General features: G+C 54.9%; 31 protein-coding genes across 31 annotated transcripts; all 31 read right to left on the reverse strand.

Moving 5' to 3' along the window:
• Positions 1–10901: 10901 nt before the first annotated feature.
• LOC145517117 (uncharacterized) lies at positions 10902–12786 on the reverse strand. The gene is made up of 3 exons (XM_081519377.1): positions 12516–12786; positions 11804–12116; positions 10902–11551 (listed from the first exon to the last, which is right to left on the reverse strand). Exons 1-3 carry the CDS (start codon positions 12750–12752, stop codon positions 10923–10925), a joined length of 1179 nt encoding a protein of 392 aa, XP_081375503.1. The 5' UTR covers positions 12753–12786; the 3' UTR covers positions 10902–10922.
• An 11245-nt stretch (positions 12787–24031) lies between these two features.
• Positions 24032–27984, reverse strand: LOC145517325 (uncharacterized). The gene is made up of 3 exons (XM_081519605.1): positions 27799–27984; positions 27087–27399; positions 24032–26834 (listed from the first exon to the last, which is right to left on the reverse strand). The coding sequence occupies exons 1-3, from the start codon at positions 27931–27933 to the stop codon at positions 26206–26208; spliced, it is 1077 nt and encodes a 358-aa protein (XP_081375731.1). The 5' UTR covers positions 27934–27984; the 3' UTR covers positions 24032–26205.
• Positions 27985–39228: 11244 nt separating this feature from the next.
• On the reverse strand, positions 39229–43216 carry LOC145517349 (uncharacterized). The gene is made up of 3 exons (XM_081519631.1): positions 43082–43216; positions 42370–42682; positions 39229–42117 (listed from the first exon to the last, which is right to left on the reverse strand). Exons 1-3 carry the CDS (start codon positions 43214–43216, stop codon positions 41489–41491), a joined length of 1077 nt encoding a protein of 358 aa, XP_081375757.1. The 3' UTR covers positions 39229–41488.
• Positions 43217–49097: 5881 nt separating this feature from the next.
• Positions 49098–50907, reverse strand: LOC145517197 (uncharacterized). The gene is made up of 3 exons (XM_081519464.1): positions 50723–50907; positions 50011–50323; positions 49098–49758 (listed from the first exon to the last, which is right to left on the reverse strand). Exons 1-3 carry the CDS (start codon positions 50855–50857, stop codon positions 49130–49132), a joined length of 1077 nt encoding a protein of 358 aa, XP_081375590.1. The 5' UTR covers positions 50858–50907; the 3' UTR covers positions 49098–49129.
• Positions 50908–56739: 5832 nt separating this feature from the next.
• On the reverse strand, positions 56740–58550 carry LOC145517200 (uncharacterized). The gene is made up of 3 exons (XM_081519468.1): positions 58365–58550; positions 57653–57965; positions 56740–57400 (listed from the first exon to the last, which is right to left on the reverse strand). Exons 1-3 carry the CDS (start codon positions 58497–58499, stop codon positions 56772–56774), a joined length of 1077 nt encoding a protein of 358 aa, XP_081375594.1. The 5' UTR covers positions 58500–58550; the 3' UTR covers positions 56740–56771.
• A 5831-nt stretch (positions 58551–64381) lies between these two features.
• Positions 64382–66192, reverse strand: LOC145517207 (uncharacterized). The gene is made up of 3 exons (XM_081519474.1): positions 66007–66192; positions 65295–65607; positions 64382–65042 (listed from the first exon to the last, which is right to left on the reverse strand). The coding sequence occupies exons 1-3, from the start codon at positions 66139–66141 to the stop codon at positions 64414–64416; spliced, it is 1077 nt and encodes a 358-aa protein (XP_081375600.1). The 5' UTR covers positions 66142–66192; the 3' UTR covers positions 64382–64413.
• Positions 66193–72023: 5831 nt separating this feature from the next.
• Positions 72024–73834, reverse strand: LOC145517228 (uncharacterized). Its single transcript, XM_081519498.1, has 3 exons — positions 73649–73834; positions 72937–73249; positions 72024–72684 (listed from the first exon to the last, which is right to left on the reverse strand). The coding sequence occupies exons 1-3, from the start codon at positions 73781–73783 to the stop codon at positions 72056–72058; spliced, it is 1077 nt and encodes a 358-aa protein (XP_081375624.1). The 5' UTR covers positions 73784–73834; the 3' UTR covers positions 72024–72055.
• A 5840-nt stretch (positions 73835–79674) lies between these two features.
• LOC145517289 (uncharacterized) lies at positions 79675–81455 on the reverse strand. The gene is made up of 3 exons (XM_081519566.1): positions 81292–81455; positions 80580–80892; positions 79675–80327 (listed from the first exon to the last, which is right to left on the reverse strand). The coding sequence occupies exons 1-3, from the start codon at positions 81424–81426 to the stop codon at positions 79699–79701; spliced, it is 1077 nt and encodes a 358-aa protein (XP_081375692.1). The 5' UTR covers positions 81427–81455; the 3' UTR covers positions 79675–79698.
• Positions 81456–85169: 3714 nt separating this feature from the next.
• On the reverse strand, positions 85170–89119 carry LOC145517328 (uncharacterized). Its single transcript, XM_081519608.1, has 3 exons — positions 88934–89119; positions 88222–88534; positions 85170–87969 (listed from the first exon to the last, which is right to left on the reverse strand). Exons 1-3 carry the CDS (start codon positions 89066–89068, stop codon positions 87341–87343), a joined length of 1077 nt encoding a protein of 358 aa, XP_081375734.1. The 5' UTR covers positions 89069–89119; the 3' UTR covers positions 85170–87340.
• Positions 89120–94709: 5590 nt separating this feature from the next.
• Positions 94710–96761, reverse strand: LOC145517329 (uncharacterized). The gene is made up of 3 exons (XM_081519609.1): positions 96576–96761; positions 95864–96176; positions 94710–95611 (listed from the first exon to the last, which is right to left on the reverse strand). Exons 1-3 carry the CDS (start codon positions 96708–96710, stop codon positions 94983–94985), a joined length of 1077 nt encoding a protein of 358 aa, XP_081375735.1. The 5' UTR covers positions 96711–96761; the 3' UTR covers positions 94710–94982.
• A 5590-nt stretch (positions 96762–102351) lies between these two features.
• Positions 102352–104403, reverse strand: LOC145517330 (uncharacterized). Its single transcript, XM_081519610.1, has 3 exons — positions 104218–104403; positions 103506–103818; positions 102352–103253 (listed from the first exon to the last, which is right to left on the reverse strand). The coding sequence occupies exons 1-3, from the start codon at positions 104350–104352 to the stop codon at positions 102625–102627; spliced, it is 1077 nt and encodes a 358-aa protein (XP_081375736.1). The 5' UTR covers positions 104353–104403; the 3' UTR covers positions 102352–102624.
• A 5839-nt stretch (positions 104404–110242) lies between these two features.
• On the reverse strand, positions 110243–112052 carry LOC145517235 (uncharacterized). The gene is made up of 3 exons (XM_081519506.1): positions 111860–112052; positions 111148–111460; positions 110243–110895 (listed from the first exon to the last, which is right to left on the reverse strand). The coding sequence occupies exons 1-3, from the start codon at positions 111992–111994 to the stop codon at positions 110267–110269; spliced, it is 1077 nt and encodes a 358-aa protein (XP_081375632.1). The 5' UTR covers positions 111995–112052; the 3' UTR covers positions 110243–110266.
• A 5831-nt stretch (positions 112053–117883) lies between these two features.
• On the reverse strand, positions 117884–119677 carry LOC145517311 (uncharacterized). Its single transcript, XM_081519589.1, has 3 exons — positions 119501–119677; positions 118789–119101; positions 117884–118536 (listed from the first exon to the last, which is right to left on the reverse strand). Exons 1-3 carry the CDS (start codon positions 119633–119635, stop codon positions 117908–117910), a joined length of 1077 nt encoding a protein of 358 aa, XP_081375715.1. The 5' UTR covers positions 119636–119677; the 3' UTR covers positions 117884–117907.
• Positions 119678–125526: 5849 nt separating this feature from the next.
• LOC145517248 (uncharacterized) lies at positions 125527–127336 on the reverse strand. The gene is made up of 3 exons (XM_081519520.1): positions 127144–127336; positions 126432–126744; positions 125527–126179 (listed from the first exon to the last, which is right to left on the reverse strand). Exons 1-3 carry the CDS (start codon positions 127276–127278, stop codon positions 125551–125553), a joined length of 1077 nt encoding a protein of 358 aa, XP_081375646.1. The 5' UTR covers positions 127279–127336; the 3' UTR covers positions 125527–125550.
• A 5835-nt stretch (positions 127337–133171) lies between these two features.
• Positions 133172–134978, reverse strand: LOC145517286 (uncharacterized). The gene is made up of 3 exons (XM_081519563.1): positions 134786–134978; positions 134074–134386; positions 133172–133821 (listed from the first exon to the last, which is right to left on the reverse strand). Exons 1-3 carry the CDS (start codon positions 134918–134920, stop codon positions 133193–133195), a joined length of 1077 nt encoding a protein of 358 aa, XP_081375689.1. The 5' UTR covers positions 134921–134978; the 3' UTR covers positions 133172–133192.
• Positions 134979–140803: 5825 nt separating this feature from the next.
• LOC145517227 (uncharacterized) lies at positions 140804–142618 on the reverse strand. The gene is made up of 3 exons (XM_081519497.1): positions 142429–142618; positions 141717–142029; positions 140804–141464 (listed from the first exon to the last, which is right to left on the reverse strand). The coding sequence occupies exons 1-3, from the start codon at positions 142561–142563 to the stop codon at positions 140836–140838; spliced, it is 1077 nt and encodes a 358-aa protein (XP_081375623.1). The 5' UTR covers positions 142564–142618; the 3' UTR covers positions 140804–140835.
• Positions 142619–148453: 5835 nt separating this feature from the next.
• On the reverse strand, positions 148454–150260 carry LOC145517218 (uncharacterized). Its single transcript, XM_081519487.1, has 3 exons — positions 150071–150260; positions 149359–149671; positions 148454–149106 (listed from the first exon to the last, which is right to left on the reverse strand). The coding sequence occupies exons 1-3, from the start codon at positions 150203–150205 to the stop codon at positions 148478–148480; spliced, it is 1077 nt and encodes a 358-aa protein (XP_081375613.1). The 5' UTR covers positions 150206–150260; the 3' UTR covers positions 148454–148477.
• A 5838-nt stretch (positions 150261–156098) lies between these two features.
• Positions 156099–158335, reverse strand: LOC145517111 (uncharacterized). The gene is made up of 3 exons (XM_081519370.1): positions 157713–158335; positions 157001–157313; positions 156099–156748 (listed from the first exon to the last, which is right to left on the reverse strand). Exons 1-3 carry the CDS (start codon positions 157947–157949, stop codon positions 156120–156122), a joined length of 1179 nt encoding a protein of 392 aa, XP_081375496.1. The 5' UTR covers positions 157950–158335; the 3' UTR covers positions 156099–156119.
• A 3252-nt stretch (positions 158336–161587) lies between these two features.
• LOC145517273 (uncharacterized) lies at positions 161588–165545 on the reverse strand. The gene is made up of 3 exons (XM_081519549.1): positions 165356–165545; positions 164644–164956; positions 161588–164391 (listed from the first exon to the last, which is right to left on the reverse strand). Exons 1-3 carry the CDS (start codon positions 165488–165490, stop codon positions 163763–163765), a joined length of 1077 nt encoding a protein of 358 aa, XP_081375675.1. The 5' UTR covers positions 165491–165545; the 3' UTR covers positions 161588–163762.
• Positions 165546–171381: 5836 nt separating this feature from the next.
• On the reverse strand, positions 171382–173621 carry LOC145517107 (uncharacterized). Its single transcript, XM_081519366.1, has 3 exons — positions 172999–173621; positions 172287–172599; positions 171382–172034 (listed from the first exon to the last, which is right to left on the reverse strand). Exons 1-3 carry the CDS (start codon positions 173233–173235, stop codon positions 171406–171408), a joined length of 1179 nt encoding a protein of 392 aa, XP_081375492.1. The 5' UTR covers positions 173236–173621; the 3' UTR covers positions 171382–171405.
• A 5405-nt stretch (positions 173622–179026) lies between these two features.
• Positions 179027–180833, reverse strand: LOC145517237 (uncharacterized). Its single transcript, XM_081519509.1, has 3 exons — positions 180641–180833; positions 179929–180241; positions 179027–179676 (listed from the first exon to the last, which is right to left on the reverse strand). The coding sequence occupies exons 1-3, from the start codon at positions 180773–180775 to the stop codon at positions 179048–179050; spliced, it is 1077 nt and encodes a 358-aa protein (XP_081375635.1). The 5' UTR covers positions 180776–180833; the 3' UTR covers positions 179027–179047.
• A 5832-nt stretch (positions 180834–186665) lies between these two features.
• Positions 186666–188553, reverse strand: LOC145517162 (uncharacterized). Its single transcript, XM_081519425.1, has 3 exons — positions 188283–188553; positions 187571–187883; positions 186666–187318 (listed from the first exon to the last, which is right to left on the reverse strand). Exons 1-3 carry the CDS (start codon positions 188517–188519, stop codon positions 186690–186692), a joined length of 1179 nt encoding a protein of 392 aa, XP_081375551.1. The 5' UTR covers positions 188520–188553; the 3' UTR covers positions 186666–186689.
• Positions 188554–192157: 3604 nt separating this feature from the next.
• On the reverse strand, positions 192158–196118 carry LOC145517213 (uncharacterized). Its single transcript, XM_081519481.1, has 3 exons — positions 195926–196118; positions 195214–195526; positions 192158–194961 (listed from the first exon to the last, which is right to left on the reverse strand). Exons 1-3 carry the CDS (start codon positions 196058–196060, stop codon positions 194333–194335), a joined length of 1077 nt encoding a protein of 358 aa, XP_081375607.1. The 5' UTR covers positions 196061–196118; the 3' UTR covers positions 192158–194332.
• A 5836-nt stretch (positions 196119–201954) lies between these two features.
• On the reverse strand, positions 201955–203761 carry LOC145517214 (uncharacterized). Its single transcript, XM_081519482.1, has 3 exons — positions 203569–203761; positions 202857–203169; positions 201955–202604 (listed from the first exon to the last, which is right to left on the reverse strand). The coding sequence occupies exons 1-3, from the start codon at positions 203701–203703 to the stop codon at positions 201976–201978; spliced, it is 1077 nt and encodes a 358-aa protein (XP_081375608.1). The 5' UTR covers positions 203704–203761; the 3' UTR covers positions 201955–201975.
• A 5833-nt stretch (positions 203762–209594) lies between these two features.
• On the reverse strand, positions 209595–211404 carry LOC145517245 (uncharacterized). The gene is made up of 3 exons (XM_081519517.1): positions 211212–211404; positions 210500–210812; positions 209595–210247 (listed from the first exon to the last, which is right to left on the reverse strand). Exons 1-3 carry the CDS (start codon positions 211344–211346, stop codon positions 209619–209621), a joined length of 1077 nt encoding a protein of 358 aa, XP_081375643.1. The 5' UTR covers positions 211347–211404; the 3' UTR covers positions 209595–209618.
• A 5835-nt stretch (positions 211405–217239) lies between these two features.
• Positions 217240–219194, reverse strand: LOC145517116 (uncharacterized). The gene is made up of 3 exons (XM_081519376.1): positions 218854–219194; positions 218142–218454; positions 217240–217889 (listed from the first exon to the last, which is right to left on the reverse strand). Exons 1-3 carry the CDS (start codon positions 219088–219090, stop codon positions 217261–217263), a joined length of 1179 nt encoding a protein of 392 aa, XP_081375502.1. The 5' UTR covers positions 219091–219194; the 3' UTR covers positions 217240–217260.
• A 5684-nt stretch (positions 219195–224878) lies between these two features.
• On the reverse strand, positions 224879–226685 carry LOC145517194 (uncharacterized). Its single transcript, XM_081519461.1, has 3 exons — positions 226496–226685; positions 225784–226096; positions 224879–225531 (listed from the first exon to the last, which is right to left on the reverse strand). The coding sequence occupies exons 1-3, from the start codon at positions 226628–226630 to the stop codon at positions 224903–224905; spliced, it is 1077 nt and encodes a 358-aa protein (XP_081375587.1). The 5' UTR covers positions 226631–226685; the 3' UTR covers positions 224879–224902.
• Positions 226686–232521: 5836 nt separating this feature from the next.
• Positions 232522–234331, reverse strand: LOC145517261 (uncharacterized). The gene is made up of 3 exons (XM_081519535.1): positions 234139–234331; positions 233427–233739; positions 232522–233174 (listed from the first exon to the last, which is right to left on the reverse strand). The coding sequence occupies exons 1-3, from the start codon at positions 234271–234273 to the stop codon at positions 232546–232548; spliced, it is 1077 nt and encodes a 358-aa protein (XP_081375661.1). The 5' UTR covers positions 234274–234331; the 3' UTR covers positions 232522–232545.
• Positions 234332–240167: 5836 nt separating this feature from the next.
• LOC145517278 (uncharacterized) lies at positions 240168–241974 on the reverse strand. The gene is made up of 3 exons (XM_081519553.1): positions 241782–241974; positions 241070–241382; positions 240168–240817 (listed from the first exon to the last, which is right to left on the reverse strand). The coding sequence occupies exons 1-3, from the start codon at positions 241914–241916 to the stop codon at positions 240189–240191; spliced, it is 1077 nt and encodes a 358-aa protein (XP_081375679.1). The 5' UTR covers positions 241917–241974; the 3' UTR covers positions 240168–240188.
• Positions 241975–247807: 5833 nt separating this feature from the next.
• LOC145517123 (uncharacterized) lies at positions 247808–249695 on the reverse strand. Its single transcript, XM_081519384.1, has 3 exons — positions 249425–249695; positions 248713–249025; positions 247808–248460 (listed from the first exon to the last, which is right to left on the reverse strand). Exons 1-3 carry the CDS (start codon positions 249659–249661, stop codon positions 247832–247834), a joined length of 1179 nt encoding a protein of 392 aa, XP_081375510.1. The 5' UTR covers positions 249662–249695; the 3' UTR covers positions 247808–247831.
• Positions 249696–255450: 5755 nt separating this feature from the next.
• Positions 255451–257260, reverse strand: LOC145517244 (uncharacterized). The gene is made up of 3 exons (XM_081519516.1): positions 257068–257260; positions 256356–256668; positions 255451–256103 (listed from the first exon to the last, which is right to left on the reverse strand). The coding sequence occupies exons 1-3, from the start codon at positions 257200–257202 to the stop codon at positions 255475–255477; spliced, it is 1077 nt and encodes a 358-aa protein (XP_081375642.1). The 5' UTR covers positions 257203–257260; the 3' UTR covers positions 255451–255474.
• Between the last annotated feature and the right edge of the window lie 4134 nt (positions 257261–261394).

Below are 261394 nucleotides of genomic sequence, written 5' to 3' on the forward strand. Positions count from 1 at the left end.
TCCGGTTTCTGCTCATTGTTCCTCTAGATTTGTGACAAGTTTTCATGGAATGTTTGTCTAGGGATAACTGGAAGTGAACTCGGTGTAAGGTGTCAAGTCTCCATCTTCATTCATGTCATCCCCTGCAGTTTCCAATACCCTGTTCCTGAGTGGTATTGGAGACCTTGAGGGAAGTTTGCTTGCATTGGAGTTTGCGTTTCCACCTTGATTAACTTCACACTGTTCTGCCCTCAGGGACACTGTCAAGGGGGAGTGAGGAGCAGCCTGCACTTCCAGCAGTGACCACACGGTGGGGCGAGTGCTGCTCTCCCCTCTGGGAGCCCCAGGCCACAGGCATCCCAGTGAGGAGCCAGCTCTGTGCTCAGCTGAAAGGAGTTAGTCTCTCAGGAGCCTCTGAGCCCTTCCGTTTGGATCACCCAGGGTGGGCATTTACTGTGACAGAAAAAATTGCCCTGAATTCCATGGACGGAAGAGCCTGGCTGTGTAGAGATCGTGAGTTGCCGTGAATCAGACACAACTGAGGACACAAAAATTCAATAGATTAAAACACTTTTTGGGTGTGGGGGGGAGTGAAAGGGGGTGATGTGGGTTTTTTTGTCTTATAAAATAGCCAAGGGAAATCTAGTTTAAACCTAAATTCACATATATGGGATAGGTATAGCTCTCCGTCACCCTATTAAAAAAACTACTAAACTTTTCTGAAAGTTTATTTTGCAGCTTCCTTGAGCACTTCATTGTGAAGCTTTTTTTTTTTTTTTTCTGTGACTTTGGCCTCATTAAAAAGTACGGTTTGCCTTTACTGGATAATTTTGTTCATTGGTTTCTTAGGGAATCTTGGTAATATTTGAGTTTCCTGGGGAGTATGGTCACATGACCTGGCCCTGGCCAATCGGTGCCTTCCACCTCCTTGGCCACTGTGATTGGCTCCGGACTGGGGCAGTGCCCAATCGGGGCCCAGGGCCGGGCCTCACGTTAGAAGCCAGGGGAAGAGGAGCTCTCGTCCTGCTGGGGTAGGGGAAGGGGTGGGGCCGGGGGAGGTCAGGCTCCATAAGTGGGAGGGGCGTGAGGTCCGCCTGCGGCAGTTGGTGACCTTCCTGCTCCCCTCAGGGCAGAGCCGCCGGCGTGAGAATGAGGGCGCTGCTGAGCCCAGGGACTGGGATGGCCTGTTGCTGCTGTGGTCCCAGAGCTCCACCCGAGACCTGAGGGAAGCCGTCTGCCCGTGAGTCCTCTCCCGCTTGTCTGTCAGCTTGTTTGAAACATGCTGGGTTTTCTGCCCAGCTGGCTAAGGGGAGTCCCTGGAAACGCAAGGGTGTGGGTTTTGGCAGACTTCAGGGAAGACATGCCAGATGAGCCTGGGAGACTCCAGCTTAATCTGGATTCAGGAGATATCTCCTCGGGCCAGCTAGTAATTGTAGGATAAGCCTAATGAGTCTTCACAGGATGAAGAGAGTAACGTGCCAAGGTAGCAATCGATGTCCTCATTCGAGAGGTTGAAGCTGGTGCTCAGAGAAGCGGGGAACTTGGCCAGAACAAGCAGGTGTGCACCCAGACAGAACCCCCAGATCCGGCCATTGGAGCTCAGGGAGGCCACTGGTGTGGCTTGTCCCTGTGGCAGGGGCCGAGGCATGCAGCCCACCCTGATTCCTGCGGGGGCCTGACTTGGGAAGTGCCATCTGGTAGCTTTGAGACTCACCAAACCAAATTGCACTGGAGAGAGGAAGGACACCTTCCTTCATCCACCCCCCACCCCCGCCGGATTCCCACATACCCTGACCCCTTTCTCTGGATTTCGGAGCCATTTCCAGAGTCCCGCTCATATGACCTCATTCGAAGTGCACTGTGGACGAGCTGCCATCTGCAGCTGCTACCACAGCAGCCAAGGGCTTTAGCTCCCGAGTACCTCCCTTCCTTTGGAACTTGGGGGCCCTCTACTCCCCACTTGCACACCACACACCTTTGCTGAGGATTGTGGGGACCCTCACTCAGTTTGCAGCACGTTGTAGCCATCCCTGTCCTCTCAATACCTCCCTTGAAACTCAGCTTGTGAGCTCCTTTGGAGCAGCGTGGCCCACCTGCAACACTGCAACGGAAGAGACACAGCTGACAGTGAAACAGCAGCTTAGATCTGACGGCCGGAAAGCTCTGTCAAAAGGGACCTCCCTCTTCACACCGTAGAGGCTCTAGGAGCCGCCAGGGTTTCGGAACCAGTGCTGGGGCCAAAAGGACTCCACAGCTGTTTTCCTTCCTGGGGAGGGTTCTGGCTCGAGTGGGAATGGCTCAAGTCTCCTAAGGTTCTGAAAGCCCACTGTGTGCAGATTCACGGTACACAGAGAGCAGAAGGTGGAGTCCTGTCCTGGAGGTGGTCACAGCTCACGGATGAGCCAGGCAGGCAGGCAGGCAGGGCATGAGAACACCTGAGCTGCCTTCATGAGTGAATGGTGTGGGGGCAGAGGAAGAGAAGCCGGTCTGCTCCCTCGTGTGGTGCCCAGGGCAGGTTGTCCCCAGAGGAATCCCTTACGACAGTGAGGACTATCACGGCTGTTTCCCAAGGGGTTCTGTCAGTGCGTGTCTTCCCCGGAGCGGTCAGGCCGTCTCTAAAATACACTGGCCATGGGCATTGCCTCTCCTTGGAACTTCCCATCTGTTTCTCTTTTTTATGGAACAGTGAATTTCTAGAGGGGTTCTGGGCCACAAGGATGTTGGGTCATTTTCTAGCCTTCTGTCATGAAGAACGCTTTCCTGGGCGTTGGGGTGGTTTGTTGTTCCAGCTCCCTTTCTTGGCTTCTTTTGGGAGCTGGTGCAACAAGAGGAGCTCAGCCTCTGCCTTCTGGCTGAGATGGCACCCTTCAAACAGCAATGCCTGCCTGGAGATAATGATGGCATTTGCCAAAAGGGCTTCGTTTGGCACATGGTATCTTGAAAGGACGTACAACGTCCTTTCAGCTATCAAAGGCTAGTTCAAAGGACATAAACATGAGAACTCTCCAGTGGAGTCTTACAGTAGGTGGAGCGTCCGAAAAAAACTCCTTCAGTCATTTCACTGAGAGTCATTGATTGGGGACACCAAGAATATAGGAAGGAATGCAGAAGGAAAAGATGAAATTGTGTTCAGGATCGGGCGGAGGGATGAACAGGGCGTGCTTGCCTTGAATCCAGGCTTTGTTGGGGGGTGGGGCATAAAGATGGAACGGGTCTGAAACTACAAAGTGGTGATGGTAACACAGTATCACCAGAGTTACACAACAGTGTTCCCAAATTGCAACAATGATGAAAAAGTTTACTAATCCCAACTTAACCAACAAAAATACAGGAAACCACGCAAAAAAGAAAACATCACCAGAAAGGTGGAAACAAACCAAATGCAAAGCAGTTCGGGGGAAAGGAACTCCATGTCCCCTGGGGGCAGACCGAGTTGACGGCGTCCACGGTGAGCAGACAGGGATGGAGGCTGCAGAGCCGACCGCTCCCCTGGACGTGGTGTTTCCGGCAAGGGCTCTGGGTCTCTGTCCAGAGCGGGGGCTCGTTCTCCCTGCAGGGGTGGGTGAGTCATCGTGGGCGTCTGGGTGTTGCGCGGGAGCCAGGGCAGGCTCTCCCTGCCGAGGCGGTGACTCCTCCTCTGCCTCGGGTTCTCCTGCCAAAGGCCGAGCAGGTAGAGGTGCACGTGGAGGTGGAGGTTCTGGCTGAGGGGGTGGGACATCAGTGCCTGGGGCTGGGGGTCCTGCAGGCACGGAGATCCGATCTGCCCGGTGTGCTGGCCAGTACCCAGCTGGCCTGGTGTCTCTGCGAGGGCAAGTCTCGGTTCTCCATCTGCCCTCGGTGGATCCCTGGGTCCTGCACCTGGAGCCACCACCTCTGTAGGGACAGGTCTGGGAAGTGGAGCCTGGTTCCAGTTGGAGGCCAGTGCTAGAGCTGTGGGAGAAGCATCGTTTGCCCGCAGGCCAGCCTTGGCATGTGCGTATCCCGGGACAGAAAGCTTCCAAGAGATTCCCAAAGAATACCCAGGGTCGGATGTCTTTTGGGACTGAAGTGTGCAAGATGGGGGGCGGGGGGTGTGAGGCCAGCGCTTGCTGCAGGCCCAGCAGCAGCTTTCGGGGACTCGTCCCTGTGTAGCTCAGCACCCCCTCCGCACACACTCCCGTACACCAGCCCCAGCGTCCTCACCTCTGTGCTCTGGCGTGCTGGGCTCCAGGTCCTCCTGCTGCCTCAGAGGCCGGGGTTCTCGGGACTCTGGGTCAGAGCCGGGTGTGCTGAGCTCCGTGGCAGCCTCAGACTGGGCCGCCGGGTGTATCCTGGGCGGTGTCTCGGCAGCAGGCCTTCCCCGCCTCCGCTTCGCCCCCGGTGGGGCTGATGCCTCCGTGGGCACGCTCACCTGGAGCCTGCACTGGGCCTCACGGGCGGGGGGGTGGTGCTCCGACCCCTCCCTCCGGGAGCTGGGTGGGGTGTCCCCGTCCTCGGCCTCATCACGTGGGAAGCTCTGCAACGACAGTGACCGTCAGCCAGCCATGCTGGGAGTTTTCCGAGCTGGGCCTGGCCAGTGGAGCCGCTGCTTCGGCCTGCTCGAACTTCTCTGCCCAGAAGGGTCAGAGACGTGTGTCTGCTCAGATCCCCACCCGGGAGGAAAGAGACCCACCTGAGGGTGTGAGGTCAGCCTGGGCGGCCGGCCCTGCCCGCACTCTCCCCATCCCGCCCAGCATGCTCTCCCCTGGGGTGTGGACACAACTTGTCCGCAGGCTTCTGACCCCACATCCACCTGGGCTTCCTTGAGGGAGACACACCCCGAGAAACCCGCATCCACACACACAGGCAAAGGACCCGGTGTTTCCGGGTGGCATGGGAGAGGTGGCCTGGCCCGGCCTGGGGCTCCCCGTGTTACCTTTCTGTTTCTCCGGGCAAAGGGCCAGAGGCGTCTCGGGGGTGCCCTGAGCCAACGTCGACAGGGTGCCCACGCACACTGCCTGTGAGCTCTCCTGAGGCCCCGGCCTCTGGGCAGGGGCAAACAGCAGAACATCTCGGCAGCAAGTGATCTGGCTGGGGGCTCCTCTCCGCTCTCGAGGCCTGGATACCCGGGTTGCGGGTTCTGTTGGGTTCTGTTGCCGGCAGGTGACATCATTTCCTGGGGTTCGTGCTGAGGTCCCTTCCCCAAAACTTCCCAAGGGAATCTCTGGGTTTCTGACTGCTCGACCACCACCCTTAAGCCATGTGCAGGCACAGTGACACCCACCCAGCCCAGCCGACAGCCCTGGGGAGGCCTGGGTGCAGCCAGGGCCTGAGCTCCGAGGGCCCCGCTGCTCTCAGACCAGGCTCCTTCTTCTCATAAGTGGTGTGGCCCTGGACAAGCATATGCCCCTCAGGGTTTCCCCAGTCTCTCCATCTGCAGAGTGGCGGTCATTCTCCCATCTGCTTCCTAGGTCTGTCGGCCTACGAGCAGCTCCATGCCTTTCCACCTGGGGCCGATATCACGTGGAGCGTGTGCGCTGAGACTTCAGAAAGAAAGATTCCTTCCTGGGCTGACACAGCACAGAATGGGGCAGAACGAGGCCTGGATGTGCCGTGGTACCCAGGAAAAGGCACTCCCCCTCCTGACTGTTTTGAGACCCCGCATCCAAGTTGGAGGACCGAAAGGAAGACTCGAAGGTCTCCCTCTCTTATAGAAAAGAGTGGCCAACTTTCTGGTCCTCTGTTTCCATTGAGATTCTGTTCAAGTGTCCCAGCTCGGCTTCTGCGGGTGGCTGAGCTTCTAATGGCTCCCTGCGTTCTTGTCTTTTCCTCTCCAAACCTTCCGTCCTTTTCCCCCTTCTGGGGTGGATGGGCGCTGTCATTGCTTCTACCTTCGAGACAGATTGATGAAAAGTCTGGACCATCGACTCCTTTCCTCTCTTTGGTTCCGTGTCTCTCTCTGGCTGTGTCCCTCTCTTTTCCTTTCTCAATTCAGTCTGTGTCTTCCTCTTTCTCTCTCGTGTGTGGACGGATGGATGCTAGGAATGCACATGTATATGATTAGATGAGGGTTATGTTTTAGGGATAGGTTAGAGGGAGAGAAAGGCTTTAGGTCGGAGTTGGTCATGGGGGAAGGGTCAAGGGTGGTGGTGGTGTTTCTTGGAATCTGAGTGCTGTGCATTCTTCGTCTCTTTCCATATGAACCCCTTCTCAGATACACCACTTGCAAGGAGTCTCTCGTGTTCCGTTTCCTCTCTTTTGCATTTGTGAATGCTTGCTTAGCTTCTCTGTTGTGAAGAGGTTCCATTGGATGGAAACCCATTGGTGTACTTCGTGTACCTCTTTCCCTTACTTGAAGAGACCCATTTCTACCTCCGCCCAGCAAATGGCAAGGAGACTCTGATGTTAAGGAGCCTTTGACCTACGCTTCTTTCTAGCTATCTCATGACATCAGCCTTTAGGGTGAGGTTTTCCCCGATATTGAGGTGGTCTGAGATCAAAACCAATAGCGTTCTTCAGATGTAGCTGTCTGGTTTTCCCATGGACATGTATTGAAGAGGCTTTCTTGTTCCCATTTGGATATTCTCCCCTTCTGTGTCAGAGATGAGTTGAGCATGGATGCTGGGGTCTGTGTCTGGACCCTCAACTTTATTCCATCGATCTGGATCTGTGTGTGTTGTTGTATTCCCAATAGCATACTGTCCGGCTCCTGCTGCTGCTGCTGCGGCTAAGTCACTTCAGTCGTGTCTGACTCTGCGCGACCCCATGGCCTGCAGCCTACCAGGCTCCTCCGTCCAGGGCATTTTCCAGGCAAGAGTACTGGAGTGGGTCGCCATTGCCTTCTCCGATACTCTCCTGAGGATCCTAGTTTGGTCGTCTAATTTCCTTTCACACAACCTTGGATGTCCGTATCGGGGCTTTTTCGTCGGATTGTATTGACAATTTAGGCTCTTTTCTGTTTCCGTACCCCTTTTGCAATTCTTGGTTGGGTGCGAAAATGCATTGGCATTTTGGGAGGAATAGCATCGAAGCTGTGGATTGCCTTGTGGGGCTGGGATATCATTTTCCAAATAGGAATTCTTTCAAGCCCTGAGCACAGCTTCTCTTTCCAGGGATTGGTGTGGGCTTGATCTTCCTTCTTCCATCTCTCGCCGTTTTGTGAGAACAGGTCCTTCCTTCCCTTCTGGGTTAGATGGACCCGTGGGGATCACTTCAGTGAATGGCATTGTCAGTGGGGGTGATAATTCCCTTCTCATTGGAAGACTTTGCTGTGAGTATTAGAAATGCAAGTGATTTCTCTTCCCCTTCCTCCCTGTCCATCTCTCAGAGCCACCGGGAAACAGAGGCCTCACCCAGGGTCACACAGGCCTGAGGAGGTACAACTAGACTGTTGATTCTTCAGGCCCTCAGTGCTGGACATCATCCGGGATACTCTGTGTGTGTCTTCCTCAGTCTGGTGTCCCTTCAGACCTTTCCCTAGTTTTCACAGGCTTGTTGTGTTGGTGTTCTTTGTCTGTTTGGAGACACATCCTTGATAAGCTTTGTGTTTCCACTCATTCGTCTCGCGATGTGTGACCTGTCTTTTGCTTTTGTACTGAGGTCTTTCCCACAGTAGATATCTTTGATTTTGCAAAGTCCACTGTATTCTCCTGGTTTTTTTTGTGGACTGCCTTTTAGTTTTGTGTGTGAAGACTCAAAGCACGTGTCCGGTTTCTGCTCATTGTTCCTCTAGATTTGTGACAAGTTTTCATGGAATGTTTGTCTAGGGATAACTGGAAGTGAACTCGGTGTAAGGTGTCAAGTCTCCATCTTCATTCATGTCATCCCCTGCAGTTTCCAATACCCTGTTCCTGAGTGGTATTGGAGACCTTGAGGGAAGTTTGCTTGCATTGGAGTTTGCGTTTCCACCTTGATTAACTTCACACTGTTCTGCCCTCAGGGACACTGTCAAGGGGGAGTGAGGAGCAGCCTGCACTTCCAGCAGTGACCACACGGTGGGGCGAGTGCTGCTCTCCCCTCTGGGAGCCCCAGGCCACAGGCATCCCAGTGAGGAGCCAGCTCTGTGCTCAGCTGAAAGGAGTTAGTCTCTCAGGAGCCTCTGAGCCCTTCCGTTTGGATCACCCAGGGTGGGCATTTACTGTGACAGAAAAAATTGCCCTGAATTCCATGGACGGAAGAGCCTGGCTGTGTAGAGATCGTGAGTTGCCGTGAATCAGACACAACTGAGGACACAAAAATTCAATAGATTAAAACACTTTTTGGGTGTGGGGGGGAGTGAAAGGGGGTGATGTGGGTTTTTTTGTCTTATAAAATAGCCAAGGGAAATCTAGTTTAAACCTAAATTCACATATATGGGATAGGTATAGCTCTCCGTCACCCTATTAAAAAAACTACTAAACTTTTCTGAAAGTTTATTTTGCAGCTTCCTTGAGCACTTCATTGTGAAGCTTTTTTTTTTTTTTTTCTGTGACTTTGGCCTCATTAAAAAGTACGGTTTGCCTTTACTGGATAATTTTGTTCATTGGTTTCTTAGGGAATCTTGGTAATATTTGAGTTTCCTGGGGAGTATGGTCACATGACCTGGCCCTGGCCAATCGGTGCCTTCCACCTCCTTGGCCACTGTGATTGGCTCCGGACTGGGGCAGTGCCCAATCGGGGCCCAGGGCCGGGCCTCACGTTAGAAGCCAGGGGAAGAGGAGCTCTCGTCCTGCTGGGGTAGGGGAAGGGGTGGGGCCGGGGGAGGTCAGGCTCCATAAGTGGGAGGGGCGTGAGGTCCGCCTGCGGCAGTTGGTGACCTTCCTGCTCCCCTCAGGGCAGAGCCGCCGGCGTGAGAATGAGGGCGCTGCTGAGCCCAGGGACTGGGATGGCCTGTTGCTGCTGTGGTCCCAGAGCTCCACCCGAGACCTGAGGGAAGCCGTCTGCCCGTGAGTCCTCTCCCGCTTGTCTGTCAGCTTGTTTGAAACATGCTGGGTTTTCTGCCCAGCTGGCTAAGGGGAGTCCCTGGAAACGCAAGGGTGTGGGTTTTGGCAGACTTCAGGGAAGACATGCCAGATGAGCCTGGGAGACTCCAGCTTAATCTGGATTCAGGAGATATCTCCTCGGGCCAGCTAGTAATTGTAGGATAAGCCTAATGAGTCTTCACAGGATGAAGAGAGTAACGTGCCAAGGTAGCAATCGATGTCCTCATTCGAGAGGTTGAAGCTGGTGCTCAGAGAAGCGGGGAACTTGGCCAGAACAAGCAGGTGTGCACCCAGACAGAACCCCCAGATCCGGCCATTGGAGCTCAGGGAGGCCACTGGTGTGGCTTGTCCCTGTGGCAGGGGCCGAGGCATGCAGCCCACCCTGATTCCTGCGGGGGCCTGACTTGGGAAGTGCCATCTGGTAGCTTTGAGACTCACCAAACCAAATTGCACTGGAGAGAGGAAGGACACCTTCCTTCATCCACCCCCCACCCCCGCCGGATTCCCACATACCCTGACCCCTTTCTCTGGATTTCGGAGCCATTTCCAGAGTCCCGCTCATATGACCTCATTCGAAGTGCACTGTGGACGAGCTGCCATCTGCAGCTGCTACCACAGCAGCCAAGGGCTTTAGCTCCCGAGTACCTCCCTTCCTTTGGAACTTGGGGGCCCTCTACTCCCCACTTGCACACCACACACCTTTGCTGAGGATTGTGGGGACCCTCACTCAGTTTGCAGCACGTTGTAGCCATCCCTGTCCTCTCAATACCTCCCTTGAAACTCAGCTTGTGAGCTCCTTTGGAGCAGCGTGGCCCACCTGCAACACTGCAACGGAAGAGACACAGCTGACAGTGAAACAGCAGCTTAGATCTGACGGCCGGAAAGCTCTGTCAAAAGGGACCTCCCTCTTCACACCGTAGAGGCTCTAGGAGCCGCCAGGGTTTCGGAACCAGTGCTGGGGCCAAAAGGACTCCACAGCTGTTTTCCTTCCTGGGGAGGGTTCTGGCTCGAGTGGGAATGGCTCAAGTCTCCTAAGGTTCTGAAAGCCCACTGTGTGCAGATTCACGGTACACAGAGAGCAGAAGGTGGAGTCCTGTCCTGGAGGTGGTCACAGCTCACGGATGAGCCAGGCAGGCAGGCAGGCAGGGCATGAGAACACCTGAGCTGCCTTCATGAGTGAATGGTGTGGGGGCAGAGGAAGAGAAGCCGGTCTGCTCCCTCGTGTGGTGCCCAGGGCAGGTTGTCCCCAGAGGAATCCCTTACGACAGTGAGGACTATCACGGCTGTTTCCCAAGGGGTTCTGTCAGTGCGTGTCTTCCCCGGAGCGGTCAGGCCGTCTCTAAAATACACTGGCCATGGGCATTGCCTCTCCTTGGAACTTCCCATCTGTTTCTCTTTTTTATGGAACAGTGAATTTCTAGAGGGGTTCTGGGCCACAAGGATGTTGGGTCATTTTCTAGCCTTCTGTCATGAAGAACGCTTTCCTGGGCGTTGGGGTGGTTTGTTGTTCCAGCTCCCTTTCTTGGCTTCTTTTGGGAGCTGGTGCAACAAGAGGAGCTCAGCCTCTGCCTTCTGGCTGAGATGGCACCCTTCAAACAGCAATGCCTGCCTGGAGATAATGATGGCATTTGCCAAAAGGGCTTCGTTTGGCACATGGTATCTTGAAAGGACGTACAACGTCCTTTCAGCTATCAAAGGCTAGTTCAAAGGACATAAACATGAGAACTCTCCAGTGGAGTCTTACAGTAGGTGGAGCGTCCGAAAAAAACTCCTTCAGTCATTTCACTGAGAGTCATTGATTGGGGACACCAAGAATATAGGAAGGAATGCAGAAGGAAAAGATGAAATTGTGTTCAGGATCGGGCGGAGGGATGAACAGGGCGTGCTTGCCTTGAATCCAGGCTTTGTTGGGGGGTGGGGCATAAAGATGGAACGGGTCTGAAACTACAAAGTGGTGATGGTAACACAGTATCACCAGAGTTACACAACAGTGTTCCCAAATTGCAACAATGATGAAAAAGTTTACTAATCCCAACTTAACCAACAAAAATACAGGAAACCACGCAAAAAAGAAAACATCACCAGAAAGGTGGAAACAAACCAAATGCAAAGCAGTTCGGGGGAAAGGAACTCCATGTCCCCTGGGGGCAGACCGAGTTGACGGCGTCCACGGTGAGCAGACAGGGATGGAGGCTGCAGAGCCGACCGCTCCCCTGGACGTGGTGTTTCCGGCAAGGGCTCTGGGTCTCTGTCCAGAGCGGGGGCTCGTTCTCCCTGCAGGGGTGGGTGAGTCATCGTGGGCGTCTGGGTGTTGCGCGGGAGCCAGGGCAGGCTCTCCCTGCCGAGGCGGTGACTCCTCCTCTGCCTCGGGTTCTCCTGCCAAAGGCCGAGCAGGTAGAGGTGCACGTGGAGGTGGAGGTTCTGGCTGAGGGGGTGGGACATCAGTGCCTGGGGCTGGGGGTCCTGCAGGCACGGAGATCCGATCTGCCCGGTGTGCTGGCCAGTACCCAGCTGGCCTGGTGTCTCTGCGAGGGCAAGTCTCGGTTCTCCATCTGCCCTCGGTGGATCCCTGGGTCCTGCACCTGGAGCCACCACCTCTGTAGGGACAGGTCTGGGAAGTGGAGCCTGGTTCCAGTTGGAGGCCAGTGCTAGAGCTGTGGGAGAAGCATCGTTTGCCCGCAGGCCAGCCTTGGCATGTGCGTATCCCGGGACAGAAAGCTTCCAAGAGATTCCCAAAGAATACCCAGGGTCGGATGTCTTTTGGGACTGAAGTGTGCAAGATGGGGGGCGGGGGGTGTGAGGCCAGCGCTTGCTGCAGGCCCAGCAGCAGCTTTCGGGGACTCGTCCCTGTGTAGCTCAGCACCCCCTCCGCACACACTCCCGTACACCAGCCCCAGCGTCCTCACCTCTGTGCTCTGGCGTGCTGGGCTCCAGGTCCTCCTGCTGCCTCAGAGGCCGGGGTTCTCGGGACTCTGGGTCGGAGCCGGGTGTGCTGAGCTCCGTGGCAGCCTCAGACTGGGCCGCCGGGTGTATCCTGGGCGGTGTCTCGGCAGCAGGCCTTCCCCGCCTCCGCTTCGCCCCCGGTGGGGCTGATGCCTCCGTGGGCACGCTCACCTGGAGCCTGCACTGGGCCTCACGGGCGGGGGGGTGGTGCTCCGACCCCTCCCTCCGGGAGCTGGATGGGGTGTCCCCGTCCTCGGCCTCATCACGTGGGAAGCTCTGCAACGACAGTGACCGTCAGCCAGCCATGCTGGGAGTTTTCCGAGCTGGGCCTGGCCAGTGGAGCCGCTGCTTCGGCCTGCTCGAACTTCTCTGCCCAGAAGGGTCAGAGACGTGTGTCTGCTCAGATCCCCACCCGGGAGGAAAGAGACCCACCTGAGGGTGTGAGGTCAGCCTGGGCGGCCGGCCCTGCCCGCACTCTCCCCATCCCGCCCAGCATGCTCTCCCCTGGGGTGTGGACACAACTTGTCCGCAGGCTTCTGACCCCACATCCACCTGGGCTTCCTTGAGGGAGACACACCCCGAGAAACCCGCATCCACACACACAGGCAAAGGACCCGGTGTTTCCGGGTGGCATGGGAGAGGTGGCCTGGCCCGGCCTGGGGCTCCCCGTGTTACCTTTCTGTTTCTCCGGGCAAAGGGCCAGAGGCGTCTCGGGGGTGCCCTGAGCCAACGTCGACAGGGTGCCCACGCACACTGCCTGTGAGCTCTCCTGAGGCCCCGGCCTCTGGGCAGGGGCAAACAGCAGAACATCTCGGCAGCAAGTGATCTGGCTGGGGGCTCCTCTCCGCTCTCGAGGCCTGGATACCCGGGTTGCGGGTTCTGTTGGGTTCTGTTGCCGGCAGGTGACATCATTTCCTGGGGTTCGTGCTGAGGTCCCTTCCCCAAAACTTCCCAAGGGAATCTCTGGGTTTCTGACTGCTCGACCACCACCCTTAAGCCATGTGCAGGCACAGTGACACCCACCCAGCCCAGCCGACAGCCCTGGGGAGGCCTGGGTGCAGCCAGGGCCTGAGCTCCGAGGGCCCCGCTGCTCTCAGACCAGGCTCCTTCTTCTCATAAGTGGTGTGGCCCTGGACAAGCATATGCCCCTCAGGGTTTCCCCAGTCTCTCCATCTGCAGAGTGGCGGTCATTCTCCCATCTGCTTCCTAGGTCTGTCGGCCTACGAGCAGCTCCATGCCTTTCCACCTGGGGCCGATATCACGTGGAGCGTGTGCGCTGAGACTTCAGAAAGAAAGATTCCTTCCTGGGCTGACACAGCACAGAATGGGGCAGAACGAGGCCTGGATGTGCCGTGGTACCCAGGAAAAGGCACTCCCCCTCCTGACTGTTTTGAGACCCCGCATCCAAGTTGGAGGACCGAAAGGAAGACTCGAAGGTCTCCCTCTCTTATAGAAAAGAGTGGCCAACTTTCTGGTCCTCTGTTTCCATTGAGATTCTGTTCAAGTGTCCCAGCTCGGCTTCTGCGGGTGGCTGAGCTTCTAATGGCTCCCTGCGTTCTTGTCTTTTCCTCTCCAAACCTTCCGTCCTTTTCCCCCTTCTGGGGTGGATGGGCGCTGTCATTGCTTCTACCTTCGAGACAGATTGATGAAAAGTCTGGACCATCGACTCCTTTCCTCTCTTTGGTTCCGTGTCTCTCTCTGGCTGTGTCCCTCTCTTTTCCTTTCTCAATTCAGTCTGTGTCTTCCTCTTTCTCTCTCGTGTGTGGACGGATGGATGCTAGGAATGCACATGTATATGATTAGATGAGGGTTATGTTTTAGGGATAGGTTAGAGGGAGAGAAAGGCTTTAGGTCGGAGTTGGTCATGGGGGAAGGGTCAAGGGTGGTGGTGGTGTTTCTTGGAATCTGAGTGCTGTGCATTCTTCGTCTCTTTCCATATGAACCCCTTCTCAGATACACCACTTGCAAGGAGTCTCTCGTGTTCCGTTTCCTCTCTTTTGCATTTGTGAATGCTTGCTTAGCTTCTCTGTTGTGAAGAGGTTCCATTGGATGGAAACCCATTGGTGTACTTCGTGTACCTCTTTCCCTTACTTGAAGAGACCCATTTCTACCTCCGCCCAGCAAATGGCAAGGAGACTCTGATGTTAAGGAGCCTTTGACCTACGCTTCTTTCTAGCTATCTCATGACATCAGCCTTTAGGGTGAGGTTTTCCCCGATATTGAGGTGGTCTGAGATCAAAACCAATAGCGTTCTTCAGATGTAGCTGTCTGGTTTTCCCATGGACATGTATTGAAGAGGCTTTCTTGTTCCCATTTGGATATTCTCCCCTTCTGTGTCAGAGATGAGTTGAGCATGGATGCTGGGGTCTGTGTCTGGACCCTCAACTTTATTCCATCGATCTGGATCTGTGTGTGTTGTTGTATTCCCAATAGCATACTGTCCGGCTCCTGCTGCTGCTGCTGCGGCTAAGTCACTTCAGTCGTGTCTGACTCTGCGCGACCCCATGGCCTGCAGCCTACCAGGCTCCTCCGTCCAGGGCATTTTCCAGGCAAGAGTACTGGAGTGGGTCGCCATTGCCTTCTCCGATACTCTCCTGAGGATCCTAGTTTGGTCGTCTAATTTCCTTTCACACAACCTTGGATGTCCGTATCGGGGCTTTTTCGTCGGATTGTATTGACAATTTAGGCTCTTTTCTGTTTCCGTACCCCTTTTGCAATTCTTGGTTGGGTGCGAAAATGCATTGGCATTTTGGGAGGAATAGCATCGAAGCTGTGGATTGCCTTGTGGGGCTGGGATATCATTTTCCAAATAGGAATTCTTTCAAGCCCTGAGCACAGCTTCTCTTTCCAGGGATTGGTGTGGGCTTGATCTTCCTTCTTCCATCTCTCGCCGTTTTGTGAGAACAGGTCCTTCCTTCCCTTCTGGGTTAGATGGACCCGTGGGGATCACTTCAGTGAATGGCATTGTCAGTGGGGGTGATAATTCCCTTCTCATTGGAAGACTTTGCTGTGAGTATTAGAAATGCAAGTGATTTCTCTTCCCCTTCCTCCCTGTCCATCTCTCAGGGCCACCGGGAAACAGAGGCCTCACCCAGGGTCACACAGGCCTGAGGAGGTACAACTAGACTGTTGATTCTTCAGGCCCTCAGTGCTGGACATCATCCGGGATACTCTGTGTGTGTCTTCCTCAGTCTGGTGTCCCTTCAGACCTTTCCCTAGTTTTCACAGGCTTGTTGTGTTGGTGTTCTTTGTCTGTTTGGAGACACATCCTTGATAAGCTTTGTGTTTCCACTCATTCGTCTCGCGATGTATGACCTGTCTTTTGCTTTTGTACTGAGGTCTTTCCCACAGTAGATATCTTTGATTTTGCAAAGTCCACTGTATTCTCCTGGTTTTTTTTGTGGACTGCCTTTTAGTTTTGTGTGTGAAGACTCAAAGCACGTGTCCGGTTTCGGCTCATTGTTCCTCTAGATTTGTGACAAGTTTTCATGGAATGTTTGTCTAGGGATAACTGGAAGTGAACTCGGTGTAAGGTGTCAAGTCTCCATCTTCATTCATGTCATCCCCTGCAGTTTCCAATACCCTGTTCCTGAGTGGTATTGGAGACCTTGAGGGAAGTTTGCTTGCATTGGAGTTTGCGTTTCCACCTTGATTAACTTCACACTGTTCTGCCCTCAGGGACACTGTCAAGGGGGAGTGAGGAGCAGCCTGCACTTCCAGCAGTGACCACACGGTGGGGCGAGTGCTGCTCTCCCCTCTGGGAGCCCCAGGCCACAGGCATCCCAGTGAGGAGCCAGCTCTGTGCTCAGCTGAAAGGAGTTAGTCTCTCAGGAGCCTCTGAGCCCTTCCGTTTGGATCACCCAGGGTGGGCATTTACTGTGACAGAAAAAATTGCCCTGAATTCCATGGACGGAAGAGCCTGGCTGTGTAGAGATCGTGAGTTGCCGTGAATCAGACACAACTGAGGACACAAAAATTCAATAGATTAAAACACTTTTTGGGTGTGGGGGGGAGTGAAAGGGGGTGATGTGGGTTTTTTTGTCTTATAAAATAGCCAAGGGAAATCTAGTTTAAACCTAAATTCACATATATGGGATAGGTATAGCTCTCCGTCACCCTATTAAAAAAACTACTAAACTTTTCTGAAAGTTTATTTTGCAGCTTCCTTGAGCACTTCATTGTGAAGCTTTTTTTTTTTTTTTCTGTGACTTTGGCCTCATTAAAAAGTACGGTTTGCCTTTACTGGATAATTTTGTTCATTGGTTTCTTAGGGAATCTTGGTAATATTTGAGTTTCCTGGGGAGTATGGTCACATGACCTGGCCCTGGCCAATCGGTGCCTTCCACCTCCTTGGCCACTGTGATTGGCTCCGGACTGGGGCAGTGCCCAATCGGGGCCCAGGGCCGGGCCTCACGTTAGAAGCCAGGGGAAGAGGAGCTCTCGTCCTGCTGGGGTAGGGGAAGGGGTGGGGCCGGGGGAGGTCAGGCTCCATAAGTGGGAGGGGCGTGAGGTCCGCCTGCGGCAGTTGGTGACCTTCCTGCTCCCCTCAGGGCAGAGCCGCCGGCGTGAGAATGAGGGCGCTGCTGAGCCCAGGGACTGGGATGGCCTGTTGCTGCTGTGGTCCCAGAGCTCCACCCGAGACCTGAGGGAAGCCGTCTGCCCGTGAGTCCTCTCCCGCTTGTCTGTCAGCTTGTTTGAAACATGCTGGGTTTTCTGCCCAGCTGGCTAAGGGGAGTCCCTGGAAACGCAAGGGTGTGGGTTTTGGCAGACTTCAGGGAAGACATGCCAGATGAGCCTGGGAGACTCCAGCTTAATCTGGATTCAGGAGATATCTCCTCGGGCCAGCTAGTAATTGTAGGATAAGCCTAATGAGTCTTCACAGGATGAAGAGAGTAACGTGCCAAGGTAGCAATCGATGTCCTCATTCGAGAGGTTGAAGCTGGTGCTCAGAGAAGCGGGGAACTTGGCCAGAACAAGCAGGTGTGCACCCAGACAGAACCCCCAGATCCGGCCATTGGAGCTCAGGGAGGCCACTGGTGTGGCTTGTCCCTGTGGCAGGGGCCGAGGCATGCAGCCCACCCTGATTCCTGCGGGGGCCTGACTTGGGAAGTGCCATCTGGTAGCTTTGAGACTCACCAAACCAAATTGCACTGGAGAGAGGAAGGACACCTTCCTTCATCCACCCCCCACCCCCGCCGGATTCCCACATACCCTGACCCCTTTCTCTGGATTTCGGAGCCATTTCCAGAGTCCCGCTCATATGACCTCATTCGAAGTGCACTGTGGACGAGCTGCCATCTGCAGCTGCTACCACAGCAGCCAAGGGCTTTAGCTCCCGAGTACCTCCCTTCCTTTGGAACTTGGGGGCCCTCTACTCCCCACTTGCACACCACACACCTTTGCTGAGGATTGTGGGGACCCTCACTCAGTTTGCAGCACGTTGTAGCCATCCCTGTCCTCTCAATACCTCCCTTGAAACTCAGCTTGTGAGCTCCTTTGGAGCAGCGTGGCCCACCTGCAACACTGCAACGGAAGAGACACAGCTGACAGTGAAACAGCAGCTTAGATCTGACGGCCGGAAAGCTCTGTCAAAAGGGACCTCCCTCTTCACACCGTAGAGGCTCTAGGAGCCGCCAGGGTTTCGGAACCAGTGCTGGGGCCAAAAGGACTCCACAGCTGTTTTCCTTCCTGGGGAGGGTTCTGGCTCGAGTGGGAATGGCTCAAGTCTCCTAAGGTTCTGAAAGCCCACTGTGTGCAGATTCACGGTACACAGAGAGCAGAAGGTGGAGTCCTGTCCTGGAGGTGGTCACAGCTCACGGATGAGCCAGGCAGGCAGGCAGGCAGGGCATGAGAACACCTGAGCTGCCTTCATGAGTGAATGGTGTGGGGGCAGAGGAAGAGAAGCCGGTCTGCTCCCTCGTGTGGTGCCCAGGGCAGGTTGTCCCCAGAGGAATCCCTTACGACAGTGAGGACTATCACGGCTGTTTCCCAAGGGGTTCTGTCAGTGCGTGTCTTCCCCGGAGCGGTCAGGCCGTCTCTAAAATACACTGGCCATGGGCATTGCCTCTCCTTGGAACTTCCCATCTGTTTCTCTTTTTTATGGAACAGTGAATTTCTAGAGGGGTTCTGGGCCACAAGGATGTTGGGTCATTTTCTAGCCTTCTGTCATGAAGAACGCTTTCCTGGGCGTTGGGGTGGTTTGTTGTTCCAGCTCCCTTTCTTGGCTTCTTTTGGGAGCTGGTGCAACAAGAGGAGCTCAGCCTCTGCCTTCTGGCTGAGATGGCACCCTTCAAACAGCAATGCCTGCCTGGAGATAATGATGGCATTTGCCAAAAGGGCTTCGTTTGGCACATGGTATCTTGAAAGGACGTACAACGTCCTTTCAGCTATCAAAGGCTAGTTCAAAGGACATAAACATGAGAACTCTCCAGTGGAGTCTTACAGTAGGTGGAGCGTCCGAAAAAAACTCCTTCAGTCATTTCACTGAGAGTCATTGATTGGGGACACCAAGAATATAGGAAGGAATGCAGAAGGAAAAGATGAAATTGTGTTCAGGATCGGGCGGAGGGATGAACAGGGCGTGCTTGCCTTGAATCCAGGCTTTGTTGGGGGGTGGGGCATAAAGATGGAACGGGTCTGAAACTACAAAGTGGTGATGGTAACACAGTATCACCAGAGTTACACAACAGTGTTCCCAAATTGCAACAATGATGAAAAAGTTTACTAATCCCAACTTAACCAACAAAAATACAGGAAACCACGCAAAAAAGAAAACATCACCAGAAAGGTGGAAACAAACCAAATGCAAAGCAGTTCGGGGGAAAGGAACTCCATGTCCCCTGGGGGCAGACCGAGTTGACGGCGTCCACGGTGAGCAGACAGGGATGGAGGCTGCAGAGCCGACCGCTCCCCTGGACGTGGTGTTTCCGGCAAGGGCTCTGGGTCTCTGTCCAGAGCGGGGGCTCGTTCTCCCTGCAGGGGTGGGTGAGTCATCGTGGGCGTCTGGGTGTTGCGCGGGAGCCAGGGCAGGCTCTCCCTGCCGAGGCGGTGACTCCTCCTCTGCCTCGGGTTCTCCTGCCAAAGGCCGAGCAGGTAGAGGTGCACGTGGAGGTGGAGGTTCTGGCTGAGGGGGTGGGACATCAGTGCCTGGGGCTGGGGGTCCTGCAGGCACGGAGATCCGATCTGCCCGGTGTGCTGGCCAGTACCCAGCTGGCCTGGTGTCTCTGCGAGGGCAAGTCTCGGTTCTCCATCTGCCCTCGGTGGATCCCTGGGTCCTGCACCTGGAGCCACCACCTCTGTAGGGACAGGTCTGGGAAGTGGAGCCTGGTTCCAGTTGGAGGCCAGTGCTAGAGCTGTGGGAGAAGCATCGTTTGCCCGCAGGCCAGCCTTGGCATGTGCGTATCCCGGGACAGAAAGCTTCCAAGAGATTCCCAAAGAATACCCAGGGTCGGATGTCTTTTGGGACTGAAGTGTGCAAGATGGGGGGCGGGGGGTGTGAGGCCAGCGCTTGCTGCAGGCCCAGCAGCAGCTTTCGGGGACTCGTCCCTGTGTAGCTCAGCACCCCCTCCCCACACACTCCCGTACACCAGCCCCAGCGTCCTCACCTCTGTGCTCTGGCGTGCTGGGCTCCAGGTCCTCCTGCTGCCTCAGAGGCCGGGGTTCTCGGGACTCTGGGTCAGAGCCGGGTGTGCTGAGCTCCGTGGCAGCCTCAGACTGGGCCGCCGGGTGTATCCTGGGCGGTGTCTCGGCAGCAGGCCTTCCCCGCCTCCGCTTCGCCCCCGGTGGGGCTGATGCCTCCGTGGGCACGCTCACCTGGAGCCTGCACTGGGCCTCACGGGCGGGGGGGTGGTGCTCCGACCCCTCCCTCCGGGAGCTGGGTGGGGTGTCCCCGTCCTCGGCCTCATCACGTGGGAAGCTCTGCAACGACAGTGACCGTCAGCCAGCCATGCTGGGAGTTTTCCGAGCTGGGCCTGGCCAGTGGAGCCGCTGCTTCGGCCTGCTCGAACTTCTCTGCCCAGAAGGGTCAGAGACGTGTGTCTGCTCAGATCCCCACCCGGGAGGAAAGAGACCCACCTGAGGGTGTGAGGTCAGCCTGGGCGGCCGGCCCTGCCCGCACTCTCCCCATCCCGCCCAGCATGCTCTCCCCTGGGGTGTGGACACAACTTGTCCGCAGGCTTCTGACCCCACATCCACCTGGGCTTCCTTGAGGGAGACACACCCCGAGAAACCCGCATCCACACACACAGGCAAAGGACCCGGTGTTTCCGGGTGGCATGGGAGAGGTGGCCTGGCCCGGCCTGGGGCTCCCCGTGTTACCTTTCTGTTTCTCCGGGCAAAGGGCCAGAGGCGTCTCGGGGGTGCCCTGAGCCAACGTCGACAGGGTGCCCACGCACACTGCCTGTGAGCTCTCCTGAGGCCCCGGCCTCTGGGCAGGGGCAAACAGCAGAACATCTCGGCAGCAAGTGATCTGGCTGGGGGCTCCTCTCCGCTCTCGAGGCCTGGATACCCGGGTTGCGGGTTCTGTTGGGTTCTGTTGCCGGCAGGTGACATCATTTCCTGGGGTTCGTGCTGAGGTCCCTTCCCCAAAACTTCCCAAGGGAATCTCTGGGTTTCTGACTGCTCGACCACCACCCTTAAGCCATGTGCAGGCACACTGACACCCACCCAGCCCAGCCGACAGCCCTGGGGAGGCCTGGGTGCAGCCAGGGCCTGAGCTCCGAGGGCCCCGCTGCTCTCAGACCAGGCTCCTTCTTCTCATAAGTGGTGTGGCCCTGGACAAGCATATGCCCCTCAGGGTTTCCCCAGTCTCTCCATCTGCAGAGTGGCGGTCATTCTCCCATCTGCTTCCTAGGTCTGTCGGCCTACGAGCAGCTCCATGCCTTTCCACCTGGGGCCGATATCACGTGGAGCGTGTGCGCTGAGACTTCAGAAAGAAAGATTCCTTCCTGGGCTGACACAGCACAGAATGGGGCAGAACGAGGCCTGGATGTGCCGTGGTACCCAGGAAAAGGCACTCCCCCTCCTGACTGTTTTGAGACCCCGCATCCAAGTTGGAGGACCGAAAGGAAGACTCGAAGGTCTCCCTCTCTTATAGAAAAGAGTGGCCAACTTTCTGGTCCTCTGTTTCCATTGAGATTCTGTTCAAGTGTCCCAGCTCGGCTTCTGCGGGTGGCTGAGCTTCTAATGGCTCCCTGCGTTCTTGTCTTTTCCTCTCCAAACCTTCCGTCCTTTTCCCCCTTCTGGGGTGGATGGGCGCTGTCATTGCTTCTACCTTCGAGACAGATTGATGAAAAGTCTGGACCATCGACTCCTTTCCTCTCTTTGGTTCCGTGTCTCTCTCTGGCTGTGTCCCTCTCTTTTCCTTTCTCAATTCAGTCTGTGTCTTCCTCTTTCTCTCTCGTGTGTGGACGGATGGATGCTAGGAATGCACATGTATATGATTAGATGAGGGTTATGTTTTAGGGATAGGTTAGAGGGAGAGAAAGGCTTTAGGTCGGAGTTGGTCATGGGGGAAGGGTCAAGGGTGGTGGTGGTGTTTCTTGGAATCTGAGTGCTGTGCATTCTTCGTCTCTTTCCATATGAACCCCTTCTCAGATACACCACTTGCAAGGAGTCTCTCGTGTTCCGTTTCCTCTCTTTTGCATTTGTGAATGCTTGCTTAGCTTCTCTGTTGTGAAGAGGTTCCATTGGATGGAAACCCATTGGTGTACTTCGTGTACCTCTTTCCCTTACTTGAAGAGACCCATTTCTACCTCCGCCCAGCAAATGGCAAGGAGACTCTGATGTTAAGGAGCCTTTGACCTACGCTTCTTTCTAGCTATCTCATGACATCAGCCTTTAGGGTGAGGTTTTCCCCGATATTGAGGTGGTCTGAGATCAAAACCAATAGCGTTCTTCAGATGTAGCTGTCTGGTTTTCCCATGGACATGTATTGAAGAGGCTTTCTTGTTCCCATTTGGATATTCTCCCCTTCTGTGTCAGAGATGAGTTGAGCATGGATGCTGGGGTCTGTGTCTGGACCCTCAACTTTATTCCATCGATCTGGATCTGTGTGTGTTGTTGTATTCCCAATAGCATACTGTCCGGCTCCTGCTGCTGCTGCTGCGGCTAAGTCACTTCAGTCGTGTCTGACTCTGCGCGACCCCATGGCCTGCAGCCTACCAGGCTCCTCCGTCCAGGGCATTTTCCAGGCAAGAGTACTGGAGTGGGTCGCCATTGCCTTCTCCGATACTCTCCTGAGGATCCTAGTTTGGTCGTCTAATTTCCTTTCACACAACCTTGGATGTCCGTATCGGGGCTTTTTCATCGGATTGTATTGACAATTTAGGCTCTTTTCTGTTTCCGTACCCCTTTTGCAATTCTTGGTTGGGTGCGAAAATGCATTGGCATTTTGGGAGGAATAGCATCGAAGCTGTGGATTGCCTTGTGGGGCTGGGATATCATTTTCCAAATAGGAATTCTTTCAAGCCCTGAGCACAGCTTCTCTTTCCAGGGATTGGTGTGGGCTTGATCTTCCTTCTTCCATCTCTCGCCGTTTTGTGAGAACAGGTCCTTCCTTCCCTTCTGGGTTAGATGGACCCGTGGGGATCACTTCAGTGAATGGCATTGTCAGTGGGGGTGATAATTCCCTTCTCATTGGAAGACTTTGCTGTGAGTATTAGAAATGCAAGTGATTTCTCTTCCCCTTCCTCCCTGTCCATCTCTCAGAGCCACCGGGAAACAGAGGCCTCACCCAGGGTCACACAGGCCTGAGGAGGTACAACTAGACTGTTGATTCTTCAGGCCCTCAGTGCTGGACATCATCCGGGATACTCTGTGTGTGTCTTCCTCAGTCTGGTGTCCCTTCAGACCTTTCCCTAGTTTTCACAGGCTTGTTGTGTTGGTGTTCTTTGTCTGTTTGGAGACACATCCTTGATAAGCTTTGTGTTTCCACTCATTCGTCTCGCGATGTGTGACCTGTCTTTTGCTTTTGTACTGAGGTCTTTCCCACAGTAGATATCTTTGATTTTGCAAAGTCCACTGTATTCTCCTGGTTTTTTTTGTGGACTGCCTTTTAGTTTTGTGTGTGAAGACTCAAAGCACGTGTCCGGTTTCTGCTCATTGTTCCTCTAGATTTGTGACAAGTTTTCATGGAATGTTTGTCTAGGGATAACTGGAAGTGAACTCGGTGTAAGGTGTCAAGTCTCCATCTTCATTCATGTCATCCCCTGCAGTTTCCAATACCCTGTTCCTGAGTGGTATTGGAGACCTTGAGGGAAGTTTGCTTGCATTGGAGTTTGCGTTTCCACCTTGATTAACTTCACACTGTTCTGCCCTCAGGGACACTGTCAAGGGGGAGTGAGGAGCAGCCTGCACTTCCAGCAGTGACCACACGGTGGGGCGAGTGCTGCTCTCCCCTCTGGGAGCCCCAGGCCACAGGCATCCCAGTGAGGAGCCAGCTCTGTGCTCAGCTGAAAGGAGTTAGTCTCTCAGGAGCCTCTGAGCCCTTCCGTTTGGATCACCCAGGGTGGGCATTTACTGTGACAGAAAAAATTGCCCTGAATTCCATGGACGGAAGAGCCTGGCTGTGTAGAGATCGTGAGTTGCCGTGAATCAGACACAACTGAGGACACAAAAATTCAATAGATTAAAACACTTTTTGGGTGTGGGGGGGAGTGAAAGGGGGTGATGTGGGTTTTTTTGTCTTATAAAATAGCCAAGGGAAATCTAGTTTAAACCTAAATTCACATATATGGGATAGGTATAGCTCTCCGTCACCCTATTAAAAAAACTACTAAACTTTTCTGAAAGTTTATTTTGCAGCTTCCTTGAGCACTTCATTGTGAAGCTTTTTTTTTTTTTTTTCTGTGACTTTGGCCTCATTAAAAAGTACGGTTTGCCTTTACTGGATAATTTTGTTCATTGGTTTCTTAGGGAATCTTGGTAATATTTGAGTTTCCTGGGGAGTATGGTCACATGACCTGGCCCTGGCCAATCGGTGCCTTCCACCTCCTTGGCCACTGTGATTGGCTCCGGACTGGGGCAGTGCCCAATCGGGGCCCAGGGCCGGGCCTCACGTTAGAAGCCAGGGGAAGAGGAGCTCTCGTCCTGCTGGGGTAGGGGAAGGGGTGGGGCCGGGGGAGGTCAGGCTCCATAAGTGGGAGGGGCGTGAGGTCCGCCTGCGGCAGTTGGTGACCTTCCTGCTCCCCTCAGGGCAGAGCCGCCGGCGTGAGAATGAGGGCGCTGCTGAGCCCAGGGACTGGGATGGCCTGTTGCTGCTGTGGTCCCAGAGCTCCACCCGAGACCTGAGGGAAGCCGTCTGCCCGTGAGTCCTCTCCCGCTTGTCTGTCAGCTTGTTTGAAACATGCTGGGTTTTCTGCCCAGCTGGCTAAGGGGAGTCCCTGGAAACGCAAGGGTGTGGGTTTTGGCAGACTTCAGGGAAGACATGCCAGATGAGCCTGGGAGACTCCAGCTTAATCTGGATTCAGGAGATATCTCCTCGGGCCAGCTAGTAATTGTAGGATAAGCCTAATGAGTCTTCACAGGATGAAGAGAGTAACGTGCCAAGGTAGCAATCGATGTCCTCATTCGAGAGGTTGAAGCTGGTGCTCAGAGAAGCGGGGAACTTGGCCAGAACAAGCAGGTGTGCACCCAGACAGAACCCCCAGATCCGGCCATTGGAGCTCAGGGAGGCCACTGGTGTGGCTTGTCCCTGTGGCAGGGGCCGAGGCATGCAGCCCACCCTGATTCCTGCGGGGGCCTGACTTGGGAAGTGCCATCTGGTAGCTTTGAGACTCACCAAACCAAATTGCACTGGAGAGAGGAAGGACACCTTCCTTCATCCACCCCCCACCCCCGCCGGATTCCCACATACCCTGACCCCTTTCTCTGGATTTCGGAGCCATTTCCAGAGTCCCGCTCATATGACCTCATTCGAAGTGCACTGTGGACGAGCTGCCATCTGCAGCTGCTACCACAGCAGCCAAGGGCTTTAGCTCCCGAGTACCTCCCTTCCTTTGGAACTTGGGGGCCCTCTACTCCCCACTTGCACACCACACACCTTTGCTGAGGATTGTGGGGACCCTCACTCAGTTTGCAGCACGTTGTAGCCATCCCTGTCCTCTCAATACCTCCCTTGAAACTCAGCTTGTGAGCTCCTTTGGAGCAGCGTGGCCCACCTGCAACACTGCAACGGAAGAGACACAGCTGACAGTGAAACAGCAGCTTAGATCTGACGGCCGGAAAGCTCTGTCAAAAGGGACCTCCCTCTTCACACCGTAGAGGCTCTAGGAGCCGCCAGGGTTTCGGAACCAGTGCTGGGGCCAAAAGGACTCCACAGCTGTTTTCCTTCCTGGGGAGGGTTCTGGCTCGAGTGGGAATGGCTCAAGTCTCCTAAGGTTCTGAAAGCCCACTGTGTGCAGATTCACGGTACACAGAGAGCAGAAGGTGGAGTCCTGTCCTGGAGGTGGTCACAGCTCACGGATGAGCCAGGCAGGCAGGCAGGCAGGGCATGAGAACACCTGAGCTGCCTTCATGAGTGAATGGTGTGGGGGCAGAGGAAGAGAAGCCGGTCTGCTCCCTCGTGTGGTGCCCAGGGCAGGTTGTCCCCAGAGGAATCCCTTACGACAGTGAGGACTATCACGGCTGTTTCCCAAGGGGTTCTGTCAGTGCGTGTCTTCCCCGGAGCGGTCAGGCCGTCTCTAAAATACACTGGCCATGGGCATTGCCTCTCCTTGGAACTTCCCATCTGTTTCTCTTTTTTATGGAACAGTGAATTTCTAGAGGGGTTCTGGGCCACAAGGATGTTGGGTCATTTTCTAGCCTTCTGTCATGAAGAACGCTTTCCTGGGCGTTGGGGTGGTTTGTTGTTCCAGCTCCCTTTCTTGGCTTCTTTTGGGAGCTGGTGCAACAAGAGGAGCTCAGCCTCTGCCTTCTGGCTGAGATGGCACCCTTCAAACAGCAATGCCTGCCTGGAGATAATGATGGCATTTGCCAAAAGGGCTTCGTTTGGCACATGGTATCTTGAAAGGACGTACAACGTCCTTTCAGCTATCAAAGGCTAGTTCAAAGGACATAAACATGAGAACTCTCCAGTGGAGTCTTACAGTAGGTGGAGCGTCCGAAAAAAACTCCTTCAGTCATTTCACTGAGAGTCATTGATTGGGGACACCAAGAATATAGGAAGGAATGCAGAAGGAAAAGATGAAATTGTGTTCAGGATCGGGCGGAGGGATGAACAGGGCGTGCTTGCCTTGAATCCAGGCTTTGTTGGGGGGTGGGGCATAAAGATGGAACGGGTCTGAAACTACAAAGTGGTGATGGTAACACAGTATCACCAGAGTTACACAACAGTGTTCCCAAATTGCAACAATGATGAAAAAGTTTACTAATCCCAACTTAACCAACAAAAATACAGGAAACCACGCAAAAAAGAAAACATCACCAGAAAGGTGGAAACAAACCAAATGCAAAGCAGTTCGGGGGAAAGGAACTCCATGTCCCCTGGGGGCAGACCGAGTTGACGGCGTCCACGGTGAGCAGACAGGGATGGAGGCTGCAGAGCCGACCGCTCCCCTGGACGTGGTGTTTCCGGCAAGGGCTCTGGGTCTCTGTCCAGAGCGGGGGCTCGTTCTCCCTGCAGGGGTGGGTGAGTCATCGTGGGCGTCTGGGTGTTGCGCGGGAGCCAGGGCAGGCTCTCCCTGCCGAGGCGGTGACTCCTCCTCTGCCTCGGGTTCTCCTGCCAAAGGCCGAGCAGGTAGAGGTGCACGTGGAGGTGGAGGTTCTGGCTGAGGGGGTGGGACATCAGTGCCTGGGGCTGGGGGTCCTGCAGGCACGGAGATCCGATCTGCCCGGTGTGCTGGCCAGTACCCAGCTGGCCTGGTGTCTCTGCGAGGGCAAGTCTCGGTTCTCCATCTGCCCTCGGTGGATCCCTGGGTCCTGCACCTGGAGCCACCACCTCTGTAGGGACAGGTCTGGGAAGTGGAGCCTGGTTCCAGTTGGAGGCCAGTGCTAGAGCTGTGGGAGAAGCATCGTTTGCCCGCAGGCCAGCCTTGGCATGTGCGTATCCCGGGACAGAAAGCTTCCAAGAGATTCCCAAAGAATACCCAGGGTCGGATGTCTTTTGGGACTGAAGTGTGCAAGATGGGGGGCGGGGGGTGTGAGGCCAGCGCTTGCTGCAGGCCCAGCAGCAGCTTTCGGGGACTCGTCCCTGTGTAGCTCAGCACCCCCTCCGCACACACTCCCGTACACCAGCCCCAGCGTCCTCACCTCTGTGCTCTGGCGTGCTGGGCTCCAGGTCCTCCTGCTGCCTCAGAGGCCGGGGTTCTCGGGACTCTGGGTCAGAGCCGGGTGTGCTGAGCTCCGTGGCAGCCTCAGACTGGGCCGCCGGGTGTATCCTGGGCGGTGTCTCGGCAGCAGGCCTTCCCCGCCTCCGCTTCGCCCCCGGTGGGGCTGATGCCTCCGTGGGCACGCTCACCTGGAGCCTGCACTGGGCCTCACGGGCGGGGGGGTGGTGCTCCGACCCCTCCCTCCGGGAGCTGGGTGGGGTGTCCCCGTCCTCGGCCTCATCACGTGGGAAGCTCTGCAACGACAGTGACCGTCAGCCAGCCATGCTGGGAGTTTTCCGAGCTGGGCCTGGCCAGTGGAGCCGCTGCTTCGGCCTGCTCGAACTTCTCTGCCCAGAAGGGTCAGAGACGTGTGTCTGCTCAGATCCCCACCCGGGAGGAAAGAGACCCACCTGAGGGTGTGAGGTCAGCCTGGGCGGCCGGCCCTGCCCGCACTCTCCCCATCCCGCCCAGCATGCTCTCCCCTGGGGTGTGGACACAACTTGTCCGCAGGCTTCTGACCCCACATCCACCTGGGCTTCCTTGAGGGAGACACACCCCGAGAAACCCGCATCCACACACACAGGCAAAGGACCCGGTGTTTCCGGGTGGCATGGGAGAGGTGGCCTGGCCCGGCCTGGGGCTCCCCGTGTTACCTTTCTGTTTCTCCGGGCAAAGGGCCAGAGGCGTCTCGGGGGTGCCCTGAGCCAACGTCGACAGGGTGCCCACGCACACTGCCTGTGAGCTCTCCTGAGGCCCCGGCCTCTGGGCAGGGGCAAACAGCAGAACATCTCGGCAGCAAGTGATCTGGCTGGGGGCTCCTCTCCGCTCTCGAGGCCTGGATACCCGGGTTGCGGGTTCTGTTGGGTTCTGTTGCCGGCAGGTGACATCATTTCCTGGGGTTCGTGCTGAGGTCCCTTCCCCAAAACTTCCCAAGGGAATCTCTGGGTTTCTGACTGCTCGACCACCACCCTTAAGCCATGTGCAGGCACAGTGACACCCACCCAGCCCAGCCGACAGCCCTGGGGAGGCCTGGGTGCAGCCAGGGCCTGAGCTCCGAGGGCCCCGCTGCTCTCAGACCAGGCTCCTTCTTCTCATAAGTGGTGTGGCCCTGGACAAGCATATGCCCCTCAGGGTTTCCCCAGTCTCTCCATCTGCAGAGTGGCGGTCATTCTCCCATCTGCTTCCTAGGTCTGTCGGCCTACGAGCAGCTCCATGCCTTTCCACCTGGGGCCGATATCACGTGGAGCGTGTGCGCTGAGACTTCAGAAAGAAAGATTCCTTCCTGGGCTGACACAGCACAGAATGGGGCAGAACGAGGCCTGGATGTGCCGTGGTACCCAGGAAAAGGCACTCCCCCTCCTGACTGTTTTGAGACCCCGCATCCAAGTTGGAGGACCGAAAGGAAGACTCGAAGGTCTCCCTCTCTTATAGAAAAGAGTGGCCAACTTTCTGGTCCTCTGTTTCCATTGAGATTCTGTTCAAGTGTCCCAGCTCGGCTTCTGCGGGTGGCTGAGCTTCTAATGGCTCCCTGCGTTCTTGTCTTTTCCTCTCCAAACCTTCCGTCCTTTTCCCCCTTCTGGGGTGGATGGGCGCTGTCATTGCTTCTACCTTCGAGACAGATTGATGAAAAGTCTGGACCATCGACTCCTTTCCTCTCTTTGGTTCCGTGTCTCTCTCTGGCTGTGTCCCTCTCTTTTCCTTTCTCAATTCAGTCTGTGTCTTCCTCTTTCTCTCTCGTGTGTGGACGGATGGATGCTAGGAATGCACATGTATATGATTAGATGAGGGTTATGTTTTAGGGATAGGTTAGAGGGAGAGAAAGGCTTTAGGTCGGAGTTGGTCATGGGGGAAGGGTCAAGGGTGGTGGTGGTGTTTCTTGGAATCTGAGTGCTGTGCATTCTTCGTCTCTTTCCATATGAACCCCTTCTCAGATACACCACTTGCAAGGAGTCTCTCGTGTTCCGTTTCCTCTCTTTTGCATTTGTGAATGCTTGCTTAGCTTCTCTGTTGTGAAGAGGTTCCATTGGATGGAAACCCATTGGTGTACTTCGTGTACCTCTTTCCCTTACTTGAAGAGACCCATTTCTACCTCCGCCCAGCAAATGGCAAGGAGACTCTGATGTTAAGGAGCCTTTGACCTACGCTTCTTTCTAGCTATCTCATGACATCAGCCTTTAGGGTGAGGTTTTCCCCGATATTGAGGTGGTCTGAGATCAAAACCAATAGCGTTCTTCAGATGTAGCTGTCTGGTTTTCCCATGGACATGTATTGAAGAGGCTTTCTTGTTCCCATTTGGATATTCTCCCCTTCTGTGTCAGAGATGAGTTGAGCATGGATGCTGGGGTCTGTGTCTGGACCCTCAACTTTATTCCATCGATCTGGATCTGTGTGTGTTGTTGTATTCCCAATAGCATACTGTCCGGCTCCTGCTGCTGCTGCTGCGGCTAAGTCACTTCAGTCGTGTCTGACTCTGCGCGACCCCATGGCCTGCAGCCTACCAGGCTCCTCCGTCCAGGGCATTTTCCAGGCAAGAGTACTGGAGTGGGTCGCCATTGCCTTCTCCGATACTCTCCTGAGGATCCTAGTTTGGTCGTCTAATTTCCTTTCACACAACCTTGGATGTCCGTATCGGGGCTTTTTCGTCGGATTGTATTGACAATTTAGGCTCTTTTCTGTTTCCGTACCCCTTTTGCAATTCTTGGTTGGGTGCGAAAATGCATTGGCATTTTGGGAGGAATAGCATCGAAGCTGTGGATTGCCTTGTGGGGCTGGGATATCATTTTCCAAATAGGAATTCTTTCAAGCCCTGAGCACAGCTTCTCTTTCCAGGGATTGGTGTGGGCTTGATCTTCCTTCTTCCATCTCTCGCCGTTTTGTGAGAACAGGTCCTTCCTTCCCTTCTGGGTTAGATGGACCCGTGGGGATCACTTCAGTGAATGGCATTGTCAGTGGGGGTGATAATTCCCTTCTCATTGGAAGACTTTGCTGTGAGTATTAGAAATGCAAGTGATTTCTCTTCCCCTTCCTCCCTGTCCATCTCTCAGAGCCACCGGGAAACAGAGGCCTCACCCAGGGTCACACAGGCCTGAGGAGGTACAACTAGACTGTTGATTCTTCAGGCCCTCAGTGCTGGACATCATCCGGGATACTCTGTGTGTGTCTTCCTCAGTCTGGTGTCCCTTCAGACCTTTCCCTAGTTTTCACAGGCTTGTTGTGTTGGTGTTCTTTGTCTGTTTGGAGACACATCCTTGATAAGCTTTGTGTTTCCACTCATTCGTCTCGCGATGTGTGACCTGTCTTTTGCTTTTGTACTGAGGTCTTTCCCACAGTAGATATCTTTGATTTTGCAAAGTCCACTGTATTCTCCTGGTTTTTTTTGTGGACTGCCTTTTAGTTTTGTGTGTGAAGACTCAAAGCACGTGTCCGGTTTCTGCTCATTGTTCCTCTAGATTTGTGACAAGTTTTCATGGAATGTTTGTCTAGGGATAACTGGAAGTGAACTCGGTGTAAGGTGTCAAGTCTCCATCTTCATTCATGTCATCCCCTGCAGTTTCCAATACCCTGTTCCTGAGTGGTATTGGAGACCTTGAGGGAAGTTTGCTTGCATTGGAGTTTGCGTTTCCACCTTGATTAACTTCACACTGTTCTGCCCTCAGGGACACTGTCAAGGGGGAGTGAGGAGCAGCCTGCACTTCCAGCAGTGACCACACGGTGGGGCGAGTGCTGCTCTCCCCTCTGGGAGCCCCAGGCCACAGGCATCCCAGTGAGGAGCCAGCTCTGTGCTCAGCTGAAAGGAGTTAGTCTCTCAGGAGCCTCTGAGCCCTTCCGTTTGGATCACCCAGGGTGGGCATTTACTGTGACAGAAAAAATTGCCCTGAATTCCATGGACGGAAGAGCCTGGCTGTGTAGAGATCGTGAGTTGCCGTGAATCAGACACAACTGAGGACACAAAAATTCAATAGATTAAAACACTTTTTGGGTGTGGGGGGGAGTGAAAGGGGGTGATGTGGGTTTTTTTGTCTTATAAAATAGCCAAGGGAAATCTAGTTTAAACCTAAATTCACATATATGGGATAGGTATAGCTCTCCGTCACCCTATTAAAAAAACTACTAAACTTTTCTGAAAGTTTATTTTGCAGCTTCCTTGAGCACTTCATTGTGAAGCTTTTTTTTTTTTTTTTCTGTGACTTTGGCCTCATTAAAAAGTACGGTTTGCCTTTACTGGATAATTTTGTTCATTGGTTTCTTAGGGAATCTTGGTAATATTTGAGTTTCCTGGGGAGTATGGTCACATGACCTGGCCCTGGCCAATCGGTGCCTTCCACCTCCTTGGCCACTGTGATTGGCTCCGGACTGGGGCAGTGCCCAATCGGGGCCCAGGGCCGGGCCTCACGTTAGAAGCCAGGGGAAGAGGAGCTCTCGTCCTGCTGGGGTAGGGGAAGGGGTGGGGCCGGGGGAGGTCAGGCTCCATAAGTGGGAGGGGCGTGAGGTCCGCCTGCGGCAGTTGGTGACCTTCCTGCTCCCCTCAGGGCAGAGCCGCCGGCGTGAGAATGAGGGCGCTGCTGAGCCCAGGGACTGGGATGGCCTGTTGCTGCTGTGGTCCCAGAGCTCCACCCGAGACCTGAGGGAAGCCGTCTGCCCGTGAGTCCTCTCCCGCTTGTCTGTCAGCTTGTTTGAAACATGCTGGGTTTTCTGCCCAGCTGGCTAAGGGGAGTCCCTGGAAACGCAAGGGTGTGGGTTTTGGCAGACTTCAGGGAAGACATGCCAGATGAGCCTGGGAGACTCCAGCTTAATCTGGATTCAGGAGATATCTCCTCGGGCCAGCTAGTAATTGTAGGATAAGCCTAATGAGTCTTCACAGGATGAAGAGAGTAACGTGCCAAGGTAGCAATCGATGTCCTCATTCGAGAGGTTGAAGCTGGTGCTCAGAGAAGCGGGGAACTTGGCCAGAACAAGCAGGTGTGCACCCAGACAGAACCCCCAGATCCGGCCATTGGAGCTCAGGGAGGCCACTGGTGTGGCTTGTCCCTGTGGCAGGGGCCGAGGCATGCAGCCCACCCTGATTCCTGCGGGGGCCTGACTTGGGAAGTGCCATCTGGTAGCTTTGAGACTCACCAAACCAAATTGCACTGGAGAGAGGAAGGACACCTTCCTTCATCCACCCCCCACCCCCGCCGGATTCCCACATACCCTGACCCCTTTCTCTGGATTTCGGAGCCATTTCCAGAGTCCCGCTCATATGACCTCATTCGAAGTGCACTGTGGACGAGCTGCCATCTGCAGCTGCTACCACAGCAGCCAAGGGCTTTAGCTCCCGAGTACCTCCCTTCCTTTGGAACTTGGGGGCCCTCTACTCCCCACTTGCACACCACACACCTTTGCTGAGGATTGTGGGGACCCTCACTCAGTTTGCAGCACGTTGTAGCCATCCCTGTCCTCTCAATACCTCCCTTGAAACTCAGCTTGTGAGCTCCTTTGGAGCAGCGTGGCCCACCTGCAACACTGCAACGGAAGAGACACAGCTGACAGTGAAACAGCAGCTTAGATCTGACGGCCGGAAAGCTCTGTCAAAAGGGACCTCCCTCTTCACACCGTAGAGGCTCTAGGAGCCGCCAGGGTTTCGGAACCAGTGCTGGGGCCAAAAGGACTCCACAGCTGTTTTCCTTCCTGGGGAGGGTTCTGGCTCGAGTGGGAATGGCTCAAGTCTCCTAAGGTTCTGAAAGCCCACTGTGTGCAGATTCACGGTACACAGAGAGCAGAAGGTGGAGTCCTGTCCTGGAGGTGGTCACAGCTCACGGATGAGCCAGGCAGGCAGGCAGGCAGGGCATGAGAACACCTGAGCTGCCTTCATGAGTGAATGGTGTGGGGGCAGAGGAAGAGAAGCCGGTCTGCTCCCTCGTGTGGTGCCCAGGGCAGGTTGTCCCCAGAGGAATCCCTTACGACAGTGAGGACTATCACGGCTGTTTCCCAAGGGGTTCTGTCAGTGCGTGTCTTCCCCGGAGCGGTCAGGCCGTCTCTAAAATACACTGGCCATGGGCATTGCCTCTCCTTGGAACTTCCCATCTGTTTCTCTTTTTTATGGAACAGTGAATTTCTAGAGGGGTTCTGGGCCACAAGGATGTTGGGTCATTTTCTAGCCTTCTGTCATGAAGAACGCTTTCCTGGGCGTTGGGGTGGTTTGTTGTTCCAGCTCCCTTTCTTGGCTTCTTTTGGGAGCTGGTGCAACAAGAGGAGCTCAGCCTCTGCCTTCTGGCTGAGATGGCACCCTTCAAACAGCAATGCCTGCCTGGAGATAATGATGGCATTTGCCAAAAGGGCTTCGTTTGGCACATGGTATCTTGAAAGGACGTACAACGTCCTTTCAGCTATCAAAGGCTAGTTCAAAGGACATAAACATGAGAACTCTCCAGTGGAGTCTTACAGTAGGTGGAGCGTCCGAAAAAAACTCCTTCAGTCATTTCACTGAGAGTCATTGATTGGGGACACCAAGAATATAGGAAGGAATGCAGAAGGAAAAGATGAAATTGTGTTCAGGATCGGGCGGAGGGATGAACAGGGCGTGCTTGCCTTGAATCCAGGCTTTGTTGGGGGGTGGGGCATAAAGATGGAACGGGTCTGAAACTACAAAGTGGTGATGGTAACACAGTATCACCAGAGTTACACAACAGTGTTCCCAAATTGCAACAATGATGAAAAAGTTTACTAATCCCAACTTAACCAACAAAAATACAGGAAACCACGCAAAAAAGAAAACATCACCAGAAAGGTGGAAACAAACCAAATGCAAAGCAGTTCGGGGGAAAGGAACTCCATGTCCCCTGGGGGCAGACCGAGTTGACGGCGTCCACGGTGAGCAGACAGGGATGGAGGCTGCAGAGCCGACCGCTCCCCTGGACGTGGTGTTTCCGGCAAGGGCTCTGGGTCTCTGTCCAGAGCGGGGGCTCGTTCTCCCTGCAGGGGTGGGTGAGTCATCGTGGGCGTCTGGGTGTTGCGCGGGAGCCAGGGCAGGCTCTCCCTGCCGAGGCGGTGACTCCTCCTCTGCCTCGGGTTCTCCTGCCAAAGGCCGAGCAGGTAGAGGTGCACGTGGAGGTGGAGGTTCTGGCTGAGGGGGTGGGACATCAGTGCCTGGGGCTGGGGGTCCTGCAGGCACGGAGATCCGATCTGCCCGGTGTGCTGGCCAGTACCCAGCTGGCCTGGTGTCTCTGCGAGGGCAAGTCTCGGTTCTCCATCTGCCCTCGGTGGATCCCTGGGTCCTGCACCTGGAGCCACCACCTCTGTAGGGACAGGTCTGGGAAGTGGAGCCTGGTTCCAGTTGGAGGCCAGTGCTAGAGCTGTGGGAGAAGCATCGTTTGCCCGCAGGCCAGCCTTGGCATGTGCGTATCCCGGGACAGAAAGCTTCCAAGAGATTCCCAAAGAATACCCAGGGTCGGATGTCTTTTGGGACTGAAGTGTGCAAGATGGGGGGCGGGGGGTGTGAGGCCAGCGCTTGCTGCAGGCCCAGCAGCAGCTTTCGGGGACTCGTCCCTGTGTAGCTCAGCACCCCCTCCGCACACACTCCCGTACACCAGCCCCAGCGTCCTCACCTCTGTGCTCTGGCGTGCTGGGCTCCAGGTCCTCCTGCTGCCTCAGAGGCCGGGGTTCTCGGGACTCTGGGTCAGAGCCGGGTGTGCTGAGCTCCGTGGCAGCCTCAGACTGGGCCGCCGGGTGTATCCTGGGCGGTGTCTCGGCAGCAGGCCTTCCCCGCCTCCGCTTCGCCCCCGGTGGGGCTGATGCCTCCGTGGGCACGCTCACCTGGAGCCTGCACTGGGCCTCACGGGCGGGGGGGTGGTGCTCCGACCCCTCCCTCCGGGAGCTGGGTGGGGTGTCCCCGTCCTCGGCCTCATCACGTGGGAAGCTCTGCAACGACAGTGACCGTCAGCCAGCCATGCTGGGAGTTTTCCAAGCTGGGCCTGGCCAGTGGAGCCGCTGCTTCGGCCTGCTCGAACTTCTCTGCCCAGAAGGGTCAGAGACGTGTGTCTGCTCAGATCCCCACCCGGGAGGAAAGAGACCCACCTGAGGGTGTGAGGTCAGCCTGGGCGGCCGGCCCTGCCCGCACTCTCCCCATCCCGCCCAGCATGCTCTCCCCTGGGGTGTGGACACAACTTGTCCGCAGGCTTCTGACCCCACATCCACCTGGGCTTCCTTGAGGGAGACACACCCCGAGAAACCCGCATCCACACACACAGGCAAAGGACCCGGTGTTTCCGGGTGGCATGGGAGAGGTGGCCTGGCCCGGCCTGGGGCTCCCCGTGTTACCTTTCTGTTTCTCCGGGCAAAGGGCCAGAGGCGTCTCGGGGGTGCCCTGAGCCAACGTCGACAGGGTGCCCACGCACACTGCCTGTGAGCTCTCCTGAGGCCCCGGCCTCTGGGCAGGGGCAAACAGCAGAACATCTCGGCAGCAAGTGATCTGGCTGGGGGCTCCTCTCCGCTCTCGAGGCCTGGATACCCGGGTTGCGGGTTCTGTTGGGTTCTGTTGCCGGCAGGTGACATCATTTCCTGGGGTTCGTGCTGAGGTCCCTTCCCCAAAACTTCCCAAGGGAATCTCTGGGTTTCTGACTGCTCGACCACCACCCTTAAGCCATGTGCAGGCACACTGACACCCACCCAGCCCAGCCGACAGCCCTGGGGAGGCCTGGGTGCAGCCAGGGCCTGAGCTCCGAGGGCCCCGCTGCTCTCAGACCAGGCTCCTTCTTCTCATAAGTGGTGTGGCCCTGGACAAGCATATGCCCCTCAGGGTTTCCCCAGTCTCTCCATCTGCAGAGTGGCGGTCATTCTCCCATCTGCTTCCTAGGTCTGTCGGCCTACGAGCAGCTCCATGCCTTTCCACCTGGGGCCGATATCACGTGGAGCGTGTGCGCTGAGACTTCAGAAAGAAAGATTCCTTCCTGGGCTGACACAGCACAGAATGGGGCAGAACGAGGCCTGGATGTGCCGTGGTACCCAGGAAAAGGCACTCCCCCTCCTGACTGTTTTGAGACCCCGCATCCAAGTTGGAGGACCGAAAGGAAGACTCGAAGGTCTCCCTCTCTTATAGAAAAGAGTGGCCAACTTTCTGGTCCTCTGTTTCCATTGAGATTCTGTTCAAGTGTCCCAGCTCGGCTTCTGCGGGTGGCTGAGCTTCTAATGGCTCCCTGCGTTCTTGTCTTTTCCTCTCCAAACCTTCCGTCCTTTTCCCCCTTCTGGGGTGGATGGGCGCTGTCATTGCTTCTACCTTCGAGACAGATTGATGAAAAGTCTGGACCATCGACTCCTTTCCTCTCTTTGGTTCCGTGTCTCTCTCTGGCTGTGTCCCTCTCTTTTCCTTTCTCAATTCAGTCTGTGTCTTCCTCTTTCTCTCTCGTGTGTGGACGGATGGATGCTAGGAATGCACATGTATATGATTAGATGAGGGTTATGTTTTAGGGATAGGTTAGAGGGAGAGAAAGGCTTTAGGTCGGAGTTGGTCATGGGGGAAGGGTCAAGGGTGGTGGTGGTGTTTCTTGGAATCTGAGTGCTGTGCATTCTTCGTCTCTTTCCATATGAACCCCTTCTCAGATACACCACTTGCAAGGAGTCTCTCGTGTTCCGTTTCCTCTCTTTTGCATTTGTGAATGCTTGCTTAGCTTCTCTGTTGTGAAGAGGTTCCATTGGATGGAAACCCATTGGTGTACTTCGTGTACCTCTTTCCCTTACTTGAAGAGACCCATTTCTACCTCCGCCCAGCAAATGGCAAGGAGACTCTGATGTTAAGGAGCCTTTGACCTACGCTTCTTTCTAGCTATCTCATGACATCAGCCTTTAGGGTGAGGTTTTCCCCGATATTGAGGTGGTCTGAGATCAAAACCAATAGCGTTCTTCAGATGTAGCTGTCTGGTTTTCCCATGGACATGTATTGAAGAGGCTTTCTTGTTCCCATTTGGATATTCTCCCCTTCTGTGTCAGAGATGAGTTGAGCATGGATGCTGGGGTCTGTGTCTGGACCCTCAACTTTATTCCATCGATCTGGATCTGTGTGTGTTGTTGTATTCCCAATAGCATACTGTCCGGCTCCTGCTGCTGCTGCTGCGGCTAAGTCACTTCAGTCGTGTCTGACTCTGCGCGACCCCATGGCCTGCAGCCTACCAGGCTCCTCCGTCCAGGGCATTTTCCAGGCAAGAGTACTGGAGTGGGTCGCCATTGCCTTCTCCGATACTCTCCTGAGGATCCTAGTTTGGTCGTCTAATTTCCTTTCACACAACCTTGGATGTCCGTATCGGGGCTTTTTCATCGGATTGTATTGACAATTTACGCTCTTTTCTGTTTCCGTACCCCTTTTGCAATTCTTGGTTGGGTGCGAAAATGCATTGGCATTTTGGGAGGAATAGCATCGAAGCTGTGGATTGCCTTGTGGGGCTGGGATATCATTTTCCAAATAGGAATTCTTTCAAGCCCTGAGCACAGCTTCTCTTTCCAGGGATTGGTGTGGGCTTGATCTTCCTTCTTCCATCTCTCGCCGTTTTGTGAGAACAGGTCCTTCCTTCCCTTCTGGGTTAGATGGACCCGTGGGGATCACTTCAGTGAATGGCATTGTCAGTGGGGGTGATAATTCCCTTCTCATTGGAAGACTTTGCTGTGAGTATTAGAAATGCAAGTGATTTCTCTTCCCCTTCCTCCCTGTCCATCTCTCAGAGCCACCGGGAAACAGAGGCCTCACCCAGGGTCACACAGGCCTGAGGAGGTACAACTAGACTGTTGATTCTTCAGGCCCTCAGTGCTGGACATCATCCGGGATACTCTGTGTGTGTCTTCCTCAGTCTGGTGTCCCTTCAGACCTTTCCCTAGTTTTCACAGGCTTGTTGTGTTGGTGTTCTTTGTCTGTTTGGAGACACATCCTTGATAAGCTTTGTGTTTCCACTCATTCGTCTCGCGATGTGTGACCTGTCTTTTGCTTTTGTACTGAGGTCTTTCCCACAGTAGATATCTTTGATTTTGCAAAGTCCACTGTATTCTCCTGGTTTTTTTTGTGGACTGCCTTTTAGTTTTGTGTGTGAAGACTCAAAGCACGTGTCCGGTTTCTGCTCATTGTTCCTCTAGATTTGTGACAAGTTTTCATGGAATGTTTGTCTAGGGATAACTGGAAGTGAACTCGGTGTAAGGTGTCAAGTCTCCATCTTCATTCATGTCATCCCCTGCAGTTTCCAATACCCTGTTCCTGAGTGGTATTGGAGACCTTGAGGGAAGTTTGCTTGCATTGGAGTTTGCGTTTCCACCTTGATTAACTTCACACTGTTCTGCCCTCAGGGACACTGTCAAGGGGGAGTGAGGAGCAGCCTGCACTTCCAGCAGTGACCACACGGTGGGGCGAGTGCTGCTCTCCCCTCTGGGAGCCCCAGGCCACAGGCATCCCAGTGAGGAGCCAGCTCTGTGCTCAGCTGAAAGGAGTTAGTCTCTCAGGAGCCTCTGAGCCCTTCCGTTTGGATCACCCAGGGTGGGCATTTACTGTGACAGAAAAAATTGCCCTGAATTCCATGGACGGAAGAGCCTGGCTGTGTAGAGATCGTGAGTTGCCGTGAATCAGACACAACTGAGGACACAAAAATTCAATAGATTAAAACACTTTTTGGGTGTGGGGGGGAGTGAAAGGGGGTGATGTGGGTTTTTTTGTCTTATAAAATAGCCAAGGGAAATCTAGTTTAAACCTAAATTCACATATATGGGATAGGTATAGCTCTCCGTCACCCTATTAAAAAAACTACTAAACTTTTCTGAAAGTTTATTTTGCAGCTTCCTTGAGCACTTCATTGTGAAGCTTTTTTTTTTTTTTTCTGTGACTTTGGCCTCATTAAAAAGTACGGTTTGCCTTTACTGGATAATTTTGTTCATTGGTTTCTTAGGGAATCTTGGTAATATTTGAGTTTCCTGGGGAGTATGGTCACATGACCTGGCCCTGGCCAATCGGTGCCTTCCACCTCCTTGGCCACTGTGATTGGCTCCGGACTGGGGCAGTGCCCAATCGGGGCCCAGGGCCGGGCCTCACGTTAGAAGCCAGGGGAAGAGGAGCTCTCGTCCTGCTGGGGTAGGGGAAGGGGTGGGGCCGGGGGAGGTCAGGCTCCATAAGTGGGAGGGGCGTGAGGTCCGCCTGCGGCAGTTGGTGACCTTCCTGCTCCCCTCAGGGCAGAGCCGCCGGCGTGAGAATGAGGGCGCTGCTGAGCCCAGGGACTGGGATGGCCTGTTGCTGCTGTGGTCCCAGAGCTCCACCCGAGACCTGAGGGAAGCCGTCTGCCCGTGAGTCCTCTCCCGCTTGTCTGTCAGCTTGTTTGAAACATGCTGGGTTTTCTGCCCAGCTGGCTAAGGGGAGTCCCTGGAAACGCAAGGGTGTGGGTTTTGGCAGACTTCAGGGAAGACATGCCAGATGAGCCTGGGAGACTCCAGCTTAATCTGGATTCAGGAGATATCTCCTCGGGCCAGCTAGTAATTGTAGGATAAGCCTAATGAGTCTTCACAGGATGAAGAGAGTAACGTGCCAAGGTAGCAATCGATGTCCTCATTCGAGAGGTTGAAGCTGGTGCTCAGAGAAGCGGGGAACTTGGCCAGAACAAGCAGGTGTGCACCCAGACAGAACCCCCAGATCCGGCCATTGGAGCTCAGGGAGGCCACTGGTGTGGCTTGTCCCTGTGGCAGGGGCCGAGGCATGCAGCCCACCCTGATTCCTGCGGGGGCCTGACTTGGGAAGTGCCATCTGGTAGCTTTGAGACTCACCAAACCAAATTGCACTGGAGAGAGGAAGGACACCTTCCTTCATCCACCCCCCACCCCCGCCGGATTCCCACATACCCTGACCCCTTTCTCTGGATTTCGGAGCCATTTCCAGAGTCCCGCTCATATGACCTCATTCGAAGTGCACTGTGGACGAGCTGCCATCTGCAGCTGCTACCACAGCAGCCAAGGGCTTTAGCTCCCGAGTACCTCCCTTCCTTTGGAACTTGGGGGCCCTCTACTCCCCACTTGCACACCACACACCTTTGCTGAGGATTGTGGGGACCCTCACTCAGTTTGCAGCACGTTGTAGCCATCCCTGTCCTCTCAATACCTCCCTTGAAACTCAGCTTGTGAGCTCCTTTGGAGCAGCGTGGCCCACCTGCAACACTGCAACGGAAGAGACACAGCTGACAGTGAAACAGCAGCTTAGATCTGACGGCCGGAAAGCTCTGTCAAAAGGGACCTCCCTCTTCACACCGTAGAGGCTCTAGGAGCCGCCAGGGTTTCGGAACCAGTGCTGGGGCCAAAAGGACTCCACAGCTGTTTTCCTTCCTGGGGAGGGTTCTGGCTCGAGTGGGAATGGCTCAAGTCTCCTAAGGTTCTGAAAGCCCACTGTGTGCAGATTCACGGTACACAGAGAGCAGAAGGTGGAGTCCTGTCCTGGAGGTGGTCACAGCTCACGGATGAGCCAGGCAGGCAGGCAGGCAGGGCATGAGAACACCTGAGCTGCCTTCATGAGTGAATGGTGTGGGGGCAGAGGAAGAGAAGCCGGTCTGCTCCCTCGTGTGGTGCCCAGGGCAGGTTGTCCCCAGAGGAATCCCTTACGACAGTGAGGACTATCACGGCTGTTTCCCAAGGGGTTCTGTCAGTGCGTGTCTTCCCCGGAGCGGTCAGGCCGTCTCTAAAATACACTGGCCATGGGCATTGCCTCTCCTTGGAACTTCCCATCTGTTTCTCTTTTTTATGGAACAGTGAATTTCTAGAGGGGTTCTGGGCCACAAGGATGTTGGGTCATTTTCTAGCCTTCTGTCATGAAGAACGCTTTCCTGGGCGTTGGGGTGGTTTGTTGTTCCAGCTCCCTTTCTTGGCTTCTTTTGGGAGCTGGTGCAACAAGAGGAGCTCAGCCTCTGCCTTCTGGCTGAGATGGCACCCTTCAAACAGCAATGCCTGCCTGGAGATAATGATGGCATTTGCCAAAAGGGCTTCGTTTGGCACATGGTATCTTGAAAGGACGTACAACGTCCTTTCAGCTATCAAAGGCTAGTTCAAAGGACATAAACATGAGAACTCTCCAGTGGAGTCTTACAGTAGGTGGAGCGTCCGAAAAAAACTCCTTCAGTCATTTCACTGAGAGTCATTGATTGGGGACACCAAGAATATAGGAAGGAATGCAGAAGGAAAAGATGAAATTGTGTTCAGGATCGGGCGGAGGGATGAACAGGGCGTGCTTGCCTTGAATCCAGGCTTTGTTGGGGGGTGGGGCATAAAGATGGAACGGGTCTGAAACTACAAAGTGGTGATGGTAACACAGTATCACCAGAGTTACACAACAGTGTTCCCAAATTGCAACAATGATGAAAAAGTTTACTAATCCCAACTTAACCAACAAAAATACAGGAAACCACGCAAAAAAGAAAACATCACCAGAAAGGTGGAAACAAACCAAATGCAAAGCAGTTCGGGGGAAAGGAACTCCATGTCCCCTGGGGGCAGACCGAGTTGACGGCGTCCACGGTGAGCAGACAGGGATGGAGGCTGCAGAGCCGACCGCTCCCCTGGACGTGGTGTTTCCGGCAAGGGCTCTGGGTCTCTGTCCAGAGCGGGGGCTCGTTCTCCCTGCAGGGGTGGGTGAGTCATCGTGGGCGTCTGGGTGTTGCGCGGGAGCCAGGGCAGGCTCTCCCTGCCGAGGCGGTGACTCCTCCTCTGCCTCGGGTTCTCCTGCCAAAGGCCGAGCAGGTAGAGGTGCACGTGGAGGTGGAGGTTCTGGCTGAGGGGGTGGGACATCAGTGCCTGGGGCTGGGGGTCCTGCAGGCACGGAGATCCGATCTGCCCGGTGTGCTGGCCAGTACCCAGCTGGCCTGGTGTCTCTGCGAGGGCAAGTCTCGGTTCTCCATCTGCCCTCGGTGGATCCCTGGGTCCTGCACCTGGAGCCACCACCTCTGTAGGGACAGGTCTGGGAAGTGGAGCCTGGTTCCAGTTGGAGGCCAGTGCTAGAGCTGTGGGAGAAGCATCGTTTGCCCGCAGGCCAGCCTTGGCATGTGCGTATCCCGGGACAGAAAGCTTCCAAGAGATTCCCAAAGAATACCCAGGGTCGGATGTCTTTTGGGACTGAAGTGTGCAAGATGGGGGGCGGGGGGTGTGAGGCCAGCGCTTGCTGCAGGCCCAGCAGCAGCTTTCGGGGACTCGTCCCTGTGTAGCTCAGCACCCCCTCCGCACACACTCCCGTACACCAGCCCCAGCGTCCTCACCTCTGTGCTCTGGCGTGCTGGGCTCCAGGTCCTCCTGCTGCCTCAGAGGCCGGGGTTCTCGGGACTCTGGGTCAGAGCCGGGTGTGCTGAGCTCCGTGGCAGCCTCAGACTGGGCCGCCGGGTGTATCCTGGGCGGTGTCTCGGCAGCAGGCCTTCCCCGCCTCCGCTTCGCCCCCGGTGGGGCTGATGCCTCCGTGGGCACGCTCACCTGGAGCCTGCACTGGGCCTCACGGGCGGGGGGGTGGTGCTCCGACCCCTCCCTCCGGGAGCTGGGTGGGGTGTCCCCGTCCTCGGCCTCATCACGTGGGAAGCTCTGCAACGACAGTGACCGTCAGCCAGCCATGCTGGGAGTTTTCCGAGCTGGGCCTGGCCAGTGGAGCCGCTGCTTCGGCCTGCTCGAACTTCTCTGCCCAGAAGGGTCAGAGACGTGTGTCTGCTCAGATCCCCACCCGGGAGGAAAGAGACCCACCTGAGGGTGTGAGGTCAGCCTGGGCGGCCGGCCCTGCCCGCACTCTCCCCATCCCGCCCAGCATGCTCTCCCCTGGGGTGTGGACACAACTTGTCCGCAGGCTTCTGACCCCACATCCACCTGGGCTTCCTTGAGGGAGACACACCCCGAGAAACCCGCATCCACACACACAGGCAAAGGACCCGGTGTTTCCGGGTGGCATGGGAGAGGTGGCCTGGCCCGGCCTGGGGCTCCCCGTGTTACCTTTCTGTTTCTCCGGGCAAAGGGCCAGAGGCGTCTCGGGGGTGCCCTGAGCCAACGTCGACAGGGTGCCCACGCACACTGCCTGTGAGCTCTCCTGAGGCCCCGGCCTCTGGGCAGGGGCAAACAGCAGAACATCTCGGCAGCAAGTGATCTGGCTGGGGGCTCCTCTCCGCTCTCGAGGCCTGGATACCCGGGTTGCGGGTTCTGTTGGGTTCTGTTGCCGGCAGGTGACATCATTTCCTGGGGTTCGTGCTGAGGTCCCTTCCCCAAAACTTCCCAAGGGAATCTCTGGGTTTCTGACTGCTCGACCACCACCCTTAAGCCATGTGCAGGCACACTGACACCCACCCAGCCCAGCCGACAGCCCTGGGGAGGCCTGGGTGCAGCCAGGGCCTGAGCTCCGAGGGCCCCGCTGCTCTCAGACCAGGCTCCTTCTTCTCATAAGTGGTGTGGCCCTGGACAAGCATATGCCCCTCAGGGTTTCCCCAGTCTCTCCATCTGCAGAGTGGCGGTCATTCTCCCATCTGCTTCCTAGGTCTGTCGGCCTACGAGCAGCTCCATGCCTTTCCACCTGGGGCCGATATCACGTGGAGCGTGTGCGCTGAGACTTCAGAAAGAAAGATTCCTTCCTGGGCTGACACAGCACAGAATGGGGCAGAACGAGGCCTGGATGTGCCGTGGTACCCAGGAAAAGGCACTCCCCCTCCTGACTGTTTTGAGACCCCGCATCCAAGTTGGAGGACCGAAAGGAAGACTCGAAGGTCTCCCTCTCTTATAGAAAAGAGTGGCCAACTTTCTGGTCCTCTGTTTCCATTGAGATTCTGTTCAAGTGTCCCAGCTCGGCTTCTGCGGGTGGCTGAGCTTCTAATGGCTCCCTGCGTTCTTGTCTTTTCCTCTCCAAACCTTCCGTCCTTTTCCCCCTTCTGGGGTGGATGGGCGCTGTCATTGCTTCTACCTTCGAGACAGATTGATGAAAAGTCTGGACCATCGACTCCTTTCCTCTCTTTGGTTCCGTGTCTCTCTCTGGCTGTGTCCCTCTCTTTTCCTTTCTCAATTCAGTCTGTGTCTTCCTCTTTCTCTCTCGTGTGTGGACGGATGGATGCTAGGAATGCACATGTATATGATTAGATGAGGGTTATGTTTTAGGGATAGGTTAGAGGGAGAGAAAGGCTTTAGGTCGGAGTTGGTCATGGGGGAAGGGTCAAGGGTGGTGGTGGTGTTTCTTGGAATCTGAGTGCTGTGCATTCTTCGTCTCTTTCCATATGAACCCCTTCTCAGATACACCACTTGCAAGGAGTCTCTCGTGTTCCGTTTCCTCTCTTTTGCATTTGTGAATGCTTGCTTAGCTTCTCTGTTGTGAAGAGGTTCCATTGGATGGAAACCCATTGGTGTACTTCGTGTACCTCTTTCCCTTACTTGAAGAGACCCATTTCTACCTCCGCCCAGCAAATGGCAAGGAGACTCTGATGTTAAGGAGCCTTTGACCTACGCTTCTTTCTAGCTATCTCATGACATCAGCCTTTAGGGTGAGGTTTTCCCCGATATTGAGGTGGTCTGAGATCAAAACCAATAGCGTTCTTCAGATGTAGCTGTCTGGTTTTCCCATGGACATGTATTGAAGAGGCTTTCTTGTTCCCATTTGGATATTCTCCCCTTCTGTGTCAGAGATGAGTTGAGCATGGATGCTGGGGTCTGTGTCTGGACCCTCAACTTTATTCCATCGATCTGGATCTGTGTGTGTTGTTGTATTCCCAATAGCATACTGTCCGGCTCCTGCTGCTGCTGCTGCGGCTAAGTCACTTCAGTCGTGTCTGACTCTGCGCGACCCCATGGCCTGCAGCCTACCAGGCTCCTCCGTCCAGGGCATTTTCCAGGCAAGAGTACTGGAGTGGGTCGCCATTGCCTTCTCCGATACTCTCCTGAGGATCCTAGTTTGGTCGTCTAATTTCCTTTCACACAACCTTGGATGTCCGTATCGGGGCTTTTTCGTCGGATTGTATTGACAATTTAGGCTCTTTTCTGTTTCCGTACCCCTTTTGCAATTCTTGGTTGGGTGCGAAAATGCATTGGCATTTTGGGAGGAATAGCATCGAAGCTGTGGATTGCCTTGTGGGGCTGGGATATCATTTTCCAAATAGGAATTCTTTCAAGCCCTGAGCACAGCTTCTCTTTCCAGGGATTGGTGTGGGCTTGATCTTCCTTCTTCCATCTCTCGCCGTTTTGTGAGAACAGGTCCTTCCTTCCCTTCTGGGTTAGATGGACCCGTGGGGATCACTTCAGTGAATGGCATTGTCAGTGGGGGTGATAATTCCCTTCTCATTGGAAGACTTTGCTGTGAGTATTAGAAATGCAAGTGATTTCTCTTCCCCTTCCTCCCTGTCCATCTCTCAGAGCCACCGGGAAACAGAGGCCTCACCCAGGGTCACACAGGCCTGAGGAGGTACAACTAGACTGTTGATTCTTCAGGCCCTCAGTGCTGGACATCATCCGGGATACTCTGTGTGTGTCTTCCTCAGTCTGGTGTCCCTTCAGACCTTTCCCTAGTTTTCACAGGCTTGTTGTGTTGGTGTTCTTTGTCTGTTTGGAGACACATCCTTGATAAGCTTTGTGTTTCCACTCATTCGTCTCGCGATGTGTGACCTGTCTTTTGCTTTTGTACTGAGGTCTTTCCCACAGTAGATATCTTTGATTTTGCAAAGTCCACTGTATTCTCCTGGTTTTTTTTGTGGACTGCCTTTTAGTTTTGTGTGTGAAGACTCAAAGCACGTGTCCGGTTTCTGCTCATTGTTCCTCTAGATTTGTGACAAGTTTTCATGGAATGTTTGTCTAGGGATAACTGGAAGTGAACTCGGTGTAAGGTGTCAAGTCTCCATCTTCATTCATGTCATCCCCTGCAGTTTCCAATACCCTGTTCCTGAGTGGTATTGGAGACCTTGAGGGAAGTTTGCTTGCATTGGAGTTTGCGTTTCCACCTTGATTAACTTCACACTGTTCTGCCCTCAGGGACACTGTCAAGGGGGAGTGAGGAGCAGCCTGCACTTCCAGCAGTGACCACACGGTGGGGCGAGTGCTGCTCTCCCCTCTGGGAGCCCCAGGCCACAGGCATCCCAGTGAGGAGCCAGCTCTGTGCTCAGCTGAAAGGAGTTAGTCTCTCAGGAGCCTCTGAGCCCTTCCGTTTGGATCACCCAGGGTGGGCATTTACTGTGACAGAAAAAATTGCCCTGAATTCCATGGACGGAAGAGCCTGGCTGTGTAGAGATCGTGAGTTGCCGTGAATCAGACACAACTGAGGACACAAAAATTCAATAGATTAAAACACTTTTTGGGTGTGGGGGGGAGTGAAAGGGGGTGATGTGGGTTTTTTTGTCTTATAAAATAGCCAAGGGAAATCTAGTTTAAACCTAAATTCACATATATGGGATAGGTATAGCTCTCCGTCACCCTATTAAAAAAACTACTAAACTTTTCTGAAAGTTTATTTTGCAGCTTCCTTGAGCACTTCATTGTGAAGCTTTTTTTTTTTTTTTCTGTGACTTTGGCCTCATTAAAAAGTACGGTTTGCCTTTACTGGATAATTTTGTTCATTGGTTTCTTAGGGAATCTTGGTAATATTTGAGTTTCCTGGGGAGTATGGTCACATGACCTGGCCCTGGCCAATCGGTGCCTTCCACCTCCTTGGCCACTGTGATTGGCTCCGGACTGGGGCAGTGCCCAATCGGGGCCCAGGGCCGGGCCTCACGTTAGAAGCCAGGGGAAGAGGAGCTCTCGTCCTGCTGGGGTAGGGGAAGGGGTGGGGCCGGGGGAGGTCAGGCTCCATAAGTGGGAGGGGCGTGAGGTCCGCCTGCGGCAGTTGGTGACCTTCCTGCTCCCCTCAGGGCAGAGCCGCCGGCGTGAGAATGAGGGCGCTGCTGAGCCCAGGGACTGGGATGGCCTGTTGCTGCTGTGGTCCCAGAGCTCCACCCGAGACCTGAGGGAAGCCGTCTGCCCGTGAGTCCTCTCCCGCTTGTCTGTCAGCTTGTTTGAAACATGCTGGGTTTTCTGCCCAGCTGGCTAAGGGGAGTCCCTGGAAACGCAAGGGTGTGGGTTTTGGCAGACTTCAGGGAAGACATGCCAGATGAGCCTGGGAGACTCCAGCTTAATCTGGATTCAGGAGATATCTCCTCGGGCCAGCTAGTAATTGTAGGATAAGCCTAATGAGTCTTCACAGGATGAAGAGAGTAACGTGCCAAGGTAGCAATCGATGTCCTCATTCGAGAGGTTGAAGCTGGTGCTCAGAGAAGCGGGGAACTTGGCCAGAACAAGCAGGTGTGCACCCAGACAGAACCCCCAGATCCGGCCATTGGAGCTCAGGGAGGCCACTGGTGTGGCTTGTCCCTGTGGCAGGGGCCGAGGCATGCAGCCCACCCTGATTCCTGCGGGGGCCTGACTTGGGAAGTGCCATCTGGTAGCTTTGAGACTCACCAAACCAAATTGCACTGGAGAGAGGAAGGACACCTTCCTTCATCCACCCCCCACCCCCGCCGGATTCCCACATACCCTGACCCCTTTCTCTGGATTTCGGAGCCATTTCCAGAGTCCCGCTCATATGACCTCATTCGAAGTGCACTGTGGACGAGCTGCCATCTGCAGCTGCTACCACAGCAGCCAAGGGCTTTAGCTCCCGAGTACCTCCCTTCCTTTGGAACTTGGGGGCCCTCTACTCCCCACTTGCACACCACACACCTTTGCTGAGGATTGTGGGGACCCTCACTCAGTTTGCAGCACGTTGTAGCCATCCCTGTCCTCTCAATACCTCCCTTGAAACTCAGCTTGTGAGCTCCTTTGGAGCAGCGTGGCCCACCTGCAACACTGCAACGGAAGAGACACAGCTGACAGTGAAACAGCAGCTTAGATCTGACGGCCGGAAAGCTCTGTCAAAAGGGACCTCCCTCTTCACACCGTAGAGGCTCTAGGAGCCGCCAGGGTTTCGGAACCAGTGCTGGGGCCAAAAGGACTCCACAGCTGTTTTCCTTCCTGGGGAGGGTTCTGGCTCGAGTGGGAATGGCTCAAGTCTCCTAAGGTTCTGAAAGCCCACTGTGTGCAGATTCACGGTACACAGAGAGCAGAAGGTGGAGTCCTGTCCTGGAGGTGGTCACAGCTCACGGATGAGCCAGGCAGGCAGGCAGGCAGGGCATGAGAACACCTGAGCTGCCTTCATGAGTGAATGGTGTGGGGGCAGAGGAAGAGAAGCCGGTCTGCTCCCTCGTGTGGTGCCCAGGGCAGGTTGTCCCCAGAGGAATCCCTTACGACAGTGAGGACTATCACGGCTGTTTCCCAAGGGGTTCTGTCAGTGCGTGTCTTCCCCGGAGCGGTCAGGCCGTCTCTAAAATACACTGGCCATGGGCATTGCCTCTCCTTGGAACTTCCCATCTGTTTCTCTTTTTTATGGAACAGTGAATTTCTAGAGGGGTTCTGGGCCACAAGGATGTTGGGTCATTTTCTAGCCTTCTGTCATGAAGAACGCTTTCCTGGGCGTTGGGGTGGTTTGTTGTTCCAGCTCCCTTTCTTGGCTTCTTTTGGGAGCTGGTGCAACAAGAGGAGCTCAGCCTCTGCCTTCTGGCTGAGATGGCACCCTTCAAACAGCAATGCCTGCCTGGAGATAATGATGGCATTTGCCAAAAGGGCTTCGTTTGGCACATGGTATCTTGAAAGGACGTACAACGTCCTTTCGGCTATCAAAGGCTAGTTCAAAGGACATAAACATGAGAACTCTCCAGTGGAGTCTTACAGTAGGTGGAGCGTCCGAAAAAAACTCCTTCAGTCATTTCACTGAGAGTCATTGATTGGGGACACCAAGAATATAGGAAGGAATGCAGAAGGAAAAGATGAAATTGTGTTCAGGATCGGGCGGAGGGATGAACAGGGCGTGCTTGCCTTGAATCCAGGCTTTGTTGGGGGGTGGGGCATAAAGATGGAACGGGTCTGAAACTACAAAGTGGTGATGGTAACACAGTATCACCAGAGTTACACAACAGTGTTCCCAAATTGCAACAATGATGAAAAAGTTTACTAATCCCAACTTAACCAACAAAAATACAGGAAACCACGCAAAAAAGAAAACATCACCAGAAAGGTGGAAACAAACCAAATGCAAAGCAGTTCGGGGGAAAGGAACTCCATGTCCCCTGGGGGCAGACCGAGTTGACGGCGTCCACGGTGAGCAGACAGGGATGGAGGCTGCAGAGCCGACCGCTCCCCTGGACGTGGTGTTTCCGGCAAGGGCTCTGGGTCTCTGTCCAGAGCGGGGGCTCGTTCTCCCTGCAGGGGTGGGTGAGTCATCGTGGGCGTCTGGGTGTTGCGCGGGAGCCAGGGCAGGCTCTCCCTGCCGAGGCGGTGACTCCTCCTCTGCCTCGGGTTCTCCTGCCAAAGGCCGAGCAGGTAGAGGTGCACGTGGAGGTGGAGGTTCTGGCTGAGGGGGTGGGACATCAGTGCCTGGGGCTGGGGGTCCTGCAGGCACGGAGATCCGATCTGCCCGGTGTGCTGGCCAGTACCCAGCTGGCCTGGTGTCTCTGCGAGGGCAAGTCTCGGTTCTCCATCTGCCCTCGGTGGATCCCTGGGTCCTGCACCTGGAGCCACCACCTCTGTAGGGACAGGTCTGGGAAGTGGAGCCTGGTTCCAGTTGGAGGCCAGTGCTAGAGCTGTGGGAGAAGCATCGTTTGCCCGCAGGCCAGCCTTGGCATGTGCGTATCCCGGGACAGAAAGCTTCCAAGAGATTCCCAAAGAATACCCAGGGTCGGATGTCTTTTGGGACTGAAGTGTGCAAGATGGGGGGCGGGGGGTGTGAGGCCAGCGCTTGCTGCAGGCCCAGCAGCAGCTTTCGGGGACTCGTCCCTGTGTAGCTCAGCACCCCCTCCGCACACACTCCCGTACACCAGCCCCAGCGTCCTCACCTCTGTGCTCTGGCGTGCTGGGCTCCAGGTCCTCCTGCTGCCTCAGAGGCCGGGGTTCTCGGGACTCTGGGTCAGAGCCGGGTGTGCTGAGCTCCGTGGCAGCCTCAGACTGGGCCGCCGGGTGTATCCTGGGCGGTGTCTCGGCAGCAGGCCTTCCCCGCCTCCGCTTCGCCCCCGGTGGGGCTGATGCCTCCGTGGGCACGCTCACCTGGAGCCTGCACTGGGCCTCACGGGCGGGGGGGTGGTGCTCCGACCCCTCCCTCCGGGAGCTGGATGGGGTGTCCCCGTCCTCGGCCTCATCACGTGGGAAGCTCTGCAACGACAGTGACCGTCAGCCAGCCATGCTGGGAGTTTTCCGAGCTGGGCCTGGCCAGTGGAGCCGCTGCTTCGGCCTGCTCGAACTTCTCTGCCCAGAAGGGTCAGAGACGTGTGTCTGCTCAGATCCCCACCCGGGAGGAAAGAGACCCACCTGAGGGTGTGAGGTCAGCCTGGGCGGCCGGCCCTGCCCGCACTCTCCCCATCCCGCCCAGCATGCTCTCCCCTGGGGTGTGGACACAACTTGTCCGCAGGCTTCTGACCCCACATCCACCTGGGCTTCCTTGAGGGAGACACACCCCGAGAAACCCGCATCCACACACACAGGCAAAGGACCCGGTGTTTCCGGGTGGCATGGGAGAGGTGGCCTGGCCCGGCCTGGGGCTCCCCGTGTTACCTTTCTGTTTCTCCGGGCAAAGGGCCAGAGGCGTCTCGGGGGTGCCCTGAGCCAACGTCGACAGGGTGCCCACGCACACTGCCTGTGAGCTCTCCTGAGGCCCCGGCCTCTGGGCAGGGGCAAACAGCAGAACATCTCGGCAGCAAGTGATCTGGCTGGGGGCTCCTCTCCGCTCTCGAGGCCTGGATACCTGGGTTGCGGGTTCTGTTGGGTTCTGTTGCCGGCAGGTGACATCATTTCCTGGGGTTCGTGCTGAGGTCCCTTCCCCAAAACTTCCCAAGGGAATCTCTGGGTTTCTGACTGCTCGACCACCACCCTTAAGCCATGTGCAGGCACACTGACACCCACCCAGCCCAGCCGACAGCCCTGGGGAGGCCTGGGTGCAGCCAGGGCCTGAGCTCCGAGGGCCCCGCTGCTCTCAGACCAGGCTCTTTCTTCTCATAAGTGGTGTGGCCCTGGACAAGCATATGCCCCTCAGGGTTTCCCCAGTCTCTCCATCTGCAGAGTGGCGGTCATTCTCCCATCTGCTTCCTAGGTCTGTCGGCCTACGAGCAGCTCCATGCCTTTCCACCTGGGGCCGATATCACGTGGAGCGTGTGCGCTGAGACTTCAGAAAGAAAGATTCCTTCCTGGGCTGACACAGCACAGAATGGGGCAGAACGAGGCCTGGATGTGCCGTGGTACCCAGGAAAAGGCACTCCCCCTCCTGACTGTTTTGAGACCCCGCATCCAAGTTGGAGGACCGAAAGGAAGACTCGAAGGTCTCCCTCTCTTATAGAAAAGAGTGGCCAACTTTCTGGTCCTCTGTTTCCATTGAGATTCTGTTCAAGTGTCCCAGCTCGGCTTCTGCGGGTGGCTGAGCTTCTAATGGCTCCCTGCGTTCTTGTCTTTTCCTCTCCAAACCTTCCGTCCTTTTCCCCCTTCTGGGGTGGATGGGCGCTGTCATTGCTTCTACCTTCGAGACAGATTGATGAAAAGTCTGGACCATCGACTCCTTTCCTCTCTTTGGTTCCGTGTCTCTCTCTGGCTGTGTCCCTCTCTTTTCCTTTCTCAATTCAGTCTGTGTCTTCCTCTTTCTCTCTCGTGTGTGGACGGATGGATGCTAGGAATGCACATGTATATGATTAGATGAGGGTTATGTTTTAGGGATAGGTTAGAGGGAGAGAAAGGCTTTAGGTCGGAGTTGGTCATGGGGGAAGGGTCAAGGGTGGTGGTGGTGTTTCTTGGAATCTGAGTGCTGTGCATTCTTCGTCTCTTTCCATATGAACCCCTTCTCAGATACACCACTTGCAAGGAGTCTCTCGTGTTCCGTTTCCTCTCTTTTGCATTTGTGAATGCTTGCTTAGCTTCTCTGTTGTGAAGAGGTTCCATTGGATGGAAACCCATTGGTGTACTTCGTGTACCTCTTTCCCTTACTTGAAGAGACCCATTTCTACCTCCGCCCAGCAAATGGCAAGGAGACTCTGATGTTAAGGAGCCTTTGACCTACGCTTCTTTCTAGCTATCTCATGACATCAGCCTTTAGGGTGAGGTTTTCCCCGATATTGAGGTGGTCTGAGATCAAAACCAATAGCGTTCTTCAGATGTAGCTGTCTGGTTTTCCCATGGACATGTATTGAAGAGGCTTTCTTGTTCCCATTTGGATATTCTCCCCTTCTGTGTCAGAGATGAGTTGAGCATGGATGCTGGGGTCTGTGTCTGGACCCTCAACTTTATTCCATCGATCTGGATCTGTGTGTGTTGTTGTATTCCCAATAGCATACTGTCCGGCTCCTGCTGCTGCTGCTGCGGCTAAGTCACTTCAGTCGTGTCTGACTCTGTGCGACCCCATGGCCTGCAGCCTACCAGGCTCCTCCGTCCAGGGCATTTTCCAGGCAAGAGTACTGGAGTGGGTCGCCATTGCCTTCTCCGATACTCTCCTGAGGATCCTAGTTTGGTCGTCTAATTTCCTTTCACACAACCTTGGATGTCCGTATCGGGGCTTTTTCGTCGGATTGTATTGACAATTTAGGCTCTTTTCTGTTTCCGTACCCCTTTTGCAATTCTTGGTTGGGTGCGAAAATGCATTGGCATTTTGGGAGGAATAGCATCGAAGCTGTGGATTGCCTTGTGGGGCTGGGATATCATTTTCCAAATAGGAATTCTTTCAAGCCCTGAGCACAGCTTCTCTTTCCAGGGATTGGTGTGGGCTTGATCTTCCTTCTTCCATCTCTCGCCGTTTTGTGAGAACAGGTCCTTCCTTCCCTTCTGGGTTAGATGGACCCGTGGGGATCACTTCAGTGAATGGCATTGTCAGTGGGGGTGATAATTCCCTTCTCATTGGAAGACTTTGCTGTGAGTATTAGAAATGCAAGTGATTTCTCTTCCCCTTCCTCCCTGTCCATCTCTCAGAGCCACCGGGAAACAGAGGCCTCACCCAGGGTCACACAGGCCTGAGGAGGTACAACTAGACTGTTGATTCTTCAGGCCCTCAGTGCTGGACATCATCCGGGATACTCTGTGTGTGTCTTCCTCAGTCTGGTGTCCCTTCAGACCTTTCCCTAGTTTTCACAGGCTTGTTGTGTTGGTGTTCTTTGTCTGTTTGGAGACACATCCTTGATAAGCTTTGTGTTTCCACTCATTCGTCTCGCGATGTGTGACCTGTCTTTTGCTTTTGTACTGAGGTCTTTCCCACAGTAGATATCTTTGATTTTGCAAAGTCCACTGTATTCTCCTGGTTTTTTTTGTGGACTGCCTTTTAGTTTTGTGTGTGAAGACTCAAAGCACGTGTCCGGTTTCGGCTCATTGTTCCTCTAGATTTGTGACAAGTTTTCATGGAATGTTTGTCTAGGGATAACTGGAAGTGAACTCGGTGTAAGGTGTCAAGTCTCCATCTTCATTCATGTCATCCCCTGCAGTTTCCAATACCCTGTTCCTGAGTGGTATTGGAGACCTTGAGGGAAGTTTGCTTGCATTGGAGTTTGCGTTTCCACCTTGATTAACTTCACACTGTTCTGCCCTCAGGGACACTGTCAAGGGGGAGTGAGGAGCAGCCTGCACTTCCAGCAGTGACCACACGGTGGGGCGAGTGCTGCTCTCCCCTCTGGGAGCCCCAGGCCACAGGCATCCCAGTGAGGAGCCAGCTCTGTGCTCAGCTGAAAGGAGTTAGTCTCTCAGGAGCCTCTGAGCCCTTCCGTTTGGATCACCCAGGGTGGGCATTTACTGTGACAGAAAAAATTGCCCTGAATTCCATGGACGGAAGAGCCTGGCTGTGTAGAGATCGTGAGTTGCCGTGAATCAGACACAACTGAGGACACAAAAATTCAATAGATTAAAACACTTTTTGGGTGTGGGGGGGAGTGAAAGGGGGTGATGTGGGTTTTTTTGTCTTATAAAATAGCCAAGGGAAATCTAGTTTAAACCTAAATTCACATATATGGGATAGGTATAGCTCTCCGTCACCCTATTAAAAAAACTACTAAACTTTTCTGAAAGTTTATTTTGCAGCTTCCTTGAGCACTTCATTGTGAAGCTTTTTTTTTTTTTTTTCTGTGACTTTGGCCTCATTAAAAAGTACGGTTTGCCTTTACTGGATAATTTTGTTCATTGGTTTCTTAGGGAATCTTGGTAATATTTGAGTTTCCTGGGGAGTATGGTCACATGACCTGGCCCTGGCCAATCGGTGCCTTCCACCTCCTTGGCCACTGTGATTGGCTCCGGACTGGGGCAGTGCCCAATCGGGGCCCAGGGCCGGGCCTCACGTTAGAAGCCAGGGGAAGAGGAGCTCTCGTCCTGCTGGGGTAGGGGAAGGGGTGGGGCCGGGGGAGGTCAGGCTCCATAAGTGGGAGGGGCGTGAGGTCCGCCTGCGGCAGTTGGTGACCTTCCTGCTCCCCTCAGGGCAGAGCCGCCGGCGTGAGAATGAGGGCGCTGCTGAGCCCAGGGACTGGGATGGCCTGTTGCTGCTGTGGTCCCAGAGCTCCACCCGAGACCTGAGGGAAGCCGTCTGCCCGTGAGTCCTCTCCCGCTTGTCTGTCAGCTTGTTTGAAACATGCTGGGTTTTCTGCCCAGCTGGCTAAGGGGAGTCCCTGGAAACGCAAGGGTGTGGGTTTTGGCAGACTTCAGGGAAGACATGCCAGATGAGCCTGGGAGACTCCAGCTTAATCTGGATTCAGGAGATATCTCCTCGGGCCAGCTAGTAATTGTAGGATAAGCCTAATGAGTCTTCACAGGATGAAGAGAGTAACGTGCCAAGGTAGCAATCGATGTCCTCATTCGAGAGGTTGAAGCTGGTGCTCAGAGAAGCGGGGAACTTGGCCAGAACAAGCAGGTGTGCACCCAGACAGAACCCCCAGATCCGGCCATTGGAGCTCAGGGAGGCCACTGGTGTGGCTTGTCCCTGTGGCAGGGGCCGAGGCATGCAGCCCACCCTGATTCCTGCGGGGGCCTGACTTGGGAAGTGCCATCTGGTAGCTTTGAGACTCACCAAACCAAATTGCACTGGAGAGAGGAAGGACACCTTCCTTCATCCACCCCCCACCCCCGCCGGATTCCCACATACCCTGACCCCTTTCTCTGGATTTCGGAGCCATTTCCAGAGTCCCGCTCATATGACCTCATTCGAAGTGCACTGTGGACGAGCTGCCATCTGCAGCTGCTACCACAGCAGCCAAGGGCTTTAGCTCCCGAGTACCTCCCTTCCTTTGGAACTTGGGGGCCCTCTACTCCCCACTTGCACACCACACACCTTTGCTGAGGATTGTGGGGACCCTCACTCAGTTTGCAGCACGTTGTAGCCATCCCTGTCCTCTCAATACCTCCCTTGAAACTCAGCTTGTGAGCTCCTTTGGAGCAGCGTGGCCCACCTGCAACACTGCAACGGAAGAGACACAGCTGACAGTGAAACAGCAGCTTAGATCTGACGGCCGGAAAGCTCTGTCAAAAGGGACCTCCCTCTTCACACCGTAGAGGCTCTAGGAGCCGCCAGGGTTTCGGAACCAGTGCTGGGGCCAAAAGGACTCCACAGCTGTTTTCCTTCCTGGGGAGGGTTCTGGCTCGAGTGGGAATGGCTCAAGTCTCCTAAGGTTCTGAAAGCCCACTGTGTGCAGATTCACGGTACACAGAGAGCAGAAGGTGGAGTCCTGTCCTGGAGGTGGTCACAGCTCACGGATGAGCCAGGCAGGCAGGCAGGCAGGGCATGAGAACACCTGAGCTGCCTTCATGAGTGAATGGTGTGGGGGCAGAGGAAGAGAAGCCGGTCTGCTCCCTCGTGTGGTGCCCAGGGCAGGTTGTCCCCAGAGGAATCCCTTACGACAGTGAGGACTATCACGGCTGTTTCCCAAGGGGTTCTGTCAGTGCGTGTCTTCCCCGGAGCGGTCAGGCCGTCTCTAAAATACACTGGCCATGGGCATTGCCTCTCCTTGTAACTTCCCATCTGTTTCTCTTTTTTATGGAACAGTGAATTTCTAGAGGGGTTCTGGGCCACAAGGATGTTGGGTCATTTTCTAGCCTTCTGTCATGAAGAACGCTTTCCTGGGCGTTGGGGTGGTTTGTTGTTCCAGCTCCCTTTCTTGGCTTCTTTTGGGAGCTGGTGCAACAAGAGGAGCTCAGCCTCTGCCTTCTGGCTGAGATGGCACCCTTCAAACAGCAATGCCTGCCTGGAGATAATGATGGCATTTGCCAAAAGGGCTTCGTTTGGCACATGGTATCTTGAAAGGACGTACAACGTCCTTTCGGCTATCAAAGGCTAGTTCAAAGGACATAAACATGAGAACTCTCCAGTGGAGTCTTACAGTAGGTGGAGCGTCCGAAAAAAACTCCTTCAGTCATTTCACTGAGAGTCATTGATTGGGGACACCAAGAATATAGGAAGGAATGCAGAAGGAAAAGATGAAATTGTGTTCAGGATCGGGCGGAGGGATGAACAGGGCGTGCTTGCCTTGAATCCAGGCTTTGTTGGGGGGTGGGGCATAAAGATGGAACGGGTCTGAAACTACAAAGTGGTGATGGTAACACAGTATCACCAGAGTTACACAACAGTGTTCCCAAATTGCAACAATGATGAAAAAGTTTACTAATCCCAACTTAACCAACAAAAATACAGGAAACCACGCAAAAAAGAAAACATCACCAGAAAGGTGGAAACAAACCAAATGCAAAGCAGTTCGGGGGAAAGGAACTCCATGTCCCCTGGGGGCAGACCGAGTTGACGGCGTCCACGGTGAGCAGACAGGGATGGAGGCTGCAGAGCCGACCGCTCCCCTGGACGTGGTGTTTCCGGCAAGGGCTCTGGGTCTCTGTCCAGAGCGGGGGCTCGTTCTCCCTGCAGGGGTGGGTGAGTCATCGTGGGCGTCTGGGTGTTGCGCGGGAGCCAGGGCAGGCTCTCCCTGCCGAGGCGGTGACTCCTCCTCTGCCTCGGGTTCTCCTGCCAAAGGCCGAGCAGGTAGAGGTGCACGTGGAGGTGGAGGTTCTGGCTGAGGGGGTGGGACATCAGTGCCTGGGGCTGGGGGTCCTGCAGGCACGGAGATCCGATCTGCCCGGTGTGCTGGCCAGTACCCAGCTGGCCTGGTGTCTCTGCGAGGGCAAGTCTCGGTTCTCCATCTGCCCTCGGTGGATCCCTGGGTCCTGCACCTGGAGCCACCACCTCTGTAGGGACAGGTCTGGGAAGTGGAGCCTGGTTCCAGTTGGAGGCCAGTGCTAGAGCTGTGGGAGAAGCATCGTTTGCCCGCAGGCCAGCCTTGGCATGTGCGTATCCCGGGACAGAAAGCTTCCAAGAGATTCCCAAAGAATACCCAGGGTCGGATGTCTTTTGGGACTGAAGTGTGCAAGATGGGGGGCGGGGGGTGTGAGGCCAGCGCTTGCTGCAGGCCCAGCAGCAGCTTTCGGGGACTCGTCCCTGTGTAGCTCAGCACCCCCTCCGCACACACTCCCGTACACCAGCCCCAGCGTCCTCACCTCTGTGCTCTGGCGTGCTGGGCTCCAGGTCCTCCTGCTGCCTCAGAGGCCGGGGTTCTCGGGACTCTGGGTCAGAGCCGGGTGTGCTGAGCTCCGTGGCAGCCTCAGACTGGGCCGCCGGGTGTATCCTGGGCGGTGTCTCGGCAGCAGGCCTTCCCCGCCTCCGCTTCGCCCCCGGTGGGGCTGATGCCTCCGTGGGCACGCTCACCTGGAGCCTGCACTGGGCCTCACGGGCGGGGGGGTGGTGCTCCGACCCCTCCCTCCGGGAGCTGGATGGGGTGTCCCCGTCCTCGGCCTCATCACGTGGGAAGCTCTGCAACGACAGTGACCGTCAGCCAGCCATGCTGGGAGTTTTCCGAGCTGGGCCTGGCCAGTGGAGCCGCTGCTTCGGCCTGCTCGAACTTCTCTGCCCAGAAGGGTCAGAGACGTGTGTCTGCTCAGATCCCCACCCGGGAGGAAAGAGACCCACCTGAGGGTGTGAGGTCAGCCTGGGCGGCCGGCCCTGCCCGCACTCTCCCCATCCCGCCCAGCATGCTCTCCCCTGGGGTGTGGACACAACTTGTCCGCAGGCTTCTGACCCCACATCCACCTGGGCTTCCTTGAGGGAGACACACCCCGAGAAACCCGCATCCACACACACAGGCAAAGGACCCGGTGTTTCCGGGTGGCATGGGAGAGGTGGCCTGGCCCGGCCTGGGGCTCCCCGTGTTACCTTTCTGTTTCTCCGGGCAAAGGGCCAGAGGCGTCTCGGGGGTGCCCTGAGCCAACGTCGACAGGGTGCCCACGCACACTGCCTGTGAGCTCTCCTGAGGCCCCGGCCTCTGGGCAGGGGCAAACAGCAGAACATCTCGGCAGCAAGTGATCTGGCTGGGGGCTCCTCTCCGCTCTCGAGGCCTGGATACCCGGGTTGCGGGTTCTGTTGGGTTCTGTTGCCGGCAGGTGACATCATTTCCTGGGGTTCGTGCTGAGGTCCCTTCCCCAAAACTTCCCAAGGGAATCTCTGGGTTTCTGACTGCTCGACCACCACCCTTAAGCCATGTGCAGGCACAGTGACACCCACCCAGCCCAGCCGACAGCCCTGGGGAGGCCTGGGTGCAGCCAGGGCCTGAGCTCCGAGGGCCCCGCTGCTCTCAGACCAGGCTCTTTCTTCTCATAAGTGGTGTGGCCCTGAACAAGCATATGCCCCTCAGGGTTTCCCCAGTCTCTCCATCTGCAGAGTGGCGGTCATTCTCCCATCTGCTTCCTAGGTCTGTCGGCCTACGAGCAGCTCCATGCCTTTCCACCTGGGGCCGATATCACGTGGAGCGTGTGCGCTGAGACTTCAGAAAGAAAGATTCCTTCCTGGGCTGACACAGCACAGAATGGGGCAGAACGAGGCCTGGATGTGCCGTGGTACCCAGGAAAAGGCACTCCCCCTCCTGACTGTTTTGAGACCCCGCATCCAAGTTGGAGGACCGAAAGGAAGACTCGAAGGTCTCCCTCTCTTATAGAAAAGAGTGGCCAACTTTCTGGTCCTCTGTTTCCATTGAGATTCTGTTCAAGTGTCCCAGCTCGGCTTCTGTGGGTGGCTGAGCTTCTAATGGCTCCCTGCGTTCTTGTCTTTTCCTCTCCAAACCTTCCGTCCTTTTCCCCCTTCTGGGGTGGATGGGCGCTGTCATTGCTTCTACCTTCGAGACAGATTGATGAAAAGTCTGGACCATCGACTCCTTTCCTCTCTTTGGTTCCGTGTCTCTCTCTGGCTGTGTCCCTCTCTTTTCCTTTCTCAATTCAGTCTGTGTCTTCCTCTTTCTCTCTCGTGTGTGGACGGATGGATGCTAGGAATGCACATGTATATGATTAGATGAGGGTTATGTTTTAGGGATAGGTTAGAGGGAGAGAAAGGCTTTAGGTCGGAGTTGGTCATGGGGGAAGGGTCAAGGGTGGTGGTGGTGTTTCTTGGAATCTGAGTGCTGTGCATTCTTCGTCTCTTTCCATATGAACCCCTTCTCAGATACACCACTTGCAAGGAGTCTCTCGTGTTCCGTTTCCTCTCTTTTGCATTTGTGAATGCTTGCTTAGCTTCTCTGTTGTGAAGAGGTTCCATTGGATGGAAACCCATTGGTGTACTTCGTGTACCTCTTTCCCTTACTTGAAGAGACCCATTTCTACCTCCGCCCAGCAAATGGCAAGGAGACTCTGATGTTAAGGAGCCTTTGACCTACGCTTCTTTCTAGCTATCTCATGACATCAGCCTTTAGGGTGAGGTTTTCCCCGATATTGAGGTGGTCTGAGATCAAAACCAATAGCGTTCTTCAGATGTAGCTGTCTGGTTTTCCCATGGACATGTATTGAAGAGGCTTTCTTGTTCCCATTTGGATATTCTCCCCTTCTGTGTCAGAGATGAGTTGAGCATGGATGCTGGGGTCTGTGTCTGGACCCTCAACTTTATTCCATCGATCTGGATCTGTGTGTGTTGTTGTATTCCCAATAGCATACTGTCCGGCTCCTGCTGCTGCTGCTGCGGCTAAGTCACTTCAGTCGTGTCTGACTCTGCGCGACCCCATGGCCTGCAGCCTACCAGGCTCCTCCGTCCAGGGCATTTTCCAGGCAAGAGTACTGGAGTGGGTCGCCATTGCCTTCTCCGATACTCTCCTGAGGATCCTAGTTTGGTCGTCTAATTTCCTTTCACACAACCTTGGATGTCCGTATCGGGGCTTTTTCGTCGGATTGTATTGACAATTTAGGCTCTTTTCTGTTTCCGTACCCCTTTTGCAATTCTTGGTTGGGTGCGAAAATGCATTGGCATTTTGGGAGGAATAGCATCGAAGCTGTGGATTGCCTTGTGGGGCTGGGATATCATTTTCCAAATAGGAATTCTTTCAAGCCCTGAGCACAGCTTCTCTTTCCAGGGATTGGTGTGGGCTTGATCTTCCTTCTTCCATCTCTCGCCGTTTTGTGAGAACAGGTCCTTCCTTCCCTTCTGGGTTAGATGGACCCGTGGGGATCACTTCAGTGAATGGCATTGTCAGTGGGGGTGATAATTCCCTTCTCATTGGAAGACTTTGCTGTGAGTATTAGAAATGCAAGTGATTTCTCTTCCCCTTCCTCCCTGTCCATCTCTCAGAGCCACCGGGAAACAGAGGCCTCACCCAGGGTCACACAGGCCTGAGGAGGTACAACTAGACTGTTGATTCTTCAGGCCCTCAGTGCTGGACATCATCCGGGATACTCTGTGTGTGTCTTCCTCAGTCTGGTGTCCCTTCAGACCTTTCCCTAGTTTTCACAGGCTTGTTGTGTTGGTGTTCTTTGTCTGTTTGGAGACACATCCTTGATAAGCTTTGTGTTTCCACTCATTCGTCTCGCGATGTGTGACCTGTCTTTTGCTTTTGTACTGAGGTCTTTCCCACAGTAGATATCTTTGATTTTGCAAAGTCCACTGTATTCTCCTGGTTTTTTTTGTGGACTGCCTTTTAGTTTTGTGTGTGAAGACTCAAAGCACGTGTCCGGTTTCGGCTCATTGTTCCTCTAGATTTGTGACAAGTTTTCATGGAATGTTTGTCTAGGGATAACTGGAAGTGAACTCGGTGTAAGGTGTCAAGTCTCCATCTTCATTCATGTCATCCCCTGCAGTTTCCAATACCCTGTTCCTGAGTGGTATTGGAGACCTTGAGGGAAGTTTGCTTGCATTGGAGTTTGCGTTTCCACCTTGATTAACTTCACACTGTTCTGCCCTCAGGGACACTGTCAAGGGGGAGTGAGGAGCAGCCTGCACTTCCAGCAGTGACCACACGGTGGGGCGAGTGCTGCTCTCCCCTCTGGGAGCCCCAGGCCACAGGCATCCCAGTGAGGAGCCAGCTCTGTGCTCAGCTGAAAGGAGTTAGTCTCTCAGGAGCCTCTGAGCCCTTCCGTTTGGATCACCCAGGGTGGGCATTTACTGTGACAGAAAAAATTGCCCTGAATTCCATGGACGGAAGAGCCTGGCTGTGTAGAGATCGTGAGTTGCCGTGAATCAGACACAACTGAGGACACAAAAATTCAATAGATTAAAACACTTTTTGGGTGTGGGGGGGAGTGAAAGGGGGTGATGTGGGTTTTTTTGTCTTATAAAATAGCCAAGGGAAATCTAGTTTAAACCTAAATTCACATATATGGGATAGGTATAGCTCTCCGTCACCCTATTAAAAAAACTACTAAACTTTTCTGAAAGTTTATTTTGCAGCTTCCTTGAGCACTTCATTGTGAAGCTTTTTTTTTTTTTTTTCTGTGACTTTGGCCTCATTAAAAAGTACGGTTTGCCTTTACTGGATAATTTTGTTCATTGGTTTCTTAGGGAATCTTGGTAATATTTGAGTTTCCTGGGGAGTATGGTCACATGACCTGGCCCTGGCCAATCGGTGCCTTCCACCTCCTTGGCCACTGTGATTGGCTCCGGACTGGGGCAGTGCCCAATCGGGGCCCAGGGCCGGGCCTCACGTTAGAAGCCAGGGGAAGAGGAGCTCTCGTCCTGCTGGGGTAGGGGAAGGGGTGGGGCCGGGGGAGGTCAGGCTCCATAAGTGGGAGGGGCGTGAGGTCCGCCTGCGGCAGTTGGTGACCTTCCTGCTCCCCTCAGGGCAGAGCCGCCGGCGTGAGAATGAGGGCGCTGCTGAGCCCAGGGACTGGGATGGCCTGTTGCTGCTGTGGTCCCAGAGCTCCACCCGAGACCTGAGGGAAGCCGTCTGCCCGTGAGTCCTCTCCCGCTTGTCTGTCAGCTTGTTTGAAACATGCTGGGTTTTCTGCCCAGCTGGCTAAGGGGAGTCCCTGGAAACGCAAGGGTGTGGGTTTTGGCAGACTTCAGGGAAGACATGCCAGATGAGCCTGGGAGACTCCAGCTTAATCTGGATTCAGGAGATATCTCCTCGGGCCAGCTAGTAATTGTAGGATAAGCCTAATGAGTCTTCACAGGATGAAGAGAGTAACGTGCCAAGGTAGCAATCGATGTCCTCATTCGAGAGGTTGAAGCTGGTGCTCAGAGAAGCGGGGAACTTGGCCAGAACAAGCAGGTGTGCACCCAGACAGAACCCCCAGATCCGGCCATTGGAGCTCAGGGAGGCCACTGGTGTGGCTTGTCCCTGTGGCAGGGGCCGAGGCATGCAGCCCACCCTGATTCCTGCGGGGGCCTGACTTGGGAAGTGCCATCTGGTAGCTTTGAGACTCACCAAACCAAATTGCACTGGAGAGAGGAAGGACACCTTCCTTCATCCACCCCCCACCCCCGCCGGATTCCCACATACCCTGACCCCTTTCTCTGGATTTCGGAGCCATTTCCAGAGTCCCGCTCATATGACCTCATTCGAAGTGCACTGTGGACGAGCTGCCATCTGCAGCTGCTACCACAGCAGCCAAGGGCTTTAGCTCCCGAGTACCTCCCTTCCTTTGGAACTTGGGGGCCCTCTACTCCCCACTTGCACACCACACACCTTTGCTGAGGATTGTGGGGACCCTCACTCAGTTTGCAGCACGTTGTAGCCATCCCTGTCCTCTCAATACCTCCCTTGAAACTCAGCTTGTGAGCTCCTTTGGAGCAGCGTGGCCCACCTGCAACACTGCAACGGAAGAGACACAGCTGACAGTGAAACAGCAGCTTAGATCTGACGGCCGGAAAGCTCTGTCAAAAGGGACCTCCCTCTTCACACCGTAGAGGCTCTAGGAGCCGCCAGGGTTTCGGAACCAGTGCTGGGGCCAAAAGGACTCCACAGCTGTTTTCCTTCCTGGGGAGGGTTCTGGCTCGAGTGGGAATGGCTCAAGTCTCCTAAGGTTCTGAAAGCCCACTGTGTGCAGATTCACGGTACACAGAGAGCAGAAGGTGGAGTCCTGTCCTGGAGGTGGTCACAGCTCACGGATGAGCCAGGCAGGCAGGCAGGCAGGGCATGAGAACACCTGAGCTGCCTTCATGAGTGAATGGTGTGGGGGCAGAGGAAGAGAAGCCGGTCTGCTCCCTCGTGTGGTGCCCAGGGCAGGTTGTCCCCAGAGGAATCCCTTACGGCAGTGAGGACTATCACGGCTGTTTCCCAAGGGGTTCTGTCAGTGCGTGTCTTCCCCGGAGCGGTCAGGCCATCTCTAAAATACACTGGCCATGGGCATTGCCTCTCCTTGGAACTTCCCATCTGTTTCTCTTTTTTATGGAACAGTGAATTTCTAGAGGGGTTCTGGGCCACAAGGATGTTGGGTCATTTTCTAGCCTTCTGTCATGAAGAACGCTTTCCTGGGCGTTGGGGTGGTTTGTTGTTCCAGCTCCCTTTCTTGGCTTCTTTTGGGAGCTGGTGCAACAAGAGGAGCTCAGCCTCTGCCTTCTGGCTGAGATGGCACCCTTCAAACAGCAATGCCTGCCTGGAGATAATGATGGCATTTGCCAAAAGGGCTTCGTTTGGCACATGGTATCTTGAAAGGACGTACAACGAACTTTCGGCTATCAAAGGCTAGTTCAAAGGACATAAACATGAGAACTCTCCAGTGGAGTCTTACAGTAGGTGGAGCGTCCGAAAAAAACTCCTTCAGTCATTTCACTGAGAGTCATTGATTGGGGACACCAAGAATATAGGAAGGAATGCAGAAGGAAAAGATGAAATTGTGTTCAGGATCGGGCGGAGGGATGAACAGGGCGTGCTTGCCTTGAATCCAGGCTTTGTTGGGGGGTGGGGCATAAAGATGGAACGGGTCTGAAACTACAAAGTGGTGATGGTAACACAGTATCACCAGAGTTACACAACAGTGTTCCCAAATTGCAACAATGATGAAAAAGTTTACTAATCCCAACTTAACCAACAAAAATACAGGAAACCACGCAAAAAAGAAAACATCACCAGAAAGGTGGAAACAAACCAAATGCAAAGCAGTTCGGGGGAAAGGAACTCCATGTCCCCTGGGGGCAGACCGAGTTGACGGCGTCCACGGTGAGCAGACAGGGATGGAGGCTGCAGAGCCGACCGCTCCCCTGGACGTGGTGTTTCCGGCAAGGGCTCTGGGTCTCTGTCCAGAGCGGGGGCTCGTTCTCCCTGCAGGGGTGGGTGAGTCATCGTGGGCGTCTGGGTGTTGCGCGGGAGCCAGGGCAGGCTCTCCCTGCCGAGGCGGTGACTCCTCCTCTGCCTCGGGTTCTCCTGCCAAAGGCCGAGCAGGTAGAGGTGCACGTGGAGGTGGAGGTTCTGGCTGAGGGGGTGGGACATCAGTGCCTGGGGCTGGGGGTCCTGCAGGCACGGAGATCCGATCTGCCCGGTGTGCTGGCCAGTACCCAGCTGGCCTGGTGTCTCTGCGAGGGCAAGTCTCGGTTCTCCATCTGCCCTCGGTGGATCCCTGGGTCCTGCACCTGGAGCCACCACCTCTGTAGGGACAGGTCTGGGAAGTGGAGCCTGGTTCCAGTTGGAGGCCAGTGCTAGAGCTGTGGGAGAAGCATCGTTTGCCCGCAGGCCAGCCTTGGCATGTGCGTATCCCGGGACAGAAAGCTTCCAAGAGATTCCCAAAGAATACCCAGGGTCGGATGTCTTTTGGGACTGAAGTGTGCAAGATGGGGGGCGGGGGGTGTGAGGCCAGCGCTTGCTGCAGGCCCAGCAGCAGCTTTCGGGGACTCGTCCCTGTGTAGCTCAGCACCCCCTCCGCACACACTCCCGTACACCAGCCCCAGCGTCCTCACCTCTGTGCTCTGGCGTGCTGGGCTCCAGGTCCTCCTGCTGCCTCAGAGGCCGGGGTTCTCGGGACTCTGGGTCAGAGCCGGGTGTGCTGAGCTCCGTGGCAGCCTCAGACTGGGCCGCCGGGTGTATCCTGGGCGGTGTCTCGGCAGCAGGCCTTCCCCGCCTCCGCTTCGCCCCCGGTGGGGCTGATGCCTCCGTGGGCACGCTCACCTGGAGCCTGCACTGGGCCTCACGGGCGGGGGGGTGGTGCTCCGACCCCTCCCTCCGGGAGCTGGATGGGGTGTCCCCGTCCTCGGCCTCATCACGTGGGAAGCTCTGCAACGACAGTGACCGTCAGCCAGCCATGCTGGGAGTTTTCCGAGCTGGGCCTGGCCAGTGGAGCCGCTGCTTCGGCCTGCTCGAACTTCTCTGCCCAGAAGGGTCAGAGACGTGTGTCTGCTCAGATCCCCACCCGGGAGGAAAGAGACCCACCTGAGGGTGTGAGGTCAGCCTGGGCGGCCGGCCCTGCCCGCACTCTCCCCATCCCGCCCAGCATGCTCTCCCCTGGGGTGTGGACACAACTTGTCCGCAGGCTTCTGACCCCACATCCACCTGGGCTTCCTTGAGGGAGACACACCCCGAGAAACCCGCATCCACACACACAGGCAAAGGACCCGGTGTTTCCGGGTGGCATGGGAGAGGTGGCCTGGCCCGGCCTGGGGCTCCCCGTGTTACCTTTCTGTTTCTCCGGGCAAAGGGCCAGAGGCGTCTCGGGGGTGCCCTGAGCCAACGTCGACAGGGTGCCCACGCACACTGCCTGTGAGCTCTCCTGAGGCCCCGGCCTCTGGGCAGGGGCAAACAGCAGAACATCTCGGCAGCAAGTGATCTGGCTGGGGGCTCCTCTCCGCTCTCGAGGCCTGGATACCCGGGTTGCGGGTTCTGTTGGGTTCTGTTGCCGGCAGGTGACATCATTTCCTGGGGTTCGTGCTGAGGTCCCTTCCCCAAAACTTCCCAAGGGAATCTCTGGGTTTCTGACTGCTCGACCACCACCCTTAAGCCATGTGCAGGCACAGTGACACCCACCCAGCCCAGCCGACAGCCCTGGGGAGGCCTGGGTGCAGCCAGGGCCTGAGCTCCGAGGGCCCCGCTGCTCTCAGACCAGGCTCCTTCTTCTCATAAGTGGTGTGGCCCTGGACAAGCATATGCCCCTCAGGGTTTCCCCAGTCTCTCCATCTGCAGAGTGGCGGTCATTCTCCCATCTGCTTCCTAGGTCTGTCGGCCTACGAGCAGCTCCATGCCTTTCCACCTGGGGCCGATATCACGTGGAGCGTGTGCGCTGAGACTTCAGAAAGAAAGATTCCTTCCTGGGCTGACACAGCACAGAATGGGGCAGAACGAGGCCTGGATGTGCCGTGGTACCCAGGAAAAGGCACTCCCCCTCCTGACTGTTTTGAGACCCCGCATCCAAGTTGGAGGACCGAAAGGAAGACTCGAAGGTCTCCCTCTCTTATAGAAAAGAGTGGCCAACTTTCTGGTCCTCTGTTTCCATTGAGATTCTGTTCAAGTGTCCCAGCTCGGCTTCTGCGGGTGGCTGAGCTTCTAATGGCTCCCTGCGTTCTTGTCTTTTCCTCTCCAAACCTTCCGTCCTTTTCCCCCTTCTGGGGTGGATGGGCGCTGTCATTGCTTCTACCTTCGAGACAGATTGATGAAAAGTCTGGACCATCGACTCCTTTCCTCTCTTTGGTTCCGTGTCTCTCTCTGGCTGTGTCCCTCTCTTTTCCTTTCTCAATTCAGTCTGTGTCTTCCTCTTTCTCTCTCGTGTGTGGACGGATGGATGCTAGGAATGCACATGTATATGATTAGATGAGGGTTATGTTTTAGGGATAGGTTAGAGGGAGAGAAAGGCTTTAGGTCGGAGTTGGTCATGGGGGAAGGGTCAAGGGTGGTGGTGGTGTTTCTTGGAATCTGAGTGCTGTGCATTCTTCGTCTCTTTCCATATGAACCCCTTCTCAGATACACCACTTGCAAGGAGTCTCTCGTGTTCCGTTTCCTCTCTTTTGCATTTGTGAATGCTTGCTTAGCTTCTCTGTTGTGAAGAGGTTCCATTGGATGGAAACCCATTGGTGTACTTCGTGTACCTCTTTCCCTTACTTGAAGAGACCCATTTCTACCTCCGCCCAGCAAATGGCAAGGAGACTCTGATGTTAAGGAGCCTTTGACCTACGCTTCTTTCTAGCTATCTCATGACATCAGCCTTTAGGGTGAGGTTTTCCCCGATATTGAGGTGGTCTGAGATCAAAACCAATAGCGTTCTTCAGATGTAGCTGTCTGGTTTTCCCATGGACATGTATTGAAGAGGCTTTCTTGTTCCCATTTGGATATTCTCCCCTTCTGTGTCAGAGATGAGTTGAGCATGGATGCTGGGGTCTGTGTCTGGACCCTCAACTTTATTCCATCGATCTGGATCTGTGTGTGTTGTTGTATTCCCAATAGCATACTGTCCGGCTCCTGCTGCTGCTGCTGCGGCTAAGTCACTTCAGTCGTGTCTGACTCTGCGCGACCCCATGGCCTGCAGCCTACCAGGCTCCTCCGTCCAGGGCATTTTCCAGGCAAGAGTACTGGAGTGGGTCGCCATTGCCTTCTCCGATACTCTCCTGAGGATCCTAGTTTGGTCGTCTAATTTCCTTTCACACAACCTTGGATGTCCGTATCGGGGCTTTTTCGTCGGATTGTATTGACAATTTAGGCTCTTTTCTGTTTCCGTACCCCTTTTGCAATTCTTGGTTGGGTGCGAAAATGCATTGGCATTTTGGGAGGAATAGCATCGAAGCTGTGGATTGCCTTGTGGGGCTGGGATATCATTTTCCAAATAGGAATTCTTTCAAGCCCTGAGCACAGCTTCTCTTTCCAGGGATTGGTGTGGGCTTGATCTTCCTTCTTCCATCTCTCGCCGTTTTGTGAGAACAGGTCCTTCCTTCCCTTCTGGGTTAGATGGACCCGTGGGGATCACTTCAGTGAATGGCATTGTCAGTGGGGGTGATAATTCCCTTCTCATTGGAAGACTTTGCTGTGAGTATTAGAAATGCAAGTGATTTCTCTTCCCCTTCCTCCCTGTCCATCTCTCAGAGCCACCGGGAAACAGAGGCCTCACCCAGGGTCACACAGGCCTGAGGAGGTACAACTAGACTGTTGATTCTTCAGGCCCTCAGTGCTGGACATCATCCGGGATACTCTGTGTGTGTCTTCCTCAGTCTGGTGTCCCTTCAGACCTTTCCCTAGTTTTCACAGGCTTGTTGTGTTGGTGTTCTTTGTCTGTTTGGAGACACATCCTTGATAAGCTTTGTGTTTCCACTCATTCGTCTCGCGATGTGTGACCTGTCTTTTGCTTTTGTACTGAGGTCTTTCCCACAGTAGATATCTTTGATTTTGCAAAGTCCACTGTATTCTCCTGGTTTTTTTTGTGGACTGCCTTTTAGTTTTGTGTGTGAAGACTCAAAGCACGTGTCCGGTTTCGGCTCATTGTTCCTCTAGATTTGTGACAAGTTTTCATGGAATGTTTGTCTAGGGATAACTGGAAGTGAACTCGGTGTAAGGTGTCAAGTCTCCATCTTCATTCATGTCATCCCCTGCAGTTTCCAATACCCTGTTCCTGAGTGGTATTGGAGACCTTGAGGGAAGTTTGCTTGCATTGGAGTTTGCGTTTCCACCTTGATTAACTTCACACTGTTCTGCCCTCAGGGACACTGTCAAGGGGGAGTGAGGAGCAGCCTGCACTTCCAGCAGTGACCACACGGTGGGGCGAGTGCTGCTCTCCCCTCTGGGAGCCCCAGGCCACAGGCATCCCAGTGAGGAGCCAGCTCTGTGCTCAGCTGAAAGGAGTTAGTCTCTCAGGAGCCTCTGAGCCCTTCCGTTTGGATCACCCAGGGTGGGCATTTACTGTGACAGAAAAAATTGCCCTGAATTCCATGGACGGAAGAGCCTGGCTGTGTAGAGATCGTGAGTTGCCGTGAATCAGACACAACTGAGGACACAAAAATTCAATAGATTAAAACACTTTTTGGGTGTGGGGGGGAGTGAAAGGGGGTGATGTGGGTTTTTTTGTCTTATAAAATAGCCAAGGGAAATCTAGTTTAAACCTAAATTCACATATATGGGATAGGTATAGCTCTCCGTCACCCTATTAAAAAAACTACTAAACTTTTTTGAAAGTTTATTTTGTAGCTTCCTTGAGCACTTCATTGTGAAGCTTTTTTTTTTTTTTTTCTGTGACTTTGGCCTCATTAAAAAGTACGGTTTGCCTTTACTGGATAATTTTGTTCATTGGTTTCTTAGGGAATCTTGGTAATATTTGAGTTTCCTGGGGAGTATGGTCACATGACCTGGCCCTGGCCAATCGGTGCCTTCCACCTCCTTGGCCACTGTGATTGGCTCCGGACTGGGGCAGTGCCCAATCGGGGCCCAGGGCCGGGCCTCACGTTAGAAGCCAGGGGAAGAGGAGCTCTCGTCCTGCTGGGGTAGGGGAAGGGGTGGGGCCGGGGGAGGTCAGGCTCCATAAGTGGGAGGGGCGTGAGGTCCGCCTGCGGCAGTTGGTGACCTTCCTGCTCCCCTCAGGGCAGAGCCGCCGGCGTGAGAATGAGGGCGCTGCTGAGCCCAGGGACTGGGATGGCCTGTTGCTGCTGTGGTCCCAGAGCTCCACCCGAGACCTGAGGGAAGCCGTCTGCCCGTGAGTCCTCTCCCGCTTGTCTGTCAGCTTGTTTGAAACATGCTGGGTTTTCTGCCCAGCTGGCTAAGGGGAGTCCCTGGAAACGCAAGGGTGTGGGTTTTGGCAGACTTCAGGGAAGACATGCCAGATGAGCCTGGGAGACTCCAGCTTAATCTGGATTCAGGAGATATCTCCTCGGGCCAGCTAGTAATTGTAGGATAAGCCTAATGAGTCTTCACAGGATGAAGAGAGTAACGTGCCAAGGTAGCAATCGATGTCCTCATTCGAGAGGTTGAAGCTGGTGCTCAGAGAAGCGGGGAACTTGGCCAGAACAAGCAGGTGTGCACCCAGACAGAACCCCCAGATCCGGCCATTGGAGCTCAGGGAGGCCACTGGTGTGGCTTGTCCCTGTGGCAGGGGCCGAGGCATGCAGCCCACCCTGATTCCTGCGGGGGCCTGACTTGGGAAGTGCCATCTGGTAGCTTTGAGACTCACCAAACCAAATTGCACTGGAGAGAGGAAGGACACCTTCCTTCATCCACCCCCCACCCCCGCCGGATTCCCACATACCCTGACCCCTTTCTCTGGATTTCGGAGCCATTTCCAGAGTCCCGCTCATATGACCTCATTCGAAGTGCACTGTGGACGAGCTGCCATCTGCAGCTGCTACCACAGCAGCCAAGGGCTTTAGCTCCCGAGTACCTCCCTTCCTTTGGAACTTGGGGGCCCTCTACTCCCCACTTGCACACCACACACCTTTGCTGAGGATTGTGGGGACCCTCACTCAGTTTGCAGCACGTTGTAGCCATCCCTGTCCTCTCAATACCTCCCTTGAAACTCAGCTTGTGAGCTCCTTTGGAGCAGCGTGGCCCACCTGCAACACTGCAACGGAAGAGACACAGCTGACAGTGAAACAGCAGCTTAGATCTGACGGCCGGAAAGCTCTGTCAAAAGGGACCTCCCTCTTCACACCGTAGAGGCTCTAGGAGCCGCCAGGGTTTCGGAACCAGTGCTGGGGCCAAAAGGACTCCACAGCTGTTTTCCTTCCTGGGGAGGGTTCTGGCTCGAGTGGGAATGGCTCAAGTCTCCTAAGGTTCTGAAAGCCCACTGTGTGCAGATTCACGGTACACAGAGAGCAGAAGGTGGAGTCCTGTCCTGGAGGTGGTCACAGCTCACGGATGAGCCAGGCAGGCAGGCAGGCAGGGCATGAGAACACCTGAGCTGCCTTCATGAGTGAATGGTGTGGGGGCAGAGGAAGAGAAGCCGGTCTGCTCCCTCGTGTGGTGCCCAGGGCAGGTTGTCCCCAGAGGAATCCCTTACGACAGTGAGGACTATCACGGCTGTTTCCCAAGGGGTTCTGTCAGTGCGTGTCTTCCCCGGAGCGGTCAGGCCGTCTCTAAAATACACTGGCCATGGGCATTGCCTCTCCTTGGAACTTCCCATCTGTTTCTCTTTTTTATGGAACAGTGAATTTCTAGAGGGGTTCTGGGCCACAAGGATGTTGGGTCATTTTCTAGCCTTCTGTCATGAAGAACGCTTTCCTGGGCGTTGGGGTGGTTTGTTGTTCCAGCTCCCTTTCTTGGCTTCTTTTGGGAGCTGGTGCAACAAGAGGAGCTCAGCCTCTGCCTTCTGGCTGAGATGGCACCCTTCAAACAGCAATGCCTGCCTGGAGATAATGATGGCATTTGCCAAAAGGGCTTCGTTTGGCACATGGTATCTTGAAAGGACGTACAACGAACTTTCGGCTATCAAAGGCTAGTTCAAAGGACATAAACATGAGAACTCTCCAGTGGAGTCTTACAGTAGGTGGAGCGTCCGAAAAAAACTCCTTCAGTCATTTCACTGAGAGTCATTGATTGGGGACACCAAGAATATAGGAAGGAATGCAGAAGGAAAAGATGAAATTGTGTTCAGGATCGGGCGGAGGGATGAACAGGGCGTGCTTGCCTTGAATCCAGGCTTTGTTGGGGGGTGGGGCATAAAGATGGAACGGGTCTGAAACTACAAAGTGGTGATGGTAACACAGTATCACCAGAGTTACACAACAGTGTTCCCAAATTGCAACAATGATGAAAAAGTTTACTAATCCCAACTTAACCAACAAAAATACAGGAAACCACGCAAAAAAGAAAACATCACCAGAAAGGTGGAAACAAACCAAATGCAAAGCAGTTCGGGGGAAAGGAACTCCATGTCCCCTGGGGGCAGACCGAGTTGACGGCGTCCACGGTGAGCAGACAGGGATGGAGGCTGCAGAGCCGACCGCTCCCCTGGACGTGGTGTTTCCGGCAAGGGCTCTGGGTCTCTGTCCAGAGCGGGGGCTCGTTCTCCCTGCAGGGGTGGGTGAGTCATCGTGGGCGTCTGGGTGTTGCGCGGGAGCCAGGGCAGGCTCTCCCTGCCGAGGCGGTGACTCCTCCTCTGCCTCGGGTTCTCCTGCCAAAGGCCGAGCAGGTAGAGGTGCACGTGGAGGTGGAGGTTCTGGCTGAGGGGGTGGGACATCAGTGCCTGGGGCTGGGGGTCCTGCAGGCACGGAGATCCGATCTGCCCGGTGTGCTGGCCAGTACCCAGCTGGCCTGGTGTCTCTGCGAGGGCAAGTCTCGGTTCTCCATCTGCCCTCGGTGGATCCCTGGGTCCTGCACCTGGAGCCACCACCTCTGTAGGGACAGGTCTGGGAAGTGGAGCCTGGTTCCAGTTGGAGGCCAGTGCTAGAGCTGTGGGAGAAGCATCGTTTGCCCGCAGGCCAGCCTTGGCATGTGCGTATCCCGGGACAGAAAGCTTCCAAGAGATTCCCAAAGAATACCCAGGGTCGGATGTCTTTTGGGACTGAAGTGTGCAAGATGGGGGGCGGGGGGTGTGAGGCCAGCGCTTGCTGCAGGCCCAGCAGCAGCTTTCGGGGACTCGTCCCTGTGTAGCTCAGCACCCCCTCCGCACACACTCCCGTACACCAGCCCCAGCGTCCTCACCTCTGTGCTCTGGCGTGCTGGGCTCCAGGTCCTCCTGCTGCCTCAGAGGCCGGGGTTCTCGGGACTCTGGGTCAGAGCCGGGTGTGCTGAGCTCCGTGGCAGCCTCAGACTGGGCCGCCGGGTGTATCCTGGGCGGTGTCTCGGCAGCAGGCCTTCCCCGCCTCCGCTTCGCCCCCGGTGGGGCTGATGCCTCCGTGGGCACGCTCACCTGGAGCCTGCACTGGGCCTCACGGGCGGGGGGGTGGTGCTCCGACCCCTCCCTCCGGGAGCTGGATGGGGTGTCCCCGTCCTCGGCCTCATCACGTGGGAAGCTCTGCAACGACAGTGACCGTCAGCCAGCCATGCTGGGAGTTTTCCGAGCTGGGCCTGGCCAGTGGAGCCGCTGCTTCGGCCTGCTCGAACTTCTCTGCCCAGAAGGGTCAGAGACGTGTGTCTGCTCAGATCCCCACCCGGGAGGAAAGAGACCCACCTGAGGGTGTGAGGTCAGCCTGGGCGGCCGGCCCTGCCCGCACTCTCCCCATCCCGCCCAGCATGCTCTCCCCTGGGGTGTGGACACAACTTGTCCGCAGGCTTCTGACCCCACATCCACCTGGGCTTCCTTGAGGGAGACACACCCCGAGAAACCCGCATCCACACACACAGGCAAAGGACCCGGTGTTTCCGGGTGGCATGGGAGAGGTGGCCTGGCCCGGCCTGGGGCTCCCCGTGTTACCTTTCTGTTTCTCCGGGCAAAGGGCCAGAGGCGTCTCGGGGGTGCCCTGAGCCAACGTCGACAGGGTGCCCACGCACACTGCCTGTGAGCTCTCCTGAGGCCCCGGCCTCTGGGCAGGGGCAAACAGCAGAACATCTCGGCAGCAAGTGATCTGGCTGGGGGCTCCTCTCCGCTCTCGAGGCCTGGATACCCGGGTTGCGGGTTCTGTTGGGTTCTGTTGCCGGCAGGTGACATCATTTCCTGGGGTTCGTGCTGAGGTCCCTTCCCCAAAACTTCCCAAGGGAATCTCTGGGTTTCTGACTGCTCGACCACCACCCTTAAGCCATGTGCAGGCACACTGACACCCACCCAGCCCAGCCGACAGCCCTGGGGAGGCCTGGGTGCAGCCAGGGCCTGAGCTCCGAGGGCCCCGCTGCTCTCAGACCAGGCTCCTTCTTCTCATAAGTGGTGTGGCCCTGGACAAGCATATGCCCCTCAGGGTTTCCCCAGTCTCTCCATCTGCAGAGTGGCGGTCATTCTCCCATCTGCTTCCTAGGTCTGTCGGCCTACGAGCAGCTCCATGCCTTTCCACCTGGGGCCGATATCACGTGGAGCGTGTGCGCTGAGACTTCAGAAAGAAAGATTCCTTCCTGGGCTGACACAGCACAGAATGGGGCAGAACGAGGCCTGGATGTGCCGTGGTACCCAGGAAAAGGCACTCCCCCTCCTGACTGTTTTGAGACCCCGCATCCAAGTTGGAGGACCGAAAGGAAGACTCGAAGGTCTCCCTCTCTTATAGAAAAGAGTGGCCAACTTTCTGGTCCTCTGTTTCCATTGAGATTCTGTTCAAGTGTCCCAGCTCGGCTTCTGCGGGTGGCTGAGCTTCTAATGGCTCCCTGCGTTCTTGTCTTTTCCTCTCCAAACCTTCCGTCCTTTTCCCCCTTCTGGGGTGGATGGGCGCTGTCATTGCTTCTACCTTCGAGACAGATTGATGAAAAGTCTGGACCATCGACTCCTTTCCTCTCTTTGGTTCCGTGTCTCTCTCTGGCTGTGTCCCTCTCTTTTCCTTTCTCAATTCAGTCTGTGTCTTCCTCTTTCTCTCTCGTGTGTGGACGGATGGATGCTAGGAATGCACATGTATATGATTAGATGAGGGTTATGTTTTAGGGATAGGTTAGAGGGAGAGAAAGGCTTTAGGTCGGAGTTGGTCATGGGGGAAGGGTCAAGGGTGGTGGTGGTGTTTCTTGGAATCTGAGTGCTGTGCATTCTTCGTCTCTTTCCATATGAACCCCTTCTCAGATACACCACTTGCAAGGAGTCTCTCGTGTTCCGTTTCCTCTCTTTTGCATTTGTGAATGCTTGCTTAGCTTCTCTGTTGTGAAGAGGTTCCATTGGATGGAAACCCATTGGTGTACTTCGTGTACCTCTTTCCCTTACTTGAAGAGACCCATTTCTACCTCCGCCCAGCAAATGGCAAGGAGACTCTGATGTTAAGGAGCCTTTGACCTACGCTTCTTTCTAGCTATCTCATGACATCAGCCTTTAGGGTGAGGTTTTCCCCGATATTGAGGTGGTCTGAGATCAAAACCAATAGCGTTCTTCAGATGTAGCTGTCTGGTTTTCCCATGGACATGTATTGAAGAGGCTTTCTTGTTCCCATTTGGATATTCTCCCCTTCTGTGTCAGAGATGAGTTGAGCATGGATGCTGGGGTCTGTGTCTGGACCCTCAACTTTATTCCATCGATCTGGATCTGTGTGTGTTGTTGTATTCCCAATAGCATACTGTCCGGCTCCTGCTGCTGCTGCTGCGGCTAAGTCACTTCAGTCGTGTCTGACTCTGCGCGACCCCATGGCCTGCAGCCTACCAGGCTCCTCCGTCCAGGGCATTTTCCAGGCAAGAGTACTGGAGTGGGTCGCCATTGCCTTCTCCGATACTCTCCTGAGGATCCTAGTTTGGTCGTCTAATTTCCTTTCACACAACCTTGGATGTCCGTATCGGGGCTTTTTCGTCGGATTGTATTGACAATTTAGGCTCTTTTCTGTTTCCGTACCCCTTTTGCAATTCTTGGTTGGGTGCGAAAATGCATTGGCATTTTGGGAGGAATAGCATCGAAGCTGTGGATTGCCTTGTGGGGCTGGGATATCATTTTCCAAATAGGAATTCTTTCAAGCCCTGAGCACAGCTTCTCTTTCCAGGGATTGGTGTGGGCTTGATCTTCCTTCTTCCATCTCTCGCCGTTTTGTGAGAACAGGTCCTTCCTTCCCTTCTGGGTTAGATGGACCCGTGGGGATCACTTCAGTGAATGGCATTGTCAGTGGGGGTGATAATTCCCTTCTCATTGGAAGACTTTGCTGTGAGTATTAGAAATGCAAGTGATTTCTCTTCCCCTTCCTCCCTGTCCATCTCTCAGAGCCACCGGGAAACAGAGGCCTCACCCAGGGTCACACAGGCCTGAGGAGGTACAACTAGACTGTTGATTCTTCAGGCCCTCAGTGCTGGACATCATCCGGGATACTCTGTGTGTGTCTTCCTCAGTCTGGTGTCCCTTCAGACCTTTCCCTAGTTTTCACAGGCTTGTTGTGTTGGTGTTCTTTGTCTGTTTGGAGACACATCCTTGATAAGCTTTGTGTTTCCACTCATTCGTCTCGCGATGTGTGACCTGTCTTTTGCTTTTGTACTGAGGTCTTTCCCACAGTAGATATCTTTGATTTTGCAAAGTCCACTGTATTCTCCTGGTTTTTTTTGTGGACTGCCTTTTAGTTTTGTGTGTGAAGACTCAAAGCACGTGTCCGGTTTCGGCTCATTGTTCCTCTAGATTTGTGACAAGTTTTCATGGAATGTTTGTCTAGGGATAACTGGAAGTGAACTCGGTGTAAGGTGTCAAGTCTCCATCTTCATTCATGTCATCCCCTGCAGTTTCCAATACCCTGTTCCTGAGTGGTATTGGAGACCTTGAGGGAAGTTTGCTTGCATTGGAGTTTGCGTTTCCACCTTGATTAACTTCACACTGTTCTGCCCTCAGGGACACTGTCAAGGGGGAGTGAGGAGCAGCCTGCACTTCCAGCAGTGACCACACGGTGGGGCGAGTGCTGCTCTCCCCTCTGGGAGCCCCAGGCCACAGGCATCCCAGTGAGGAGCCAGCTCTGTGCTCAGCTGAAAGGAGTTAGTCTCTCAGGAGCCTCTGAGCCCTTCCGTTTGGATCACCCAGGGTGGGCATTTACTGTGACAGAAAAAATTGCCCTGAATTCCATGGACGGAAGAGCCTGGCTGTGTAGAGATCGTGAGTTGCCGTGAATCAGACACAACTGAGGACACAAAAATTCAATAGATTAAAACACTTTTTGGGTGTGGGGGGGAGTGAAAGGGGGTGATGTGGGTTTTTTTGTCTTATAAAATAGCCAAGGGAAATCTAGTTTAAACCTAAATTCACATATATGGGATAGGTATAGCTCTCCGTCACCCTATTAAAAAAACTACTAAACTTTTTTGAAAGTTTATTTTGTAGCTTCCTTGAGCACTTCATTGTGAAGCTTTTTTTTTTTTTTTTTCTGTGACTTTGGCCTCATTAAAAAGTACGGTTTGCCTTTACTGGATAATTTTGTTCATTGGTTTCTTAGGGAATCTTGGTAATATTTGAGTTTCCTGGGGAGTATGGTCACATGACCTGGCCCTGGCCAATCGGTGCCTTCCACCTCCTTGGCCACTGTGATTGGCTCCGGACTGGGGCAGTGCCCAATCGGGGCCCAGGGCCGGGCCTCACGTTAGAAGCCAGGGGAAGAGGAGCTCTCGTCCTGCTGGGGTAGGGGAAGGGGTGGGGCCGGGGGAGGTCAGGCTCCATAAGTGGGAGGGGCGTGAGGTCCGCCTGCGGCAGTTGGTGACCTTCCTGCTCCCCTCAGGGCAGAGCCGCCGGCGTGAGAATGAGGGCGCTGCTGAGCCCAGGGACTGGGATGGCCTGTTGCTGCTGTGGTCCCAGAGCTCCACCCGAGACCTGAGGGAAGCCGTCTGCCCGTGAGTCCTCTCCCGCTTGTCTGTCAGCTTGTTTGAAACATGCTGGGTTTTCTGCCCAGCTGGCTAAGGGGAGTCCCTGGAAACGCAAGGGTGTGGGTTTTGGCAGACTTCAGGGAAGACATGCCAGATGAGCCTGGGAGACTCCAGCTTAATCTGGATTCAGGAGATATCTCCTCGGGCCAGCTAGTAATTGTAGGATAAGCCTAATGAGTCTTCACAGGATGAAGAGAGTAACGTGCCAAGGTAGCAATCGATGTCCTCATTCGAGAGGTTGAAGCTGGTGCTCAGAGAAGCGGGGAACTTGGCCAGAACAAGCAGGTGTGCACCCAGACAGAACCCCCAGATCCGGCCATTGGAGCTCAGGGAGGCCACTGGTGTGGCTTGTCCCTGTGGCAGGGGCCGAGGCATGCAGCCCACCCTGATTCCTGCGGGGGCCTGACTTGGGAAGTGCCATCTGGTAGCTTTGAGACTCACCAAACCAAATTGCACTGGAGAGAGGAAGGACACCTTCCTTCATCCACCCCCCACCCCCGCCGGATTCCCACATACCCTGACCCCTTTCTCTGGATTTCGGAGCCATTTCCAGAGTCCCGCTCATATGACCTCATTCGAAGTGCACTGTGGACGAGCTGCCATCTGCAGCTGCTACCACAGCAGCCAAGGGCTTTAGCTCCCGAGTACCTCCCTTCCTTTGGAACTTGGGGGCCCTCTACTCCCCACTTACACACCACACACCTTTGCTGAGGATTGTGGGGACCCTCACTCAGTTTGCAGCACGTTGTAGCCATCCCTGTCCTCTCAATACCTCCCTTGAAACTCAGCTTGTGAGCTCCTTTGGAGCAGCGTGGCCCACCTGCAACACTGCAACGGAAGAGACACAGCTGACAGTGAAACAGCAGCTTAGATCTGACGGCCGGAAAGCTCTGTCAAAAGGGACCTCCCTCTTCACACCGTAGAGGCTCTAGGAGCCGCCAGGGTTTCGGAACCAGTGCTGGGGCCAAAAGGACTCCACAGCTGTTTTCCTTCCTGGGGAGGGTTCTGGCTCGAGTGGGAATGGCTCAAGTCTCCTAAGGTTCTGAAAGCCCACTGTGTGCAGATTCACGGTACACAGAGAGCAGAAGGTGGAGTCCTGTCCTGGAGGTGGTCACAGCTCACGGATGAGCCAGGCAGGCAGGCAGGCAGGGCATGAGAACACCTGAGCTGCCTTCATGAGTGAATGGTGTGGGGGCAGAGGAAGAGAAGCCGGTCTGCTCCCTCGTGTGGTGCCCAGGGCAGGTTGTCCCCAGAGGAATCCCTTACGACAGTGAGGACTATCACGGCTGTTTCCCAAGGGGTTCTGTCAGTGCGTGTCTTCCCCGGAGCGGTCAGGCCGTCTCTAAAATACACTGGCCATGGGCATTGCCTCTCCTTGGAACTTCCCATCTGTTTCTCTTTTTTATGGAACAGTGAATTTCTAGAGGGGTTCTGGGCCACAAGGATGTTGGGTCATTTTCTAGCCTTCTGTCATGAAGAACGCTTTCCTGGGCGTTGGGGTGGTTTGTTGTTCCAGCTCCCTTTCTTGGCTTCTTTTGGGAGCTGGTGCAACAAGAGGAGCTCAGCCTCTGCCTTCTGGCTGAGATGGCACCCTTCAAACAGCAATGCCTGCCTGGAGATAATGATGGCATTTGCCAAAAGGGCTTCGTTTGGCACATGGTATCTTGAAAGGACGTACAACGAACTTTCGGCTATCAAAGGCTAGTTCAAAGGACATAAACATGAGAACTCTCCAGTGGAGTCTTACAGTAGGTGGAGCGTCCGAAAAAAACTCCTTCAGTCATTTCACTGAGAGTCATTGATTGGGGACACCAAGAATATAGGAAGGAATGCAGAAGGAAAAGATGAAATTGTGTTCAGGATCGGGCGGAGGGATGAACAGGGCGTGCTTGCCTTGAATCCAGGCTTTGTTGGGGGGTGGGGCATAAAGATGGAACGGGTCTGAAACTACAAAGTGGTGATGGTAACACAGTATCACCAGAGTTACACAACAGTGTTCCCAAATTGCAACAATGATGAAAAAGTTTACTAATCCCAACTTAACCAACAAAAATACAGGAAACCACGCAAAAAAGAAAACATCACCAGAAAGGTGGAAACAAACCAAATGCAAAGCAGTTCGGGGGAAAGGAACTCCATGTCCCCTGGGGGCAGACCGAGTTGACGGCGTCCACGGTGAGCAGACAGGGATGGAGGCTGCAGAGCCGACCGCTCCCCTGGACGTGGTGTTTCCGGCAAGGGCTCTGGGTCTCTGTCCAGAGCGGGGGCTCGTTCTCCCTGCAGGGGTGGGTGAGTCATCGTGGGCGTCTGGGTGTTGCGCGGGAGCCAGGGCAGGCTCTCCCTGCCGAGGCGGTGACTCCTCCTCTGCCTCGGGTTCTCCTGCCAAAGGCCGAGCAGGTAGAGGTGCACGTGGAGGTGGAGGTTCTGGCTGAGGGGGTGGGACATCAGTGCCTGGGGCTGGGGGTCCTGCAGGCACGGAGATCCGATCTGCCCGGTGTGCTGGCCAGTACCCAGCTGGCCTGGTGTCTCTGCGAGGGCAAGTCTCGGTTCTCCATCTGCCCTCGGTGGATCCCTGGGTCCTGCACCTGGAGCCACCACCTCTGTAGGGACAGGTCTGGGAAGTGGAGCCTGGTTCCAGTTGGAGGCCAGTGCTAGAGCTGTGGGAGAAGCATCGTTTGCCCGCAGGCCAGCCTTGGCATGTGCGTATCCCGGGACAGAAAGCTTCCAAGAGATTCCCAAAGAATACCCAGGGTCGGATGTCTTTTGGGACTGAAGTGTGCAAGATGGGGGGCGGGGGGTGTGAGGCCAGCGCTTGCTGCAGGCCCAGCAGCAGCTTTCGGGGACTCGTCCCTGTGTAGCTCAGCACCCCCTCCGCACACACTCCCGTACACCAGCCCCAGCGTCCTCACCTCTGTGCTCTGGCGTGCTGGGCTCCAGGTCCTCCTGCTGCCTCAGAGGCCGGGGTTCTCGGGACTCTGGGTCAGAGCCGGGTGTGCTGAGCTCCGTGGCAGCCTCAGACTGGGCCGCCGGGTGTATCCTGGGCGGTGTCTCGGCAGCAGGCCTTCCCCGCCTCCGCTTCGCCCCCGGTGGGGCTGATGCCTCCGTGGGCACGCTCACCTGGAGCCTGCACTGGGCCTCACGGGCGGGGGGGTGGTGCTCCGACCCCTCCCTCCGGGAGCTGGATGGGGTGTCCCCGTCCTCGGCCTCATCACGTGGGAAGCTCTGCAACGACAGTGACCGTCAGCCAGCCATGCTGGGAGTTTTCCGAGCTGGGCCTGGCCAGTGGAGCCGCTGCTTCGGCCTGCTCGAACTTCTCTGCCCAGAAGGGTCAGAGACGTGTGTCTGCTCAGATCCCCACCCGGGAGGAAAGAGACCCACCTGAGGGTGTGAGGTCAGCCTGGGCGGCCGGCCCTGCCCGCACTCTCCCCATCCCGCCCAGCATGCTCTCCCCTGGGGTGTGGACACAACTTGTCCGCAGGCTTCTGACCCCACATCCACCTGGGCTTCCTTGAGGGAGACACACCCCGAGAAACCCGCATCCACACACACAGGCAAAGGACCCGGTGTTTCCGGGTGGCATGGGAGAGGTGGCCTGGCCCGGCCTGGGGCTCCCCGTGTTACCTTTCTGTTTCTCCGGGCAAAGGGCCAGAGGCGTCTCGGGGGTGCCCTGAGCCAACGTCGACAGGGTGCCCACGCACACTGCCTGTGAGCTCTCCTGAGGCCCCGGCCTCTGGGCAGGGGCAAACAGCAGAACATCTCGGCAGCAAGTGATCTGGCTGGGGGCTCCTCTCCACTCTCGAGGCCTGGATACCCGGGTTGCGGGTTCTGTTGGGTTCTGTTGCCGGCAGGTGACATCATTTCCTGGGGTTCGTGCTGAGGTCCCTTCCCCAAAACTTCCCAAGGGAATCTCTGGGTTTCTGACTGCTCGACCACCACCCTTAAGCCATGTGCAGGCACACTGACACCCACCCAGCCCAGCCGACAGCCCTGGGGAGGCCTGGGTGCAGCCAGGGCCTGAGCTCCGAGGGCCCCGCTGCTCTCAGACCAGGCTCCTTCTTCTCATAAGTGGTGTGGCCCTGGACAAGCATATGCCCCTCAGGGTTTCCCCAGTCTCTCCATCTGCAGAGTGGCGGTCATTCTCCCATCTGCTTCCTAGGTCTGTCGGCCTACGAGCAGCTCCATGCCTTTCCACCTGGGGCCGATATCACGTGGAGCGTGTGCGCTGAGACTTCAGAAAGAAAGATTCCTTCCTGGGCTGACACAGCACAGAATGGGGCAGAACGAGGCCTGGATGTGCCGTGGTACCCAGGAAAAGGCACTCCCCCTCCTGACTGTTTTGAGACCCCGCATCCAAGTTGGAGGACCGAAAGGAAGACTCGAAGGTCTCCCTCTCTTATAGAAAAGAGTGGCCAACTTTCTGGTCCTCTGTTTCCATTGAGATTCTGTTCAAGTGTCCCAGCTCGGCTTCTGCGGGTGGCTGAGCTTCTAATGGCTCCCTGCGTTCTTGTCTTTTCCTCTCCAAACCTTCCGTCCTTTTCCCCCTTCTGGGGTGGATGGGCGCTGTCATTGCTTCTACCTTCGAGACAGATTGATGAAAAGTCTGGACCATCGACTCCTTTCCTCTCTTTGGTTCCGTGTCTCTCTCTGGCTGTGTCCCTCTCTTTTCCTTTCTCAATTCAGTCTGTGTCTTCCTCTTTCTCTCTCGTGTGTGGACGGATGGATGCTAGGAATGCACATGTATATGATTAGATGAGGGTTATGTTTTAGGGATAGGTTAGAGGGAGAGAAAGGCTTTAGGTCGGAGTTGGTCATGGGGGAAGGGTCAAGGGTGGTGGTGGTGTTTCTTGGAATCTGAGTGCTGTGCATTCTTCGTCTCTTTCCATATGAACCCCTTCTCAGATACACCACTTGCAAGGAGTCTCTCGTGTTCCGTTTCCTCTCTTTTGCATTTGTGAATGCTTGCTTAGCTTCTCTGTTGTGAAGAGGTTCCATTGGATGGAAACCCATTGGTGTACTTCGTGTACCTCTTTCCCTTACTTGAAGAGACCCATTTCTACCTCCGCCCAGCAAACGGCAAGGAGACTCTGATGTTAAGGAGCCTTTGACCTACGCTTCTTTCTAGCTATCTCATGACATCAGCCTTTAGGGTGAGGTTTTCCCCGATATTGAGGTGGTCTGAGATCAAAACCAATAGCGTTCTTCAGATGTAGCTGTCTGGTTTTCCCATGGACATGTATTGAAGAGGCTTTCTTGTTCCCATTTGGATATTCTCCCCTTCTGTGTCAGAGATGAGTTGAGCATGGATGCTGGGGTCTGTGTCTGGACCCTCAACTTTATTCCATCGATCTGGATCTGTGTGTGTTGTTGTATTCCCAATAGCATACTGTCCGGCTCCTGCTGCTGCTGCTGCGGCTAAGTCACTTCAGTCGTGTCTGACTCTGCGCGACCCCATGGCCTGCAGCCTACCAGGCTCCTCCGTCCAGGGCATTTTCCAGGCAAGAGTACTGGAGTGGGTCGCCATTGCCTTCTCCGATACTCTCCTGAGGATCCTAGTTTGGTCGTCTAATTTCCTTTCACACAACCTTGGATGTCCGTATCGGGGCTTTTTCGTCGGATTGTATTGACAATTTAGGCTCTTTTCTGTTTCCGTACCCCTTTTGCAATTCTTGGTTGGGTGCGAAAATGCATTGGCATTTTGGGAGGAATAGCATCGAAGCTGTGGATTGCCTTGTGGGGCTGGGATATCATTTTCCAAATAGGAATTCTTTCAAGCCCTGAGCACAGCTTCTCTTTCCAGGGATTGGTGTGGGCTTGATCTTCCTTCTTCCATCTCTCGCCGTTTTGTGAGAACAGGTCCTTCCTTCCCTTCTGGGTTAGATGGACCCGTGGGGATCACTTCAGTGAATGGCATTGTCAGTGGGGGTGATAATTCCCTTCTCATTGGAAGACTTTGCTGTGAGTATTAGAAATGCAAGTGATTTCTCTTCCCCTTCCTCCCTGTCCATCTCTCAGAGCCACCGGGAAACAGAGGCCTCACCCAGGGTCACACAGGCCTGAGGAGGTACAACTAGACTGTTGATTCTTCAGGCCCTCAGTGCTGGACATCATCCGGGATACTCTGTGTGTGTCTTCCTCAGTCTGGTGTCCCTTCAGACCTTTCCCTAGTTTTCACAGGCTTGTTGTGTTGGTGTTCTTTGTCTGTTTGGAGACACATCCTTGATAAGCTTTGTGTTTCCACTCATTCGTCTCGCGATGTGTGACCTGTCTTTTGCTTTTGTACTGAGGTCTTTCCCACAGTAGATATCTTTGATTTTGCAAAGTCCACTGTATTCTCCTGGTTTTTTTTGTGGACTGCCTTTTAGTTTTGTGTGTGAAGACTCAAAGCACGTGTCCGGTTTCGGCTCATTGTTCCTCTAGATTTGTGACAAGTTTTCATGGAATGTTTGTCTAGGGATAACTGGAAGTGAACTCGGTGTAAGGTGTCAAGTCTCCATCTTCATTCATGTCATCCCCTGCAGTTTCCAATACCCTGTTCCTGAGTGGTATTGGAGACCTTGAGGGAAGTTTGCTTGCATTGGAGTTTGCGTTTCCACCTTGATTAACTTCACACTGTTCTGCCCTCAGGGACACTGTCAAGGGGGAGTGAGGAGCAGCCTGCACTTCCAGCAGTGACCACACGGTGGGGCGAGTGCTGCTCTCCCCTCTGGGAGCCCCAGGCCACAGGCATCCCAGTGAGGAGCCAGCTCTGTGCTCAGCTGAAAGGAGTTAGTCTCTCAGGAGCCTCTGAGCCCTTCCGTTTGGATCACCCAGGGTGGGCATTTACTGTGACAGAAAAAATTGCCCTGAATTCCATGGACGGAAGAGCCTGGCTGTGTAGAGATCGTGAGTTGCCGTGAATCAGACACAACTGAGGACACAAAAATTCAATAGATTAAAACACTTTTTGGGTGTGGGGGGGAGTGAAAGGGGGTGATGTGGGTTTTTTTGTCTTATAAAATAGCCAAGGGAAATCTAGTTTAAACCTAAATTCACATATATGGGATAGGTATAGCTCTCCGTCACCCTATTAAAAAAACTACTAAACTTTTTTGAAAGTTTATTTTGTAGCTTCCTTGAGCACTTCATTGTGAAGCTTTTTTTTTTTTTTTTCTGTGACTTTGGCCTCATTAAAAAGTACGGTTTGCCTTTACTGGATAATTTTGTTCATTGGTTTCTTAGGGAATCTTGGTAATATTTGAGTTTCCTGGGGAGTATGGTCACATGACCTGGCCCTGGCCAATCGGTGCCTTCCACCTCCTTGGCCACTGTGATTGGCTCCGGACTGGGGCAGTGCCCAATCGGGGCCCAGGGCCGGGCCTCACGTTAGAAGCCAGGGGAAGAGGAGCTCTCGTCCTGCTGGGGTAGGGGAAGGGGTGGGGCCGGGGGAGGTCAGGCTCCATAAGTGGGAGGGGCGTGAGGTCCGCCTGCGGCAGTTGGTGACCTTCCTGCTCCCCTCAGGGCAGAGCCGCCGGCGTGAGAATGAGGGCGCTGCTGAGCCCAGGGACTGGGATGGCCTGTTGCTGCTGTGGTCCCAGAGCTCCACCCGAGACCTGAGGGAAGCCGTCTGCCCGTGAGTCCTCTCCCGCTTGTCTGTCAGCTTGTTTGAAACATGCTGGGTTTTCTGCCCAGCTGGCTAAGGGGAGTCCCTGGAAACGCAAGGGTGTGGGTTTTGGCAGACTTCAGGGAAGACATGCCAGATGAGCCTGGGAGACTCCAGCTTAATCTGGATTCAGGAGATATCTCCTCGGGCCAGCTAGTAATTGTAGGATAAGCCTAATGAGTCTTCACAGGATGAAGAGAGTAACGTGCCAAGGTAGCAATCGATGTCCTCATTCGAGAGGTTGAAGCTGGTGCTCAGAGAAGCGGGGAACTTGGCCAGAACAAGCAGGTGTGCACCCAGACAGAACCCCCAGATCCGGCCATTGGAGCTCAGGGAGGCCACTGGTGTGGCTTGTCCCTGTGGCAGGGGCCGAGGCATGCAGCCCACCCTGATTCCTGCGGGGGCCTGACTTGGGAAGTGCCATCTGGTAGCTTTGAGACTCACCAAACCAAATTGCACTGGAGAGAGGAAGGACACCTTCCTTCATCCACCCCCCACCCCCGCCGGATTCCCACATACCCTGACCCCTTTCTCTGGATTTCGGAGCCATTTCCAGAGTCCCGCTCATATGACCTCATTCGAAGTGCACTGTGGACGAGCTGCCATCTGCAGCTGCTACCACAGCAGCCAAGGGCTTTAGCTCCCGAGTACCTCCCTTCCTTTGGAACTTGGGGGCCCTCTACTCCCCACTTGCACACCACACACCTTTGCTGAGGATTGTGGGGACCCTCACTCAGCTTGCAGCACGTTGTAGCCATCCCTGTCCTCTCAATACCTCCCTTGAAACTCAGCTTGTGAGCTCCTTTGGAGCAGCGTGGCCCACCTGCAACACTGCAACGGAAGAGACACAGCTGACAGTGAAACAGCAGCTTAGATCTGACGGCCGGAAAGCTCTGTCAAAAGGGACCTCCCTCTTCACACCGTAGAGGCTCTAGGAGCCGCCAGGGTTTCGGAACCAGTGCTGGGGCCAAAAGGACTCCACAGCTGTTTTCCTTCCTGGGGAGGGTTCTGGCTCGAGTGGGAATGGCTCAAGTCTCCTAAGGTTCTGAAAGCCCACTGTGTGCAGATTCACGGTACACAGAGAGCAGAAGGTGGAGTCCTGTCCTGGAGGTGGTCACAGCTCACGGATGAGCCAGGCAGGCAGGCAGGCAGGGCATGAGAACACCTGAGCTGCCTTCATGAGTGAATGGTGTGGGGGCAGAGGAAGAGAAGCCGGTCTGCTCCCTCGTGTGGTGCCCAGGGCAGGTTGTCCCCAGAGGAATCCCTTACGACAGTGAGGACTATCACGGCTGTTTCCCAAGGGGTTCTGTCAGTGCGTGTCTTCCCCGGAGCGGTCAGGCCGTCTCTAAAATACACTGGCCATGGGCATTGCCTCTCCTTGGAACTTCCCATCTGTTTCTCTTTTTTATGGAACAGTGAATTTCTAGAGGGGTTCTGGGCCACAAGGATGTTGGGTCATTTTCTAGCCTTCTGTCATGAAGAACGCTTTCCTGGGCGTTGGGGTGGTTTGTTGTTCCAGCTCCCTTTCTTGGCTTCTTTTGGGAGCTGGTGCAACAAGAGGAGCTCAGCCTCTGCCTTCTGGCTGAGATGGCACCCTTCAAACAGCAATGCCTGCCTGGAGATAATGATGGCATTTGCCAAAAGGGCTTCGTTTGGCACATGGTATCTTGAAAGGACGTACAACGAACTTTCGGCTATCAAAGGCTAGTTCAAAGGACATAAACATGAGAACTCTCCAGTGGAGTCTTACAGTAGGTGGAGCGTCCGAAAAAAACTCCTTCAGTCATTTCACTGAGAGTCATTGATTGGGGACACCAAGAATATAGGAAGGAATGCAGAAGGAAAAGATGAAATTGTGTTCAGGATCGGGCGGAGGGATGAACAGGGCGTGCTTGCCTTGAATCCAGGCTTTGTTGGGGGGTGGGGCATAAAGATGGAACGGGTCTGAAACTACAAAGTGGTGATGGTAACACAGTATCACCAGAGTTACACAACAGTGTTCCCAAATTGCAACAATGATGAAAAAGTTTACTAATCCCAACTTAACCAACAAAAATACAGGAAACCACGCAAAAAAGAAAACATCACCAGAAAGGTGGAAACAAACCAAATGCAAAGCAGTTCGGGGGAAAGGAACTCCATGTCCCCTGGGGGCAGACCGAGTTGACGGCGTCCACGGTGAGCAGACAGGGATGGAGGCTGCAGAGCCGACCGCTCCCCTGGACGTGGTGTTTCCGGCAAGGGCTCTGGGTCTCTGTCCAGAGCGGGGGCTCGTTCTCCCTGCAGGGGTGGGTGAGTCATCGTGGGCGTCTGGGTGTTGCGCGGGAGCCAGGGCAGGCTCTCCCTGCCGAGGCGGTGACTCCTCCTCTGCCTCGGGTTCTCCTGCCAAAGGCCGAGCAGGTAGAGGTGCACGTGGAGGTGGAGGTTCTGGCTGAGGGGGTGGGACATCAGTGCCTGGGGCTGGGGGTCCTGCAGGCACGGAGATCCGATCTGCCCGGTGTGCTGGCCAGTACCCAGCTGGCCTGGTGTCTCTGCGAGGGCAAGTCTCGGTTCTCCATCTGCCCTCGGTGGATCCCTGGGTCCTGCACCTGGAGCCACCACCTCTGTAGGGACAGGTCTGGGAAGTGGAGCCTGGTTCCAGTTGGAGGCCAGTGCTAGAGCTGTGGGAGAAGCATCGTTTGCCCGCAGGCCAGCCTTGGCATGTGCGTATCCCGGGACAGAAAGCTTCCAAGAGATTCCCAAAGAATACCCAGGGTCGGATGTCTTTTGGGACTGAAGTGTGCAAGATGGGGGGCGGGGGGTGTGAGGCCAGCGCTTGCTGCAGGCCCAGCAGCAGCTTTCGGGGACTCGTCCCTGTGTAGCTCAGCACCCCCTCCGCACACACTCCCGTACACCAGCCCCAGCGTCCTCACCTCTGTGCTCTGGCGTGCTGGGCTCCAGGTCCTCCTGCTGCCTCAGAGGCCGGGGTTCTCGGGACTCTGGGTCAGAGCCGGGTGTGCTGAGCTCCGTGGCAGCCTCAGACTGGGCCGCCGGGTGTATCCTGGGCGGTGTCTGGGCAGCAGGCCTTCCCCGCCTCCGCTTCGCCCCCGGTGGGGCTGATGCCTCCGTGGGCACGCTCACCTGGAGCCTGCACTGGGCCTCACGGGCGGGGGGGTGGTGCTCCGACCCCTCCCTCCGGGAGCTGGATGGGGTGTCCCCGTCCTCGGCCTCATCACGTGGGAAGCTCTGCAACGACAGTGACCGTCAGCCAGCCATGCTGGGAGTTTTCCGAGCTGGGCCTGGCCAGTGGAGCCGCTGCTTCGGCCTGCTCGAACTTCTCTGCCCAGAAGGGTCAGAGACGTGTGTCTGCTCAGATCCCCACCCGGGAGGAAAGAGACCCACCTGAGGGTGTGAGGTCAGCCTGGGCGGCCGGCCCTGCCCGCACTCTCCCCATCCCGCCCAGCATGCTCTCCCCTGGGGTGTGGACACAACTTGTCCGCAGGCTTCTGACCCCACATCCACCTGGGCTTCCTTGAGGGAGACACACCCCGAGAAACCCGCATCCACACACACAGGCAAAGGACCCGGTGTTTCCGGGTGGCATGGGAGAGGTGGCCTGGCCCGGCCTGGGGCTCCCCGTGTTACCTTTCTGTTTCTCCGGGCAAAGGGCCAGAGGCGTCTCGGGGGTGCCCTGAGCCAACGTCGACAGGGTGCCCACGCACACTGCCTGTGAGCTCTCCTGAGGCCCCGGCCTCTGGGCAGGGGCAAACAGCAGAACATCTCGGCAGCAAGTGATCTGGCTGGGGGCTCCTCTCCGCTCTCGAGGCCTGGATACCCGGGTTGCGGGTTCTGTTGGGTTCTGTTGCCGGCAGGTGACATCATTTCCTGGGGTTCGTGCTGAGGTCCCTTCCCCAAAACTTCCCAAGGGAATCTCTGGGTTTCTGACTGCTCGACCACCACCCTTAAGCCATGTGCAGGCACAGTGACACCCACCCAGCCCAGCCGACAGCCCTGGGGAGGCCTGGGTGCAGCCAGGGCCTGAGCTCCGAGGGCCCCGCTGCTCTCAGACCAGGCTCCTTCTTCTCATAAGTGGTGTGGCCCTGGACAAGCATATGCCCCTCAGGGTTTCCCCAGTCTCTCCATCTGCAGAGTGGCGGTCATTCTCCCATCTGCTTCCTAGGTCTGTCGGCCTACGAGCAGCTCCATGCCTTTCCACCTGGGGCCGATATCACGTGGAGCGTGTGCGCTGAGACTTCAGAAAGAAAGATTCCTTCCTGGGCTGACACAGCACAGAATGGGGCAGAACGAGGCCTGGATGTGCCGTGGTACCCAGGAAAAGGCACTCCCCCTCCTGACTGTTTTGAGACCCCGCATCCAAGTTGGAGGACCGAAAGGAAGACTCGAAGGTCTCCCTCTCTTATAGAAAAGAGTGGCCAACTTTCTGGTCCTCTGTTTCCATTGAGATTCTGTTCAAGTGTCCCAGCTCGGCTTCTGCGGGTGGCTGAGCTTCTAATGGCTCCCTGCGTTCTTGTCTTTTCCTCTCCAAACCTTCCGTCCTTTTCCCCCTTCTGGGGTGGATGGGCGCTGTCATTGCTTCTACCTTCGAGACAGATTGATGAAAAGTCTGGACCATCGACTCCTTTCCTCTCTTTGGTTCCGTGTCTCTCTCTGGCTGTGTCCCTCTCTTTTCCTTTCTCAATTCAGTCTGTGTCTTCCTCTTTCTCTCTCGTGTGTGGACGGATGGATGCTAGGAATGCACATGTATATGATTAGATGAGGGTTATGTTTTAGGGATAGGTTAGAGGGAGAGAAAGGCTTTAGGTCGGAGTTGGTCATGGGGGAAGGGTCAAGGGTGGTGGTGGTGTTTCTTGGAATCTGAGTGCTGTGCATTCTTCGTCTCTTTCCATATGAACCCCTTCTCAGATACACCACTTGCAAGGAGTCTCTCGTGTTCCGTTTCCTCTCTTTTGCATTTGTGAATGCTTGCTTAGCTTCTCTGTTGTGAAGAGGTTCCATTGGATGGAAACCCATTGGTGTACTTCGTGTACCTCTTTCCCTTACTTGAAGAGACCCATTTCTACCTCCGCCCAGCAAACGGCAAGGAGACTCTGATGTTAAGGAGCCTTTGACCTACGCTTCTTTCTAGCTATCTCATGACATCAGCCTTTAGGGTGAGGTTTTCCCCGATATTGAGGTGGTCTGAGATCAAAACCAATAGCGTTCTTCAGATGTAGCTGTCTGGTTTTCCCATGGACATGTATTGAAGAGGCTTTCTTGTTCCCATTTGGATATTCTCCCCTTCTGTGTCAGAGATGAGTTGAGCATGGATGCTGGGGTCTGTGTCTGGACCCTCAACTTTATTCCATCGATCTGGATCTGTGTGTGTTGTTGTATTCCCAATAGCATACTGTCCGGCTCCTGCTGCTGCTGCTGCGGCTAAGTCACTTCAGTCGTGTCTGACTCTGCGCGACCCCATGGCCTGCAGCCTACCAGGCTCCTCCGTCCAGGGCATTTTCCAGGCAAGAGTACTGGAGTGGGTCGCCATTGCCTTCTCCGATACTCTCCTGAGGATCCTAGTTTGGTCGTCTAATTTCCTTTCACACAACCTTGGATGTCCGTATCGGGGCTTTTTCGTCGGATTGTATTGACAATTTAGGCTCTTTTCTGTTTCCGTACCCCTTTTGCAATTCTTGGTTGGGTGCGAAAATGCATTGGCATTTTGGGAGGAATAGCATCGAAGCTGTGGATTGCCTTGTGGGGCTGGGATATCATTTTCCAAATAGGAATTCTTTCAAGCCCTGAGCACAGCTTCTCTTTCCAGGGATTGGTGTGGGCTTGATCTTCCTTCTTCCATCTCTCGCCGTTTTGTGAGAACAGGTCCTTCCTTCCCTTCTGGGTTAGATGGACCCGTGGGGATCACTTCAGTGAATGGCATTGTCAGTGGGGGTGATAATTCCCTTCTCATTGGAAGACTTTGCTGTGAGTATTAGAAATGCAAGTGATTTCTCTTCCCCTTCCTCCCTGTCCATCTCTCAGGGCCACCGGGAAACAGAGGCCTCACCCAGGGTCACACAGGCCTGAGGAGGTACAACTAGACTGTTGATTCTTCAGGCCCTCAGTGCTGGACATCATCCGGGATACTCTGTGTGTGTCTTCCTCAGTCTGGTGTCCCTTCAGACCTTTCCCTAGTTTTCACAGGCTTGTTGTGTTGGTGTTCTTTGTCTGTTTGGAGACACATCCTTGATAAGCTTTGTGTTTCCACTCATTCGTCTCGCGATGTGTGACCTGTCTTTTGCTTTTGTACTGAGGTCTTTCCCACAGTAGATATCTTTGATTTTGCAAAGTCCACTGTATTCTCCTGGTTTTTTTTGTGGACTGCCTTTTAGTTTTGTGTGTGAAGACTCAAAGCACGTGTCCGGTTTCGGCTCATTGTTCCTCTAGATTTGTGACAAGTTTTCATGGAATGTTTGTCTAGGGATAACTGGAAGTGAACTCGGTGTAAGGTGTCAAGTCTCCATCTTCATTCATGTCATCCCCTGCAGTTTCCAATACCCTGTTCCTGAGTGGTATTGGAGACCTTGAGGGAAGTTTGCTTGCATTGGAGTTTGCGTTTCCACCTTGATTAACTTCACACTGTTCTGCCCTCAGGGACACTGTCAAGGGGGAGTGAGGAGCAGCCTGCACTTCCAGCAGTGACCACACGGTGGGGCGAGTGCTGCTCTCCCCTCTGGGAGCCCCAGGCCACAGGCATCCCAGTGAGGAGCCAGCTCTGTGCTCAGCTGAAAGGAGTTAGTCTCTCAGGAGCCTCTGAGCCCTTCCGTTTGGATCACCCAGGGTGGGCATTTACTGTGACAGAAAAAATTGCCCTGAATTCCATGGACGGAAGAGCCTGGCTGTGTAGAGATCGTGAGTTGCCGTGAATCAGACACAACTGAGGACACAAAAATTCAATAGATTAAAACACTTTTTGGGTGTGGGGGGGAGTGAAAGGGGGTGATGTGGGTTTTTTTGTCTTATAAAATAGCCAAGGGAAATCTAGTTTAAACCTAAATTCACATATATGGGATAGGTATAGCTCTCCGTCACCCTATTAAAAAAACTACTAAACTTTTTTGAAAGTTTATTTTGTAGCTTCCTTGAGCACTTCATTGTGAAGCTTTTTTTTTTTTATTTCTGTGACTTTGGCCTCATTAAAAAGTACGGTTTGCCTTTACTGGATAATTTTGTTCATTGGTTTCTTAGGGAATCTTGGTAATATTTGAGTTTCCTGGGGAGTATGGTCACATGACCTGGCCCTGGCCAATCGGTGCCTTCCACCTCCTTGGCCACTGTGATTGGCTCCGGACTGGGGCAGTGCCCAATCGGGGCCCAGGGCCGGGCCTCACGTTAGAAGCCAGGGGAAGAGGAGCTCTCGTCCTGCTGGGGTAGGGGAAGGGGTGGGGCCGGGGGAGGTCAGGCTCCATAAGTGGGAGGGGCGTGAGGTCCGCCTGCGGCAGTTGGTGACCTTCCTGCTCCCCTCAGGGCAGAGCCGCCGGCGTGAGAATGAGGGCGCTGCTGAGCCCAGGGACTGGGATGGCCTGTTGCTGCTGTGGTCCCAGAGCTCCACCCGAGACCTGAGGGAAGCCGTCTGCCCGTGAGTCCTCTCCCGCTTGTCTGTCAGCTTGTTTGAAACATGCTGGGTTTTCTGCCCAGCTGGCTAAGGGGAGTCCCTGGAAACGCAAGGGTGTGGGTTTTGGCAGACTTCAGGGAAGACATGCCAGATGAGCCTGGGAGACTCCAGCTTAATCTGGATTCAGGAGATATCTCCTCGGGCCAGCTAGTAATTGTAGGATAAGCCTAATGAGTCTTCACAGGATGAAGAGAGTAACGTGCCAAGGTAGCAATCGATGTCCTCATTCGAGAGGTTGAAGCTGGTGCTCAGAGAAGCGGGGAACTTGGCCAGAACAAGCAGGTGTGCACCCAGACAGAACCCCCAGATCCGGCCATTGGAGCTCAGGGAGGCCACTGGTGTGGCTTGTCCCTGTGGCAGGGGCCGAGGCATGCAGCCCACCCTGATTCCTGCGGGGGCCTGACTTGGGAAGTGCCATCTGGTAGCTTTGAGACTCACCAAACCAAATTGCACTGGAGAGAGGAAGGACACCTTCCTTCATCCACCCCCCACCCCCGCCGGATTCCCACATACCCTGACCCCTTTCTCTGGATTTCGGAGCCATTTCCAGAGTCCCGCTCATATGACCTCATTCGAAGTGCACTGTGGACGAGCTGCCATCTGCAGCTGCTACCACAGCAGCCAAGGGCTTTAGCTCCCGAGTACCTCCCTTCCTTTGGAACTTGGGGGCCCTCTACTCCCCACTTGCACACCACACACCTTTGCTGAGGATTGTGGGGACCCTCACTCAGCTTGCAGCACGTTGTAGCCATCCCTGTCCTCTCAATACCTCCCTTGAAACTCAGCTTGTGAGCTCCTTTGGAGCAGCGTGGCCCACCTGCAACACTGCAACGGAAGAGACACAGCTGACAGTGAAACAGCAGCTTAGATCTGACGGCCGGAAAGCTCTGTCAAAAGGGACCTCCCTCTTCACACCGTAGAGGCTCTAGGAGCCGCCAGGGTTTCGGAACCAGTGCTGGGGCCAAAAGGACTCCACAGCTGTTTTCCTTCCTGGGGAGGGTTCTGGCTCGAGTGGGAATGGCTCAAGTCTCCTAAGGTTCTGAAAGCCCACTGTGTGCAGATTCACGGTACACAGAGAGCAGAAGGTGGAGTCCTGTCCTGGAGGTGGTCACAGCTCACGGATGAGCCAGGCAGGCAGGCAGGCAGGGCATGAGAACACCTGAGCTGCCTTCATGAGTGAATGGTGTGGGGGCAGAGGAAGAGAAGCCGGTCTGCTCCCTCGTGTGGTGCCCAGGGCAGGTTGTCCCCAGAGGAATCCCTTACGACAGTGAGGACTATCACGGCTGTTTCCCAAGGGGTTCTGTCAGTGCGTGTCTTCCCCGGAGCGGTCAGGCCGTCTCTAAAATACACTGGCCATGGGCATTGCCTCTCCTTGGAACTTCCCATCTGTTTCTCTTTTTTATGGAACAGTGAATTTCTAGAGGGGTTCTGGGCCACAAGGATGTTGGGTCATTTTCTAGCCTTCTGTCATGAAGAACGCTTTCCTGGGCGTTGGGGTGGTTTGTTGTTCCAGCTCCCTTTCTTGGCTTCTTTTGGGAGCTGGTGCAACAAGAGGAGCTCAGCCTCTGCCTTCTGGCTGAGATGGCACCCTTCAAACAGCAATGCCTGCCTGGAGATAATGATGGCATTTGCCAAAAGGGCTTCGTTTGGCACATGGTATCTTGAAAGGACGTACAACGAACTTTCGGCTATCAAAGGCTAGTTCAAAGGACATAAACATGAGAACTCTCCAGTGGAGTCTTACAGTAGGTGGAGCGTCCGAAAAAAACTCCTTCAGTCATTTCACTGAGAGTCATTGATTGGGGACACCAAGAATATAGGAAGGAATGCAGAAGGAAAAGATGAAATTGTGTTCAGGATCGGGCGGAGGGATGAACAGGGCGTGCTTGCCTTGAATCCAGGCTTTGTTGGGGGGTGGGGCATAAAGATGGAACGGGTCTGAAACTACAAAGTGGTGATGGTAACACAGTATCACCAGAGTTACACAACAGTGTTCCCAAATTGCAACAATGATGAAAAAGTTTACTAATCCCAACTTAACCAACAAAAATACAGGAAACCACGCAAAAAAGAAAACATCACCAGAAAGGTGGAAACAAACCAAATGCAAAGCAGTTCGGGGGAAAGGAACTCCATGTCCCCTGGGGGCAGACCGAGTTGACGGCGTCCACGGTGAGCAGACAGGGATGGAGGCTGCAGAGCCGACCGCTCCCCTGGACGTGGTGTTTCCGGCAAGGGCTCTGGGTCTCTGTCCAGAGCGGGGGCTCGTTCTCCCTGCAGGGGTGGGTGAGTCATCGTGGGCGTCTGGGTGTTGCGCGGGAGCCAGGGCAGGCTCTCCCTGCCGAGGCGGTGACTCCTCCTCTGCCTCGGGTTCTCCTGCCAAAGGCCGAGCAGGTAGAGGTGCACGTGGAGGTGGAGGTTCTGGCTGAGGGGGTGGGACATCAGTGCCTGGGGCTGGGGGTCCTGCAGGCACGGAGATCCGATCTGCCCGGTGTGCTGGCCAGTACCCAGCTGGCCTGGTGTCTCTGCGAGGGCAAGTCTCGGTTCTCCATCTGCCCTCGGTGGATCCCTGGGTCCTGCACCTGGAGCCACCACCTCTGTAGGGACAGGTCTGGGAAGTGGAGCCTGGTTCCAGTTGGAGGCCAGTGCTAGAGCTGTGGGAGAAGCATCGTTTGCCCGCAGGCCAGCCTTGGCATGTGCGTATCCCGGGACAGAAAGCTTCCAAGAGATTCCCAAAGAATACCCAGGGTCGGATGTCTTTTGGGACTGAAGTGTGCAAGATGGGGGGCGGGGGGTGTGAGGCCAGCGCTTGCTGCAGGCCCAGCAGCAGCTTTCGGGGACTCGTCCCTGTGTAGCTCAGCACCCCCTCCGCACACACTCCCGTACACCAGCCCCAGCGTCCTCACCTCTGTGCTCTGGCGTGCTGGGCTCCAGGTCCTCCTGCTGCCTCAGAGGCCGGGGTTCTCGGGACTCTGGGTCAGAGCCGGGTGTGCTGAGCTCCGTGGCAGCCTCAGACTGGGCCGCCGGGTGTATCCTGGGCGGTGTCTGGGCAGCAGGCCTTCCCCGCCTCCGCTTCGCCCCCGGTGGGGCTGATGCCTCCGTGGGCACGCTCACCTGGAGCCTGCACTGGGCCTCACGGGCGGGGGGGTGGTGCTCCGACCCCTCCCTCCGGGAGCTGGATGGGGTGTCCCCGTCCTCGGCCTCATCACGTGGGAAGCTCTGCAACGACAGTGACCGTCAGCCAGCCATGCTGGGAGTTTTCCGAGCTGGGCCTGGCCAGTGGAGCCGCTGCTTCGGCCTGCTCGAACTTCTCTGCCCAGAAGGGTCAGAGACGTGTGTCTGCTCAGATCCCCACCCGGGAGGAAAGAGACCCACCTGAGGGTGTGAGGTCAGCCTGGGCGGCCGGCCCTGCCCGCACTCTCCCCATCCCGCCCAGCATGCTCTCCCCTGGGGTGTGGACACAACTTGTCCGCAGGCTTCTGACCCCACATCCACCTGGGCTTCCTTGAGGGAGACACACCCCGAGAAACCCGCATCCACACACACAGGCAAAGGACCCGGTGTTTCCGGGTGGCATGGGAGAGGTGGCCTGGCCCGGCCTGGGGCTCCCCGTGTTACCTTTCTGTTTCTCCGGGCAAAGGGCCAGAGGCGTCTCGGGGGTGCCCTGAGCCAACGTCGACAGGGTGCCCACGCACACTGCCTGTGAGCTCTCCTGAGGCCCCGGCCTCTGGGCAGGGGCAAACAGCAGAACATCTCGGCAGCAAGTGATCTGGCTGGGGGCTCCTCTCCGCTCTCGAGGCCTGGATACCCGGGTTGCGGGTTCTGTTGGGTTCTGTTGCCGGCAGGTGACATCATTTCCTGGGGTTCGTGCTGAGGTCCCTTCCCCAAAACTTCCCAAGGGAATCTCTGGGTTTCTGACTGCTCGACCACCACCCTTAAGCCATGTGCAGGCACAGTGACACCCACCCAGCCCAGCCGACAGCCCTGGGGAGGCCTGGGTGCAGCCAGGGCCTGAGCTCCGAGGGCCCCGCTGCTCTCAGACCAGGCTCCTTCTTCTCATAAGTGGTGTGGCCCTGGACAAGCATATGCCCCTCAGGGTTTCCCCAGTCTCTCCATCTGCAGAGTGGCGGTCATTCTCCCATCTGCTTCCTAGGTCTGTCGGCCTACGAGCAGCTCCATGCCTTTCCACCTGGGGCCGATATCACGTGGAGCGTGTGCGCTGAGACTTCAGAAAGAAAGATTCCTTCCTGGGCTGACACAGCACAGAATGGGGCAGAACGAGGCCTGGATGTGCCGTGGTACCCAGGAAAAGGCACTCCCCCTCCTGACTGTTTTGAGACCCCGCATCCAAGTTGGAGGACCGAAAGGAAGACTCGAAGGTCTCCCTCTCTTATAGAAAAGAGTGGCCAACTTTCTGGTCCTCTGTTTCCATTGAGATTCTGTTCAAGTGTCCCAGCTCGGCTTCTGCGGGTGGCTGAGCTTCTAATGGCTCCCTGCGTTCTTGTCTTTTCCTCTCCAAACCTTCCGTCCTTTTCCCCCTTCTGGGGTGGATGGGCGCTGTCATTGCTTCTACCTTCGAGACAGATTGATGAAAAGTCTGGACCATCGACTCCTTTCCTCTCTTTGGTTCCGTGTCTCTCTCTGGCTGTGTCCCTCTCTTTTCCTTTCTCAATTCAGTCTGTGTCTTCCTCTTTCTCTCTCGTGTGTGGACGGATGGATGCTAGGAATGCACATGTATATGATTAGATGAGGGTTATGTTTTAGGGATAGGTTAGAGGGAGAGAAAGGCTTTAGGTCGGAGTTGGTCATGGGGGAAGGGTCAAGGGTGGTGGTGGTGTTTCTTGGAATCTGAGTGCTGTGCATTCTTCGTCTCTTTCCATATGAACCCCTTCTCAGATACACCACTTGCAAGGAGTCTCTCGTGTTCCGTTTCCTCTCTTTTGCATTTGTGAATGCTTGCTTAGCTTCTCTGTTGTGAAGAGGTTCCATTGGATGGAAACCCATTGGTGTACTTCGTGTACCTCTTTCCCTTACTTGAAGAGACCCATTTCTACCTCCGCCCAGCAAACGGCAAGGAGACTCTGATGTTAAGGAGCCTTTGACCTACGCTTCTTTCTAGCTATCTCATGACATCAGCCTTTAGGGTGAGGTTTTCCCCGATATTGAGGTGGTCTGAGATCAAAACCAATAGCGTTCTTCAGATGTAGCTGTCTGGTTTTCCCATGGACATGTATTGAAGAGGCTTTCTTGTTCCCATTTGGATATTCTCCCCTTCTGTGTCAGAGATGAGTTGAGCATGGATGCTGGGGTCTGTGTCTGGACCCTCAACTTTATTCCATCGATCTGGATCTGTGTGTGTTGTTGTATTCCCAATAGCATACTGTCCGGCTCCTGCTGCTGCTGCTGCGGCTAAGTCACTTCAGTCGTGTCTGACTCTGCGCGACCCCATGGCCTGCAGCCTACCAGGCTCCTCCGTCCAGGGCATTTTCCAGGCAAGAGTACTGGAGTGGGTCGCCATTGCCTTCTCCGATACTCTCCTGAGGATCCTAGTTTGGTCGTCTAATTTCCTTTCACACAACCTTGGATGTCCGTATCGGGGCTTTTTCGTCGGATTGTATTGACAATTTAGGCTCTTTTCTGTTTCCGTACCCCTTTTGCAATTCTTGGTTGGGTGCGAAAATGCATTGGCATTTTGGGAGGAATAGCATCGAAGCTGTGGATTGCCTTGTGGGGCTGGGATATCATTTTCCAAATAGGAATTCTTTCAAGCCCTGAGCACAGCTTCTCTTTCCAGGGATTGGTGTGGGCTTGATCTTCCTTCTTCCATCTCTCGCCGTTTTGTGAGAACAGGTCCTTCCTTCCCTTCTGGGTTAGATGGACCCGTGGGGATCACTTCAGTGAATGGCATTGTCAGTGGGGGTGATAATTCCCTTCTCATTGGAAGACTTTGCTGTGAGTATTAGAAATGCAAGTGATTTCTCTTCCCCTTCCTCCCTGTCCATCTCTCAGGGCCACCGGGAAACAGAGGCCTCACCCAGGGTCACACAGGCCTGAGGAGGTACAACTAGACTGTTGATTCTTCAGGCCCTCAGTGCTGGACATCATCCGGGATACTCTGTGTGTGTCTTCCTCAGTCTGGTGTCCCTTCAGACCTTTCCCTAGTTTTCACAGGCTTGTTGTGTTGGTGTTCTTTGTCTGTTTGGAGACACATCCTTGATAAGCTTTGTGTTTCCACTCATTCGTCTCGCGATGTGTGACCTGTCTTTTGCTTTTGTACTGAGGTCTTTCCCACAGTAGATATCTTTGATTTTGCAAAGTCCACTGTATTCTCCTGGTTTTTTTTGTGGACTGCCTTTTAGTTTTGTGTGTGAAGACTCAAAGCACGTGTCCGGTTTCGGCTCATTGTTCCTCTAGATTTGTGACAAGTTTTCATGGAATGTTTGTCTAGGGATAACTGGAAGTGAACTCGGTGTAAGGTGTCAAGTCTCCATCTTCATTCATGTCATCCCCTGCAGTTTCCAATACCCTGTTCCTGAGTGGTATTGGAGACCTTGAGGGAAGTTTGCTTGCATTGGAGTTTGCGTTTCCACCTTGATTAACTTCACACTGTTCTGCCCTCAGGGACACTGTCAAGGGGGAGTGAGGAGCAGCCTGCACTTCCAGCAGTGACCACACGGTGGGGCGAGTGCTGCTCTCCCCTCTGGGAGCCCCAGGCCACAGGCATCCCAGTGAGGAGCCAGCTCTGTGCTCAGCTGAAAGGAGTTAGTCTCTCAGGAGCCTCTGAGCCCTTCCGTTTGGATCACCCAGGGTGGGCATTTACTGTGACAGAAAAAATTGCCCTGAATTCCATGGACGGAAGAGCCTGGCTGTGTAGAGATCGTGAGTTGCCGTGAATCAGACACAACTGAGGACACAAAAATTCAATAGATTAAAACACTTTTTGGGTGTGGGGGGGAGTGAAAGGGGGTGATGTGGGTTTTTTTGTCTTATAAAATAGCCAAGGGAAATCTAGTTTAAACCTAAATTCACATATATGGGATAGGTATAGCTCTCCGTCACCCTATTAAAAAAACTACTAAACTTTTTTGAAAGTTTATTTTGTAGCTTCCTTGAGCACTTCATTGTGAAGCTTTTTTTTTTTTATTTCTGTGACTTTGGCCTCATTAAAAAGTACGGTTTGCCTTTACTGGATAATTTTGTTCATTGGTTTCTTAGGGAATCTTGGTAATATTTGAGTTTCCTGGGGAGTATGGTCACATGACCTGGCCCTGGCCAATCGGTGCCTTCCACCTCCTTGGCCACTGTGATTGGCTCCGGACTGGGGCAGTGCCCAATCGGGGCCCAGGGCCGGGCCTCACGTTAGAAGCCAGGGGAAGAGGAGCTCTCGTCCTGCTGGGGTAGGGGAAGGGGTGGGGCCGGGGGAGGTCAGGCTCCATAAGTGGGAGGGGCGTGAGGTCCGCCTGCGGCAGTTGGTGACCTTCCTGCTCCCCTCAGGGCAGAGCCGCCGGCGTGAGAATGAGGGCGCTGCTGAGCCCAGGGACTGGGATGGCCTGTTGCTGCTGTGGTCCCAGAGCTCCACCCGAGACCTGAGGGAAGCCGTCTGCCCGTGAGTCCTCTCCCGCTTGTCTGTCAGCTTGTTTGAAACATGCTGGGTTTTCTGCCCAGCTGGCTAAGGGGAGTCCCTGGAAACGCAAGGGTGTGGGTTTTGGCAGACTTCAGGGAAGACATGCCAGATGAGCCTGGGAGACTCCAGCTTAATCTGGATTCAGGAGATATCTCCTCGGGCCAGCTAGTAATTGTAGGATAAGCCTAATGAGTCTTCACAGGATGAAGAGAGTAACGTGCCAAGGTAGCAATCGATGTCCTCATTCGAGAGGTTGAAGCTGGTGCTCAGAGAAGCGGGGAACTTGGCCAGAACAAGCAGGTGTGCACCCAGACAGAACCCCCAGATCCGGCCATTGGAGCTCAGGGAGGCCACTGGTGTGGCTTGTCCCTGTGGCAGGGGCCGAGGCATGCAGCCCACCCTGATTCCTGCGGGGGCCTGACTTGGGAAGTGCCATCTGGTAGCTTTGAGACTCACCAAACCAAATTGCACTGGAGAGAGGAAGGACACCTTCCTTCATCCACCCCCCACCCCCGCCGGATTCCCACATACCCTGACCCCTTTCTCTGGATTTCGGAGCCATTTCCAGAGTCCCGCTCATATGACCTCATTCGAAGTGCACTGTGGACGAGCTGCCATCTGCAGCTGCTACCACAGCAGCCAAGGGCTTTAGCTCCCGAGTACCTCCCTTCCTTTGGAACTTGGGGGCCCTCTACTCCCCACTTGCACACCACACACCTTTGCTGAGGATTGTGGGGACCCTCACTCAGCTTGCAGCACGTTGTAGCCATCCCTGTCCTCTCAATACCTCCCTTGAAACTCAGCTTGTGAGCTCCTTTGGAGCAGCGTGGCCCACCTGCAACACTGCAACGGAAGAGACACAGCTGACAGTGAAACAGCAGCTTAGATCTGACGGCCGGAAAGCTCTGTCAAAAGGGACCTCCCTCTTCACACCGTAGAGGCTCTAGGAGCCGCCAGGGTTTCGGAACCAGTGCTGGGGCCAAAAGGACTCCACAGCTGTTTTCCTTCCTGGGGAGGGTTCTGGCTCGAGTGGGAATGGCTCAAGTCTCCTAAGGTTCTGAAAGCCCACTGTGTGCAGATTCACGGTACACAGAGAGCAGAAGGTGGAGTCCTGTCCTGGAGGTGGTCACAGCTCACGGATGAGCCAGGCAGGCAGGCAGGCAGGGCATGAGAACACCTGAGCTGCCTTCATGAGTGAATGGTGTGGGGGCAGAGGAAGAGAAGCCGGTCTGCTCCCTCGTGTGGTGCCCAGGGCAGGTTGTCCCCAGAGGAATCCCTTACGACAGTGAGGACTATCACGGCTGTTTCCCAAGGGGTTCTGTCAGTGCGTGTCTTCCCCGGAGCGGTCAGGCCGTCTCTAAAATACACTGGCCATGGGCATTGCCTCTCCTTGGAACTTCCCATCTGTTTCTCTTTTTTATGGAACAGTGAATTTCTAGAGGGGTTCTGGGCCACAAGGATGTTGGGTCATTTTCTAGCCTTCTGTCATGAAGAACGCTTTCCTGGGCGTTGGGGTGGTTTGTTGTTCCAGCTCCCTTTCTTGGCTTCTTTTGGGAGCTGGTGCAACAAGAGGAGCTCAGCCTCTGCCTTCTGGCTGAGATGGCACCCTTCAAACAGCAATGCCTGCCTGGAGATAATGATGGCATTTGCCAAAAGGGCTTCGTTTGGCACATGGTATCTTGAAAGGACGTACAACGAACTTTCGGCTATCAAAGGCTAGTTCAAAGGACATAAACATGAGAACTCTCCAGTGGAGTCTTACAGTAGGTGGAGCGTCCGAAAAAAACTCCTTCAGTCATTTCACTGAGAGTCATTGATTGGGGACACCAAGAATATAGGAAGGAATGCAGAAGGAAAAGATGAAATTGTGTTCAGGATCGGGCGGAGGGATGAACAGGGCGTGCTTGCCTTGAATCCAGGCTTTGTTGGGGGGTGGGGCATAAAGATGGAACGGGTCTGAAACTACAAAGTGGTGATGGTAACACAGTATCACCAGAGTTACACAACAGTGTTCCCAAATTGCAACAATGATGAAAAAGTTTACTAATCCCAACTTAACCAACAAAAATACAGGAAACCACGCAAAAAAGAAAACATCACCAGAAAGGTGGAAACAAACCAAATGCAAAGCAGTTCGGGGGAAAGGAACTCCATGTCCCCTGGGGGCAGACCGAGTTGACGGCGTCCACGGTGAGCAGACAGGGATGGAGGCTGCAGAGCCGACCGCTCCCCTGGACGTGGTGTTTCCGGCAAGGGCTCTGGGTCTCTGTCCAGAGCGGGGGCTCGTTCTCCCTGCAGGGGTGGGTGAGTCATCGTGGGCGTCTGGGTGTTGCGCGGGAGCCAGGGCAGGCTCTCCCTGCCGAGGCGGTGACTCCTCCTCTGCCTCGGGTTCTCCTGCCAAAGGCCGAGCAGGTAGAGGTGCACGTGGAGGTGGAGGTTCTGGCTGAGGGGGTGGGACATCAGTGCCTGGGGCTGGGGGTCCTGCAGGCACGGAGATCCGATCTGCCCGGTGTGCTGGCCAGTACCCAGCTGGCCTGGTGTCTCTGCGAGGGCAAGTCTCGGTTCTCCATCTGCCCTCGGTGGATCCCTGGGTCCTGCACCTGGAGCCACCACCTCTGTAGGGACAGGTCTGGGAAGTGGAGCCTGGTTCCAGTTGGAGGCCAGTGCTAGAGCTGTGGGAGAAGCATCGTTTGCCCGCAGGCCAGCCTTGGCATGTGCGTATCCCGGGACAGAAAGCTTCCAAGAGATTCCCAAAGAATACCCAGGGTCGGATGTCTTTTGGGACTGAAGTGTGCAAGATGGGGGGCGGGGGGTGTGAGGCCAGCGCTTGCTGCAGGCCCAGCAGCAGCTTTCGGGGACTCGTCCCTGTGTAGCTCAGCACCCCCTCCGCACACACTCCCGTACACCAGCCCCAGCGTCCTCACCTCTGTGCTCTGGCGTGCTGGGCTCCAGGTCCTCCTGCTGCCTCAGAGGCCGGGGTTCTCGGGACTCTGGGTCAGAGCCGGGTGTGCTGAGCTCCGTGGCAGCCTCAGACTGGGCCGCCGGGTGTATCCTGGGCGGTGTCTGGGCAGCAGGCCTTCCCCGCCTCCGCTTCGCCCCCGGTGGGGCTGATGCCTCCGTGGGCACGCTCACCTGGAGCCTGCACTGGGCCTCACGGGCGGGGGGGTGGTGCTCCGACCCCTCCCTCCGGGAGCTGGATGGGGTGTCCCCGTCCTCGGCCTCATCACGTGGGAAGCTCTGCAACGACAGTGACCGTCAGCCAGCCATGCTGGGAGTTTTCTGAGCTGGGCCTGGCCAGTGGAGCCGCTGCTTCGGCCTGCTCGAACTTCTCTGCCCAGAAGGGTCAGAGACGTGTGTCTGCTCAGATCCCCACCCGGGAGGAAAGAGACCCACCTGAGGGTGTGAGGTCAGCCTGGGCGGCCGGCCCTGCCCGCACTCTCCCCATCCCGCCCAGCATGCTCTCCCCTGGGGTGTGGACACAACTTGTCCGCAGGCTTCTGACCCCACATCCACCTGGGCTTCCTTGAGGGAGACACACCCCGAGAAACCCGCATCCACACACACAGGCAAAGGACCCGGTGTTTCCGGGTGGCATGGGAGAGGTGGCCTGGCCCGGCCTGGGGCTCCCCGTGTTACCTTTCTGTTTCTCCGGGCAAAGGGCCAGAGGCGTCTCGGGGGTGCCCTGAGCCAACGTCGACAGGGTGCCCACGCACACTGCCTGTGAGCTCTCCTGAGGCCCCGGCCTCTGGGCAGGGGCAAACAGCAGAACATCTCGGCAGCAAGTGATCTGGCTGGGGGCTCCTCTCCGCTCTCGAGGCCTGGATACCCGGGTTGCGGGTTCTGTTGGGTTCTGTTGCCGGCAGGTGACATCATTTCCTGGGGTTCGTGCTGAGGTCCCTTCCCCAAAACTTCCCAAGGGAATCTCTGGGTTTCTGACTGCTCGACCACCACCCTTAAGCCATGTGCAGGCACAGTGACACCCACCCAGCCCAGCCGACAGCCCTGGGGAGGCCTGGGTGCAGCCAGGGCCTGAGCTCCGAGGGCCCCGCTGCTCTCAGACCAGGCTCCTTCTTCTCATAAGTGGTGTGGCCCTGGACAAGCATATGCCCCTCAGGGTTTCCCCAGTCTCTCCATCTGCAGAGTGGCGGTCATTCTCCCATCTGCTTCCTAGGTCTGTCGGCCTACGAGCAGCTCCATGCCTTTCCACCTGGGGCCGATATCACGTGGAGCGTGTGCGCTGAGACTTCAGAAAGAAAGATTCCTTCCTGGGCTGACACAGCACAGAATGGGGCAGAACGAGGCCTGGATGTGCCGTGGTACCCAGGAAAAGGCACTCCCCCTCCTGACTGTTTTGAGACCCCGCATCCAAGTTGGAGGACCGAAAGGAAGACTCGAAGGTCTCCCTCTCTTATAGAAAAGAGTGGCCAACTTTCTGGTCCTCTGTTTCCATTGAGATTCTGTTCAAGTGTCCCAGCTCGGCTTCTGCGGGTGGCTGAGCTTCTAATGGCTCCCTGCGTTCTTGTCTTTTCCTCTCCAAACCTTCCGTCCTTTTCCCCCTTCTGGGGTGGATGGGCGCTGTCATTGCTTCTACCTTTGAGACAGATTGATGAAAAGTCTGGACCATCGACTCCTTTCCTCTCTTTGGTTCCGTGTCTCTCTCTGGCTGTGTCCCTCTCTTTTCCTTTCTCAATTCAGTCTGTGTCTTCCTCTTTCTCTCTCGTGTGTGGACGGATGGATGCTAGGAATGCACATGTATATGATTAGATGAGGGTTATGTTTTAGGGATAGGTTAGAGGGAGAGAAAGGCTTTAGGTCGGAGTTGGTCATGGGGGAAGGGTCAAGGGTGGTGGTGGTGTTTCTTGGAATCTGAGTGCTGTGCATTCTTCGTCTCTTTCCATATGAACCCCTTCTCAGATACACCACTTGCAAGGAGTCTCTCGTGTTCCGTTTCCTCTCTTTTGCATTTGTGAATGCTTGCTTAGCTTCTCTGTTGTGAAGAGGTTCCATTGGATGGAAACCCATTGGTGTACTTCGTGTACCTCTTTCCCTTACTTGAAGAGACCCATTTCTACCTCCGCCCAGCAAACGGCAAGGAGACTCTGATGTTAAGGAGCCTTTGACCTACGCTTCTTTCTAGCTATCTCATGACATCAGCCTTTAGGGTGAGGTTTTCCCCGATATTGAGGTGGTCTGAGATCAAAACCAATAGCGTTCTTCAGATGTAGCTGTCTGGTTTTCCCATGGACATGTATTGAAGAGGCTTTCTTGTTCCCATTTGGATATTCTCCCCTTCTGTGTCAGAGATGAGTTGAGCATGGATGCTGGGGTCTGTGTCTGGACCCTCAACTTTATTCCATCGATCTGGATCTGTGTGTGTTGTTGTATTCCCAATAGCATACTGTCCGGCTCCTGCTGCTGCTGCTGCGGCTAAGTCACTTCAGTCGTGTCTGACTCTGCGCGACCCCATGGCCTGCAGCCTACCAGGCTCCTCCGTCCAGGGCATTTTCCAGGCAAGAGTACTGGAGTGGGTCGCCATTGCCTTCTCCGATACTCTCCTGAGGATCCTAGTTTGGTCGTCTAATTTCCTTTCACACAACCTTGGATGTCCGTATCGGGGCTTTTTCGTCGGATTGTATTGACAATTTAGGCTCTTTTCTGTTTCCGTACCCCTTTTGCAATTCTTGGTTGGGTGCGAAAATGCATTGGCATTTTGGGAGGAATAGCATCGAAGCTGTGGATTGCCTTGTGGGGCTGGGATATCATTTTCCAAATAGGAATTCTTTCAAGCCCTGAGCACAGCTTCTCTTTCCAGGGATTGGTGTGGGCTTGATCTTCCTTCTTCCATCTCTCGCCGTTTTGTGAGAACAGGTCCTTCCTTCCCTTCTGGGTTAGATGGACCCGTGGGGATCACTTCAGTGAATGGCATTGTCAGTGGGGGTGATAATTCCCTTCTCATTGGAAGACTTTGCTGTGAGTATTAGAAATGCAAGTGATTTCTCTTCCCCTTCCTCCCTGTCCATCTCTCAGGGCCACCGGGAAACAGAGGCCTCACCCAGGGTCACACAGGCCTGAGGAGGTACAACTAGACTGTTGATTCTTCAGGCCCTCAGTGCTGGACATCATCCGGGATACTCTGTGTGTGTCTTCCTCAGTCTGGTGTCCCTTCAGACCTTTCCCTAGTTTTCACAGGCTTGTTGTGTTGGTGTTCTTTGTCTGTTTGGAGACACATCCTTGATAAGCTTTGTGTTTCCACTCATTCGTCTCGCGATGTATGACCTGTCTTTTGCTTTTGTACTGAGGTCTTTCCCACAGTAGATATCTTTGATTTTGCAAAGTCCACTGTATTCTCCTGGTTTTTTTTGTGGACTGCCTTTTAGTTTTGTGTGTGAAGACTCAAAGCACGTGTCCGGTTTCGGCTCATTGTTCCTCTAGATTTGTGACAAGTTTTCATGGAATGTTTGTCTAGGGATAACTGGAAGTGAACTCGGTGTAAGGTGTCAAGTCTCCATCTTCATTCATGTCATCCCCTGCAGTTTCCAATACCCTGTTCCTGAGTGGTATTGGAGACCTTGAGGGAAGTTTGCTTGCATTGGAGTTTGCGTTTCCACCTTGATTAACTTCACACTGTTCTGCCCTCAGGGACACTGTCAAGGGGGAGTGAGGAGCAGCCTGCACTTCCAGCAGTGACCACACGGTGGGGCGAGTGCTGCTCTCCCCTCTGGGAGCCCCAGGCCACAGGCATCCCAGTGAGGAGCCAGCTCTGTGCTCAGCTGAAAGGAGTTAGTCTCTCAGGAGCCTCTGAGCCCTTCCGTTTGGATCACCCAGGGTGGGCATTTACTGTGACAGAACAAATTGCCCTGAATTCCATGGACGGAAGAGCCTGGCTGTGTAGAGATCGTGAGTTGCCGTGAATCAGACACAACTGAGGACACAAAAATTCAATAGATTAAAACACTTTTTGGGTGTGGGGGGGAGTGAAAGGGGGTGATGTGGGTTTTTATGTCTTATAAAATAGCCAAGGGAAATCTAGTTTAAACCTAAATTCACATATATGGGATAGGTATAGCTCTCCGTCACCCTATTAAAAAAACTACTAAACTTTTCTGAAAGTTTATTTTGCAGCTTCCTTGAGCACTTCATTGTGAAGCTTTTTTTTTTTTTTTTCTGTGACTTTGGCCTCATTAAAAAGTACGGTTTGCCTTTACTGGATAATTTTGTTCATTGGTTTCTTAGGGAATCTTGGTAATATTTGAGTTTCCTGGGGAGTATGGTCACATGACCTGGCCCTGGCCAATCGGTGCCTTCCACCTCCTTGGCCACTGTGATTGGCTCCGGACTGGGGCAGTGCCCAATCGGGGCCCAGGGCCGGGCCTCACGTTAGAAGCCAGGGGAAGAGGAGCTCTCGTCCTGCTGGGGTAGGGGAAGGGGTGGGGCCGGGGGAGGTCAGGCTCCATAAGTGGGAGGGGCGTGAGGTCCGCCTGCGGCAGTTGGTGACCTTCCTGCTCCCCTCAGGGCAGAGCCGCCGGCGTGAGAATGAGGGCGCTGCTGAGCCCAGGGACTGGGATGGCCTGTTGCTGCTGTGGTCCCAGAGCTCCACCCGAGACCTGAGGGAAGCCGTCTGCCCGTGAGTCCTCTCCCGCTTGTCTGTCAGCTTGTTTGAAACATGCTGGGTTTTCTGCCCAGCTGGCTAAGGGGAGTCCCTGGAAACGCAAGGGTGTGGGTTTTGGCAGACTTCAGGGAAGACATGCCAGATGAGCCTGGGAGACTCCAGCTTAATCTGGATTCAGGAGATATCTCCTCGGGCCAGCTAGTAATTGTAGGATAAGCCTAATGAGTCTTCACAGGATGAAGAGAGTAACGTGCCAAGGTAGCAATCGATGTCCTCATTCGAGAGGTTGAAGCTGGTGCTCAGAGAAGCGGGGAACTTGGCCAGAACAAGCAGGTGTGCACCCAGACAGAACCCCCAGATCCGGCCATTGGAGCTCAGGGAGGCCACTGGTGTGGCTTGTCCCTGTGGCAGGGGCCGAGGCATGCAGCCCACCCTGATTCCTGCGGGGGCCTGACTTGGGAAGTGCCATCTGGTAGCTTTGAGACTCACCAAACCAAATTGCACTGGAGAGAGGAAGGACACCTTCCTTCATCCACCCCCCACCCCCGCCGGATTCCCACATACCCTGACCCCTTTCTCTGGATTTCGGAGCCATTTCCAGAGTCCCGCTCATATGACCTCATTCGAAGTGCACTGTGGACGAGCTGCCATCTGCAGCTGCTACCACAGCAGCCAAGGGCTTTAGCTCCCGAGTACCTCCCTTCCTTTGGAACTTGGGGGCCCTCTACTCCCCACTTGCACACCACACACCTTTGCTGAGGATTGTGGGGACCCTCACTCAGTTTGCAGCACGTTGTAGCCATCCCTGTCCTCTCAATACCTCCCTTGAAACTCAGCTTGTGAGCTCCTTTGGAGCAGCGTGGCCCACCTGCAACACTGCAACGGAAGAGACACAGCTGACAGTGAAACAGCAGCTTAGATCTGACGGCCGGAAAGCTCTGTCAAAAGGGACCTCCCTCTTCACACCGTAGAGGCTCTAGGAGCCGCCAGGGTTTCGGAACCAGTGCTGGGGCCAAAAGGACTCCACAGCTGTTTTCCTTCCTGGGGAGGGTTCTGGCTCGAGTGGGAATGGCTCAAGTCTCCTAAGGTTCTGAAAGCCCACTGTGTGCAGATTCACGGTACACAGAGAGCAGAAGGTGGAGTCCTGTCCTGGAGGTGGTCACAGCTCACGGATGAGCCAGGCAGGCAGGCAGGCAGGGCATGAGAACACCTGAGCTGCCTTCATGAGTGAATGGTGTGGGGGCAGAGGAAGAGAAGCCGGTCTGCTCCCTCGTGTGGTGCCCAGGGCAGGTTGTCCCCAGAGGAATCCCTTACGACAGTGAGGACTATCACGGCTGTTTCCCAAGGGGTTCTGTCAGTGCGTGTCTTCCCCGGAGCGGTCAGGCCGTCTCTAAAATACACTGGCCATGGGCATTGCCTCTCCTTGGAACTTCCCATCTGTTTCTCTTTTTTATGGAACAGTGAATTTCTAGAGGGGTTCTGGGCCACAAGGATGTTGGGTCATTTTCTAGCCTTCTGTCATGAAGAACGCTTTCCTGGGCGTTGGGGTGGTTTGTTGTTCCAGCTCCCTTTCTTGGCTTCTTTTGGGAGCTGGTGCAACAAGAGGAGCTCAGCCTCTGCCTTCTGGCTGAGATGGCACCCTTCAAACAGCAATGCCTGCCTGGAGATAATGATGGCATTTGCCAAAAGGGCTTCGTTTGGCACATGGTATCTTGAAAGGACGTACAACGAACTTTCGGCTATCAAAGGCTAGTTCAAAGGACATAAACATGAGAACTCTCCAGTGGAGTCTTACAGTAGGTGGAGCGTCCGAAAAAAACTCCTTCAGTCATTTCACTGAGAGTCATTGATTGGGGACACCAAGAATATAGGAAGGAATGCAGAAGGAAAAGATGAAATTGTGTTCAGGATCGGGCGGAGGGATGAACAGGGCGTGCTTGCCTTGAATCCAGGCTTTGTTGGGGGGTGGGGCATAAAGATGGAACGGGTCTGAAACTACAAAGTGGTGATGGTAACACAGTATCACCAGAGTTACACAACAGTGTTCCCAAATTGCAACAATGATGAAAAAGTTTACTAATCCCAACTTAACCAACAAAAATACAGGAAACCACGCAAAAAAGAAAACATCACCAGAAAGGTGGAAACAAACCAAATGCAAAGCAGTTCGGGGGAAAGGAACTCCATGTCCCCTGGGGGCAGACCGAGTTGACGGCGTCCACGGTGAGCAGACAGGGATGGAGGCTGCAGAGCCGACCGCTCCCCTGGACGTGGTGTTTCCGGCAAGGGCTCTGGGTCTCTGTCCAGAGCGGGGGCTCGTTCTCCCTGCAGGGGTGGGTGAGTCATCGTGGGCGTCTGGGTGTTGCGCGGGAGCCAGGGCAGGCTCTCCCTGCCGAGGCGGTGACTCCTCCTCTGCCTCGGGTTCTCCTGCCAAAGGCCGAGCAGGTAGAGGTGCACGTGGAGGTGGAGGTTCTGGCTGAGGGGGTGGGACATCAGTGCCTGGGGCTGGGGGTCCTGCAGGCACGGAGATCCGATCTGCCCGGTGTGCTGGCCAGTACCCAGCTGGCCTGGTGTCTCTGCGAGGGCAAGTCTCGGTTCTCCATCTGCCCTCGGTGGATCCCTGGGTCCTGCACCTGGAGCCACCACCTCTGTAGGGACAGGTCTGGGAAGTGGAGCCTGGTTCCAGTTGGAGGCCAGTGCTAGAGCTGTGGGAGAAGCATCGTTTGCCCGCAGGCCAGCCTTGGCATGTGCGTATCCCGGGACAGAAAGCTTCCAAGAGATTCCCAAAGAATACCCAGGGTCGGATGTCTTTTGGGACTGAAGTGTGCAAGATGGGGGGCGGGGGGTGTGAGGCCAGCGCTTGCTGCAGGCCCAGCAGCAGCTTTCGGGGACTCGTCCCTGTGTAGCTCAGCACCCCCTCCGCACACACTCCCGTACACCAGCCCCAGCGTCCTCACCTCTGTGCTCTGGCGTGCTGGGCTCCAGGTCCTCCTGCTGCCTCAGAGGCCGGGGTTCTCGGGACTCTGGGTCGGAGCCGGGTGTGCTGAGCTCCGTGGCAGCCTCAGACTGGGCCGCCGGGTGTATCCTGGGCGGTGTCTCGGCAGCAGGCCTTCCCCGCCTCCGCTTCGCCCCCGGTGGGGCTGATGCCTCCGTGGGCACGCTCACCTGGAGCCTGCACTGGGCCTCACGGGCGGGGGGGTGGTGCTCCGACCCCTCCCTCCGGGAGCTGGATGGGGTGTCCCCGTCCTCGGCCTCATCACGTGGGAAGCTCTGCAACGACAGTGACCGTCAGCCAGCCATGCTGGGAGTTTTCCGAGCTGGGCCTGGCCAGTGGAGCCGCTGCTTCGGCCTGCTCGAACTTCTCTGCCCAGAAGGGTCAGAGACGTGTGTCTGCTCAGATCCCCACCCGGGAGGAAAGAGACCCACCTGAGGGTGTGAGGTCAGCCTGGGCGGCCGGCCCTGCCCGCACTCTCCCCATCCCGCCCAGCATGCTCTCCCCTGGGGTGTGGACACAACTTGTCCGCAGGCTTCTGACCCCACATCCACCTGGGCTTCCTTGAGGGAGACACACCCCGAGAAACCCGCATCCACACACACAGGCAAAGGACCCGGTGTTTCCGGGTGGCATGGGAGAGGTGGCCTGGCCCGGCCTGGGGCTCCCCGTGTTACCTTTCTGTTTCTCCGGGCAAAGGGCCAGAGGCGTCTCGGGGGTGCCCTGAGCCAACGTCGACAGGGTGCCCACGCACACTGCCTGTGAGCTCTCCTGAGGCCCCGGCCTCTGGGCAGGGGCAAACAGCAGAACATCTCGGCAGCAAGTGATCTGGCTGGGGGCTCCTCTCCGCTCTCGAGGCCTGGATACCCGGGTTGCGGGTTCTGTTGGGTTCTGTTGCCGGCAGGTGACATCATTTCCTGGGGTTCGTGCTGAGGTCCCTTCCCCAAAACTTCCCAAGGGAATCTCTGGGTTTCTGACTGCTCGACCACCACCCTTAAGCCATGTGCAGGCACAGTGACACCCACCCAGCCCAGCCGACAGCCCTGGGGAGGCCTGGGTGCAGCCAGGGCCTGAGCTCCGAGGGCCCCGCTGCTCTCAGACCAGGCTCCTTCTTCTCATAAGTGGTGTGGCCCTGGACAAGCATATGCCCCTCAGGGTTTCCCCAGTCTCTCCATCTGCAGAGTGGCGGTCATTCTCCCATCTGCTTCCTAGGTCTGTCGGCCTACGAGCAGCTCCATGCCTTTCCACCTGGGGCCGATATCACGTGGAGCGTGTGCGCTGAGACTTCAGAAAGAAAGATTCCTTCCTGGGCTGACACAGCACAGAATGGGGCAGAACGAGGCCTGGATGTGCCGTGGTACCCAGGAAAAGGCACTCCCCCTCCTGACTGTTTTGAGACCCCGCATCCAAGTTGGAGGACCGAAAGGAAGACTCGAAGGTCTCCCTCTCTTATAGAAAAGAGTGGCCAACTTTCTGGTCCTCTGTTTCCATTGAGATTCTGTTCAAGTGTCCCAGCTCGGCTTCTGCGGGTGGCTGAGCTTCTAATGGCTCCCTGCGTTCTTGTCTTTTCCTCTCCAAACCTTCCGTCCTTTTCCCCCTTCTGGGGTGGATGGGCGCTGTCATTGCTTCTACCTTCGAGACAGATTGATGAAAAGTCTGGACCATCGACTCCTTTCCTCTCTTTGGTTCCGTGTCTCTCTCTGGCTGTGTCCCTCTCTTTTCCTTTCTCAATTCAGTCTGTGTCTTCCTCTTTCTCTCTCGTGTGTGGACGGATGGATGCTAGGAATGCACATGTATATGATTAGATGAGGGTTATGTTTTAGGGATAGGTTAGAGGGAGAGAAAGGCTTTAGGTCGGAGTTGGTCATGGGGGAAGGGTCAAGGGTGGTGGTGGTGTTTCTTGGAATCTGAGTGCTGTGCATTCTTCGTCTCTTTCCATATGAACCCCTTCTCAGATACACCACTTGCAAGGAGTCTCTCGTGTTCCGTTTCCTCTCTTTTGCATTTGTGAATGCTTGCTTAGCTTCTCTGTTGTGAAGAGGTTCCATTGGATGGAAACCCATTGGTGTACTTCGTGTACCTCTTTCCCTTACTTGAAGAGACCCATTTCTACCTCCGCCCAGCAAATGGCAAGGAGACTCTGATGTTAAGGAGCCTTTGACCTACGCTTCTTTCTAGCTATCTCATGACATCAGCCTTTAGGGTGAGGTTTTCCCCGATATTGAGGTGGTCTGAGATCAAAACCAATAGCGTTCTTCAGATGTAGCTGTCTGGTTTTCCCATGGACATGTATTGAAGAGGCTTTCTTGTTCCCATTTGGATATTCTCCCCTTCTGTGTCAGAGATGAGTTGAGCATGGATGCTGGGGTCTGTGTCTGGACCCTCAACTTTATTCCATCGATCTGGATCTGTGTGTGTTGTTGTATTCCCAATAGCATACTGTCCGGCTCCTGCTGCTGCTGCTGCGGCTAAGTCACTTCAGTCGTGTCTGACTCTGCGCGACCCCATGGCCTGCAGCCTACCAGGCTCCTCCGTCCAGGGCATTTTCCAGGCAAGAGTACTGGAGTGGGTCGCCATTGCCTTCTCCGATACTCTCCTGAGGATCCTAGTTTGGTCGTCTAATTTCCTTTCACACAACCTTGGATGTCCGTATCGGGGCTTTTTCGTCGGATTGTATTGACAATTTAGGCTCTTTTCTGTTTCCGTACCCCTTTTGCAATTCTTGGTTGGGTGCGAAAATGCATTGGCATTTTGGGAGGAATAGCATCGAAGCTGTGGATTGCCTTGTGGGGCTGGGATATCATTTTCCAAATAGGAATTCTTTCAAGCCCTGAGCACAGCTTCTCTTTCCAGGGATTGGTGTGGGCTTGATCTTCCTTCTTCCATCTCTCGCCGTTTTGTGAGAACAGGTCCTTCCTTCCCTTCTGGGTTAGATGGACCCGTGGGGATCACTTCAGTGAATGGCATTGTCAGTGGGGGTGATAATTCCCTTCTCATTGGAAGACTTTGCTGTGAGTATTAGAAATGCAAGTGATTTCTCTTCCCCTTCCTCCCTGTCCATCTCTCAGGGCCACCGGGAAACAGAGGCCTCACCCAGGGTCACACAGGCCTGAGGAGGTACAACTAGACTGTTGATTCTTCAGGCCCTCAGTGCTGGACATCATCCGGGATACTCTGTGTGTGTCTTCCTCAGTCTGGTGTCCCTTCAGACCTTTCCCTAGTTTTCACAGGCTTGTTGTGTTGGTGTTCTTTGTCTGTTTGGAGACACATCCTTGATAAGCTTTGTGTTTCCACTCATTCGTCTCGCGATGTATGACCTGTCTTTTGCTTTTGTACTGAGGTCTTTCCCACAGTAGATATCTTTGATTTTGCAAAGTCCACTGTATTCTCCTGGTTTTTTTTGTGGACTGCCTTTTAGTTTTGTGTGTGAAGACTCAAAGCACGTGTCCGGTTTCGGCTCATTGTTCCTCTAGATTTGTGACAAGTTTTCATGGAATGTTTGTCTAGGGATAACTGGAAGTGAACTCGGTGTAAGGTGTCAAGTCTCCATCTTCATTCATGTCATCCCCTGCAGTTTCCAATACCCTGTTCCTGAGTGGTATTGGAGACCTTGAGGGAAGTTTGCTTGCATTGGAGTTTGCGTTTCCACCTTGATTAACTTCACACTGTTCTGCCCTCAGGGACACTGTCAAGGGGGAGTGAGGAGCAGCCTGCACTTCCAGCAGTGACCACACGGTGGGGCGAGTGCTGCTCTCCCCTCTGGGAGCCCCAGGCCACAGGCATCCCAGTGAGGAGCCAGCTCTGTGCTCAGCTGAAAGGAGTTAGTCTCTCAGGAGCCTCTGAGCCCTTCCGTTTGGATCACCCAGGGTGGGCATTTACTGTGACAGAAAAAATTGCCCTGAATTCCATGGACGGAAGAGCCTGGCTGTGTAGAGATCGTGAGTTGCCGTGAATCAGACACAACTGAGGACACAAAAATTCAATAGATTAAAACACTTTTTGGGTGTGGGGGGGAGTGAAAGGGGGTGATGTGGGTTTTTATGTCTTATAAAATAGCCAAGGGAAATCTAGTTTAAACCTAAATTCACATATATGGGATAGGTATAGCTCTCCGTCACCCTATTAAAAAAACTACTAAACTTTTCTGAAAGTTTATTTTGCAGCTTCCTTGAGCACTTCATTGTGAAGCTTTTTTTTTTTTTTTCTGTGACTTTGGCCTCATTAAAAAGTACGGTTTGCCTTTACTGGATAATTTTGTTCATTGGTTTCTTAGGGAATCTTGGTAATATTTGAGTTTCCTGGGGAGTATGGTCACATGACCTGGCCCTGGCCAATCGGTGCCTTCCACCTCCTTGGCCACTGTGATTGGCTCCGGACTGGGGCAGTGCCCAATCGGGGCCCAGGGCCGGGCCTCACGTTAGAAGCCAGGGGAAGAGGAGCTCTCGTCCTGCTGGGGTAGGGGAAGGGGTGGGGCCGGGGGAGGTCAGGCTCCATAAGTGGGAGGGGCGTGAGGTCCGCCTGCGGCAGTTGGTGACCTTCCTGCTCCCCTCAGGGCAGAGCCGCCGGCGTGAGAATGAGGGCGCTGCTGAGCCCAGGGACTGGGATGGCCTGTTGCTGCTGTGGTCCCAGAGCTCCACCCGAGACCTGAGGGAAGCCGTCTGCCCGTGAGTCCTCTCCCGCTTGTCTGTCAGCTTGTTTGAAACATGCTGGGTTTTCTGCCCAGCTGGCTAAGGGGAGTCCCTGGAAACGCAAGGGTGTGGGTTTTGGCAGACTTCAGGGAAGACATGCCAGATGAGCCTGGGAGACTCCAGCTTAATCTGGATTCAGGAGATATCTCCTCGGGCCAGCTAGTAATTGTAGGATAAGCCTAATGAGTCTTCACAGGATGAAGAGAGTAACGTGCCAAGGTAGCAATCGATGTCCTCATTCGAGAGGTTGAAGCTGGTGCTCAGAGAAGCGGGGAACTTGGCCAGAACAAGCAGGTGTGCACCCAGACAGAACCCCCAGATCCGGCCATTGGAGCTCAGGGAGGCCACTGGTGTGGCTTGTCCCTGTGGCAGGGGCCGAGGCATGCAGCCCACCCTGATTCCTGCGGGGGCCTGACTTGGGAAGTGCCATCTGGTAGCTTTGAGACTCACCAAACCAAATTGCACTGGAGAGAGGAAGGACACCTTCCTTCATCCACCCCCCACCCCCGCCGGATTCCCACATACCCTGACCCCTTTCTCTGGATTTCGGAGCCATTTCCAGAGTCCCGCTCATATGACCTCATTCGAAGTGCACTGTGGACGAGCTGCCATCTGCAGCTGCTACCACAGCAGCCAAGGGCTTTAGCTCCCGAGTACCTCCCTTCCTTTGGAACTTGGGGGCCCTCTACTCCCCACTTGCACACCACACACCTTTGCTGAGGATTGTGGGGACCCTCACTCAGTTTGCAGCACGTTGTAGCCATCCCTGTCCTCTCAATACCTCCCTTGAAACTCAGCTTGTGAGCTCCTTTGGAGCAGCGTGGCCCACCTGCAACACTGCAACGGAAGAGACACAGCTGACAGTGAAACAGCAGCTTAGATCTGACGGCCGGAAAGCTCTGTCAAAAGGGACCTCCCTCTTCACACCGTAGAGGCTCTAGGAGCCGCCAGGGTTTCGGAACCAGTGCTGGGGCCAAAAGGACTCCACAGCTGTTTTCCTTCCTGGGGAGGGTTCTGGCTCGAGTGGGAATGGCTCAAGTCTCCTAAGGTTCTGAAAGCCCACTGTGTGCAGATTCACGGTACACAGAGAGCAGAAGGTGGAGTCCTGTCCTGGAGGTGGTCACAGCTCACGGATGAGCCAGGCAGGCAGGCAGGCAGGGCATGAGAACACCTGAGCTGCCTTCATGAGTGAATGGTGTGGGGGCAGAGGAAGAGAAGCCGGTCTGCTCCCTCGTGTGGTGCCCAGGGCAGGTTGTCCCCAGAGGAATCCCTTACGACAGTGAGGACTATCACGGCTGTTTCCCAAGGGGTTCTGTCAGTGCGTGTCTTCCCCGGAGCGGTCAGGCCGTCTCTAAAATACACTGGCCATGGGCATTGCCTCTCCTTGGAACTTCCCATCTGTTTCTCTTTTTTATGGAACAGTGAATTTCTAGAGGGGTTCTGGGCCACAAGGATGTTGGGTCATTTTCTAGCCTTCTGTCATGAAGAACGCTTTCCTGGGCGTTGGGGTGGTTTGTTGTTCCAGCTCCCTTTCTTGGCTTCTTTTGGGAGCTGGTGCAACAAGAGGAGCTCAGCCTCTGCCTTCTGGCTGAGATGGCACCCTTCAAACAGCAATGCCTGCCTGGAGATAATGATGGCATTTGCCAAAAGGGCTTCGTTTGGCACATGGTATCTTGAAAGGACGTACAACGTCCTTTCGGCTATCAAAGGCTAGTTCAAAGGACATAAACATGAGAACTCTCCAGTGGAGTCTTACAGTAGGTGGAGCGTCCGAAAAAAACTCCTTCAGTCATTTCACTGAGAGTCATTGATTGGGGACACCAAGAATATAGGAAGGAATGCAGAAGGAAAAGATGAAATTGTGTTCAGGATCGGGCGGAGGGATGAACAGGGCGTGCTTGCCTTGAATCCAGGCTTTGTTGGGGGGTGGGGCATAAAGATGGAACGGGTCTGAAACTACAAAGTGGTGATGGTAACACAGTATCACCAGAGTTACACAACAGTGTTCCCAAATTGCAACAATGATGAAAAAGTTTACTAATCCCAACTTAACCAACAAAAATACAGGAAACCACGCAAAAAAGAAAACATCACCAGAAAGGTGGAAACAAACCAAATGCAAAGCAGTTCGGGGGAAAGGAACTCCATGTCCCCTGGGGGCAGACCGAGTTGACGGCGTCCACGGTGAGCAGACAGGGATGGAGGCTGCAGAGCCGACCGCTCCCCTGGACGTGGTGTTTCCGGCAAGGGCTCTGGGTCTCTGTCCAGAGCGGGGGCTCGTTCTCCCTGCAGGGGTGGGTGAGTCATCGTGGGCGTCTGGGTGTTGCGCGGGAGCCAGGGCAGGCTCTCCCTGCCGAGGCGGTGACTCCTCCTCTGCCTCGGGTTCTCCTGCCAAAGGCCGAGCAGGTAGAGGTGCACGTGGAGGTGGAGGTTCTGGCTGAGGGGGTGGGACATCAGTGCCTGGGGCTGGGGGTCCTGCAGGCACAGAGATCCGATCTGCCCGGTGTGCTGGCCAGTACCCAGCTGGCCTGGTGTCTCTGCGAGGGCAAGTCTCGGTTCTCCATCTGCCCTCGGTGGATCCCTGGGTCCTGCACCTGGAGCCACCACCTCTGTAGGGACAGGTCTGGGAAGTGGAGCCTGGTTCCAGTTGGAGGCCAGTGCTAGAGCTGTGGGAGAAGCATCGTTTGCCCGCAGGCCAGCCTTGGCATGTGCGTATCCCGGGACAGAAAGCTTCCAAGAGATTCCCAAAGAATACCCAGGGTCGGATGTCTTTTGGGACTGAAGTGTGCAAGATGGGGGGCGGGGGGTGTGAGGCCAGCGCTTGCTGCAGGCCCAGCAGCAGCTTTCGGGGACTCGTCCCTGTGTAGCTCAGCACCCCCTCCGCACACACTCCCGTACACCAGCCCCAGCGTCCTCACCTCTGTGCTCTGGCGTGCTGGGCTCCAGGTCCTCCTGCTGCCTCAGAGGCCGGGGTTCTCGGGACTCTGGGTCGGAGCCGGGTGTGCTGAGCTCCGTGGCAGCCTCAGACTGGGCCGCCGGGTGTATCCTGGGCGGTGTCTCGGCAGCAGGCCTTCCCCGCCTCCGCTTCGCCCCCGGTGGGGCTGATGCCTCCGTGGGCACGCTCACCTGGAGCCTGCACTGGGCCTCACGGGCGGGGGGGTGGTGCTCCGACCCCTCCCTCCGGGAGCTGGATGGGGTGTCCCCGTCCTCGGCCTCATCACGTGGGAAGCTCTGCAACGACAGTGACCGTCAGCCAGCCATGCTGGGAGTTTTCCGAGCTGGGCCTGGCCAGTGGAGCCGCTGCTTCGGCCTGCTCGAACTTCTCTGCCCAGAAGGGTCAGAGACGTGTGTCTGCTCAGATCCCCACCCGGGAGGAAAGAGACCCACCTGAGGGTGTGAGGTCAGCCTGGGCGGCCGGCCCTGCCCGCACTCTCCCCATCCCGCCCAGCATGCTCTCCCCTGGGGTGTGGACACAACTTGTCCGCAGGCTTCTGACCCCACATCCACCTGGGCTTCCTTGAGGGAGACACACCCCGAGAAACCCGCATCCACACACACAGGCAAAGGACCCGGTGTTTCCGGGTGGCATGGGAGAGGTGGCCTGGCCCGGCCTGGGGCTCCCCGTGTTACCTTTCTGTTTCTCCGGGCAAAGGGCCAGAGGCGTCTCGGGGGTGCCCTGAGCCAACGTCGACAGGGTGCCCACGCACACTGCCTGTGAGCTCTCCTGAGGCCCCGGCCTCTGGGCAGGGGCAAACAGCAGAACATCTCGGCAGCAAGTGATCTGGCTGGGGGCTCCTCTCCGCTCTCGAGGCCTGGATACCCGGGTTGCGGGTTCTGTTGGGTTCTGTTGCCGGCAGGTGACATCATTTCCTGGGGTTCGTGCTGAGGTCCCTTCCCCAAAACTTCCCAAGGGAATCTCTGGGTTTCTGACTGCTCGACCACCACCCTTAAGCCATGTGCAGGCACAGTGACACCCACCCAGCCCAGCCGACAGCCCTGGGGAGGCCTGGGTGCAGCCAGGGCCTGAGCTCCGAGGGCCCCGCTGCTCTCAGACCAGGCTCCTTCTTCTCATAAGTGGTGTGGCCCTGGACAAGCATATGCCCCTCAGGGTTTCCCCAGTCTCTCCATCTGCAGAGTGGCGGTCATTCTCCCATCTGCTTCCTAGGTCTGTCGGCCTACGAGCAGCTCCATGCCTTTCCACCTGGGGCCGATATCACGTGGAGCGTGTGCGCTGAGACTTCAGAAAGAAAGATTCCTTCCTGGGCTGACACAGCACAGAATGGGGCAGAACGAGGCCTGGATGTGCCGTGGTACCCAGGAAAAGGCACTCCCCCTCCTGACTGTTTTGAGACCCCGCATCCAAGTTGGAGGACCGAAAGGAAGACTCGAAGGTCTCCCTCTCTTATAGAAAAGAGTGGCCAACTTTCTGGTCCTCTGTTTCCATTGAGATTCTGTTCAAGTGTCCCAGCTCGGCTTCTGCGGGTGGCTGAGCTTCTAATGGCTCCCTGCGTTCTTGTCTTTTCCTCTCCAAACCTTCCGTCCTTTTCCCCCTTCTGGGGTGGATGGGCGCTGTCATTGCTTCTACCTTCGAGACAGATTGATGAAAAGTCTGGACCATCGACTCCTTTCCTCTCTTTGGTTCCGTGTCTCTCTCTGGCTGTGTCCCTCTCTTTTCCTTTCTCAATTCAGTCTGTGTCTTCCTCTTTCTCTCTCGTGTGTGGACGGATGGATGCTAGGAATGCACATGTATATGATTAGATGAGGGTTATGTTTTAGGGATAGGTTAGAGGGAGAGAAAGGCTTTAGGTCGGAGTTGGTCATGGGGGAAGGGTCAAGGGTGGTGGTGGTGTTTCTTGGAATCTGAGTGCTGTGCATTCTTCGTCTCTTTCCATATGAACCCCTTCTCAGATACACCACTTGCAAGGAGTCTCTCGTGTTCCGTTTCCTCTCTTTTGCATTTGTGAATGCTTGCTTAGCTTCTCTGTTGTGAAGAGGTTCCATTGGATGGAAACCCATTGGTGTACTTCGTGTACCTCTTTCCCTTACTTGAAGAGACCCATTTCTACCTCCGCCCAGCAAATGGCAAGGAGACTCTGATGTTAAGGAGCCTTTGACCTACGCTTCTTTCTAGCTATCTCATGACATCAGCCTTTAGGGTGAGGTTTTCCCCGATATTGAGGTGGTCTGAGATCAAAACCAATAGCGTTCTTCAGATGTAGCTGTCTGGTTTTCCCATGGACATGTATTGAAGAGGCTTTCTTGTTCCCATTTGGATATTCTCCCCTTCTGTGTCAGAGATGAGTTGAGCATGGATGCTGGGGTCTGTGTCTGGACCCTCAACTTTATTCCATCGATCTGGATCTGTGTGTGTTGTTGTATTCCCAATAGCATACTGTCCGGCTCCTGCTGCTGCTGCTGCGGCTAAGTCACTTCAGTCGTGTCTGACTCTGCGCGACCCCATGGCCTGCAGCCTACCAGGCTCCTCCGTCCAGGGCATTTTCCAGGCAAGAGTACTGGAGTGGGTCGCCATTGCCTTCTCCGATACTCTCCTGAGGATCCTAGTTTGGTCGTCTAATTTCCTTTCACACAACCTTGGATGTCCGTATCGGGGCTTTTTCGTCGGATTGTATTGACAATTTAGGCTCTTTTCTGTTTCCGTACCCCTTTTGCAATTCTTGGTTGGGTGCGAAAATGCATTGGCATTTTGGGAGGAATAGCATCGAAGCTGTGGATTGCCTTGTGGGGCTGGGATATCATTTTCCAAATAGGAATTCTTTCAAGCCCTGAGCACAGCTTCTCTTTCCAGGGATTGGTGTGGGCTTGATCTTCCTTCTTCCATCTCTCGCCGTTTTGTGAGAACAGGTCCTTCCTTCCCTTCTGGGTTAGATGGACCCGTGGGGATCACTTCAGTGAATGGCATTGTCAGTGGGGGTGATAATTCCCTTCTCATTGGAAGACTTTGCTGTGAGTATTAGAAATGCAAGTGATTTCTCTTCCCCTTCCTCCCTGTCCATCTCTCAGGGCCACCGGGAAACAGAGGCCTCACCCAGGGTCACACAGGCCTGAGGAGGTACAACTAGACTGTTGATTCTTCAGGCCCTCAGTGCTGGACATCATCCGGGATACTCTGTGTGTGTCTTCCTCAGTCTGGTGTCCCTTCAGACCTTTCCCTAGTTTTCACAGGCTTGTTGTGTTGGTGTTCTTTGTCTGTTTGGAGACACATCCTTGATAAGCTTTGTGTTTCCACTCATTCGTCTCGCGATGTGTGACCTGTCTTTTGCTTTTGTACTGAGGTCTTTCCCACAGTAGATATCTTTGATTTTGCAAAGTCCACTGTATTCTCCTGGTTTTTTTTGTGGACTGCCTTTTAGTTTTGTGTGTGAAGACTCAAAGCACGTGTCCGGTTTCGGCTCATTGTTCCTCTAGATTTGTGACAAGTTTTCATGGAATGTTTGTCTAGGGATAACTGGAAGTGAACTCGGTGTAAGGTGTCAAGTCTCCATCTTCATTCATGTCATCCCCTGCAGTTTCCAATACCCTGTTCCTGAGTGGTATTGGAGACCTTGAGGGAAGTTTGCTTGCATTGGAGTTTGCGTTTCCACCTTGATTAACTTCACACTGTTCTGCCCTCAGGGACACTGTCAAGGGGGAGTGAGGAGCAGCCTGCACTTCCAGCAGTGACCACACGGTGGGGCGAGTGCTGCTCTCCCCTCTGGGAGCCCCAGGCCACAGGCATCCCAGTGAGGAGCCAGCTCTGTGCTCAGCTGAAAGGAGTTAGTCTCTCAGGAGCCTCTGAGCCCTTCCGTTTGGATCACCCAGGGTGGGCATTTACTGTGACAGAAAAAATTGCCCTGAATTCCATGGACGGAAGAGCCTGGCTGTGTAGAGATCGTGAGTTGCCGTGAATCAGACACAACTGAGGACACAAAAATTCAATAGATTAAAACACTTTTTGGGTGTGGGGGGGAGTGAAAGGGGGTGATGTGGGTTTTTATGTCTTATAAAATAGCCAAGGGAAATCTAGTTTAAACCTAAATTCACATATATGGGATAGGTATAGCTCTCCGTCACCCTATTAAAAAAACTACTAAACTTTTCTGAAAGTTTATTTTGCAGCTTCCTTGAGCACTTCATTGTGAAGCTTTTTTTTTTTTTTTTTCTGTGACTTTGGCCTCATTAAAAAGTACGGTTTGCCTTTACTGGATAATTTTGTTCATTGGTTTCTTAGGGAATCTTGGTAATATTTGAGTTTCCTGGGGAGTATGGTCACATGACCTGGCCCTGGCCAATCGGTGCCTTCCACCTCCTTGGCCACTGTGATTGGCTCCGGACTGGGGCAGTGCCCAATCGGGGCCCAGGGCCGGGCCTCACGTTAGAAGCCAGGGGAAGAGGAGCTCTCGTCCTGCTGGGGTAGGGGAAGGGGTGGGGCCGGGGGAGGTCAGGCTCCATAAGTGGGAGGGGCGTGAGGTCCGCCTGCGGCAGTTGGTGACCTTCCTGCTCCCCTCAGGGCAGAGCCGCCGGCGTGAGAATGAGGGCGCTGCTGAGCCCAGGGACTGGGATGGCCTGTTGCTGCTGTGGTCCCAGAGCTCCACCCGAGACCTGAGGGAAGCCGTCTGCCCGTGAGTCCTCTCCCGCTTGTCTGTCAGCTTGTTTGAAACATGCTGGGTTTTCTGCCCAGCTGGCTAAGGGGAGTCCCTGGAAACGCAAGGGTGTGGGTTTTGGCAGACTTCAGGGAAGACATGCCAGATGAGCCTGGGAGACTCCAGCTTAATCTGGATTCAGGAGATATCTCCTCGGGCCAGCTAGTAATTGTAGGATAAGCCTAATGAGTCTTCACAGGATGAAGAGAGTAACGTGCCAAGGTAGCAATCGATGTCCTCATTCGAGAGGTTGAAGCTGGTGCTCAGAGAAGCGGGGAACTTGGCCAGAACAAGCAGGTGTGCACCCAGACAGAACCCCCAGATCCGGCCATTGGAGCTCAGGGAGGCCACTGGTGTGGCTTGTCCCTGTGGCAGGGGCCGAGGCATGCAGCCCACCCTGATTCCTGCGGGGGCCTGACTTGGGAAGTGCCATCTGGTAGCTTTGAGACTCACCAAACCAAATTGCACTGGAGAGAGGAAGGACACCTTCCTTCATCCACCCCCCACCCCCGCCGGATTCCCACATACCCTGACCCCTTTCTCTGGATTTCGGAGCCATTTCCAGAGTCCCGCTCATATGACCTCATTCGAAGTGCACTGTGGACGAGCTGCCATCTGCAGCTGCTACCACAGCAGCCAAGGGCTTTAGCTCCCGAGTACCTCCCTTCCTTTGGAACTTGGGGGCCCTCTACTCCCCACTTGCACACCACACACCTTTGCTGAGGATTGTGGGGACCCTCACTCAGTTTGCAGCACGTTGTAGCCATCCCTGTCCTCTCAATACCTCCCTTGAAACTCAGCTTGTGAGCTCCTTTGGAGCAGCGTGGCCCACCTGCAACACTGCAACGGAAGAGACACAGCTGACAGTGAAACAGCAGCTTAGATCTGACGGCCGGAAAGCTCTGTCAAAAGGGACCTCCCTCTTCACACCGTAGAGGCTCTAGGAGCCGCCAGGGTTTCGGAACCAGTGCTGGGGCCAAAAGGACTCCACAGCTGTTTTCCTTCCTGGGGAGGGTTCTGGCTCGAGTGGGAATGGCTCAAGTCTCCTAAGGTTCTGAAAGCCCACTGTGTGCAGATTCACGGTACACAGAGAGCAGAAGGTGGAGTCCTGTCCTGGAGGTGGTCACAGCTCACGGATGAGCCAGGCAGGCAGGCAGGCAGGGCATGAGAACACCTGAGCTGCCTTCATGAGTGAATGGTGTGGGGGCAGAGGAAGAGAAGCCGGTCTGCTCCCTCGTGTGGTGCCCAGGGCAGGTTGTCCCCAGAGGAATCCCTTACGACAGTGAGGACTATCACGGCTGTTTCCCAAGGGGTTCTGTCAGTGCGTGTCTTCCCCGGAGCGGTCAGGCCGTCTCTAAAATACACTGGCCATGGGCATTGCCTCTCCTTGGAACTTCCCATCTGTTTCTCTTTTTTATGGAACAGTGAATTTCTAGAGGGGTTCTGGGCCACAAGGATGTTGGGTCATTTTCTAGCCTTCTGTCATGAAGAACGCTTTCCTGGGCGTTGGGGTGGTTTGTTGTTCCAGCTCCCTTTCTTGGCTTCTTTTGGGAGCTGGTGCAACAAGAGGAGCTCAGCCTCTGCCTTCTGGCTGAGATGGCACCCTTCAAACAGCAATGCCTGCCTGGAGATAATGATGGCATTTGCCAAAAGGGCTTCGTTTGGCACATGGTATCTTGAAAGGACGTACAACGTCCTTTCGGCTATCAAAGGCTAGTTCAAAGGACATAAACATGAGAACTCTCCAGTGGAGTCTTACAGTAGGTGGAGCGTCCGAAAAAAACTCCTTCAGTCATTTCACTGAGAGTCATTGATTGGGGACACCAAGAATATAGGAAGGAATGCAGAAGGAAAAGATGAAATTGTGTTCAGGATCGGGCGGAGGGATGAACAGGGCGTGCTTGCCTTGAATCCAGGCTTTGTTGGGGGGTGGGGCATAAAGATGGAACGGGTCTGAAACTACAAAGTGGTGATGGTAACACAGTATCACCAGAGTTACACAACAGTGTTCCCAAATTGCAACAATGATGAAAAAGTTTACTAATCCCAACTTAACCAACAAAAATACAGGAAACCACGCAAAAAAGAAAACATCACCAGAAAGGTGGAAACAAACCAAATGCAAAGCAGTTCGGGGGAAAGGAACTCCATGTCCCCTGGGGGCAGACCGAGTTGACGGCGTCCACGGTGAGCAGACAGGGATGGAGGCTGCAGAGCCGACCGCTCCCCTGGACGTGGTGTTTCCGGCAAGGGCTCTGGGTCTCTGTCCAGAGCGGGGGCTCGTTCTCCCTGCAGGGGTGGGTGAGTCATCGTGGGCGTCTGGGTGTTGCGCGGGAGCCAGGGCAGGCTCTCCCTGCCGAGGCGGTGACTCCTCCTCTGCCTCGGGTTCTCCTGCCAAAGGCCGAGCAGGTAGAGGTGCACGTGGAGGTGGAGGTTCTGGCTGAGGGGGTGGGACATCAGTGCCTGGGGCTGGGGGTCCTGCAGGCACGGAGATCCGATCTGCCCGGTGTGCTGGCCAGTACCCAGCTGGCCTGGTGTCTCTGCGAGGGCAAGTCTCGGTTCTCCATCTGCCCTCGGTGGATCCCTGGGTCCTGCACCTGGAGCCACCACCTCTGTAGGGACAGGTCTGGGAAGTGGAGCCTGGTTCCAGTTGGAGGCCAGTGCTAGAGCTGTGGGAGAAGCATCGTTTGCCCGCAGGCCAGCCTTGGCATGTGCGTATCCCGGGACAGAAAGCTTCCAAGAGATTCCCAAAGAATACCCAGGGTCGGATGTCTTTTGGGACTGAAGTGTGCAAGATGGGGGGCGGGGGGTGTGAGGCCAGCGCTTGCTGCAGGCCCAGCAGCAGCTTTCGGGGACTCGTCCCTGTGTAGCTCAGCACCCCCTCCGCACACACTCCCGTACACCAGCCCCAGCGTCCTCACCTCTGTGCTCTGGCGTGCTGGGCTCCAGGTCCTCCTGCTGCCTCAGAGGCCGGGGTTCTCGGGACTCTGGGTCGGAGCCGGGTGTGCTGAGCTCCGTGGCAGCCTCAGACTGGGCCGCCGGGTGTATCCTGGGCGGTGTCTCGGCAGCAGGCCTTCCCCGCCTCCGCTTCGCCCCCGGTGGGGCTGATGCCTCCGTGGGCACGCTCACCTGGAGCCTGCACTGGGCCTCACGGGCGGGGGGGTGGTGCTCCGACCCCTCCCTCCGGGAGCTGGATGGGGTGTCCCCGTCCTCGGCCTCATCACGTGGGAAGCTCTGCAACGACAGTGACCGTCAGCCAGCCATGCTGGGAGTTTTCCGAGCTGGGCCTGGCCAGTGGAGCCGCTGCTTCGGCCTGCTCGAACTTCTCTGCCCAGAAGGGTCAGAGACGTGTGTCTGCTCAGATCCCCACCCGGGAGGAAAGAGACCCACCTGAGGGTGTGAGGTCAGCCTGGGCGGCCGGCCCTGCCCGCACTCTCCCCATCCCGCCCAGCATGCTCTCCCCTGGGGTGTGGACACAACTTGTCCGCAGGCTTCTGACCCCACATCCACCTGGGCTTCCTTGAGGGAGACACACCCCGAGAAACCCGCATCCACACACACAGGCAAAGGACCCGGTGTTTCCGGGTGGCATGGGAGAGGTGGCCTGGCCCGGCCTGGGGCTCCCCGTGTTACCTTTCTGTTTCTCCGGGCAAAGGGCCAGAGGCGTCTCGGGGGTGCCCTGAGCCAACGTCGACAGGGTGCCCACGCACACTGCCTGTGAGCTCTCCTGAGGCCCCGGCCTCTGGGCAGGGGCAAACAGCAGAACATCTCGGCAGCAAGTGATCTGGCTGGGGGCTCCTCTCCGCTCTCGAGGCCTGGATACCCGGGTTGCGGGTTCTGTTGGGTTCTGTTGCCGGCAGGTGACATCATTTCCTGGGGTTCGTGCTGAGGTCCCTTCCCCAAAACTTCCCAAGGGAATCTCTGGGTTTCTGACTGCTCGACCACCACCCTTAAGCCATGTGCAGGCACAGTGACACCCACCCAGCCCAGCCGACAGCCCTGGGGAGGCCTGGGTGCAGCCAGGGCCTGAGCTCCGAGGGCCCCGCTGCTCTCAGACCAGGCTCCTTCTTCTCATAAGTGGTGTGGCCCTGGACAAGCATATGCCCCTCAGGGTTTCCCCAGTCTCTCCATCTGCAGAGTGGCGGTCATTCTCCCATCTGCTTCCTAGGTCTGTCGGCCTACGAGCAGCTCCATGCCTTTCCACCTGGGGCCGATATCACGTGGAGCGTGCGCGCTGAGACTTCAGAAAGAAAGATTCCTTCCTGGGCTGACACAGCACAGAATGGGGCAGAACGAGGCCTGGATGTGCCGTGGTACCCAGGAAAAGGCACTCCCCCTCCTGACTGTTTTGAGACCCCGCATCCAAGTTGGAGGACCGAAAGGAAGACTCGAAGGTCTCCCTCTCTTATAGAAAAGAGTGGCCAACTTTCTGGTCCTCTGTTTCCATTGAGATTCTGTTCAAGTGTCCCAGCTCGGCTTCTGCGGGTGGCTGAGCTTCTAATGGCTCCCTGCGTTCTTGTCTTTTCCTCTCCAAACCTTCCGTCCTTTTCCCCCTTCTGGGGTGGATGGGCGCTGTCATTGCTTCTACCTTCGAGACAGATTGATGAAAAGTCTGGACCATCGACTCCTTTCCTCTCTTTGGTTCCGTGTCTCTCTCTGGCTGTGTCCCTCTCTTTTCCTTTCTCAATTCAGTCTGTGTCTTCCTCTTTCTCTCTCGTGTGTGGACGGATGGATGCTAGGAATGCACATGTATATGATTAGATGAGGGTTATGTTTTAGGGATAGGTTAGAGGGAGAGAAAGGCTTTAGGTCGGAGTTGGTCATGGGGGAAGGGTCAAGGGTGGTGGTGGTGTTTCTTGGAATCTGAGTGCTGTGCATTCTTCGTCTCTTTCCATATGAACCCCTTCTCAGATACACCACTTGCAAGGAGTCTCTCGTGTTCCGTTTCCTCTCTTTTGCATTTGTGAATGCTTGCTTAGCTTCTCTGTTGTGAAGAGGTTCCATTGGATGGAAACCCATTGGTGTACTTCGTGTACCTCTTTCCCTTACTTGAAGAGACCCATTTCTACCTCCGCCCAGCAAACGGCAAGGAGACTCTGATGTTAAGGAGCCTTTGACCTACGCTTCTTTCTAGCTATCTCATGACATCAGCCTTTAGGGTGAGGTTTTCCCCGATATTGAGGTGGTCTGAGATCAAAACCAATAGCGTTCTTCAGATGTAGCTGTCTGGTTTTCCCATGGACATGTATTGAAGAGGCTTTCTTGTTCCCATTTGGATATTCTCCCCTTCTGTGTCAGAGATGAGTTGAGCATGGATGCTGGGGTCTGTGTCTGGACCCTCAACTTTATTCCATCGATCTGGATCTGTGTGTGTTGTTGTATTCCCAATAGCATACTGTCCGGCTCCTGCTGCTGCTGCTGCGGCTAAGTCACTTCAGTCGTGTCTGACTCTGCGCGACCCCATGGCCTGCAGCCTACCAGGCTCCTCCGTCCAGGGCATTTTCCAGGCAAGAGTACTGGAGTGGGTCGCCATTGCCTTCTCCGATACTCTCCTGAGGATCCTAGTTTGGTCGTCTAATTTCCTTTCACACAACCTTGGATGTCCGTATCGGGGCTTTTTCGTCGGATTGTATTGACAATTTAGGCTCTTTTCTGTTTCCGTACCCCTTTTGCAATTCTTGGTTGGGTGCGAAAATGCATTGGCATTTTGGGAGGAATAGCATCGAAGCTGTGGATTGCCTTGTGGGGCTGGGATATCATTTTCCAAATAGGAATTCTTTCAAGCCCTGAGCACAGCTTCTCTTTCCAGGGATTGGTGTGGGCTTGATCTTCCTTCTTCCATCTCTCGCCGTTTTGTGAGAACAGGTCCTTCCTTCCCTTCTGGGTTAGATGGACCCGTGGGGATCACTTCAGTGAATGGCATTGTCAGTGGGGGTGATAATTCCCTTCTCATTGGAAGACTTTGCTGTGAGTATTAGAAATGCAAGTGATTTCTCTTCCCCTTCCTCCCTGTCCATCTCTCAGGGCCACCGGGAAACAGAGGCCTCACCCAGGGTCACACAGGCCTGAGGAGGTACAACTAGACTGTTGATTCTTCAGGCCCTCAGTGCTGGACATCATCCGGGATACTCTGTGTGTGTCTTCCTCAGTCTGGTGTCCCTTCAGACCTTTCCCTAGTTTTCACAGGCTTGTTGTGTTGGTGTTCTTTGTCTGTTTGGAGACACATCCTTGATAAGCTTTGTGTTTCCACTCATTCGTCTCGCGATGTGTGACCTGTCTTTTGCTTTTGTACTGAGGTCTTTCCCACAGTAGATATCTTTGATTTTGCAAAGTCCACTGTATTCTCCTGGTTTTTTTTGTGGACTGCCTTTTAGTTTTGTGTGTGAAGACTCAAAGCACGTGTCCGGTTTCGGCTCATTGTTCCTCTAGATTTGTGACAAGTTTTCATGGAATGTTTGTCTAGGGATAACTGGAAGTGAACTCGGTGTAAGGTGTCAAGTCTCCATCTTCATTCATGTCATCCCCTGCAGTTTCCAATACCCTGTTCCTGAGTGGTATTGGAGACCTTGAGGGAAGTTTGCTTGCATTGGAGTTTGCGTTTCCACCTTGATTAACTTCACACTGTTCTGCCCTCAGGGACACTGTCAAGGGGGAGTGAGGAGCAGCCTGCACTTCCAGCAGTGACCACACGGTGGGGCGAGTGCTGCTCTCCCCTCTGGGAGCCCCAGGCCACAGGCATCCCAGTGAGGAGCCAGCTCTGTGCTCAGCTGAAAGGAGTTAGTCTCTCAGGAGCCTCTGAGCCCTTCCGTTTGGATCACCCAGGGTGGGCATTTACTGTGACAGAAAAAATTGCCCTGAATTCCATGGACGGAAGAGCCTGGCTGTGTAGAGATCGTGAGTTGCCGTGAATCAGACACAACTGAGGACACAAAAATTCAATAGATTAAAACACTTTTTGGGTGTGGGGGGGAGTGAAAGGGGGTGATGTGGGTTTTTATGTCTTATAAAATAGCCAAGGGAAATCTAGTTTAAACCTAAATTCACATATATGGGATAGGTATAGCTCTCCGTCACCCTATTAAAAAAACTACTAAACTTTTCTGAAAGTTTATTTTGCAGCTTCCTTGAGCACTTCATTGTGAAGCTTTTTTTTTTTTTTTTCTGTGACTTTGGCCTCATTAAAAAGTACGGTTTGCCTTTACTGGATAATTTTGTTCATTGGTTTCTTAGGGAATCTTGGTAATATTTGAGTTTCCTGGGGAGTATGGTCACATGACCTGGCCCTGGCCAATCGGTGCCTTCCACCTCCTTGGCCACTGTGATTGGCTCCGGACTGGGGCAGTGCCCAATCGGGGCCCAGGGCCGGGCCTCACGTTAGAAGCCAGGGGAAGAGGAGCTCTCGTCCTGCTGGGGTAGGGGAAGGGGTGGGGCCGGGGGAGGTCAGGCTCCATAAGTGGGAGGGGCGTGAGGTCCGCCTGCGGCAGTTGGTGACCTTCCTGCTCCCCTCAGGGCAGAGCCGCCGGCGTGAGAATGAGGGCGCTGCTGAGCCCAGGGACTGGGATGGCCTGTTGCTGCTGTGGTCCCAGAGCTCCACCCGAGACCTGAGGGAAGCCGTCTGCCCGTGAGTCCTCTCCCGCTTGTCTGTCAGCTTGTTTGAAACATGCTGGGTTTTCTGCCCAGCTGGCTAAGGGGAGTCCCTGGAAACGCAAGGGTGTGGGTTTTGGCAGACTTCAGGGAAGACATGCCAGATGAGCCTGGGAGACTCCAGCTTAATCTGGATTCAGGAGATATCTCCTCGGGCCAGCTAGTAATTGTAGGATAAGCCTAATGAGTCTTCACAGGATGAAGAGAGTAACGTGCCAAGGTAGCAATCGATGTCCTCATTCGAGAGGTTGAAGCTGGTGCTCAGAGAAGCGGGGAACTTGGCCAGAACAAGCAGGTGTGCACCCAGACAGAACCCCCAGATCCGGCCATTGGAGCTCAGGGAGGCCACTGGTGTGGCTTGTCCCTGTGGCAGGGGCCGAGGCATGCAGCCCACCCTGATTCCTGCGGGGGCCTGACTTGGGAAGTGCCATCTGGTAGCTTTGAGACTCACCAAACCAAATTGCACTGGAGAGAGGAAGGACACCTTCCTTCATCCACCCCCCACCCCCGCCGGATTCCCACATACCCTGACCCCTTTCTCTGGATTTCGGAGCCATTTCCAGAGTCCCGCTCATATGACCTCATTCGAAGTGCACTGTGGACGAGCTGCCATCTGCAGCTGCTACCACAGCAGCCAAGGGCTTTAGCTCCCGAGTACCTCCCTTCCTTTGGAACTTGGGGGCCCTCTACTCCCCACTTGCACACCACACACCTTTGCTGAGGATTGTGGGGACCCTCACTCAGTTTGCAGCACGTTGTAGCCATCCCTGTCCTCTCAATACCTCCCTTGAAACTCAGCTTGTGAGCTCCTTTGGAGCAGCGTGGCCCACCTGCAACACTGCAACGGAAGAGACACAGCTGACAGTGAAACAGCAGCTTAGATCTGACGGCCGGAAAGCTCTGTCAAAAGGGACCTCCCTCTTCACACCGTAGAGGCTCTAGGAGCCGCCAGGGTTTCGGAACCAGTGCTGGGGCCAAAAGGACTCCACAGCTGTTTTCCTTCCTGGGGAGGGTTCTGGCTCGAGTGGGAATGGCTCAAGTCTCCTAAGGTTCTGAAAGCCCACTGTGTGCAGATTCACGGTACACAGAGAGCAGAAGGTGGAGTCCTGTCCTGGAGGTGGTCACAGCTCACGGATGAGCCAGGCAGGCAGGCAGGCAGGGCATGAGAACACCTGAGCTGCCTTCATGAGTGAATGGTGTGGGGGCAGAGGAAGAGAAGCCGGTCTGCTCCCTCGTGTGGTGCCCAGGGCAGGTTGTCCCCAGAGGAATCCCTTACGACAGTGAGGACTATCACGGCTGTTTCCCAAGGGGTTCTGTCAGTGCGTGTCTTCCCCGGAGCGGTCAGGCCGTCTCTAAAATACACTGGCCATGGGCATTGCCTCTCCTTGGAACTTCCCATCTGTTTCTCTTTTTTATGGAACAGTGAATTTCTAGAGGGGTTCTGGGCCACAAGGATGTTGGGTCATTTTCTAGCCTTCTGTCATGAAGAACGCTTTCCTGGGCGTTGGGGTGGTTTGTTGTTCCAGCTCCCTTTCTTGGCTTCTTTTGGGAGCTGGTGCAACAAGAGGAGCTCAGCCTCTGCCTTCTGGCTGAGATGGCACCCTTCAAACAGCAATGCCTGCCTGGAGATAATGATGGCATTTGCCAAAAGGGCTTCGTTTGGCACATGGTATCTTGAAAGGACGTACAACGTCCTTTCGGCTATCAAAGGCTAGTTCAAAGGACATAAACATGAGAACTCTCCAGTGGAGTCTTACAGTAGGTGGAGCGTCCGAAAAAAACTCCTTCAGTCATTTCACTGAGAGTCATTGATTGGGGACACCAAGAATATAGGAAGGAATGCAGAAGGAAAAGATGAAATTGTGTTCAGGATCGGGCGGAGGGATGAACAGGGCGTGCTTGCCTTGAATCCAGGCTTTGTTGGGGGGTGGGGCATAAAGATGGAACGGGTCTGAAACTACAAAGTGGTGATGGTAACACAGTATCACCAGAGTTACACAACAGTGTTCCCAAATTGCAACAATGATGAAAAAGTTTACTAATCCCAACTTAACCAACAAAAATACAGGAAACCACGCAAAAAAGAAAACATCACCAGAAAGGTGGAAACAAACCAAATGCAAAGCAGTTCGGGGGAAAGGAACTCCATGTCCCCTGGGGGCAGACCGAGTTGACGGCGTCCACGGTGAGCAGACAGGGATGGAGGCTGCAGAGCCGACCGCTCCCCTGGACGTGGTGTTTCCGGCAAGGGCTCTGGGTCTCTGTCCAGAGCGGGGGCTCGTTCTCCCTGCAGGGGTGGGTGAGTCATCGTGGGCGTCTGGGTGTTGCGCGGGAGCCAGGGCAGGCTCTCCCTGCCGAGGCGGTGACTCCTCCTCTGCCTCGGGTTCTCCTGCCAAAGGCCGAGCAGGTAGAGGTGCACGTGGAGGTGGAGGTTCTGGCTGAGGGGGTGGGACATCAGTGCCTGGGGCTGGGGGTCCTGCAGGCACGGAGATCCGATCTGCCCGGTGTGCTGGCCAGTACCCAGCTGGCCTGGTGTCTCTGCGAGGGCAAGTCTCGGTTCTCCATCTGCCCTCGGTGGATCCCTGGGTCCTGCACCTGGAGCCACCACCTCTGTAGGGACAGGTCTGGGAAGTGGAGCCTGGTTCCAGTTGGAGGCCAGTGCTAGAGCTGTGGGAGAAGCATCGTTTGCCCGCAGGCCAGCCTTGGCATGTGCGTATCCCGGGACAGAAAGCTTCCAAGAGATTCCCAAAGAATACCCAGGGTCGGATGTCTTTTGGGACTGAAGTGTGCAAGATGGGGGGCGGGGGGTGTGAGGCCAGCGCTTGCTGCAGGCCCAGCAGCAGCTTTCGGGGACTCGTCCCTGTGTAGCTCAGCACCCCCTCCGCACACACTCCCGTACACCAGCCCCAGCGTCCTCACCTCTGTGCTCTGGCGTGCTGGGCTCCAGGTCCTCCTGCTGCCTCAGAGGCCGGGGTTCTCGGGACTCTGGGTCGGAGCCGGGTGTGCTGAGCTCCGTGGCAGCCTCAGACTGGGCCGCCGGGTGTATCCTGGGCGGTGTCTCGGCAGCAGGCCTTCCCCGCCTCCGCTTCGCCCCCGGTGGGGCTGATGCCTCCGTGGGCACGCTCACCTGGAGCCTGCACTGGGCCTCACGGGCGGGGGGGTGGTGCTCCGACCCCTCCCTCCGGGAGCTGGATGGGGTGTCCCCGTCCTCGGCCTCATCACGTGGGAAGCTCTGCAACGACAGTGACCGTCAGCCAGCCATGCTGGGAGTTTTCCGAGCTGGGCCTGGCCAGTGGAGCCGCTGCTTCGGCCTGCTCGAACTTCTCTGCCCAGAAGGGTCAGAGACGTGTGTCTGCTCAGATCCCCACCCGGGAGGAAAGAGACCCACCTGAGGGTGTGAGGTCAGCCTGGGCGGCCGGCCCTGCCCGCACTCTCCCTATCCCGCCCAGCATGCTCTCCCCTGGGGTGTGGACACAACTTGTCCGCAGGCTTCTGACCCCACATCCACCTGGGCTTCCTTGAGGGAGACACACCCCGAGAAACCCGCATCCACACACACAGGCAAAGGACCCGGTGTTTCCGGGTGGCATGGGAGAGGTGGCCTGGCCCGGCCTGGGGCTCCCCGTGTTACCTTTCTGTTTCTCCGGGCAAAGGGCCAGAGGCGTCTCGGGGGTGCCCTGAGCCAACGTCGACAGGGTGCCCACGCACACTGCCTGTGAGCTCTCCTGAGGCCCCGGCCTCTGGGCAGGGGCAAACAGCAGAACATCTCGGCAGCAAGTGATCTGGCTGGGGGCTCCTCTCCGCTCTCGAGGCCTGGATACCCGGGTTGCGGGTTCTGTTGGGTTCTGTTGCCGGCAGGTGACATCATTTCCTGGGGTTCGTGCTGAGGTCCCTTCCCCAAAACTTCCCAAGGGAATCTCTGGGTTTCTGACTGCTCGACCACCACCCTTAAGCCATGTGCAGGCACACTGACACCCACCCAGCCCAGCCGACAGCCCTGGGGAGGCCTGGGTGCAGCCAGGGCCTGAGCTCCGAGGGCCCCGCTGCTCTCAGACCAGGCTCCTTCTTCTCATAAGTGGTGTGGCCCTGGACAAGCATATGCCCCTCAGGGTTTCCCCAGTCTCTCCATCTGCAGAGTGGCGGTCATTCTCCCATCTGCTTCCTAGGTCTGTCGGCCTACGAGCAGCTCCATGCCTTTCCACCTGGGGCCGATATCACGTGGAGCGTGCGCGCTGAGACTTCAGAAAGAAAGATTCCTTCCTGGGCTGACACAGCACAGAATGGGGCAGAACGAGGCCTGGATGTGCCGTGGTACCCAGGAAAAGGCACTCCCCCTCCTGACTGTTTTGAGACCCCGCATCCAAGTTGGAGGACCGAAAGGAAGACTCGAAGGTCTCCCTCTCTTATAGAAAAGAGTGGCCAACTTTCTGGTCCTCTGTTTCCATTGAGATTCTGTTCAAGTGTCCCAGCTCGGCTTCTGCGGGTGGCTGAGCTTCTAATGGCTCCCTGCGTTCTTGTCTTTTCCTCTCCAAACCTTCCGTCCTTTTCCCCCTTCTGGGGTGGATGGGCGCTGTCATTGCTTCTACCTTCGAGACAGATTGATGAAAAGTCTGGACCATCGACTCCTTTCCTCTCTTTGGTTCCGTGTCTCTCTCTGGCTGTGTCCCTCTCTTTTCCTTTCTCAATTCAGTCTGTGTCTTCCTCTTTCTCTCTCGTGTGTGGACGGATGGATGCTAGGAATGCACATGTATATGATTAGATGAGGGTTATGTTTTAGGGATAGGTTAGAGGGAGAGAAAGGCTTTAGGTCGGAGTTGGTCATGGGGGAAGGGTCAAGGGTGGTGGTGGTGTTTCTTGGAATCTGAGTGCTGTGCATTCTTCGTCTCTTTCCATATGAACCCCTTCTCAGATACACCACTTGCAAGGAGTCTCTCGTGTTCCGTTTCCTCTCTTTTGCATTTGTGAATGCTTGCTTAGCTTCTCTGTTGTGAAGAGGTTCCATTGGATGGAAACCCATTGGTGTACTTCGTGTACCTCTTTCCCTTACTTGAAGAGACCCATTTCTACCTCCGCCCAGCAAACGGCAAGGAGACTCTGATGTTAAGGAGCCTTTGACCTACGCTTCTTTCTAGCTATCTCATGACATCAGCCTTTAGGGTGAGGTTTTCCCCGATATTGAGGTGGTCTGAGATCAAAACCAATAGCGTTCTTCAGATGTAGCTGTCTGGTTTTCCCATGGACATGTATTGAAGAGGCTTTCTTGTTCCCATTTGGATATTCTCCCCTTCTGTGTCAGAGATGAGTTGAGCATGGATGCTGGGGTCTGTGTCTGGACCCTCAACTTTATTCCATCGATCTGGATCTGTGTGTGTTGTTGTATTCCCAATAGCATACTGTCCGGCTCCTGCTGCTGCTGCTGCGGCTAAGTCACTTCAGTCGTGTCTGACTCTGCGCGACCCCATGGCCTGCAGCCTACCAGGCTCCTCCGTCCAGGGCATTTTCCAGGCAAGAGTACTGGAGTGGGTCGCCATTGCCTTCTCCGATACTCTCCTGAGGATCCTAGTTTGGTCGTCTAATTTCCTTTCACACAACCTTGGATGTCCGTATCGGGGCTTTTTCGTCGGATTGTATTGACAATTTAGGCTCTTTTCTGTTTCCGTACCCCTTTTGCAATTCTTGGTTGGGTGCGAAAATGCATTGGCATTTTGGGAGGAATAGCATCGAAGCTGTGGATTGCCTTGTGGGGCTGGGATATCATTTTCCAAATAGGAATTCTTTCAAGCCCTGAGCACAGCTTCTCTTTCCAGGGATTGGTGTGGGCTTGATCTTCCTTCTTCCATCTCTCGCCGTTTTGTGAGAACAGGTCCTTCCTTCCCTTCTGGGTTAGATGGACCCGTGGGGATCACTTCAGTGAATGGCATTGTCAGTGGGGGTGATAATTCCCTTCTCATTGGAAGACTTTGCTGTGAGTATTAGAAATGCAAGTGATTTCTCTTCCCCTTCCTCCCTGTCCATCTCTCAGAGCCACCGGGAAACAGAGGCCTCACCCAGGGTCACACAGGCCTGAGGAGGTACAACTAGACTGTTGATTCTTCAGGCCCTCAGTGCTGGACATCATCCGGGATACTCTGTGTGTGTCTTCCTCAGTCTGGTGTCCCTTCAGACCTTTCCCTAGTTTTCACAGGCTTGTTGTGTTGGTGTTCTTTGTCTGTTTGGAGACACATCCTTGATAAGCTTTGTGTTTCCACTCATTCGTCTCGCGATGTGTGACCTGTCTTTTGCTTTTGTACTGAGGTCTTTCCCACAGTAGATATCTTTGATTTTGCAAAGTCCACTGTATTCTCCTGGTTTTTTTTGTGGACTGCCTTTTAGTTTTGTGTGTGAAGACTCAAAGCACGTGTCCGGTTTCGGCTCATTGTTCCTCTAGATTTGTGACAAGTTTTCATGGAATGTTTGTCTAGGGATAACTGGAAGTGAACTCGGTGTAAGGTGTCAAGTCTCCATCTCCATTCATGTCATCCCCTGCAGTTTCCAATACCCTGTTCCTGAGTGGTATTGGAGACCTCGAGGGAAGTTTGCTTGCATTGGAGTTTGCGTTTCCACCTTGATTAACTTCACACTGTTCTGCCCTCAGGGACACTGTCAAGGGGGAGTGAGGAGCAGCCTGCACTTCCAGCAGTGACCACACGGTGGGGCGAGTGCTGCTCTCCCCTCTGGGAGCCCCAGGCCACAGGCATCCCAGTGAGGAGCCAGCTCTGTGCTCAGCTGAAAGGAGTTAGTCTCTCAGGAGCCTCTGAGCCCTTCCGTTTGGATCACCCAGGGTGGGCATTTACTGTGACAGAAAAAATTGCCCTGAATTCCATGGACGGAAGAGCCTGGCTGTGTAGAGATCGTGAGTTGCCGTGAATCAGACACAACTGAGGACACAAAAATTCAATAGATTAAAACACTTTTTGGGTGTGGGGGGGAGTGAAAGGGGGTGATGTGGGTTTTTTTGTCTTATAAAATAGCCAAGGGAAATCTAGTTTAAACCTAAATTCACATATATGGGATAGGTATAGCTCTCCGTCACCCTATTAAAAAAACTACTAAACTTTTCTGAAAGTTTATTTTGCAGCTTCCTTGAGCACTTCATTGTGAAGCTTTTTTTTTTTTTTTTTCTGTGACTTTGGCCTCATTAAAAAGTACGGTTTGCCTTTACTGGATAATTTTGTTCATTGGTTTCTTAGGGAATCTTGGTAATATTTGAGTTTCCTGGGGAGTATGGTCACATGACCTGGCCCTGGCCAATCGGTGCCTTCCACCTCCTTGGCCACTGTGATTGGCTCCGGACTGGGGCAGTGCCCAATCGGGGCCCAGGGCCGGGCCTCACGTTAGAAGCCAGGGGAAGAGGAGCTCTCGTCCTGCTGGGGTAGGGGAAGGGGTGGGGCCGGGGGAGGTCAGGCTCCATAAGTGGGAGGGGCGTGAGGTCCGCCTGCGGCAGTTGGTGACCTTCCTGCTCCCCTCAGGGCAGAGCCGCCGGCGTGAGAATGAGGGCGCTGCTGAGCCCAGGGACTGGGATGGCCTGTTGCTGCTGTGGTCCCAGAGCTCCACCCGAGACCTGAGGGAAGCCGTCTGCCCGTGAGTCCTCTCCCGCTTGTCTGTCAGCTTGTTTGAAACATGCTGGGTTTTCTGCCCAGCTGGCTAAGGGGAGTCCCTGGAAACGCAAGGGTGTGGGTTTTGGCAGACTTCAGGGAAGACATGCCAGATGAGCCTGGGAGACTCCAGCTTAATCTGGATTCAGGAGATATCTCCTCGGGCCAGCTAGTAATTGTAGGATAAGCCTAATGAGTCTTCACAGGATGAAGAGAGTAACGTGCCAAGGTAGCAATCGATGTCCTCATTCGAGAGGTTGAAGCTGGTGCTCAGAGAAGCGGGGAACTTGGCCAGAACAAGCAGGTGTGCACCCAGACAGAACCCCCAGATCCGGCCATTGGAGCTCAGGGAGGCCACTGGTGTGGCTTGTCCCTGTGGCAGGGGCCGAGGCATGCAGCCCACCCTGATTCCTGCGGGGGCCTGACTTGGGAAGTGCCATCTGGTAGCTTTGAGACTCACCAAACCAAATTGCACTGGAGAGAGGAAGGACACCTTCCTTCATCCACCCCCCACCCCCGCCGGATTCCCACATACCCTGACCCCTTTCTCTGGATTTCGGAGCCATTTCCAGAGTCCCGCTCATATGACCTCATTCGAAGTGCACTGTGGACGAGCTGCCATCTGCAGCTGCTACCACAGCAGCCAAGGGCTTTAGCTCCCGAGTACCTCCCTTCCTTTGGAACTTGGGGGCCCTCTACTCCCCACTTGCACACCACACACCTTTGCTGAGGATTGTGGGGACCCTCACTCAGTTTGCAGCACGTTGTAGCCATCCCTGTCCTCTCAATACCTCCCTTGAAACTCAGCTTGTGAGCTCCTTTGGAGCAGCGTGGCCCACCTGCAACACTGCAACGGAAGAGACACAGCTGACAGTGAAACAGCAGCTTAGATCTGACGGCCGGAAAGCTCTGTCAAAAGGGACCTCCCTCTTCACACCGTAGAGGCTCTAGGAGCCGCCAGGGTTTCGGAACCAGTGCTGGGGCCAAAAGGACTCCACAGCTGTTTTCCTTCCTGGGGAGGGTTCTGGCTCGAGTGGGAATGGCTCAAGTCTCCTAAGGTTCTGAAAGCCCACTGTGTGCAGATTCACGGTACACAGAGAGCAGAAGGTGGAGTCCTGTCCTGGAGGTGGTCACAGCTCACGGATGAGCCAGGCAGGCAGGCAGGCAGGGCATGAGAACACCTGAGCTGCCTTCATGAGTGAATGGTGTGGGGGCAGAGGAAGAGAAGCCGGTCTGCTCCCTCGTGTGGTGCCCAGGGCAGGTTGTCCCCAGAGGAATCCCTTACGACAGTGAGGACTATCACGGCTGTTTCCCAAGGGGTTCTGTCAGTGCGTGTCTTCCCCGGAGCGGTCAGGCCGTCTCTAAAATACACTGGCCATGGGCATTGCCTCTCCTTGGAACTTCCCATCTGTTTCTCTTTTTTATGGAACAGTGAATTTCTAGAGGGGTTCTGGGCCACAAGGATGTTGGGTCATTTTCTAGCCTTCTGTCATGAAGAACGCTTTCCTGGGCGTTGGGGTGGTTTGTTGTTCCAGCTCCCTTTCTTGGCTTCTTTTGGGAGCTGGTGCAACAAGAGGAGCTCAGCCTCTGCCTTCTGGCTGAGATGGCACCCTTCAAACAGCAATGCCTGCCTGGAGATAATGATGGCATTTGCCAAAAGGGCTTCGTTTGGCACATGGTATCTTGAAAGGACGTACAACGAACTTTCGGCTATCAAAGGCTAGTTCAAAGGACATAAACATGAGAACTCTCCAGTGGAGTCTTACAGTAGGTGGAGCGTCCGAAAAAAACTCCTTCAGTCATTTCACTGAGAGTCATTGATTGGGGACACCAAGAATATAGGAAGGAATGCAGAAGGAAAAGATGAAATTGTGTTCAGGATCGGGCGGAGGGATGAACAGGGCGTGCTTGCCTTGAATCCAGGCTTTGTTGGGGGGTGGGGCATAAAGATGGAACGGGTCTGAAACTACAAAGTGGTGATGGTAACACAGTATCACCAGAGTTACACAACAGTGTTCCCAAATTGCAACAATGATGAAAAAGTTTACTAATCCCAACTTAACCAACAAAAATACAGGAAACCACGCAAAAAAGAAAACATCACCAGAAAGGTGGAAACAAACCAAATGCAAAGCAGTTCGGGGGAAAGGAACTCCATGTCCCCTGGGGGCAGACCGAGTTGACGGCGTCCACGGTGAGCAGACAGGGATGGAGGCTGCAGAGCCGACCGCTCCCCTGGACGTGGTGTTTCCGGCAAGGGCTCTGGGTCTCTGTCCAGAGCGGGGGCTCGTTCTCCCTGCAGGGGTGGGTGAGTCATCGTGGGCGTCTGGGTGTTGCGCGGGAGCCAGGGCAGGCTCTCCCTGCCGAGGCGGTGACTCCTCCTCTGCCTCGGGTTCTCCTGCCAAAGGCCGAGCAGGTAGAGGTGCACGTGGAGGTGGAGGTTCTGGCTGAGGGGGTGGGACATCAGTGCCTGGGGCTGGGGGTCCTGCAGGCACGGAGATCCGATCTGCCCGGTGTGCTGGCCAGTACCCAGCTGGCCTGGTGTCTCTGCGAGGGCAAGTCTCGGTTCTCCATCTGCCCTCGGTGGATCCCTGGGTCCTGCACCTGGAGCCACCACCTCTGTAGGGACAGGTCTGGGAAGTGGAGCCTGGTTCCAGTTGGAGGCCAGTGCTAGAGCTGTGGGAGAAGCATCGTTTGCCCGCAGGCCAGCCTTGGCATGTGCGTATCCCGGGACAGAAAGCTTCCAAGAGATTCCCAAAGAATACCCAGGGTCGGATGTCTTTTGGGACTGAAGTGTGCAAGATGGGGGGCGGGGGGTGTGAGGCCAGCGCTTGCTGCAGGCCCAGCAGCAGCTTTCGGGGACTCGTCCCTGTGTAGCTCAGCACCCCCTCCGCACACACTCCCGTACACCAGCCCCAGCGTCCTCACCTCTGTGCTCTGGCGTGCTGGGCTCCAGGTCCTCCTGCTGCCTCAGAGGCCGGGGTTCTCGGGACTCTGGGTCGGAGCCGGGTGTGCTGAGCTCCGTGGCAGCCTCAGACTGGGCCGCCGGGTGTATCCTGGGCGGTGTCTCGGCAGCAGGCCTTCCCCGCCTCCGCTTCGCCCCCGGTGGGGCTGATGCCTCCGTGGGCACGCTCACCTGGAGCCTGCACTGGGCCTCACGGGCGGGGGGGTGGTGCTCCGACCCCTCCCTCCGGGAGCTGGATGGGGTGTCCCCGTCCTCGGCCTCATCACGTGGGAAGCTCTGCAACGACAGTGACCGTCAGCCAGCCATGCTGGGAGTTTTCCGAGCTGGGCCTGGCCAGTGGAGCCGCTGCTTCGGCCTGCTCGAACTTCTCTGCCCAGAAGGGTCAGAGACGTGTGTCTGCTCAGATCCCCACCCGGGAGGAAAGAGACCCACCTGAGGGTGTGAGGTCAGCCTGGGCGGCCGGCCCTGCCCGCACTCTCCCCATCCCGCCCAGCATGCTCTCCCCTGGGGTGTGGACACAACTTGTCCGCAGGCTTCTGACCCCACATCCACCTGGGCTTCCTTGAGGGAGACACACCCCGAGAAACCCGCATCCACACACACAGGCAAAGGACCCGGTGTTTCCGGGTGGCATGGGAGAGGTGGCCTGGCCCGGCCTGGGGCTCCCCGTGTTACCTTTCTGTTTCTCCGGGCAAAGGGCCAGAGGCGTCTCGGGGGTGCCCTGAGCCAACGTCGACAGGGTGCCCACGCACACTGCCTGTGAGCTCTCCTGAGGCCCCGGCCTCTGGGCAGGGGCAAACAGCAGAACATCTCGGCAGCAAGTGATCTGGCTGGGGGCTCCTCTCCGCTCTCGAGGCCTGGATACCCGGGTTGCGGGTTCTGTTGGGTTCTGTTGCCGGCAGGTGACATCATTTCCTGGGGTTCGTGCTGAGGTCCCTTCCCCAAAACTTCCCAAGCGAATCCCTGGGTTTCTGACTGCTCGACCACCACCCTTAAGCCATGTGCAGGCACACTGACACCCACCCAGCCCAGCCGACAGCCCTGGGGAGGCCTGGGTGCAGCCAGGGCCTGAGCTCCGAGGGCCCCGCTGCTCTCAGACCAGGCTCCTTCTTCTCATAAGTGGTGTGGCCCTGGACAAGCATATGCCCCTCAGGGTTTCCCCAGTCTCTCCATCTGCAGAGTGGCGGTCATTCTCCCATCTGCTTCCTAGGTCTGTCGGCCTACGAGCAGCTCCATGCCTTTCCACCTGGGGCCGATATCACGTGGAGCGTGCGCGCTGAGACTTCAGAAAGAAAGATTCCTTCCTGGGCTGACACAGCACAGAATGGGGCAGAACGAGGCCTGGATGTGCCGTGGTACCCAGGAAAAGGCACTCCCCCTCCTGACTGTTTTGAGACCCCGCATCCAAGTTGGAGGACCGAAAGGAAGACTCGAAGGTCTCCCTCTCTTATAGAAAAGAGTGGCCAACTTTCTGGTCCTCTGTTTCCATTGAGATTCTGTTCAAGTGTCCCAGCTCGGCTTCTGCGGGTGGCTGAGCTTCTAATGGCTCCCTGCGTTCTTGTCTTTTCCTCTCCAAACCTTCCGTCCTTTTCCCCCTTCTGGGGTGGATGGGCGCTGTCATTGCTTCTACCTTCGAGACAGATTGATGAAAAGTCTGGACCATCGACTCCTTTCCTCTCTTTGGTTCCGTGTCTCTCTCTGGCTGTGTCCCTCTCTTTTCCTTTCTCAATTCAGTCTGTGTCTTCCTCTTTCTCTCTCGTGTGTGGACGGATGGATGCTAGGAATGCACATGTATATGATTAGATGAGGGTTATGTTTTAGGGATAGGTTAGAGGGAGAGAAAGGCTTTAGGTCGGAGTTGGTCATGGGGGAAGGGTCAAGGGTGGTGGTGGTGTTTCTTGGAATCTGAGTGCTGTGCATTCTTCGTCTCTTTCCATATGAACCCCTTCTCAGATACACCACTTGCAAGGAGTCTCTCGTGTTCCGTTTCCTCTCTTTTGCATTTGTGAATGCTTGCTTAGCTTCTCTGTTGTGAAGAGGTTCCATTGGATGGAAACCCATTGGTGTACTTCGTGTACCTCTTTCCCTTACTTGAAGAGACCCATTTCTACCTCCGCCCAGCAAATGGCAAGGAGACTCTGATGTTAAGGAGCCTTTGACCTACGCTTCTTTCTAGCTATCTCATGACATCAGCCTTTAGGGTGAGGTTTTCCCCGATATTGAGGTGGTCTGAGATCAAAACCAATAGCGTTCTTCAGATGTAGCTGTCTGGTTTTCCCATGGACATGTATTGAAGAGGCTTTCTTGTTCCCATTTGGATATTCTCCCCTTCTGTGTCAGAGATGAGTTGAGCATGGATGCTGGGGTCTGTGTCTGGACCCTCAACTTTATTCCATCGATCTGGATCTGTGTGTGTTGTTGTATTCCCAATAGCATACTGTCCGGCTCCTGCTGCTGCTGCTGCGGCTAAGTCACTTCAGTCGTGTCTGACTCTGCGCGACCCCATGGCCTGCAGCCTACCAGGCTCCTCCGTCCAGGGCATTTTCCAGGCAAGAGTACTGGAGTGGGTCGCCATTGCCTTCTCCGATACTCTCCTGAGGATCCTAGTTTGGTCGTCTGATTTCCTTTCACACAACCTTGGATGTCCGTATCGGGGCTTTTTCGTCGGATTGTATTGACAATTTAGGCTCTTTTCTGTTTCCGTACCCCTTTTGCAATTCTTGGTTGGGTGCGAAAATGCATTGGCATTTTGGGAGGAATAGCATCGAAGCTGTGGATTGCCTTGTGGGGCTGGGATATCATTTTCCAAATAGGAATTCTTTCAAGCCCTGAGCACAGCTTCTCTTTCCAGGGATTGGTGTGGGCTTGATCTTCCTTCTTCCATCTCTCGCCGTTTTGTGAGAACAGGTCCTTCCTTCCCTTCTGGGTTAGATGGACCCGTGGGGATCACTTCAGTGAATGGCATTGTCAGTGGGGGTGATAATTCCCTTCTCATTGGAAGACTTTGCTGTGAGTATTAGAAATGCAAGTGATTTCTCTTCCCCTTCCTCCCTGTCCATCTCTCAGAGCCACCGGGAAACAGAGGCCTCACCCAGGGTCACACAGGCCTGAGGAGGTACAACTAGACTGTTGATTCTTCAGGCCCTCAGTGCTGGACATCATCCGGGATACTCTGTGTGTGTCTTCCTCAGTCTGGTGTCCCTTCAGACCTTTCCCTAGTTTTCACAGGCTTGTTGTGTTGGTGTTCTTTGTCTGTTTGGAGACACATCCTTGATAAGCTTTGTGTTTCCACTCATTCGTCTCGCGATGTGTGACCTGTCTTTTGCTTTTGTACTGAGGTCTTTCCCACAGTAGATATCTTTGATTTTGCAAAGTCCACTGTATTCTCCTGGTTTTTTTTGTGGACTGCCTTTTAGTTTTGTGTGTGAAGACTCAAAGCACGTGTCCGGTTTCGGCTCATTGTTCCTCTAGATTTGTGACAAGTTTTCATGGAATGTTTGTCTAGGGATAACTGGAAGTGAACTCGGTGTAAGGTGTCAAGTCTCCATCTTCATTCATGTCATCCCCTGCAGTTTCCAATACCCTGTTCCTGAGTGGTATTGGAGACCTTGAGGGAAGTTTGCTTGCATTGGAGTTTGCGTTTCCACCTTGATTAACTTCACACTGTTCTGCCCTCAGGGACACTGTCAAGGGGGAGTGAGGAGCAGCCTGCACTTCCAGCAGTGACCACACGGTGGGGCGAGTGCTGCTCTCCCCTCTGGGAGCCCCAGGCCACAGGCATCCCAGTGAGGAGCCAGCTCTGTGCTCAGCTGAAAGGAGTTAGTCTCTCAGGAGCCTCTGAGCCCTTCCGTTTGGATCACCCAGGGTGGGCATTTACTGTGACAGAAAAAATTGCCCTGAATTCCATGGACGGAAGAGCCTGGCTGTGTAGAGATCGTGAGTTGCCGTGAATCAGACACAACTGAGGACACAAAAATTCAATAGATTAAAACACTTTTTGGGTGTGGGGGGGAGTGAAAGGGGGTGATGTGGGTTTTTTTGTCTTATAAAATAGCCAAGGGAAATCTAGTTTAAACCTAAATTCACATATATGGGATAGGTATAGCTCTCCGTCACCCTATTAAAAAAACTACTAAACTTTTCTGAAAGTTTATTTTGCAGCTTCCTTGAGCACTTCATTGTGAAGCTTTTTTTTTTTTTTTTCTGTGACTTTGGCCTCATTAAAAAGTACGGTTTGCCTTTACTGGATAATTTTGTTCATTGGTTTCTTAGGGAATCTTGGTAATATTTGAGTTTCCTGGGGAGTATGGTCACATGACCTGGCCCTGGCCAATCGGTGCCTTCCACCTCCTTGGCCACTGTGATTGGCTCCGGACTGGGGCAGTGCCCAATCGGGGCCCAGGGCCGGGCCTCACGTTAGAAGCCAGGGGAAGAGGAGCTCTCGTCCTGCTGGGGTAGGGGAAGGGGTGGGGCCGGGGGAGGTCAGGCTCCATAAGTGGGAGGGGCGTGAGGTCCGCCTGCGGCAGTTGGTGACCTTCCTGCTCCCCTCAGGGCAGAGCCGCCGGCGTGAGAATGAGGGCGCTGCTGAGCCCAGGGACTGGGATGGCCTGTTGCTGCTGTGGTCCCAGAGCTCCACCCGAGACCTGAGGGAAGCCGTCTGCCCGTGAGTCCTCTCCCGCTTGTCTGTCAGCTTGTTTGAAACATGCTGGGTTTTCTGCCCAGCTGGCTAAGGGGAGTCCCTGGAAACGCAAGGGTGTGGGTTTTGGCAGACTTCAGGGAAGACATGCCAGATGAGCCTGGGAGACTCCAGCTTAATCTGGATTCAGGAGATATCTCCTCGGGCCAGCTAGTAATTGTAGGATAAGCCTAATGAGTCTTCACAGGATGAAGAGAGTAACGTGCCAAGGTAGCAATCGATGTCCTCATTCGAGAGGTTGAAGCTGGTGCTCAGAGAAGCGGGGAACTTGGCCAGAACAAGCAGGTGTGCACCCAGACAGAACCCCCAGATCCGGCCATTGGAGCTCAGGGAGGCCACTGGTGTGGCTTGTCCCTGTGGCAGGGGCCGAGGCATGCAGCCCACCCTGATTCCTGCGGGGGCCTGACTTGGGAAGTGCCATCTGGTAGCTTTGAGACTCACCAAACCAAATTGCACTGGAGAGAGGAAGGACACCTTCCTTCATCCACCCCCCACCCCCGCCGGATTCCCACATACCCTGACCCCTTTCTCTGGATTTCGGAGCCATTTCCAGAGTCCCGCTCATATGACCTCATTCGAAGTGCACTGTGGACGAGCTGCCATCTGCAGCTGCTACCACAGCAGCCAAGGGCTTTAGCTCCCGAGTACCTCCCTTCCTTTGGAACTTGGGGGCCCTCTACTCCCCACTTGCACACCACACACCTTTGCTGAGGATTGTGGGGACCCTCACTCAGTTTGCAGCACGTTGTAGCCATCCCTGTCCTCTCAATACCTCCCTTGAAACTCAGCTTGTGAGCTCCTTTGGAGCAGCGTGGCCCACCTGCAACACTGCAACGGAAGAGACACAGCTGACAGTGAAACAGCAGCTTAGATCTGACGGCCGGAAAGCTCTGTCAAAAGGGACCTCCCTCTTCACACCGTAGAGGCTCTAGGAGCCGCCAGGGTTTCGGAACCAGTGCTGGGGCCAAAAGGACTCCACAGCTGTTTTCCTTCCTGGGGAGGGTTCTGGCTCGAGTGGGAATGGCTCAAGTCTCCTAAGGTTCTGAAAGCCCACTGTGTGCAGATTCACGGTACACAGAGAGCAGAAGGTGGAGTCCTGTCCTGGAGGTGGTCACAGCTCACGGATGAGCCAGGCAGGCAGGCAGGCAGGGCATGAGAACACCTGAGCTGCCTTCATGAGTGAATGGTGTGGGGGCAGAGGAAGAGAAGCCGGTCTGCTCCCTCGTGTGGTGCCCAGGGCAGGTTGTCCCCAGAGGAATCCCTTACGACAGTGAGGACTATCACGGCTGTTTCCCAAGGGGTTCTGTCAGTGCGTGTCTTCCCCGGAGCGGTCAGGCCGTCTCTAAAATACACTGGCCATGGGCATTGCCTCTCCTTGGAACTTCCCATCTGTTTCTCTTTTTTATGGAACAGTGAATTTCTAGAGGGGTTCTGGGCCACAAGGATGTTGGGTCATTTTCTAGCCTTCTGTCATGAAGAACGCTTTCCTGGGCGTTGGGGTGGTTTGTTGTTCCAGCTCCCTTTCTTGGCTTCTTTTGGGAGCTGGTGCAACAAGAGGAGCTCAGCCTCTGCCTTCTGGCTGAGATGGCACCCTTCAAACAGCAATGCCTGCCTGGAGATAATGATGGCATTTGCCAAAAGGGCTTCGTTTGGCACATGGTATCTTGAAAGGACGTACAACGTCCTTTCGGCTATCAAAGGCTAGTTCAAAGGACATAAACATGAGAACTCTCCAGTGGAGTCTTACAGTAGGTGGAGCGTCCGAAAAAAACTCCTTCAGTCATTTCACTGAGAGTCATTGATTGGGGACACCAAGAATATAGGAAGGAATGCAGAAGGAAAAGATGAAATTGTGTTCAGGATCGGGCGGAGGGATGAACAGGGCGTGCTTGCCTTGAATCCAGGCTTTGTTGGGGGGTGGGGCATAAAGATGGAACGGGTCTGAAACTACAAAGTGGTGATGGTAACACAGTATCACCAGAGTTACACAACAGTGTTCCCAAATTGCAACAATGATGAAAAAGTTTACTAATCCCAACTTAACCAACAAAAATACAGGAAACCACGCAAAAAAGAAAACATCACCAGAAAGGTGGAAACAAACCAAATGCAAAGCAGTTCGGGGGAAAGGAACTCCATGTCCCCTGGGGGCAGACCGAGTTGACGGCGTCCACGGTGAGCAGACAGGGATGGAGGCTGCAGAGCCGACCGCTCCCCTGGACGTGGTGTTTCCGGCAAGGGCTCTGGGTCTCTGTCCAGAGCGGGGGCTCGTTCTCCCTGCAGGGGTGGGTGAGTCATCGTGGGCGTCTGGGTGTTGCGCGGGAGCCAGGGCAGGCTCTCCCTGCCGAGGCGGTGACTCCTCCTCTGCCTCGGGTTCTCCTGCCAAAGGCCGAGCAGGTAGAGGTGCACGTGGAGGTGGAGGTTCTGGCTGAGGGGGTGGGACATCAGTGCCTGGGGCTGGGGGTCCTGCAGGCACGGAGATCCGATCTGCCCGGTGTGCTGGCCAGTACCCAGCTGGCCTGGTGTCTCTGCGAGGGCAAGTCTCGGTTCTCCATCTGCCCTCGGTGGATCCCTGGGTCCTGCACCTGGAGCCACCACCTCTGTAGGGACAGGTCTGGGAAGTGGAGCCTGGTTCCAGTTGGAGGCCAGTGCTAGAGCTGTGGGAGAAGCATCGTTTGCCCGCAGGCCAGCCTTGGCATGTGCGTATCCCGGGACAGAAAGCTTCCAAGAGATTCCCAAAGAATACCCAGGGTCGGATGTCTTTTGGGACTGAAGTGTGCAAGATGGGGGGCGGGGGGTGTGAGGCCAGCGCTTGCTGCAGGCCCAGCAGCAGCTTTCGGGGACTCGTCCCTGTGTAGCTCAGCACCCCCTCCGCACACACTCCCGTACACCAGCCCCAGCGTCCTCACCTCTGTGCTCTGGCGTGCTGGGCTCCAGGTCCTCCTGCTGCCTCAGAGGCCGGGGTTCTCGGGACTCTGGGTCGGAGCCGGGTGTGCTGAGCTCCGTGGCAGCCTCAGACTGGGCCGCCGGGTGTATCCTGGGCGGTGTCTCGGCAGCAGGCCTTCCCCGCCTCCGCTTCGCCCCCGGTGGGGCTGATGCCTCCGTGGGCACGCTCACCTGGAGCCTGCACTGGGCCTCACGGGCGGGGGGGTGGTGCTCCGACCCCTCCCTCCGGGAGCTGGATGGGGTGTCCCCGTCCTCGGCCTCATCACGTGGGAAGCTCTGCAACGACAGTGACCGTCAGCCAGCCATGCTGGGAGTTTTCCGAGCTGGGCCTGGCCAGTGGAGCCGCTGCTTCGGCCTGCTCGAACTTCTCTGCCCAGAAGGGTCAGAGACGTGTGTCTGCTCAGATCCCCACCCGGGAGGAAAGAGACCCACCTGAGGGTGTGAGGTCAGCCTGGGCGGCCGGCCCTGCCCGCACTCTCCCCATCCCGCCCAGCATGCTCTCCCCTGGGGTGTGGACACAACTTGTCCGCAGGCTTCTGACCCCACATCCACCTGGGCTTCCTTGAGGGAGACACACCCCGAGAAACCCGCATCCACACACACAGGCAAAGGACCCGGTGTTTCCGGGTGGCATGGGAGAGGTGGCCTGGCCCGGCCTGGGGCTCCCCGTGTTACCTTTCTGTTTCTCCGGGCAAAGGGCCAGAGGCGTCTCGGGGGTGCCCTGAGCCAACGTCGACAGGGTGCCCACGCACACTGCCTGTGAGCTCTCCTGAGGCCCCGGCCTCTGGGCAGGGGCAAACAGCAGAACATCTCGGCAGCAAGTGATCTGGCTGGGGGCTCCTCTCCGCTCTCGAGGCCTGGATACCCGGGTTGCGGGTTCTGTTGGGTTCTGTTGCCGGCAGGTGACATCATTTCCTGGGGTTCGTGCTGAGGTCCCTTCCCCAAAACTTCCCAAGCGAATCCCTGGGTTTCTGACTGCTCGACCACCACCCTTAAGCCATGTGCAGGCACACTGACACCCACCCAGCCCAGCCGACAGCCCTGGGGAGGCCTGGGTGCAGCCAGGGCCTGAGCTCCGAGGGCCCCGCTGCTCTCAGACCAGGCTCCTTCTTCTCATAAGTGGTGTGGCCCTGGACAAGCATATGCCCCTCAGGGTTTCCCCAGTCTCTCCATCTGCAGAGTGGCGGTCATTCTCCCATCTGCTTCCTAGGTCTGTCGGCCTACGAGCAGCTCCATGCCTTTCCACCTGGGGCCGATATCACGTGGAGCGTGTGCGCTGAGACTTCAGAAAGAAAGATTCCTTCCTGGGCTGACACAGCACAGAATGGGGCAGAACGAGGCCTGGATGTGCCGTGGTACCCAGGAAAAGGCACTCCCCCTCCTGACTGTTTTGAGACCCCGCATCCAAGTTGGAGGACCGAAAGGAAGACTCGAAGGTCTCCCTCTCTTATAGAAAAGAGTGGCCAACTTTCTGGTCCTCTGTTTCCATTGAGATTCTGTTCAAGTGTCCCAGCTCGGCTTCTGCGGGTGGCTGAGCTTCTAATGGCTCCCTGCGTTCTTGTCTTTTCCTCTCCAAACCTTCCGTCCTTTTCCCCCTTCTGGGGTGGATGGGCGCTGTCATTGCTTCTACCTTCGAGACAGATTGATGAAAAGTCTGGACCATCGACTCCTTTCCTCTCTTTGGTTCCGTGTCTCTCTCTGGCTGTGTCCCTCTCTTTTCCTTTCTCAATTCAGTCTGTGTCTTCCTCTTTCTCTCTCGTGTGTGGACGGATGGATGCTAGGAATGCACATGTATATGATTAGATGAGGGTTATGTTTTAGGGATAGGTTAGAGGGAGAGAAAGGCTTTAGGTCGGAGTTGGTCATGGGGGAAGGGTCAAGGGTGGTGGTGGTGTTTCTTGGAATCTGAGTGCTGTGCATTCTTCGTCTCTTTCCATATGAACCCCTTCTCAGATACACCACTTGCAAGGAGTCTCTCGTGTTCCGTTTCCTCTCTTTTGCATTTGTGAATGCTTGCTTAGCTTCTCTGTTGTGAAGAGGTTCCATTGGATGGAAACCCATTGGTGTACTTCGTGTACCTCTTTCCCTTACTTGAAGAGACCCATTTCTACCTCCGCCCAGCAAATGGCAAGGAGACTCTGATGTTAAGGAGCCTTTGACCTACGCTTCTTTCTAGCTATCTCATGACATCAGCCTTTAGGGTGAGGTTTTCCCCGATATTGAGGTGGTCTGAGATCAAAACCAATAGCGTTCTTCAGATGTAGCTGTCTGGTTTTCCCATGGACATGTATTGAAGAGGCTTTCTTGTTCCCATTTGGATATTCTCCCCTTCTGTGTCAGAGATGAGTTGAGCATGGATGCTGGGGTCTGTGTCTGGACCCTCAACTTTATTCCATCGATCTGGATCTGTGTGTGTTGTTGTATTCCCAATAGCATACTGTCCGGCTCCTGCTGCTGCTGCTGCGGCTAAGTCACTTCAGTCGTGTCTGACTCTGCGCGACCCCATGGCCTGCAGCCTACCAGGCTCCTCCGTCCAGGGCATTTTCCAGGCAAGAGTACTGGAGTGGGTCGCCATTGCCTTCTCCGATACTCTCCTGAGGATCCTAGTTTGGTCGTCTGATTTCCTTTCACACAACCTTGGATGTCCGTATCGGGGCTTTTTCGTCGGATTGTATTGACAATTTAGGCTCTTTTCTGTTTCCGTACCCCTTTTGCAATTCTTGGTTGGGTGCGAAAATGCATTGGCATTTTGGGAGGAATAGCATCGAAGCTGTGGATTGCCTTGTGGGGCTGGGATATCATTTTCCAAATAGGAATTCTTTCAAGCCCTGAGCACAGCTTCTCTTTCCAGGGATTGGTGTGGGCTTGATCTTCCTTCTTCCATCTCTCGCCGTTTTGTGAGAACAGGTCCTTCCTTCCCTTCTGGGTTAGATGGACCCGTGGGGATCACTTCAGTGAATGGCATTGTCAGTGGGGGTGATAATTCCCTTCTCATTGGAAGACTTTGCTGTGAGTATTAGAAATGCAAGTGATTTCTCTTCCCCTTCCTCCCTGTCCATCTCTCAGAGCCACCGGGAAACAGAGGCCTCACCCAGGGTCACACAGGCCTGAGGAGGTACAACTAGACTGTTGATTCTTCAGGCCCTCAGTGCTGGACATCATCCGGGATACTCTGTGTGTGTCTTCCTCAGTCTGGTGTCCCTTCAGACCTTTCCCTAGTTTTCACAGGCTTGTTGTGTTGGTGTTCTTTGTCTGTTTGGAGACACATCCTTGATAAGCTTTGTGTTTCCACTCATTCGTCTCGCGATGTGTGACCTGTCTTTTGCTTTTGTACTGAGGTCTTTCCCACAGTAGATATCTTTGATTTTGCAAAGTCCACTGTATTCTCCTGGTTTTTTTTTGTGGACTGCCTTTTAGTTTTGTGTGTGAAGACTCAAAGCACGTGTCCGGTTTCGGCTCATTGTTCCTCTAGATTTGTGACAAGTTTTCATGGAATGTTTGTCTAGGGATAACTGGAAGTGAACTCGGTGTAAGGTGTCAAGTCTCCATCTTCATTCATGTCATCCCCTGCAGTTTCCAATACCCTGTTCCTGAGTGGTATTGGAGACCTTGAGGGAAGTTTGCTTGCATTGGAGTTTGCGTTTCCACCTTGATTAACTTCACACTGTTCTGCCCTCAGGGACACTGTCAAGGGGGAGTGAGGAGCAGCCTGCACTTCCAGCAGTGACCACACGGTGGGGCGAGTGCTGCTCTCCCCTCTGGGAGCCCCAGGCCACAGGCATCCCAGTGAGGAGCCAGCTCTGTGCTCAGCTGAAAGGAGTTAGTCTCTCAGGAGCCTCTGAGCCCTTCCGTTTGGATCACCCAGGGTGGGCATTTACTGTGACAGAAAAAATTGCCCTGAATTCCATGGACGGAAGAGCCTGGCTGTGTAGAGATCGTGAGTTGCCGTGAATCAGACACAACTGAGGACACAAAAATTCAATAGATTAAAACACTTTTTGGGTGTGGGGGGGAGTGAAAGGGGGTGATGTGGGTTTTTTTGTCTTATAAAATAGCCAAGGGAAATCTAGTTTAAACCTAAATTCACATATATGGGATAGGTATAGCTCTCCGTCACCCTATTAAAAAAACTACTAAACTTTTTTGAAAGTTTATTTTGTAGCTTCCTTGAGCACTTCATTGTGAAGCTTTTTTTTTTTTTTTCTGTGACTTTGGCCTCATTAAAAAGTACGGTTTGCCTTTACTGGATAATTTTGTTCATTGGTTTCTTAGGGAATCTTGGTAATATTTGAGTTTCCTGGGGAGTATGGTCACATGACCTGGCCCTGGCCAATCGGTGCCTTCCACCTCCTTGGCCACTGTGATTGGCTCCGGACTGGGGCAGTGCCCAATCGGGGCCCAGGGCCGGGCCTCACGTTAGAAGCCAGGGGAAGAGGAGCTCTCGTCCTGCTGGGGTAGGGGAAGGGGTGGGGCCGGGGGAGGTCAGGCTCCATAAGTGGGAGGGGCGTGAGGTCCGCCTGCGGCAGTTGGTGACCTTCCTGCTCCCCTCAGGGCAGAGCCGCCGGCGTGAGAATGAGGGCGCTGCTGAGCCCAGGGACTGGGATGGCCTGTTGCTGCTGTGGTCCCAGAGCTCCACCCGAGACCTGAGGGAAGCCGTCTGCCCGTGAGTCCTCTCCCGCTTGTCTGTCAGCTTGTTTGAAACATGCTGGGTTTTCTGCCCAGCTGGCTAAGGGGAGTCCCTGGAAACGCAAGGGTGTGGGTTTTGGCAGACTTCAGGGAAGACATGCCAGATGAGCCTGGGAGACTCCAGCTTAATCTGGATTCAGGAGATATCTCCTCGGGCCAGCTAGTAATTGTAGGATAAGCCTAATGAGTCTTCACAGGATGAAGAGAGTAACGTGCCAAGGTAGCAATCGATGTCCTCATTCGAGAGGTTGAAGCTGGTGCTCAGAGAAGCGGGGAACTTGGCCAGAACAAGCAGGTGTGCACCCAGACAGAACCCCCAGATCCGGCCATTGGAGCTCAGGGAGGCCACTGGTGTGGCTTGTCCCTGTGGCAGGGGCCGAGGCATGCAGCCCACCCTGATTCCTGCGGGGGCCTGACTTGGGAAGTGCCATCTGGTAGCTTTGAGACTCACCAAACCAAATTGCACTGGAGAGAGGAAGGACACCTTCCTTCATCCACCCCCCACCCCCGCCGGATTCCCACATACCCTGACCCCTTTCTCTGGATTTCGGAGCCATTTCCAGAGTCCCGCTCATATGACCTCATTCGAAGTGCACTGTGGACGAGCTGCCATCTGCAGCTGCTACCACAGCAGCCAAGGGCTTTAGCTCCCGAGTACCTCCCTTCCTTTGGAACTTGGGGGCCCTCTACTCCCCACTTGCACACCACACACCTTTGCTGAGGATTGTGGGGACCCTCACTCAGTTTGCAGCACGTTGTAGCCATCCCTGTCCTCTCAATACCTCCCTTGAAACTCAGCTTGTGAGCTCCTTTGGAGCAGCGTGGCCCACCTGCAACACTGCAACGGAAGAGACACAGCTGACAGTGAAACAGCAGCTTAGATCTGACGGCCGGAAAGCTCTGTCAAAAGGGACCTCCCTCTTCACACCGTAGAGGCTCTAGGAGCCGCCAGGGTTTCGGAACCAGTGCTGGGGCCAAAAGGACTCCACAGCTGTTTTCCTTCCTGGGGAGGGTTCTGGCTCGAGTGGGAATGGCTCAAGTCTCCTAAGGTTCTGAAAGCCCACTGTGTGCAGATTCACGGTACACAGAGAGCAGAAGGTGGAGTCCTGTCCTGGAGGTGGTCACAGCTCACGGATGAGCCAGGCAGGCAGGCAGGCAGGGCATGAGAACACCTGAGCTGCCTTCATGAGTGAATGGTGTGGGGGCAGAGGAAGAGAAGCCGGTCTGCTCCCTCGTGTGGTGCCCAGGGCAGGTTGTCCCCAGAGGAATCCCTTACGACAGTGAGGACTATCACGGCTGTTTCCCAAGGGGTTCTGTCAGTGCGTGTCTTCCCCGGAGCGGTCAGGCCGTCTCTAAAATACACTGGCCATGGGCATTGCCTCTCCTTGGAACTTCCCATCTGTTTCTCTTTTTTATGGAACAGTGAATTTCTAGAGGGGTTCTGGGCCACAAGGATGTTGGGTCATTTTCTAGCCTTCTGTCATGAAGAACGCTTTCCTGGGCGTTGGGGTGGTTTGTTGTTCCAGCTCCCTTTCTTGGCTTCTTTTGGGAGCTGGTGCAACAAGAGGAGCTCAGCCTCTGCCTTCTGGCTGAGATGGCACCCTTCAAACAGCAATGCCTGCCTGGAGATAATGATGGCATTTGCCAAAAGGGCTTCGTTTGGCACATGGTATCTTGAAAGGACGTACAACGAACTTTCGGCTATCAAAGGCTAGTTCAAAGGACATAAACATGAGAACTCTCCAGTGGAGTCTTACAGTAGGTGGAGCGTCCGAAAAAAACTCCTTCAGTCATTTCACTGAGAGTCATTGATTGGGGACACCAAGAATATAGGAAGGAATGCAGAAGGAAAAGATGAAATTGTGTTCAGGATCGGGCGGAGGGATGAACAGGGCGTGCTTGCCTTGAATCCAGGCTTTGTTGGGGGGTGGGGCATAAAGATGGAACGGGTCTGAAACTACAAAGTGGTGATGGTAACACAGTATCACCAGAGTTACACAACAGTGTTCCCAAATTGCAACAATGATGAAAAAGTTTACTAATCCCAACTTAACCAACAAAAATACAGGAAACCACGCAAAAAAGAAAACATCACCAGAAAGGTGGAAACAAACCAAATGCAAAGCAGTTCGGGGGAAAGGAACTCCATGTCCCCTGGGGGCAGACCGAGTTGACGGCGTCCACGGTGAGCAGACAGGGATGGAGGCTGCAGAGCCGACCGCTCCCCTGGACGTGGTGTTTCCGGCAAGGGCTCTGGGTCTCTGTCCAGAGCGGGGGCTCGTTCTCCCTGCAGGGGTGGGTGAGTCATCGTGGGCGTCTGGGTGTTGCGCGGGAGCCAGGGCAGGCTCTCCCTGCCGAGGCGGTGACTCCTCCTCTGCCTCGGGTTCTCCTGCCAAAGGCCGAGCAGGTAGAGGTGCACGTGGAGGTGGAGGTTCTGGCTGAGGGGGTGGGACATCAGTGCCTGGGGCTGGGGGTCCTGCAGGCACGGAGATCCGATCTGCCCGGTGTGCTGGCCAGTACCCAGCTGGCCTGGTGTCTCTGCGAGGGCAAGTCTCGGTTCTCCATCTGCCCTCGGTGGATCCCTGGGTCCTGCACCTGGAGCCACCACCTCTGTAGGGACAGGTCTGGGAAGTGGAGCCTGGTTCCAGTTGGAGGCCAGTGCTAGAGCTGTGGGAGAAGCATCGTTTGCCCGCAGGCCAGCCTTGGCATGTGCGTATCCCGGGACAGAAAGCTTCCAAGAGATTCCCAAAGAATACCCAGGGTCGGATGTCTTTTGGGACTGAAGTGTGCAAGATGGGGGGCGGGGGGTGTGAGGCCAGCGCTTGCTGCAGGCCCAGCAGCAGCTTTCGGGGACTCGTCCCTGTGTAGCTCAGCACCCCCTCCGCACACACTCCCGTACACCAGCCCCAGCGTCCTCACCTCTGTGCTCTGGCGTGCTGGGCTCCAGGTCCTCCTGCTGCCTCAGAGGCCGGGGTTCTCGGGACTCTGGGTCGGAGCCGGGTGTGCTGAGCTCCGTGGCAGCCTCAGACTGGGCCGCCGGGTGTATCCTGGGCGGTGTCTCGGCAGCAGGCCTTCCCCGCCTCCGCTTCGCCCCCGGTGGGGCTGATGCCTCCGTGGGCACGCTCACCTGGAGCCTGCACTGGGCCTCACGGGCGGGGGGGTGGTGCTCCGACCCCTCCCTCCGGGAGCTGGATGGGGTGTCCCCGTCCTCGGCCTCATCACGTGGGAAGCTCTGCAACGACAGTGACCGTCAGCCAGCCATGCTGGGAGTTTTCCGAGCTGGGCCTGGCCAGTGGAGCCGCTGCTTCGGCCTGCTCGAACTTCTCTGCCCAGAAGGGTCAGAGACGTGTGTCTGCTCAGATCCCCACCCGGGAGGAAAGAGACCCACCTGAGGGTGTGAGGTCAGCCTGGGTGGCCGGCCCTGCCCGCACTCTCCCCATCCCGCCCAGCATGCTCTCCCCTGGGGTGTGGACACAACTTGTCCGCAGGCTTCTGACCCCACATCCACCTGGGCTTCCTTGAGGGAGACACACCCCGAGAAACCCGCATCCACACACACAGGCAAAGGACCCGGTGTTTCCGGGTGGCATGGGAGAGGTGGCCTGGCCCGGCCTGGGGCTCCCCGTGTTACCTTTCTGTTTCTCCGGGCAAAGGGCCAGAGGCGTCTCGGGGGTGCCCTGAGCCAACGTCGACAGGGTGCCCACGCACACTGCCTGTGAGCTCTCCTGAGGCCCCGGCCTCTGGGCAGGGGCAAACAGCAGAACATCTCGGCAGCAAGTGATCTGGCTGGGGGCTCCTCTCCGCTCTCGAGGCCTGGATACCCGGGTTGCGGGTTCTGTTGGGTTCTGTTGCCGGCAGGTGACATCATTTCCTGGGGTTCGTGCTGAGGTCCCTTCCCCAAAACTTCCCAAGCGAATCCCTGGGTTTCTGACTGCTCGACCACCACCCTTAAGCCATGTGCAGGCACAGTGACACCCACCCAGCCCAGCCGACAGCCCTGGGGAGGCCTGGGTGCAGCCAGGGCCTGAGCTCCGAGGGCCCCGCTGCTCTCAGACCAGGCTCCTTCTTCTCATAAGTGGTGTGGCCCTGGACAAGCATATGCCCCTCAGGGTTTCCCCAGTCTCTCCATCTGCAGAGTGGCGGTCATTCTCCCATCTGCTTCCTAGGTCTGTCGGCCTACGAGCAGCTCCATGCCTTTCCACCTGGGGCCGATATCACGTGGAGCGTGTGCGCTGAGACTTCAGAAAGAAAGATTCCTTCCTGGGCTGACACAGCACAGAATGGGGCAGAACGAGGCCTGGATGTGCCGTGGTACCCAGGAAAAGGCACTCCCCCTCCTGACTGTTTTGAGACCCCGCATCCAAGTTGGAGGACCGAAAGGAAGACTCGAAGGTCTCCCTCTCTTATAGAAAAGAGTGGCCAACTTTCTGGTCCTCTGTTTCCATTGAGATTCTGTTCAAGTGTCCCAGCTCGGCTTCTGCGGGTGGCTGAGCTTCTAATGGCTCCCTGCGTTCTTGTCTTTTCCTCTCCAAACCTTCCGTCCTTTTCCCCCTTCTGGGGTGGATGGGCGCTGTCATTGCTTCTACCTTCGAGACAGATTGATGAAAAGTCTGGACCATCGACTCCTTTCCTCTCTTTGGTTCCGTGTCTCTCTCTGGCTGTGTCCCTCTCTTTTCCTTTCTCAATTCAGTCTGTGTCTTCCTCTTTCTCTCTCGTGTGTGGACGGATGGATGCTAGGAATGCACATGTATATGATTAGATGAGGGTTATGTTTTAGGGATAGGTTAGAGGGAGAGAAAGGCTTTAGGTCGGAGTTGGTCATGGGGGAAGGGTCAAGGGTGGTGGTGGTGTTTCTTGGAATCTGAGTGCTGTGCATTCTTCGTCTCTTTCCATATGAACCCCTTCTCAGATACACCACTTGCAAGGAGTCTCTCGTGTTCCGTTTCCTCTCTTTTGCATTTGTGAATGCTTGCTTAGCTTCTCTGTTGTGAAGAGGTTCCATTGGATGGAAACCCATTGGTGTACTTCGTGTACCTCTTTCCCTTACTTGAAGAGACCCATTTCTACCTCCGCCCAGCAAATGGCAAGGAGACTCTGATGTTAAGGAGCCTTTGACCTACGCTTCTTTCTAGCTATCTCATGACATCAGCCTTTAGGGTGAGGTTTTCCCCGATATTGAGGTGGTCTGAGATCAAAACCAATAGCGTTCTTCAGATGTAGCTGTCTGGTTTTCCCATGGACATGTATTGAAGAGGCTTTCTTGTTCCCATTTGGATATTCTCCCCTTCTGTGTCAGAGATGAGTTGAGCATGGATGCTGGGGTCTGTGTCTGGACCCTCAACTTTATTCCATCGATCTGGATCTGTGTGTGTTGTTGTATTCCCAATAGCATACTGTCCGGCTCCTGCTGCTGCTGCTGCGGCTAAGTCACTTCAGTCGTGTCTGACTCTGCGCGACCCCATGGCCTGCAGCCTACCAGGCTCCTCCGTCCAGGGCATTTTCCAGGCAAGAGTACTGGAGTGGGTCGCCATTGCCTTCTCCGATACTCTCCTGAGGATCCTAGTTTGGTCGTCTGATTTCCTTTCACACAACCTTGGATGTCCGTATCGGGGCTTTTTCGTCGGATTGTATTGACAATTTAGGCTCTTTTCTGTTTCCGTACCCCTTTTGCAATTCTTGGTTGGGTGCGAAAATGCATTGGCATTTTGGGAGGAATAGCATCGAAGCTGTGGATTGCCTTGTGGGGCTGGGATATCATTTTCCAAATAGGAATTCTTTCAAGCCCTGAGCACAGCTTCTCTTTCCAGGGATTGGTGTGGGCTTGATCTTCCTTCTTCCATCTCTCGCCGTTTTGTGAGAACAGGTCCTTCCTTCCCTTCTGGGTTAGATGGACCCGTGGGGATCACTTCAGTGAATGGCATTGTCAGTGGGGGTGATAATTCCCTTCTCATTGGAAGACTTTGCTGTGAGTATTAGAAATGCAAGTGATTTCTCTTCCCCTTCCTCCCTGTCCATCTCTCAGAGCCACCGGGAAACAGAGGCCTCACCCAGGGTCACACAGGCCTGAGGAGGTACAACTAGACTGTTGATTCTTCAGGCCCTCAGTGCTGGACATCATCCGGGATACTCTGTGTGTGTCTTCCTCAGTCTGGTGTCCCTTCAGACCTTTCCCTAGTTTTCACAGGCTTGTTGTGTTGGTGTTCTTTGTCTGTTTGGAGACACATCCTTGATAAGCTTTGTGTTTCCACTCATTCGTCTCGCGATGTGTGACCTGTCTTTTGCTTTTGTACTGAGGTCTTTCCCACAGTAGATATCTTTGATTTTGCAAAGTCCACTGTATTCTCCTGGTTTTTTTTGTGGACTGCCTTTTAGTTTTGTGTGTGAAGACTCAAAGCACGTGTCCGGTTTCGGCTCATTGTTCCTCTAGATTTGTGACAAGTTTTCATGGAATGTTTGTCTAGGGATAACTGGAAGTGAACTCGGTGTAAGGTGTCAAGTCTCCATCTTCATTCATGTCATCCCCTGCAGTTTCCAATACCCTGTTCCTGAGTGGTATTGGAGACCTTGAGGGAAGTTTGCTTGCATTGGAGTTTGCGTTTCCACCTTGATTAACTTCACACTGTTCTGCCCTCAGGGACACTGTCAAGGGGGAGTGAGGAGCAGCCTGCACTTCCAGCAGTGACCACACGGTGGGGCGAGTGCTGCTCTCCCCTCTGGGAGCCCCAGGCCACAGGCATCCCAGTGAGGAGCCAGCTCTGTGCTCAGCTGAAAGGAGTTAGTCTCTCAGGAGCCTCTGAGCCCTTCCGTTTGGATCACCCAGGGTGGGCATTTACTGTGACAGAAAAAATTGCCCTGAATTCCATGGACGGAAGAGCCTGGCTGTGTAGAGATCGTGAGTTGCCGTGAATCAGACACAACTGAGGACACAAAAATTCAATAGATTAAAACACTTTTTGGGTGTGGGGGGGAGTGAAAGGGGGTGATGTGGGTTTTTTTGTCTTATAAAATAGCCAAGGGAAATCTAGTTTAAACCTAAATTCACATATATGGGATAGGTATAGCTCTCCGTCACCCTATTAAAAAAACTACTAAACTTTTCTGAAAGTTTATTTTGCAGCTTCCTTGAGCACTTCATTGTGAAGCTTTTTTTTTTTTTTTTCCTGTGACTTTGGCCTCATTAAAAAGTACGGTTTGCCTTTACTGGATAATTTTGTTCATTGGTTTCTTAGGGAATCTTGGTAATATTTGAGTTTCCTGGGGAGTATGGTCACATGACCTGGCCCTGGCCAATCGGTGCCTTCCACCTCCTTGGCCACTGTGATTGGCTCCGGACTGGGGCAGTGCCCAATCGGGGCCCAGGGCCGGGCCTCACGTTAGAAGCCAGGGGAAGAGGAGCTCTCGTCCTGCTGGGGTAGGGGAAGGGGTGGGGCCGGGGGAGGTCAGGCTCCATAAGTGGGAGGGGCGTGAGGTCCGCCTGCGGCAGTTGGTGACCTTCCTGCTCCCCTCAGGGCAGAGCCGCCGGCGTGAGAATGAGGGCGCTGCTGAGCCCAGGGACTGGGATGGCCTGTTGCTGCTGTGGTCCCAGAGCTCCACCCGAGACCTGAGGGAAGCCGTCTGCCCGTGAGTCCTCTCCCGCTTGTCTGTCAGCTTGTTTGAAACATGCTGGGTTTTCTGCCCAGCTGGCTAAGGGGAGTCCCTGGAAACGCAAGGGTGTGGGTTTTGGCAGACTTCAGGGAAGACATGCCAGATGAGCCTGGGAGACTCCAGCTTAATCTGGATTCAGGAGATATCTCCTCGGGCCAGCTAGTAATTGTAGGATAAGCCTAATGAGTCTTCACAGGATGAAGAGAGTAACGTGCCAAGGTAGCAATCGATGTCCTCATTCGAGAGGTTGAAGCTGGTGCTCAGAGAAGCGGGGAACTTGGCCAGAACAAGCAGGTGTGCACCCAGACAGAACCCCCAGATCCGGCCATTGGAGCTCAGGGAGGCCACTGGTGTGGCTTGTCCCTGTGGCAGGGGCCGAGGCATGCAGCCCACCCTGATTCCTGCGGGGGCCTGACTTGGGAAGTGCCATCTGGTAGCTTTGAGACTCACCAAACCAAATTGCACTGGAGAGAGGAAGGACACCTTCCTTCATCCACCCCCCACCCCCGCCGGATTCCCACATACCCTGACCCCTTTCTCTGGATTTCGGAGCCATTTCCAGAGTCCCGCTCATATGACCTCATTCGAAGTGCACTGTGGACGAGCTGCCATCTGCAGCTGCTACCACAGCAGCCAAGGGCTTTAGCTCCCGAGTACCTCCCTTCCTTTGGAACTTGGGGGCCCTCTACTCCCCACTTGCACACCACACACCTTTGCTGAGGATTGTGGGGACCCTCACTCAGTTTGCAGCACGTTGTAGCCATCCCTGTCCTCTCAATACCTCCCTTGAAACTCAGCTTGTGAGCTCCTTTGGAGCAGCGTGGCCCACCTGCAACACTGCAACGGAAGAGACACAGCTGACAGTGAAACAGCAGCTTAGATCTGACGGCCGGAAAGCTCTGTCAAAAGGGACCTCCCTCTTCACACCGTAGAGGCTCTAGGAGCCGCCAGGGTTTCGGAACCAGTGCTGGGGCCAAAAGGACTCCACAGCTGTTTTCCTTCCTGGGGAGGGTTCTGGCTCGAGTGGGAATGGCTCAAGTCTCCTAAGGTTCTGAAAGCCCACTGTGTGCAGATTCACGGTACACAGAGAGCAGAAGGTGGAGTCCTGTCCTGGAGGTGGTCACAGCTCACGGATGAGCCAGGCAGGCAGGCAGGCAGGGCATGAGAACACCTGAGCTGCCTTCATGAGTGAATGGTGTGGGGGCAGAGGAAGAGAAGCCGGTCTGCTCCCTCGTGTGGTGCCCAGGGCAGGTTGTCCCCAGAGGAATCCCTTACGACAGTGAGGACTATCACGGCTGTTTCCCAAGGGGTTCTGTCAGTGCGTGTCTTCCCCGGAGCGGTCAGGCCGTCTCTAAAATACACTGGCCATGGGCATTGCCTCTCCTTGGAACTTCCCATCTGTTTCTCTTTTTTATGGAACAGTGAATTTCTAGAGGGGTTCTGGGCCACAAGGATGTTGGGTCATTTTCTAGCCTTCTGTCATGAAGAACGCTTTCCTGGGCGTTGGGGTGGTTTGTTGTTCCAGCTCCCTTTCTTGGCTTCTTTTGGGAGCTGGTGCAACAAGAGGAGCTCAGCCTCTGCCTTCTGGCTGAGATGGCACCCTTCAAACAGCAATGCCTGCCTGGAGATAATGATGGCATTTGCCAAAAGGGCTTCGTTTGGCACATGGTATCTTGAAAGGACGTACAACGAACTTTCGGCTATCAAAGGCTAGTTCAAAGGACATAAACATGAGAACTCTCCAGTGGAGTCTTACAGTAGGTGGAGCGTCCGAAAAAAACTCCTTCAGTCATTTCACTGAGAGTCATTGATTGGGGACACCAAGAATATAGGAAGGAATGCAGAAGGAAAAGATGAAATTGTGTTCAGGATCGGGCGGAGGGATGAACAGGGCGTGCTTGCCTTGAATCCAGGCTTTGTTGGGGGGTGGGGCATAAAGATGGAACGGGTCTGAAACTACAAAGTGGTGATGGTAACACAGTATCACCAGAGTTACACAACAGTGTTCCCAAATTGCAACAATGATGAAAAAGTTTACTAATCCCAACTTAACCAACAAAAATACAGGAAACCACGCAAAAAAGAAAACATCACCAGAAAGGTGGAAACAAACCAAATGCAAAGCAGTTCGGGGGAAAGGAACTCCATGTCCCCTGGGGGCAGACCGAGTTGACGGCGTCCACGGTGAGCAGACAGGGATGGAGGCTGCAGAGCCGACCGCTCCCCTGGACGTGGTGTTTCCGGCAAGGGCTCTGGGTCTCTGTCCAGAGCGGGGGCTCGTTCTCCCTGCAGGGGTGGGTGAGTCATCGTGGGCGTCTGGGTGTTGCGCGGGAGCCAGGGCAGGCTCTCCCTGCCGAGGCGGTGACTCCTCCTCTGCCTCGGGTTCTCCTGCCAAAGGCCGAGCAGGTAGAGGTGCACGTGGAGGTGGAGGTTCTGGCTGAGGGGGTGGGACATCAGTGCCTGGGGCTGGGGGTCCTGCAGGCACGGAGATCCGATCTGCCCGGTGTGCTGGCCAGTACCCAGCTGGCCTGGTGTCTCTGCGAGGGCAAGTCTCGGTTCTCCATCTGCCCTCGGTGGATCCCTGGGTCCTGCACCTGGAGCCACCACCTCTGTAGGGACAGGTCTGGGAAGTGGAGCCTGGTTCCAGTTGGAGGCCAGTGCTAGAGCTGTGGGAGAAGCATCGTTTGCCCACAGGCCAGCCTTGGCATGTGCGTATCCCGGGACAGAAAGCTTCCAAGAGATTCCCAAAGAATACCCAGGGTCGGATGTCTTTTGGGACTGAAGTGTGCAAGATGGGGGGCGGGGGGTGTGAGGCCAGCGCTTGCTGCAGGCCCAGCAGCAGCTTTCGGGGACTCGTCCCTGTGTAGCTCAGCACCCCCTCCGCACACACTCCCGTACACCAGCCCCAGCGTCCTCACCTCTGTGCTCTGGCGTGCTGGGCTCCAGGTCCTCCTGCTGCCTCAGAGGCCGGGGTTCTCGGGACTCTGGGTCGGAGCCGGGTGTGCTGAGCTCCGTGGCAGCCTCAGACTGGGCCGCCGGGTGTATCCTGGGCGGTGTCTCGGCAGCAGGCCTTCCCCGCCTCCGCTTCGCCCCCGGTGGGGCTGATGCCTCCGTGGGCACGCTCACCTGGAGCCTGCACTGGGCCTCACGGGCGGGGGGGTGGTGCTCCGACCCCTCCCTCCGGGAGCTGGATGGGGTGTCCCCGTCCTCGGCCTCATCACGTGGGAAGCTCTGCAACGACAGTGACCGTCAGCCAGCCATGCTGGGAGTTTTCCGAGCTGGGCCTGGCCAGTGGAGCCGCTGCTTCGGCCTGCTCGAACTTCTCTGCCCAGAAGGGTCAGAGACGTGTGTCTGCTCAGATCCCCACCCGGGAGGAAAGAGACCCACCTGAGGGTGTGAGGTCAGCCTGGGTGGCCGGCCCTGCCCGCACTCTCCCCATCCCGCCCAGCATGCTCTCCCCTGGGGTGTGGACACAACTTGTCCGCAGGCTTCTGACCCCACATCCACCTGGGCTTCCTTGAGGGAGACACACCCCGAGAAACCCGCATCCACACACACAGGCAAAGGACCCGGTGTTTCCGGGTGGCATGGGAGAGGTGGCCTGGCCCGGCCTGGGGCTCCCCGTGTTACCTTTCTGTTTCTCCGGGCAAAGGGCCAGAGGCGTCTCGGGGGTGCCCTGAGCCAACGTCGACAGGGTGCCCACGCACACTGCCTGTGAGCTCTCCTGAGGCCCCGGCCTCTGGGCAGGGGCAAACAGCAGAACATCTCGGCAGCAAGTGATCTGGCTGGGGGCTCCTCTCCGCTCTCGAGGCCTGGATACCCGGGTTGCGGGTTCTGTTGGGTTCTGTTGCCGGCAGGTGACATCATTTCCTGGGGTTCGTGCTGAGGTCCCTTCCCCAAAACTTCCCAAGCGAATCCCTGGGTTTCTGACTGCTCGACCACCACCCTTAAGCCATGTGCAGGCACAGTGACACCCACCCAGCCCAGCCGACAGCCCTGGGGAGGCCTGGGTGCAGCCAGGGCCTGAGCTCCGAGGGCCCCGCTGCTCTCAGACCAGGCTCCTTCTTCTCATAAGTGGTGTGGCCCTGGACAAGCATATGCCCCTCAGGGTTTCCCCAGTCTCTCCATCTGCAGAGTGGCGGTCATTCTCCCATCTGCTTCCTAGGTCTGTCGGCCTACGAGCAGCTCCATGCCTTTCCACCTGGGGCCGATATCACGTGGAGCGTGTGCGCTGAGACTTCAGAAAGAAAGATTCCTTCCTGGGCTGACACAGCACAGAATGGGGCAGAACGAGGCCTGGATGTGCCGTGGTACCCAGGAAAAGGCACTCCCCCTCCTGACTGTTTTGAGACCCCGCATCCAAGTTGGAGGACCGAAAGGAAGACTCGAAGGTCTCCCTCTCTTATAGAAAAGAGTGGCCAACTTTCTGGTCCTCTGTTTCCATTGAGATTCTGTTCAAGTGTCCCAGCTCGGCTTCTGCGGGTGGCTGAGCTTCTAATGGCTCCCTGCGTTCTTGTCTTTTCCTCTCCAAACCTTCCGTCCTTTTCCCCCTTCTGGGGTGGATGGGCGCTGTCATTGCTTCTACCTTCGAGACAGATTGATGAAAAGTCTGGACCATCGACTCCTTTCCTCTCTTTGGTTCCGTGTCTCTCTCTGGCTGTGTCCCTCTCTTTTCCTTTCTCAATTCAGTCTGTGTCTTCCTCTTTCTCTCTCGTGTGTGGACGGATGGATGCTAGGAATGCACATGTATATGATTAGATGAGGGTTATGTTTTAGGGATAGGTTAGAGGGAGAGAAAGGCTTTAGGTCGGAGTTGGTCATGGGGGAAGGGTCAAGGGTGGTGGTGGTGTTTCTTGGAATCTGAGTGCTGTGCATTCTTCGTCTCTTTCCATATGAACCCCTTCTCAGATACACCACTTGCAAGGAGTCTCTCGTGTTCCGTTTCCTCTCTTTTGCATTTGTGAATGCTTGCTTAGCTTCTCTGTTGTGAAGAGGTTCCATTGGATGGAAACCCATTGGTGTACTTCGTGTACCTCTTTCCCTTACTTGAAGAGACCCATTTCTACCTCCGCCCAGCAAATGGCAAGGAGACTCTGATGTTAAGGAGCCTTTGACCTACGCTTCTTTCTAGCTATCTCATGACATCAGCCTTTAGGGTGAGGTTTTCCCCGATATTGAGGTGGTCTGAGATCAAAACCAATAGCGTTCTTCAGATGTAGCTGTCTGGTTTTCCCATGGACATGTATTGAAGAGGCTTTCTTGTTCCCATTTGGATATTCTCCCCTTCTGTGTCAGAGATGAGTTGAGCATGGATGCTGGGGTCTGTGTCTGGACCCTCAACTTTATTCCATCGATCTGGATCTGTGTGTGTTGTTGTATTCCCAATAGCATACTGTCCGGCTCCTGCTGCTGCTGCTGCGGCTAAGTCACTTCAGTCGTGTCTGACTCTGCGCGACCCCATGGCCTGCAGCCTACCAGGCTCCTCCGTCCAGGGCATTTTCCAGGCAAGAGTACTGGAGTGGGTCGCCATTGCCTTCTCCGATACTCTCCTGAGGATCCTAGTTTGGTCGTCTGATTTCCTTTCACACAACCTTGGATGTCCGTATCGGGGCTTTTTCGTCGGATTGTATTGACAATTTAGGCTCTTTTCTGTTTCCGTACCCCTTTTGCAATTCTTGGTTGGGTGCGAAAATGCATTGGCATTTTGGGAGGAATAGCATCGAAGCTGTGGATTGCCTTGTGGGGCTGGGATATCATTTTCCAAATAGGAATTCTTTCAAGCCCTGAGCACAGCTTCTCTTTCCAGGGATTGGTGTGGGCTTGATCTTCCTTCTTCCATCTCTCGCCGTTTTGTGAGAACAGGTCCTTCCTTCCCTTCTGGGTTAGATGGACCCGTGGGGATCACTTCAGTGAATGGCATTGTCAGTGGGGGTGATAATTCCCTTCTCATTGGAAGACTTTGCTGTGAGTATTAGAAATGCAAGTGATTTCTCTTCCCCTTCCTCCCTGTCCATCTCTCAGAGCCACCGGGAAACAGAGGCCTCACCCAGGGTCACACAGGCCTGAGGAGGTACAACTAGACTGTTGATTCTTCAGGCCCTCAGTGCTGGACATCATCCGGGATACTCTGTGTGTGTCTTCCTCAGTCTGGTGTCCCTTCAGACCTTTCCCTAGTTTTCACAGGCTTGTTGTGTTGGTGTTCTTTGTCTGTTTGGAGACACATCCTTGATAAGCTTTGTGTTTCCACTCATTCGTCTCGCGATGTGTGACCTGTCTTTTGCTTTTGTACTGAGGTCTTTCCCACAGTAGATATCTTTGATTTTGCAAAGTCCACTGTATTCTCCTGGTTTTTTTTTGTGGACTGCCTTTTAGTTTTGTGTGTGAAGACTCAAAGCACGTGTCCGGTTTCGGCTCATTGTTCCTCTAGATTTGTGACAAGTTTTCATGGAATGTTTGTCTAGGGATAACTGGAAGTGAACTCGGTGTAAGGTGTCAAGTCTCCATCTTCATTCATGTCATCCCCTGCAGTTTCCAATACCCTGTTCCTGAGTGGTATTGGAGACCTTGAGGGAAGTTTGCTTGCATTGGAGTTTGCGTTTCCACCTTGATTAACTTCACACTGTTCTGCCCTCAGGGACACTGTCAAGGGGGAGTGAGGAGCAGCCTGCACTTCCAGCAGTGACCACACGGTGGGGCGAGTGCTGCTCTCCCCTCTGGGAGCCCCAGGCCACAGGCATCCCAGTGAGGAGCCAGCTCTGTGCTCAGCTGAAAGGAGTTAGTCTCTCAGGAGCCTCTGAGCCCTTCCGTTTGGATCACCCAGGGTGGGCATTTACTGTGACAGAAAAAATTGCCCTGAATTCCATGGACGGAAGAGCCTGGCTGTGTAGAGATCGTGAGTTGCCGTGAATCAGACACAACTGAGGACACAAAAATTCAATAGATTAAAACACTTTTTGGGTGTGGGGGGGAGTGAAAGGGGGTGATGTGGGTTTTTTTGTCTTATAAAATAGCCAAGGGAAATCTAGTTTAAACCTAAATTCACATATATGGGATAGGTATAGCTCTCCGTCACCCTATTAAAAAAACTACTAAACTTTTTTGAAAGTTTATTTTGTAGCTTCCTTGAGCACTTCATTGTGAAGCTTTTTTTTTTTTTTTTCTGTGACTTTGGCCTCATTAAAAAGCACGGTTTGCCTTTACTGGATAATTTTGTTCATTGGTTTCTTAGGGAATCTTGGTAATATTTGAGTTTCCTGGGGAGTATGGTCACATGACCTGGCCCTGGCCAATCGGTGCCTTCCACCTCCTTGGCCACTGTGATTGGCTCCGGACTGGGGCAGTGCCCAATCGGGGCCCAGGGCCGGGCCTCACGTTAGAAGCCAGGGGAAGAGGAGCTCTCGTCCTGCTGGGGTAGGGGAAGGGGTGGGGCCGGGGGAGGTCAGGCTCCATAAGTGGGAGGGGCGTGAGGTCCGCCTGCGGCAGTTGGTGACCTTCCTGCTCCCCTCAGGGCAGAGCCGCCGGCGTGAGAATGAGGGCGCTGCTGAGCCCAGGGACTGGGATGGCCTGTTGCTGCTGTGGTCCCAGAGCTCCACCCGAGACCTGAGGGAAGCCGTCTGCCCGTGAGTCCTCTCCCGCTTGTCTGTCAGCTTGTTTGAAACATGCTGGGTTTTCTGCCCAGCTGGCTAAGGGGAGTCCCTGGAAACGCAAGGGTGTGGGTTTTGGCAGACTTCAGGGAAGACATGCCAGATGAGCCTGGGAGACTCCAGCTTAATCTGGATTCAGGAGATATCTCCTCGGGCCAGCTAGTAATTGTAGGATAAGCCTAATGAGTCTTCACAGGATGAAGAGAGTAACGTGCCAAGGTAGCAATCGATGTCCTCATTCGAGAGGTTGAAGCTGGTGCTCAGAGAAGCGGGGAACTTGGCCAGAACAAGCAGGTGTGCACCCAGACAGAACCCCCAGATCCGGCCATTGGAGCTCAGGGAGGCCACTGGTGTGGCTTGTCCCTGTGGCAGGGGCCGAGGCATGCAGCCCACCCTGATTCCTGCGGGGGCCTGACTTGGGAAGTGCCATCTGGTAGCTTTGAGACTCACCAAACCAAATTGCACTGGAGAGAGGAAGGACACCTTCCTTCATCCACCCCCCACCCCCGCCGGATTCCCACATACCCTGACCCCTTTCTCTGGATTTCGGAGCCATTTCCAGAGTCCCGCTCATATGACCTCATTCGAAGTGCACTGTGGACGAGCTGCCATCTGCAGCTGCTACCACAGCAGCCAAGGGCTTTAGCTCCCGAGTACCTCCCTTCCTTTGGAACTTGGGGGCCCTCTACTCCCCACTTGCACACCACACACCTTTGCTGAGGATTGTGGGGACCCTCACTCAGTTTGCAGCACGTTGTAGCCATCCCTGTCCTCTCAATACCTCCCTTGAAACTCAGCTTGTGAGCTCCTTTGGAGCAGCGTGGCCCACCTGCAACACTGCAACGGAAGAGACACAGCTGACAGTGAAACAGCAGCTTAGATCTGACGGCCGGAAAGCTCTGTCAAAAGGGACCTCCCTCTTCACACCGTAGAGGCTCTAGGAGCCGCCAGGGTTTCGGAACCAGTGCTGGGGCCAAAAGGACTCCACAGCTGTTTTCCTTCCTGGGGAGGGTTCTGGCTCGAGTGGGAATGGCTCAAGTCTCCTAAGGTTCTGAAAGCCCACTGTGTGCAGATTCACGGTACACAGAGAGCAGAAGGTGGAGTCCTGTCCTGGAGGTGGTCACAGCTCACGGATGAGCCAGGCAGGCAGGCAGGCAGGGCATGAGAACACCTGAGCTGCCTTCATGAGTGAATGGTGTGGGGGCAGAGGAAGAGAAGCCGGTCTGCTCCCTCGTGTGGTGCCCAGGGCAGGTTGTCCCCAGAGGAATCCCTTACGACAGTGAGGACTATCACGGCTGTTTCCCAAGGGGTTCTGTCAGTGCGTGTCTTCCCCGGAGCGGTCAGGCCGTCTCTAAAATACACTGGCCATGGGCATTGCCTCTCCTTGGAACTTCCCATCTGTTTCTCTTTTTTATGGAACAGTGAATTTCTAGAGGGGTTCTGGGCCACAAGGATGTTGGGTCATTTTCTAGCCTTCTGTCATGAAGAACGCTTTCCTGGGCGTTGGGGTGGTTTGTTGTTCCAGCTCCCTTTCTTGGCTTCTTTTGGGAGCTGGTGCAACAAGAGGAGCTCAGCCTCTGCCTTCTGGCTGAGATGGCACCCTTCAAACAGCAATGCCTGCCTGGAGATAATGATGGCATTTGCCAAAAGGGCTTCGTTTGGCACATGGTATCTTGAAAGGACGTACAACGTCCTTTCGGCTATCAAAGGCTAGTTCAAAGGACATAAACATGAGAACTCTCCAGTGGAGTCTTACAGTAGGTGGAGCGTCCGAAAAAAACTCCTTCAGTCATTTCACTGAGAGTCATTGATTGGGGACACCAAGAATATAGGAAGGAATGCAGAAGGAAAAGATGAAATTGTGTTCAGGATCGGGCGGAGGGATGAACAGGGCGTGCTTGCCTTGAATCCAGGCTTTGTTGGGGGGTGGGGCATAAAGATGGAACGGGTCTGAAACTACAAAGTGGTGATGGTAACACAGTATCACCAGAGTTACACAACAGTGTTCCCAAATTGCAACAATGATGAAAAAGTTTACTAATCCCAACTTAACCAACAAAAATACAGGAAACCACGCAAAAAAGAAAACATCACCAGAAAGGTGGAAACAAACCAAATGCAAAGCAGTTCGGGGGAAAGGAACTCCATGTCCCCTGGGGGCAGACCGAGTTGACGGCGTCCACGGTGAGCAGACAGGGATGGAGGCTGCAGAGCCGACCGCTCCCCTGGACGTGGTGTTTCCGGCAAGGGCTCTGGGTCTCTGTCCAGAGCGGGGGCTCGTTCTCCCTGCAGGGGTGGGTGAGTCATCGTGGGCGTCTGGGTGTTGCGCGGGAGCCAGGGCAGGCTCTCCCTGCCGAGGCGGTGACTCCTCCTCTGCCTCGGGTTCTCCTGCCAAAGGCCGAGCAGGTAGAGGTGCACGTGGAGGTGGAGGTTCTGGCTGAGGGGGTGGGACATCAGTGCCTGGGGCTGGGGGTCCTGCAGGCACGGAGATCCGATCTGCCCGGTGTGCTGGCCAGTACCCAGCTGGCCTGGTGTCTCTGCGAGGGCAAGTCTCGGTTCTCCATCTGCCCTCGGTGGATCCCTGGGTCCTGCACCTGGAGCCACCACCTCTGTAGGGACAGGTCTGGGAAGTGGAGCCTGGTTCCAGTTGGAGGCCAGTGCTAGAGCTGTGGGAGAAGCATCGTTTGCCCGCAGGCCAGCCTTGGCATGTGCGTATCCCGGGACAGAAAGCTTCCAAGAGATTCCCAAAGAATACCCAGGGTCGGATGTCTTTTGGGACTGAAGTGTGCAAGATGGGGGGCGGGGGGTGTGAGGCCAGCGCTTGCTGCAGGCCCAGCAGCAGCTTTCGGGGACTCGTCCCTGTGTAGCTCAGCACCCCCTCCGCACACACTCCCGTACACCAGCCCCAGCGTCCTCACCTCTGTGCTCTGGCGTGCTGGGCTCCAGGTCCTCCTGCTGCCTCAGAGGCCGGGGTTCTCGGGACTCTGGGTCGGAGCCGGGTGTGCTGAGCTCCGTGGCAGCCTCAGACTGGGCCGCCGGGTGTATCCTGGGCGGTGTCTCGGCAGCAGGCCTTCCCCGCCTCCGCTTCGCCCCCGGTGGGGCTGATGCCTCCGTGGGCACGCTCACCTGGAGCCTGCACTGGGCCTCACGGGCGGGGGGGTGGTGCTCCGACCCCTCCCTCCGGGAGCTGGATGGGGTGTCCCCGTCCTCGGCCTCATCACGTGGGAAGCTCTGCAACGACAGTGACCGTCAGCCAGCCATGCTGGGAGTTTTCCGAGCTGGGCCTGGCCAGTGGAGCCGCTGCTTCGGCCTGCTCGAACTTCTCTGCCCAGAAGGGTCAGAGACGTGTGTCTGCTCAGATCCCCACCCGGGAGGAAAGAGACCCACCTGAGGGTGTGAGGTCAGCCTGGGCGGCCGGCCCTGCCCGCACTCTCCCCATCCCGCCCAGCATGCTCTCCCCTGGGGTGTGGACACAACTTGTCCGCAGGCTTCTGACCCCACATCCACCTGGGCTTCCTTGAGGGAGACACACCCCGAGAAACCCGCATCCACACACACAGGCAAAGGACCCGGTGTTTCCGGGTGGCATGGGAGAGGTGGCCTGGCCCGGCCTGGGGCTCCCCGTGTTACCTTTCTGTTTCTCCGGGCAAAGGGCCAGAGGCGTCTCGGGGGTGCCCTGAGCCAACGTCGACAGGGTGCCCACGCACACTGCCTGTGAGCTCTCCTGAGGCCCCGGCCTCTGGGCAGGGGCAAACAGCAGAACATCTCGGCAGCAAGTGATCTGGCTGGGGGCTCCTCTCCGCTCTCGAGGCCTGGATACCCGGGTTGCGGGTTCTGTTGGGTTCTGTTGCCGGCAGGTGACATCATTTCCTGGGGTTCGTGCTGAGGTCCCTTCCCCAAAACTTCCGAAGCGAATCCCTGGGTTTCTGACTGCTCGACCACCACCCTTAAGCCATGTGCAGGCACAGTGACACCCACCCAGCCCAGCCGACAGCCCTGGGGAGGCCTGGGTGCAGCCAGGGCCTGAGCTCCGAGGGCCCCGCTGCTCTCAGACCAGGCTCCTTCTTCTCATAAGTGGTGTGGCCCTGGACAAGCATATGCCCCTCAGGGTTTCCCCAGTCTCTCCATCTGCAGAGTGGCGGTCATTCTCCCATCTGCTTCCTAGGTCTGTCGGCCTACGAGCAGCTCCATGCCTTTCCACCTGGGGCCGATATCACGTGGAGCGTGTGCGCTGAGACTTCAGAAAGAAAGATTCCTTCCTGGGCTGACACAGCACAGAATGGGGCAGAACGAGGCCTGGATGTGCCGTGGTACCCAGGAAAAGGCACTCCCCCTCCTGACTGTTTTGAGACCCCGCATCCAAGTTGGAGGACCGAAAGGAAGACTCGAAGGTCTCCCTCTCTTATAGAAAAGAGTGGCCAACTTTCTGGTCCTCTGTTTCCATTGAGATTCTGTTCAAGTGTCCCAGCTCGGCTTCTGCGGGTGGCTGAGCTTCTAATGGCTCCCTGCGTTCTTGTCTTTTCCTCTCCAAACCTTCCGTCCTTTTCCCCCTTCTGGGGTGGATGGGCGCTGTCATTGCTTCTACCTTCGAGACAGATTGATGAAAAGTCTGGACCATCGACTCCTTTCCTCTCTTTGGTTCCGTGTCTCTCTCTGGCTGTGTCCCTCTCTTTTCCTTTCTCAATTCAGTCTGTGTCTTCCTCTTTCTCTCTCGTGTGTGGACGGATGGATGCTAGGAATGCACATGTATATGATTAGATGAGGGTTATGTTTTAGGGATAGGTTAGAGGGAGAGAAAGGCTTTAGGTCGGAGTTGGTCATGGGGGAAGGGTCAAGGGTGGTGGTGGTGTTTCTTGGAATCTGAGTGCTGTGCATTCTTCGTCTCTTTCCATATGAACCCCTTCTCAGATACACCACTTGCAAGGAGTCTCTCGTGTTCCGTTTCCTCTCTTTTGCATTTGTGAATGCTTGCTTAGCTTCTCTGTTGTGAAGAGGTTCCATTGGATGGAAACCCATTGGTGTACTTCGTGTACCTCTTTCCCTTACTTGAAGAGACCCATTTCTACCTCCGCCCAGCAAATGGCAAGGAGACTCTGATGTTAAGGAGCCTTTGACCTACGCTTCTTTCTAGCTATCTCATGACATCAGCCTTTAGGGTGAGGTTTTCCCCGATATTGAGGTGGTCTGAGATCAAAACCAATAGCGTTCTTCAGATGTAGCTGTCTGGTTTTCCCATGGACATGTATTGAAGAGGCTTTCTTGTTCCCATTTGGATATTCTCCCCTTCTGTGTCAGAGATGAGTTGAGCATGGATGCTGGGGTCTGTGTCTGGACCCTCAACTTTATTCCATCGATCTGGATCTGTGTGTGTTGTTGTATTCCCAATAGCATACTGTCCGGCTCCTGCTGCTGCTGCTGCGGCTAAGTCACTTCAGTCGTGTCTGACTCTGCGCGACCCCATGGCCTGCAGCCTACCAGGCTCCTCCGTCCAGGGCATTTTCCAGGCAAGAGTACTGGAGTGGGTCGCCATTGCCTTCTCCGATACTCTCCTGAGGATCCTAGTTTGGTCGTCTGATTTCCTTTCACACAACCTTGGATGTCCGTATCGGGGCTTTTTCGTCGGATTGTATTGACAATTTAGGCTCTTTTCTGTTTCCGTACCCCTTTTGCAATTCTTGGTTGGGTGCGAAAATGCATTGGCATTTTGGGAGGAATAGCATCGAAGCTGTGGATTGCCTTGTGGGGCTGGGATATCATTTTCCAAATAGGAATTCTTTCAAGCCCTGAGCACAGCTTCTCTTTCCAGGGATTGGTGTGGGCTTGATCTTCCTTCTTCCATCTCTCGCCGTTTTGTGAGAACAGGTCCTTCCTTCCCTTCTGGGTTAGATGGACCCGTGGGGATCACTTCAGTGAATGGCATTGTCAGTGGGGGTGATAATTCCCTTCTCATTGGAAGACTTTGCTGTGAGTATTAGAAATGCAAGTGATTTCTCTTCCCCTTCCTCCCTGTCCATCTCTCAGAGCCACCGGGAAACAGAGGCCTCACCCAGGGTCACACAGGCCTGAGGAGGTACAACTAGACTGTTGATTCTTCAGGCCCTCAGTGCTGGACATCATCCGGGATACTCTGTGTGTGTCTTCCTCAGTCTGGTGTCCCTTCAGACCTTTCCCTAGTTTTCACAGGCTTGTTGTGTTGGTGTTCTTTGTCTGTTTGGAGACACATCCTTGATAAGCTTTGTGTTTCCACTCATTCGTCTCGCGATGTGTGACCTGTCTTTTGCTTTTGTACTGAGGTCTTTCCCACAGTAGATATCTTTGATTTTGCAAAGTCCACTGTATTCTCCTGGTTTTTTTTGTGGACTGCCTTTTAGTTTTGTGTGTGAAGACTCAAAGCACGTGTCCGGTTTCGGCTCATTGTTCCTCTAGATTTGTGACAAGTTTTCATGGAATGTTTGTCTAGGGATAACTGGAAGTGAACTCGGTGTAAGGTGTCAAGTCTCCATCTTCATTCATGTCATCCCCTGCAGTTTCCAATACCCTGTTCCTGAGTGGTATTGGAGACCTTGAGGGAAGTTTGCTTGCATTGGAGTTTGCGTTTCCACCTTGATTAACTTCACACTGTTCTGCCCTCAGGGACACTGTCAAGGGGGAGTGAGGAGCAGCCTGCACTTCCAGCAGTGACCACACGGTGGGGCGAGTGCTGCTCTCCCCTCTGGGAGCCCCAGGCCACAGGCATCCCAGTGAGGAGCCAGCTCTGTGCTCAGCTGAAAGGAGTTAGTCTCTCAGGAGCCTCTGAGCCCTTCCGTTTGGATCACCCAGGGTGGGCATTTACTGTGACAGAAAAAATTGCCCTGAATTCCATGGACGGAAGAGCCTGGCTGTGTAGAGATCGTGAGTTGCCGTGAATCAGACACAACTGAGGACACAAAAATTCAATAGATTAAAACACTTTTTGGGTGTGGGGGGGAGTGAAAGGGGGTGATGTGGGTTTTTTTGTCTTATAAAATAGCCAAGGGAAATCTAGTTTAAACCTAAATTCACATATATGGGATAGGTATAGCTCTCCGTCACCCTATTAAAAAAACTACTAAACTTTTTTGAAAGTTTATTTTGTAGCTTCCTTGAGCACTTCATTGTGAAGCTTTTTTTTTTTTTTTTCTGTGACTTTGGCCTCATTAAAAAGTACGGTTTGCCTTTACTGGATAATTTTGTTCATTGGTTTCTTAGGGAATCTTGGTAATATTTGAGTTTCCTGGGGAGTATGGTCACATGACCTGGCCCTGGCCAATCGGTGCCTTCCACCTCCTTGGCCACTGTGATTGGCTCCGGACTGGGGCAGTGCCCAATCGGGGCCCAGGGCCGGGCCTCACGTTAGAAGCCAGGGGAAGAGGAGCTCTCGTCCTGCTGGGGTAGGGGAAGGGGTGGGGCCGGGGGAGGTCAGGCTCCATAAGTGGGAGGGGCGTGAGGTCCGCCTGCGGCAGTTGGTGACCTTCCTGCTCCCCTCAGGGCAGAGCCGCCGGCGTGAGAATGAGGGCGCTGCTGAGCCCAGGGACTGGGATGGCCTGTTGCTGCTGTGGTCCCAGAGCTCCACCCGAGACCTGAGGGAAGCCGTCTGCCCGTGAGTCCTCTCCCGCTTGTCTGTCAGCTTGTTTGAAACATGCTGGGTTTTCTGCCCAGCTGGCTAAGGGGAGTCCCTGGAAACGCAAGGGTGTGGGTTTTGGCAGACTTCAGGGAAGACATGCCAGATGAGCCTGGGAGACTCCAGCTTAATCTGGATTCAGGAGATATCTCCTCGGGCCAGCTAGTAATTGTAGGATAAGCCTAATGAGTCTTCACAGGATGAAGAGAGTAACGTGCCAAGGTAGCAATCGATGTCCTCATTCGAGAGGTTGAAGCTGGTGCTCAGAGAAGCGGGGAACTTGGCCAGAACAAGCAGGTGTGCACCCAGACAGAACCCCCAGATCCGGCCATTGGAGCTCAGGGAGGCCACTGGTGTGGCTTGTCCCTGTGGCAGGGGCCGAGGCATGCAGCCCACCCTGATTCCTGCGGGGGCCTGACTTGGGAAGTGCCATCTGGTAGCTTTGAGACTCACCAAACCAAATTGCACTGGAGAGAGGAAGGACACCTTCCTTCATCCACCCCCCACCCCCGCCGGATTCCCACATACCCTGACCCCTTTCTCTGGATTTCGGAGCCATTTCCAGAGTCCCGCTCATATGACCTCATTCGAAGTGCACTGTGGACGAGCTGCCATCTGCAGCTGCTACCACAGCAGCCAAGGGCTTTAGCTCCCGAGTACCTCCCTTCCTTTGGAACTTGGGGGCCCTCTACTCCCCACTTGCACACCACACACCTTTGCTGAGGATTGTGGGGACCCTCACTCAGTTTGCAGCACGTTGTAGCCATCCCTGTCCTCTCAATACCTCCCTTGAAACTCAGCTTGTGAGCTCCTTTGGAGCAGCGTGGCCCACCTGCAACACTGCAACGGAAGAGACACAGCTGACAGTGAAACAGCAGCTTAGATCTGACGGCCGGAAAGCTCTGTCAAAAGGGACCTCCCTCTTCACACCGTAGAGGCTCTAGGAGCCGCCAGGGTTTCGGAACCAGTGCTGGGGCCAAAAGGACTCCACAGCTGTTTTCCTTCCTGGGGAGGGTTCTGGCTCGAGTGGGAATGGCTCAAGTCTCCTAAGGTTCTGAAAGCCCACTGTGTGCAGATTCACGGTACACAGAGAGCAGAAGGTGGAGTCCTGTCCTGGAGGTGGTCACAGCTCACGGATGAGCCAGGCAGGCAGGCAGGCAGGGCATGAGAACACCTGAGCTGCCTTCATGAGTGAATGGTGTGGGGGCAGAGGAAGAGAAGCCGGTCTGCTCCCTCGTGTGGTGCCCAGGGCAGGTTGTCCCCAGAGGAATCCCTTACGACAGTGAGGACTATCACGGCTGTTTCCCAAGGGGTTCTGTCAGTGCGTGTCTTCCCCGGAGCGGTCAGGCCGTCTCTAAAATACACTGGCCATGGGCATTGCCTCTCCTTGGAACTTCCCATCTGTTTCTCTTTTTTATGGAACAGTGAATTTCTAGAGGGGTTCTGGGCCACAAGGATGTTGGGTCATTTTCTAGCCTTCTGTCATGAAGAACGCTTTCCTGGGCGTTGGGGTGGTTTGTTGTTCCAGCTCCCTTTCTTGGCTTCTTTTGGGAGCTGGTGCAACAAGAGGAGCTCAGCCTCTGCCTTCTGGCTGAGACGGCACCCTTCAAACAGCAATGCCTGCCTGGAGATAATGATGGCATTTGCCAAAAGGGCTTCGTTTGGCACATGGTATCTTGAAAGGACGTACAACGTCCTTTCGGCTATCAAAGGCTAGTTCAAAGGACATAAACATGAGAACTCTCCAGTGGAGTCTTACAGTAGGTGGAGCGTCCGAAAAAAACTCCTTCAGTCATTTCACTGAGAGTCATTGATTGGGGACACCAAGAATATAGGAAGGAATGCAGAAGGAAAAGATGAAATTGTGTTCAGGATCGGGCGGAGGGATGAACAGGGCGTGCTTGCCTTGAATCCAGGCTTTGTTGGGGGGTGGGGCATAAAGATGGAACGGGTCTGAAACTACAAAGTGGTGATGGTAACACAGTATCACCAGAGTTACACAACAGTGTTCCCAAATTGCAACAATGATGAAAAAGTTTACTAATCCCAACTTAACCAACAAAAATACAGGAAACCACGCAAAAAAGAAAACATCACCAGAAAGGTGGAAACAAACCAAATGCAAAGCAGTTCGGGGGAAAGGAACTCCATGTCCCCTGGGGGCAGACCGAGTTGACGGCGTCCACGGTGAGCAGACAGGGATGGAGGCTGCAGAGCCGACCGCTCCCCTGGACGTGGTGTTTCCGGCAAGGGCTCTGGGTCTCTGTCCAGAGCGGGGGCTCGTTCTCCCTGCAGGGGTGGGTGAGTCATCGTGGGCGTCTGGGTGTTGCGCGGGAGCCAGGGCAGGCTCTCCCTGCCGAGGCGGTGACTCCTCCTCTGCCTCGGGTTCTCCTGCCAAAGGCCGAGCAGGTAGAGGTGCACGTGGAGGTGGAGGTTCTGGCTGAGGGGGTGGGACATCAGTGCCTGGGGCTGGGGGTCCTGCAGGCACGGAGATCCGATCTGCCCGGTGTGCTGGCCAGTACCCAGCTGGCCTGGTGTCTCTGCGAGGGCAAGTCTCGGTTCTCCATCTGCCCTCGGTGGATCCCTGGGTCCTGCACCTGGAGCCACCACCTCTGTAGGGACAGGTCTGGGAAGTGGAGCCTGGTTCCAGTTGGAGGCCAGTGCTAGAGCTGTGGGAGAAGCATCGTTTGCCCGCAGGCCAGCCTTGGCATGTGCGTATCCCGGGACAGAAAGCTTCCAAGAGATTCCCAAAGAATACCCAGGGTCGGATGTCTTTTGGGACTGAAGTGTGCAAGATGGGGGGCGGGGGGTGTGAGGCCAGCGCTTGCTGCAGGCCCAGCAGCAGCTTTCGGGGACTCGTCCCTGTGTAGCTCAGCACCCCCTCCGCACACACTCCCGTACACCAGCCCCAGCGTCCTCACCTCTGTGCTCTGGCGTGCTGGGCTCCAGGTCCTCCTGCTGCCTCAGAGGCCGGGGTTCTCGGGACTCTGGGTCGGAGCCGGGTGTGCTGAGCTCCGTGGCAGCCTCAGACTGGGCCGCCGGGTGTATCCTGGGCGGTGTCTCGGCAGCAGGCCTTCCCCGCCTCCGCTTCGCCCCCGGTGGGGCTGATGCCTCCGTGGGCACGCTCACCTGGAGCCTGCACTGGGCCTCACGGGCGGGGGGGTGGTGCTCCGACCCCTCCCTCCGGGAGCTGGATGGGGTGTCCCCGTCCTCGGCCTCATCACGTGGGAAGCTCTGCAACGACAGTGACCGTCAGCCAGCCATGCTGGGAGTTTTCCGAGCTGGGCCTGGCCAGTGGAGCCGCTGCTTCGGCCTGCTCGAACTTCTCTGCCCAGAAGGGTCAGAGACGTGTGTCTGCTCAGATCCCCACCCGGGAGGAAAGAGACCCACCTGAGGGTGTGAGGTCAGCCTGGGCGGCCGGCCCTGCCCGCACTCTCCCCATCCCGCCCAGCATGCTCTCCCCTGGGGTGTGGACACAACTTGTCCGCAGGCTTCTGACCCCACATCCACCTGGGCTTCCTTGAGGGAGACACACCCCGAGAAACCCGCATCCACACACACAGGCAAAGGACCCGGTGTTTCCGGGTGGCATGGGAGAGGTGGCCTGGCCCGGCCTGGGGCTCCCCGTGTTACCTTTCTGTTTCTCCGGGCAAAGGGCCAGAGGCGTCTCGGGGGTGCCCTGAGCCAACGTCGACAGGGTGCCCACGCACACTGCCTGTGAGCTCTCCTGAGGCCCCGGCCTCTGGGCAGGGGCAAACAGCAGAACATCTCGGCAGCAAGTGATCTGGCTGGGGGCTCCTCTCCGCTCTCGAGGCCTGGATACCCGGGTTGCGGGTTCTGTTGGGTTCTGTTGCCGGCAGGTGACATCATTTCCTGGGGTTCGTGCTGAGGTCCCTTCCCCAAAACTTCCCAAGCGAATCCCTGGGTTTCTGACTGCTCGACCACCACCCTTAAGCCATGTGCAGGCACAGTGACACCCACCCAGCCCAGCCGACAGCCCTGGGGAGGCCTGGATGCAGCCAGGGCCTGAGCTCTGAGGGCCCCGCTGCTCTCAGACCAGGCTCCTTCTTCTCATAAGTGGTGTGGCCCTGGACAAGCATATGCCCCTCAGGGTTTCCCCAGTCTCTCCATCTGCAGAGTGGCGGTCATTCTCCCATCTGCTTCCTAGGTCTGTCGGCCTACGAGCAGCTCCATGCCTTTCCACCTGGGGCCGATATCACGTGGAGCGTGTGCGCTGAGACTTCAGAAAGAAAGATTCCTTCCTGGGCTGACACAGCACAGAATGGGGCAGAACGAGGCCTGGATGTGCCGTGGTACCCAGGAAAAGGCACTCCCCCTCCTGACTGTTTTGAGACCCCGCATCCAAGTTGGAGGACCGAAAGGAAGACTCGAAGGTCTCCCTCTCTTATAGAAAAGAGTGGCCAACTTTCTGGTCCTCTGTTTCCATTGAGATTCTGTTCAAGTGTCCCAGCTCGGCTTCTGCGGGTGGCTGAGCTTCTAATGGCTCCCTGCGTTCTTGTCTTTTCCTCTCCAAACCTTCCGTCCTTTTCCCCCTTCTGGGGTGGATGGGCGCTGTCATTGCTTCTACCTTCGAGACAGATTGATGAAAAGTCTGGACCATCGACTCCTTTCCTCTCTTTGGTTCCGTGTCTCTCTCTGGCTGTGTCCCTCTCTTTTCCTTTCTCAATTCAGTCTGTGTCTTCCTCTTTCTCTCTCGTGTGTGGACGGATGGATGCTAGGAATGCACATGTATATGATTAGATGAGGGTTATGTTTTAGGGATAGGTTAGAGGGAGAGAAAGGCTTTAGGTCGGAGTTGGTCATGGGGGAAGGGTCAAGGGTGGTGGTGGTGTTTCTTGGAATCTGAGTGCTGTGCATTCTTCGTCTCTTTCCATATGAACCCCTTCTCAGATACACCACTTGCAAGGAGTCTCTCGTGTTCCGTTTCCTCTCTTTTGCATTTGTGAATGCTTGCTTAGCTTCTCTGTTGTGAAGAGGTTCCATTGGATGGAAACCCATTGGTGTACTTCGTGTACCTCTTTCCCTTACTTGAAGAGACCCATTTCTACCTCCGCCCAGCAAATGGCAAGGAGACTCTGATGTTAAGGAGCCTTTGACCTACGCTTCTTTCTAGCTATCTCATGACATCAGCCTTTAGGGTGAGGTTTTCCCCGATATTGAGGTGGTCTGAGATCAAAACCAATAGCGTTCTTCAGATGTAGCTGTCTGGTTTTCCCATGGACATGTATTGAAGAGGCTTTCTTGTTCCCATTTGGATATTCTCCCCTTCTGTGTCAGAGATGAGTTGAGCATGGATGCTGGGGTCTGTGTCTGGACCCTCAACTTTATTCCATCGATCTGGATCTGTGTGTGTTGTTGTATTCCCAATAGCATACTGTCCGGCTCCTGCTGCTGCTGCTGCGGCTAAGTCACTTCAGTCGTGTCTGACTCTGCGCGACCCCATGGCCTGCAGCCTACCAGGCTCCTCCGTCCAGGGCATTTTCCAGGCAAGAGTACTGGAGTGGGTCGCCATTGCCTTCTCCGATACTCTCCTGAGGATCCTAGTTTGGTCGTCTGATTTCCTTTCACACAACCTTGGATGTCCGTATCGGGGCTTTTTCGTCGGATTGTATTGACAATTTAGGCTCTTTTCTGTTTCCGTACCCCTTTTGCAATTCTTGGTTGGGTGCGAAAATGCATTGGCATTTTGGGAGGAATAGCATCGAAGCTGTGGATTGCCTTGTGGGGCTGGGATATCATTTTCCAAATAGGAATTCTTTCAAGCCCTGAGCACAGCTTCTCTTTCCAGGGATTGGTGTGGGCTTGATCTTCCTTCTTCCATCTCTCGCCGTTTTGTGAGAACAGGTCCTTCCTTCCCTTCTGGGTTAGATGGACCCGTGGGGATCACTTCAGTGAATGGCATTGTCAGTGGGGGTGATAATTCCCTTCTCATTGGAAGACTTTGCTGTGAGTATTAGAAATGCAAGTGATTTCTCTTCCCCTTCCTCCCTGTCCATCTCTCAGAGCCACCGGGAAACAGAGGCCTCACCCAGGGTCACACAGGCCTGAGGAGGTACAACTAGACTGTTGATTCTTCAGGCCCTCAGTGCTGGACATCATCCGGGATACTCTGTGTGTGTCTTCCTCAGTCTGGTGTCCCTTCAGACCTTTCCCTAGTTTTCACAGGCTTGTTGTGTTGGTGTTCTTTGTCTGTTTGGAGACACATCCTTGATAAGCTTTGTGTTTCCACTCATTCGTCTCGCGATGTGTGACCTGTCTTTTGCTTTTGTACTGAGGTCTTTCCCACAGTAGATATCTTTGATTTTGCAAAGTCCACTGTATTCTCCTGGTTTTTTTTGTGGACTGCCTTTTAGTTTTGTGTGTGAAGACTCAAAGCACGTGTCCGGTTTCGGCTCATTGTTCCTCTAGATTTGTGACAAGTTTTCATGGAATGTTTGTCTAGGGATAACTGGAAGTGAACTCGGTGTAAGGTGTCAAGTCTCCATCTTCATTCATGTCATCCCCTGCAGTTTCCAATACCCTGTTCCTGAGTGGTATTGGAGACCTTGAGGGAAGTTTGCTTGCATTGGAGTTTGCGTTTCCACCTTGATTAACTTCACACTGTTCTGCCCTCAGGGACACTGTCAAGGGGGAGTGAGGAGCAGCCTGCACTTCCAGCAGTGACCACACGGTGGGGCGAGTGCTGCTCTCCCCTCTGGGAGCCCCAGGCCACAGGCATCCCAGTGAGGAGCCAGCTCTGTGCTCAGCTGAAAGGAGTTAGTCTCTCAGGAGCCTCTGAGCCCTTCCGTTTGGATCACCCAGGGTGGGCATTTACTGTGACAGAAAAAATTGCCCTGAATTCCATGGACGGAAGAGCCTGGCTGTGTAGAGATCGTGAGTTGCCGTGAATCAGACACAACTGAGGACACAAAAATTCAATAGATTAAAACACTTTTTGGGTGTGGGGGGGAGTGAAAGGGGGTGATGTGGGTTTTTTTGTCTTATAAAATAGCCAAGGGAAATCTAGTTTAAACCTAAATTCACATATATGGGATAGGTATAGCTCTCCGTCACCCTATTAAAAAAACTACTAAACTTTTTTGAAAGTTTATTTTGTAGCTTCCTTGAGCACTTCATTGTGAAGCTTTTTTTTTTTTTTTTCTGTGACTTTGGCCTCATTAAAAAGTACGGTTTGCCTTTACTGGATAATTTTGTTCATTGGTTTCTTAGGGAATCTTGGTAATATTTGAGTTTCCTGGGGAGTATGGTCACATGACCTGGCCCTGGCCAATCGGTGCCTTCCACCTCCTTGGCCACTGTGATTGGCTCCGGACTGGGGCAGTGCCCAATCGGGGCCCAGGGCCGGGCCTCACGTTAGAAGCCAGGGGAAGAGGAGCTCTCGTCCTGCTGGGGTAGGGGAAGGGGTGGGGCCGGGGGAGGTCAGGCTCCATAAGTGGGAGGGGCGTGAGGTCCGCCTGCGGCAGTTGGTGACCTTCCTGCTCCCCTCAGGGCAGAGCCGCCGGCGTGAGAATGAGGGCGCTGCTGAGCCCAGGGACTGGGATGGCCTGTTGCTGCTGTGGTCCCAGAGCTCCACCCGAGACCTGAGGGAAGCCGTCTGCCCGTGAGTCCTCTCCCGCTTGTCTGTCAGCTTGTTTGAAACATGCTGGGTTTTCTGCCCAGCTGGCTAAGGGGAGTCCCTGGAAACGCAAGGGTGTGGGTTTTGGCAGACTTCAGGGAAGACATGCCAGATGAGCCTGGGAGACTCCAGCTTAATCTGGATTCAGGAGATATCTCCTCGGGCCAGCTAGTAATTGTAGGATAAGCCTAATGAGTCTTCACAGGATGAAGAGAGTAACGTGCCAAGGTAGCAATCGATGTCCTCATTCGAGAGGTTGAAGCTGGTGCTCAGAGAAGCGGGGAACTTGGCCAGAACAAGCAGGTGTGCACCCAGACAGAACCCCCAGATCCGGCCATTGGAGCTCAGGGAGGCCACTGGTGTGGCTTGTCCCTGTGGCAGGGGCCGAGGCATGCAGCCCACCCTGATTCCTGCGGGGGCCTGACTTGGGAAGTGCCATCTGGTAGCTTTGAGACTCACCAAACCAAATTGCACTGGAGAGAGGAAGGACACCTTCCTTCATCCACCCCCCACCCCCGCCGGATTCCCACATACCCTGACCCCTTTCTCTGGATTTCGGAGCCATTTCCAGAGTCCCGCTCATATGACCTCATTCGAAGTGCACTGTGGACGAGCTGCCATCTGCAGCTGCTACCACAGCAGCCAAGGGCTTTAGCTCCCGAGTACCTCCCTTCCTTTGGAACTTGGGGGCCCTCTACTCCCCACTTGCACACCACACACCTTTGCTGAGGATTGTGGGGACCCTCACTCAGTTTGCAGCACGTTGTAGCCATCCCTGTCCTCTCAATACCTCCCTTGAAACTCAGCTTGTGAGCTCCTTTGGAGCAGCGTGGCCCACCTGCAACACTGCAACGGAAGAGACACAGCTGACAGTGAAACAGCAGCTTAGATCTGACGGCCGGAAAGCTCTGTCAAAAGGGACCTCCCTCTTCACACCGTAGAGGCTCTAGGAGCCGCCAGGGTTTCGGAACCAGTGCTGGGGCCAAAAGGACTCCACAGCTGTTTTCCTTCCTGGGGAGGGTTCTGGCTCGAGTGGGAATGGCTCAAGTCTCCTAAGGTTCTGAAAGCCCACTGTGTGCAGATTCACGGTACACAGAGAGCAGAAGGTGGAGTCCTGTCCTGGAGGTGGTCACAGCTCACGGATGAGCCAGGCAGGCAGGCAGGCAGGGCATGAGAACACCTGAGCTGCCTTCATGAGTGAATGGTGTGGGGGCAGAGGAAGAGAAGCCGGTCTGCTCCCTCGTGTGGTGCCCAGGGCAGGTTGTCCCCAGAGGAATCCCTTACGACAGTGAGGACTATCACGGCTGTTTCCCAAGGGGTTCTGTCAGTGCGTGTCTTCCCCGGAGCGGTCAGGCCGTCTCTAAAATACACTGGCCATGGGCATTGCCTCTCCTTGGAACTTCCCATCTGTTTCTCTTTTTTATGGAACAGTGAATTTCTAGAGGGGTTCTGGGCCACAAGGATGTTGGGTCATTTTCTAGCCTTCTGTCATGAAGAACGCTTTCCTGGGCGTTGGGGTGGTTTGTTGTTCCAGCTCCCTTTCTTGGCTTCTTTTGGGAGCTGGTGCAACAAGAGGAGCTCAGCCTCTGCCTTCTGGCTGAGACGGCACCCTTCAAACAGCAATGCCTGCCTGGAGATAATGATGGCATTTGCCAAAAGGGCTTCGTTTGGCACATGGTATCTTGAAAGGACGTACAACGAACTTTCGGCTATCAAAGGCTAGTTCAAAGGACATAAACATGAGAACTCTCCAGTGGAGTCTTACAGTAGGTGGAGCGTCCGAAAAAAACTCCTTCAGTCATTTCACTGAGAGTCATTGATTGGGGACACCAAGAATATAGGAAGGAATGCAGAAGGAAAAGATGAAATTGTGTTCAGGATCGGGCGGAGGGATGAACAGGGCGTGCTTGCCTTGAATCCAGGCTTTGTTGGGGGGTGGGGCATAAAGATGGAACGGGTCTGAAACTACAAAGTGGTGATGGTAACACAGTATCACCAGAGTTACACAACAGTGTTCCCAAATTGCAACAATGATGAAAAAGTTTACTAATCCCAACTTAACCAACAAAAATACAGGAAACCACGCAAAAAAGAAAACATCACCAGAAAGGTGGAAACAAACCAAATGCAAAGCAGTTCGGGGGAAAGGAACTCCATGTCCCCTGGGGGCAGACCGAGTTGACGGCGTCCACGGTGAGCAGACAGGGATGGAGGCTGCAGAGCCGACCGCTCCCCTGGACGTGGTGTTTCCGGCAAGGGCTCTGGGTCTCTGTCCAGAGCGGGGGCTCGTTCTCCCTGCAGGGGTGGGTGAGTCATCGTGGGCGTCTGGGTGTTGCGCGGGAGCCAGGGCAGGCTCTCCCTGCCGAGGCGGTGACTCCTCCTCTGCCTCGGGTTCTCCTGCCAAAGGCCGAGCAGGTAGAGGTGCACGTGGAGGTGGAGGTTCTGGCTGAGGGGGTGGGACATCAGTGCCTGGGGCTGGGGGTCCTGCAGGCACGGAGATCCGATCTGCCCGGTGTGCTGGCCAGTACCCAGCTGGCCTGGTGTCTCTGCGAGGGCAAGTCTCGGTTCTCCATCTGCCCTCGGTGGATCCCTGGGTCCTGCACCTGGAGCCACCACCTCTGTAGGGACAGGTCTGGGAAGTGGAGCCTGGTTCCAGTTGGAGGCCAGTGCTAGAGCTGTGGGAGAAGCATCGTTTGCCCGCAGGCCAGCCTTGGCATGTGCGTATCCCGGGACAGAAAGCTTCCAAGAGATTCCCAAAGAATACCCAGGGTCGGATGTCTTTTGGGACTGAAGTGTGCAAGATGGGGGGCGGGGGGTGTGAGGCCAGCGCTTGCTGCAGGCCCAGCAGCAGCTTTCGGGGACTCGTCCCTGTGTAGCTCAGCACCCCCTCCCCACACACTCCCGTACACCAGCCCCAGCGTCCTCACCTCTGTGCTCTGGCGTGCTGGGCTCCAGGTCCTCCTGCTGCCTCAGAGGCCGGGGTTCTCGGGACTCTGGGTCGGAGCCGGGTGTGCTGAGCTCCGTGGCAGCCTCAGACTGGGCCGCCGGGTGTATCCTGGGCGGTGTCTCGGCAGCAGGCCTTCCCCGCCTCCGCTTCGCCCCCGGTGGGGCTGATGCCTCCGTGGGCACGCTCACCTGGAGCCTGCACTGGGCCTCACGGGCGGGGGGGTGGTGCTCCGACCCCTCCCTCCGGGAGCTGGATGGGGTGTCCCCGTCCTCGGCCTCATCACGTGGGAAGCTCTGCAACGACAGTGACCGTCAGCCAGCCATGCTGGGAGTTTTCCGAGCTGGGCCTGGCCAGTGGAGCCGCTGCTTCGGCCTGCTCGAACTTCTCTGCCCAGAAGGGTCAGAGACGTGTGTCTGCTCAGATCCCCACCCGGGAGGAAAGAGACCCACCTGAGGGTGTGAGGTCAGCCTGGGCGGCCGGCCCTGCCCGCACTCTCCCCATCCCGCCCAGCATGCTCTCCCCTGGGGTGTGGACACAACTTGTCCGCAGGCTTCTGACCCCACATCCACCTGGGCTTCCTTGAGGGAGACACACCCCGAGAAACCCGCATCCACACACACAGGCAAAGGACCCGGTGTTTCCGGGTGGCATGGGAGAGGTGGCCTGGCCCGGCCTGGGGCTCCCCGTGTTACCTTTCTGTTTCTCCGGGCAAAGGGCCAGAGGCGTCTCGGGGGTGCCCTGAGCCAACGTCGACAGGGTGCCCACGCACACTGCCTGTGAGCTCTCCTGAGGCCCCGGCCTCTGGGCAGGGGCAAACAGCAGAACATCTCGGCAGCAAGTGATCTGGCTGGGGGCTCCTCTCCGCTCTCGAGGCCTGGATACCCGGGTTGCGGGTTCTGTTGGGTTCTGTTGCCGGCAGGTGACATCATTTCCTGGGGTTCGTGCTGAGGTCCCTTCCCCAAAACTTCCCAAGCGAATCCCTGGGTTTCTGACTGCTCGACCACCACCCTTAAGCCATGTGCAGGCACACTGACACCCACCCAGCCCAGCCGACAGCCCTGGGGAGGCCTGGGTGCAGCCAGGGCCTGAGCTCCGAGGGCCCCGCTGCTCTCAGACCAGGCTCCTTCTTCTCATAAGTGGTGTGGCCCTGGACAAGCATATGCCCCTCAGGGTTTCCCCAGTCTCTCCATCTGCAGAGTGGCGGTCATTCTCCCATCTGCTTCCTAGGTCTGTCGGCCTACGAGCAGCTCCATGCCTTTCCACCTGGGGCCGATATCACGTGGAGCGTGTGCGCTGAGACTTCAGAAAGAAAGATTCCTTCCTGGGCTGACACAGCACAGAATGGGGCAGAACGAGGCCTGGATGTGCCGTGGTACCCAGGAAAAGGCACTCCCCCTCCTGACTGTTTTGAGACCCCGCATCCAAGTTGGAGGACCGAAAGGAAGACTCGAAGGTCTCCCTCTCTTATAGAAAAGAGTGGCCAACTTTCTGGTCCTCTGTTTCCATTGAGATTCTGTTCAAGTGTCCCAGCTCGGCTTCTGCGGGTGGCTGAGCTTCTAATGGCTCCCTGCGTTCTTGTCTTTTCCTCTCCAAACCTTCCGTCCTTTTCCCCCTTCTGGGGTGGATGGGCGCTGTCATTGCTTCTACCTTCGAGACAGATTGATGAAAAGTCTGGACCATCGACTCCTTTCCTCTCTTTGGTTCCGTGTCTCTCTCTGGCTGTGTCCCTCTCTTTTCCTTTCTCAATTCAGTCTGTGTCTTCCTCTTTCTCTCTCGTGTGTGGACGGATGGATGCTAGGAATGCACATGTATATGATTAGATGAGGGTTATGTTTTAGGGATAGGTTAGAGGGAGAGAAAGGCTTTAGGTCGGAGTTGGTCATGGGGGAAGGGTCAAGGGTGGTGGTGGTGTTTCTTGGAATCTGAGTGCTGTGCATTCTTCGTCTCTTTCCATATGAACCCCTTCTCAGATACACCACTTGCAAGGAGTCTCTCGTGTTCCGTTTCCTCTCTTTTGCATTTGTGAATGCTTGCTTAGCTTCTCTGTTGTGAAGAGGTTCCATTGGATGGAAACCCATTGGTGTACTTCGTGTACCTCTTTCCCTTACTTGAAGAGACCCATTTCTACCTCCGCCCAGCAAATGGCAAGGAGACTCTGATGTTAAGGAGCCTTTGACCTACGCTTCTTTCTAGCTATCTCATGACATCAGCCTTTAGGGTGAGGTTTTCCCCGATATTGAGGTGGTCTGAGATCAAAACCAATAGCGTTCTTCAGATGTAGCTGTCTGGTTTTCCCATGGACATGTATTGAAGAGGCTTTCTTGTTCCCATTTGGATATTCTCCCCTTCTGTGTCAGAGATGAGTTGAGCATGGATGCTGGGGTCTGTGTCTGGACCCTCAACTTTATTCCATCGATCTGGATCTGTGTGTGTTGTTGTATTCCCAATAGCATACTGTCCGGCTCCTGCTGCTGCTGCTGCGGCTAAGTCACTTCAGTCGTGTCTGACTCTGCGCGACCCCATGGCCTGCAGCCTACCAGGCTCCTCCGTCCAGGGCATTTTCCAGGCAAGAGTACTGGAGTGGGTCGCCATTGCCTTCTCCGATACTCTCCTGAGGATCCTAGTTTGGTCGTCTGATTTCCTTTCACACAACCTTGGATGTCCGTATCGGGGCTTTTTCGTCGGATTGTATTGACAATTTAGGCTCTTTTCTGTTTCCGTACCCCTTTTGCAATTCTTGGTTGGGTGCGAAAATGCATTGGCATTTTGGGAGGAATAGCATCGAAGCTGTGGATTGCCTTGTGGGGCTGGGATATCATTTTCCAAATAGGAATTCTTTCAAGCCCTGAGCACAGCTTCTCTTTCCAGGGATTGGTGTGGGCTTGATCTTCCTTCTTCCATCTCTCGCCGTTTTGTGAGAACAGGTCCTTCCTTCCCTTCTGGGTTAGATGGACCCGTGGGGATCACTTCAGTGAATGGCATTGTCAGTGGGGGTGATAATTCCCTTCTCATTGGAAGACTTTGCTGTGAGTATTAGAAATGCAAGTGATTTCTCTTCCCCTTCCTCCCTGTCCATCTCTCAGAGCCACCGGGAAACAGAGGCCTCACCCAGGGTCACACAGGCCTGAGGAGGTACAACTAGACTGTTGATTCTTCAGGCCCTCAGTGCTGGACATCATCCGGGATACTCTGTGTGTGTCTTCCTCAGTCTGGTGTCCCTTCAGACCTTTCCCTAGTTTTCACAGGCTTGTTGTGTTGGTGTTCTTTGTCTGTTTGGAGACACATCCTTGATAAGCTTTGTGTTTCCACTCATTCGTCTCGCGATGTGTGACCTGTCTTTTGCTTTTGTACTGAGGTCTTTCCCACAGTAGATATCTTTGATTTTGCAAAGTCCACTGTATTCTCCTGGTTTTTTTTGTGGACTGCCTTTTAGTTTTGTGTGTGAAGACTCAAAGCACGTGTCCGGTTTCGGCTCATTGTTCCTCTAGATTTGTGACAAGTTTTCATGGAATGTTTGTCTAGGGATAACTGGAAGTGAACTCGGTGTAAGGTGTCAAGTCTCCATCTTCATTCATGTCATCCCCTGCAGTTTCCAATACCCTGTTCCTGAGTGGTATTGGAGACCTTGAGGGAAGTTTGCTTGCATTGGAGTTTGCGTTTCCACCTTGATTAACTTCACACTGTTCTGCCCTCAGGGACACTGTCAAGGGGGAGTGAGGAGCAGCCTGCACTTCCAGCAGTGACCACACGGTGGGGCGAGTGCTGCTCTCCCCTCTGGGAGCCCCAGGCCACAGGCATCCCAGTGAGGAGCCAGCTCTGTGCTCAGCTGAAAGGAGTTAGTCTCTCAGGAGCCTCTGAGCCCTTCCGTTTGGATCACCCAGGGTGGGCATTTACTGTGACAGAAAAAATTGCCCTGAATTCCATGGACGGAAGAGCCTGGCTGTGTAGAGATCGTGAGTTGCCGTGAATCAGACACAACTGAGGACACAAAAATTCAATAGATTAAAACACTTTTTGGGTGTGGGGGGGAGTGAAAGGGGGTGATGTGGGTTTTTTTGTCTTATAAAATAGCCAAGGGAAATCTAGTTTAAACCTAAATTCACATATATGGGATAGGTATAGCTCTCCGTCACCCTATTAAAAAAACTACTAAACTTTTTTGAAAGTTTATTTTGTAGCTTCCTTGAGCACTTCATTGTGAAGCTTTTTTTTTTTTTTTTTCTGTGACTTTGGCCTCATTAAAAAGTACGGTTTGCCTTTACTGGATAATTTTGTTCATTGGTTTCTTAGGGAATCTTGGTAATATTTGAGTTTCCTGGGGAGTATGGTCACATGACCTGGCCCTGGCCAATCGGTGCCTTCCACCTCCTTGGCCACTGTGATTGGCTCCGGACTGGGGCAGTGCCCAATCGGGGCCCAGGGCCGGGCCTCACGTTAGAAGCCAGGGGAAGAGGAGCTCTCGTCCTGCTGGGGTAGGGGAAGGGGTGGGGCCGGGGGAGGTCAGGCTCCATAAGTGGGAGGGGCGTGAGGTCCGCCTGCGGCAGTTGGTGACCTTCCTGCTCCCCTCAGGGCAGAGCCGCCGGCGTGAGAATGAGGGCGCTGCTGAGCCCAGGGACTGGGATGGCCTGTTGCTGCTGTGGTCCCAGAGCTCCACCCGAGACCTGAGGGAAGCCGTCTGCCCGTGAGTCCTCTCCCGCTTGTCTGTCAGCTTGTTTGAAACATGCTGGGTTTTCTGCCCAGCTGGCTAAGGGGAGTCCCTGGAAACGCAAGGGTGTGGGTTTTGGCAGACTTCAGGGAAGACATGCCAGATGAGCCTGGGAGACTCCAGCTTAATCTGGATTCAGGAGATATCTCCTCGGGCCAGCTAGTAATTGTAGGATAAGCCTAATGAGTCTTCACAGGATGAAGAGAGTAACGTGCCAAGGTAGCAATCGATGTCCTCATTCGAGAGGTTGAAGCTGGTGCTCAGAGAAGCGGGGAACTTGGCCAGAACAAGCAGGTGTGCACCCAGACAGAACCCCCAGATCCGGCCATTGGAGCTCAGGGAGGCCACTGGTGTGGCTTGTCCCTGTGGCAGGGGCCGAGGCATGCAGCCCACCCTGATTCCTGCGGGGGCCTGACTTGGGAAGTGCCATCTGGTAGCTTTGAGACTCACCAAACCAAATTGCACTGGAGAGAGGAAGGACACCTTCCTTCATCCACCCCCCACCCCCGCCGGATTCCCACATACCCTGACCCCTTTCTCTGGATTTCGGAGCCATTTCCAGAGTCCCGCTCATATGACCTCATTCGAAGTGCACTGTGGACGAGCTGCCATCTGCAGCTGCTACCACAGCAGCCAAGGGCTTTAGCTCCCGAGTACCTCCCTTCCTTTGGAACTTGGGGGCCCTCTACTCCCCACTTGCACACCACACACCTTTGCTGAGGATTGTGGGGACCCTCACTCAGTTTGCAGCACGTTGTAGCCATCCCTGTCCTCTCAATACCTCCCTTGAAACTCAGCTTGTGAGCTCCTTTGGAGCAGCGTGGCCCACCTGCAACACTGCAACGGAAGAGACACAGCTGACAGTGAAACAGCAGCTTAGATCTGACGGCCGGAAAGCTCTGTCAAAAGGGACCTCCCTCTTCACACCGTAGAGGCTCTAGGAGCCGCCAGGGTTTCGGAACCAGTGCTGGGGCCAAAAGGACTCCACAGCTGTTTTCCTTCCTGGGGAGGGTTCTGGCTCGAGTGGGAATGGCTCAAGTCTCCTAAGGTTCTGAAAGCCCACTGTGTGCAGATTCACGGTACACAGAGAGCAGAAGGTGGAGTCCTGTCCTGGAGGTGGTCACAGCTCACGGATGAGCCAGGCAGGCAGGCAGGCAGGGCATGAGAACACCTGAGCTGCCTTCATGAGTGAATGGTGTGGGGGCAGAGGAAGAGAAGCCGGTCTGCTCCCTCGTGTGGTGCCCAGGGCAGGTTGTCCCCAGAGGAATCCCTTACGACAGTGAGGACTATCACGGCTGTTTCCCAAGGGGTTCTGTCAGTGCGTGTCTTCCCCGGAGCGGTCAGGCCGTCTCTAAAATACACTGGCCATGGGCATTGCCTCTCCTTGGAACTTCCCATCTGTTTCTCTTTTTTATGGAACAGTGAATTTCTAGAGGGGTTCTGGGCCACAAGGATGTTGGGTCATTTTCTAGCCTTCTGTCATGAAGAACGCTTTCCTGGGCGTTGGGGTGGTTTGTTGTTCCAGCTCCCTTTCTTGGCTTCTTTTGGGAGCTGGTGCAACAAGAGGAGCTCAGCCTCTGCCTTCTGGCTGAGATGGCACCCTTCAAACAGCAATGCCTGCCTGGAGATAATGATGGCATTTGCCAAAAGGGCTTCGTTTGGCACATGGTATCTTGAAAGGACGTACAACGAACTTTCGGCTATCAAAGGCTAGTTCAAAGGACATAAACATGAGAACTCTCCAGTGGAGTCTTACAGTAGGTGGAGCGTCCGAAAAAAACTCCTTCAGTCATTTCACTGAGAGTCATTGATTGGGGACACCAAGAATATAGGAAGGAATGCAGAAGGAAAAGATGAAATTGTGTTCAGGATCGGGCGGAGGGATGAACAGGGCGTGCTTGCCTTGAATCCAGGCTTTGTTGGGGGGTGGGGCATAAAGATGGAACGGGTCTGAAACTACAAAGTGGTGATGGTAACACAGTATCACCAGAGTTACACAACAGTGTTCCCAAATTGCAACAATGATGAAAAAGTTTACTAATCCCAACTTAACCAACAAAAATACAGGAAACCACGCAAAAAAGAAAACATCACCAGAAAGGTGGAAACAAACCAAATGCAAAGCAGTTCGGGGGAAAGGAACTCCATGTCCCCTGGGGGCAGACCGAGTTGACGGCGTCCACGGTGAGCAGACAGGGATGGAGGCTGCAGAGCCGACCGCTCCCCTGGACGTGGTGTTTCCGGCAAGGGCTCTGGGTCTCTGTCCAGAGCGGGGGCTCGTTCTCCCTGCAGGGGTGGGTGAGTCATCGTGGGCGTCTGGGTGTTGCGCGGGAGCCAGGGCAGGCTCTCCCTGCCGAGGCGGTGACTCCTCCTCTGCCTCGGGTTCTCCTGCCAAAGGCCGAGCAGGTAGAGGTGCACGTGGAGGTGGAGGTTCTGGCTGAGGGGGTGGGACATCAGTGCCTGGGGCTGGGGGTCCTGCAGGCACGGAGATCCGATCTGCCCGGTGTGCTGGCCAGTACCCAGCTGGCCTGGTGTCTCTGCGAGGGCAAGTCTCGGTTCTCCATCTGCCCTCGGTGGATCCCTGGGTCCTGCACCTGGAGCCACCACCTCTGTAGGGACAGGTCTGGGAAGTGGAGCCTGGTTCCAGTTGGAGGCCAGTGCTAGAGCTGTGGGAGAAGCATCGTTTGCCCGCAGGCCAGCCTTGGCATGTGCGTATCCCGGGACAGAAAGCTTCCAAGAGATTCCCAAAGAATACCCAGGGTCGGATGTCTTTTGGGACTGAAGTGTGCAAGATGGGGGGCGGGGGGTGTGAGGCCAGCGCTTGCTGCAGGCCCAGCAGCAGCTTTCGGGGACTCGTCCCTGTGTAGCTCAGCACCCCCTCCGCACACACTCCCGTACACCAGCCCCAGCGTCCTCACCTCTGTGCTCTGGCGTGCTGGGCTCCAGGTCCTCCTGCTGCCTCAGAGGCCGGGGTTCTCGGGACTCTGGGTCGGAGCCGGGTGTGCTGAGCTCCGTGGCAGCCTCAGACTGGGCCGCCGGGTGTATCCTGGGCGGTGTCTCGGCAGCAGGCCTTCCCCGCCTCCGCTTCGCCCCCGGTGGGGCTGATGCCTCCGTGGGCACGCTCACCTGGAGCCTGCACTGGGCCTCACGGGCGGGGGGGTGGTGCTCCGACCCCTCCCTCCGGGAGCTGGATGGGGTGTCCCCGTCCTCGGCCTCATCACGTGGGAAGCTCTGCAACGACAGTGACCGTCAGCCAGCCATGCTGGGAGTTTTCCGAGCTGGGCCTGGCCAGTGGAGCCGCTGCTTCGGCCTGCTCGAACTTCTCTGCCCAGAAGGGTCAGAGACGTGTGTCTGCTCAGATCCCCACCCGGGAGGAAAGAGACCCACCTGAGGGTGTGAGGTCAGCCTGGGTGGCCGGCCCTGCCCGCACTCTCCCCATCCCGCCCAGCATGCTCTCCCCTGGGGTGTGGACACAACTTGTCCGCAGGCTTCTGACCCCACATCCACCTGGGCTTCCTTGAGGGAGACACACCCCGAGAAACCCGCATCCACACACACAGGCAAAGGACCCGGTGTTTCCGGGTGGCATGGGAGAGGTGGCCTGGCCCGGCCTGGGGCTCCCCGTGTTACCTTTCTGTTTCTCCGGGCAAAGGGCCAGAGGCGTCTCGGGGGTGCCCTGAGCCAACGTCGACAGGGTGCCCACGCACACTGCCTGTGAGCTCTCCTGAGGCCCCGGCCTCTGGGCAGGGGCAAACAGCAGAACATCTCGGCAGCAAGTGATCTGGCTGGGGGCTCCTCTCCGCTCTCGAGGCCTGGATACCCGGGTTGCGGGTTCTGTTGGGTTCTGTTGCCGGCAGGTGACATCATTTCCTGGGGTTCGTGCTGAGGTCCCTTCCCCAAAACTTCCCAAGCGAATCCCTGGGTTTCTGACTGCTCGACCACCACCCTTAAGCCATGTGCAGGCACAGTGACACCCACCCAGCCCAGCCGACAGCCCTGGGGAGGCCTGGGTGCAGCCAGGGCCTGAGCTCCGAGGGCCCCGCTGCTCTCAGACCAGGCTCCTTCTTCTCATAAGTGGTGTGGCCCTGGACAAGCATATGCCCCTCAGGGTTTCCCCAGTCTCTCCATCTGCAGAGTGGCGGTCATTCTCCCATCTGCTTCCTAGGTCTGTCGGCCTACGAGCAGCTCCATGCCTTTCCACCTGGGGCCGATATCACGTGGAGCGTGCGCGCTGAGACTTCAGAAAGAAAGATTCCTTCCTGGGCTGACACAGCACAGAATGGGGCAGAACGAGGCCTGGATGTGCCGTGGTACCCAGGAAAAGGCACTCCCCCTCCTGACTGTTTTGAGACCCCGCATCCAAGTTGGAGGACCGAAAGGAAGACTCGAAGGTCTCCCTCTCTTATAGAAAAGAGTGGCCAACTTTCTGGTCCTCTGTTTCCATTGAGATTCTGTTCAAGTGTCCCAGCTCGGCTTCTGCGGGTGGCTGAGCTTCTAATGGCTCCCTGCGTTCTTGTCTTTTCCTCTCCAAACCTTCCGTCCTTTTCCCCCTTCTGGGGTGGATGGGCGCTGTCATTGCTTCTACCTTCGAGACAGATTGATGAAAAGTCTGGACCATCGACTCCTTTCCTCTCTTTGGTTCCGTGTCTCTCTCTGGCTGTGTCCCTCTCTTTTCCTTTCTCAATTCAGTCTGTGTCTTCCTCTTTCTCTCTCGTGTGTGGACGGATGGATGCTAGGAATGCACATGTATATGATTAGATGAGGGTTATGTTTTAGGGATAGGTTAGAGGGAGAGAAAGGCTTTAGGTCGGAGTTGGTCATGGGGGAAGGGTCAAGGGTGGTGGTGGTGTTTCTTGGAATCTGAGTGCTGTGCATTCTTCGTCTCTTTCCATATGAACCCCTTCTCAGATACACCACTTGCAAGGAGTCTCTCGTGTTCCGTTTCCTCTCTTTTGCATTTGTGAATGCTTGCTTAGCTTCTCTGTTGTGAAGAGGTTCCATTGGATGGAAACCCATTGGTGTACTTCGTGTACCTCTTTCCCTTACTTGAAGAGACCCATTTCTACCTCCGCCCAGCAAATGGCAAGGAGACTCTGATGTTAAGGAGCCTTTGACCTACGCTTCTTTCTAGCTATCTCATGACATCAGCCTTTAGGGTGAGGTTTTCCCCGATATTGAGGTGGTCTGAGATCAAAACCAATAGCGTTCTTCAGATGTAGCTGTCTGGTTTTCCCATGGACATGTATTGAAGAGGCTTTCTTGTTCCCATTTGGATATTCTCCCCTTCTGTGTCAGAGATGAGTTGAGCATGGATGCTGGGGTCTGTGTCTGGACCCTCAACTTTATTCCATCGATCTGGATCTGTGTGTGTTGTTGTATTCCCAATAGCATACTGTCCGGCTCCTGCTGCTGCTGCTGCGGCTAAGTCACTTCAGTCGTGTCTGACTCTGCGCGACCCCATGGCCTGCAGCCTACCAGGCTCCTCCGTCCAGGGCATTTTCCAGGCAAGAGTACTGGAGTGGGTCGCCATTGCCTTCTCCGATACTCTCCTGAGGATCCTAGTTTGGTCGTCTGATTTCCTTTCACACAACCTTGGATGTCCGTATCGGGGCTTTTTCGTCGGATTGTATTGACAATTTAGGCTCTTTTCTGTTTCCGTACCCCTTTTGCAATTCTTGGTTGGGTGCGAAAATGCATTGGCATTTTGGGAGGAATAGCATCGAAGCTGTGGATTGCCTTGTGGGGCTGGGATATCATTTTCCAAATAGGAATTCTTTCAAGCCCTGAGCACAGCTTCTCTTTCCAGGGATTGGTGTGGGCTTGATCTTCCTTCTTCCATCTCTCGCCGTTTTGTGAGAACAGGTCCTTCCTTCCCTTCTGGGTTAGATGGACCCGTGGGGATCACTTCAGTGAATGGCATTGTCAGTGGGGGTGATAATTCCCTTCTCATTGGAAGACTTTGCTGTGAGTATTAGAAATGCAAGTGATTTCTCTTCCCCTTCCTCCCTGTCCATCTCTCAGAGCCACCGGGAAACAGAGGCCTCACCCAGGGTCACACAGGCCTGAGGAGGTACAACTAGACTGTTGATTCTTCAGGCCCTCAGTGCTGGACATCATCCGGGATACTCTGTGTGTGTCTTCCTCAGTCTGGTGTCCCTTCAGACCTTTCCCTAGTTTTCACAGGCTTGTTGTGTTGGTGTTCTTTGTCTGTTTGGAGACACATCCTTGATAAGCTTTGTGTTTCCACTCATTCGTCTCGCGATGTGTGACCTGTCTTTTGCTTTTGTACTGAGGTCTTTCCCACAGTAGATATCTTTGATTTTGCAAAGTCCACTGTATTCTCCTGGTTTTTTTTGTGGACTGCCTTTTAGTTTTGTGTGTGAAGACTCAAAGCACGTGTCCGGTTTCGGCTCATTGTTCCTCTAGATTTGTGACAAGTTTTCATGGAATGTTTGTCTAGGGATAACTGGAAGTGAACTCGGTGTAAGGTGTCAAGTCTCCATCTTCATTCATGTCATCCCCTGCAGTTTCCAATACCCTGTTCCTGAGTGGTATTGGAGACCTTGAGGGAAGTTTGCTTGCATTGGAGTTTGCGTTTCCACCTTGATTAACTTCACACTGTTCTGCCCTCAGGGACACTGTCAAGGGGGAGTGAGGAGCAGCCTGCACTTCCAGCAGTGACCACACGGTGGGGCGAGTGCTGCTCTCCCCTCTGGGAGCCCCAGGCCACAGGCATCCCAGTGAGGAGCCAGCTCTGTGCTCAGCTGAAAGGAGTTAGTCTCTCAGGAGCCTCTGAGCCCTTCCGTTTGGATCACCCAGGGTGGGCATTTACTGTGACAGAAAAAATTGCCCTGAATTCCATGGACGGAAGAGCCTGGCTGTGTAGAGATCGTGAGTTGCCGTGAATCAGACACAACTGAGGACACAAAAATTCAATAGATTAAAACACTTTTTGGGTGTGGGGGGGAGTGAAAGGGGGTGATGTGGGTTTTTTTGTCTTATAAAATAGCCAAGGGAAATCTAGTTTAAACCTAAATTCACATATATGGGATAGGTATAGCTCTCCGTCACCCTATTAAAAAAACTACTAAACTTTTCTGAAAGTTTATTTTGCAGCTTCCTTGAGCACTTCATTGTGAAGCTTTTTTTTTTTTTTTTCCTGTGACTTTGGCCTCATTAAAAAGTACGGTTTGCCTTTACTGGATAATTTTGTTCATTGGTTTCTTAGGGAATCTTGGTAATATTTGAGTTTCCTGGGGAGTATGGTCACATGACCTGGCCCTGGCCAATCGGTGCCTTCCACCTCCTTGGCCACTGTGATTGGCTCCGGACTGGGGCAGTGCCCAATCGGGGCCCAGGGCCGGGCCTCACGTTAGAAGCCAGGGGAAGAGGAGCTCTCGTCCTGCTGGGGTAGGGGAAGGGGTGGGGCCGGGGGAGGTCAGGCTCCATAAGTGGGAGGGGCGTGAGGTCCGCCTGCGGCAGTTGGTGACCTTCCTGCTCCCCTCAGGGCAGAGCCGCCGGCGTGAGAATGAGGGCGCTGCTGAGCCCAGGGACTGGGATGGCCTGTTGCTGCTGTGGTCCCAGAGCTCCACCCGAGACCTGAGGGAAGCCGTCTGCCCGTGAGTCCTCTCCCGCTTGTCTGTCAGCTTGTTTGAAACATGCTGGGTTTTCTGCCCAGCTGGCTAAGGGGAGTCCCTGGAAACGCAAGGGTGTGGGTTTTGGCAGACTTCAGGGAAGACATGCCAGATGAGCCTGGGAGACTCCAGCTTAATCTGGATTCAGGAGATATCTCCTCGGGCCAGCTAGTAATTGTAGGATAAGCCTAATGAGTCTTCACAGGATGAAGAGAGTAACGTGCCAAGGTAGCAATCGATGTCCTCATTCGAGAGGTTGAAGCTGGTGCTCAGAGAAGCGGGGAACTTGGCCAGAACAAGCAGGTGTGCACCCAGACAGAACCCCCAGATCCGGCCATTGGAGCTCAGGGAGGCCACTGGTGTGGCTTGTCCCTGTGGCAGGGGCCGAGGCATGCAGCCCACCCTGATTCCTGCGGGGGCCTGACTTGGGAAGTGCCATCTGGTAGCTTTGAGACTCACCAAACCAAATTGCACTGGAGAGAGGAAGGACACCTTCCTTCATCCACCCCCCACCCCCGCCGGATTCCCACATACCCTGACCCCTTTCTCTGGATTTCGGAGCCATTTCCAGAGTCCCGCTCATATGACCTCATTCGAAGTGCACTGTGGACGAGCTGCCATCTGCAGCTGCTACCACAGCAGCCAAGGGCTTTAGCTCCCGAGTACCTCCCTTCCTTTGGAACTTGGGGGCCCTCTACTCCCCACTTGCACACCACACACCTTTGCTGAGGATTGTGGGGACCCTCACTCAGTTTGCAGCACGTTGTAGCCATCCCTGTCCTCTCAATACCTCCCTTGAAACTCAGCTTGTGAGCTCCTTTGGAGCAGCGTGGCCCACCTGCAACACTGCAACGGAAGAGACACAGCTGACAGTGAAACAGCAGCTTAGATCTGACGGCCGGAAAGCTCTGTCAAAAGGGACCTCCCTCTTCACACCGTAGAGGCTCTAGGAGCCGCCAGGGTTTCGGAACCAGTGCTGGGGCCAAAAGGACTCCACAGCTGTTTTCCTTCCTGGGGAGGGTTCTGGCTCGAGTGGGAATGGCTCAAGTCTCCTAAGGTTCTGAAAGCCCACTGTGTGCAGATTCACGGTACACAGAGAGCAGAAGGTGGAGTCCTGTCCTGGAGGTGGTCACAGCTCACGGATGAGCCAGGCAGGCAGGCAGGCAGGGCATGAGAACACCTGAGCTGCCTTCATGAGTGAATGGTGTGGGGGCAGAGGAAGAGAAGCCGGTCTGCTCCCTCGTGTGGTGCCCAGGGCAGGTTGTCCCCAGAGGAATCCCTTACGACAGTGAGGACTATCACGGCTGTTTCCCAAGGGGTTCTGTCAGTGCGTGTCTTCCCCGGAGCGGTCAGGCCGTCTCTAAAATACACTGGCCATGGGCATTGCCTCTCCTTGGAACTTCCCATCTGTTTCTCTTTTTTATGGAACAGTGAATTTCTAGAGGGGTTCTGGGCCACAAGGATGTTGGGTCATTTTCTAGCCTTCTGTCATGAAGAACGCTTTCCTGGGCGTTGGGGTGGTTTGTTGTTCCAGCTCCCTTTCTTGGCTTCTTTTGGGAGCTGGTGCAACAAGAGGAGCTCAGCCTCTGCCTTCTGGCTGAGACGGCACCCTTCAAACAGCAATGCCTGCCTGGAGATAATGATGGCATTTGCCAAAAGGGCTTCGTTTGGCACATGGTATCTTGAAAGGACGTACAACGAACTTTCGGCTATCAAAGGCTAGTTCAAAGGACATAAACATGAGAACTCTCCAGTGGAGTCTTACAGTAGGTGGAGCGTCCGAAAAAAACTCCTTCAGTCATTTCACTGAGAGTCATTGATTGGGGACACCAAGAATATAGGAAGGAATGCAGAAGGAAAAGATGAAATTGTGTTCAGGATCGGGCGGAGGGATGAACAGGGCGTGCTTGCCTTGAATCCAGGCTTTGTTGGGGGGTGGGGCATAAAGATGGAACGGGTCTGAAACTACAAAGTGGTGATGGTAACACAGTATCACCAGAGTTACACAACAGTGTTCCCAAATTGCAACAATGATGAAAAAGTTTACTAATCCCAACTTAACCAACAAAAATACAGGAAACCACGCAAAAAAGAAAACATCACCAGAAAGGTGGAAACAAACCAAATGCAAAGCAGTTCGGGGGAAAGGAACTCCATGTCCCCTGGGGGCAGACCGAGTTGACGGCGTCCACGGTGAGCAGACAGGGATGGAGGCTGCAGAGCCGACCGCTCCCCTGGACGTGGTGTTTCCGGCAAGGGCTCTGGGTCTCTGTCCAGAGCGGGGGCTCGTTCTCCCTGCAGGGGTGGGTGAGTCATCGTGGGCGTCTGGGTGTTGCGCGGGAGCCAGGGCAGGCTCTCCCTGCCGAGGCGGTGACTCCTCCTCTGCCTCGGGTTCTCCTGCCAAAGGCCGAGCAGGTAGAGGTGCACGTGGAGGTGGAGGTTCTGGCTGAGGGGGTGGGACATCAGTGCCTGGGGCTGGGGGTCCTGCAGGCACGGAGATCCGATCTGCCCGGTGTGCTGGCCAGTACCCAGCTGGCCTGGTGTCTCTGCGAGGGCAAGTCTCGGTTCTCCATCTGCCCTCGGTGGATCCCTGGGTCCTGCACCTGGAGCCACCACCTCTGTAGGGACAGGTCTGGGAAGTGGAGCCTGGTTCCAGTTGGAGGCCAGTGCTAGAGCTGTGGGAGAAGCATCGTTTGCCCGCAGGCCAGCCTTGGCATGTGCGTATCCCGGGACAGAAAGCTTCCAAGAGATTCCCAAAGAATACCCAGGGTCGGATGTCTTTTGGGACTGAAGTGTGCAAGATGGGGGGCGGGGGGTGTGAGGCCAGCGCTTGCTGCAGGCCCAGCAGCAGCTTTCGGGGACTCGTCCCTGTGTAGCTCAGCACCCCCTCCGCACACACTCCCGTACACCAGCCCCAGCGTCCTCACCTCTGTGCTCTGGCGTGCTGGGCTCCAGGTCCTCCTGCTGCCTCAGAGGCCGGGGTTCTCGGGACTCTGGGTCGGAGCCGGGTGTGCTGAGCTCCGTGGCAGCCTCAGACTGGGCCGCCGGGTGTATCCTGGGCGGTGTCTCGGCAGCAGGCCTTCCCCGCCTCCGCTTCGCCCCCGGTGGGGCTGATGCCTCCGTGGGCACGCTCACCTGGAGCCTGCACTGGGCCTCACGGGCGGGGGGGTGGTGCTCCGACCCCTCCCTCCGGGAGCTGGATGGGGTGTCCCCGTCCTCGGCCTCATCACGTGGGAAGCTCTGCAACGACAGTGACCGTCAGCCAGCCATGCTGGGAGTTTTCCGAGCTGGGCCTGGCCAGTGGAGCCGCTGCTTCGGCCTGCTCGAACTTCTCTGCCCAGAAGGGTCAGAGACGTGTGTCTGCTCAGATCCCCACCCGGGAGGAAAGAGACCCACCTGAGGGTGTGAGGTCAGCCTGGGTGGCCGGCCCTGCCCGCACTCTCCCCATCCCGCCCAGCATGCTCTCCCCTGGGGTGTGGACACAACTTGTCCGCAGGCTTCTGACCCCACATCCACCTGGGCTTCCTTGAGGGAGACACACCCCGAGAAACCCGCATCCACACACACAGGCAAAGGACCCGGTGTTTCCGGGTGGCATGGGAGAGGTGGCCTGGCCCGGCCTGGGGCTCCCCGTGTTACCTTTCTGTTTCTCCGGGCAAAGGGCCAGAGGCGTCTCGGGGGTGCCCTGAGCCAACGTCGACAGGGTGCCCACGCACACTGCCTGTGAGCTCTCCTGAGGCCCCGGCCTCTGGGCAGGGGCAAACAGCAGAACATCTCGGCAGCAAGTGATCTGGCTGGGGGCTCCTCTCCGCTCTCGAGGCCTGGATACCCGGGTTGCGGGTTCTGTTGGGTTCTGTTGCCGGCAGGTGACATCATTTCCTGGGGTTCGTGCTGAGGTCCCTTCCCCAAAACTTCCCAAGCGAATCCCTGGGTTTCTGACTGCTCGACCACCACCCTTAAGCCATGTGCAGGCACAGTGACACCCACCCAGCCCAGCCGACAGCCCTGGGGAGGCCTGGGTGCAGCCAGGGCCTGAGCTCCGAGGGCCCCGCTGCTCTCAGACCAGGCTCCTTCTTCTCATAAGTGGTGTGGCCCTGGACAAGCATATGCCCCTCAGGGTTTCCCCAGTCTCTCCATCTGCAGAGTGGCGGTCATTCTCCCATCTGCTTCCTAGGTCTGTCGGCCTACGAGCAGCTCCATGCCTTTCCACCTGGGGCCGATATCACGTGGAGCGTGTGCGCTGAGACTTCAGAAAGAAAGATTCCTTCCTGGGCTGACACAGCACAGAATGGGGCAGAACGAGGCCTGGATGTGCCGTGGTACCCAGGAAAAGGCACTCCCCCTCCTGACTGTTTTGAGACCCCGCATCCAAGTTGGAGGACCGAAAGGAAGACTCGAAGGTCTCCCTCTCTTATAGAAAAGAGTGGCCAACTTTCTGGTCCTCTGTTTCCATTGAGATTCTGTTCAAGTGTCCCAGCTCGGCTTCTGCGGGTGGCTGAGCTTCTAATGGCTCCCTGCGTTCTTGTCTTTTCCTCTCCAAACCTTCCGTCCTTTTCCCCCTTCTGGGGTGGATGGGCGCTGTCATTGCTTCTACCTTCGAGACAGATTGATGAAAAGTCTGGACCATCGACTCCTTTCCTCTCTTTGGTTCCGTGTCTCTCTCTGGCTGTGTCCCTCTCTTTTCCTTTCTCAATTCAGTCTGTGTCTTCCTCTTTCTCTCTCGTGTGTGGACGGATGGATGCTAGGAATGCACATGTATATGATTAGATGAGGGTTATGTTTTAGGGATAGGTTAGAGGGAGAGAAAGGCTTTAGGTCGGAGTTGGTCATGGGGGAAGGGTCAAGGGTGGTGGTGGTGTTTCTTGGAATCTGAGTGCTGTGCATTCTTCGTCTCTTTCCATATGAACCCCTTCTCAGATACACCACTTGCAAGGAGTCTCTCGTGTTCCGTTTCCTCTCTTTTGCATTTGTGAATGCTTGCTTAGCTTCTCTGTTGTGAAGAGGTTCCATTGGATGGAAACCCATTGGTGTACTTCGTGTACCTCTTTCCCTTACTTGAAGAGACCCATTTCTACCTCCGCCCAGCAAATGGCAAGGAGACTCTGATGTTAAGGAGCCTTTGACCTACGCTTCTTTCTAGCTATCTCATGACATCAGCCTTTAGGGTGAGGTTTTCCCCGATATTGAGGTGGTCTGAGATCAAAACCAATAGCGTTCTTCAGATGTAGCTGTCTGGTTTTCCCATGGACATGTATTGAAGAGGCTTTCTTGTTCCCATTTGGATATTCTCCCCTTCTGTGTCAGAGATGAGTTGAGCATGGATGCTGGGGTCTGTGTCTGGACCCTCAACTTTATTCCATCGATCTGGATCTGTGTGTGTTGTTGTATTCCCAATAGCATACTGTCCGGCTCCTGCTGCTGCTGCTGCGGCTAAGTCACTTCAGTCGTGTCTGACTCTGCGCGACCCCATGGCCTGCAGCCTACCAGGCTCCTCCGTCCAGGGCATTTTCCAGGCAAGAGTACTGGAGTGGGTCGCCATTGCCTTCTCCGATACTCTCCTGAGGATCCTAGTTTGGTCGTCTGATTTCCTTTCACACAACCTTGGATGTCCGTATCGGGGCTTTTTCGTCGGATTGTATTGACAATTTAGGCTCTTTTCTGTTTCCGTACCCCTTTTGCAATTCTTGGTTGGGTGCGAAAATGCATTGGCATTTTGGGAGGAATAGCATCGAAGCTGTGGATTGCCTTGTGGGGCTGGGATATCATTTTCCAAATAGGAATTCTTTCAAGCCCTGAGCACAGCTTCTCTTTCCAGGGATTGGTGTGGGCTTGATCTTCCTTCTTCCATCTCTCGCCGTTTTGTGAGAACAGGTCCTTCCTTCCCTTCTGGGTTAGATGGACCCGTGGGGATCACTTCAGTGAATGGCATTGTCAGTGGGGGTGATAATTCCCTTCTCATTGGAAGACTTTGCTGTGAGTATTAGAAATGCAAGTGATTTCTCTTCCCCTTCCTCCCTGTCCATCTCTCAGAGCCACCGGGAAACAGAGGCCTCACCCAGGGTCACACAGGCCTGAGGAGGTACAACTAGACTGTTGATTCTTCAGGCCCTCAGTGCTGGACATCATCCGGGATACTCTGTGTGTGTCTTCCTCAGTCTGGTGTCCCTTCAGACCTTTCCCTAGTTTTCACAGGCTTGTTGTGTTGGTGTTCTTTGTCTGTTTGGAGACACATCCTTGATAAGCTTTGTGTTTCCACTCATTCGTCTCGCGATGTGTGACCTGTCTTTTGCTTTTGTACTGAGGTCTTTCCCACAGTAGATATCTTTGATTTTGCAAAGTCCACTGTATTCTCCTGGTTTTTTTTTGTGGACTGCCTTTTAGTTTTGTGTGTGAAGACTCAAAGCACGTGTCCGGTTTCGGCTCATTGTTCCTCTAGATTTGTGACAAGTTTTCATGGAATGTTTGTCTAGGGATAACTGGAAGTGAACTCGGTGTAAGGTGTCAAGTCTCCATCTTCATTCATGTCATCCCCTGCAGTTTCCAATACCCTGTTCCTGAGTGGTATTGGAGACCTTGAGGGAAGTTTGCTTGCATTGGAGTTTGCGTTTCCACCTTGATTAACTTCACACTGTTCTGCCCTCAGGGACACTGTCAAGGGGGAGTGAGGAGCAGCCTGCACTTCCAGCAGTGACCACACGGTGGGGCGAGTGCTGCTCTCCCCTCTGGGAGCCCCAGGCCACAGGCATCCCAGTGAGGAGCCAGCTCTGTGCTCAGCTGAAAGGAGTTAGTCTCTCAGGAGCCTCTGAGCCCTTCCGTTTGGATCACCCAGGGTGGGCATTTACTGTGACAGAAAAAATTGCCCTGAATTCCATGGACGGAAGAGCCTGGCTGTGTAGAGATCGTGAGTTGCCGTGAATCAGACACAACTGAGGACACAAAAATTCAATAGATTAAAACACTTTTTGGGTGTGGGGGGGAGTGAAAGGGGGTGATGTGGGTTTTTTTGTCTTATAAAATAGCCAAGGGAAATCTAGTTTAAACCTAAATTCACATATATGGGATAGGTATAGCTCTCCGTCACCCTATTAAAAAAACTACTAAACTTTTTTGAAAGTTTATTTTGTAGCTTCCTTGAGCACTTCATTGTGAAGCTTTTTTTTTTTTTTTTCTGTGACTTTGGCCTCATTAAAAAGCACGGTTTGCCTTTACTGGATAATTTTGTTCATTGGTTTCTTAGGGAATCTTGGTAATATTTGAGTTTCCTGGGGAGTATGGTCACATGACCTGGCCCTGGCCAATCGGTGCCTTCCACCTCCTTGGCCACTGTGATTGGCTCCGGACTGGGGCAGTGCCCAATCGGGGCCCAGGGCCGGGCCTCACGTTAGAAGCCAGGGGAAGAGGAGCTCTCGTCCTGCTGGGGTAGGGGAAGGGGTGGGGCCGGGGGAGGTCAGGCTCCATAAGTGGGAGGGGCGTGAGGTCCGCCTGCGGCAGTTGGTGACCTTCCTGCTCCCCTCAGGGCAGAGCCGCCGGCGTGAGAATGAGGGCGCTGCTGAGCCCAGGGACTGGGATGGCCTGTTGCTGCTGTGGTCCCAGAGCTCCACCCGAGACCTGAGGGAAGCCGTCTGCCCGTGAGTCCTCTCCCGCTTGTCTGTCAGCTTGTTTGAAACATGCTGGGTTTTCTGCCCAGCTGGCTAAGGGGAGTCCCTGGAAACGCAAGGGTGTGGGTTTTGGCAGACTTCAGGGAAGACATGCCAGATGAGCCTGGGAGACTCCAGCTTAATCTGGATTCAGGAGATATCTCCTCGGGCCAGCTAGTAATTGTAGGATAAGCCTAATGAGTCTTCACAGGATGAAGAGAGTAACGTGCCAAGGTAGCAATCGATGTCCTCATTCGAGAGGTTGAAGCTGGTGCTCAGAGAAGCGGGGAACTTGGCCAGAACAAGCAGGTGTGCACCCAGACAGAACCCCCAGATCCGGCCATTGGAGCTCAGGGAGGCCACTGGTGTGGCTTGTCCCTGTGGCAGGGGCCGAGGCATGCAGCCCACCCTGATTCCTGCGGGGGCCTGACTTGGGAAGTGCCATCTGGTAGCTTTGAGACTCACCAAACCAAATTGCACTGGAGAGAGGAAGGACACCTTCCTTCATCCACCCCCCACCCCCGCCGGATTCCCACATACCCTGACCCCTTTCTCTGGATTTCGGAGCCATTTCCAGAGTCCCGCTCATATGACCTCATTCGAAGTGCACTGTGGACGAGCTGCCATCTGCAGCTGCTACCACAGCAGCCAAGGGCTTTAGCTCCCGAGTACCTCCCTTCCTTTGGAACTTGGGGGCCCTCTACTCCCCACTTGCACACCACACACCTTTGCTGAGGATTGTGGGGACCCTCACTCAGTTTGCAGCACGTTGTAGCCATCCCTGTCCTCTCAATACCTCCCTTGAAACTCAGCTTGTGAGCTCCTTTGGAGCAGCGTGGCCCACCTGCAACACTGCAACGGAAGAGACACAGCTGACAGTGAAACAGCAGCTTAGATCTGACGGCCGGAAAGCTCTGTCAAAAGGGACCTCCCTCTTCACACCGTAGAGGCTCTAGGAGCCGCCAGGGTTTCGGAACCAGTGCTGGGGCCAAAAGGACTCCACAGCTGTTTTCCTTCCTGGGGAGGGTTCTGGCTCGAGTGGGAATGGCTCAAGTCTCCTAAGGTTCTGAAAGCCCACTGTGTGCAGATTCACGGTACACAGAGAGCAGAAGGTGGAGTCCTGTCCTGGAGGTGGTCACAGCTCACGGATGAGCCAGGCAGGCAGGCAGGCAGGGCATGAGAACACCTGAGCTGCCTTCATGAGTGAATGGTGTGGGGGCAGAGGAAGAGAAGCCGGTCTGCTCCCTCGTGTGGTGCCCAGGGCAGGTTGTCCCCAGAGGAATCCCTTACGACAGTGAGGACTATCACGGCTGTTTCCCAAGGGGTTCTGTCAGTGCGTGTCTTCCCCGGAGCGGTCAGGCCGTCTCTAAAATACACTGGCCATGGGCATTGCCTCTCCTTGGAACTTCCCATCTGTTTCTCTTTTTTATGGAACAGTGAATTTCTAGAGGGGTTCTGGGCCACAAGGATGTTGGGTCATTTTCTAGCCTTCTGTCATGAAGAACGCTTTCCTGGGCGTTGGGGTGGTTTGTTGTTCCAGCTCCCTTTCTTGGCTTCTTTTGGGAGCTGGTGCAACAAGAGGAGCTCAGCCTCTGCCTTCTGGCTGAGATGGCACCCTTCAAACAGCAATGCCTGCCTGGAGATAATGATGGCATTTGCCAAAAGGGCTTCGTTTGGCACATGGTATCTTGAAAGGACGTACAACGTCCTTTCGGCTATCAAAGGCTAGTTCAAAGGACATAAACATGAGAACTCTCCAGTGGAGTCTTACAGTAGGTGGAGCGTCCGAAAAAAACTCCTTCAGTCATTTCACTGAGAGTCATTGATTGGGGACACCAAGAATATAGGAAGGAATGCAGAAGGAAAAGATGAAATTGTGTTCAGGATCGGGCGGAGGGATGAACAGGGCGTGCTTGCCTTGAATCCAGGCTTTGTTGGGGGGTGGGGCATAAAGATGGAACGGGTCTGAAACTACAAAGTGGTGATGGTAACACAGTATCACCAGAGTTACACAACAGTGTTCCCAAATTGCAACAATGATGAAAAAGTTTACTAATCCCAACTTAACCAACAAAAATACAGGAAACCACGCAAAAAAGAAAACATCACCAGAAAGGTGGAAACAAACCAAATGCAAAGCAGTTCGGGGGAAAGGAACTCCATGTCCCCTGGGGGCAGACCGAGTTGACGGCGTCCACGGTGAGCAGACAGGGATGGAGGCTGCAGAGCCGACCGCTCCCCTGGACGTGGTGTTTCCGGCAAGGGCTCTGGGTCTCTGTCCAGAGCGGGGGCTCGTTCTCCCTGCAGGGGTGGGTGAGTCATCGTGGGCGTCTGGGTGTTGCGCGGGAGCCAGGGCAGGCTCTCCCTGCCGAGGCGGTGACTCCTCCTCTGCCTCGGGTTCTCCTGCCAAAGGCCGAGCAGGTAGAGGTGCACGTGGAGGTGGAGGTTCTGGCTGAGGGGGTGGGACATCAGTGCCTGGGGCTGGGGGTCCTGCAGGCACGGAGATCCGATCTGCCCGGTGTGCTGGCCAGTACCCAGCTGGCCTGGTGTCTCTGCGAGGGCAAGTCTCGGTTCTCCATCTGCCCTCGGTGGATCCCTGGGTCCTGCACCTGGAGCCACCACCTCTGTAGGGACAGGTCTGGGAAGTGGAGCCTGGTTCCAGTTGGAGGCCAGTGCTAGAGCTGTGGGAGAAGCATCGTTTGCCCGCAGGCCAGCCTTGGCATGTGCGTATCCCGGGACAGAAAGCTTCCAAGAGATTCCCAAAGAATACCCAGGGTCGGATGTCTTTTGGGACTGAAGTGTGCAAGATGGGGGGCGGGGGGTGTGAGGCCAGCGCTTGCTGCAGGCCCAGCAGCAGCTTTCGGGGACTCGTCCCTGTGTAGCTCAGCACCCCCTCCGCACACACTCCCGTACACCAGCCCCAGCGTCCTCACCTCTGTGCTCTGGCGTGCTGGGCTCCAGGTCCTCCTGCTGCCTCAGAGGCCGGGGTTCTCGGGACTCTGGGTCGGAGCCGGGTGTGCTGAGCTCCGTGGCAGCCTCAGACTGGGCCGCCGGGTGTATCCTGGGCGGTGTCTCGGCAGCAGGCCTTCCCCGCCTCCGCTTCGCCCCCGGTGGGGCTGATGCCTCCGTGGGCACGCTCACCTGGAGCCTGCACTGGGCCTCACGGGCGGGGGGGTGGTGCTCCGACCCCTCCCTCCGGGAGCTGGATGGGGTGTCCCCGTCCTCGGCCTCATCACGTGGGAAGCTCTGCAACGACAGTGACCGTCAGCCAGCCATGCTGGGAGTTTTCCGAGCTGGGCCTGGCCAGTGGAGCCGCTGCTTCGGCCTGCTCGAACTTCTCTGCCCAGAAGGGTCAGAGACGTGTGTCTGCTCAGATCCCCACCCGGGAGGAAAGAGACCCACCTGAGGGTGTGAGGTCAGCCTGGGCGGCCGGCCCTGCCCGCACTCTCCCCATCCCGCCCAGCATGCTCTCCCCTGGGGTGTGGACACAACTTGTCCGCAGGCTTCTGACCCCACATCCACCTGGGCTTCCTTGAGGGAGACACACCCCGAGAAACCCGCATCCACACACACAGGCAAAGGACCCGGTGTTTCCGGGTGGCATGGGAGAGGTGGCCTGGCCCGGCCTGGGGCTCCCCGTGTTACCTTTCTGTTTCTCCGGGCAAAGGGCCAGAGGCGTCTCGGGGGTGCCCTGAGCCAACGTCGACAGGGTGCCCACGCACACTGCCTGTGAGCTCTCCTGAGGCCCCGGCCTCTGGGCAGGGGCAAACAGCAGAACATCTCGGCAGCAAGTGATCTGGCTGGGGGCTCCTCTCCGCTCTCGAGGCCTGGATACCCGGGTTGCGGGTTCTGTTGGGTTCTGTTGCCGGCAGGTGACATCATTTCCTGGGGTTCGTGCTGAGGTCCCTTCCCCAAAACTTCCGAAGCGAATCCCTGGGTTTCTGACTGCTCGACCACCACCCTTAAGCCATGTGCAGGCACAGTGACACCCACCCAGCCCAGCCGACAGCCCTGGGGAGGCCTGGGTGCAGCCAGGGCCTGAGCTCCGAGGGCCCCGCTGCTCTCAGACCAGGCTCCTTCTTCTCATAAGTGGTGTGGCCCTGGACAAGCATATGCCCCTCAGGGTTTCCCCAGTCTCTCCATCTGCAGAGTGGCGGTCATTCTCCCATCTGCTTCCTAGGTCTGTCGGCCTACGAGCAGCTCCATGCCTTTCCACCTGGGGCCGATATCACGTGGAGCGTGTGCGCTGAGACTTCAGAAAGAAAGATTCCTTCCTGGGCTGACACAGCACAGAATGGGGCAGAACGAGGCCTGGATGTGCCGTGGTACCCAGGAAAAGGCACTCCCCCTCCTGACTGTTTTGAGACCCCGCATCCAAGTTGGAGGACCGAAAGGAAGACTCGAAGGTCTCCCTCTCTTATAGAAAAGAGTGGCCAACTTTCTGGTCCTCTGTTTCCATTGAGATTCTGTTCAAGTGTCCCAGCTCGGCTTCTGCGGGTGGCTGAGCTTCTAATGGCTCCCTGCGTTCTTGTCTTTTCCTCTCCAAACCTTCCGTCCTTTTCCCCCTTCTGGGGTGGATGGGCGCTGTCATTGCTTCTACCTTCGAGACAGATTGATGAAAAGTCTGGACCATCGACTCCTTTCCTCTCTTTGGTTCCGTGTCTCTCTCTGGCTGTGTCCCTCTCTTTTCCTTTCTCAATTCAGTCTGTGTCTTCCTCTTTCTCTCTCGTGTGTGGACGGATGGATGCTAGGAATGCACATGTATATGATTAGATGAGGGTTATGTTTTAGGGATAGGTTAGAGGGAGAGAAAGGCTTTAGGTCGGAGTTGGTCATGGGGGAAGGGTCAAGGGTGGTGGTGGTGTTTCTTGGAATCTGAGTGCTGTGCATTCTTCGTCTCTTTCCATATGAACCCCTTCTCAGATACACCACTTGCAAGGAGTCTCTCGTGTTCCGTTTCCTCTCTTTTGCATTTGTGAATGCTTGCTTAGCTTCTCTGTTGTGAAGAGGTTCCATTGGATGGAAACCCATTGGTGTACTTCGTGTACCTCTTTCCCTTACTTGAAGAGACCCATTTCTACCTCCGCCCAGCAAATGGCAAGGAGACTCTGATGTTAAGGAGCCTTTGACCTACGCTTCTTTCTAGCTATCTCATGACATCAGCCTTTAGGGTGAGGTTTTCCCCGATATTGAGGTGGTCTGAGATCAAAACCAATAGCGTTCTTCAGATGTAGCTGTCTGGTTTTCCCATGGACATGTATTGAAGAGGCTTTCTTGTTCCCATTTGGATATTCTCCCCTTCTGTGTCAGAGATGAGTTGAGCATGGATGCTGGGGTCTGTGTCTGGACCCTCAACTTTATTCCATCGATCTGGATCTGTGTGTGTTGTTGTATTCCCAATAGCATACTGTCCGGCTCCTGCTGCTGCTGCTGCGGCTAAGTCACTTCAGTCGTGTCTGACTCTGCGCGACCCCATGGCCTGCAGCCTACCAGGCTCCTCCGTCCAGGGCATTTTCCAGGCAAGAGTACTGGAGTGGGTCGCCATTGCCTTCTCCGATACTCTCCTGAGGATCCTAGTTTGGTCGTCTGATTTCCTTTCACACAACCTTGGATGTCCGTATCGGGGCTTTTTCGTCGGATTGTATTGACAATTTAGGCTCTTTTCTGTTTCCGTACCCCTTTTGCAATTCTTGGTTGGGTGCGAAAATGCATTGGCATTTTGGGAGGAATAGCATCGAAGCTGTGGATTGCCTTGTGGGGCTGGGATATCATTTTCCAAATAGGAATTCTTTCAAGCCCTGAGCACAGCTTCTCTTTCCAGGGATTGGTGTGGGCTTGATCTTCCTTCTTCCATCTCTCGCCGTTTTGTGAGAACAGGTCCTTCCTTCCCTTCTGGGTTAGATGGACCCGTGGGGATCACTTCAGTGAATGGCATTGTCAGTGGGGGTGATAATTCCCTTCTCATTGGAAGACTTTGCTGTGAGTATTAGAAATGCAAGTGATTTCTCTTCCCCTTCCTCCCTGTCCATCTCTCAGAGCCACCGGGAAACAGAGGCCTCACCCAGGGTCACACAGGCCTGAGGAGGTACAACTAGACTGTTGATTCTTCAGGCCCTCAGTGCTGGACATCATCCGGGATACTCTGTGTGTGTCTTCCTCAGTCTGGTGTCCCTTCAGACCTTTCCCTAGTTTTCACAGGCTTGTTGTGTTGGTGTTCTTTGTCTGTTTGGAGACACATCCTTGATAAGCTTTGTGTTTCCACTCATTCGTCTCGCGATGTGTGACCTGTCTTTTGCTTTTGTACTGAGGTCTTTCCCACAGTAGATATCTTTGATTTTGCAAAGTCCACTGTATTCTCCTGGTTTTTTTTGTGGACTGCCTTTTAGTTTTGTGTGTGAAGACTCAAAGCACGTGTCCGGTTTCGGCTCATTGTTCCTCTAGATTTGTGACAAGTTTTCATGGAATGTTTGTCTAGGGATAACTGGAAGTGAACTCGGTGTAAGGTGTCAAGTCTCCATCTTCATTCATGTCATCCCCTGCAGTTTCCAATACCCTGTTCCTGAGTGGTATTGGAGACCTTGAGGGAAGTTTGCTTGCATTGGAGTTTGCGTTTCCACCTTGATTAACTTCACACTGTTCTGCCCTCAGGGACACTGTCAAGGGGGAGTGAGGAGCAGCCTGCACTTCCAGCAGTGACCACACGGTGGGGCGAGTGCTGCTCTCCCCTCTGGGAGCCCCAGGCCACAGGCATCCCAGTGAGGAGCCAGCTCTGTGCTCAGCTGAAAGGAGTTAGTCTCTCAGGAGCCTCTGAGCCCTTCCGTTTGGATCACCCAGGGTGGGCATTTACTGTGACAGAAAAAATTGCCCTGAATTCCATGGACGGAAGAGCCTGGCTGTGTAGAGATCGTGAGTTGCCGTGAATCAGACACAACTGAGGACACAAAAATTCAATAGATTAAAACACTTTTTGGGTGTGGGGGGGAGTGAAAGGGGGTGATGTGGGTTTTTTTGTCTTATAAAATAGCCAAGGGAAATCTAGTTTAAACCTAAATTCACATATATGGGATAGGTATAGCTCTCCGTCACCCTATTAAAAAAACTACTAAACTTTTTTGAAAGTTTATTTTGTAGCTTCCTTGAGCACTTCATTGTGAAGCTTTTTTTTTTTTTTTTCTGTGACTTTGGCCTCATTAAAAAGTACGGTTTGCCTTTACTGGATAATTTTGTTCATTGGTTTCTTAGGGAATCTTGGTAATATTTGAGTTTCCTGGGGAGTATGGTCACATGACCTGGCCCTGGCCAATCGGTGCCTTCCACCTCCTTGGCCACTGTGATTGGCTCCGGACTGGGGCAGTGCCCAATCGGGGCCCAGGGCCGGGCCTCACGTTAGAAGCCAGGGGAAGAGGAGCTCTCGTCCTGCTGGGGTAGGGGAAGGGGTGGGGCCGGGGGAGGTCAGGCTCCATAAGTGGGAGGGGCGTGAGGTCCGCCTGCGGCAGTTGGTGACCTTCCTGCTCCCCTCAGGGCAGAGCCGCCGGCGTGAGAATGAGGGCGCTGCTGAGCCCAGGGACTGGGATGGCCTGTTGCTGCTGTGGTCCCAGAGCTCCACCCGAGACCTGAGGGAAGCCGTCTGCCCGTGAGTCCTCTCCCGCTTGTCTGTCAGCTTGTTTGAAACATGCTGGGTTTTCTGCCCAGCTGGCTAAGGGGAGTCCCTGGAAACGCAAGGGTGTGGGTTTTGGCAGACTTCAGGGAAGACATGCCAGATGAGCCTGGGAGACTCCAGCTTAATCTGGATTCAGGAGATATCTCCTCGGGCCAGCTAGTAATTGTAGGATAAGCCTAATGAGTCTTCACAGGATGAAGAGAGTAACGTGCCAAGGTAGCAATCGATGTCCTCATTCGAGAGGTTGAAGCTGGTGCTCAGAGAAGCGGGGAACTTGGCCAGAACAAGCAGGTGTGCACCCAGACAGAACCCCCAGATCCGGCCATTGGAGCTCAGGGAGGCCACTGGTGTGGCTTGTCCCTGTGGCAGGGGCCGAGGCATGCAGCCCACCCTGATTCCTGCGGGGGCCTGACTTGGGAAGTGCCATCTGGTAGCTTTGAGACTCACCAAACCAAATTGCACTGGAGAGAGGAAGGACACCTTCCTTCATCCACCCCCCACCCCCGCCGGATTCCCACATACCCTGACCCCTTTCTCTGGATTTCGGAGCCATTTCCAGAGTCCCGCTCATATGACCTCATTCGAAGTGCACTGTGGACGAGCTGCCATCTGCAGCTGCTACCACAGCAGCCAAGGGCTTTAGCTCCCGAGTACCTCCCTTCCTTTGGAACTTGGGGGCCCTCTACTCCCCACTTGCACACCACACACCTTTGCTGAGGATTGTGGGGACCCTCACTCAGTTTGCAGCACGTTGTAGCCATCCCTGTCCTCTCAATACCTCCCTTGAAACTCAGCTTGTGAGCTCCTTTGGAGCAGCGTGGCCCACCTGCAACACTGCAACGGAAGAGACACAGCTGACAGTGAAACAGCAGCTTAGATCTGACGGCCGGAAAGCTCTGTCAAAAGGGACCTCCCTCTTCACACCGTAGAGGCTCTAGGAGCCGCCAGGGTTTCGGAACCAGTGCTGGGGCCAAAAGGACTCCACAGCTGTTTTCCTTCCTGGGGAGGGTTCTGGCTCGAGTGGGAATGGCTCAAGTCTCCTAAGGTTCTGAAAGCCCACTGTGTGCAGATTCACGGTACACAGAGAGCAGAAGGTGGAGTCCTGTCCTGGAGGTGGTCACAGCTCACGGATGAGCCAGGCAGGCAGGCAGGCAGGGCATGAGAACACCTGAGCTGCCTTCATGAGTGAATGGTGTGGGGGCAGAGGAAGAGAAGCCGGTCTGCTCCCTCGTGTGGTGCCCAGGGCAGGTTGTCCCCAGAGGAATCCCTTACGACAGTGAGGACTATCACGGCTGTTTCCCAAGGGGTTCTGTCAGTGCGTGTCTTCCCCGGAGCGGTCAGGCCGTCTCTAAAATACACTGGCCATGGGCATTGCCTCTCCTTGGAACTTCCCATCTGTTTCTCTTTTTTATGGAACAGTGAATTTCTAGAGGGGTTCTGGGCCACAAGGATGTTGGGTCATTTTCTAGCCTTCTGTCATGAAGAACGCTTTCCTGGGCGTTGGGGTGGTTTGTTGTTCCAGCTCCCTTTCTTGGCTTCTTTTGGGAGCTGGTGCAACAAGAGGAGCTCAGCCTCTGCCTTCTGGCTGAGACGGCACCCTTCAAACAGCAATGCCTGCCTGGAGATAATGATGGCATTTGCCAAAAGGGCTTCGTTTGGCACATGGTATCTTGAAAGGACGTACAACGTCCTTTCGGCTATCAAAGGCTAGTTCAAAGGACATAAACATGAGAACTCTCCAGTGGAGTCTTACAGTAGGTGGAGCGTCCGAAAAAAACTCCTTCAGTCATTTCACTGAGAGTCATTGATTGGGGACACCAAGAATATAGGAAGGAATGCAGAAGGAAAAGATGAAATTGTGTTCAGGATCGGGCGGAGGGATGAACAGGGCGTGCTTGCCTTGAATCCAGGCTTTGTTGGGGGGTGGGGCATAAAGATGGAACGGGTCTGAAACTACAAAGTGGTGATGGTAACACAGTATCACCAGAGTTACACAACAGTGTTCCCAAATTGCAACAATGATGAAAAAGTTTACTAATCCCAACTTAACCAACAAAAATACAGGAAACCACGCAAAAAAGAAAACATCACCAGAAAGGTGGAAACAAACCAAATGCAAAGCAGTTCGGGGGAAAGGAACTCCATGTCCCCTGGGGGCAGACCGAGTTGACGGCGTCCACGGTGAGCAGACAGGGATGGAGGCTGCAGAGCCGACCGCTCCCCTGGACGTGGTGTTTCCGGCAAGGGCTCTGGGTCTCTGTCCAGAGCGGGGGCTCGTTCTCCCTGCAGGGGTGGGTGAGTCATCGTGGGCGTCTGGGTGTTGCGCGGGAGCCAGGGCAGGCTCTCCCTGCCGAGGCGGTGACTCCTCCTCTGCCTCGGGTTCTCCTGCCAAAGGCCGAGCAGGTAGAGGTGCACGTGGAGGTGGAGGTTCTGGCTGAGGGGGTGGGACATCAGTGCCTGGGGCTGGGGGTCCTGCAGGCACGGAGATCCGATCTGCCCGGTGTGCTGGCCAGTACCCAGCTGGCCTGGTGTCTCTGCGAGGGCAAGTCTCGGTTCTCCATCTGCCCTCGGTGGATCCCTGGGTCCTGCACCTGGAGCCACCACCTCTGTAGGGACAGGTCTGGGAAGTGGAGCCTGGTTCCAGTTGGAGGCCAGTGCTAGAGCTGTGGGAGAAGCATCGTTTGCCCGCAGGCCAGCCTTGGCATGTGCGTATCCCGGGACAGAAAGCTTCCAAGAGATTCCCAAAGAATACCCAGGGTCGGATGTCTTTTGGGACTGAAGTGTGCAAGATGGGGGGCGGGGGGTGTGAGGCCAGCGCTTGCTGCAGGCCCAGCAGCAGCTTTCGGGGACTCGTCCCTGTGTAGCTCAGCACCCCCTCCGCACACACTCCCGTACACCAGCCCCAGCGTCCTCACCTCTGTGCTCTGGCGTGCTGGGCTCCAGGTCCTCCTGCTGCCTCAGAGGCCGGGGTTCTCGGGACTCTGGGTCGGAGCCGGGTGTGCTGAGCTCCGTGGCAGCCTCAGACTGGGCCGCCGGGTGTATCCTGGGCGGTGTCTCGGCAGCAGGCCTTCCCCGCCTCCGCTTCGCCCCCGGTGGGGCTGATGCCTCCGTGGGCACGCTCACCTGGAGCCTGCACTGGGCCTCACGGGCGGGGGGGTGGTGCTCCGACCCCTCCCTCCGGGAGCTGGATGGGGTGTCCCCGTCCTCGGCCTCATCACGTGGGAAGCTCTGCAACGACAGTGACCGTCAGCCAGCCATGCTGGGAGTTTTCCGAGCTGGGCCTGGCCAGTGGAGCCGCTGCTTCGGCCTGCTCGAACTTCTCTGCCCAGAAGGGTCAGAGACGTGTGTCTGCTCAGATCCCCACCCGGGAGGAAAGAGACCCACCTGAGGGTGTGAGGTCAGCCTGGGCGGCCGGCCCTGCCCGCACTCTCCCCATCCCGCCCAGCATGCTCTCCCCTGGGGTGTGGACACAACTTGTCCGCAGGCTTCTGACCCCACATCCACCTGGGCTTCCTTGAGGGAGACACACCCCGAGAAACCCGCATCCACACACACAGGCAAAGGACCCGGTGTTTCCGGGTGGCATGGGAGAGGTGGCCTGGCCCGGCCTGGGGCTCCCCGTGTTACCTTTCTGTTTCTCCGGGCAAAGGGCCAGAGGCGTCTCGGGGGTGCCCTGAGCCAACGTCGACAGGGTGCCCACGCACACTGCCTGTGAGCTCTCCTGAGGCCCCGGCCTCTGGGCAGGGGCAAACAGCAGAACATCTCGGCAGCAAGTGATCTGGCTGGGGGCTCCTCTCCGCTCTCGAGGCCTGGATACCCGGGTTGCGGGTTCTGTTGGGTTCTGTTGCCGGCAGGTGACATCATTTCCTGGGGTTCGTGCTGAGGTCCCTTCCCCAAAACTTCCCAAGCGAATCCCTGGGTTTCTGACTGCTCGACCACCACCCTTAAGCCATGTGCAGGCACAGTGACACCCACCCAGCCCAGCCGACAGCCCTGGGGAGGCCTGGATGCAGCCAGGGCCTGAGCTCTGAGGGCCCCGCTGCTCTCAGACCAGGCTCCTTCTTCTCATAAGTGGTGTGGCCCTGGACAAGCATATGCCCCTCAGGGTTTCCCCAGTCTCTCCATCTGCAGAGTGGCGGTCATTCTCCCATCTGCTTCCTAGGTCTGTCGGCCTACGAGCAGCTCCATGCCTTTCCACCTGGGGCCGATATCACGTGGAGCGTGTGCGCTGAGACTTCAGAAAGAAAGATTCCTTCCTGGGCTGACACAGCACAGAATGGGGCAGAACGAGGCCTGGATGTGCCGTGGTACCCAGGAAAAGGCACTCCCCCTCCTGACTGTTTTGAGACCCCGCATCCAAGTTGGAGGACCGAAAGGAAGACTCGAAGGTCTCCCTCTCTTATAGAAAAGAGTGGCCAACTTTCTGGTCCTCTGTTTCCATTGAGATTCTGTTCAAGTGTCCCAGCTCGGCTTCTGCGGGTGGCTGAGCTTCTAATGGCTCCCTGCGTTCTTGTCTTTTCCTCTCCAAACCTTCCGTCCTTTTCCCCCTTCTGGGGTGGATGGGCGCTGTCATTGCTTCTACCTTCGAGACAGATTGATGAAAAGTCTGGACCATCGACTCCTTTCCTCTCTTTGGTTCCGTGTCTCTCTCTGGCTGTGTCCCTCTCTTTTCCTTTCTCAATTCAGTCTGTGTCTTCCTCTTTCTCTCTCGTGTGTGGACGGATGGATGCTAGGAATGCACATGTATATGATTAGATGAGGGTTATGTTTTAGGGATAGGTTAGAGGGAGAGAAAGGCTTTAGGTCGGAGTTGGTCATGGGGGAAGGGTCAAGGGTGGTGGTGGTGTTTCTTGGAATCTGAGTGCTGTGCATTCTTCGTCTCTTTCCATATGAACCCCTTCTCAGATACACCACTTGCAAGGAGTCTCTCGTGTTCCGTTTCCTCTCTTTTGCATTTGTGAATGCTTGCTTAGCTTCTCTGTTGTGAAGAGGTTCCATTGGATGGAAACCCATTGGTGTACTTCGTGTACCTCTTTCCCTTACTTGAAGAGACCCATTTCTACCTCCGCCCAGCAAATGGCAAGGAGACTCTGATGTTAAGGAGCCTTTGACCTACGCTTCTTTCTAGCTATCTCATGACATCAGCCTTTAGGGTGAGGTTTTCCCCGATATTGAGGTGGTCTGAGATCAAAACCAATAGCGTTCTTCAGATGTAGCTGTCTGGTTTTCCCATGGACATGTATTGAAGAGGCTTTCTTGTTCCCATTTGGATATTCTCCCCTTCTGTGTCAGAGATGAGTTGAGCATGGATGCTGGGGTCTGTGTCTGGACCCTCAACTTTATTCCATCGATCTGGATCTGTGTGTGTTGTTGTATTCCCAATAGCATACTGTCCGGCTCCTGCTGCTGCTGCTGCGGCTAAGTCACTTCAGTCGTGTCTGACTCTGCGCGACCCCATGGCCTGCAGCCTACCAGGCTCCTCCGTCCAGGGCATTTTCCAGGCAAGAGTACTGGAGTGGGTCGCCATTGCCTTCTCCGATACTCTCCTGAGGATCCTAGTTTGGTCGTCTGATTTCCTTTCACACAACCTTGGATGTCCGTATCGGGGCTTTTTCGTCGGATTGTATTGACAATTTAGGCTCTTTTCTGTTTCCGTACCCCTTTTGCAATTCTTGGTTGGGTGCGAAAATGCATTGGCATTTTGGGAGGAATAGCATCGAAGCTGTGGATTGCCTTGTGGGGCTGGGATATCATTTTCCAAATAGGAATTCTTTCAAGCCCTGAGCACAGCTTCTCTTTCCAGGGATTGGTGTGGGCTTGATCTTCCTTCTTCCATCTCTCGCCGTTTTGTGAGAACAGGTCCTTCCTTCCCTTCTGGGTTAGATGGACCCGTGGGGATCACTTCAGTGAATGGCATTGTCAGTGGGGGTGATAATTCCCTTCTCATTGGAAGACTTTGCTGTGAGTATTAGAAATGCAAGTGATTTCTCTTCCCCTTCCTCCCTGTCCATCTCTCAGAGCCACCGGGAAACAGAGGCCTCACCCAGGGTCACACAGGCCTGAGGAGGTACAACTAGACTGTTGATTCTTCAGGCCCTCAGTGCTGGACATCATCCGGGATACTCTGTGTGTGTCTTCCTCAGTCTGGTGTCCCTTCAGACCTTTCCCTAGTTTTCACAGGCTTGTTGTGTTGGTGTTCTTTGTCTGTTTGGAGACACATCCTTGATAAGCTTTGTGTTTCCACTCATTCGTCTCGCGATGTGTGACCTGTCTTTTGCTTTTGTACTGAGGTCTTTCCCACAGTAGATATCTTTGATTTTGCAAAGTCCACTGTATTCTCCTGGTTTTTTTTGTGGACTGCCTTTTAGTTTTGTGTGTGAAGACTCAAAGCACGTGTCCGGTTTCGGCTCATTGTTCCTCTAGATTTGTGACAAGTTTTCATGGAATGTTTGTCTAGGGATAACTGGAAGTGAACTCGGTGTAAGGTGTCAAGTCTCCATCTTCATTCATGTCATCCCCTGCAGTTTCCAATACCCTGTTCCTGAGTGGTATTGGAGACCTTGAGGGAAGTTTGCTTGCATTGGAGTTTGCGTTTCCACCTTGATTAACTTCACACTGTTCTGCCCTCAGGGACACTGTCAAGGGGGAGTGAGGAGCAGCCTGCACTTCCAGCAGTGACCACACGGTGGGGCGAGTGCTGCTCTCCCCTCTGGGAGCCCCAGGCCACAGGCATCCCAGTGAGGAGCCAGCTCTGTGCTCAGCTGAAAGGAGTTAGTCTCTCAGGAGCCTCTGAGCCCTTCCGTTTGGATCACCCAGGGTGGGCATTTACTGTGACAGAAAAAATTGCCCTGAATTCCATGGACGGAAGAGCCTGGCTGTGTAGAGATCGTGAGTTGCCGTGAATCAGACACAACTGAGGACACAAAAATTCAATAGATTAAAACACTTTTTGGGTGTGGGGGGGAGTGAAAGGGGGTGATGTGGGTTTTTTTGTCTTATAAAATAGCCAAGGGAAATCTAGTTTAAACCTAAATTCACATATATGGGATAGGTATAGCTCTCCGTCACCCTATTAAAAAAACTACTAAACTTTTTTGAAAGTTTATTTTGTAGCTTCCTTGAGCACTTCATTGTGAAGCTTTTTTTTTTTTTTTTCTGTGACTTTGGCCTCATTAAAAAGTACGGTTTGCCTTTACTGGATAATTTTGTTCATTGGTTTCTTAGGGAATCTTGGTAATATTTGAGTTTCCTGGGGAGTATGGTCACATGACCTGGCCCTGGCCAATCGGTGCCTTCCACCTCCTTGGCCACTGTGATTGGCTCCGGACTGGGGCAGTGCCCAATCGGGGCCCAGGGCCGGGCCTCACGTTAGAAGCCAGGGGAAGAGGAGCTCTCGTCCTGCTGGGGTAGGGGAAGGGGTGGGGCCGGGGGAGGTCAGGCTCCATAAGTGGGAGGGGCGTGAGGTCCGCCTGCGGCAGTTGGTGACCTTCCTGCTCCCCTCAGGGCAGAGCCGCCGGCGTGAGAATGAGGGCGCTGCTGAGCCCAGGGACTGGGATGGCCTGTTGCTGCTGTGGTCCCAGAGCTCCACCCGAGACCTGAGGGAAGCCGTCTGCCCGTGAGTCCTCTCCCGCTTGTCTGTCAGCTTGTTTGAAACATGCTGGGTTTTCTGCCCAGCTGGCTAAGGGGAGTCCCTGGAAACGCAAGGGTGTGGGTTTTGGCAGACTTCAGGGAAGACATGCCAGATGAGCCTGGGAGACTCCAGCTTAATCTGGATTCAGGAGATATCTCCTCGGGCCAGCTAGTAATTGTAGGATAAGCCTAATGAGTCTTCACAGGATGAAGAGAGTAACGTGCCAAGGTAGCAATCGATGTCCTCATTCGAGAGGTTGAAGCTGGTGCTCAGAGAAGCGGGGAACTTGGCCAGAACAAGCAGGTGTGCACCCAGACAGAACCCCCAGATCCGGCCATTGGAGCTCAGGGAGGCCACTGGTGTGGCTTGTCCCTGTGGCAGGGGCCGAGGCATGCAGCCCACCCTGATTCCTGCGGGGGCCTGACTTGGGAAGTGCCATCTGGTAGCTTTGAGACTCACCAAACCAAATTGCACTGGAGAGAGGAAGGACACCTTCCTTCATCCACCCCCCACCCCCGCCGGATTCCCACATACCCTGACCCCTTTCTCTGGATTTCGGAGCCATTTCCAGAGTCCCGCTCATATGACCTCATTCGAAGTGCACTGTGGACGAGCTGCCATCTGCAGCTGCTACCACAGCAGCCAAGGGCTTTAGCTCCCGAGTACCTCCCTTCCTTTGGAACTTGGGGGCCCTCTACTCCCCACTTGCACACCACACACCTTTGCTGAGGATTGTGGGGACCCTCACTCAGTTTGCAGCACGTTGTAGCCATCCCTGTCCTCTCAATACCTCCCTTGAAACTCAGCTTGTGAGCTCCTTTGGAGCAGCGTGGCCCACCTGCAACACTGCAACGGAAGAGACACAGCTGACAGTGAAACAGCAGCTTAGATCTGACGGCCGGAAAGCTCTGTCAAAAGGGACCTCCCTCTTCACACCGTAGAGGCTCTAGGAGCCGCCAGGGTTTCGGAACCAGTGCTGGGGCCAAAAGGACTCCACAGCTGTTTTCCTTCCTGGGGAGGGTTCTGGCTCGAGTGGGAATGGCTCAAGTCTCCTAAGGTTCTGAAAGCCCACTGTGTGCAGATTCACGGTACACAGAGAGCAGAAGGTGGAGTCCTGTCCTGGAGGTGGTCACAGCTCACGGATGAGCCAGGCAGGCAGGCAGGCAGGGCATGAGAACACCTGAGCTGCCTTCATGAGTGAATGGTGTGGGGGCAGAGGAAGAGAAGCCGGTCTGCTCCCTCGTGTGGTGCCCAGGGCAGGTTGTCCCCAGAGGAATCCCTTACGACAGTGAGGACTATCACGGCTGTTTCCCAAGGGGTTCTGTCAGTGCGTGTCTTCCCCGGAGCGGTCAGGCCGTCTCTAAAATACACTGGCCATGGGCATTGCCTCTCCTTGGAACTTCCCATCTGTTTCTCTTTTTTATGGAACAGTGAATTTCTAGAGGGGTTCTGGGCCACAAGGATGTTGGGTCATTTTCTAGCCTTCTGTCATGAAGAACGCTTTCCTGGGCGTTGGGGTGGTTTGTTGTTCCAGCTCCCTTTCTTGGCTTCTTTTGGGAGCTGGTGCAACAAGAGGAGCTCAGCCTCTGCCTTCTGGCTGAGACGGCACCCTTCAAACAGCAATGCCTGCCTGGAGATAATGATGGCATTTGCCAAAAGGGCTTCGTTTGGCACATGGTATCTTGAAAGGACGTACAACGAACTTTCGGCTATCAAAGGCTAGTTCAAAGGACATAAACATGAGAACTCTCCAGTGGAGTCTTACAGTAGGTGGAGCGTCCGAAAAAAACTCCTTCAGTCATTTCACTGAGAGTCATTGATTGGGGACACCAAGAATATAGGAAGGAATGCAGAAGGAAAAGATGAAATTGTGTTCAGGATCGGGCGGAGGGATGAACAGGGCGTGCTTGCCTTGAATCCAGGCTTTGTTGGGGGGTGGGGCATAAAGATGGAACGGGTCTGAAACTACAAAGTGGTGATGGTAACACAGTATCACCAGAGTTACACAACAGTGTTCCCAAATTGCAACAATGATGAAAAAGTTTACTAATCCCAACTTAACCAACAAAAATACAGGAAACCACGCAAAAAAGAAAACATCACCAGAAAGGTGGAAACAAACCAAATGCAAAGCAGTTCGGGGGAAAGGAACTCCATGTCCCCTGGGGGCAGACCGAGTTGACGGCGTCCACGGTGAGCAGACAGGGATGGAGGCTGCAGAGCCGACCGCTCCCCTGGACGTGGTGTTTCCGGCAAGGGCTCTGGGTCTCTGTCCAGAGCGGGGGCTCGTTCTCCCTGCAGGGGTGGGTGAGTCATCGTGGGCGTCTGGGTGTTGCGCGGGAGCCAGGGCAGGCTCTCCCTGCCGAGGCGGTGACTCCTCCTCTGCCTCGGGTTCTCCTGCCAAAGGCCGAGCAGGTAGAGGTGCACGTGGAGGTGGAGGTTCTGGCTGAGGGGGTGGGACATCAGTGCCTGGGGCTGGGGGTCCTGCAGGCACGGAGATCCGATCTGCCCGGTGTGCTGGCCAGTACCCAGCTGGCCTGGTGTCTCTGCGAGGGCAAGTCTCGGTTCTCCATCTGCCCTCGGTGGATCCCTGGGTCCTGCACCTGGAGCCACCACCTCTGTAGGGACAGGTCTGGGAAGTGGAGCCTGGTTCCAGTTGGAGGCCAGTGCTAGAGCTGTGGGAGAAGCATCGTTTGCCCGCAGGCCAGCCTTGGCATGTGCGTATCCCGGGACAGAAAGCTTCCAAGAGATTCCCAAAGAATACCCAGGGTCGGATGTCTTTTGGGACTGAAGTGTGCAAGATGGGGGGCGGGGGGTGTGAGGCCAGCGCTTGCTGCAGGCCCAGCAGCAGCTTTCGGGGACTCGTCCCTGTGTAGCTCAGCACCCCCTCCCCACACACTCCCGTACACCAGCCCCAGCGTCCTCACCTCTGTGCTCTGGCGTGCTGGGCTCCAGGTCCTCCTGCTGCCTCAGAGGCCGGGGTTCTCGGGACTCTGGGTCGGAGCCGGGTGTGCTGAGCTCCGTGGCAGCCTCAGACTGGGCCGCCGGGTGTATCCTGGGCGGTGTCTCGGCAGCAGGCCTTCCCCGCCTCCGCTTCGCCCCCGGTGGGGCTGATGCCTCCGTGGGCACGCTCACCTGGAGCCTGCACTGGGCCTCACGGGCGGGGGGGTGGTGCTCCGACCCCTCCCTCCGGGAGCTGGATGGGGTGTCCCCGTCCTCGGCCTCATCACGTGGGAAGCTCTGCAACGACAGTGACCGTCAGCCAGCCATGCTGGGAGTTTTCCGAGCTGGGCCTGGCCAGTGGAGCCGCTGCTTCGGCCTGCTCGAACTTCTCTGCCCAGAAGGGTCAGAGACGTGTGTCTGCTCAGATCCCCACCCGGGAGGAAAGAGACCCACCTGAGGGTGTGAGGTCAGCCTGGGCGGCCGGCCCTGCCCGCACTCTCCCCATCCCGCCCAGCATGCTCTCCCCTGGGGTGTGGACACAACTTGTCCGCAGGCTTCTGACCCCACATCCACCTGGGCTTCCTTGAGGGAGACACACCCCGAGAAACCCGCATCCACACACACAGGCAAAGGACCCGGTGTTTCCGGGTGGCATGGGAGAGGTGGCCTGGCCCGGCCTGGGGCTCCCCGTGTTACCTTTCTGTTTCTCCGGGCAAAGGGCCAGAGGCGTCTCGGGGGTGCCCTGAGCCAACGTCGACAGGGTGCCCACGCACACTGCCTGTGAGCTCTCCTGAGGCCCCGGCCTCTGGGCAGGGGCAAACAGCAGAACATCTCGGCAGCAAGTGATCTGGCTGGGGGCTCCTCTCCGCTCTCGAGGCCTGGATACCCGGGTTGCGGGTTCTGTTGGGTTCTGTTGCCGGCAGGTGACATCATTTCCTGGGGTTCGTGCTGAGGTCCCTTCCCCAAAACTTCCCAAGCGAATCCCTGGGTTTCTGACTGCTCGACCACCACCCTTAAGCCATGTGCAGGCACACTGACACCCACCCAGCCCAGCCGACAGCCCTGGGGAGGCCTGGGTGCAGCCAGGGCCTGAGCTCCGAGGGCCCCGCTGCTCTCAGACCAGGCTCCTTCTTCTCATAAGTGGTGTGGCCCTGGACAAGCATATGCCCCTCAGGGTTTCCCCAGTCTCTCCATCTGCAGAGTGGCGGTCATTCTCCCATCTGCTTCCTAGGTCTGTCGGCCTACGAGCAGCTCCATGCCTTTCCACCTGGGGCCGATATCACGTGGAGCGTGTGCGCTGAGACTTCAGAAAGAAAGATTCCTTCCTGGGCTGACACAGCACAGAATGGGGCAGAACGAGGCCTGGATGTGCCGTGGTACCCAGGAAAAGGCACTCCCCCTCCTGACTGTTTTGAGACCCCGCATCCAAGTTGGAGGACCGAAAGGAAGACTCGAAGGTCTCCCTCTCTTATAGAAAAGAGTGGCCAACTTTCTGGTCCTCTGTTTCCATTGAGATTCTGTTCAAGTGTCCCAGCTCGGCTTCTGCGGGTGGCTGAGCTTCTAATGGCTCCCTGCGTTCTTGTCTTTTCCTCTCCAAACCTTCCGTCCTTTTCCCCCTTCTGGGGTGGATGGGCGCTGTCATTGCTTCTACCTTCGAGACAGATTGATGAAAAGTCTGGACCATCGACTCCTTTCCTCTCTTTGGTTCCGTGTCTCTCTCTGGCTGTGTCCCTCTCTTTTCCTTTCTCAATTCAGTCTGTGTCTTCCTCTTTCTCTCTCGTGTGTGGACGGATGGATGCTAGGAATGCACATGTATATGATTAGATGAGGGTTATGTTTTAGGGATAGGTTAGAGGGAGAGAAAGGCTTTAGGTCGGAGTTGGTCATGGGGGAAGGGTCAAGGGTGGTGGTGGTGTTTCTTGGAATCTGAGTGCTGTGCATTCTTCGTCTCTTTCCATATGAACCCCTTCTCAGATACACCACTTGCAAGGAGTCTCTCGTGTTCCGTTTCCTCTCTTTTGCATTTGTGAATGCTTGCTTAGCTTCTCTGTTGTGAAGAGGTTCCATTGGATGGAAACCCATTGGTGTACTTCGTGTACCTCTTTCCCTTACTTGAAGAGACCCATTTCTACCTCCGCCCAGCAAATGGCAAGGAGACTCTGATGTTAAGGAGCCTTTGACCTACGCTTCTTTCTAGCTATCTCATGACATCAGCCTTTAGGGTGAGGTTTTCCCCGATATTGAGGTGGTCTGAGATCAAAACCAATAGCGTTCTTCAGATGTAGCTGTCTGGTTTTCCCATGGACATGTATTGAAGAGGCTTTCTTGTTCCCATTTGGATATTCTCCCCTTCTGTGTCAGAGATGAGTTGAGCATGGATGCTGGGGTCTGTGTCTGGACCCTCAACTTTATTCCATCGATCTGGATCTGTGTGTGTTGTTGTATTCCCAATAGCATACTGTCCGGCTCCTGCTGCTGCTGCTGCGGCTAAGTCACTTCAGTCGTGTCTGACTCTGCGCGACCCCATGGCCTGCAGCCTACCAGGCTCCTCCGTCCAGGGCATTTTCCAGGCAAGAGTACTGGAGTGGGTCGCCATTGCCTTCTCCGATACTCTCCTGAGGATCCTAGTTTGGTCGTCTGATTTCCTTTCACACAACCTTGGATGTCCGTATCGGGGCTTTTTCGTCGGATTGTATTGACAATTTAGGCTCTTTTCTGTTTCCGTACCCCTTTTGCAATTCTTGGTTGGGTGCGAAAATGCATTGGCATTTTGGGAGGAATAGCATCGAAGCTGTGGATTGCCTTGTGGGGCTGGGATATCATTTTCCAAATAGGAATTCTTTCAAGCCCTGAGCACAGCTTCTCTTTCCAGGGATTGGTGTGGGCTTGATCTTCCTTCTTCCATCTCTCGCTGTTTTGTGAGAACAGGTCCTTCCTTCCCTTCTGGGTTAGATGGACCCGTGGGGATCACTTCAGTGAATGGCATTGTCAGTGGGGGTGATAATTCCCTTCTCATTGGAAGACTTTGCTGTGAGTATTAGAAATGCAAGTGATTTCTCTTCCCCTTCCTCCCTGTCCATCTCTCAGAGCCACCGGGAAACAGAGGCCTCACCCAGGGTCACACAGGCCTGAGGAGGTACAACTAGACTGTTGATTCTTCAGGCCCTCAGTGCTGGACATCATCCGGGATACTCTGTGTGTGTCTTCCTCAGTCTGGTGTCCCTTCAGACCTTTCCCTAGTTTTCACAGGCTTGTTGTGTTGGTGTTCTTTGTCTGTTTGGAGACACATCCTTGATAAGCTTTGTGTTTCCACTCATTCGTCTCGCGATGTGTGACCTGTCTTTTGCTTTTGTACTGAGGTCTTTCCCACAGTAGATATCTTTGATTTTGCAAAGTCCACTGTATTCTCCTGGTTTTTTTTGTGGACTGCCTTTTAGTTTTGTGTGTGAAGACTCAAAGCACGTGTCCGGTTTCGGCTCATTGTTCCTCTAGATTTGTGACAAGTTTTCATGGAATGTTTGTCTAGGGATAACTGGAAGTGAACTCGGTGTAAGGTGTCAAGTCTCCATCTTCATTCATGTCATCCCCTGCAGTTTCCAATACCCTGTTCCTGAGTGGTATTGGAGACCTTGAGGGAAGTTTGCTTGCATTGGAGTTTGCGTTTCCACCTTGATTAACTTCACACTGTTCTGCCCTCAGGGACACTGTCAAGGGGGAGTGAGGAGCAGCCTGCACTTCCAGCAGTGACCACACGGTGGGGCGAGTGCTGCTCTCCCCTCTGGGAGCCCCAGGCCACAGGCATCCCAGTGAGGAGCCAGCTCTGTGCTCAGCTGAAAGGAGTTAGTCTCTCAGGAGCCTCTGAGCCCTTCCGTTTGGATCACCCAGGGTGGGCATTTACTGTGACAGAAAAAATTGCCCTGAATTCCATGGACGGAAGAGCCTGGCTGTGTAGAGATCGTGAGTTGCCGTGAATCAGACACAACTGAGGACACAAAAATTCAATAGATTAAAACACTTTTTGGGTGTGGGGGGGAGTGAAAGGGGGTGATGTGGGTTTTTTTGTCTTATAAAATAGCCAAGGGAAATCTAGTTTAAACCTAAATTCACATATATGGGATAGGTATAGCTCTCCGTCACCCTATTAAAAAAACTACTAAACTTTTTTGAAAGTTTATTTTGTAGCTTCCTTGAGCACTTCATTGTGAAGCTTTTTTTTTTTTTTTTTCTGTGACTTTGGCCTCATTAAAAAGTACGGTTTGCCTTTACTGGATAATTTTGTTCATTGGTTTCTTAGGGAATCTTGGTAATATTTGAGTTTCCTGGGGAGTATGGTCACATGACCTGGCCCTGGCCAATCGGTGCCTTCCACCTCCTTGGCCACTGTGATTGGCTCCGGACTGGGGCAGTGCCCAATCGGGGCCCAGGGCCGGGCCTCACGTTAGAAGCCAGGGGAAGAGGAGCTCTCGTCCTGCTGGGGTAGGGGAAGGGGTGGGGCCGGGGGAGGTCAGGCTCCATAAGTGGGAGGGGCGTGAGGTCCGCCTGCGGCAGTTGGTGACCTTCCTGCTCCCCTCAGGGCAGAGCCGCCGGCGTGAGAATGAGGGCGCTGCTGAGCCCAGGGACTGGGATGGCCTGTTGCTGCTGTGGTCCCAGAGCTCCACCCGAGACCTGAGGGAAGCCGTCTGCCCGTGAGTCCTCTCCCGCTTGTCTGTCAGCTTGTTTGAAACATGCTGGGTTTTCTGCCCAGCTGGCTAAGGGGAGTCCCTGGAAACGCAAGGGTGTGGGTTTTGGCAGACTTCAGGGAAGACATGCCAGATGAGCCTGGGAGACTCCAGCTTAATCTGGATTCAGGAGATATCTCCTCGGGCCAGCTAGTAATTGTAGGATAAGCCTAATGAGTCTTCACAGGATGAAGAGAGTAACGTGCCAAGGTAGCAATCGATGTCCTCATTCGAGAGGTTGAAGCTGGTGCTCAGAGAAGCGGGGAACTTGGCCAGAACAAGCAGGTGTGCACCCAGACAGAACCCCCAGATCCGGCCATTGGAGCTCAGGGAGGCCACTGGTGTGGCTTGTCCCTGTGGCAGGGGCCGAGGCATGCAGCCCACCCTGATTCCTGCGGGGGCCTGACTTGGGAAGTGCCATCTGGTAGCTTTGAGACTCACCAAACCAAATTGCACTGGAGAGAGGAAGGACACCTTCCTTCATCCACCCCCCACCCCCGCCGGATTCCCACATACCCTGACCCCTTTCTCTGGATTTCGGAGCCATTTCCAGAGTCCCGCTCATATGACCTCATTCGAAGTGCACTGTGGACGAGCTGCCATCTGCAGCTGCTACCACAGCAGCCAAGGGCTTTAGCTCCCGAGTACCTCCCTTCCTTTGGAACTTGGGGGCCCTCTACTCCCCACTTGCACACCACACACCTTTGCTGAGGATTGTGGGGACCCTCACTCAGTTTGCAGCACGTTGTAGCCATCCCTGTCCTCTCAATACCTCCCTTGAAACTCAGCTTGTGAGCTCCTTTGGAGCAGCGTGGCCCACCTGCAACACTGCAACGGAAGAGACACAGCTGACAGTGAAACAGCAGCTTAGATCTGACGGCCGGAAAGCTCTGTCAAAAGGGACCTCCCTCTTCACACCGTAGAGGCTCTAGGAGCCGCCAGGGTTTCGGAACCAGTGCTGGGGCCAAAAGGACTCCACAGCTGTTTTCCTTCCTGGGGAGGGTTCTGGCTCGAGTGGGAATGGCTCAAGTCTCCTAAGGTTCTGAAAGCCCACTGTGTGCAGATTCACGGTACACAGAGAGCAGAAGGTGGAGTCCTGTCCTGGAGGTGGTCACAGCTCACGGATGAGCCAGGCAGGCAGGCAGGCAGGGCATGAGAACACCTGAGCTGCCTTCATGAGTGAATGGTGTGGGGGCAGAGGAAGAGAAGCCGGTCTGCTCCCTCGTGTGGTGCCCAGGGCAGGTTGTCCCCAGAGGAATCCCTTACGACAGTGAGGACTATCACGGCTGTTTCCCAAGGGGTTCTGTCAGTGCGTGTCTTCCCCGGAGCGGTCAGGCCGTCTCTAAAATACACTGGCCATGGGCATTGCCTCTCCTTGGAACTTCCCATCTGTTTCTCTTTTTTATGGAACAGTGAATTTCTAGAGGGGTTCTGGGCCACAAGGATGTTGGGTCATTTTCTAGCCTTCTGTCATGAAGAACGCTTTCCTGGGCGTTGGGGTGGTTTGTTGTTCCAGCTCCCTTTCTTGGCTTCTTTTGGGAGCTGGTGCAACAAGAGGAGCTCAGCCTCTGCCTTCTGGCTGAGACGGCACCCTTCAAACAGCAATGCCTGCCTGGAGATAATGATGGCATTTGCCAAAAGGGCTTCGTTTGGCACATGGTATCTTGAAAGGACGTACAACGAACTTTCGGCTATCAAAGGCTAGTTCAAAGGACATAAACATGAGAACTCTCCAGTGGAGTCTTACAGTAGGTGGAGCGTCCGAAAAAAACTCCTTCAGTCATTTCACTGAGAGTCATTGATTGGGGACACCAAGAATATAGGAAGGAATGCAGAAGGAAAAGATGAAATTGTGTTCAGGATCGGGCGGAGGGATGAACAGGGCGTGCTTGCCTTGAATCCAGGCTTTGTTGGGGGGTGGGGCATAAAGATGGAACGGGTCTGAAACTACAAAGTGGTGATGGTAACACAGTATCACCAGAGTTACACAACAGTGTTCCCAAATTGCAACAATGATGAAAAAGTTTACTAATCCCAACTTAACCAACAAAAATACAGGAAACCACGCAAAAAAGAAAACATCACCAGAAAGGTGGAAACAAACCAAATGCAAAGCAGTTCGGGGGAAAGGAACTCCATGTCCCCTGGGGGCAGACCGAGTTGACGGCGTCCACGGTGAGCAGACAGGGATGGAGGCTGCAGAGCCGACCGCTCCCCTGGACGTGGTGTTTCCGGCAAGGGCTCTGGGTCTCTGTCCAGAGCGGGGGCTCGTTCTCCCTGCAGGGGTGGGTGAGTCATCGTGGGCGTCTGGGTGTTGCGCGGGAGCCAGGGCAGGCTCTCCCTGCCGAGGCGGTGACTCCTCCTCTGCCTCGGGTTCTCCTGCCAAAGGCCGAGCAGGTAGAGGTGCACGTGGAGGTGGAGGTTCTGGCTGAGGGGGTGGGACATCAGTGCCTGGGGCTGGGGGTCCTGCAGGCACGGAGATCCGATCTGCCCGGTGTGCTGGCCAGTACCCAGCTGGCCTGGTGTCTCTGCGAGGGCAAGTCTCGGTTCTCCATCTGCCCTCGGTGGATCCCTGGGTCCTGCACCTGGAGCCACCACCTCTGTAGGGACAGGTCTGGGAAGTGGAGCCTGGTTCCAGTTGGAGGCCAGTGCTAGAGCTGTGGGAGAAGCATCGTTTGCCCGCAGGCCAGCCTTGGCATGTGCGTATCCCGGGACAGAAAGCTTCCAAGAGATTCCCAAAGAATACCCAGGGTCGGATGTCTTTTGGGACTGAAGTGTGCAAGATGGGGGGCGGGGGGTGTGAGGCCAGCGCTTGCTGCAGGCCCAGCAGCAGCTTTCGGGGACTCGTCCCTGTGTAGCTCAGCACCCCCTCCCCACACACTCCCGTACACCAGCCCCAGCGTCCTCACCTCTGTGCTCTGGCGTGCTGGGCTCCAGGTCCTCCTGCTGCCTCAGAGGCCGGGGTTCTCGGGACTCTGGGTCGGAGCCGGGTGTGCTGAGCTCCGTGGCAGCCTCAGACTGGGCCGCCGGGTGTATCCTGGGCGGTGTCTCGGCAGCAGGCCTTCCCCGCCTCCGCTTCGCCCCCGGTGGGGCTGATGCCTCCGTGGGCACGCTCACCTGGAGCCTGCACTGGGCCTCACGGGCGGGGGGGTGGTGCTCCGACCCCTCCCTCCGGGAGCTGGATGGGGTGTCCCCGTCCTCGGCCTCATCACGTGGGAAGCTCTGCAACGACAGTGACCGTCAGCCAGCCATGCTGGGAGTTTTCCGAGCTGGGCCTGGCCAGTGGAGCCGCTGCTTCGGCCTGCTCGAACTTCTCTGCCCAGAAGGGTCAGAGACGTGTGTCTGCTCAGATCCCCACCCGGGAGGAAAGAGACCCACCTGAGGGTGTGAGGTCAGCCTGGGCGGCCGGCCCTGCCCGCACTCTCCCCATCCCGCCCAGCATGCTCTCCCCTGGGGTGTGGACACAACTTGTCCGCAGGCTTCTGACCCCACATCCACCTGGGCTTCCTTGAGGGAGACACACCCCGAGAAACCCGCATCCACACACACAGGCAAAGGACCCGGTGTTTCCGGGTGGCATGGGAGAGGTGGCCTGGCCCGGCCTGGGGCTCCCCGTGTTACCTTTCTGTTTCTCCGGGCAAAGGGCCAGAGGCGTCTCGGGGGTGCCCTGAGCCAACGTCGACAGGGTGCCCACGCACACTGCCTGTGAGCTCTCCTGAGGCCCCGGCCTCTGGGCAGGGGCAAACAGCAGAACATCTCGGCAGCAAGTGATCTGGCTGGGGGCTCCTCTCCGCTCTCGAGGCCTGGATACCCGGGTTGCGGGTTCTGTTGGGTTCTGTTGCCGGCAGGTGACATCATTTCCTGGGGTTCGTGCTGAGGTCCCTTCCCCAAAACTTCCCAAGCGAATCCCTGGGTTTCTGACTGCTCGACCACCACCCTTAAGCCATGTGCAGGCACACTGACACCCACCCAGCCCAGCCGACAGCCCTGGGGAGGCCTGGGTGCAGCCAGGGCCTGAGCTCCGAGGGCCCCGCTGCTCTCAGACCAGGCTCCTTCTTCTCATAAGTGGTGTGGCCCTGGACAAGCATATGCCCCTCAGGGTTTCCCCAGTCTCTCCATCTGCAGAGTGGCGGTCATTCTCCCATCTGCTTCCTAGGTCTGTCGGCCTACGAGCAGCTCCATGCCTTTCCACCTGGGGCCGATATCACGTGGAGCGTGTGCGCTGAGACTTCAGAAAGAAAGATTCCTTCCTGGGCTGACACAGCACAGAATGGGGCAGAACGAGGCCTGGATGTGCCGTGGTACCCAGGAAAAGGCACTCCCCCTCCTGACTGTTTTGAGACCCCGCATCCAAGTTGGAGGACCGAAAGGAAGACTCGAAGGTCTCCCTCTCTTATAGAAAAGAGTGGCCAACTTTCTGGTCCTCTGTTTCCATTGAGATTCTGTTCAAGTGTCCCAGCTCGGCTTCTGCGGGTGGCTGAGCTTCTAATGGCTCCCTGCGTTCTTGTCTTTTCCTCTCCAAACCTTCCGTCCTTTTCCCCCTTCTGGGGTGGATGGGCGCTGTCATTGCTTCTACCTTCGAGACAGATTGATGAAAAGTCTGGACCATCGACTCCTTTCCTCTCTTTGGTTCCGTGTCTCTCTCTGGCTGTGTCCCTCTCTTTTCCTTTCTCAATTCAGTCTGTGTCTTCCTCTTTCTCTCTCGTGTGTGGACGGATGGATGCTAGGAATGCACATGTATATGATTAGATGAGGGTTATGTTTTAGGGATAGGTTAGAGGGAGAGAAAGGCTTTAGGTCGGAGTTGGTCATGGGGGAAGGGTCAAGGGTGGTGGTGGTGTTTCTTGGAATCTGAGTGCTGTGCATTCTTCGTCTCTTTCCATATGAACCCCTTCTCAGATACACCACTTGCAAGGAGTCTCTCGTGTTCCGTTTCCTCTCTTTTGCATTTGTGAATGCTTGCTTAGCTTCTCTGTTGTGAAGAGGTTCCATTGGATGGAAACCCATTGGTGTACTTCGTGTACCTCTTTCCCTTACTTGAAGAGACCCATTTCTACCTCCGCCCAGCAAATGGCAAGGAGACTCTGATGTTAAGGAGCCTTTGACCTACGCTTCTTTCTAGCTATCTCATGACATCAGCCTTTAGGGTGAGGTTTTCCCCGATATTGAGGTGGTCTGAGATCAAAACCAATAGCGTTCTTCAGATGTAGCTGTCTGGTTTTCCCATGGACATGTATTGAAGAGGCTTTCTTGTTCCCATTTGGATATTCTCCCCTTCTGTGTCAGAGATGAGTTGAGCATGGATGCTGGGGTCTGTGTCTGGACCCTCAACTTTATTCCATCGATCTGGATCTGTGTGTGTTGTTGTATTCCCAATAGCATACTGTCCGGCTCCTGCTGCTGCTGCTGCGGCTAAGTCACTTCAGTCGTGTCTGACTCTGCGCGACCCCATGGCCTGCAGCCTACCAGGCTCCTCCGTCCAGGGCATTTTCCAGGCAAGAGTACTGGAGTGGGTCGCCATTGCCTTCTCCGATACTCTCCTGAGGATCCTAGTTTGGTCGTCTGATTTCCTTTCACACAACCTTGGATGTCCGTATCGGGGCTTTTTCGTCGGATTGTATTGACAATTTAGGCTCTTTTCTGTTTCCGTACCCCTTTTGCAATTCTTGGTTGGGTGCGAAAATGCATTGGCATTTTGGGAGGAATAGCATCGAAGCTGTGGATTGCCTTGTGGGGCTGGGATATCATTTTCCAAATAGGAATTCTTTCAAGCCCTGAGCACAGCTTCTCTTTCCAGGGATTGGTGTGGGCTTGATCTTCCTTCTTCCATCTCTCGCCGTTTTGTGAGAACAGGTCCTTCCTTCCCTTCTGGGTTAGATGGACCCGTGGGGATCACTTCAGTGAATGGCATTGTCAGTGGGGGTGATAATTCCCTTCTCATTGGAAGACTTTGCTGTGAGTATTAGAAATGCAAGTGATTTCTCTTCCCCTTCCTCCCTGTCCATCTCTCAGAGCCACCGGGAAACAGAGGCCTCACCCAGGGTCACACAGGCCTGAGGAGGTACAACTAGACTGTTGATTCTTCAGGCCCTCAGTGCTGGACATCATCCGGGATACTCTGTGTGTGTCTTCCTCAGTCTGGTGTCCCTTCAGACCTTTCCCTAGTTTTCACAGGCTTGTTGTGTTGGTGTTCTTTGTCTGTTTGGAGACACATCCTTGATAAGCTTTGTGTTTCCACTCATTCGTCTCGCGATGTGTGACCTGTCTTTTGCTTTTGTACTGAGGTCTTTCCCACAGTAGATATCTTTGATTTTGCAAAGTCCACTGTATTCTCCTGGTTTTTTTTGTGGACTGCCTTTTAGTTTTGTGTGTGAAGACTCAAAGCACGTGTCCGGTTTCGGCTCATTGTTCCTCTAGATTTGTGACAAGTTTTCATGGAATGTTTGTCTAGGGATAACTGGAAGTGAACTCGGTGTAAGGTGTCAAGTCTCCATCTTCATTCATGTCATCCCCTGCAGTTTCCAATACCCTGTTCCTGAGTGGTATTGGAGACCTTGAGGGAAGTTTGCTTGCATTGGAGTTTGCGTTTCCACCTTGATTAACTTCACACTGTTCTGCCCTCAGGGACACTGTCAAGGGGGAGTGAGGAGCAGCCTGCACTTCCAGCAGTGACCACACGGTGGGGCGAGTGCTGCTCTCCCCTCTGGGAGCCCCAGGCCACAGGCATCCCAGTGAGGAGCCAGCTCTGTGCTCAGCTGAAAGGAGTTAGTCTCTCAGGAGCCTCTGAGCCCTTCCGTTTGGATCACCCAGGGTGGGCATTTACTGTGACAGAAAAAATTGCCCTGAATTCCATGGACGGAAGAGCCTGGCTGTGTAGAGATCGTGAGTTGCCGTGAATCAGACACAACTGAGGACACAAAAATTCAATAGATTAAAACACTTTTTGGGTGTGGGGGGGAGTGAAAGGGGGTGATGTGGGTTTTTTTGTCTTATAAAATAGCCAAGGGAAATCTAGTTTAAACCTAAATTCACATATATGGGATAGGTATAGCTCTCCGTCACCCTATTAAAAAAACTACTAAACTTTTTTGAAAGTTTATTTTGTAGCTTCCTTGAGCACTTCATTGTGAAGCTTTTTTTTTTTTTTTTTCTGTGACTTTGGCCTCATTAAAAAGTACGGTTTGCCTTTACTGGATAATTTTGTTCATTGGTTTCTTAGGGAATCTTGGTAATATTTGAGTTTCCTGGGGAGTATGGTCACATGACCTGGCCCTGGCCAATCGGTGCCTTCCACCTCCTTGGCCACTGTGATTGGCTCCGGACTGGGGCAGTGCCCAATCGGGGCCCAGGGCCGGGCCTCACGTTAGAAGCCAGGGGAAGAGGAGCTCTCGTCCTGCTGGGGTAGGGGAAGGGGTGGGGCCGGGGGAGGTCAGGCTCCATAAGTGGGAGGGGCGTGAGGTCCGCCTGCGGCAGTTGGTGACCTTCCTGCTCCCCTCAGGGCAGAGCCGCCGGCGTGAGAATGAGGGCGCTGCTGAGCCCAGGGACTGGGATGGCCTGTTGCTGCTGTGGTCCCAGAGCTCCACCCGAGACCTGAGGGAAGCCGTCTGCCCGTGAGTCCTCTCCCGCTTGTCTGTCAGCTTGTTTGAAACATGCTGGGTTTTCTGCCCAGCTGGCTAAGGGGAGTCCCTGGAAACGCAAGGGTGTGGGTTTTGGCAGACTTCAGGGAAGACATGCCAGATGAGCCTGGGAGACTCCAGCTTAATCTGGATTCAGGAGATATCTCCTCGGGCCAGCTAGTAATTGTAGGATAAGCCTAATGAGTCTTCACAGGATGAAGAGAGTAACGTGCCAAGGTAGCAATCGATGTCCTCATTCGAGAGGTTGAAGCTGGTGCTCAGAGAAGCGGGGAACTTGGCCAGAACAAGCAGGTGTGCACCCAGACAGAACCCCCAGATCCGGCCATTGGAGCTCAGGGAGGCCACTGGTGTGGCTTGTCCCTGTGGCAGGGGCCGAGGCATGCAGCCCACCCTGATTCCTGCGGGGGCCTGACTTGGGAAGTGCCATCTGGTAGCTTTGAGACTCACCAAACCAAATTGCACTGGAGAGAGGAAGGACACCTTCCTTCATCCACCCCCCACCCCCGCCGGATTCCCACATACCCTGACCCCTTTCTCTGGATTTCGGAGCCATTTCCAGAGTCCCGCTCATATGACCTCATTCGAAGTGCACTGTGGACGAGCTGCCATCTGCAGCTGCTACCACAGCAGCCAAGGGCTTTAGCTCCCGAGTACCTCCCTTCCTTTGGAACTTGGGGGCCCTCTACTCCCCACTTGCACACCACACACCTTTGCTGAGGATTGTGGGGACCCTCACTCAGTTTGCAGCACGTTGTAGCCATCCCTGTCCTCTCAATACCTCCCTTGAAACTCAGCTTGTGAGCTCCTTTGGAGCAGCGTGGCCCACCTGCAACACTGCAACGGAAGAGACACAGCTGACAGTGAAACAGCAGCTTAGATCTGACGGCCGGAAAGCTCTGTCAAAAGGGACCTCCCTCTTCACACCGTAGAGGCTCTAGGAGCCGCCAGGGTTTCGGAACCAGTGCTGGGGCCAAAAGGACTCCACAGCTGTTTTCCTTCCTGGGGAGGGTTCTGGCTCGAGTGGGAATGGCTCAAGTCTCCTAAGGTTCTGAAAGCCCACTGTGTGCAGATTCACGGTACACAGAGAGCAGAAGGTGGAGTCCTGTCCTGGAGGTGGTCACAGCTCACGGATGAGCCAGGCAGGCAGGCAGGCAGGGCATGAGAACACCTGAGCTGCCTTCATGAGTGAATGGTGTGGGGGCAGAGGAAGAGAAGCCGGTCTGCTCCCTCGTGTGGTGCCCAGGGCAGGTTGTCCCCAGAGGAATCCCTTACGACAGTGAGGACTATCACGGCTGTTTCCCAAGGGGTTCTGTCAGTGCGTGTCTTCCCCGGAGCGGTCAGGCCGTCTCTAAAATACACTGGCCATGGGCATTGCCTCTCCTTGGAACTTCCCATCTGTTTCTCTTTTTTATGGAACAGTGAATTTCTAGAGGGGTTCTGGGCCACAAGGATGTTGGGTCATTTTCTAGCCTTCTGTCATGAAGAACACTTTCCTGGGCGTTGGGGTGGTTTGTTGTTCCAGCTCCCTTTCTTGGCTTCTTTTGGGAGCTGGTGCAACAAGAGGAGCTCAGCCTCTGCCTTCTGGCTGAGACGGCACCCTTCAAACAGCAATGCCTGCCTGGAGATAATGATGGCATTTGCCAAAAGGGCTTCGTTTGGCACATGGTATCTTGAAAGGACGTACAACGAACTTTCGGCTATCAAAGGCTAGTTCAAAGGACATAAACATGAGAACTCTCCAGTGGAGTCTTACAGTAGGTGGAGCGTCCGAAAAAAACTCCTTCAGTCATTTCACTGAGAGTCATTGATTGGGGACACCAAGAATATAGGAAGGAATGCAGAAGGAAAAGATGAAATTGTGTTCAGGATCGGGCGGAGGGATGAACAGGGCGTGCTTGCCTTGAATCCAGGCTTTGTTGGGGGGTGGGGCATAAAGATGGAACGGGTCTGAAACTACAAAGTGGTGATGGTAACACAGTATCACCAGAGTTACACAACAGTGTTCCCAAATTGCAACAATGATGAAAAAGTTTACTAATCCCAACTTAACCAACAAAAATACAGGAAACCACGCAAAAAAGAAAACATCACCAGAAAGGTGGAAACAAACCAAATGCAAAGCAGTTCGGGGGAAAGGAACTCCATGTCCCCTGGGGGCAGACCGAGTTGACGGCGTCCACGGTGAGCAGACAGGGATGGAGGCTGCAGAGCCGACCGCTCCCCTGGACGTGGTGTTTCCGGCAAGGGCTCTGGGTCTCTGTCCAGAGCGGGGGCTCGTTCTCCCTGCAGGGGTGGGTGAGTCATCGTGGGCGTCTGGGTGTTGCGCGGGAGCCAGGGCAGGCTCTCCCTGCCGAGGCGGTGACTCCTCCTCTGCCTCGGGTTCTCCTGCCAAAGGCCGAGCAGGTAGAGGTGCACGTGGAGGTGGAGGTTCTGGCTGAGGGGGTGGGACATCAGTGCCTGGGGCTGGGGGTCCTGCAGGCACGGAGATCCGATCTGCCCGGTGTGCTGGCCAGTACCCAGCTGGCCTGGTGTCTCTGCGAGGGCAAGTCTCGGTTCTCCATCTGCCCTCGGTGGATCCCTGGGTCCTGCACCTGGAGCCACCACCTCTGTAGGGACAGGTCTGGGAAGTGGAGCCTGGTTCCAGTTGGAGGCCAGTGCTAGAGCTGTGGGAGAAGCATCGTTTGCCCGCAGGCCAGCCTTGGCATGTGCGTATCCCGGGACAGAAAGCTTCCAAGAGATTCCCAAAGAATACCCAGGGTCGGATGTCTTTTGGGACTGAAGTGTGCAAGATGGGGGGCGGGGGGTGTGAGGCCAGCGCTTGCTGCAGGCCCAGCAGCAGCTTTCGGGGACTCGTCCCTGTGTAGCTCAGCACCCCCTCCGCACACACTCCCGTACACCAGCCCCAGCGTCCTCACCTCTGTGCTCTGGCGTGCTGGGCTCCAGGTCCTCCTGCTGCCTCAGAGGCCGGGGTTCTCGGGACTCTGGGTCGGAGCCGGGTGTGCTGAGCTCCGTGGCAGCCTCAGACTGGGCCGCCGGGTGTATCCTGGGCGGTGTCTCGGCAGCAGGCCTTCCCCGCCTCCGCTTCGCCCCCGGTGGGGCTGATGCCTCCGTGGGCACGCTCACCTGGAGCCTGCACTGGGCCTCACGGGCGGGGGGGTGGTGCTCCGACCCCTCCCTCCGGGAGCTGGATGGGGTGTCCCCGTCCTCGGCCTCATCACGTGGGAAGCTCTGCAACGACAGTGACCGTCAGCCAGCCATGCTGGGAGTTTTCCGAGCTGGGCCTGGCCAGTGGAGCCGCTGCTTCGGCCTGCTCGAACTTCTCTGCCCAGAAGGGTCAGAGACGTGTGTCTGCTCAGATCCCCACCCGGGAGGAAAGAGACCCACCTGAGGGTGTGAGGTCAGCCTGGGCGGCCGGCCCTGCCCGCACTCTCCCCATCCCGCCCAGCATGCTCTCCCCTGGGGTGTGGACACAACTTGTCCGCAGGCTTCTGACCCCACATCCACCTGGGCTTCCTTGAGGGAGACACACCCCGAGAAACCCGCATCCACACACACAGGCAAAGGACCCGGTGTTTCCGGGTGGCATGGGAGAGGTGGCCTGGCCCGGCCTGGGGCTCCCCGTGTTACCTTTCTGTTTCTCCGGGCAAAGGGCCAGAGGCGTCTCGGGGGTGCCCTGAGCCAACGTCGACAGGGTGCCCACGCACACTGCCTGTGAGCTCTCCTGAGGCCCCGGCCTCTGGGCAGGGGCAAACAGCAGAACATCTCGGCAGCAAGTGATCTGGCTGGGGGCTCCTCTCCGCTCTCGAGGCCTGGATACCCGGGTTGCGGGTTCTGTTGGGTTCTGTTGCCGGCAGGTGACATCATTTCCTGGGGTTCGTGCTGAGGTCCCTTCCCCAAAACTTCCCAAGGGAATCCCTGGGTTTCTGACTGCTCGACCACCACCCTTAAGCCATGTGCAGGCACAGTGACACCCACCCAGCCCAGCCGACAGCCCTGGGGAGGCCTGGGTGCAGCCAGGGCCTGAGCTCCGAGGGCCCCGCTGCTCTCAGACCAGGCTCCTTCTTCTCATAAGTGGTGTGGCCCTGGACAAGCATATGCCCCTCAGGGTTTCCCCAGTCTCTCCATCTGCAGAGTGGCGGTCATTCTCCCATCTGCTTCCTAGGTCTGTCGGCCTACGAGCAGCTCCATGCCTTTCCACCTGGGGCCGATATCACGTGGAGCGTGTGCGCTGAGACTTCAGAAAGAAAGATTCCTTCCTGGGCTGACACAGCACAGAATGGGGCAGAACGAGGCCTGGATGTGCCGTGGTACCCAGGAAAAGGCACTCCCCCTCCTGACTGTTTTGAGACCCCGCATCCAAGTTGGAGGACCGAAAGGAAGACTCGAAGGTCTCCCTCTCTTATAGAAAAGAGTGGCCAACTTTCTGGTCCTCTGTTTCCATTGAGATTCTGTTCAAGTGTCCCAGCTCGGCTTCTGCGGGTGGCTGAGCTTCTAATGGCTCCCTGCGTTCTTGTCTTTTCCTCTCCAAACCTTCCGTCCTTTTCCCCCTTCTGGGGTGGATGGGCGCTGTCATTGCTTCTACCTTCGAGACAGATTGATGAAAAGTCTGGACCATCGACTCCTTTCCTCTCTTTGGTTCCGTGTCTCTCTCTGGCTGTGTCCCTCTCTTTTCCTTTCTCAATTCAGTCTGTGTCTTCCTCTTTCTCTCTCGTGTGTGGACGGATGGATGCTAGGAATGCACATGTATATGATTAGATGAGGGTTATGTTTTAGGGATAGGTTAGAGGGAGAGAAAGGCTTTAGGTCGGAGTTGGTCATGGGGGAAGGGTCAAGGGTGGTGGTGGTGTTTCTTGGAATCTGAGTGCTGTGCATTCTTCGTCTCTTTCCATATGAACCCCTTCTCAGATACACCACTTGCAAGGAGTCTCTCGTGTTCCGTTTCCTCTCTTTTGCATTTGTGAATGCTTGCTTAGCTTCTCTGTTGTGAAGAGGTTCCATTGGATGGAAACCCATTGGTGTACTTCGTGTACCTCTTTCCCTTACTTGAAGAGACCCATTTCTACCTCCGCCCAGCAAATGGCAAGGAGACTCTGATGTTAAGGAGCCTTTGACCTACGCTTCTTTCTAGCTATCTCATGACATCAGCCTTTAGGGTGAGGTTTTCCCCGATATTGAGGTGGTCTGAGATCAAAACCAATAGCGTTCTTCAGATGTAGCTGTCTGGTTTTCCCATGGACATGTATTGAAGAGGCTTTCTTGTTCCCATTTGGATATTCTCCCCTTCTGTGTCAGAGATGAGTTGAGCATGGATGCTGGGGTCTGTGTCTGGACCCTCAACTTTATTCCATCGATCTGGATCTGTGTGTGTTGTTGTATTCCCAATAGCATACTGTCCGGCTCCTGCTGCTGCTGCTGCGGCTAAGTCACTTCAGTCGTGTCTGACTCTGCGCGACCCCATGGCCTGCAGCCTACCAGGCTCCTCCGTCCAGGGCATTTTCCAGGCAAGAGTACTGGAGTGGGTCGCCATTGCCTTCTCCGATACTCTCCTGAGGATCCTAGTTTGGTCGTCTGATTTCCTTTCACACAACCTTGGATGTCCGTATCGGGGCTTTTTCGTCGGATTGTATTGACAATTTAGGCTCTTTTCTGTTTCCGTACCCCTTTTGCAATTCTTGGTTGGGTGCGAAAATGCATTGGCATTTTGGGAGGAATAGCATCGAAGCTGTGGATTGCCTTGTGGGGCTGGGATATCATTTTCCAAATAGGAATTCTTTCAAGCCCTGAGCACAGCTTCTCTTTCCAGGGATTGGTGTGGGCTTGATCTTCCTTCTTCCATCTCTCGCCGTTTTGTGAGAACAGGTCCTTCCTTCCCTTCTGGGTTAGATGGACCCGTGGGGATCACTTCAGTGAATGGCATTGTCAGTGGGGGTGATAATTCCCTTCTCATTGGAAGACTTTGCTGTGAGTATTAGAAATGCAAGTGATTTCTCTTCCCCTTCCTCCCTGTCCATCTCTCAGAGCCACCGGGAAACAGAGGCCTCACCCAGGGTCACACAGGCCTGAGGAGGTACAACTAGACTGTTGATTCTTCAGGCCCTCAGTGCTGGACATCATCCGGGATACTCTGTGTGTGTCTTCCTCAGTCTGGTGTCCCTTCAGACCTTTCCCTAGTTTTCACAGGCTTGTTGTGTTGGTGTTCTTTGTCTGTTTGGAGACACATCCTTGATAAGCTTTGTGTTTCCACTCATTCGTCTCGCGATGTGTGACCTGTCTTTTGCTTTTGTACTGAGGTCTTTCCCACAGTAGATATCTTTGATTTTGCAAAGTCCACTGTATTCTCCTGGTTTTTTTTGTGGACTGCCTTTTAGTTTTGTGTGTGAAGACTCAAAGCACGTGTCCGGTTTCGGCTCATTGTTCCTCTAGATTTGTGACAAGTTTTCATGGAATGTTTGTCTAGGGATAACTGGAAGTGAACTCGGTGTAAGGTGTCAAGTCTCCATCTTCATTCATGTCATCCCCTGCAGTTTCCAATACCCTGTTCCTGAGTGGTATTGGAGACCTTGAGGGAAGTTTGCTTGCATTGGAGTTTGCGTTTCCACCTTGATTAACTTCACACTGTTCTGCCCTCAGGGACACTGTCAAGGGGGAGTGAGGAGCAGCCTGCACTTCCAGCAGTGACCACACGGTGGGGCGAGTGCTGCTCTCCCCTCTGGGAGCCCCAGGCCACAGGCATCCCAGTGAGGAGCCAGCTCTGTGCTCAGCTGAAAGGAGTTAGTCTCTCAGGAGCCTCTGAGCCCTTCCGTTTGGATCACCCAGGGTGGGCATTTACTGTGACAGAAAAAATTGCCCTGAATTCCATGGACGGAAGAGCCTGGCTGTGTAGAGATCGTGAGTTGCCGTGAATCAGACACAACTGAGGACACAAAAATTCAATAGATTAAAACACTTTTTGGGTGTGGGGGGGAGTGAAAGGGGGTGATGTGGGTTTTTTTGTCTTATAAAATAGCCAAGGGAAATCTAGTTTAAACCTAAATTCACATATATGGGATAGGTATAGCTCTCCGTCACCCTATTAAAAAAACTACTAAACTTTTTTGAAAGTTTATTTTGTAGCTTCCTTGAGCACTTCATTGTGAAGCTTTTTTTTTTTTTTTTTCTGTGACTTTGGCCTCATTAAAAAGTACGGTTTGCCTTTACTGGATAATTTTGTTCATTGGTTTCTTAGGGAATCTTGGTAATATTTGAGTTTCCTGGGGAGTATGGTCACATGACCTGGCCCTGGCCAATCGGTGCCTTCCACCTCCTTGGCCACTGTGATTGGCTCCGGACTGGGGCAGTGCCCAATCGGGGCCCAGGGCCGGGCCTCACGTTAGAAGCCAGGGGAAGAGGAGCTCTCGTCCTGCTGGGGTAGGGGAAGGGGTGGGGCCGGGGGAGGTCAGGCTCCATAAGTGGGAGGGGCGTGAGGTCCGCCTGCGGCAGTTGGTGACCTTCCTGCTCCCCTCAGGGCAGAGCCGCCGGCGTGAGAATGAGGGCGCTGCTGAGCCCAGGGACTGGGATGGCCTGTTGCTGCTGTGGTCCCAGAGCTCCACCCGAGACCTGAGGGAAGCCGTCTGCCCGTGAGTCCTCTCCCGCTTGTCTGTCAGCTTGTTTGAAACATGCTGGGTTTTCTGCCCAGCTGGCTAAGGGGAGTCCCTGGAAACGCAAGGGTGTGGGTTTTGGCAGACTTCAGGGAAGACATGCCAGATGAGCCTGGGAGACTCCAGCTTAATCTGGATTCAGGAGATATCTCCTCGGGCCAGCTAGTAATTGTAGGATAAGCCTAATGAGTCTTCACAGGATGAAGAGAGTAACGTGCCAAGGTAGCAATCGATGTCCTCATTCGAGAGGTTGAAGCTGGTGCTCAGAGAAGCGGGGAACTTGGCCAGAACAAGCAGGTGTGCACCCAGACAGAACCCCCAGATCCGGCCATTGGAGCTCAGGGAGGCCACTGGTGTGGCTTGTCCCTGTGGCAGGGGCCGAGGCATGCAGCCCACCCTGATTCCTGCGGGGGCCTGACTTGGGAAGTGCCATCTGGTAGCTTTGAGACTCACCAAACCAAATTGCACTGGAGAGAGGAAGGACACCTTCCTTCATCCACCCCCCACCCCCGCCGGATTCCCACATACCCTGACCCCTTTCTCTGGATTTCGGAGCCATTTCCAGAGTCCCGCTCATATGACCTCATTCGAAGTGCACTGTGGACGAGCTGCCATCTGCAGCTGCTACCACAGCAGCCAAGGGCTTTAGCTCCCGAGTACCTCCCTTCCTTTGGAACTTGGGGGCCCTCTACTCCCCACTTGCACACCACACACCTTTGCTGAGGATTGTGGGGACCCTCACTCAGTTTGCAGCACGTTGTAGCCATCCCTGTCCTCTCAATACCTCCCTTGAAACTCAGCTTGTGAGCTCCTTTGGAGCAGCGTGGCCCACCTGCAACACTGCAACGGAAGAGACACAGCTGACAGTGAAACAGCAGCTTAGATCTGACGGCCGGAAAGCTCTGTCAAAAGGGACCTCCCTCTTCACACCGTAGAGGCTCTAGGAGCCGCCAGGGTTTCGGAACCAGTGCTGGGGCCAAAAGGACTCCACAGCTGTTTTCCTTCCTGGGGAGGGTTCTGGCTCGAGTGGGAATGGCTCAAGTCTCCTAAGGTTCTGAAAGCCCACTGTGTGCAGATTCACGGTACACAGAGAGCAGAAGGTGGAGTCCTGTCCTGGAGGTGGTCACAGCTCACGGATGAGCCAGGCAGGCAGGCAGGCAGGGCATGAGAACACCTGAGCTGCCTTCATGAGTGAATGGTGTGGGGGCAGAGGAAGAGAAGCCGGTCTGCTCCCTCGTGTGGTGCCCAGGGCAGGTTGTCCCCAGAGGAATCCCTTACGACAGTGAGGACTATCACGGCTGTTTCCCAAGGGGTTCTGTCAGTGCGTGTCTTCCCCGGAGCGGTCAGGCCGTCTCTAAAATACACTGGCCATGGGCATTGCCTCTCCTTGGAACTTCCCATCTGTTTCTCTTTTTTATGGAACAGTGAATTTCTAGAGGGGTTCTGGGCCACAAGGATGTTGGGTCATTTTCTAGCCTTCTGTCATGAAGAACGCTTTCCTGGGCGTTGGGGTGGTTTGTTGTTCCAGCTCCCTTTCTTGGCTTCTTTTGGGAGCTGGTGCAACAAGAGGAGCTCAGCCTCTGCCTTCTGGCTGAGACGGCACCCTTCAAACAGCAATGCCTGCCTGGAGATAATGATGGCATTTGCCAAAAGGGCTTCGTTTGGCACATGGTATCTTGAAAGGACGTACAACGTCCTTTCGGCTATCAAAGGCTAGTTCAAAGGACATAAACATGAGAACTCTCCAGTGGAGTCTTACAGTAGGTGGAGCGTCCGAAAAAAACTCCTTCAGTCATTTCACTGAGAGTCATTGATTGGGGACACCAAGAATATAGGAAGGAATGCAGAAGGAAAAGATGAAATTGTGTTCAGGATCGGGCGGAGGGATGAACAGGGCGTGCTTGCCTTGAATCCAGGCTTTGTTGGGGGGTGGGGCATAAAGATGGAACGGGTCTGAAACTACAAAGTGGTGATGGTAACACAGTATCACCAGAGTTACACAACAGTGTTCCCAAATTGCAACAATGATGAAAAAGTTTACTAATCCCAACTTAACCAACAAAAATACAGGAAACCACGCAAAAAAGAAAACATCACCAGAAAGGTGGAAACAAACCAAATGCAAAGCAGTTCGGGGGAAAGGAACTCCATGTCCCCTGGGGGCAGACCGAGTTGACGGCGTCCACGGTGAGCAGACAGGGATGGAGGCTGCAGAGCCGACCGCTCCCCTGGACGTGGTGTTTCCGGCAAGGGCTCTGGGTCTCTGTCCAGAGCGGGGGCTCGTTCTCCCTGCAGGGGTGGGTGAGTCATCGTGGGCGTCTGGGTGTTGCGCGGGAGCCAGGGCAGGCTCTCCCTGCCGAGGCGGTGACTCCTCCTCTGCCTCGGGTTCTCCTGCCAAAGGCCGAGCAGGTAGAGGTGCACGTGGAGGTGGAGGTTCTGGCTGAGGGGGTGGGACATCAGTGCCTGGGGCTGGGGGTCCTGCAGGCACGGAGATCCGATCTGCCCGGTGTGCTGGCCAGTACCCAGCTGGCCTGGTGTCTCTGCGAGGGCAAGTCTCGGTTCTCCATCTGCCCTCGGTGGATCCCTGGGTCCTGCACCTGGAGCCACCACCTCTGTAGGGACAGGTCTGGGAAGTGGAGCCTGGTTCCAGTTGGAGGCCAGTGCTAGAGCTGTGGGAGAAGCATCGTTTGCCCGCAGGCCAGCCTTGGCATGTGCGTATCCCGGGACAGAAAGCTTCCAAGAGATTCCCAAAGAATACCCAGGGTCGGATGTCTTTTGGGACTGAAGTGTGCAAGATGGGGGGCGGGGGGTGTGAGGCCAGCGCTTGCTGCAGGCCCAGCAGCAGCTTTCGGGGACTCGTCCCTGTGTAGCTCAGCACCCCCTCCGCACACACTCCCGTACACCAGCCCCAGCGTCCTCACCTCTGTGCTCTGGCGTGCTGGGCTCCAGGTCCTCCTGCTGCCTCAGAGGCCGGGGTTCTCGGGACTCTGGGTCGGAGCCGGGTGTGCTGAGCTCCGTGGCAGCCTCAGACTGGGCCGCCGGGTGTATCCTGGGCGGTGTCTCGGCAGCAGGCCTTCCCCGCCTCCGCTTCGCCCCCGGTGGGGCTGATGCCTCCGTGGGCACGCTCACCTGGAGCCTGCACTGGGCCTCACGGGCGGGGGGGTGGTGCTCCGACCCCTCCCTCCGGGAGCTGGATGGGGTGTCCCCGTCCTCGGCCTCATCACGTGGGAAGCTCTGCAACGACAGTGACCGTCAGCCAGCCATGCTGGGAGTTTTCCGAGCTGGGCCTGGCCAGTGGAGCCGCTGCTTCGGCCTGCTCGAACTTCTCTGCCCAGAAGGGTCAGAGACGTGTGTCTGCTCAGATCCCCACCCGGGAGGAAAGAGACCCACCTGAGGGTGTGAGGTCAGCCTGGGCGGCCGGCCCTGCCCGCACTCTCCCCATCCCGCCCAGCATGCTCTCCCCTGGGGTGTGGACACAACTTGTCCGCAGGCTTCTGACCCCACATCCACCTGGGCTTCCTTGAGGGAGACACACCCCGAGAAACCCGCATCCACACACACAGGCAAAGGACCCGGTGTTTCCGGGTGGCATGGGAGAGGTGGCCTGGCCCGGCCTGGGGCTCCCCGTGTTACCTTTCTGTTTCTCCGGGCAAAGGGCCAGAGGCGTCTCGGGGGTGCCCTGAGCCAACGTCGACAGGGTGCCCACGCACACTGCCTGTGAGCTCTCCTGAGGCCCCGGCCTCTGGGCAGGGGCAAACAGCAGAACATCTCGGCAGCAAGTGATCTGGCTGGGGGCTCCTCTCCGCTCTCGAGGCCTGGATACCCGGGTTGCGGGTTCTGTTGGGTTCTGTTGCCGGCAGGTGACATCATTTCCTGGGGTTCGTGCTGAGGTCCCTTCCCCAAAACTTCCCAAGGGAATCCCTGGGTTTCTGACTGCTCGACCACCACCCTTAAGCCATGTGCAGGCACAGTGACACCCACCCAGCCCAGCCGACAGCCCTGGGGAGGCCTGGGTGCAGCCAGGGCCTGAGCTCCGAGGGCCCCGCTGCTCTCAGACCAGGCTCCTTCTTCTCATAAGTGGTGTGGCCCTGGACAAGCATATGCCCCTCAGGGTTTCCCCAGTCTCTCCATCTGCAGAGTGGCGGTCATTCTCCCATCTGCTTCCTAGGTCTGTCGGCCTACGAGCAGCTCCATGCCTTTCCACCTGGGGCCGATATCACGTGGAGCGTGTGCGCTGAGACTTCAGAAAGAAAGATTCCTTCCTGGGCTGACACAGCACAGAATGGGGCAGAACGAGGCCTGGATGTGCCGTGGTACCCAGGAAAAGGCACTCCCCCTCCTGACTGTTTTGAGACCCCGCATCCAAGTTGGAGGACCGAAAGGAAGACTCGAAGGTCTCCCTCTCTTATAGAAAAGAGTGGCCAACTTTCTGGTCCTCTGTTTCCATTGAGATTCTGTTCAAGTGTCCCAGCTCGGCTTCTGCGGGTGGCTGAGCTTCTAATGGCTCCCTGCGTTCTTGTCTTTTCCTCTCCAAACCTTCCGTCCTTTTCCCCCTTCTGGGGTGGATGGGCGCTGTCATTGCTTCTACCTTCGAGACAGATTGATGAAAAGTCTGGACCATCGACTCCTTTCCTCTCTTTGGTTCCGTGTCTCTCTCTGGCTGTGTCCCTCTCTTTTCCTTTCTCAATTCAGTCTGTGTCTTCCTCTTTCTCTCTCGTGTGTGGACGGATGGATGCTAGGAATGCACATGTATATGATTAGATGAGGGTTATGTTTTAGGGATAGGTTAGAGGGAGAGAAAGGCTTTAGGTCGGAGTTGGTCATGGGGGAAGGGTCAAGGGTGGTGGTGGTGTTTCTTGGAATCTGAGTGCTGTGCATTCTTCGTCTCTTTCCATATGAACCCCTTCTCAGATACACCACTTGCAAGGAGTCTCTCGTGTTCCGTTTCCTCTCTTTTGCATTTGTGAATGCTTGCTTAGCTTCTCTGTTGTGAAGAGGTTCCATTGGATGGAAACCCATTGGTGTACTTCGTGTACCTCTTTCCCTTACTTGAAGAGACCCATTTCTACCTCCGCCCAGCAAATGGCAAGGAGACTCTGATGTTAAGGAGCCTTTGACCTACGCTTCTTTCTAGCTATCTCATGACATCAGCCTTTAGGGTGAGGTTTTCCCCGATATTGAGGTGGTCTGAGATCAAAACCAATAGCGTTCTTCAGATGTAGCTGTCTGGTTTTCCCATGGACATGTATTGAAGAGGCTTTCTTGTTCCCATTTGGATATTCTCCCCTTCTGTGTCAGAGATGAGTTGAGCATGGATGCTGGGGTCTGTGTCTGGACCCTCAACTTTATTCCATCGATCTGGATCTGTGTGTGTTGTTGTATTCCCAATAGCATACTGTCCGGCTCCTGCTGCTGCTGCTGCGGCTAAGTCACTTCAGTCGTGTCTGACTCTGCGCGACCCCATGGCCTGCAGCCTACCAGGCTCCTCCGTCCAGGGCATTTTCCAGGCAAGAGTACTGGAGTGGGTCGCCATTGCCTTCTCCGATACTCTCCTGAGGATCCTAGTTTGGTCGTCTGATTTCCTTTCACACAACCTTGGATGTCCGTATCGGGGCTTTTTCGTCGGATTGTATTGACAATTTAGGCTCTTTTCTGTTTCCGTACCCCTTTTGCAATTCTTGGTTGGGTGCGAAAATGCATTGGCATTTTGGGAGGAATAGCATCGAAGCTGTGGATTGCCTTGTGGGGCTGGGATATCATTTTCCAAATAGGAATTCTTTCAAGCCCTGAGCACAGCTTCTCTTTCCAGGGATTGGTGTGGGCTTGATCTTCCTTCTTCCATCTCTCGCCGTTTTGTGAGAACAGGTCCTTCCTTCCCTTCTGGGTTAGATGGACCCGTGGGGATCACTTCAGTGAATGGCATTGTCAGTGGGGGTGATAATTCCCTTCTCATTGGAAGACTTTGCTGTGAGTATTAGAAATGCAAGTGATTTCTCTTCCCCTTCCTCCCTGTCCATCTCTCAGAGCCACCGGGAAACAGAGGCCTCACCCAGGGTCACACAGGCCTGAGGAGGTACAACTAGACTGTTGATTCTTCAGGCCCTCAGTGCTGGACATCATCCGGGATACTCTGTGTGTGTCTTCCTCAGTCTGGTGTCCCTTCAGACCTTTCCCTAGTTTTCACAGGCTTGTTGTGTTGGTGTTCTTTGTCTGTTTGGAGACACATCCTTGATAAGCTTTGTGTTTCCACTCATTCGTCTCGCGATGTGTGACCTGTCTTTTGCTTTTGTACTGAGGTCTTTCCCACAGTAGATATCTTTGATTTTGCAAAGTCCACTGTATTCTCCTGGTTTTTTTTGTGGACTGCCTTTTAGTTTTGTGTGTGAAGACTCAAAGCACGTGTCCGGTTTCGGCTCATTGTTCCTCTAGATTTGTGACAAGTTTTCATGGAATGTTTGTCTAGGGATAACTGGAAGTGAACTCGGTGTAAGGTGTCAAGTCTCCATCTTCATTCATGTCATCCCCTGCAGTTTCCAATACCCTGTTCCTGAGTGGTATTGGAGACCTTGAGGGAAGTTTGCTTGCATTGGAGTTTGCGTTTCCACCTTGATTAACTTCACACTGTTCTGCCCTCAGGGACACTGTCAAGGGGGAGTGAGGAGCAGCCTGCACTTCCAGCAGTGACCACACGGTGGGGCGAGTGCTGCTCTCCCCTCTGGGAGCCCCAGGCCACAGGCATCCCAGTGAGGAGCCAGCTCTGTGCTCAGCTGAAAGGAGTTAGTCTCTCAGGAGCCTCTGAGCCCTTCCGTTTGGATCACCCAGGGTGGGCATTTACTGTGACAGAAAAAATTGCCCTGAATTCCATGGACGGAAGAGCCTGGCTGTGTAGAGATCGTGAGTTGCCGTGAATCAGACACAACTGAGGACACAAAAATTCAATAGATTAAAACACTTTTTGGGTGTGGGGGGGAGTGAAAGGGGGTGATGTGGGTTTTTTTGTCTTATAAAATAGCCAAGGGAAATCTAGTTTAAACCTAAATTCACATATATGGGATAGGTATAGCTCTCCGTCACCCTATTAAAAAAACTACTAAACTTTTTTGAAAGTTTATTTTGTAGCTTCCTTGAGCACTTCATTGTGAAGCTTTTTTTTTTTTTTTTTCTGTGACTTTGGCCTCATTAAAAAGTACGGTTTGCCTTTACTGGATAATTTTGTTCATTGGTTTCTTAGGGAATCTTGGTAATATTTGAGTTTCCTGGGGAGTATGGTCACATGACCTGGCCCTGGCCAATCGGTGCCTTCCACCTCCTTGGCCACTGTGATTGGCTCCGGACTGGGGCAGTGCCCAATCGGGGCCCAGGGCCGGGCCTCACGTTAGAAGCCAGGGGAAGAGGAGCTCTCGTCCTGCTGGGGTAGGGGAAGGGGTGGGGCCGGGGGAGGTCAGGCTCCATAAGTGGGAGGGGCGTGAGGTCCGCCTGCGGCAGTTGGTGACCTTCCTGCTCCCCTCAGGGCAGAGCCGCCGGCGTGAGAATGAGGGCGCTGCTGAGCCCAGGGACTGGGATGGCCTGTTGCTGCTGTGGTCCCAGAGCTCCACCCGAGACCTGAGGGAAGCCGTCTGCCCGTGAGTCCTCTCCCGCTTGTCTGTCAGCTTGTTTGAAACATGCTGGGTTTTCTGCCCAGCTGGCTAAGGGGAGTCCCTGGAAACGCAAGGGTGTGGGTTTTGGCAGACTTCAGGGAAGACATGCCAGATGAGCCTGGGAGACTCCAGCTTAATCTGGATTCAGGAGATATCTCCTCGGGCCAGCTAGTAATTGTAGGATAAGCCTAATGAGTCTTCACAGGATGAAGAGAGTAACGTGCCAAGGTAGCAATCGATGTCCTCATTCGAGAGGTTGAAGCTGGTGCTCAGAGAAGCGGGGAACTTGGCCAGAACAAGCAGGTGTGCACCCAGACAGAACCCCCAGATCCGGCCATTGGAGCTCAGGGAGGCCACTGGTGTGGCTTGTCCCTGTGGCAGGGGCCGAGGCATGCAGCCCACCCTGATTCCTGCGGGGGCCTGACTTGGGAAGTGCCATCTGGTAGCTTTGAGACTCACCAAACCAAATTGCACTGGAGAGAGGAAGGACACCTTCCTTCATCCACCCCCCACCCCCGCCGGATTCCCACATACCCTGACCCCTTTCTCTGGATTTCGGAGCCATTTCCAGAGTCCCGCTCATATGACCTCATTCGAAGTGCACTGTGGACGAGCTGCCATCTGCAGCTGCTACCACAGCAGCCAAGGGCTTTAGCTCCCGAGTACCTCCCTTCCTTTGGAACTTGGGGGCCCTCTACTCCCCACTTGCACACCACACACCTTTGCTGAGGATTGTGGGGACCCTCACTCAGTTTGCAGCACGTTGTAGCCATCCCTGTCCTCTCAATACCTCCCTTGAAACTCAGCTTGTGAGCTCCTTTGGAGCAGCGTGGCCCACCTGCAACACTGCAACGGAAGAGACACAGCTGACAGTGAAACAGCAGCTTAGATCTGACGGCCGGAAAGCTCTGTCAAAAGGGACCTCCCTCTTCACACCGTAGAGGCTCTAGGAGCCGCCAGGGTTTCGGAACCAGTGCTGGGGCCAAAAGGACTCCACAGCTGTTTTCCTTCCTGGGGAGGGTTCTGGCTCGAGTGGGAATGGCTCAAGTCTCCTAAGGTTCTGAAAGCCCACTGTGTGCAGATTCACGGTACACAGAGAGCAGAAGGTGGAGTCCTGTCCTGGAGGTGGTCACAGCTCACGGATGAGCCAGGCAGGCAGGCAGGCAGGGCATGAGAACACCTGAGCTGCCTTCATGAGTGAATGGTGTGGGGGCAGAGGAAGAGAAGCCGGTCTGCTCCCTCGTGTGGTGCCCAGGGCAGGTTGTCCCCAGAGGAATCCCTTACGACAGTGAGGACTATCACGGCTGTTTCCCAAGGGGTTCTGTCAGTGCGTGTCTTCCCCGGAGCGGTCAGGCCGTCTCTAAAATACACTGGCCATGGGCATTGCCTCTCCTTGGAACTTCCCATCTGTTTCTCTTTTTTATGGAACAGTGAATTTCTAGAGGGGTTCTGGGCCACAAGGATGTTGGGTCATTTTCTAGCCTTCTGTCATGAAGAACACTTTCCTGGGCGTTGGGGTGGTTTGTTGTTCCAGCTCCCTTTCTTGGCTTCTTTTGGGAGCTGGTGCAACAAGAGGAGCTCAGCCTCTGCCTTCTGGCTGAGACGGCACCCTTCAAACAGCAATGCCTGCCTGGAGATAATGATGGCATTTGCCAAAAGGGCTTCGTTTGGCACATGGTATCTTGAAAGGACGTACAACGAACTTTCGGCTATCAAAGGCTAGTTCAAAGGACATAAACATGAGAACTCTCCAGTGGAGTCTTACAGTAGGTGGAGCGTCCGAAAAAAACTCCTTCAGTCATTTCACTGAGAGTCATTGATTGGGGACACCAAGAATATAGGAAGGAATGCAGAAGGAAAAGATGAAATTGTGTTCAGGATCGGGCGGAGGGATGAACAGGGCGTGCTTGCCTTGAATCCAGGCTTTGTTGGGGGGTGGGGCATAAAGATGGAACGGGTCTGAAACTACAAAGTGGTGATGGTAACACAGTATCACCAGAGTTACACAACAGTGTTCCCAAATTGCAACAATGATGAAAAAGTTTACTAATCCCAACTTAACCAACAAAAATACAGGAAACCACGCAAAAAAGAAAACATCACCAGAAAGGTGGAAACAAACCAAATGCAAAGCAGTTCGGGGGAAAGGAACTCCATGTCCCCTGGGGGCAGACCGAGTTGACGGCGTCCACGGTGAGCAGACAGGGATGGAGGCTGCAGAGCCGACCGCTCCCCTGGACGTGGTGTTTCCGGCAAGGGCTCTGGGTCTCTGTCCAGAGCGGGGGCTCGTTCTCCCTGCAGGGGTGGGTGAGTCATCGTGGGCGTCTGGGTGTTGCGCGGGAGCCAGGGCAGGCTCTCCCTGCCGAGGCGGTGACTCCTCCTCTGCCTCGGGTTCTCCTGCCAAAGGCCGAGCAGGTAGAGGTGCACGTGGAGGTGGAGGTTCTGGCTGAGGGGGTGGGACATCAGTGCCTGGGGCTGGGGGTCCTGCAGGCACGGAGATCCGATCTGCCCGGTGTGCTGGCCAGTACCCAGCTGGCCTGGTGTCTCTGCGAGGGCAAGTCTCGGTTCTCCATCTGCCCTCGGTGGATCCCTGGGTCCTGCACCTGGAGCCACCACCTCTGTAGGGACAGGTCTGGGAAGTGGAGCCTGGTTCCAGTTGGAGGCCAGTGCTAGAGCTGTGGGAGAAGCATCGTTTGCCCGCAGGCCAGCCTTGGCATGTGCGTATCCCGGGACAGAAAGCTTCCAAGAGATTCCCAAAGAATACCCAGGGTCGGATGTCTTTTGGGACTGAAGTGTGCAAGATGGGGGGCGGGGGGTGTGAGGCCAGCGCTTGCTGCAGGCCCAGCAGCAGCTTTCGGGGACTCGTCCCTGTGTAGCTCAGCACCCCCTCCGCACACACTCCCGTACACCAGCCCCAGCGTCCTCACCTCTGTGCTCTGGCGTGCTGGGCTCCAGGTCCTCCTGCTGCCTCAGAGGCCGGGGTTCTCGGGACTCTGGGTCGGAGCCGGGTGTGCTGAGCTCCGTGGCAGCCTCAGACTGGGCCGCCGGGTGTATCCTGGGCGGTGTCTCGGCAGCAGGCCTTCCCCGCCTCCGCTTCGCCCCCGGTGGGGCTGATGCCTCCGTGGGCACGCTCACCTGGAGCCTGCACTGGGCCTCACGGGCGGGGGGGTGGTGCTCCGACCCCTCCCTCCGGGAGCTGGATGGGGTGTCCCCGTCCTCGGCCTCATCACGTGGGAAGCTCTGCAACGACAGTGACCGTCAGCCAGCCATGCTGGGAGTTTTCCGAGCTGGGCCTGGCCAGTGGAGCCGCTGCTTCGGCCTGCTCGAACTTCTCTGCCCAGAAGGGTCAGAGACGTGTGTCTGCTCAGATCCCCACCCGGGAGGAAAGAGACCCACCTGAGGGTGTGAGGTCAGCCTGGGCGGCCGGCCCTGCCCGCACTCTCCCCATCCCGCCCAGCATGCTCTCCCCTGGGGTGTGGACACAACTTGTCCGCAGGCTTCTGACCCCACATCCACCTGGGCTTCCTTGAGGGAGACACACCCCGAGAAACCCGCATCCACACACACAGGCAAAGGACCCGGTGTTTCCGGGTGGCATGGGAGAGGTGGCCTGGCCCGGCCTGGGGCTCCCCGTGTTACCTTTCTGTTTCTCCGGGCAAAGGGCCAGAGGCGTCTCGGGGGTGCCCTGAGCCAACGTCGACAGGGTGCCCACGCACACTGCCTGTGAGCTCTCCTGAGGCCCCGGCCTCTGGGCAGGGGCAAACAGCAGAACATCTCGGCAGCAAGTGATCTGGCTGGGGGCTCCTCTCCGCTCTCGAGGCCTGGATACCCGGGTTGCGGGTTCTGTTGGGTTCTGTTGCCGGCAGGTGACATCATTTCCTGGGGTTCGTGCTGAGGTCCCTTCCCCAAAACTTCCCAAGGGAATCCCTGGGTTTCTGACTGCTCGACCACCACCCTTAAGCCATGTGCAGGCACAGTGACACCCACCCAGCCCAGCCGACAGCCCTGGGGAGGCCTGGGTGCAGCCAGGGCCTGAGCTCCGAGGGCCCCGCTGCTCTCAGACCAGGCTCCTTCTTCTCATAAGTGGTGTGGCCCTGGACAAGCATATGCCCCTCAGGGTTTCCCCAGTCTCTCCATCTGCAGAGTGGCGGTCATTCTCCCATCTGCTTCCTAGGTCTGTCGGCCTACGAGCAGCTCCATGCCTTTCCACCTGGGGCCGATATCACGTGGAGCGTGTGCGCTGAGACTTCAGAAAGAAAGATTCCTTCCTGGGCTGACACAGCACAGAATGGGGCAGAACGAGGCCTGGATGTGCCGTGGTACCCAGGAAAAGGCACTCCCCCTCCTGACTGTTTTGAGACCCCGCATCCAAGTTGGAGGACCGAAAGGAAGACTCGAAGGTCTCCCTCTCTTATAGAAAAGAGTGGCCAACTTTCTGGTCCTCTGTTTCCATTGAGATTCTGTTCAAGTGTCCCAGCTCGGCTTCTGCGGGTGGCTGAGCTTCTAATGGCTCCCTGCGTTCTTGTCTTTTCCTCTCCAAACCTTCCGTCCTTTTCCCCCTTCTGGGGTGGATGGGCGCTGTCATTGCTTCTACCTTCGAGACAGATTGATGAAAAGTCTGGACCATCGACTCCTTTCCTCTCTTTGGTTCCGTGTCTCTCTCTGGCTGTGTCCCTCTCTTTTCCTTTCTCAATTCAGTCTGTGTCTTCCTCTTTCTCTCTCGTGTGTGGACGGATGGATGCTAGGAATGCACATGTATATGATTAGATGAGGGTTATGTTTTAGGGATAGGTTAGAGGGAGAGAAAGGCTTTAGGTCGGAGTTGGTCATGGGGGAAGGGTCAAGGGTGGTGGTGGTGTTTCTTGGAATCTGAGTGCTGTGCATTCTTCGTCTCTTTCCATATGAACCCCTTCTCAGATACACCACTTGCAAGGAGTCTCTCGTGTTCCGTTTCCTCTCTTTTGCATTTGTGAATGCTTGCTTAGCTTCTCTGTTGTGAAGAGGTTCCATTGGATGGAAACCCATTGGTGTACTTCGTGTACCTCTTTCCCTTACTTGAAGAGACCCATTTCTACCTCCGCCCAGCAAATGGCAAGGAGACTCTGATGTTAAGGAGCCTTTGACCTACGCTTCTTTCTAGCTATCTCATGACATCAGCCTTTAGGGTGAGGTTTTCCCCGATATTGAGGTGGTCTGAGATCAAAACCAATAGCGTTCTTCAGATGTAGCTGTCTGGTTTTCCCATGGACATGTATTGAAGAGGCTTTCTTGTTCCCATTTGGATATTCTCCCCTTCTGTGTCAGAGATGAGTTGAGCATGGATGCTGGGGTCTGTGTCTGGACCCTCAACTTTATTCCATCGATCTGGATCTGTGTGTGTTGTTGTATTCCCAATAGCATACTGTCCGGCTCCTGCTGCTGCTGCTGCGGCTAAGTCACTTCAGTCGTGTCTGACTCTGCGCGACCCCATGGCCTGCAGCCTACCAGGCTCCTCCGTCCAGGGCATTTTCCAGGCAAGAGTACTGGAGTGGGTCGCCATTGCCTTCTCCGATACTCTCCTGAGGATCCTAGTTTGGTCGTCTGATTTCCTTTCACACAACCTTGGATGTCCGTATCGGGGCTTTTTCGTCGGATTGTATTGACAATTTAGGCTCTTTTCTGTTTCCGTACCCCTTTTGCAATTCTTGGTTGGGTGCGAAAATGCATTGGCATTTTGGGAGGAATAGCATCGAAGCTGTGGATTGCCTTGTGGGGCTGGGATATCATTTTCCAAATAGGAATTCTTTCAAGCCCTGAGCACAGCTTCTCTTTCCAGGGATTGGTGTGGGCTTGATCTTCCTTCTTCCATCTCTCGCCGTTTTGTGAGAACAGGTCCTTCCTTCCCTTCTGGGTTAGATGGACCCGTGGGGATCACTTCAGTGAATGGCATTGTCAGTGGGGGTGATAATTCCCTTCTCATTGGAAGACTTTGCTGTGAGTATTAGAAATGCAAGTGATTTCTCTTCCCCTTCCTCCCTGTCCATCTCTCAGAGCCACCGGGAAACAGAGGCCTCACCCAGGGTCACACAGGCCTGAGGAGGTACAACTAGACTGTTGATTCTTCAGGCCCTCAGTGCTGGACATCATCCGGGATACTCTGTGTGTGTCTTCCTCAGTCTGGTGTCCCTTCAGACCTTTCCCTAGTTTTCACAGGCTTGTTGTGTTGGTGTTCTTTGTCTGTTTGGAGACACATCCTTGATAAGCTTTGTGTTTCCACTCATTCGTCTCGCGATGTGTGACCTGTCTTTTGCTTTTGTACTGAGGTCTTTCCCACAGTAGATATCTTTGATTTTGCAAAGTCCACTGTATTCTCCTGGTTTTTTTTGTGGACTGCCTTTTAGTTTTGTGTGTGAAGACTCAAAGCACGTGTCCGGTTTCGGCTCATTGTTCCTCTAGATTTGTGACAAGTTTTCATGGAATGTTTGTCTAGGGATAACTGGAAGTGAACTCGGTGTAAGGTGTCAAGTCTCCATCTTCATTCATGTCATCCCCTGCAGTTTCCAATACCCTGTTCCTGAGTGGTATTGGAGACCTTGAGGGAAGTTTGCTTGCATTGGAGTTTGCGTTTCCACCTTGATTAACTTCACACTGTTCTGCCCTCAGGGACACTGTCAAGGGGGAGTGAGGAGCAGCCTGCACTTCCAGCAGTGACCACACGGTGGGGCGAGTGCTGCTCTCCCCTCTGGGAGCCCCAGGCCACAGGCATCCCAGTGAGGAGCCAGCTCTGTGCTCAGCTGAAAGGAGTTAGTCTCTCAGGAGCCTCTGAGCCCTTCCGTTTGGATCACCCAGGGTGGGCATTTACTGTGACAGAAAAAATTGCCCTGAATTCCATGGACGGAAGAGCCTGGCTGTGTAGAGATCGTGAGTTGCCGTGAATCAGACACAACTGAGGACACAAAAATTCAATAGATTAAAACACTTTTTGGGTGTGGGGGGGAGTGAAAGGGGGTGATGTGGGTTTTTTTGTCTTATAAAATAGCCAAGGGAAATCTAGTTTAAACCTAAATTCACATATATGGGATAGGTATAGCTCTCCGTCACCCTATTAAAAAAACTACTAAACTTTTTTGAAAGTTTATTTTGTAGCTTCCTTGAGCACTTCATTGTGAAGCTTTTTTTTTTTTTTTTCTGTGACTTTGGCCTCATTAAAAAGTACGGTTTGCCTTTACTGGATAATTTTGTTCATTGGTTTCTTAGGGAATCTTGGTAATATTTGAGTTTCCTGGGGAGTATGGTCACATGACCTGGCCCTGGCCAATCGGTGCCTTCCACCTCCTTGGCCACTGTGATTGGCTCCGGACTGGGGCAGTGCCCAATCGGGGCCCAGGGCCGGGCCTCACGTTAGAAGCCAGGGGAAGAGGAGCTCTCGTCCTGCTGGGGTAGGGGAAGGGGTGGGGCCGGGGGAGGTCAGGCTCCATAAGTGGGAGGGGCGTGAGGTCCGCCTGCGGCAGTTGGTGACCTTCCTGCTCCCCTCAGGGCAGAGCCGCCGGCGTGAGAATGAGGGCGCTGCTGAGCCCAGGGACTGGGATGGCCTGTTGCTGCTGTGGTCCCAGAGCTCCACCCGAGACCTGAGGGAAGCCGTCTGCCCGTGAGTCCTCTCCCGCTTGTCTGTCAGCTTGTTTGAAACATGCTGGGTTTTCTGCCCAGCTGGCTAAGGGGAGTCCCTGGAAACGCAAGGGTGTGGGTTTTGGCAGACTTCAGGGAAGACATGCCAGATGAGCCTGGGAGACTCCAGCTTAATCTGGATTCAGGAGATATCTCCTCGGGCCAGCTAGTAATTGTAGGATAAGCCTAATGAGTCTTCACAGGATGAAGAGAGTAACGTGCCAAGGTAGCAATCGATGTCCTCATTCGAGAGGTTGAAGCTGGTGCTCAGAGAAGCGGGGAACTTGGCCAGAACAAGCAGGTGTGCACCCAGACAGAACCC

This window comes from Giraffa tippelskirchi, chromosome 8 (assembly GCF_054371585.1).
Source record: "Giraffa tippelskirchi isolate mGirTip1 chromosome 8, T2T-mGirTip1v1.2.pri, whole genome shotgun sequence".
In the NCBI taxonomy this organism is placed as follows: domain Eukaryota; kingdom Metazoa; phylum Chordata; class Mammalia; order Artiodactyla; family Giraffidae; genus Giraffa; species Giraffa tippelskirchi.

Excerpts from the sequence above, each read along its gene's own strand:
- LOC145517117 (XM_081519377.1), bottom strand. The coding sequence starts at position 12,752 with ATGATGTCACCTGCCGGCAACAGAACCCAACAGAACCCGCAACCCGGG. Across the intron at positions 12,117-12,515 it reads TTGCCCGGAGAAACAGAAAG|AGCTTCCCACGTGATGAGGC; the intron begins GTAACACGGGGA and ends CTGTCGTTGCAG. Across the intron at positions 11,552-11,803 it reads CAGCACGCCAGAGCACAGAG|CTCTAGCACTGGCCTCCAAC; the intron begins GTGAGGACGCTG and ends CTTCTCCCACAG.
- LOC145517325 (XM_081519605.1), bottom strand. The coding sequence starts at position 27,933 with ATGTTCTGCTGTTTGCCCCTGCCCAGAGGCCGGGGCCTCAGGAGAGCT. Across the intron at positions 27,400-27,798 it reads TTGCCCGGAGAAACAGAAAG|AGCTTCCCACGTGATGAGGC; the intron begins GTAACACGGGGA and ends CTGTCGTTGCAG. Across the intron at positions 26,835-27,086 it reads CAGCACGCCAGAGCACAGAG|CTCTAGCACTGGCCTCCAAC; the intron begins GTGAGGACGCTG and ends CTTCTCCCACAG.
- LOC145517349 (XM_081519631.1), bottom strand. The coding sequence starts at position 43,216 with ATGTTCTGCTGTTTGCCCCTGCCCAGAGGCCGGGGCCTCAGGAGAGCT. Across the intron at positions 42,683-43,081 it reads TTGCCCGGAGAAACAGAAAG|AGCTTCCCACGTGATGAGGC; the intron begins GTAACACGGGGA and ends CTGTCGTTGCAG. Across the intron at positions 42,118-42,369 it reads CAGCACGCCAGAGCACAGAG|CTCTAGCACTGGCCTCCAAC; the intron begins GTGAGGACGCTG and ends CTTCTCCCACAG.
- LOC145517197 (XM_081519464.1), bottom strand. The coding sequence starts at position 50,857 with ATGTTCTGCTGTTTGCCCCTGCCCAGAGGCCGGGGCCTCAGGAGAGCT. Across the intron at positions 50,324-50,722 it reads TTGCCCGGAGAAACAGAAAG|AGCTTCCCACGTGATGAGGC; the intron begins GTAACACGGGGA and ends CTGTCGTTGCAG. Across the intron at positions 49,759-50,010 it reads CAGCACGCCAGAGCACAGAG|CTCTAGCACTGGCCTCCAAC; the intron begins GTGAGGACGCTG and ends CTTCTCCCACAG.
- LOC145517200 (XM_081519468.1), bottom strand. The coding sequence starts at position 58,499 with ATGTTCTGCTGTTTGCCCCTGCCCAGAGGCCGGGGCCTCAGGAGAGCT. Across the intron at positions 57,966-58,364 it reads TTGCCCGGAGAAACAGAAAG|AGCTTCCCACGTGATGAGGC; the intron begins GTAACACGGGGA and ends CTGTCGTTGCAG. Across the intron at positions 57,401-57,652 it reads CAGCACGCCAGAGCACAGAG|CTCTAGCACTGGCCTCCAAC; the intron begins GTGAGGACGCTG and ends CTTCTCCCACAG.
- LOC145517207 (XM_081519474.1), bottom strand. The coding sequence starts at position 66,141 with ATGTTCTGCTGTTTGCCCCTGCCCAGAGGCCGGGGCCTCAGGAGAGCT. Across the intron at positions 65,608-66,006 it reads TTGCCCGGAGAAACAGAAAG|AGCTTCCCACGTGATGAGGC; the intron begins GTAACACGGGGA and ends CTGTCGTTGCAG. Across the intron at positions 65,043-65,294 it reads CAGCACGCCAGAGCACAGAG|CTCTAGCACTGGCCTCCAAC; the intron begins GTGAGGACGCTG and ends CTTCTCCCACAG.
- LOC145517228 (XM_081519498.1), bottom strand. The coding sequence starts at position 73,783 with ATGTTCTGCTGTTTGCCCCTGCCCAGAGGCCGGGGCCTCAGGAGAGCT. Across the intron at positions 73,250-73,648 it reads TTGCCCGGAGAAACAGAAAG|AGCTTCCCACGTGATGAGGC; the intron begins GTAACACGGGGA and ends CTGTCGTTGCAG. Across the intron at positions 72,685-72,936 it reads CAGCACGCCAGAGCACAGAG|CTCTAGCACTGGCCTCCAAC; the intron begins GTGAGGACGCTG and ends CTTCTCCCACAG.
- LOC145517289 (XM_081519566.1), bottom strand. The coding sequence starts at position 81,426 with ATGTTCTGCTGTTTGCCCCTGCCCAGAGGCCGGGGCCTCAGGAGAGCT. Across the intron at positions 80,893-81,291 it reads TTGCCCGGAGAAACAGAAAG|AGCTTCCCACGTGATGAGGC; the intron begins GTAACACGGGGA and ends CTGTCGTTGCAG. Across the intron at positions 80,328-80,579 it reads CAGCACGCCAGAGCACAGAG|CTCTAGCACTGGCCTCCAAC; the intron begins GTGAGGACGCTG and ends CTTCTCCCACAG.
- LOC145517328 (XM_081519608.1), bottom strand. The coding sequence starts at position 89,068 with ATGTTCTGCTGTTTGCCCCTGCCCAGAGGCCGGGGCCTCAGGAGAGCT. Across the intron at positions 88,535-88,933 it reads TTGCCCGGAGAAACAGAAAG|AGCTTCCCACGTGATGAGGC; the intron begins GTAACACGGGGA and ends CTGTCGTTGCAG. Across the intron at positions 87,970-88,221 it reads CAGCACGCCAGAGCACAGAG|CTCTAGCACTGGCCTCCAAC; the intron begins GTGAGGACGCTG and ends CTTCTCCCACAG.
- LOC145517329 (XM_081519609.1), bottom strand. The coding sequence starts at position 96,710 with ATGTTCTGCTGTTTGCCCCTGCCCAGAGGCCGGGGCCTCAGGAGAGCT. Across the intron at positions 96,177-96,575 it reads TTGCCCGGAGAAACAGAAAG|AGCTTCCCACGTGATGAGGC; the intron begins GTAACACGGGGA and ends CTGTCGTTGCAG. Across the intron at positions 95,612-95,863 it reads CAGCACGCCAGAGCACAGAG|CTCTAGCACTGGCCTCCAAC; the intron begins GTGAGGACGCTG and ends CTTCTCCCACAG.
- LOC145517330 (XM_081519610.1), bottom strand. The coding sequence starts at position 104,352 with ATGTTCTGCTGTTTGCCCCTGCCCAGAGGCCGGGGCCTCAGGAGAGCT. Across the intron at positions 103,819-104,217 it reads TTGCCCGGAGAAACAGAAAG|AGCTTCCCACGTGATGAGGC; the intron begins GTAACACGGGGA and ends CTGTCGTTGCAG. Across the intron at positions 103,254-103,505 it reads CAGCACGCCAGAGCACAGAG|CTCTAGCACTGGCCTCCAAC; the intron begins GTGAGGACGCTG and ends CTTCTCCCACAG.
- LOC145517235 (XM_081519506.1), bottom strand. The coding sequence starts at position 111,994 with ATGTTCTGCTGTTTGCCCCTGCCCAGAGGCCGGGGCCTCAGGAGAGCT. Across the intron at positions 111,461-111,859 it reads TTGCCCGGAGAAACAGAAAG|AGCTTCCCACGTGATGAGGC; the intron begins GTAACACGGGGA and ends CTGTCGTTGCAG. Across the intron at positions 110,896-111,147 it reads CAGCACGCCAGAGCACAGAG|CTCTAGCACTGGCCTCCAAC; the intron begins GTGAGGACGCTG and ends CTTCTCCCACAG.
- LOC145517311 (XM_081519589.1), bottom strand. The coding sequence starts at position 119,635 with ATGTTCTGCTGTTTGCCCCTGCCCAGAGGCCGGGGCCTCAGGAGAGCT. Across the intron at positions 119,102-119,500 it reads TTGCCCGGAGAAACAGAAAG|AGCTTCCCACGTGATGAGGC; the intron begins GTAACACGGGGA and ends CTGTCGTTGCAG. Across the intron at positions 118,537-118,788 it reads CAGCACGCCAGAGCACAGAG|CTCTAGCACTGGCCTCCAAC; the intron begins GTGAGGACGCTG and ends CTTCTCCCACAG.
- LOC145517248 (XM_081519520.1), bottom strand. The coding sequence starts at position 127,278 with ATGTTCTGCTGTTTGCCCCTGCCCAGAGGCCGGGGCCTCAGGAGAGCT. Across the intron at positions 126,745-127,143 it reads TTGCCCGGAGAAACAGAAAG|AGCTTCCCACGTGATGAGGC; the intron begins GTAACACGGGGA and ends CTGTCGTTGCAG. Across the intron at positions 126,180-126,431 it reads CAGCACGCCAGAGCACAGAG|CTCTAGCACTGGCCTCCAAC; the intron begins GTGAGGACGCTG and ends CTTCTCCCACAG.
- LOC145517286 (XM_081519563.1), bottom strand. The coding sequence starts at position 134,920 with ATGTTCTGCTGTTTGCCCCTGCCCAGAGGCCGGGGCCTCAGGAGAGCT. Across the intron at positions 134,387-134,785 it reads TTGCCCGGAGAAACAGAAAG|AGCTTCCCACGTGATGAGGC; the intron begins GTAACACGGGGA and ends CTGTCGTTGCAG. Across the intron at positions 133,822-134,073 it reads CAGCACGCCAGAGCACAGAG|CTCTAGCACTGGCCTCCAAC; the intron begins GTGAGGACGCTG and ends CTTCTCCCACAG.
- LOC145517227 (XM_081519497.1), bottom strand. The coding sequence starts at position 142,563 with ATGTTCTGCTGTTTGCCCCTGCCCAGAGGCCGGGGCCTCAGGAGAGCT. Across the intron at positions 142,030-142,428 it reads TTGCCCGGAGAAACAGAAAG|AGCTTCCCACGTGATGAGGC; the intron begins GTAACACGGGGA and ends CTGTCGTTGCAG. Across the intron at positions 141,465-141,716 it reads CAGCACGCCAGAGCACAGAG|CTCTAGCACTGGCCTCCAAC; the intron begins GTGAGGACGCTG and ends CTTCTCCCACAG.
- LOC145517218 (XM_081519487.1), bottom strand. The coding sequence starts at position 150,205 with ATGTTCTGCTGTTTGCCCCTGCCCAGAGGCCGGGGCCTCAGGAGAGCT. Across the intron at positions 149,672-150,070 it reads TTGCCCGGAGAAACAGAAAG|AGCTTCCCACGTGATGAGGC; the intron begins GTAACACGGGGA and ends CTGTCGTTGCAG. Across the intron at positions 149,107-149,358 it reads CAGCACGCCAGAGCACAGAG|CTCTAGCACTGGCCTCCAAC; the intron begins GTGAGGACGCTG and ends CTTCTCCCACAG.
- LOC145517111 (XM_081519370.1), bottom strand. The coding sequence starts at position 157,949 with ATGATGTCACCTGCCGGCAACAGAACCCAACAGAACCCGCAACCCGGG. Across the intron at positions 157,314-157,712 it reads TTGCCCGGAGAAACAGAAAG|AGCTTCCCACGTGATGAGGC; the intron begins GTAACACGGGGA and ends CTGTCGTTGCAG. Across the intron at positions 156,749-157,000 it reads CAGCACGCCAGAGCACAGAG|CTCTAGCACTGGCCTCCAAC; the intron begins GTGAGGACGCTG and ends CTTCTCCCACAG.
- LOC145517273 (XM_081519549.1), bottom strand. The coding sequence starts at position 165,490 with ATGTTCTGCTGTTTGCCCCTGCCCAGAGGCCGGGGCCTCAGGAGAGCT. Across the intron at positions 164,957-165,355 it reads TTGCCCGGAGAAACAGAAAG|AGCTTCCCACGTGATGAGGC; the intron begins GTAACACGGGGA and ends CTGTCGTTGCAG. Across the intron at positions 164,392-164,643 it reads CAGCACGCCAGAGCACAGAG|CTCTAGCACTGGCCTCCAAC; the intron begins GTGAGGACGCTG and ends CTTCTCCCACAG.
- LOC145517107 (XM_081519366.1), bottom strand. The coding sequence starts at position 173,235 with ATGATGTCACCTGCCGGCAACAGAACCCAACAGAACCCGCAACCCGGG. Across the intron at positions 172,600-172,998 it reads TTGCCCGGAGAAACAGAAAG|AGCTTCCCACGTGATGAGGC; the intron begins GTAACACGGGGA and ends CTGTCGTTGCAG. Across the intron at positions 172,035-172,286 it reads CAGCACGCCAGAGCACAGAG|CTCTAGCACTGGCCTCCAAC; the intron begins GTGAGGACGCTG and ends CTTCTCCCACAG.
- LOC145517237 (XM_081519509.1), bottom strand. The coding sequence starts at position 180,775 with ATGTTCTGCTGTTTGCCCCTGCCCAGAGGCCGGGGCCTCAGGAGAGCT. Across the intron at positions 180,242-180,640 it reads TTGCCCGGAGAAACAGAAAG|AGCTTCCCACGTGATGAGGC; the intron begins GTAACACGGGGA and ends CTGTCGTTGCAG. Across the intron at positions 179,677-179,928 it reads CAGCACGCCAGAGCACAGAG|CTCTAGCACTGGCCTCCAAC; the intron begins GTGAGGACGCTG and ends CTTCTCCCACAG.
- LOC145517162 (XM_081519425.1), bottom strand. The coding sequence starts at position 188,519 with ATGATGTCACCTGCCGGCAACAGAACCCAACAGAACCCGCAACCCGGG. Across the intron at positions 187,884-188,282 it reads TTGCCCGGAGAAACAGAAAG|AGCTTCCCACGTGATGAGGC; the intron begins GTAACACGGGGA and ends CTGTCGTTGCAG. Across the intron at positions 187,319-187,570 it reads CAGCACGCCAGAGCACAGAG|CTCTAGCACTGGCCTCCAAC; the intron begins GTGAGGACGCTG and ends CTTCTCCCACAG.
- LOC145517213 (XM_081519481.1), bottom strand. The coding sequence starts at position 196,060 with ATGTTCTGCTGTTTGCCCCTGCCCAGAGGCCGGGGCCTCAGGAGAGCT. Across the intron at positions 195,527-195,925 it reads TTGCCCGGAGAAACAGAAAG|AGCTTCCCACGTGATGAGGC; the intron begins GTAACACGGGGA and ends CTGTCGTTGCAG. Across the intron at positions 194,962-195,213 it reads CAGCACGCCAGAGCACAGAG|CTCTAGCACTGGCCTCCAAC; the intron begins GTGAGGACGCTG and ends CTTCTCCCACAG.
- LOC145517214 (XM_081519482.1), bottom strand. The coding sequence starts at position 203,703 with ATGTTCTGCTGTTTGCCCCTGCCCAGAGGCCGGGGCCTCAGGAGAGCT. Across the intron at positions 203,170-203,568 it reads TTGCCCGGAGAAACAGAAAG|AGCTTCCCACGTGATGAGGC; the intron begins GTAACACGGGGA and ends CTGTCGTTGCAG. Across the intron at positions 202,605-202,856 it reads CAGCACGCCAGAGCACAGAG|CTCTAGCACTGGCCTCCAAC; the intron begins GTGAGGACGCTG and ends CTTCTCCCACAG.
- LOC145517245 (XM_081519517.1), bottom strand. The coding sequence starts at position 211,346 with ATGTTCTGCTGTTTGCCCCTGCCCAGAGGCCGGGGCCTCAGGAGAGCT. Across the intron at positions 210,813-211,211 it reads TTGCCCGGAGAAACAGAAAG|AGCTTCCCACGTGATGAGGC; the intron begins GTAACACGGGGA and ends CTGTCGTTGCAG. Across the intron at positions 210,248-210,499 it reads CAGCACGCCAGAGCACAGAG|CTCTAGCACTGGCCTCCAAC; the intron begins GTGAGGACGCTG and ends CTTCTCCCACAG.
- LOC145517116 (XM_081519376.1), bottom strand. The coding sequence starts at position 219,090 with ATGATGTCACCTGCCGGCAACAGAACCCAACAGAACCCGCAACCCGGG. Across the intron at positions 218,455-218,853 it reads TTGCCCGGAGAAACAGAAAG|AGCTTCCCACGTGATGAGGC; the intron begins GTAACACGGGGA and ends CTGTCGTTGCAG. Across the intron at positions 217,890-218,141 it reads CAGCACGCCAGAGCACAGAG|CTCTAGCACTGGCCTCCAAC; the intron begins GTGAGGACGCTG and ends CTTCTCCCACAG.
- LOC145517194 (XM_081519461.1), bottom strand. The coding sequence starts at position 226,630 with ATGTTCTGCTGTTTGCCCCTGCCCAGAGGCCGGGGCCTCAGGAGAGCT. Across the intron at positions 226,097-226,495 it reads TTGCCCGGAGAAACAGAAAG|AGCTTCCCACGTGATGAGGC; the intron begins GTAACACGGGGA and ends CTGTCGTTGCAG. Across the intron at positions 225,532-225,783 it reads CAGCACGCCAGAGCACAGAG|CTCTAGCACTGGCCTCCAAC; the intron begins GTGAGGACGCTG and ends CTTCTCCCACAG.
- LOC145517261 (XM_081519535.1), bottom strand. The coding sequence starts at position 234,273 with ATGTTCTGCTGTTTGCCCCTGCCCAGAGGCCGGGGCCTCAGGAGAGCT. Across the intron at positions 233,740-234,138 it reads TTGCCCGGAGAAACAGAAAG|AGCTTCCCACGTGATGAGGC; the intron begins GTAACACGGGGA and ends CTGTCGTTGCAG. Across the intron at positions 233,175-233,426 it reads CAGCACGCCAGAGCACAGAG|CTCTAGCACTGGCCTCCAAC; the intron begins GTGAGGACGCTG and ends CTTCTCCCACAG.
- LOC145517278 (XM_081519553.1), bottom strand. The coding sequence starts at position 241,916 with ATGTTCTGCTGTTTGCCCCTGCCCAGAGGCCGGGGCCTCAGGAGAGCT. Across the intron at positions 241,383-241,781 it reads TTGCCCGGAGAAACAGAAAG|AGCTTCCCACGTGATGAGGC; the intron begins GTAACACGGGGA and ends CTGTCGTTGCAG. Across the intron at positions 240,818-241,069 it reads CAGCACGCCAGAGCACAGAG|CTCTAGCACTGGCCTCCAAC; the intron begins GTGAGGACGCTG and ends CTTCTCCCACAG.
- LOC145517123 (XM_081519384.1), bottom strand. The coding sequence starts at position 249,661 with ATGATGTCACCTGCCGGCAACAGAACCCAACAGAACCCGCAACCCGGG. Across the intron at positions 249,026-249,424 it reads TTGCCCGGAGAAACAGAAAG|AGCTTCCCACGTGATGAGGC; the intron begins GTAACACGGGGA and ends CTGTCGTTGCAG. Across the intron at positions 248,461-248,712 it reads CAGCACGCCAGAGCACAGAG|CTCTAGCACTGGCCTCCAAC; the intron begins GTGAGGACGCTG and ends CTTCTCCCACAG.
- LOC145517244 (XM_081519516.1), bottom strand. The coding sequence starts at position 257,202 with ATGTTCTGCTGTTTGCCCCTGCCCAGAGGCCGGGGCCTCAGGAGAGCT. Across the intron at positions 256,669-257,067 it reads TTGCCCGGAGAAACAGAAAG|AGCTTCCCACGTGATGAGGC; the intron begins GTAACACGGGGA and ends CTGTCGTTGCAG. Across the intron at positions 256,104-256,355 it reads CAGCACGCCAGAGCACAGAG|CTCTAGCACTGGCCTCCAAC; the intron begins GTGAGGACGCTG and ends CTTCTCCCACAG.